At 39.8% G+C, this 288358-nt stretch overlaps 5 protein-coding genes and 1 pseudogene across 19 annotated transcripts; 1 reads left to right on the top strand and 5 right to left on the bottom strand.

Annotated features, from left to right (window-relative positions):
- Nucleotides 1–93968: 93968 nt before the first annotated feature.
- Nucleotides 93969–119071, bottom strand: F11 (coagulation factor XI). 9 transcript variants are annotated; one of them, XM_044387625.3, is made up of 16 exons: nt 113114–119071; nt 112267–112322; nt 110156–110318; nt 108543–108649; nt 107636–107795; nt 106298–106407; nt 105453–105612; nt 103212–103321; nt 102947–103109; nt 102751–102857; nt 100846–100905; nt 99337–99505; nt 98021–98196; nt 97336–97431; nt 96475–96614; nt 93969–96029 (listed from the first exon to the last, which is right to left on the bottom strand). In XM_044387625.3, the coding sequence occupies exons 1-16, from the start codon at nt 113149–113151 to the stop codon at nt 95868–95870; spliced, it is 1977 nt and encodes a 658-aa protein (XP_044243560.1). In that variant the 5' UTR covers nt 113152–119071; the 3' UTR covers nt 93969–95867. The 9 variants fall into 9 exon arrangements, with proteins under 9 accessions (XP_044243560.1, XP_044243563.1, XP_044243561.1 ...); XM_044387628.3 differs by having other exon boundaries at nt 98021–98191; nt 99452–99505; XM_044387626.3 differs by lacking the exon at nt 100846–100905.
- A 94-nt stretch (nt 119072–119165) lies between these two features.
- Nucleotides 119166–142664, bottom strand: KLKB1 (kallikrein B1). Its single transcript, XM_026508644.4, has 15 exons — nt 141728–142664; nt 141083–141141; nt 136326–136488; nt 134889–134995; nt 132418–132577; nt 131885–131994; nt 128069–128228; nt 127220–127326; nt 126902–127064; nt 126690–126802; nt 126357–126525; nt 123062–123240; nt 121994–122089; nt 120163–120302; nt 119166–119646 (listed from the first exon to the last, which is right to left on the bottom strand). The coding sequence occupies exons 2-15, from the start codon at nt 141138–141140 to the stop codon at nt 119467–119469; spliced, it is 1905 nt and encodes a 634-aa protein (XP_026364429.2). The 5' UTR covers nt 141141; nt 141728–142664; the 3' UTR covers nt 119166–119466.
- Nucleotides 142665–144851: 2187 nt separating this feature from the next.
- On the bottom strand, nt 144852–168486 carry LOC113262286 (cytochrome P450 4V2). Of its 3 annotated transcripts, none has more exons than XM_057303570.1 (14): nt 168438–168486; nt 167986–168065; nt 167525–167601; nt 166973–167081; nt 162380–162492; nt 160655–160740; nt 159672–159862; nt 159197–159266; nt 157326–157452; nt 155435–155620; nt 152606–152708; nt 148412–148546; nt 148140–148319; nt 144852–146956 (listed from the first exon to the last, which is right to left on the bottom strand). In XM_057303570.1, exons 4-14 carry the CDS (start codon nt 167079–167081, stop codon nt 146784–146786), a joined length of 1473 nt encoding a protein of 490 aa, XP_057159553.1. In that variant the 5' UTR covers nt 167525–167601; nt 167986–168065; nt 168438–168486; the 3' UTR covers nt 144852–146783. The 3 variants fall into 3 exon arrangements, with proteins under 3 accessions (XP_057159553.1, XP_057159552.1, XP_026364432.1); XM_057303569.1 differs by having other exon boundaries at nt 168336–168447; XM_026508647.4 differs by lacking the exons at nt 167986–168065; nt 168438–168486 and having other exon boundaries at nt 166973–167601.
- LOC113262288 (protein SET-like) lies at nt 148798–149748 on the top strand (annotated as a pseudogene).
- Nucleotides 168487–173902: 5416 nt separating the features above from the next.
- FAM149A (family with sequence similarity 149 member A) lies at nt 173903–219448 on the bottom strand. Of its 3 annotated transcripts, XM_048226380.2 has the most exons (15): nt 218619–219448; nt 218424–218573; nt 192517–192627; nt 192124–192262; nt 190142–190284; nt 188291–188416; nt 187469–187639; nt 186683–186873; nt 185314–185468; nt 181827–181936; nt 180890–181099; nt 177452–177572; nt 176469–176597; nt 176304–176382; nt 173903–174115 (listed from the first exon to the last, which is right to left on the bottom strand). In XM_048226380.2, the coding sequence occupies exons 1-15, from the start codon at nt 219149–219151 to the stop codon at nt 174042–174044; spliced, it is 2442 nt and encodes an 813-aa protein (XP_048082337.1). In that variant the 5' UTR covers nt 219152–219448; the 3' UTR covers nt 173903–174041. The 3 variants fall into 3 exon arrangements, with proteins under 3 accessions (XP_048082337.1, XP_044243559.1, XP_026364426.1); XM_044387624.3 differs by lacking the exons at nt 218424–218573; nt 218619–219448 and adding an exon at nt 196727–196809; XM_026508641.4 differs by lacking the exons at nt 218424–218573; nt 218619–219448 and adding an exon at nt 196391–196514.
- Nucleotides 219449–231791: 12343 nt separating this feature from the next.
- Nucleotides 231792–257397, bottom strand: TLR3 (toll like receptor 3). 3 transcript variants are annotated; one of them, XM_057303566.1, is made up of 10 exons: nt 257300–257397; nt 256491–256582; nt 253840–253977; nt 248725–248949; nt 247254–247438; nt 245474–245571; nt 239644–240308; nt 237869–238060; nt 233786–235638; nt 231792–233558 (listed from the first exon to the last, which is right to left on the bottom strand). In XM_057303566.1, the coding sequence occupies exons 7-10, from the start codon at nt 240085–240087 to the stop codon at nt 233330–233332; spliced, it is 2718 nt and encodes a 905-aa protein (XP_057159549.1). In that variant the 5' UTR covers nt 240088–240308; nt 245474–245571; nt 247254–247438; nt 248725–248949; nt 253840–253977; nt 256491–256582; nt 257300–257397; the 3' UTR covers nt 231792–233329. The 3 variants fall into 3 exon arrangements, with proteins under 3 accessions (XP_057159549.1, XP_026364421.1, XP_057159550.1); XM_026508636.4 differs by lacking the exons at nt 253840–253977; nt 256491–256582; nt 257300–257397 and adding an exon at nt 251941–252139 and having other exon boundaries at nt 247254–247359; XM_057303567.1 differs by lacking the exons at nt 245474–245571; nt 253840–253977; nt 256491–256582; nt 257300–257397 and adding an exon at nt 251941–252139 and having other exon boundaries at nt 247254–247359.
- Nucleotides 257398–288358: the final 30961 nt, after the last annotated feature.

Below are 288358 nucleotides of genomic sequence, written 5' to 3'. Positions count from 1 at the left end.
AACAAACTCATGGTTATCAGAGGGGAGGTGGGTGGGGGGATGGGTTAAATAGGTGATGGGAGTTAAGGACTGTACTTCTTGTGATGAAGTACATACCAGGTGCTGTATGGAAGTGTTGAATCACTACACTGTACACCTGAATAGTTACACTGTACGTTAAATAGAATTTAAATAACTTTTTAAAAAGGATGAGATTGTGCCATTTAAGATAATGTGGATAAACCCAGAGGGTATAATGCAAAGTGAATCAAATCAGACTGAGAAAGACAAATACCATGATTTCACTCAAATGTGAAATCTAAAAAACAGAATAAGTGAATAAACAAAAAGCAGGACGAGATGAGTAAATAAGATAACAAATTGATGTTTGCTTGAGGGGAAGAGGTGGAAAGAACGGGCAAATGGTTGAAGATATATTCATTCCAGTTATGGAATGAATAAGTCACAGGAATAAAAGGCACAGCATAGGAAATATAGTCAATGGAATTGTAACAGTGTTGTACAATGACAGGTGGTAGCTACTTGCTTATAGTGAGTGGAGCATAATATATATAGAGGTTGAACCACTAAGTTTTACAACTGAAACTAATGTAACATTGTGTGTCAACTACACTCAAAAAATTAAAAATAAATAAATGTAAATAGACTACATGCTCCAATCAAAAGTCATAGGTTAACTGATTTGAGAAAAAAATAAGACCCATCTATATGCTGACTATAAGAGACTCAGTTCAGACCAAAAGATACAGACTAAAGCAAAGGGATAGAAAAGACAGTCCATGGAAGTGGAAGTGAATCAAGTAGCAATACTTAGACAAAAGGGACTTTTTTTTTTTTAGATTTTTATTTATTTATTTGACAGAGACAGCCAGCGAGAGGGAACACAAGCAGGGGGAGTGGAAGAGGAAGAAGCAGGCTCCTAGCCGAGGAGCCTGATGTGGGACTCGATCCCAGAACACTGGGATCACGCCCTGAGCTGAAGGCAGACGCTTAACGACTGCGCCACCCAGGCGCCCCATGACAAAAGGGACTTTTGAACAAAGACTGTACCAATAGGCAAAGAAAGAAGCTACATAATGATTAAAGGGATCAATTCATCAAGAAGATATGACAATTGTACATATCTATGCATCCAATATAGTAGCACAAAATAAATAAAGCAAATATTCACATTTAAGAATTTGACAGTAATACAATGACAGTAGGGGACTTTAACATCCCATTTACATCAATGGATAGATATGACAGAAAAATCAGTAACAGCAACTTTTAGTGACACACTTGATCAAATAACAAATATATGGACATAACAAATATATACGGAACATTCCATCCCAAAACAGTGGAATACACATTCTTTTCAAGTGCAAATGGAACATTTTCCAGAATAGATCACATATTAGATCACAAAACAAGTCTCAATAAATTTAAGATGACTGAAATAATATTAAGCATCTTTCCAACCCCAAGTATGAAACAAGAAATCAATTACAAGAAAAAAATCTGGAACGAACAAAAATATGTGGAGGCTAAATAGCGTGCTAGTAAACAAACAATGGGTAAACCAAGAAATCAAAGAAGAAATTAAAAAGTGCATGGAGACCTATGAAAATGAAAACATAATGGTCCAAAACCTTTGGAATGCAGCAAAAGCAGTTCTAAAAGGGAAATTTATAGTAATAAAGGCCTACCACAAGAAGAAAAATCTCAAAAAACCTAACCTAGAAAAAGAGCAAACATAATCCACAACTGGTGGAAGGAAATAATAAAGATTAGGGCACAAATAAGTGAAATCAAGACAAAAAAGGCAATAGTAACGATCAATGAAACTAGGAGCTCATTCTTTCAAAAGATAAAACTCTAGGCCTACTGAGAAAACTTTTTATGAACATGGAAAGTCTTCCATTTATTTGTGTCGTTTTCCATTTGTTTCATCAGTGTTTTATAGTTTTCAAAATACAGGTCTTCCATCTCCTTGGTTAAGTTTATTCCTAGGTATTTTATTATTTTTGGTACAATTGTAAATGAGACTCCTTTCTTAATTTCTCTTTTTGCTATTTCATTATTAGTGTATAGAAATGCAAAGGATTTCTGCACACTGATTTTGCATCCTGTAACTCTCCTGAATTTATTTATGAGTTTCAGTAGTCTTCTGCTGTAATCTTTATGGTGTTTTATCTACATGGCATCACTTCGTCTACAAATACTAGCAGTTTTGCATCTTCCTTGCCAATTTGGCTACATTTTTTTTTCTTATCTGATTGAGATGGTTGTGACTTCCAGTACCATGTTCAATAAAAATGGTGAGAGTGAACATACCCTTGCCTTGTTCCTGACTGTTCCTGATTTGGGTTAAAGCTGTCAGTTTTTCACAACTGAGTATGATGTTAGCTGTGGGTTTTCATACATGATCTTTGTTATGTTGAGGTATGTTCTCTCCAGACCTAGTTTGTTGAGAGTTTTTATCATGAATGGACACTGTACTTTGTCAGATGCTTTTACTGCATCTGTTGAGATATGTTTTTATTTTTTTAAGATTTTATTTATTTGAGATAGAGTGCATTAAGCAGGGAGGGGAAGGGCAGAGGGAGAAGCAGACTCCCCACTGAGCAGGGAGCCCTACACAGGCTCAGTCCCAGGACCCCGAGATCGTGACCTGAGCCGAAGGTAGCTGCTTAACCAACTGAGTGACCCAGGCGCTCCAATTCTTTTTCTTGTTAATGTGATGTATTACCTTGATTGATTTATAAATACTGGACCGCCCTTGCATCCCTGGAATCCCTTCTATTTGATCATGAATTTTTCAACAAATTATTAGACTCAGTTTGCTAATATTTTATTGAGGATCTTTGCATCTAGGTTTATCGAAGATATTGGCCTGTACTTCTTTTTATAGTGTCCTTATCTGGTTTTGGTATCAAGGTAGTACTGGCCTTGAAGAATGCATTTAAAAGCTTTCCTTCCTCTTCTATTTTTGGAATAGTTTGAGAAGAACAGGCATTAAATCTTTAAATGTTTGGTAGATTTCACCTGTGAAGCCATCTAGTCCCGGATCTTGGTTTTTTGGGAGGTTTTTATTATTATTACTGATTTCATTAACAGTAAATTTTATGTTCAAATTTTCTATTTCTTCCTGATTTTGGAAGATGGTATGATTCTAGGAATTTATCCTGTTTCTTCCATGTTTTTCAATTTGTTGCCATATAATTTTTCACAATATTCTCTGATAATTTGTATTTCTCTGGTCAGTTATTTCTCCTCCTTTTCTGATTTTATTCAAGTCCTCTTTTTTCTTGATGAGTCTGGCTAAAGGTTTGTCGGTTTTGCTTATCATTTCAAGGAACCAGCTCTTGGTTCCACTGATCTATCTTTTGGGTTTTTTGTTTGTTTTGCTTTTTACTATTTATTTCTGCTCTAATATTTATTATTTCCTTCCTTCTACCAGCTTTGGGCTTTGTTTGATCTTCTTTCCACAGCTCCTTTTGGTGTTAGGTTAAGTTGTTTTAGATTTTTCTTATTTCTTGAAGTAGGCTTCTATTGCCATAAACTTCCCTCTTAGAATAGCTTTTGTTGGACTGTAAAGATTTTGGACTATTGTGTTTTCATTTTCATTTCTATTTGTTTTTTAAATTTGTTCTTTGACTTCTTGGTTTGCTCACTGGTTTACTAGCATGCTATTTAGCCTCCATATATTTGTGTTCCTTCCAGATTTTCTGTTGTGACTGATTTCTAGTTTCATATCATTGTTAAAAATAAAAAAAAAAAGATGTATGACATGATTTCAATCTCTCTTAATTAACTGAGTCTTGTTCTGTGACCAAACGTGATCTATTCTGGAGAATGTTCCATGTGCACTTGAATGTGTAATCTGCAATTTTTGGATGGAATGTTCAGAATATATCTGTTATGTTTATCTGGACCATGGTGTCATTCAAAGCTGATGTTTCCTTCCTTCTGTCTGGATGATCTATCCATTGATATAAATGGGGTGTTCAAGTCCCCTACTCTTATTGTATTACTGTTAATTTCTCCCTTTATGTCTGTTAACACTTGCTCTGTATATTTAGACGCTCCCATGTTGGATGCATAAATATTCACAATTGTTACATGTTCTTGCTGGATTGTTCCCTTTATCATTATATTGTGTCCTATTCTGGCTTTTGTTACATACAGTCTTTGTTTTAAAGTCCATTTTGTCAGATATAAGTATTGCTACCCCACCTTTCTGCTTCCATTTGCATGGCTAAAATTTTTCCCATCTCTTTACTTTCAATCTGCATGTGTCTTTAGGTCCAAAATGAATCTCTTGTAGGCAGCATATGGATGCTTCTTGCTTTTTTATCCATTCAGTCACCCCATGTCTTTTGATTGGAGCATTCAGTCCACTTACATTCAAAGTAATTATTGGTGAGAATTTTGGCGTCCATATTCATCAGGGATATCAGTCTGTAATTCTCCTTTTTGATGGGGTCTTTGCCTGGTTTGGGGATCAAGGTAATACTGGCCTCATAGAATGAGTTTGGTAGTTTTCCTTCAGTTTCTATTTTTTGAAACAGCTTTAGGAGAATAGGTATTATTTCTTCTTTGAATGTTTGGTAGAATTCCCCGGGGAATCCGTCAGGCCCTGGACTCTTGCTTTTGGGGAGGCTTTTGATCACTGCTTCAATCTCTTCATAATTAATCAGTCTGTTTAAAAAATCAATTTCTTCCTGTTTCAGTCTTGGTAGTTTATAGGTTTCCAGGAAGGCATCCATTTCTTCCAGGTTGTTTAATTTATTGGCATAAAGCTGTTTATAAGTTTCTAATGATCTTTCCTATTTCATTGGTGTTGGTTATGACCTCTCCCCTTTCATTCATAATTTTATTAATTTGGGTCCTTTCTCTATTCTTTTGAATAAGTCTTGCCAACATTCTCAACAAGATCTTAGCTAATAGGATCCAACAGTACATTAAAAGGATTATCCATCATGACCAAGTGGGATTAATCCCTCTGATGCAAGGGTGGTTCAACATTCGCGAATCGATCAGTGTGACAGATCATATCAACAAGAAATGAGTCAAGAACCATATGATCCTCTCAATTGATGCAGAAAAAGCATTTGACAAAATACAGCATCCTTTCCTGATTAAAACCCTTCAGAGTGTAGGGATAGAGGGTACAGTCCTCAATTTCATAAAAACCATCTATGAAAAGCCTACAGCAAATATTATTCTCAATGGGGAAAGCTGAAAGCCTTTCCCTTAAGATCAGGAACACGACAAGGATGCCCACTCTCGCCATTATTATTCAACATAGTACTAGAAGTCCTTGCAACAGCAATCAGACAACAAAAAGGGATAAAAGGTATTCAAATCAGCAAAGAAGTCAAACTCTCTTCACAGATGACATGATACTCTATATGGAAAACCCAAAAGACTCAACCCCCAAACTACTAGAAGTTATAGAGCAATTCAGTAATGTGTCAGGATACAAAATCAATGCTCAGAAATCAGTTGCATTTCTATACACGAACAATGAGACTGAAGAAAGAGAAATTAGGGAATCACTTCCATTTACAATACCACCAAAAATCATATGTTATCTTGGAATTAACTTAACCAGAGATGTAAAGTATCTATATTCTAGAAACTACAAATCACTCTTGAAAGACGTTGAAGAAGACACAAAAAGATGGAAAAATATTCTATGCTCATGGATCGGAAGAATTAACATAGTTAAAACGTCTATGCTACCCAGAGCAATCTACACTTTCAATGCTATCCCGATCAAAATACCAATAACATTTTTCAAAGAACTGGAACAAACAGCCCCTAAATTTGTGTGGAACCAGAAAAGACCCCGAATCACCAAGGAATTGTTGAAAAGGAAAAACAAAGCTGGGGGCATCACGTTGCTGGATTTCAAGCTATACTACAAAGCTGTGATCACAAAGACAGCATGGTATTGGCACAAAAACAGACACATAGACCAATGGAACAGAAGAGAGAACCCAGACATGGACCCTCGGCTCTTTGGGCAACCAATCTCTGACAAAGCAGGAAAAAACATCCGGTGGAAAAAAGACAGTCTCTTCAATAAATGGTGCTGGGAAAATTGGACAGCTACGTGCAAAAGAATGAAACTTAACCACTCTCTCACACCATACACAAAGATAAAGTCCAAATGGATGAATGACCTCAATCTGAGACAGGAATCCATCAAACTCCTAGAGGAGAACATAGGCTGCAACCTCTTTGACATTGGCCACATCAACTTTTTTCATGACACATCTCCAAAGGCAAGAGAAACAAAAGGAAAAAATGCACTTGTGGGACTTCATCAAGGTAAAAAGCTTTTTTTTTTTTTTTAAGATTTTATTTATTTATTTGACAGAGATAGAGACAGCCAGAGAGAGAGGGAACACAAGCAGGGGGAGTGGGAGAGGAAGAAGCAGGCTCATAGCGGAGGAGCCTGATGTGGGGCTCGATCCCACAACTCCGGGATCACGCCCTGAGCCGAAGGCAGACGCTTAACCGCTGTGCCACCCATGCGCCCCAAGGTAAAAAGCTTTTGCACAGCCAAGGAAACAGTCAAAAAAACTAAGAGGCAGCCCACGGAATGGGAGAATATATTTGCAAATGACACTACAGATAAAAGATTAGTATCCAAGATCTACAAAGAACTTCTCAAACTCAATACACGGGGAACAAATAATCAAATTTAAAAAATGGGCAGAAGATATGAACAGACACTTTTGCAATGAAGACATACAAATGGCTAACAGACACAAAAAAAATTTTCAAAATCATTAGCCATCAGGGAAATTCAAATCAAAACCACATTGAGATACCGCCTTATGCCAGTTAGAATGGCAAAAATTGACAAGGCAGGAAACAACAAATGTTGGAGAGGATGTGGAGAAAGGGGATCCCTCTTACACTGTTGGTGGGAATGCAAGTTGGTACAGCCACTCTGGAAAACAGTGTGGAGGTCCCTTAAAAAGTTAAAAATTGAGCTACCCTATGACCCAGCAATTGGGTATTTACCCCAAAGATACAGACGTAGTGAAGAGAAGGGGCATATGCACCCCAATGTTCATAGCAGCATTGTCCACAATAGCCAAATTGTGGAAGGAGTCAAGATGCCCTTCAACAGATGACTGGATTAAGAAGATGTGGTCCATATATACGATGGAATATTACTCAGCCATCAAAATGAACGATTTCTCAACATTTGCAGCAACATGGACAGGACTGGAGAAGATAATGCTAAGCGAAGTAAGTCAAGCAGAGAAAGACAATTATATGGTTTCACTCATTTATGGAACATAAGAAGTAGGAAGATTGGTAGGAGAAGGAAGGGAAGAATGAAGGGGGGGTAAACAGAAGGGGGAATGAGCCATGAGAGACTATGGACTCTGGGAAACAAATTGAGGGCTTCAGAGGGGAGGGGTGGGGGAATGGGATAGGCTGGTGATGGGTATTAAGGAGGGCACGTATTGCATGGTACACTGGGTGTTATATGCAATTAATGAATCATGGAACTTTACATCAAAAACTAGGAATGTACTGTATGGTGACTAACATAATAAGAAATTATTACAAAAAAAGTAATTATTGGTGATATATACTCATTACCATTTTGTTACTTGTATTATGATTGTTTTTGTAGCTCTTCTCTGTTCCTTTCTTATCTTGCTCCCTTCCTTTATGGTTTGATGGCACTCCTTAGTGATATGGTTGGTTTTATTACTCTCTATTTTTTGTGTATTTTCTATAGTTTATTGATTTGTGGTTACCATTAGGTTCACGTATAACATCATATATATAAGAACTTCTGTTTTTGCTCTAGTTTTTTTTAAATTACTATAGCCAACCACATAATTTGGGGTCATAAAACATGTACTCTTTTTGAAGTGATGAAGAATCACATAATATAAAAATGTCATAACTAGAAACATATTAGACACTGATCTGTTTCTTTAGACTGAAGTCATATTTTAATGGATCTATACTTTGTTAAAGACCAAATAACCTTTAGTCAAATACTTTGTTTTTAAATAATGAAGACAACAGCATGAAAATACACCATATTCATCCTCTATTACATTGTATTCTCTTATTTTCTGACATAATAGAAAATAAGTTATATGTATTTTCCTGCGCTTAAGATAAAATATTAAATTCCTTAGTGTAGGTTATAAGAATCTGGCCCCAGCTTATCCCTCAAGCGTAATTTTCCTCCTTTCTCCTTGCTTTATGTATGAAAGCCATACTGAACTGCTTTCAGTTCCTTCAGCATGCCAAGGATACTCCCAAACTTTGCCTACCTTCTTTCCTCTGCCAAGAATGCTCTTATCCATCCCCATCTTCACCTGGAAAAGTGTTGCCCCTTCAAAACTTAACTTAAATGTTACACTACGAAAGGCCTCCAACACCCCACTACCCACTTAGCCTCTGCAACCAGATTAAGAGCCCCTTTACACACTCCTCAGACCAACATCTAGCTTGATCACTGCCATGTACCCAGTATTTCACATGGTCTCTGGCATACAGTAGGTGCTCAATAAGTTAACTATTCATAATAAACATTTCTGTAGCATAATATCAATATGATTCCTTTGGCTAAAAATGAAAAACATATTTATTACCCAATTTCAGTTTTATAACACAAGTAATCTTTAATCCCAAATGTCTCCTTCAATCAATAACCTGATGATTTAGGCGGAGTTAAGATGGCGGAGGAGTAGGAGACACCGTTTTCAGCCAGTCCTCCGAGTCGAGCTGGATAGGTACCAGACCAGCCTAAACAACCACGGAACCAGCCTGAGACGCAGGAAGACGCATCTGGATCTCTACAAATGAACATCTCCAGCGCTGAGTATTGAGGTACGAAGCGGGGAGCCATGAAACTGTGCACAGATATCGGAAGATAAACGGAAGGGGGAGGGAGCCGCCGCGTTTGGGCGCCGGGAAGCGGTAGCCACTTGCACGGGAGAGCGGGCGGGGCTCGCGGACGGCACCCGCAAAACAGCAGACTGAGACCGTGAGCCGCGTGCGCGAGCCACCAGGCATCTCGCGGAACACCGGAATCCCGGTGCGCTCACTGGATCCAGACTGAGACCGGGAGATCCGGGAGTGCGCGCGGGGCGGCTGGCGGCATTAGAAACACAAAGGACAGAGATGCGCCGGCCCTGGAAGTGAGGGCTGGGACGCCGGGTGTGGGGCGCACATCCCGGGACGCTGCAGGGTTGAGCAGCACCAACAGAAACAGAGTTAAAGTGGCCAGAACATTAGTAGAGAATGGGCCGCAATCCTTCTGTTCCGTGACAGAGGCTGAAATTTGGCCGCTGCTGCTCTGACTCTCAGAAGAGGCACAGCAAACCGCCAGGGAAAGCCGCCAGAGAACAAAAGCCTGGAAATACCGGCTCAGGGAGTGCCCATCCCCATCCCCCCTCGCAGGGGACGCCGAGACTCTACCCAAACAGGGCTGCCTGAGTATCGGCGCGGCAGGCCCCTCCCCCAGAAGGCAGGCTGAAAAATCAAGAAGCCCACAACCCGGGCGCCTGGGTGGCGCAGTCATTGAGCGCCTGCCTTCGGCTTAGGGCGTGATCCCGGCGTTCCGGAAAGGAGTCCCTCATCGGGCTTCTCCGCTGGGAGCCTGCTTCTTCCTCTCCCACTCCCCTGCTTCTGTTCCCTCTCTCGCTGGTTGGCTGCCACATAAATAAATAAATAAAATCTTTAAAGAAGAAGCCCACATCCCTAAGATCCCTATAAAACAAGGGGCACGGCCTGGGACCCAGTCAATAATTTGGGCTCTAGAAACCCCGCAACCTCTCTTCATCAGAATGACAAGAAGGAGAAGCCCCCCCCAGCAAAGAAAAGACAGTGAGTCTGTGGCCTCTGCCACAGAAATAATGGATATGGATGTAACCAAATTATCAGAAATGGAATTCAGAGTAACGATGGTCAAAATGATGAGTAGAATTGAAAAAACTATTAACGAAAAGGTTACTGAGAATATAGAATCCCTAAGGACAGAAATGAGAGCGAATCTGACAGAAATTAAAAATTCTATGAGCCAAATGCAGGCAAAACTAGAGGCTCTGACGGCCAGGGTCGCAGAAGCGGAGGAAAGGGTTAGTGAATTGGAGGATGGGTTAATAGAGGAAAAAATGAAAATAGAAGATGGTCTTAAAAAAATCCACGCCCACGAATGTAGGTTACGGGAGATTACTGACTCCATGAAACGATCCAATGTTAGAATCATCGGCATCCCCGAGGGGGTGGAGAAAAACAGAGGTCTAGAAGAGATATTTGAACAAATTGTAGCTGAAAACTTCCCTAATCTAGCAAGGGAAACAAACATTCGTGTCCAAGAGGCAGAGAGGACCCCTCCCAAGCTCAACCACGACAAACCTACGCCACGTCACGTCATAGTGCATTTCGCAAATATTAGATGCAAGGATACAGTATTGAAAGCGGCCAGGGCAAAGAAATTTCTCACGTACCAAGGCAAAGGCATCAGATTTACGTCAGACCTGTCTACACAGACCTGGAATGAGAGAAAGTGTTGGGGGAGCATTTTTAAAGCTCTTTCAGAGAAAAACATGCAGCCAAGGATCCTTTATCCAGCAAGGCTGTCATTCAGAATTGATGGAGAAATAAAGACATTTCAGAATCGCCAGTCACTAACCAATTTTGTAACCACGAAACCAGCCCTACAGGAGATATTACAGGGGGTTCTATAAAAGTAAAAAGGCCCTAAGAGTGATACAGAACAGAAAGTCACAGCCAATACAAACAAAGACTTTACTGGCAACATGGCAACATTAAAATCATATCTCTCAGTAATCAGTCTTAATGTAAATGGTTTGAACCATCCCATAATACGCCACAGGGTTGCAGATTGGATAAAAAGACATGACCCATCCATTTGCTGTCTACAAGAGACTCATTTCAAACCCAAAGATGCATTCAGACTGAGAGTAAGGGGATGGAGTACCATCTTTCACGCAAATGGACCTCAAAAGAAAGCTGGGGTAGCAATTCTCATATCAGATAAATTGGATTTTAAACTACAGACTATAGTTAGAGACGCAGAAGGGCACTATATTATTCTTAAGGGAAGTATTCAACAAGTGGATATGACAATTATAAATATATATGCCCCCAACAGGGGAGCAGCAAGATACACAAGCCAACTCTTAACCAAAATAAAGAGACATATAAATAAAAATACATTAATAGTAGGGGACCTCAACACTCCACTATCAGAAATAGACAGAACACCCTGGCAAAAACTAAGCAAAGAATCAAAGGCTTTGAATGCCATACTCGACGAGTTGGACCTCATAGATATATATAGAACACTACACCCCAGAACCAAAGAATACTCATTCTATTCTAATGCCCATGGAACATTCTCAAGAATAGACCATGTTCTGGGACACAAAACAGGTCTCAACTGATACCAAAAGATTGAAATTATCCCCTGCATATTCTCAGACCACAATGCTCTGAAATTGGAACTCAACCACAAGGAAAAATTTGGAAGAAACTCAAACACTTGGAGACTAAGAACCATCCTGCTCAGGAATGACTCGATAAACCAGGAAATCAAAAATCAAATTAAACAATTTATGGAGACCAATGAGAATGAAAATACAACAGTCCAAAACCTATGGGATACTGCAAAGGCAGTCCTAAGGGGGAAATACATAGCCATCCAAGCCTCACTCAAAAGAATAGAAAAATCTAAAATGCAGTTTTTATATTCTCACCGCAAGAAGCTGGAACAGCAACAGAGGGACAGGCCTAATCCACACACGAGGAAGCAGTTGACCAAACTTAGAGCTGAAATCAATCAAGCAGAAACCAGAAGTACAGTAGAGCAGATCAACAGGACTAGAAGCTGGTTCTTGGAGAGAATCAATAAAATTGACAGATCACTGGCAAGACTTATCCAAAAGAAAAGAGAAAGGACCCAGATTATTAAAATTATGAATGAAAAAGGAGAGGTCATGACGAACACCATTGAAATTGGAAGGATTATTAGAAATTTTTATCAACAGCTATATGCCAATAAACTAAGCAATCTGGAAGAGATGGAATCCTTCCTGGAAACCTATAAACTACCAAGATTGAAACCGGAAGAAATTGATTCCTTAAACAGGCCAATTAATTATGAAGAAATTGAGTCACTGATAAACAACCTTCCAAATAACAAAACTCCAGGCCCGGACGGTTTTCCTGGGGAATTCTACCAAACATTCAAAGAAGAAATAATACCTATTCTCCTAAAGCTATTTCAAAAAATAGAAACAGAAGGAAAGCTACCAAACTCATTCTATGAGGCCAATATTACCTTGATCCCCAAACCAGGCAAAGACCCCCTCAAAAAGGAGAATTACAGACCGATTTCCCTAATGAATATGGACGCCAAAATCCTCAACAAGATACTTGCTAATAGAATCCAACAGTACATTAAAAGGATTATCCACCACGATCAAGTGGGATTCATACCTGGGATGCAAGCGTGGTTCAATATTCACAAATCAATCAGCGTGATACATCATATCAACAAGAAAAGACTCAGGAACCATATGATCCTCTCAATCGATGCCGAAAAAGCATTTGACAAAATACAGCATCCTTTCCTGATTAAAACCCTTCAGAGTGTAGGAATAGAAGGTACATTTCTCAATCTCATAAAAGCCATCTATGAAAAGCCTACTGCAAATATTATTCTCAATGGGGAAAAGCTGGAAGCCTTTCCCTTAAGATCAGGAACTCGACAAGGATGCCCACTCTCGCCACTATTATTCAACATAGTACTAGAAGTCCTTGCAACAGCAATCAGACGACAAAAAGGGATCAAAGGTATTCAAATTGGCAAAGAAGAAGTCAAAATGTCTCTCTTTGCAGATGACATGATACTCTATATGGAAAACCCAAAAGAAGCCACTCCCAAACTATTAGAAGTTATAGAGCAATTCAGTAACGTGGCAGGATACAAAATCAATGCTCAGAAATCAGTTGCATTTCTATACACGAATAACGAGACCGAAGAAAGAGAAATTAGGGAATCCATCCCATTTACAATAGCACCAAAAACCATACGTTACCTTGGAATTAACTTAACCAGAGACGTAAAGGACCTATATTCTAGAAACTATAAATCACTCTTGAAAGACATTGAGGAAGACATAAAAAGATGGAAAGATATTCCATGCTCATGGATCGGAAGAATTAACATAGTTAAAATGTCCATGCTACCCAGAGCAATCTACACTTTCAATGCTATCCCGATCAAAATACCAAGGACATTTTTCAAAGAACTGGAACAAACAGTCCTTAAATTTGTATGGAAACAGAAAAGGCCCCGAATCTCCAAGGAACTGTTGAAAAGGAAAAACAAAGCTGGGGGCATCACAATGCCGGATTTTGAGCTGTACTACAAAGCTGTGATCACAAAGACAGCATGGTACTGGCACAAAAACAGACACATAGACCAATGGAACAGAATAGAGAACCCAGAAATGGATCCTCAGCTCTTTGGGCAACTAATATTTGATAAAGCAGGAAAAAACATCCGGTGGGAAAAAGACAGTCTCTTCAATAAATGGTGCTGGGAAAATTGGACAGCTACATGCAAGAGAATGAAACTTGACCACTATCTCACACCATACACAAAAATAAACTCCAAATGGATGAAAGACCTCGATGTGAGATAGGAATCCGTCAAAATTCTAGAGGACAACATAGGCAGCAACCTCTATGACATCGGCCAAAGCAACCTTTTTCATGACACATCCCCAAAGGCAAGAGAAACAAAAGATAAAATGAATTTATGGGACTTCATCAAGATTAAAAGTTTCTGCACATCCAAGGAAACAGTCAGAAAAACTAAGAGGCAGCTCACGGAATGGGAGAAGATATTTGCAAATGACACTACAGATAAAGGACTGGTATCCAAGATCTACAAAGAACTTCTCAAACTCAATACACGAGAAACAAATAAACAAATCAAAAAATGGGCAGAAGATATGAACAGACACTTTTCCAATGAAGACATACAAATGGCTAACAGACACATGAAAAAATGTTCAAAATCATTAGCCATCAAGGAAATTCAAATCAAAACCACACTGAGATACCACCTTACGCCAGTTAGAATGGCAAAAATAGACAAGGCAAGAAACAACAATTGTTGGAGAGGATGTGGAGAAAGGGGATCCCTCCTACATTGTTGGTGGGAATGCAAGTTGGTACAGCCACTCTGGAAAACAGTGTGGAGGTCCCTTAAAAAGTTAAAAATTGAGCTACCCTATGATCCAGCCATTGCACTACTGGGTATTTACCCCAAAGATACAGACGTAGTGAAGAGAAGGGCCATATGCACCCCAATGTTCATAGCAGCAATGTCCACAATAGCTAAATCGTGGAAGGAGCCGAGATGCCCTTCAACAGATGACTGGATTAAGAAGTTGTGGTCCATATATACAATGGAATATTACTCAGCTATCAGAAAGAACGAGTTCTCAACATTTGCTACAACATGGACAGCACTGGAGGAGATTATGCTAAGTGAAATAAGTCAAGCAGAGAAAGACAACTATCATATGATTTCTCTCATCTATGGAACATAAGAACTAGGATGATGGGTAGGGGAAGAAAGGGATAAAGAAAGGGGGGGGTAATCAGAAGGGGGAATGAAACATTAGAGAGACTATGGACTATGAGAAACAAACTGAGGACTTCAGAGGGGAGGGGGGTGGGGGAATGGGATAGACCGGTGATGGGTAGTAAGGAGGGCACGTATTGCATGGTGCACTGGGTGTTATACACAACTAATGAATCATCGAGCCTTACATCGGAAACTGGGGATGTACTGTATGGTGACTAACATAATATAATAAAAAATCATTAAAAAAAATAAATAAATAAATAAATAAAAACATAATAAAGAAAAAAAAATAACCTGATGATTTAGAAAATATGCCTGTGATGGTTCATTTTATGTGTCAACTTAGCTAGGCTGTGGTGCTCAGTTATTTGGTCAAACAACTGTCTAAATGTTGCTGTAATGGTATTTTGTAAATGCGATGAACATTTACAATCATTTGGCTTTAAGTAAAAGAAATTATCCTCAATAATATGGGTGGCTCTCTTTCAACAAGTTGAAATCTGAGTAAAAACTGAGGCTGTGGAGAAGGAATTTGCAAAACTCACACAGAAAACCTGCCTGAGTTTACAGGCTACCAGCCTGTCTTACAGATTTCAGACTCAAGACTAACATCAACAATTACAGAAGTTTCCAGTCCTCCAGCCTGCTGAAATACATAAATAACTACATGCCAAACCCAAGTGAAAATTCATTCGTAATTCTTTTTATATAACATTAGCTTGATCATATATCAATATCAATGTTATAAATTTCCTTAAAATATCATAGGCAATAAAATAAATATTTTCTTTTTCATCTATCTATATATCTCCTTTCTTTGATTTTGTAGGGTAACATATAACATTGGCTAAAGTGTAATATATTAGTTAACTCAGTGTGGCTCCCAAATCTGGAAATATACTTTGAATTTTAACTCTTTGTACCTAATTATATAATTTTAAAGCTATTCTGCATTGTTTTAATATCATTTTATTGCTGCCTTTTTCCTTAATATGTAAGATATTTGTGCATACCTGGAAAAATTATAGTCTTCATTCACATTAATAAATTTTGACTGACTCATCACCCTAGAAAACTCATAAAAACAACTTCATTAGCATATGGTATACAGAATTTAACACTATTAATATTTCCTTTGAAGCTTTTAAAATTCAGTGGTTCTAAGTGTAACACCACTGTATTTCAATCTTATTATCCAGTTTTTTGAGGTTATGCAAAGGATCTGACAACCACAAAATGAAATCTGCTTTGTTCATGTACAGTACAGCCTCAGTGGGGGTGTCCTGCCTTGAATCAAGTATTCTCTGAGAAGTAGAGCTTAGGAATTTCCAAATCGCTGCTACTGTTGTAGACTTTTAAACTTTTTATTATGAAAAACAGTATTTTTTTCTTTTTCTTTTTTTTAAAGAATTTATTTGAGAGAAAGAGAACATGTGTGTGTACAAGCTGGGGGTGGGGAGGGGCAGAGAGAGAAGCAGACTGCTCAGGAGGAAGACCTATGAGGGGCTTTATCTGAGGACCCTGAGATCATGACCCGAGCCAAAGGCAGATGCTTAACCAACTAAGCCACCCAGGGGCCTCTTTCTTCCTCTCCCTTCCCTTAGTTCCTTCCTTTCTTTTTTAGAGGGGGAGAGAAATGGGTGCCAGTGAGGGCTGGGGGCGGGGGGTGCCGAGGAGAAAAGGGAGGAAAAGAACCTTAAGCAGGCTCCATGCCAAGTGTGGAGCCTGATGCAGGGCTCGACCTCACGACCCTGAGATCATGACCTGAGCCAAAATCAAGAGTCGGATGCTTAACCAACTGAGCCACCTAGGTGCCCCCAAAAGCAGTATTTTCACTATCTAATATTGAAACAGCCATTTTAAACACATACAAAATTTGACATAATGGTATATGATCCTCAACCAGCTTCCAAAATTAACAGTTCAGAGACAATCTTGTGTCATCTACTCCCCTCACAAATTCCTTGCACTCATACTATTTTGAAGCAGTTCTGGACATTATAAGGTTTTATTCTGAAATGTTTTAGTATATATCTCTAAAAGATAGGGACCCTGGAAATAACACCAAATGGGTCATCTCTTATAAAAATTTAATAATTCCTTATTTCATAAAACTAATATTAAACATCAATATTAAGATTTCTAATATGTCTCATAAATGTTATAGAAAATAAGCTATTTGTTACAATGGGAATCTAGATGAGGTCTCCTGTGATTCACTGAGACAGCTCTTAAATTTATTTTAATCTGTAAGTTTTTCTCCATCTCTTTTTTTCCCTTGCAATTTATTTCTTGAAGAAAGTGGATTATCTTACCTGTAGAACTCCCAACAGTCTGAATTTGGCAGATTACAACCCATTCTCTTTAATGCTTTCCTTTATCATCAGTGCTTCTGATAAATTGGTAGTTGAACATAAGGCTGAATGTGATTTGCTTATTTAATTTATTCATTTCCTTCAAAAGTTGGGCTATATTCGTCATCAGAAATCATATATTTCTTTTTGTATTTAAATTTTAGTTAACATACATTGCAGTATTGGTTTCTGGAGCAGATGTCAGTGATTCATCACTTACATACAACACCTCTGTTCATCACAAGTGCCCTCTTTAATGCCCATCACCCATCCAGCCCATCCCCCACCCACCTCCTTCCATCAACCCTCACTTTGTTCTCCATATGACTGGGATCACGTGGTATTTGTCTTTCTCTACTGACTTATTTCACTTTGCATAATACTCTCTAGCTCCACCCACATCATCGCAAAAGGCAAAATTTCATTCTTTTTGATGGCTGAATAAAATTCCATTATATATACACATACATACACACACACACACACACACACACCCCACATATGCTTTATCCATTCATCAATTGATGGACATTTGGGCTCTCTCCATAGTTTGGCTATTGTTGATAATGCTGCTATAAACATCAGGGTGCATGTACCCCTTCAAATCTGTGTTTTTCCTTTGGGTAAATACCTAGTAGTGCAATTGCTAGATCATAGGGTAGTTCTATTTTTAACTTTTTGAGGAGCCTCCATACTGTTCTCCAGAGTGACTGCACCAGTTTGCATAGAAATTGCATATTTCTGATTGTCTCTTTTCTTAATATTAACAGTCATTTTAAGTATCAGTGATGTTCATTAATTCATGAGGAACAAATGCTGACCATATGAGCCCTAACTCTGAAGTTCAGCATGGGGCACACTTTAGGTATGGGTGGAGGGCCAAATCATCAAGGACCACCAGGGATGTGGAGATGTGTCTCTCTGACCATATGGTGTTGCTCTTAAGCAATTAATACCAAAGCCAGTGTGCAATCAGACAAAACAGGTTTCTTTCTTTTTGCCTTTCTGTGGCATTAGAACTCATAAGTGATCCCTTACCTCTAACAAACCCCGAAAGGTTTTGAGTAATTTGTGGGGTTAGGAGTAAGGCCTCAGAGAGAAAGAGAGTCTACTTATTTTATCTAAGACATCTGTGAACTGAAGTTGAATAAGTTGAATAAGAATAAAATAAGAATAAGAAGTTGAATAATAAAAATTCTTATTTTTTCTGCTTATTTTTTCTGCATTTGGACCATAAACTAGTGATCTGGGTTGCACTAGTTATAATCACCATCACCATCAACCTCACCAACAACCATCATTTGAGACTCTCTATGTACGTGGTACTATGTTGAGTGCTAGCTCACAGAAACTTAGAAGGCATGTCCTGTGGTCTTCTAAGAGATACTGATATCCTTGGGAAGGAGGGAGAACTTGAATAAAATACAAGAAATAGTAAAATGAATCATTAGAAAATAGCAAACAAAAGAGTAAACAGGAATCACAAATACATATTTTCAAGTGAAGACTGGAAAAAAAAGTTACTCAAAGTTGAGGAGGCCAGGAAAGTCTATGGAACCATGCCCACTATGAAGGAACACTATGAACTGGTGATTTGCAAATAAGGAGACAAAAATCTTCCTTTGAATGGAAGCTTTTTAGAAAAACAGGCAGTTTCCATTCCCATCAATGGCAGACAATGTCCCCCAGGTGGCATCATAGGTAAATTTTTATCAAACATTTAAGGAAAAAATAACTTAAGTCCTAAAAAAATATATTTTCAGAATATAGAAGAGGCAGCAATAATTCACAAGTCTTTCTCTGAATCCAGCTTAACCCTAATACAACCATCTAACTTATTTGACAAGAAGAGAAAATACAGACAAATCTCATTATCATAGATGCAAAAATCTGAAACAAAATTTTAACAAATTATATTTAATTTATAAATATTTATAATTATATACATATTACCTTGCTTTACTTTCAAATTCTAAAATAAAATTTTAGGATTATAATTTTTATTTTAGAATTTGAAAGTAAAGCAAGGTAATTTACCACATTAACAAAAGAAGAAAACCAGATAATCCACTGGATACATTCAGAAGAAAACATTTAACAAAATTCAACACTATTTCATGACAAGAAAAAAAAAATTCACAGAAACTATAAATGAAAACTTCCTCAGTCTGATAAAGGGCATTTATGAAAATCCTATAATTAACATTATAATTAATGGTAAAATACAAAACTCCTTCCCTTTAAAATTGAGACCAAAACCAACATATCCACTCTCACCATTTCCACTCAGTATTCACTAAAGGCAAAAAGAAGGCGCCCAGCAGAGCAGGGAGCCCAATGTGGGGCTCGATCCCAGGACCCTGGGATCAGGCCCTAAGCCAAAGGCAGACGTATAACGACTGAGCCACCCAGGCGCCCCTACTGCATTTACTCTAAACTGGATAAGTTGAAGTCAACATGACTTTGGGATATAAGGCATATACAAAAAAATAACTGCATTCCAATATACATATAAAGTTTTAAAGATCAAGACCATTTAAAATTAATACCAAAAGACATAAAACACCTAGGAATCAAGTTTTAAACATATATATTCTGTTAAAAACTACAAAGACATTGAGAGAAATATGAAAGATTTATGTACCTGGGGAGCTATACCATTCTCAAGTTTATAAAGTCATTAATTCTTCCCAGTTGGTCTATTGATTCAATTCAATTACCATTAAAGTTGCAGCAAGGTTGGCTTTTGGGGGCGGTGTATATATTCATAAGTCAATCCTAGAATATATATGCAAATGTAGAGGGCTTCGACTAGCCAAAACAATTTTGAAAAAGAACAAGGGAACCTGGGTGGCTCAGTCAGTTAAGCATCTGCCTTTGGCTCAGGTCATGATCCCAGGGTGCTGGGATCCTGTGCCATATGGGGCTCCCTGCTCTGGGCAGGGGGGGCCTGCTTCTCCCTCTCCCTCTGCCTGCTGCTCTCCCTGCTTGTGTGCACGCTCTGTCAAATAAATAAATAAAATCTTAAAAAAAAAATAACAAAGTTACCTGATTTTAGAACATATTATAGAGCTACAGTAATCAAGAAACGGGATACAGACAATGGTTTGATACAATGATCAACGGAGCAGAATAGAGATTTCAGACACAGATCCACATGTACGGTCAACTGACTTTCAAAAATAACTCAAGAAAGTAAGGAAAAAATTTAAGAGCACTGAGTCAATTAAGTATCTGTATGAAAATAATGGGAATTTGATCCATATATCACACCATATATAGAAATTAACTTAAAATGTATTGCAGGATTAAATTGAAAAGCTGAAACTATAAAGCTTCTAGAAAAAAAAAAAGAGTAACTTTGCAACCTTTAGTTATGCCAAAATTTCCTAAGCAGAACACAGCACAAACCACAGAAGAAAAAATAAGATAGATTTAATAAAATTAAAACTTATCAAAAGACATAATTAATAAAATAAAAAGGCAAGCTATAGGCTAAACATAATTATTCCCTAATAATATTAACAACAACAACAACAAAAAACCGTTGGGAAGGGAGCCACGATGAGATACAATAGGCTAAACCGTCAAGACAAACAGTTAATGTTGAAGAGAATGTGAGTGAATCTACTCTCATTTGCTCTTGGCTGGGGTGTCAGCTGGTATAACCATACTGCAAAACCATGTGGTATTATCTACTAATGCTGAATATAAGCTTTCCCATGAAGCTAGCATTTTCAGTTCTAGCTAAACACTCAACAAAAATGCATAAATACACACACCTATGTGCAATATGTGCAGCAGTATGCATTACTGCCAAAAATGGAAAGAAAATTAAATATCCATCAACAGAACAAATTTTGCATTTGTATAAAATTAAACACCATGCATCTTGAAAATAAAATACCACTGCAACACACAACAGCATAAACTGAAAGGAAAAGAATAAGGAGGTGAGATTGCAAATGTAGTTCATGGTCAAACTTTTCAGGGACTTGGCAGTTACAGTAAGGAAACTGGGTTATTTTTTTTTTAATTTCTTTATTAAATTATGTTAGTCACCATACATTACATCCCTGGTTTCTGATGTAAAGTTTGAAACTGGGGTTTTTGATCCATCTGATGACACAGGCACTGACAGGTTTTACAGAGAGAGTGATCCGACGTGATTTACATCTTTTAAAAAAGGTTGCTCTGGCTGCCCTGTGGGGAAGTGGCTGGGATGCCAATCAGAAAAAAAGCCAAGAGATTCATTAAGATGCTGAAATGGTCCAAACAAGGCATGAGTGCCTTGAACTAGAAAGCAGAAATGTCCTCAAAAATCGCTGAGATGAAGAGCTTCCAGACTGGTGGGCCAGCGCATTTGTATGTGCCACCATGATGAGCCCCAAATTCTGCAAGGACAGAAGCTCCTTTGTTTGAAACCTTACCTTATGCATCACTTCATCTGATTGTTAATTTCTACCTTTTAATATCCTTTGTAATAAATTCATAATCTAGTGAGTAAAAAAAAATGAATAGGAATAAACTATCCCTGTAACCTAAAATAAAGGCCAGCATTTGCTTCTTGATATACTTGAGATTAATTTTTAAAATTATATTAAGAGTTCACCTCATTTCAAAATCATCCAAAAAGCAACTGCCAGGGCATTCTGTATTCTACCCTAATTCTCAAAGGCAATTCTAATAGCTATGGAACTTTCTTCCACATTATTTTTTCCAAATTCATGAATCACTAGACTTTTATCTGTTATCCATCGAAATTCTAAAGACACCACACTTAGTTATAAGGTTACAGAGCCTTTTTATTTTGGTGTTTGCTCTTTAACAGGAACAGTTGTAGTTGGCACCACGCTGTTATGTCTGCTTATCTGAATGGTAATGTAAGTTATTTGCTTATACAGTTTAGTATAAAGCACAGGTCATTTGATTGCTAATGGTAAATGGGAATAGACTTGATAAGAATTATACCTTTCCATTTGCAACACACACATTATCTTTTCTCGGAACTCCCTCCCACTTATCTCTTAATGAAATCTAGCAATGCAGAATGACTGTCCATGGACTCAGAATATAAATGAAAATATTAGGAGAGCACACGGGAACTGAACCTGGCACATTTGTGTAAGTAAAGAATCCTCCATGTGTTGACTGATTGGGGTTGAGGGTAATGCAAATGAATAAGAATACTATGTTATTTGCTCTTTTACCTATGAATCAAAGTGAAACTCCCACACATATCTATAGCACTTTTTTTATAATAATTTTTTATTATGTTATGTTAGTCACCATACAGTACAACCCAAGTTTTTGCTGTAAAGTTCCATGATTCATTACTTGCATATAACACCCAGTGCACCATGCAACACATGCCCTCCTTAATACCCATCACCGGGCTATCCCAGTTCCCCACCCCCTTCCCCTCTGAAGCCCTCAGTTTGTTTCCCAGAGTCCATAGTCTCTCATGGTTCATTCCCCCTTCTGTTTACCCCCCCTCCTTCTTCCCTTTCTTCTCCTACCGATCTTCCTACTTCTTATGTTCCATAAATGAGTGAAACCATATGATAATTGTCTTTCTCTGCTTGACTTATTTCACTTAGCATAATCTCCTCCAGTCCTGTCCATGTTGCTACAAATGTTGTGAAATCGTTCATTCTGATGGCTGAGTAATATTCCATTGTATATATGGACCACATCTTCTTAATCCAGTCATCTGTTGAAGGGCATCTCGGCTCCTTCCACAATTTGGCTATTGTGGACAATGCTGCTGTGATCATTGGGGTGCATATGCCCCTTCTCTTCACTACGTCTGTATCTTTGGGGTAAATACCCAGTACTGCAATGGCTGGGTCATAGGGTAGCTCAATTTTTAACTTTTTAAGGGACCTCCACACTGTTTTCCAAAGTGGCCGTACCAACTTGCATTCCCACCAACAGTGTAAGAGGGATCCCCTTTCTCCACATCCTCTCCAACAACTGTTGTTTCCTGCCTTGTCAATTTTTGCCATTCTAACTGACGTAAGGTGGTATCTCACCATGGTTTTGATTTGAATTTCTCTGATGGCTAATGATTTTGAACATTTTTTCATGTGGCTGTTAGCCATTTGTATGTCTTCATTGGAAAAGTGTCTGTTCATATCTTCTGCCCATTTTTTTATTTGATTGTTTCACCTGTATTGAGTTTGAGAAGTTCTTTGTAGATCTTGGATACTAATCTTTTATCTATAGCACTTTAAAGGAAGTGACAATACATTTATCACCTTTTCAAAGAACTCAGATCAGAAGCCTTCAGAGAGTGACTGACTCATCCATAGTGCTGATCTATGCAATAAACTTGTGTTCTAAACAAAGGGGAACTATTTTGGCCACTGTATATTGCATGTATATTAATTTTAAGTCAAAAAAAAAAAAGTCTTCTGGGTTGTTACTTCAGCCAGTACCACCGCCACCTTGGACTATAAAGTTAGCACAAAGTCACTTCAATTTTAGCTGTATGGTTCAATTTTAGTGTCAATTCCAGAGTGTGGATTAAAGTGATTCCTGGTGCAAGGTGATTCTGCACAAGGAGATTTTTGATAGGAGCCAATGTTCTAGGTTTATGACATATTCTGAATCTGCATGTCCTTCTTGGCTAACATGCTATTTATTGTCTCTTTCCAATGAGAATCGAATCTTCATGAAGACAGATACTTTGTCTACTGTACTTACCCCATATCTTTAGCACCTACAATAGAGTCTGGTGCAAAAGTTCCAGCTCAGTAGATACATGGGGTTATTAGTGCACCAAATATTTCCAGTTCTATCAGGCATATAGAAAGACTACACTCCCATGCCACCACTTGCTTTGAACTGAGGTCTAGTCATAAGATTTGCTTTGCGATAAAAGTGATCTTTGACACTTTATTTACCATGCAATAGATATTAAGAGATTTCTGGGGAAAAGACTTCATAAAACTCAGTCAAGGTGGTTTATGGACTTAAGCATCAAAAACAAAACTTTGAAAGTCTAAGTAGAAAATATAGTTGAGTATCTTCCAGATACTGAGGTAGGGAAAGACATATCAAGACATAGGAAGTATTAATTATAAAAGATGGATGTGACTATATTAAAATTAAAAAACTTGTTACTCTAAAGATACTCCAAAGAAAGGTGAAAATACCAGTTACAAACTGTAAGAAGATACATACAATACACATGGCTGGTAAGTATGAAGACAGCATATAAAAAGTACTCTTAAAATGAGTAAGAACAGACAAACAACTCAACTAAAAAATGGCATGAAAGTCAACAAATGGTGCTGGAACAACTGGACATCCACATGCAAAAAAAATGAATCTAGGCACAAGTCCTACACCCTTCATAAAAATGAACTCAAAGTGATGCACAGACACACACCTATAAAACTCCAAGATAACAGGAGAAAACCTAAATGACTTTGGGTTTGTTGATGGTTTTTTTAGATACATCAGAAACATGATCCATGAAACAAAGAATTAATAAGCTGGATTTCATTGGAATGAAAAGCTTCTCTGTGAAAAACACTGTCAAGAGATTGAAAAGACAAGCCACAGACTGGAAGAAAAGACTTGCAAAAAGACACATCTGATAAAGGACTCTTACCCAAATTATACAGAGAACTCTTAAAAATCAACAATAAGAAAACTGGGACACCCCCCCCCCCGAAAAAAAGGTACAAAGACCGTAGCAGACATCTCATCAAAGAAAATATATGGGTGGTGAGTAAGAATATAAAAGATGCTCTGCAGTATACGTCATTAGGGAAACACATTGAAGCCGAACGCTCTTGAGCACGTTACCTGGCTATTCCATGCATAAGTCTCCTTGCTGCTAACGTGGGCCGAATATGAGTGCTTATTACACAGGGTGTGATTGACTAAATACACTGATCCACGTGAAGTTTTCAGTATAGTGCTTGGCCCACAGCAAGTCCTCAAATAATATTCTCTCAGGTCTTATCAATTACTGTGCTTAGCCTTGTATCTTACAGTCTAGCAGTTCAGTGTTGTTTGAGGTCTCTGTGCTATCCTTGCTTATACTGAAGCTAATCCTCAGGCATGGAATACTTTGAATCTCCAGCATCTAATTCCATATTTAGTGTTGAAAATTAAGTACATATATGAATGAATACATGAATTTAAAAAAAAGAGAGAAAGAAACAGAACCAGCAGGAAATAGAACAGATTCACTTTGAGGAATTAGCTTATATGATTGTAGGAGCTGGCTAGCCAAGTCCAAACTCCCCAAGGCAGGATGTCAGGAAGGCAGGCTGGAACTCTGAGGCACAGGCTGAAGCTGCTGTCTGCAGGGGAATTTATTCTTCACAAAAACCTTAACTCTTAAAACCCTTCAATTGGTTAAGCCAGGCCCACCCAGATTATTTAGGATAATCTCCCTTACTTAAACTCATTGGATTAGTTATGTCAAACACATCCATAAAGCACCTTCACAGCAACACATAAATCAGTGTTTGATTCAATATCTGGGGACTGCAGTTTAACCAAAGTGACATAAACTGGTGACCACCCAAATGATATGTAAAATCTTATGTGATGCACAGTAAGGCAATATATCTTGACAGAATATAGAAGGGATTGCACAGGGCTAATGTTTCTTGGAAATTTCCACACAGACTGCAGACCCAACTCCAAAAAATCTCAATCTTTTGGTGGCTATGTGGACCTCAACGTAGAAATAGTAACTCCTTAAAAGTAGGGGCTATGACACTTACTTCATTTTTTAAAAATTCTCTTTAGGAGTTGTTGGTTTCTTTTTAATGGTTTCTCTGTTCATAAAAGGTACTTAATAAAATTGCATGGGAAGTTGAAGACCCAAAAAGGAATTTATTCATTTGCCATGTCTAATATTATTCATCATTCCAAGTCTGCATAAAACTTAAACATTACAAGACTCTTCTGGGGATTAAATTCTAAAATAAGGCAATGTAGGAAGTATGTGAAAGTAATAAATTTCCAACACAAGATTAAATTATTTGCTTCACCTGGAAGAAATACACTATTTTCCAGTGCAAATGATTACTAATAAATGGAAATGTTTGGTTTCTTCTTGCTCCAATTGACTACAGTGTAATTCACACCAGACAGTCAACAGGCAGACTTTGATTTCATAAAAATGGAATAATTTGGGGAGAATTATGAAGCCAAAGAATGCTAAATGGGAGACATTTTCACTAGCAGGGTTTGAACAAAATATTCAAATGAACAGGTACAGACTCATTGGCTTAGGGGACATACTGCACATTATTATCTATGCCTTAATTATCTTAATTCAAAGCTGAGACAGGGAAGTTGCTCTCTTTATTAATTTTTAAAGAGACTATGGCCCACTGCTTGCCTGATGGCTTAATCTAAAGTTTGAGAACCACTGGTGAAGAAATGCCTTGATTAGCTTTAATCTGAAGAGCAATGTTTTCCAAGCTGTAGTATATGATGATAAGTGGATGGGGAGCATGCAAAATGCAGAACCCCAGGTCAGGTCCATGATTTTGATCCCACAGGGATGGGATGGGAACCAGACCATTTTTGAGATGCTGATTTGAGCCTTCAGGGACAAGCCTAAGAAGAAACTCTGCCTTGTCATTTATGTCTGCAAACTAGATTGACCTAGACTCTCTGCTGAAACACTCTTGGCCACGCCTATAATCCTCTGGGCCATCCTAGGGCTTCTCTTCTTCCTTGAAAGTTATTTTAATCTTTATCAAATTGTGATAAACAAAACAGAACATGTAATTTCAGATTTATCTTATGAAGAGGGAAGCTAATGAGCTTAGAAATTTCTAAGGAGAGCATAAAACCTGGAGGAATGGAAAAAACAAAAACAAAAACAAAACCCAAAATTTACTTTCCTTCTCCCAGGAGGTTAAGAATGGTTAAGAATACCTTTTTATTTAACATTCTACCCAGTCTAACCAAATGCACTCTCCTAAACAAATGCATTAATAAAAGGAGTCAGATATGATGAAAACTTGTTTTCTTTTACAGACTTTTTAAATGTTGCTCAAGAGGATTCAGAAGTTTGTGAATAGAGGACCTTCCCATTTCATAAGGCTATTCTAGGATGGAACAGACAGTGACCTGGGGTTCGTGGACCCTGGGTATGAACCTACCAACCTCAATCTCTACACTCACCTGCAGGCCTGGGGGATGCAGGAGGGAACTGCCTTCTCCAACTCAACTTTGGACTTTAACTTCTAAAGTATATACCATTTACTCACAAATATTATCACTTTGATTTTCGGCTTTTTTATGTCAATGTGTATAAAGCAACAAAAAATACATAAGGTAAGTAACACAATTTCAACACATTTTAAAAACATGTACTTGGTCCAGGCCTTAGTAAAGGAAGTCATCATTTCACAGTGACCTCCAGTTGTTTGTGTTTGTGTTTTTTTTTGTTGGACAAAAAAGTTCACGTTTCTTTCCATCTTGATATCACTACCAGTCCTACTGTGATTCCCTTAGAATGTGGAAGCAACAGCCTTAGGTTGATGGCGAGTCCATGATAGCATAACCCGGAATAGTGCAAAAATTTCTTTATGGGACCTCTTATTGCCAGCTGCCCCTGCAGTACATTTTTTTTTTTTTAAGATTTATTTATCTGAGAGAGAGACAGACACAGAGAGAGAGCACCAGCAGGGGGAGGGGCAGAGGGGAAAAAAAGAGAAACCTTAAGCAGACTCCCCACTGAGCACGGAACCAGACTCAGGGCTCTATCCCAGGACCCTGAGGATCATGATCTGAGCTGAAATCAAAAGTCAGCCACTTAATGACCAAGCCACCCAGGCACCCCCACAGCACTAATTTTTTTAAAAAAAATTCTGTATCATGGTGATTCACATTGATGCATTTCTACGCATACCAATCTATGAATAATTTTGGGGGGTGATTAAAAATGTTTGGAAACTGTCAGAAATTAAGAATACGTTTGTTAGCACATCAATAGACTCATTAAAGTTGTTGGTGAAACATTTTTTAGTAATTTCCTAGAAATTTGATTTCTTTTTCAATACTACTCCTTTCTGCTGATAAAAATATTAGTTTCTTTACTCTTGTAATTATTATGCTAGTAACAGCAACCATCAACACTTAATCATGCCTCACTCCCAGCAAAATCATGACTCAGGCAAAGGTTGTTTGGATCCATTTACCACTCTGTGTTCAGAATTTTATTAATTCATGCACCAAATATTTGTTCTCAGTGTAAGGTTACTGGTGACCTTGAAGAGTATGGTGTTGAAGGAATTTGGAAGTAAAAGCCAGATGGAAAAAGATGGGAGGAGAATGGGAGGAGAAGAATGGTGATAATTTTGAGAAGTTTTGCTACATTGGGTGACAGAGAAAATAGGCTGATCAATGTGGTGGAAGTGGGAACAATAGAAGGCATTTTAAATGAGAGAATTAACAGCATGTTTGTATGCTGACAGAATGAGCCAGGAGATACTGAAGACATGATGGAGGAGAAAGGGGACATCTGCCACTCAACCCTTCAGAAGGAGAATGATGGGACCCTGAACAAGTAGAGGACTTGGCATTATTTATGACCATGAACAGTTCATTTTTAGTAACTCAATTAAAGGCAACTTATTTGGGGATTTGTATAGCCATGTTAAGTTGGAATGGTGAGTGAGTGAGGATGTTGATGTCTGATAGCTGGTCTCATTGAAATAATCAAATGTGAAAATTATGAAGGCTTTCAGGGGATTTGAGGAGAATAAAGGTCTAACAATTATCTAAGGCAGTGAAGGAACAAATGGGCAAAAGTATAGAAATGTTGTCTGGTCCCCAGTGGTCCCCTTGAGGTACATGATGATGAATTTACTGTCTAGGTACTAGGTCACAGAAGGCAGAGATTCAGATTTATCCTTAGATGAGGTTTAGTTAGACGACTGAAGTGAAGGGAAGAAAAGGCAACAGTATTGATAGGGCCTTTACGGAGGTAAGTAAGGTGAAATGAGGTCATGAGAGTAGGGCCCTAATCTGACAGAACTGGCATCCTTATAAGGAGAGGAAGAGATAGTAGAGATCTCAGGGTGCACATACTAAGGAAAGGCTATGGGAGCACACAGCCAGAAGGCAGCCAACAACAAGCCAGGAAGAGAGGTCTCACCAGAAACCAACCCTGATGGCATCTTAATCTTGGATTCTAGCCCCCAGAATTATGAGAAAAAAAATTTCTGTTAAGTTACCCATCACGTTGTTATGGCATTCCCTAGGAAACTAGTGCACTTTCATCACCAACAGCAAAATCTTGAAGAAAAATCAAAAGTAGTTTTGAGAGCTTACTGCACTAACACTGTATCTATACATCTTTACTGATTTTTACTCGACATTTACTCCTAAGTATATTCTCAATGCATATCCTTATTAAATTAAAAAAAAATCAAAATGTATGAAACCATTTGAGAATAATACATGAAAGTATGTAATTATAAATCCAACACCAGTATTTGTGAGCCCTCCTATAAATTTCCTACACAGTTTCTAGATCTACTATTCCTGGGAATAGAGCAAATATAACTGCATTTATTTTCCCCCTCTTCATGTAAATTAGAACAATTTAATAATGGAAAGAAAGTATTTGCCAAAAAATGATGCACAAATGCATATATGACACTTTACTCTTACAGACTGCATATGTTCTCCTTAAGACCCTCAGGTCTTGTTTTCTGTGGGTTTGTTATAAATTCCCTGGAAGTCTTAGACCCAGTAAAATGATTGTGCTTATTTTTTGAGAAAAATAAGGTAAAACTCCCCAAACTGGCCATGCTATTTTGTCATAAACCCAGATCTGCTAGCTTCTTTGCATTCCAGATTTTGCTTGGGAGAAAAAAAAAATGGAGGGGTGTCTGGGTGACTCAGTTGGTTAAGTATCCAACTCTTGATCTCAGCTCGGGTCTTGACCTCAGAGTTGTGAGTTCAAGTCCTACACTGGGCTCCTTGCTGGGTGTAGAGTCTACTTAAAAGAAAAAAAAATGGAGGGTAAGGAAACTCCTGCTGCTCACAGAAGTGCTAGTTCCTGAACTTGACTGGCACTCCCATTAGCGACATAACTAAAGAATCCTATTGCATACTCCTGGGTTATAAGCATGAAACTGAGTAGTTCAAACCATGTCACGGGAAAGGAAGGATGGAAAAGGAAAGTCATGGTAGGTTGGACCAACAGAAGGGGTTTCTGTCTATATCCCTGCCCATCAAATCAGGAACAAATGAATTAGAAGTGACTGAGACTTAAGAATGCCACCTGAGGGGCGCCTGGGTGGCACAGCGGTTAAGCGTCTGCCTTCGGCTCAGGGCGTGATCCCGGCGTTATGGGATCGAGCCCCACATCAGGCTCCTCCGCTATGAGCCTGCTTCTTCCTCTCCCACTCCCCCTGCTCGTGTTCCCTCTCTCGCTGGCTGTCTCTATCTCTGTCGAATAAATAAATAAAATCTTAAAAAAAAAAAAAAAAGAATGCCACCTGAAACTTAGTTTGATATTAAGATTTTAAAATTGAAATGCTCTCCCATCAGTATTTCAGATTAACGTGGGGGAATGACAAAAATTTTAGAAAATGGACCTAGATAAGGAAGAAGAGGATACTTTCAAAAGGAGGAAAGTAGCAGTCAGGCTTCTTTGGGAATTCAAACAATAAAAAAAGCAAATTAATACAAATGATAAATGCTATTTTGAACAAAAATTCAGTTTCCTAAAAATTTTTGTTCACATTGTCTAGCTTATGTGCATTTAACTTTAAAGCACTGACCACGATGCTGTTACCTTATAACAACATTTATGTAAGCTACTTAGGGATATTTACAATCAGAAACATAACACAACAGGGGTGCTTCGGTGGCTCAGTCATTAAGTGTCTGCCTTTGGTTCAGGTTATGATCCCAGCATTCTGGGATCGAGCCCCACATCGGGCTCCCTACTCAGCAGGAAGCCTGCTTCTCCCTCTCCTACTGCTTGTGTTCCCTCTCTCACTGCCTCTCTGTCAAATAAATAAATAAAATCTTAAAAAAAAAAACATAACACAACAAATTTGTAATATTTTTTCTTCCACTTAAGAAAGAATGTTGAGCTATAAATGAGAAAGTACTTTGAATCTGTTCCTATTTACATGTGTTAGTACTTTATTTTTCAAGTAGTCTGCAGCAAACTTCAGGAGAGTTATGACTAAGGTGACCATAATTCAGTTTGCCCAGGGCAGTTGATGTTTTATGCCTCTTGCTCCAGTAAAATTATTAACTGAACCTCTATTCATTCTCAAAAGTATCTTCATTTGCATTAAACTCATTTTGTATTATGACCCACCCACCAGCATTTCAGGACACCAACTTTGACAAACACAGGGTTAAATAATCTACACATTAACAATGGTTACCTTATACTCATCTGAATATAAAAATGATAAAAAGACTTCCAAGGGTTGGAAGATGGTAGCAGAATAGGAGGACCCCAGGCTTATCTCATCCCACAAATACAACTAGGTAAATATCAAATCATCCTACACACCCCAGAAACTGACCTGAAGACTAACAGAACAAAACTCCACAACTAAAGGTGGAGAAAAGGCCACATCAAAGAAGGTACAAAGTGTGGAGATGCAATTTGGGAGAGAAACAGATTGTGGCTGCTGCAGTTGGAGAAGGGTGAGAAATGGACGCTAGCCATGCACAAGGGAGTGCATGGGAAAAAGAAATCCCTGTAGCAACTGGCTTGGAAAGCAAGAGGGGCTGACCAGCAGGGCTTAAAGCCTTGAGTTTTAAAGTCAGTGGGCGTGACTGGGATAGAGCCTGGAGGGCATTGTGCTGCTCTTGGAGAGAAGGCAGGCAAACAAGGAGCAGACACCCAGCATGGAAACAGCGATCGGAAGAGCACCTGGAGATCACAGTAGGGAGGTTATTGGCTCATCCTGAAGTGTATCCTAGAGAGACAGCATTCATGGAGAGACTTCTATGGGAACAAAGGAACTGGCCAGAGCCATCTCCCACCCCTGCACCTCAGCAAAAGCACAGAGCCACCTGCAGGAACCAGTGCAGCCCAAAACTTGCTACTTAATTTGTTTATACCAAGACCACCACCCTCCCACACACACTCCAGTATAACTGCCCCTCCCAGTCATGGTTGCCTCAGTCCCAGCACAGCAGGCCCTCTCCCCCAGAAGACCAGTCCAAACCCCCTACTCATATTGCATCTCCCAACTTGGGAGTTTTGTGGTGCCTCAGTTCCAGAAGCATGGTTGACAGGTCTCATTTCACAAGCAGACCAGAGCACACCTAGTTAAAATACCACATTCAAGCTAGGGACTTTGCAAACAATGACCACAACAGACAAAGAGAACCTCTACAGACAAATGGCCTGAAGGATAAAGCAGCCAGGACAACATAGCAGAGCACATACAGCACACATTGGAGACACTCTCTGAAATGCCAGGCTCTGTGGAACATGGAACACTACACTGGAGGGCACCACAGGAACTCTTCTTCAGAAGGCCATTACCCTCAAGAATAGGAGACATAGCTGACTTTCCTAACACAGACAGGCACTAAGACTGAGATAAAATAAGAAGACAGAAAAATTTACCCCAAATGAAAGAACAGGATAAGGCCATGGCCAGAGATCTAAGCAAAACAGATATGAGTAACGTGTCTGATGGAGAATTTAAAGTAATGATCATAAGGATACTCACTGGACTTGAGAAGAGTTTAAGGCATAAGTGAGACAGAGATAAGGAATACCATAGCAGAGATAAAGGGCTCAATAAGGAAAATGAGAAACACACTTCATGGAATGAACAAGCTGGAAGAAACAGAGGAACAAATTAGAGACTTAGAAGACAGAGTAATGGAAAGTAATCAAGCTGAACAAAAGACAAAAAAAAAAAAAAAAAAGAATTACGCAAAGTAAGAAGAGAGGGAACTCAGTGACCAAACATAGTAACATTTGTATTTTAGGAGTCCCAGAAGAAGAAGAGAAAAGGGGGCAGGGAATTTATTGGGCGAAGTAATAGCTGAAAACTTCCCTCATCTGGGGAAGGAAACAGATCTCCAAATCCAGGAGACACAGAGAACCCCATCAAAATCAACAAAAACAGATCCACCCCAAGATATATTGTAATTAAACTGGCAAAATATAGTGAAAAGAAAAATATCTTAAAAGCAACAAGACAAAAGAAGACAGTAACATACAAGGGAAAACCCATAAGGCTATCAGGAGATTTTTCAGCAGAAACTTTGCAAGTCAGAAGGCAGTGGCACGACACAGTCAAAGTGTTGAATGGGAAAAATCTGCAGCCAAGAATACTCTATCCAGCAAGGCTATCATTCAGAATAGAAGGAGAGATAAAGATTTCCTCAGATGAAAAAAACTAAAGAAGTTTACAACCACTAAACCAACCCTGCAAGAAATAGTAAAGGGGACTCTCTGCGTGCAAAGGTCAGACCCGAAGTGACAATATAAAGGTAGGAAACACAAAAACAGTAAAAGTGAATATTTCCATTAAAAAATCAGTCAAGGAACTCACAAAATAAATGGATATAAAATATGACAACATATACTTAAAACGTGGGGAGGAGGGGAGTAAAGAATGGGTTAGAATTTAAATGACCATCAACTTAATATAGACTGCTACATGCAAAAGAGATTATATACTAACTTAATAGTAACCATGTATCAAAAACCACTAATAAACATGCAAAGAATAAAGAAATCTAAATACATCACTAAAGAAAATCAGCAAATTATGAAAGACAAGAAAAGATCAAGATAATCTACAGAAGCCACAAAACAATAAAATGACAATAAATGCATATTTAGCAACAGTAACTTTGGATGTAAATGGATTAAGTGCTCCAATCAAAAGACACAGGGTGACAGAATGGATTAAAACACAAGACCTATCTATATACTGTCTATAAATGACTCATTTTAGACCTAAAACACCTGAAGATTGAGATTATAGGGCTGGAGTAACACCTGTCATGCAAATGGATATCAAAAGAAAGTTGGAGTAGCAGTACTTACATTGGACAAAATAGACTGTAAAAGAAAGACTGTAAGAAGAGACAAAGAAGGATACTATACAATAATAAAGAGGACGATTCAACAAAATATAACTGAAAATATTTATGCATCCAACACAGGAGCACCCAAACACATAAAACAGTTAATGACAAACATAAATGAACTAATTGGTAATAATACAGTAATCATAGGGGACTCTAATACCCTACTTACTTCGATGGACAGATCTAAACAGAAAATCAACATGGAAACAAAGGCTTTGAATGACACAGCAAACCAGGTCAATTTAACAGGTATATTCAGAACATTCCATCGTAAAACAGCAAAATACCCATTCTTTTCCAGTGCACATGAAACATTCTCCGGAATAGATCACATATTAAGCCTGTAAAACAAGCCTCACCAAATTAAAGGAGACTGAAGTCATACCATGCATCTTTTCTAACCACAATGCTATGAAACTGGAAGTCAAACACAAGAAGAAATCTGGGTAGACCACAAATACATAGAGATTAAATAACATGCTACTTAATGAATGGGACAACCAAGAAACTGAAGAACAAAAAAGTACATGGACACAAATGAAAATGAAAACACAACAGTCCAAAACATCTGGGATACAGCAAAAGCAGTTGTAAAAGGAAAGTTTATGGCAATATAGGCCTATGTGGAGAAGCAAGAAAAATCCTAAACAACCTAACAACCTAACCTTACACCTGCAGGAGCTAAATAAAGAACAGCAAACAAAGCCCATAATAAAGATTACAAAGATTATAGCAGGAATCAATGACATAGAAATGGAAAAAAAAAAAAAAACAGAACAGATACATGAAACCAGGAGCTGGATCTTTGAAAAAAAAATAAATTGATGAATCTCCAGCCAGACTTAAAAAAAAAAAAAAAAAAAAAAAAAGGACTCAAATAAAATCGCAAATGAGGAGAAATAACACCACAGAAATGCAAACAATTATAAGAGAATATTATGAAAAAACCCTATGCAAACAAACTGGACTACCTAGAAGAAATGGATACATTCTGAAGCAAAAGGAAATAGAAAAGTTGAACAGATCAATAACCAGCAAAGAAACTGAATCGGTATCAAAAAACTCCCAATAAACAAAGGCCCAGGACCAGATGGCTTCACGGGTGAATCAACCAAATTTTTTAAGAGGACTTAATACCCGCTCTTCTCAAACTATTACAAAAAGAGAGAAAAGGAAGGAAAACTTCCAAATTTATTCATGAGGCCAGTATTACTCTTATAGTAAAGTCAGATAAAGACACCACTAAAAAAAAAGAACTACAGGCCAATATTCCTGATGAACACAGATGCAAAAAATCTCAACAAATACTAGCAAACCGAATCCGACAATATATTTAAAAAAATCATTCATCGTGATCAAGTGGGATTTATTCCTGGGTTTCAAGGGTGGTTCAATAATCGTAAACCCAACATGATACATCACATCAATAAGAGAAATGATAAAAACCATATGATCATTTCAAAAGATGCAGAAAAAGCATTTGTCAAAGTACAACATCCATTCTTGATTAAAAATGCTCAATAGAACAGACTTAGAAGGAAGACACCTCAACATAATAAAGTCCCATCTATGAAAAACCCACAGCTAACATCATCCTCAATGGGGAAAAACTGAGAGCTTTTCCCCCAAGATCAGGAACAAGATAAGGATGTCTACTCTTATTCAATATAGTACTAGAAGTCCTAGCCCCAGCAATCAGAAAACAAAAAGAAATAAAAGGAATCCAAATTAGTAAGGCAGAAGTAAAACTTTCAACATTTAAAGATGACATGATATTCTACATAGAAAACCCTAAAGACTACACCAAAAACTGCTAGAACTGATTAATACAGTAAAGTCTTAAGATACAAAATCAATATATAGAAACTGGTTGTATTTCTATACACCAATAATGAAGCAGCAGAAGGAGAAATTAAGAAAACAATCTCATTTACAACTGCACTCAAAACAATAAGATACCTAGGAATAAACCTAACCAAAGTGGTGAAAGACCCATACTCTGAAAACTATGTAACACTGATGAAAGACTTTGAAGATGACACAAAGAAATGCAAAGACATTCCATGCTAATGGATTGGAAGAACAAATATTGTTAAAATGTCTATACTACCCAAAGCAATCTACACTTTATTGTAATCCTTGTCAAAATGCTAACAGCATTTTCCTCAGAACTAGAAAAAAAAAAAAAAAACAATTCCAAATTTGTATGGAACACAAAAGACCCCAAATAGCCAAAGCCACCTTGAGAAAGAAAAGGAGAGTTGGAATACCACAATTCCGGACTTCAAGTTATATTACTAATCATAGTTATCAAAACACTATGGTACTGGCAAAAAACCAGACACACAGATAAATAGAACAGAACAGAAAATCCAGAAATACACTCACAACTGTATGGTCAATTAATGTTTGACAAAGCAGGAAAGAAAATCCAATGGGGAAAAAGTCTCTTCAACAAATGGTGTTGGGAAAACTGGAAAGCTACATGCAAAAGAATGAAACTGGACCACTTACACTATACACAAAAATAAATTCAAAATGGATTAAAGACTGAAATGTGAGATCTGAAACTATAAAAATCCTAGAAAAGAATACAGACTGTAACCTCTTTGACATCAGCCATGGCAACATTTTTCTAGATATGTCTCCTAAGGCAAGGGAAACAAAAACAAAAATAAACTGTTGGGACCACATCAAAATAAAAAACTGCTGCACAGCAAAGGAAAAAATCAGCAAAACTAAAAGGCAATCTACAGAATGGCAGAAGATATTTACAAATGACATATCTAATAAAGGTTTAGTATCCAAAATATATGAACCTATAAAATCCAACACCCAAAAACCAAATAATCCAATTAAAAAATGGACAGAAGACATGAACAGACATTTCTCTAAAGAAGACATAAACATGGACATAAACATGTCTTCTCCAAAGAAGACACATGAAGAGATGCTCATCATCACTTATCATCAAGGAAATGCAAATCAAAACTATAATGAGATATCACCTCACACTGTCAGAATGGCTAAATTCAACAACATGGGAAACAACAGACGTTGCAAAAATGGAGGAAAAAACAAACCCTCTTGCACTGTTGGTGGGAATGTAAACTGGTGCAGCCACTGTAGAAAACAGTGTGGAAGTTCCTTAGAATGTTAATAATAGGACTACCCTATGATCCAGCAACTGCACTACTGGGTATTTACTCAAAGAATACAAAAACACTAATTCAAAGGCATACATGCACCCAGTGTTTATAGCAGCATTATTTACCATAGCCAAGATGTGAAGTAGCCCGGGGTGCCTGGGTAACGCAGTCGTTAGGCGTCTGCCTTCGGCTCAGGGCATGATCCCAGCGTTGCGGGATTGAGCCCCACATCAGGCTCCTCCGCTGGGAGCCTGCTTCTTTCCCTCCCACTCCCCCTGCTGTGTTCCCTCTCTCGCTGGCTGTCTCTCTGTCACATAAATAAATAAAACCTTTAAAAAAAAAAAAAGATGTGAAGTAGCCCAAGTGTCCTTGGCTGATGAATGTATAAAGAATGGAATATTATTTAGCCATAAAAAAGAATAAAATCTTGCCATTTGCAATGACATGGATGAATCTAAAGAGTATAATGCTAAGTGAAGTCAGTCAATCAGAAAAAGACAATTACTAATATGACTTAACTCATGTGGAATCTAAGAAACAAAACAAAGGAGCAAGGTGGAAAAAAGAGAGAGAGGCAAACTGAGAAACAGACTTAACTATAGAGAACAAACTGAAGGTTACCAGAGGGGAGGTGGGTGGAGGGATGGGTGAAATAGGTGATGGGGATTAAGAGTACACTTATCACCATGAGCACTGGGTGATGTATGGAATTGTTGAATCTCTATATTATACACCTGGAACTAATATAACACTATATGTTAACTAGAATTAAAATTTATAAATAAAAATACAAAAGTAAAAAAATTTTATATATACTTTCTATATAAATTCCAATATAAATAATAGCTCCCATTTTGTGCTACATAGTCACTAGTCCTTGGTATAAATGAGTTCAACATTAAAGAAATTTTATTGCTGAGGAAGGAACTGAGAGTTACTGTGTATGAATGCAAGATTAGGTGTCAGAGTAGGAACCATACATAACAATAGATTGTAATCAATAGATTAAATATCTCAGGACATGTCTGAACTTGACACTCTGGGGTCGAGGTTCACCCATCACATAACTCAAAGAATGTGTTATAGAATCAAACCAAGAATGCTGGTTGTCAAGAATACTGCCTGAAACAGGTCAGCAATTAAGAGACAAATTAAAGACATGTTATGGATTAAAGTATTAATTAGTATAAAAAAGAAACAACATTTCATAGGAAACTAGGAAATGCTGGACCCATTGGAAGTCACAAAGAAGGAAAGGGTCAAGTAAAACAGAAACAGATAACAGAAGAAGGACTCAGGGTTTGAATCTTGACTGAGATAAATCTCAAACACAGTGAGCTCTTTTCCTAGCTTTCTTCTAAGTAAGTCTGTAATGATGGCAAACTGACTCATCTGTTGACTTGGCTGTGAGTGACTCTAGTGACAAATGAGTGACGTAGGAATGCCCATTCTCCTATCAACAACAAATGGGCTGTTACACAGATGGTGCAGAATTAATTTAGAGTTTAGGTCAAATTCAGAATGTATTTGTATTGTACTTGAAAATAAACCAAGACTAGTAAACCCTGCAAATACATTTCTATAAATAGATCCAGTGTGGGGGCCTCACTTACGGGTCCTGTGGTACCTGCATGGGTAAAAAGGCAGATTTAATATCCTACAATATTTAGTTTGAGATGATAAACTCTTGACTTTACCAAAGATTCTGTCTATATGTAAATACTATCATGATTTTGTCTGTCAGAACTTCGAAGAAGCAATTTAAATCTCTGAGCAATCCAAATCCCTGTGGAGTGTAAAGATTTCTTTTTCTTGACAAACATAAGAGTCCTTTTTCATTAATGCAGCCATGGGAAGAAACAGTGACAGAATAGTTGCTACAGGGGTAATGCCCTGAAAGAGATGAATTTCTGTTTAAGGCAAAAAGTCTGAAAGTATAAAGCTCTCTGTGGTGAGTACAACAGAGATGCGGGAAGCATTTATAGACGACTGACCTTGCCTCACCATCACCTGGATTTGTGAATGGCTTCTTCAGTGCTTCCTGGTAACAATATTGAATATGAAGTGTTCAGCTCAGCACTAACAGAAGGTGACCTGGACTAGATCCAGGCCCCTGGCTGAGTCTGTGATGAGCATCCAGGAACTGGTTCAATGAGAAATCAAGGACTTGCAGGTTATCAGACAGAATAATGAATAGCAGTGGGACAACAGCAAGCAAAATGAGGGTACCAGGAGCATGCAGCCAAAAGTAGGGCAGAGCTGTGGAAGGCTGAACAGGAATTCTATATCCCGACCTGTGAGGCATTGACTGGGAATGACCAGGCTCCCTTCAAAGTAAAGGCAGATTAAATTTCAATGCTTCCTACCTTGAATGAAATGTGTTATTGTGGGCCAGCTATGTACCAGGAACTAGCCTTGCACTGGAAATGCTGTGAGGAGCAAAATCAACAGTCTCTGAGTTCATGAAGCTTGGAGTCTAGGACATGACATAGCTATTAACCATATCATTATACATATATACATAACATATATATGCCTTTTCAATATTGCATTTTTGGAAGGGATTCCAGCTTTTTAATTTTTTCCCCTTTTACTCAAAGCAAAGTAGAAGAAATAATATACGATTAACCCACAAAAGTAGTTAATTGGTACAACACATACACACAAAGAAAAAAATCAAGGTAAGTCGGCAGGCTTATTTGCATATAATATGCAGGAAACATAAATTGAAGTAGTTAGGTTTTCACATGAAACAGTAAAAAAAAAAATTAAATGTGCTACATGGGTGCCACTGTTTGCAGCAATATGGAAGAGAAAACAACCCTTATTCATAGGGACGGAGAGACCACAAAGTCCAGGTTTCACAGCATCAGTGAAGTAAGTTCACAAGACTATACAATAGCTAGTTAAGCTGAGTTTAAGAACTGTTCCCAAATATGTCACATTTTTGGCCCTCAGAAGTTCAATCCTACAGAATTCAACTACTTTAAATTTCTAGCAACTAAGAGGGAAAATGATTCTGAGAAGCCCTCCAAGGAGTTAGAAAGTCTCTGCAGACCAAAGACTAAATATTTGGCTTTCGACACACCTTTTGTGTTCTTCAGAGAAATATCCAGAAAAAAGTCAGATGCCTGAGTTGTCACCACCTCCTATAATATGTATGCTATCTAGCTATCTACATCTGTATGTAACACAGGTACTTATGAAACATGATGTTGTCAAGTGGCACAGAGAAGTGGGACATGCTGCAAGAAGGAAACACTAGGGATTTCCAGCTCATCTGGAAAGTAAGAAAAGGCTCCCAAGAAAGGAACAGTTGAGCTAGAACTAGACATTAGAATGGATACCTGGGAGGAATGGTGATGGCCTGCAGAGCGAGGGAACCCTGGGAACTAAGAGAAAGCTGGGTGTGGACCCGCAGCCAGCAAGGGGGCCGACAGGTGACATGAGAGGAGGCTGCCCAGACAGTGAGAGACCAGAGGACAGCAGCATTCAGAGCCTGTGGGAAGGGTGTGGGTAATTATCCTAAAAGCACTAAGGAGCATTTAGACTGTCTTAAGTAAGGTGATTACATAGTCAATTTTCCTTTGTAAAAAGACCATCTTGGAGTCAAATACATTATCAACCTAAAGGCTTCCCATATACCACTACAGCGTAGAAAAGACGGTAGTTCCAGGAGAATGACGGCCCCTTAGGACTGTGACAGCTTGAGGAGCCATATGTGTTAGCTCTGGCAGTACAGTGAAAACATGAGGAAATGTTTAAGGCCGGAACAGGACTTTTTAATAATGGTTTATTTTCATCCACCCAGTAGGGATTACCACTTGGCAGGCATCCTGCACTAGAGCTAATCCCTCCCTGGTTCTGTTTATTGAGACAGAAGCTGAGTTGAACCCCCAACCGAGTACAAGACTAATTGCCCATATTATATAAAGAAGCTTTTTGTTACAAAAAGCAAAACATGCCAATGATTGATCGAGTATGTGCTCGATGTGCCTACAACTGGGAAGCCATTGCATCTCTTAGAAAAGTGGTTTCGGCTTCTTGGCTGCCTGTGCACAAAGGCTTCTTGCTCAATTCCATGTCAACAACTGCTTCGGGAAGTTCCTTCATTGGGCAGCACACAAAAGTATGCCCACTCAGCAGGGGGGAATTCCATTCTTCGTGGAGGCCTTTCCATGTACTAATGGTTTTACGCAGGACATTTGGGAAGCACAGGAGCCAGACTACATTCTGGTAGGATTTCTACAGTAAGGCATTGCCTAATTCTCTCCTGTGCTGCTTCACTCTGTTCTCCAATTTACGATTAGTAATTTTCAATTAGAAATTGAACCAGTTTGCTCTGTCTTTCCACCCTCCACAATCAACTGTATTTACTGAAATACACCTAAATGCATTTATTGCTTTCATTCTGAACATCAATATGAAGAGTATTCAACTCTCTACCTATGTACTAGGCACTCTACACTGAGAATTACATAGACCTTGGTTCTATTCTTTATCTAAAACAGTTAAAGACATTATCATATAGATACTAAAAACTAAATATGTAGAACTTATTTACTTTATAGATATAATTTAACTGTTAAGGGCATAGCAAGGACAATGCTATGTTTACAAACCCATTTAATTTCCCTCCTGGGGACCCTGAAAGATTACATTTCCTGGTCTTCTTTGCAGTTATGTGGGAGCCATGTACCCAGTTTCTAGTCAGTGCAATGAAGGTAGAAATTATATGAGAATTCCTGACTTTGCCACGAACATCCCTGTGGAAGATTTCATGCTCCTCTTTTCCCTTCACACAGCAAACCTGCAGCCATGCACAGAGAAGGAGGCACACAAAGTGGGGAGGGCCTGCATTCCTGAGTCACTAGTTGGAGGAGAGGCAAGCATGAGGGCTGCTGTCCAGGAACATCCACATTGGACTTCGTACACATGAGAGAGAAATCTTACTTATGCTGAGATTTGGGTGTTGTCACAGAGGACAGCCAATCCTGATATAACATATTGACATTATTAGATTAGATCTCAACCTTATTAAAAGAAAACTGAATTGTTACAGTGTGTGGCAGTGTGGGGGTACTGCTTTGATTACTGAGTATCATTTGTTAAGCACTAAACACCCAGTATAAAAACTCTTGTGCAACCGAGAGGCAAATGGGTAAGTAAACTGTGGAATACTCAGACAATGGAATATTATTCAGCACTGAAAAGAAATAAGCTATGAAGCCATGAAAAGACATGGAGGAAACTAAGTGAAGGAAGCCAATTTGAAAAAAACTAAAGACTGTAGGATTCCAATGATACAATGTTCTGAAAAAGGCAAAACCATGTAATCAGTAAAAAGTTCAGTGGTTGCCAGGAGTTGGAGGTGGTGGGGAGGGATTAACAGGCACAGCACAGAAGATTTTCAGCACAGTGAATATAGTCTGTATGATAGCATAATGATAGGTCCATGTCATTATACATTTGTCCAAACCCATAGAATGTACATCACTGAGAGAGAACTCTAATATAAACTGTGGATGATTCTGATGCATTCGTGTAGGTTTATCAATTGTCACACAGGGACCACTCTGGTGGGGGTGTTGATAATAGGGAAGGTTATTCACATATAAGGGCAAGGAGTATATAGAAAATCTCTGTACCTTCCCTTTTTTGCTGTGAACCTAAAATTGCTCTAAGAATAGTCTTAGTAATAATAAAAACTTTTTGTAAAAAATAGCAAACCAAAAAGATGTTTATATGAGCAATCATGTTTGGCTAGTTTCAATACAATGCTGTCTAAAAGATACTGCCAGCTGTTTATTTGTATCTTCTCCTAAAATAATACATGAATACCTCCGAGTGTGTGAGCTTGCATAACCAGAATCAAATAGAGCCTACTGAGAAGCAGGAAGAATCTGGAGGATGAGCTGGTTGTAGGGAAAGGATTACGATCTCTGCTATATCACACAAACATATCTAGAACTCTTCCTAAAATAATGCTGAATGTTATTGACATTTAATGTTATACTAATACTAAAATATAATTGCTGTACTTTTCTTATAGACTGATAAACTTGGATAAGGATTTTGAGACACACTTCTATTTGCCATTTAATCACACTCCTGGTATCCACACCAGCATGCCATTATAAAGTAAGGTAAAACACAGGTTTCAATTATGAATAGGATTCTACTGATACAGAAATAGGTGGTAAAATTAAAAGTTTTATGTCAGTTGCCTAAGTATTTTAGGAGTAGAAGGTAAGATTATGTTGACAAATAAATTGTATGCTGAAGTTGATGTGAGTTCCTCTTTCACTGTATATCCTAATACATAAAATGTTCACATGTGAGGCATGCCAGCACCTAAGGCAACAGGTAAGTGACAGAAGCTAGGGAAGGAGCCTGAAAAACACAGCCTAATACAATGGCTGCCCCTCGCTATATAGCCAAATGATTCATGGTACAAAAGGTAAGCTTAGCCCTAGCTGAAGCTATTTCTGAGATCTAAGGGTGACCAGCTGTGAAGTGGGTTAGGGATAGAAAATAAAGTTACTGTGTGGGCTCATACTCAAAACAGGTGGGCATCAGCATCATTTTGACTATGGCACAAATACAGCCCATGGACTGGAGTCAGGGAGGACGCAGAAAATAACAGTATTGGTGGGAAGAATATAAAGGAAGCAGGGTCTGAAAAAGGGGTGGGAAGTTTAAGGCAGATTAAACAGATTCACAGCAAGGTTCAAGTCAAGATTGGCCGGAGAAGTACTGAAATCTCAGGCAGTGAAAACTAAGGCATAATATCATGAAGATGAACTGTCCCAAGCAGTACTTCCATTATTAACAATAAACATAAAAATAACACCTGCTACTCTCTATTGGTTAGTGTGTACATTACATTATTACTGGTACATTATCTCTATTTTTAGAGATGAGGAAAGGAACATACTGGAACACTTAATAACTTGGGTAAAGTCATACAGTTAGTACAAGCAGAGTGGAACTTGCATGCAGGCTTTTTGATTCCCCACACCTGTTCTCTTGGGTACAAATACAAGTATGTACCAGATACTACTAGGGGTTCAGTTCTCTGACAAAGTCTGTCCTGCTCAGGATTTGATGAGAAGCTAGGTGTCCTGAATCAACTGCCAAGACCTCAGAGACTAACTTCAAAAGACTCAGGAACATTCTCTCTTACTTCCATACCACCTAAGTACAGTGTCTTACATTCAGCAGGTAAATATTCATTGTTCTTTTGTTTTTTTTACTGCTTTTAAATACAAGTTAGGAAGATTAAAGAGAGAAAATACAACAAAACCTTTTCCTCTACTATGACAGGACATAGATTTATGCTAAGGAGAAAGGAATTTTCTTCTCCACAGTGTCAAGTTGCAAAATACATTTTCTTATAAATCATGAACCTTCGAGATTCACCTGTATTTACCAACTGTGCAATTCTGAACAGCTGACCAATTAGGTCAATTGACCCAACTGAATAAATTTCTACATACCTGGAGTTAGACATCCAGTGGGTGGCCAAATGGGTTCAGTTTGTCTTCTCAGGCGTCCTCTATCCCCATGAGTGTCTGACATATAGTAAGCACTCAATAAAAGCTGGCTGCTCTTATTGTGTTATTACTATGTACAAAGTAATCCATGTCACAGCTGCAAAGGTTTTAGATCGAGAATCCCCTATTAAAATACTTCTGTATTTCTAGTGGCCATTAACCAGGACATCATTAGAGACTTGGGAAAAGATTAGCTAATGAGTGGCTCAATTCATTAATGAGACAACTCAGCTGTGCTTTTTCTTCCCTTAATGGCAGATCTTCTTACTCTCCAAGGCACTATTTAAACTATTAAAATAACTAATGAGATCATTACTGTTGTCTGACAAGTCCCAGAATGAGCAGTTATATTTACTAGTAAATGTAGAGTATTTGTTCCAGTAGAATGTCCTACATGCTTACTAACATCAAAAGGGAATCAAGTAAGAGCAGAGCAGAGAACCAGCTCCCCAACTTCTGAGTCCAAACACCAGAAAGGGTAGAGTAACCGAAATTTTAGTCAGAGGTACAGTTAGAGTCATTCCTTTGTGTGAAGACAATTTAAGGTTGAATTTTTCTATGATTTTTAAAGTGATGAATACAAAGGCCTTAACTGTCAGACTCACACAAAATATTTGTCTTACCTGGAACAGACTGTTATGGATGATAAGTAAATAAAATATATATAAAATCAACAGCATGTGTAACATCGATACCCAGGGATTCCCAAGCCCATCAGATAAAGCTTCTTGAGTCCTGTTTCTTCCAGGATGGGTTTTGATTTCTGCGAGGGAACCATGTGGGGGATAGGTTAGCAAAAAGCTGCCATTGAGTTTAGGGCCCTCTTAGCTTATTTATCTTTCATATCATACAGCTCTTTCTGGTTCCAATGTTCACTTGTCAATGCAGCACCTGCCCACAAAATACAGGTTTATTGACAATAAACAATCTTTTGTAGATGGACCAAGAGTATCTTGCTAAAAGCATTTCTAGATGAGAAATTGGTACACAGCAACCTCTGAGAGACACCAATTTAACAGTTCATGTCTGTAAGGTGTTCTGCTTAGGGCCAAGTTTGCTTCTGGTGTTCACAAGGAGGGAGAAATGGTTTAGAGACCTGCTAGTAACCCTTTCCTTCCTGAAAACAAAGAGAAGTCAGCTAGAATGGGAAATGCATTTGAAATAAGAACAGCCAGCTATTATTTTCAGAAAATCAAGTGCTGTTAAGGGTCGACCATTTAGATTCCAGCCGACTTAGACGCGAATGCAGCTGAGTGAGTATTAGAATCGCCACTGCTCCGCACCACAATCAATCAAAAATAAATTTAAGTCTTCATGATAGTTACTTTAAAAATGTCACATTTTCCAGTGTAATCATCTTTTAATCCAACCTAATCCTCTTAGAGCAAAACAACTGGCACAGAATACAGTCAATTATGAATGTTTTGACATATCTGAATGTGCATCTATAAAAAGCATGCTTCAGAAGCAAATATCAGAAAGGATAGTGTGACTAATCATAGTTCTTTTATAATGAACTCCTTCCATAGTAACTCCCTCTTATTTTACCTATTCATTGATTAAAATGCACTAATATTACTAAATACTGCTGTAATCTTAAAAATGACCTGTAAAAACTGGTCTTAAGATATGAAAATCTCATAACCAAAATAATATTTCATTCTATTGTAATAATACTTAAGTGCTGGAGGTAAGAAGAAATGGATGTGACTTTTCATATTTGTATTCCACTTACTCTTTACTACGTGCTTATGTTCAAGTTATCTTAGAGAAAGGACCAGAATAAATCTTTTAACTTCTCTACTTTTCTTTCCCAAAAAAGGGGGAAAAACTGACAACCAAGCTAGTGCTGGGGGTCTATAACATATTGGAAATATGCAATCATATTTTTACAATGGACACATACTTAAATTGACCATACTCAGTACCTGGTTTTTTTGTTTTGTTTTGGTGAATCAGGAAAATCTGTGTTACCCACTTTGTGCTTTTGAATCTGTTCTTGTAAGGATTCTGGGGAAATATAAAGAATCAACCATATGTTCCATGTTTAGGCATTCGATATTTTCAAAAGCCTATGATATGTTTGTTACTCTATAAAACGAGGATAACCAAAGTCCCTTCTCCATTAGACACCACAGTCTCATGGGGAATTAGATATCTGAAAAGGTAAGTACAAGCCACAGGATAAATCCTACACTATATTATGTGCAAATGCAATAGGAATACAGAGAAGTGAATGCATAATTGTGCCCAAAGGAAATTTTAATTGAAGTGTTGAGATTTGCACTGGTTAGAATTATGGCTGGAGGTTTTCCAAGTGGAAGTGGAAGGGTAGGGAATTGCATTATAGGTGGAAGAAAGAATAAATGCCATGACACATGTGAGAAGTGCCAGGCAGTCTCATTCCCCTGGGCTTTCTCCGGCAAGAACTTTGGGAATTTTCCATCCCATCCAGGTGGCCTGATAGTTTACTTATTTAAAATGTTCTCATGGATCAGGAGGATATGTTGGGGAGGCAATGAAATTTTCATAAGGCAATGGGATGGTGGAAAAAAAGAAAACATCTCTTTCCCAAACTGGGGATATTAAAATCAAGGGGATCTAATGAGGTATTAACACGTGAAGATTAATTTTGAAGGAGGAACTAAATAAAATGGCTAAATACCTACATACAGGAGTCACATAATCATGATTGCTCTTGTGTTTATGATTGCAGCTGTTTCCATTTATACCAGTTATTAGTAGCAAAAATCATAAATAACCTGGTATCAAGGTAGTGACTATAATTGACTGAAAATTGTATTGCGTTTTCTATTGCAATAATGACCCTTCAGATCATCATGACCCATCAACTAGTTCATCCACTAGCCCTGGGTGCCCAGACATGCTTCTATATAGGGCTTAAAATCCTGGGAATTCCTTTGCCTACACCACCCTAGGCTGATCTCTATGGCATAATATCTATGCATTTTAATGTAGTAAAAATGAGCTTTTGACAAACTTTGAAAGCTTATTGTTTCTTAATTCACTAAATTCACACAGAACAGGGTCAAGAGCTTAAATATTACACTGAACTTAAATATGGTGAGCTCACTGTATTCAAACAGATCTCTAAAACTGATCGGTAGTGCAAGGCCAGAAACAAAATGACAGAGACACAAAGTATAAGGGGTTGAGAAACATATGGGAATATGGCCCTGGGTGAATAGCTTGGGCAATGCTGTGGCACTCAACCCGCTTTTCCGTGCTCACTTCACAAGAAGGCTGCCTTCGTCTAAAGGGACAATGACAGATCTGCACTATTTAAATGAACATGAGCAGGTCTGCATATTCATGGGAAAGGATCAAAGACCCCAAATTCTCATTCTAAAAAGTAAGTTCAGACTCCTGGCCATGTTCATGAAACTTTGTACCCTTGGTTTCCCCCGTATAATCTAACATTGCTTAGATTCTCCCTCAATCTCTTTTCTCTCTCTTGAACATTCCCAAAAGTCAAGAGTCAGTCTGCACTGCCTCCTCTTTCAACCTCCCACAGTTCTGTATCTTGTGCTAAATCTAAATGTTTGTCATGAGATGTCATAAAGGATGGCACCTTACCCAAAATCCCCGTTTATGTTAAACAAGATGTTGTCTTCTCCTATTCTTATGGAAGTTTTAATTTCAGTGTATGGTTTACCTGACACATATTTAACAAAGTTTACAAACTTCTATCCTTTTAATGTTAAATCACAGGAAATCATGGTGTTGTGTTCAGTGGCATTGTGGCTTTCACTAAATAACTATTTAAAATACTTTGTATAGTGCCTGTACTTGATATTTTATCAAGTACAGACATTCTCAATTTTAAATCTGTGCCTGTTTCAAGGGAAATTTTGTCCATATGCTCCCAGTTAATTTGCATTTAGCTCATCAAATGTTGACATGAGTAGAATTTTCAGTACAGGTCATTGAAAATTAACTTGCTTTCAAATTCTGTAAATGACAGATTGTTTCAATGATGTATCTTAGTGTAGTGACATATAATGTCAATCTAATCATTTACTGATGCAAAATGTAAGATGAAAGTCAATTTACCTAGTAATAATTTCCTACTCCCAGAAAACCAATGAACCCAAATTCCAAATAATCCAAACTGAGAAAATTGATTATATTTAATTCATTTCAGTAATAAATATGCCTCCTGTTCCATAATGGATTTGAGACAACTTAACAAAGAAAAAAACCAGCAAGCTAAGAAAATGAAGTTAGAAGGAGAAGTTATCTATTGCCTATCTCAAGTAAAGCAAATAGGACGTTTTAAACAGTTTGACTAAAATACTACCCTTCTCCAAACACACACCAGATTCAGAAAGAGAAGAGGAGATTGTTTATCCCTTTGAAAAAAAATATTACCCCAATCAGGAATAAAGGACCGTGGGGCACTTCAATGTCAGGTTAAAACTTGGATTGTTCTGGGGTGCCTGGGTGGCTCAGTCGTGAAGTGTCTCCCTTCAGCTTAGGTCATGATCCCAGGGTCCTGGGATCGAGCCCCACATCGGGCTCCCTGCTCAGTGGGAGGCCTGCTTCTCCCTCTCCCACTCCCCCTGCTGATGTTCCCTCTCTCGCTGTCTCTGTCAAATAAATAAATAAAATCTTTAAACAAACAAAAAAAAACTTGGATTGTTCTGTTTTCTGTTTTGGTTGCTATTCTCATGAGTGTCAGAACATTCCTGGTGATGAGACATGGAGATGGTCTTCTAGGGCACTGTGACACCAAGAACTGAGCCTTAGGTGGGGCAGGTGACTATTACTGGTAGCTCCTCTGTTCCCATCTCAACCCCAAGTAAAAATAATGAGGCAATTTTGGAGGTCATTAAACATGATTTTTAAAAAATACCTGACAAAGCATAAGCTAAGCAGAGGTCATAGAAGTAACCCCCGACTTTCTCCACATATCTTGCCTAGCTCAGCATCTTCCCTCATTCTTTTTTTTTCTTCCCTCTTTCTCTCCCAATTCCCCCTAAACTCAGTGTACATCACCCTTCTTTCTCTCCTGCCACATTTTAGGATCTTTTCTCCATCTCTCAATCCTATGCATCACCAAAGAAAAGCTTTAGAATACAGAATTCCATAGTTATGGAAGACTGAACCTAAGCATCTAATTTTGCTACCCCAGACCACATAAACACTACCAAAATGTCAGTAATTTTTGAGATATAAGGACAGAGCAAGAGAAGAAACAATAACATATTTTGGTAGGTGAGAATCGGACATAGATAAGTGGTAATTACTTAGGAAGCCTAAGAAATTCTAATTCTAAACCAGCAGAAAGCTAAAGCTTAAATTTAATGATTTAAATCACAGAATTTTAAAAATACTAATAAGCCACAGAATTTTTAAGAGACTCAGAAGTAGGTACCTCTGTGGTAGGAGTGAAGAGTAGCAACTGAATATACAGAAATTTCTTAAAGCTTTTTACCTAGAAGCCTAGATCTCTTTTCCTACTTGACACCACTGGATAACTTCCCCTCTTCACTATTGTAAAAGGCAAAATAGTGAGAGTAAAATAGGGAGTCTCTGCCTGGGAATACAGAAGGCACAGTTGAGGCATAAATACTTAATTGAAAACCAAAGGATTAAGTGAGTACATGCACACTGAATGCTAATCCCCTCCATGCTTCTTTCTTCCCTCAGCTTCCACAATTTACCTACAGGTAGAAGATGAGAAGAATCTTCTCTAAGGAAGAGGACTAGCCGAAGAGGAAAATGCCACTCTGATTATTTCCAACACTAGAGTTTCCCAGAAAAATGTTTCCAACCTGGTCACGCTATAGTCTCACTGATAAATTAAGAACCACCAATCGTATGTTTGGTCCTTCACTCATGTATAATCAGACAACTCATGACATCTGAAGAAGGCTGCCAGCAGGAAAGAAAAAGACAAAAACAAAGGAAATAAATAGATAAAAAAGCAACTTAGAGAAAACAGAAATTATGCAGAAAACATAAAATCTAAAAAATTAACTTAGTTATATCTTCAAAATGATAAGGAAAGGTTTACATGCATCAGCTGAGAAGACAATGCAGCAAACAGATGGGAACTTCGTAAGAAAAGAAAAGATCTTAGAACTTAAAAAGGTTTTGGTATAAATGAAAACAATATATATTAAAAGTATAACTGATGAAATGTCACATAAAATATAATAGAAATAATAATAAATGAGAAAAAGAAGGGATATAAAAATTAAAGGATCAGTTCAGGAGCTATATCATCTGAATAATAAGAGTTCTAAAAAGAGAACAAGACATTAAAGGGGAAATCTTGGCGACTTTTTTTTTTTTTTTTTTAATTCCAAAGCACTTCTGGGAAAGTTGGCAGAGTAGGAGGATCACCTAAACTCATTCTGACCCATGGATACACCTGCATAACTCCCAAATCAGTATAAATAACACAGAAAATGACCTGAAGTCTGGCAGAACAGACTCTCCACAGTTACTTGTAGAGAAAAGGCCACATCGAGGAGGGTAGAAAGGGCCCAGATGTGATCAGGAGCCAAATGGACCCATAGGACTGTCACGGGAAGAAGGGACACTGTGGGGAGAGGGGAGAGCAGCAGACCCCACACCAGGCACCCCAGGCACTGAGGACCCATGCTGGGAAGATGAATCCCCATAACATTTGGCTTTGAAAACCAGAGGGTCCTGTCTTCCAAGTTCTTACAATCAGTAGGGCTTAACACCTGGACCTTTAAAAATCAGTGGGCTTGGCTCTGGGAGAGCCTAAAGGGGAAAGGAAACTGAGTCCCTGCCCTTTAAGAGACAGCATAGAAAACAGCCCTCCAGAGACACAGCTTAGAATCAGCTGTTTCAAAAACTTCTGGGGTATACCTGAGGGAGATGTGTTTACTAATCTCGGAGCATGTAATAAAGGTGCATGGATTTTAGGGAGACTTCTCCAGGAACAAAGGAAGTGGCAAGCATCATTTTCCTCCCCTACTCCCAGCCTAGACACAGGGACACCTGTGGGAAACAGCACAGTGTGAACACTAGCTTGCTAATAGGATGCTCCCCCTCTGCACTTTTCTGCAGACCTACCCCCTTCAGCAGGAATTTTCCCAAGGGTCTGCAGGTCTACATCTGCAGCAAACACAGACCTTGCTGTCATCATGCACCTTGCCTCTGTGTTCTCCTATAGAACCCCATCCTCCAACATACCCTTGACAGTTCCACCAAAGCAGCGCCACAAGTATGGCAGTGTGCAAGCAGCCCCAACAGGGGCCATCACCACTCCAAAGTGACTCTTACACTGGTGAGAGAGGAAGATAACCACACACACCAGTCCCACCGGGGCCCCAGCCGTGGGCTGAGGGCAAACATTTAGTCTGACTGCAGGCCTCACCCACCAAAGCCTCTTAGAGCACAACACAGGGAGAGCACCCTGCAGTTTGGTACAACCACAGTTCCAGAAAATGCCTGGTCTGAGTCAACTCAAGCCTAAGGAAGCCCCAGACTGGCCTACTAACAACACAGGGACCAAACCCTGCCCACAACAAAGAGAGTCATTATAGAGGACTGGGCTTAACATAAACTTGGCTCAGCCATAACAGCAAGGCATATGCAACACACATAGGAGACACCTTTAAAGCACCAAATTCTGGTAAACGGGGCACTGCACTGCAGAGCACTACAGAACCTTTTCTTTATAAGGCCACTACTTTCAAGAGCAGGAGATGTAGCTGACTTTACTAACACATAGAAACAGACACAGAAAATCGGTTAAAGTGAGGAGAGGGAAGAATATGCCCCAAATGAAAGAACAGGACAAAATCATAGCAAGACAAGTAAATGAAGAAAAGTAATATGCCTGATGGAGAATTTAAAGTAATGGTCATAAAGATATTCATTGCACTTGAGAAGAGAGTGGAGAATCTCAGTGAGACTCTTCAAGGGATAGAAAACATAAAAAAGAACCAATTAGAGATGAATAACTCAGTAATAACTGAAATTTAAAATACCCTACATGGAATAAATAGACTTGAAGAATGGATGAGTGATCTGGAGGAAACAGTAATGGAAGGATGCTGGAAGGAGAGAGAAAAAAAATAAATAAATAAATGAAAGTACATTCAGGGAACTCAGTGACACCATCAAGGGCAATACAGTCAAATTATAGGGATCCCAGAAGGAGAAGAGGGAAAAAAAAACGGAACTGAAAATTTACTTGAAGAAATAAGAGCTGAAAACTTCCCAAATCTGAGGAAGGAAACAGAAATACAGATCCAGGAGCAATAGAGAGCCCCCAACAAAATCAACCCAAGAAGGACCACACCAAGAAACACAGTAATTAAAATGGTAAAAAATAAAAAAAAATAAAAAATAAATTGTGATAAAGGGAGAATTTTAAATGCATCAAGAGAAAAGAAAACAGTTATATAAAAGAGAGACCTCATAAGACTATCAGCTGATTTTTCAGCAGAAACTTTACAGGCCAAAAGGGAGTGGCATGATATTCAAAATGCTGATGGAAAAAAAATCTGCAACCAAGATTACTCTATCCAGCAAGGCTCTCATTCAGAATAGAGAGATAAAGCATTTCCTAGACAAAAGTTAAAGGAATGCATCACCACTATACCAGCCTTACAAGAAATGTCAAAGGGGACTCTGTGACTTGCTCCTGTGACTTACTCCTACTATAAGCAGGAGTAAGAAAAGCAAGAAGCACAAAAGCAGTAAAGTTAAGTTTATTATAAATACAGAAATCAGTAAAGGGATTCACAAAATAAAGGGACGTAAAGAATGATACCATATACCTAAAATGAGGGCAGAGAGGAAAGGAATTAAAATTTAGGGATTTTACAATGGGTTCAAACTTAATATAGAGCAGTATATGCATAAGACATTACATATAAATCTAATGGTAACCTCAAATCAATCCATCATATTAACGAGAAAGGACATGAACCATGTGATCATTTCAATAGATACAGAAAAAGCATTTCACAAAGTACAATATCCATTCATGATAAAGATCCTCAACCAACTAGGTTCAGAGAACATACCTCAACATAATAAAAGTTACATATGAAAAAACCACAACTAGCATCATACTCAATGGTGGAAACATGAGAGCTTCCCCCCCCCCCAAAGATTAGGAACAAGACAAGCATGCCCACTCTCACCACTTTTATTCAACATTATACTAAAAGTCCTAGCCAAAGAAAGCAAACCAACAAACAAAACAAACAAAAAGGAATAAAAGGCATCTAAACTGGTAAGGACTTTCACTATTTAAAGATGACATGATATTATAGATAGAAAATCCCAAAGACTCCACCAAAAAACTAAAACTGATAAATTAATTCAGTAAAGTCACAGGATACAAAAACAATATACAAAATCCATTGCATTTCTATACCATGAATAATGAAGTAGCAGAAAGAGAAATTAAGCAAACAGTGCCATTTATAATTGTACCAAAAACAAAATACCTAGGAATAAACTTAACCAAAGAATTGAAAGACCTGTACTCTGAAAACACTGTTGAAACAAACGAGATGACACAAACAAATGAAAAAATATTTCATGCTCATGGATTGGGAGAACAAATACTGTTCAAATGTCCATACTACCCAAAACAATATACAAATTAATGCAATCCCTATCAAAATACCAACAGCATCTTTCCCACAACTAGAACAAATATACTAAAATTTGTATGGAACCACAGAAAACTCTGAATAGCCAAAGCAATGTTGAAAAAGAAGAACAAAACTGGAGACATCACAATCCCAGATTTGAAGAAAAACTACAAAGACGTAGTAATCAAAATAGTATGATACTGGCACAAAAATAGACACATAGATCAAGAAAACAGAATGGAAAGCTCAGAAATAAACCCATGATTATATGGCCAATTAATCTTCAACAAAGGAGGCAAGAATATGCCATCAGAAAAAGTCTCTTCCACAAATTGTGTTGGGAAAACTGGAAACTACATGCAAAAGAATGAAACAGAACGACTTTCTTATACACAAAAATAAACTCAAAATGAATTAAACACCTAAATGTGAGACCTGAAGCCAAATAATTCCTGGAAGAGAGCACAGGTAGTAATTTCTCTGACATCAGCTGTAGCAACATTTTTCTAGGTATGTCTCCTGAGGCTAGGGAAACAAAAGCAAAAATAAACTATTGGGACCACATCAAAATAAAAAGCTTATATAGAGCAAGTGAAACAATCAACAAACTAAAAGGAAACCTACTGAGTAAATATTTGCAAATGACATATTCAAAAAAGGTTAGTATTCAAAATATATAAAGAACTTCTACAACTCAACGCCAAAATTCCCAAATAATCCAATTAAAAGACATGAACAGACATTTCTCCAAAGAAGACATCCAGATGGCCAACAGACACATGAAAAGATGCTGAACATCACTAATCATCAGGAAAATACAAATCAAAACCGTAATGAGTTATAACCTCAGATCTGTCAAGAATGGCTAAATTTCAAAAACACAAGAAACAACAGGTGTTGGCAAGGATGTGGGACAAAAAGAACCCTCATGTACTGTTGGTCAGAATGCAAACATATGCAGCCACTGTAGAAAACAGTATGAAGTTTCCTCAAAAAATTAAAAATAGAATTACATATGACCCAGTAATTCCACTCCTGGGTATTTACCCAAATGATATGAAAACACACTAATTCAAAAAGTTATATGCACCACTCTGCTTAATACAACATTATTTACAAAAGCCAAATTATGGAAGCAATCCAAATGTCCATTGATGATAAAGAATATGTGGTTTACATATAGAATGAAATATTACCTGGACGTAAAAAAGAATGAAATCTTGTCATTTGCAAGAACATGGATGTAGATAGATAGCATAATGTTATATGAAATAAGTAAGTTAGAGAAAACAAATACTCTATGATCTCACTCATATGTGGAATTTAAGAAACAAACCAAATGAGCAAAGAGGGGGGAAAAAAGAGACAAACCAAGAAACAGACTCTTAACTACAGAGAACAAACTGATGGTTACCAGAGGGGAGGTGGGTGGGGGATTGGGTGATATAGGTGAAGGGGATTAAGGGTACATTTACCATGATGAGCACTGAGTAATGTATAGAATTGCTGAATCACTATGTAACACACCTGAAACTAACATTGTATGTTAATTATACTGGAATTACAAAAAAAAAAAAAAAATCCAAATCAGAATAACATGAGTTTCCAGATTCAAAGAACCCAATATATGCCCAGGACAAAAAATGAAAAGACTCATACCAAGAACATCTCTAAGAAATTTCTAAATACTAAGGACAATTAGAGGATCTGACAAGCTTAGAGACAGAGAAGTATAGGTCACATCAAGAATCAGAGTGGTTTCTGGTATCTCAATTGCAGCACTACGAGCTAAGATATAAAGAAACAATACCTTGAAAACTCTGGAGGAAAATTAAATTATATATAAAATTTTATATTTAGTCCCTATCAATCAAGTATATACAGAATGAAGGGAGGGAAAAAAAACGCATTTTCAGACATGCAAGATATGACTAAGAGTATTTCAAGGAAACTAAGAATAATGGTGGAGAGTTTGGAAGTAAACTAGGATAAGTACCTAAGCCCCAGAAAAACAAAAAATAAATTATAAGAAAACAGAAAAATGTACAAAAAGGAATGATCATAATTTACTCCATACCTCATTTATAAATACCAGTTACAAAGTTGTAATTAGGTAAACACTGAATATTGATAAATCCAAAATTACAAAGTATTAGCAAGATAAGGGCACGGAAAGTATACAGGTAGGTAGAGGAGGTGAGAAAATACTAAATTCTTCTTCTTTTTTTTAAGATTTATTTATTTATTTGAGAGAGAGAGAGAGAGAGAGAGAGAGCGCACCAGTAAGAGAGGGAACACAAGCAGGGGGAGTGGGAGAGGAAGAAGCAGACTCCCAGTGGAGGAGCCTGATGCAGGGCTCAATCCCAGAATGCCAGGATCACGCCCTGAGCCAAAGGCAGATGCTTAATGACTGAGCCACCCAGGCACCCCAAATTCTTATTTTCTATAACATATTAACTATCTTAACATAATATCTAAAATGGAAAAAATAATTACATTAAATATAAATGGACTAAATCCACCAGTTGAAAGAGATTGGCAGAGTGGACCAAAAAATATGGTCCCACATATGTTTTTTAAAAGAAATTCACTTCAAATATAATGATGTAAACAGGTTTCAGTAAAAGGACAGAGAAAGATATATCTCATGAACACTAGTTAAAGGACAAAAGAACTGGCTAGATTGATATTAAATAAAGTAGACTTCAGAGCAAAGAAATTTACCATACACTGAGAGGGACATTTTATAATGATAAATTATAAATAATATCTTCTAACGAGAAGACACAGCAATACTAAATGTGTACACACCAAACAACAGAGCTGCAAAATATATGATGCAAAACTGATAAAGCTGAATGGAAAAAGGCAGAAACCCATGATTATAGTTGGAGACTTCAACTCACCTCTCAGAAGAATAGAAAAAAAATTAATAGAACTAGACAGAAAAGCAGCAAAAAAATAGAACTCGACAATATCATCAATTAACAGGATCTAATTAATATTTATAGAACACTCCTCTTAACAACAGCAGGATATGCATTCTTTATTTTTTTAAATATTTATTTATTTGAGAGAGAGAGAGGAGAGTCATAGGAACAGAATCCTCAAGCAGACTTTCCGCTGAGCATGGAGCCCAATGGGGTCTCGATCCCAGGACCCTGAGATCATGATCTGAGCCAAAAATCAAGTCGGATGCTTAATGGACTGCACCATCCAGGCACCCCTACACATTCTTTTTAAGTGACCACATAACATTTAACCAAGATAGATGAGATCTTTGGCTGCAAGACAAAATTCAAAACATTTAAAATAATTTAAGTTATATAGAGTGTTTTCTGACCACAATGTAATCAAATAAGAAATCAATAACAGAAAGATAACAGGGGGTAAACTGAGAGACTGTGGACTCTGGGAAACTGAAGGCTTCAGAGGGGAGGGGGGTGGGGGATTGGGATAGGCCGGTGATGTGTATTAAGGAGTGTACATATTGCATGGTGCACTGGGTGTTATATGCAAATAATGAATCATGGAACATTGCATCAAAAACTGGGGATGTACTGTATGGTGACTAATACAACAAAAAAAAAAATTATAAAAATGAATGAATGAATGAATGAATGAAAGACAGACAGATAGATAACAGGAACTCTCCAAACTTTGGAAACTAAACGACACACTTCTAAATAACCCACAACTTAAAAAGAAAGTGTCAAAGAAAATTAAAAAAAAAATTAATGAAACTGAAAATATAACATATCCAAATTTGTGAGACACAGTCAAGTAAGTGCTGAGAAGGAAATTTATAGCATTAGTGCTTACGTTAGTAAAGAGAAAAAGTCTCAAATTAATAACCCAAACTGTGAGAGAGGAATCCAGAAAAAGAGCAAAATAAACCTAAAGCATGCCAAAGAAAGAAAACAAAGAGCAGAAATCATTTAAATTGAAAATAGACAATAGTAGAAAAAAATGAATTAAGAGCTGGTACTTTGAAAAGATCCTTAAACTGAAAAGCCTCTAGCAAGACTGACAAAGATAGAGAAGAAACAAATTACTATCAAGAAAGGAGCATGGAATATTGCTACAGACCCTTTAGATATCAAAAGAATAAGAGACTATTACAAATTGTCCTATACACACAAATTTGACAATGTAGACAAAATGGACCGATTCCTTAAAACACAAACTACCTCAACACTTAATATGACATAATTTAAATACATTATAACTATTAAGGAAATTGAATGTGTAATTTACTCCCCCACCCCCAAAAAACAAATCCTTAGGCCCAGATGTTTTACTGGAGAATTCTATCAAACATCAAAAAAAGAATTTTCACAAATCCTACATAATTTCTTGCATAAAACATAACAACAGGAAATACTACTCAATTGATTTTGTAAAATTAATATTACTCATACCAAAACCAGACCAACAAAAAAAACCCAAACAGATTAATATTCCTCATGAATACAGAACTAAAAATCCTTAACAAAATATTAGCAAATAGAATTAAACAATATATAAAATGAATTATAAACTATGATCAAGGTGGGGGAGGGGGTTATTCCAGGGATACAAGGCTCAATATTCAAAATTTAATCAATATATTTGATTACATTCAATCAATATATCATATTACAAGCTAAAGAAGAAAATCACATTTCAACTAATGCAAAAAAAAGGGATCTGGTAATATTCAACACACATTCATAATAAAAATTCTCAGAAAATAGGAACAGAAGAGAACTTTCTTAACTTGATACACAGCTAACCTTATCTTCAATATGAAAAGAGCACCTGCTTTCCTGGAAGATCAGGAACAAGGTAAGCATGCTTACTCTCACTGTATTCAATATTGTACTAGAAGTTCTAGACAGCACAACAGACAAAAAGAAATAAAAGACATATAAATTGGAAAGGAAGAAACAAACCTGCTCTTATTTGCTCTTTTCTGTATAGAAAATCACAAGCAATCTATAAAAACAAAACTCTCAGAATTAATAGGTGGGCTCAACCAGGTCACAGGATACAAGATAAACTTACAAGAAATCAGTTGCATTTCCATACACTGGCAACAAACATACGGACACCAAAAATTTTAAAATAGACATAGTACCATTCACAATTACTCTAAGATTAAATACTTAGATGTCAATCTGACCAAACAGGTACAAGACTTGTATGCTCAAAGCTACAGAATGCTGACAAAGAGATTGAAAAATATCTAAATTAGTGGAGAAACATTTGTGTTTATGGATTGAAAGATTCAACATCGTCAAGATGTTAATTTTTCCTAGATTTATATACTGGCTTACTGAGATCCCTATCAAAACTGCAGTGTAACTTTTTGTACACACAGGCAAAATTATTCTAAAATTTCTATGGAAAAGCAAAGAGTAAAACAATTTTGAAAAAAAAAAAATAAAGTGGGAGGAATCAATCCACCCAATTTCAAAACTGTAGCTACAGTAATAAAGACTAGGTGCTGTCAGTAAAAAGACAGACACATAAATCAGTCAAATGGAATAACCAACCTAGAAGGAGATCCATAAAAATATGCCCAACTGATTTCTGACAAAGGTGCAAAATAGCCTGGATAAAAGATAGCGTTTTCAGCAAATGATGATGGAGCAATTGGGCATGCATGGGGGGGGGGGCGGGGGGGGAGCCTTAACTTAAGAGGCATTTTATAGAAAACCAACTCAAATGGATCATGCATTTAAATATGAACTGTAAAGCTATAAACTCTTATGAAAAAAGAAACAAAAGAAAATCTTCAGAATTTAGGCCTAAGCAAAGAGTTCTGAGACTTGGTATCAAAACACAGCTCAAAAAAGGAAAAATTGATAAATTACATTATCAAAATTAAATAACTTTGTTTTGCAGAAGACCCTAAGAGGATGAAAAATAAGTTACAGAGTGGGAAAAAAATATTTACAAACTACATATGCAACAAAGGAATGCTGTCTAAAACATATAAAGAACCCTCAAAACTCAGTAAAAAAAAAAAAAAAAACACAACAAAAAAAACACCACAAACCAAAAATCCAATCTGAAAATGAGCAAAAGACACAAGACATTTTACTAAAGAAGATATTCAGAGGACAAACAGGCATATGAAAAGATGCTCAACAAGTTAATGTTTAGGGAAATGCAAATTAAAACCACAATGAGATATCACTATGCATATATTAGAATGGAAGAAAAAAAAATTTTTAAGAACAACTGCTGACAAAAATGTAGAGAATTTGGACAACAAACACAGTGCTAGTAAGAACATAAAATGAGAGTTACTCTAGAAAACAGTTTGGCAATTTCATTTCATACACATACACACACACACACATACACACACACACCCCAAAAATTGCACCCTTGGGTATTTACACCAGAGAAATGAAGACTGAGATCTACACAATAACCTGCACATCAATGTTCACAGAAGTTTTATTCATTTTACCCCAAACTTTAAACAACTCAGATATCCCTCAATAGGTGAATAAATAGTGGTAAATCCACATAATGAATTACTACTGAGCAATAAAAAGGGATGAACTATTGATACATGGAAACAACCTGGATCAATATCTAGAGAATTATAATGAGTAAAAAAAAGTCAACCCCAAAATGTTACATACTGTATGATTCCATTACCAAGACACTGTTGAAATGAGAAATTAATGGAAATGGGGAATAGATAAGTGGTTGTCAGTGGTTCAAAAGCGGAGGGGGCCAGGTGGGCCGTGGGTTGGGCTATAAAGAGCAGCATGAAGGATCACCATGATGGTGGAATGTTCTGTGTTTTAACTGTCTCAATGCCAATATCCCGGCTGTGATATTGTACTATAGTTTTGCAAGATATTACCATTTGAATAAACTGGTTAAAGAGTACATTGATCTCTTTGTATTAGTTTTTAAAGCTGCATGTGAATTTACCATTCTCTTAAAATAAGAAGTTGCATTTAAAAAAAAGAAAAAGTAAGCTTGGGCTGAACATTTTTTCTCTTTACCTTCAAACTCTTCAATTTATTCAAATATCTTTAGAATCCATCAAATAGCAATGGTAAATAAACCATGGGAGATGGATCTCTGAAGATTTTGGATTTTGTTGGAAAATATTAAAAACAATTATTGATCTACTCTTCATTTCTTGATCATGATTTATCATGACTTACTTGCCTTTGCAAGTTAGAGCTACCACTTTTTGATGTATTTTTACGAGCCAATTTGGTTTGCTAAGCAAGCACTTCGTCATTTATTGCAATAAAACCTACAACAGCCCTCTGAGATAGGTAATTATGCCTAATTTTCAAAAAGAAATGATTCAGAACAAAAAGATTGTCAAACAAAACCCAGGAAGTAATGAGCCAGAATGTGAGTTCATGCTTTTTTTTTCCCCCGTATCGTAACACACTGTCTCATAACTACTTTATCATCGTATTCCTACTGCCTGAAATGTTCCTGTTGTGTCCCTCCTGGAAAATTCCTATACATTTTTTCCTTTTGTCATCGGACTCAAATATAATTCTTCTGTTGAGTCGTTCTTGACTGTCAGGCAGAATTCATCACTCTGTTCCTGTCCTGGATATTTTGTATATACCTCTTTCAAAGAACTTTGCACATTCTTAGGACTGTCAGTCTTTTCCTGAAGACTCTGAGATCCTATAGGCAGGTACCTGATCTCTTTCATTTTATTGTATTCCTTATATCCAGAGTAGTGTACACACACAAATCACAATAAATGTTTTTTTACTTGAAAGAATGGTGAAAACTATTTAGCAAATTAGGGTAGAATCCAGATTATATATGCATGAAGTACAAAGTCACAGAGAACACAAGAATGAGTGTTAATCAGGCGTGAAGCAGAGCTCATTCCCTAATGAGTGTGATGAGGAATTTCCAGCTATGTTTCTGGCATTTAGAATGAGATGGAATTAAACATTTGCTGTCTAAGTCTATGTATTCCTGTAGGTGATGCTCCCAAAAATATTTGTTGGACGTTTCAACTTATTTGGTGTATCCCACAAGAGCTTTCTGAGCATAAATACACATGTTTATATATGTAGATACGAACAAACAAAAACCAAATTATAAATTAGTAGGTAGTGTCTTGTCATATCTGTATTTAAACAGAATATATATCCAAGATCATGCAGAAAACGTACAAGTTGTACTCTACCCAACCCTCCCTTTTGATCAGGCTAGGTGGTTGACACAATGGTGAACCAGGCAGTTCTTAATTCAAGTGTGGAGGGTGACAGAAACTCAGGAAAAAAAAATTGGAGAGCAATCTCAAGTGCTCAGGTCCACATAAACAAAGGAAAGCAGACAATCTGGAAAGGCTGGAGCATGATCACAACGAAGTTTCGCTGGTTATTCCAAGGTCATGTCTGTCCCATGCAGACCTCACTGGAATTCGATAATCATTGGCAAGATGTTCTTTTAGCAAAAGTATATCAATAAGAGAAGTTATAAATTATAGGACTTTATTTGGTGCCTACATGTATTAATCATTCCTCCAAACACTGCTGTTTGGATTGAAATACTCTCATTTTGCCACTCTCTGATTGATAGGGGTATAGAAAACCAGAGAAGGCAGCGGCAGTCTCAAAGGATAGCTAATCACTGTCTACCTCAAATAAGCATAGTCTCTAAAAAAAGAACGCTTCTCAGCCACCTTCCATCAGGCTCAACATCCATAAATTACTAATTTTATTTTTGTGGACATGGGAAGCCATGACTGATGCTAATTAGTTTCCTAATAGTCAACCCTGAAACACTGATTTTTGACGGAATGTCAGACTAGATATTCTCAGGGACGTTTTCACTAGAAAACACCTATGTCCTGCATAAAACATCTCTCAGAGTTGTAAGTACTAAGCATTATTCATATAAAAGCAAAATTTCTCAGAGGCCCAGGTGCCAATACAGCAATCTAGGGCCAGCAGAATCTGTGGAAAGATGCGTGGGAGCCCAAGGACTACACTCTCCCCTCAAAGGGCTGAAGTGGTTCTAGGTCAGAGTTGTTCCCTGGCTCCCAGCAGAAGAAAATGTATTTTCTCCCTAGAAGAAAATATTTTTAACCACTCAAGCTCTTCAAATACAGAATTAAAACATTTTTTGCTGTTAAAATCATTGGCTCTATAATTAAAATTCTTTGCATAGAGAAGTCAAGAGGGTCAGATGGTTTTACAAGTAAATCTGTAAAAACAAAATGCTCGGAAATACATCTAGCAAGAGAGGTTTTAAAATAGTATGGAGAAACCTGAAACACAACAAAAATAAAAGAAATGAAGATACTTTATGTTCATGGATAGGAAATCTCAATATCATCAAGTTCCAAGCAGTATACTCAACAGTAGTCCCTCTCCAAGTTAATCTAGATTCAATCCAATTTCAGTCAAAATCCTACAGGTTCCTCTTTTTCCTTTTTGGATAAAGAGGATTCTAAAATTAACATGGAAGAGCAAATACATAAGAAGTAACAACATGCTGATGAAGGAGAATTTGTGAAATCATTCCCTACCAAAGCTGAAGACATACTTTAAAGCAATGGTCAATTAAGATAATGTGGTACAGATACTAAAATTAACAAACTGGTAAGAAGAACTCAATAAAAAGTCAAGAGACACATATATGAAAAACTGAAATAGGGAAGTGGTGGTGGCATTGCAGATACGGAGGAAAGGATCAAGTTTTCAAAAGATAATACTGGGACAACAGGTTATCCTTTGGGGGGCAGGGATTGATCTCTTCCACATACCTTATACCACAATAAATTCCTGATGGATTCAAGACGTACATGTGAAACAAAAAACTTCATTTTTAGAAGAAAAACAGAAAAATTATTTTAGAAACTTTACGGTGTAGAAGGGTTTTTAATATGACCTAAAAGTACTAATAATAAAAGACTGGTAACTTATAATTGGCTTAAATTGTTTACTTGAGTACATCAAAAGACTTTATAAAGAATATGAAAAGATAACCCATAAGCTGGGGGAAGACACATATGATACATGTAATGGACAAAAGATTGGTATTCCAAACTGCTACCTATGAAAAAGAAAGAAAACATGTAGAATGATGGGAAAAAGACATGAAGAGTTACTTCAAAAAGAAAGAAACCAAATTACAAATAAGCATAAAAAAATTTACCCTCATTAGATTTTCAGGAAATACATCTTAAGATTTCAATGAGATACCATTTTATAAGCATTAGCTTGGAAAAGATTAAGACCTAGTCAAAATTTTATAACAAATTATTGTAACAACCTTGGAAACCAATAAGGCAGGATTTAATAAATTTGAATACTTGCCTAGGAGACAGGCATAAAAATATCATAGTATTATTGTTCACAACAGAGTATTATTTTTCATAACAATGACCAGCACCCTGAATGTCCACTGATAGAAAAACAAATAAATGTATTGAGGTATTTTGCGTAGACTTATGATTTGGCAAAAAATGAACTACCTCCTGTTATATGAAACCAAGCAGAAGAATCTTGAAAATACGAGTAAAAAGAGCAATTTTCTGAAGACAGCACACATTCCAGAAAAAAATTTTGTGTTACTTAAGAACAAACAAAACTAAATGTAGCATCAGAGATACCCATGATTTTGTGGCACTTTTTTTAAGTTTTTCAGAGAGGTAATGCTGAAATGAAGAAAACATTTGGGTAAATTGTACTTTACAATAGGTAAAATATAGCTGCCTATGTTTCTCTGTATCAAATGTTAAAATTACAAAGAGTATTAAGATCTTATATGTTCAACTAAGCAAAGATTTTGAATCAAGTGTTTCTATTAAGTATTTACAATCATATGTCACTTTACTTGTGCTTTGCTTTATTGTGCTTCACAGATACCACATTTGTTTTTGTTTTTACAAACTGAAGATTTGTGATAACCCTGCGTCTAGCAAGCCTATCAGCACCATTTCTCCAACAGAATTTGCTCATTTGGGATCTCTGTGTCACATTTTGGTAATTCTCACAATATTTCAAGTTTATCATTATTGTATTTGTTATGGTGATCTATGATCAGTGATCTTTGACATTATTATTGAAACTTAATGGATAAATGTTAGGTGTGTTCTGACTGCTCCACTGATCAGCTGTTCCCCCATCTCTCCCCCTCTCCTTGGGTCTCCATATTCCCTGACACACGATATTTAAATTAGGCTAATTATTAACCTACAATGGCCTCTAAATGTTCAAATGAACAAAAGAGTCATATGTCAAGCACTTTAAAATCAGAAGCTAGAAATGATTCAGCTCAGTGAGGAAGGTATGTCAAAAGCTGAGATAGGCCAAAAAGCTAGGCCTCTTGCACCAAACAGCCAAATTGTGAATGCAGGGGACAGCTTGAAGAAAATTGAAAAAGCTACTCCAGTGAACACACAAATGATAAGAAAGTAATATAGCCTTATTGCTGACATGAAGACAATCTGAGTGGTCTGGATAGAAGATCAAGCCAGCCACAACATCCCCCTTAAGCCAAAGTCTAATCCAGAGCAAGGCCCTAACTCTCTTCACTTCTATGAAGGCTGAGAGAGGGGAGGAAGCTGCAAAAGAAAACTCTGAGGTTTAAGGAAAGAAGCCATCTCTATAACATAAAACTGCAAGGTGAAACAGCAAGTGCTGAAGTAGAAGCTGTAGCAAGTTACCAAGGGATCCAGCGAGGATAACCAATGAAGATGGCTACACTAAACAACAGATTTTTTAAAGTAGAAAAAACAGTCTTTTTATTGGAAGAAAATGCCATCTAGGACTTTCATCACTAGAGGAAAGAAGTCAATGCCTGACTTCAAATCTTCAAAGGTCAGGTGGACTCTTATTAGGGGCTAATGTAGCTGGTGACTTTAAGTTGAAGCCAATATTCAATGACCATTCCAAAAATCCTAGGATCCTTAAGAGTTATACAACATCTATTCTGCCCACGCTCCGTAAATGAAACAGCAAAGCCTGGATGACAGCACATCTATTTATAACATAATTTACTGTATATTTAAGCCAACTGTTGAGACCTATTCAGAAAAAAAGATTCCTTTCAGAGTATTAGTGCTCACTGACAATGCATCTGGTCATCCAAGTGTGTACATCTCTAAATGAGATGTACAATGAGATTCATGTTGTTCTCATGCTTGCTAACACAACATCCCTTCTGCAGCTTATGCATCACAGAGTAATTTTGACTTTCAAGTCTTATTTTTAAAGAAAGACATTTCATAAGGCTATAGCTGCCACAGATAGTGATTCCTCTGATGGATCTGGGCAAAGTCAATTAAAAACCTTCCAGGAAGTATTCACCATTCTAGATGCCACGAACAACTTTCATGACCCATGGCAAGAGGTCAAAATATCAACATTAACATGAGTGTGGAAGAAGTTGGTTCCAACCCTCATATATGACATTGAGAGGTTTAAGACATCAGTGGATCAAGCTGCAGATGTGGAAGAAACAGCAAGAGAATTAGAATCAGAAGTGGAGCCTGAAGATGGGACTAAACTGCTCCAATCTCATGATAAAACTAATGGATAAGGAGTTGCATCTTATGGCTGAGCCAAGAAAGTGGTTTCCTGAGCTGGAATCTACTGATGCTGTGAAGACTGTTGAAATGACCACAAATGATTTAGAATATCCCATAAACTTGGTTGATACTACATAAATTCAATGGCAGGGTTTGAGAGGATTGACTCGAAATTTGAAAGAACTCCTACTATGGGTAAAATGCTATCAACAACATCACAGGCTACAGAGAAATCCTTCATAAAAGGAATCAATCAATGTGACAAACTTCATTATTGTCTTATTTTAAGAAATGGTCATGGCTGCCCTAACCTCCATCAACCACCACCCTGATCACTCAGAAGCCACCAACATCAAGGTAAGAAGCTCTACCAGCAAAAAGATTATGATTTGCTGAAAGCTCAGATGACAGCATTTTTTAGCAATAAAGTATTTTTAAATTAAGTTATATCATTGGTTTTTAGACATAATGCTACTGCATACTTAATAGACCACAATGCAGTGTAAACATGACTTTTATATGCGCTGGGAAACTAAAAATTTTATTTGACTCTCTTTATTGCAATATTTGCTTAATTGTGCTGGTCTGGAACCAAAGTCACAATATCTCTGAGATATGCTGTACCGTAACACTTTGTTTCCAAATATCAGCAGCAGGTAGAAAAACACCAGATTAGGAATCAGGGGACATGTGCCCAAATGCACTTCATCAATGAACTAGCTCTGTGAATTTGGGTGAGTCATGGAATTTCTCTGAGTCCCTGTTTCCTATCTAGAAAATGAAGATTAAAATAAAATCCTATCCTGCCAATTTCACAAATCTATTAAAAGAGGTATTATAATAGTGATTTGAAAATTGTTTAGTGTGAAGGTGCTATTACGAGGTTAGTAAGTAAAGGTCATCGCCCACATGTTGGGGAAAATTTTGATTCGCAGTATTGTGGAAAGAGAAGGAACAGCAAACAGGAGGACAGACCAGCAGCTGTAAATGCTCTCCCGTTAAAAGGTGATGATTATGGGCTTTGAGGAAACATTCCAGAAAGAAAGAAGTTTTCTTTGTTCTAATATAAATGTGGAATGTTTAAAATTTTGAAAATGTTACTGTAACTGGAAAGAATGATGGCAGCATATATTTAAAAACGAGCCCTGAATCAAGGGTTAGACTCATAGTTTAAACTCAGCTTTCTCACCGATCAGAAGTCTTGAGAATCTCTTAAGCCTCGTATTCTCCATTGGTAAAATGTAGTTGAATTTAGAACACTGATGTTTTCTCCAGCTCTATTTCATTGCAAAGTTATGGAGAAATTTCTGTGACAATGAGCTGAAATATGCAGTAAAAACTGGAAAAATTACAAATGCTATCTTGAATGTTTGGCTTTTACAATTTCCCAAGTGGCTTTACATGCATCACCTCCTTTCGTAAGTCCTTAAAATTTCAATATTGAAAGGGATGTTAAATAGCATGCTTATTATCCTTTTTCTGATTTCTTTTCAAAATCAAAACTAAATGTACAATCAGTCTATACTTGAATTCCAGTGGCATGAAACTAGTTCACAAGAAAGCCCAGCCTCATTTTGAGAATTTCTAATTAGTAGAAATTTCCTCAAAAGAATTCTAATAATGATATTAACAACCATCCAGAGGCACTCAGCCAAATGTTCCCTGTAGATTACCTCATGTGATCCTCAAATCAGCCCTATGACCTAGGTATCACTACTGCCATTTTACACACTATACTTGTTCAAACTCACTCTGGCAGTCTGGATCCTGAGCTCAGGCTCTTTTGTAGACATTTTAATTCATGGAAAAACTGAGCAGAAAGTACAAGAGGGTTCCCATATACCTTCCCCCTGTGTCCCCTCCAGTTTCCCCTACTATTAACATCTTGCATTAGTGTAGAACATTTATTATAATTGAGGAACCATATCAATATATTATTATTAAAGTTTGTGATTTACATTAGGGCTCACTCTTGGTGTTGTACATTCTATGGGTTTTGACAAAGATAGGATATGTGCTCCCCATTGTAGCACTGTAGAGAAAAGCTTCATTGCCCTACAAATCTCCTGTGCTCCACTTACTTGTCCCCTCCCTCCCACTCCCTGAACGCTTGGCAATCCCTGATCTTTTTACTGTCTCCATAGTTCTGCCTTTTCCAGAATGTTCTATAGTTAGAAACATATGGTAGCCTTTTCAGATTGGCTTCTTTGACTTAATTATATGCCTTTAAGTTTCCTTCATGTCTTCATGGTTTGACAGCTTGTTTGCTTTTATTGATAAATGATATTCCATTGTCTGGATGTACCAAGTTTGGTTTTTTATCTATTCACCTACACAAAGACAATTTGGTTGTTTGCATGTTTTGGTTATGAATAAAGCTGCCATAAACCTGCACACACAGGTATTGTGTAGACAAAAGGGCATTTTTAGATTTTTTCCAGCTTTATGGGAATACACTTGACATATAACATTGTGTAAGCTGAAGGTGTACAACCCGGTGATTTCATACACATTCACACTGCAAAATGATTACCACAGTAAGAGTAGTTAACACATCCATTACTTCACATAGTTACCCTTTATGGGTCACTGTGGTAGTAACATTTAAGATCTACCATCAGCAACTTTCGATTATACTATACAGCACTGTTAACTATAGTCACCATGCTGTACATTGGGACCCCAGAACTTACTTGTCTTATAACTGGAAGTTTGTATCCTTTGACTAAGTTCTCATCTCGCCCTCTGCTCGGCAAGTACCATTCTACGCAGTTTCTATCAGTTTGGCCCTTTTAGATTCCACATATACGGGAGATTATTCAGCTCTTATTTCTCTGTCTTGATTTATTTCACTTAGCATAACACCTTCAAGGTTCATCCATGTTTTTGTAAATGACAGATTTTCCCTTCTTTTTTATATATACGCAATAGAATATTATTTAGCTGTATTTTTTTCTTTAGCCATTCATCTGTCAATGGACACTTGGGTTGTTTCACATCCTGCTATTATGAATATGCTGCGATAAACATGGGGTGCAGAGAGCTCTTCGAGTGATTCAAGATACAGTGATTGTATCTCCTTCAGCTATACAGCCAGAAGCGGGACTGCTGGATCCTCGAATAATTCTGTTTTTAACTTTTTGAGGAAGCTCCATATGTTTTCCACAGTGTCTGCACCAATTTGCATTCTCCCCAACATGGCATAAGGGTTTCCTTTTTCTCCACATCCTCACCCACACTTGTTACTTCTTGTCTTTTTTTTTTTTTATAATAGCCATTCTGACAGGTGTGAGGGGCTATCTTACTGTGGTTTTGATTTACATTTCCCTGTTAAGTGATGTTGAACAGCTTTTCATGTGTTTGTTGTCATTTGCCTGTCTTCTTCGGAAAAAAGTATTTGTTTGGGTCCTTTGCCCATTGTTAACTAGGATTTTATGGGTTTTTGCTACTGAAAATATACAAGGAAGTCACACAGCTCAATATTAACCCCCTTATCAGATACATATATTTTGAAAAGATTTTCTCTAACCCACAGGTTGCCTTTTCATTTTGTTTATTGTTTCTTTTGCTGTGCAGAAGCTTTTCAATTTGACACAGTCCCATTTGTTTACTTTTGCTTCCTAGCCTATCCAAAAAATCGTTGCCAAACCCAATGTTAAGAAGCCTTTATTCCTATGTGTTCCTCTATGAGTTTTATGGTTTCAAAAGTCTTACATTTAAGTCTTTAATCCATTTCAAGTTAATTTTTGTGAGTGGTGTAAGACAGGGATCCAATTTCACTCTTTTGCACATGAATATCCTGTTTCCCCAACACTTCAAGCTTCTTACATGCTGGATTGGAAACCAGAAGTCCAGTGTACGGTTTTTAAAATACAAGTAGTTTCTCAATGAAATAGGCCTATTTTTAAACAAAACAGAGGTTTCTTTAAAGTATGCTTAGGTAAACTTGACACCTTTCACATTATCTCTTTTCATTTGCCTTCATTGCTATTTTATTTTATTAATGAGGCAACATAGAGTTAACATTTTCTTTGAAGTATTTTTAAAAGAAATTATGTCTATAATTTCACCACTCATCAGAAGTATGTTAGTTTTTTGTTGCATTTTGTTCCAGCATATATTTTTCTCCTTCCTCTTCCCTCCTTCCCTCTCCTTCCTTCCCTGATTCATTTTTCCTTTCCTCCCACCTGTATATTTAAAATGCTCATTGTTTCACATATATATGTGGGGGGGGGTGTTTATATAGGTAAATATAGATATATGTAATTCAATTTTAATCTAAAGCATATAGTTACAAGCAAGTTTAATACGTAATTATATATTATACATATTTGTGTGTCTGTGTGTGTGTATAACACATCATCTAATTCTATCTATATCGCTATCTATAATTTCAATTTAATCCCAGATTGGATGGCATCCACACTTCCCTGGGAGTTTGCTATAAAGTTTCCAACTGTTCAAAGTGTATTCACCTTAACTACCAAAGACCACTCCTCTGAGAGACTCAGACACATAATTAATTTTCTCTGGTGTCTCTCCTCCTAGCTTTCCCTCCCTTCAATTCAGAAAGGGAGAAGGAGAAGATAACGCATTTGTGCAATGGCAACGCTTTCAGACAGTGTGAACCTGTGGCCTGTCCTTTCTCTAGAAAAGTAACTATCCTTTTCAACTTTTCTATTATTGCCTTTATTATTTTGAGATTCTCTTCTTCTCTCTCATGAAAAATGTTTTCCAATAGTCCCCTTTTTGATCAAACATAATTTGCAAATTATTTGTGTAAAAAACAAAATAAGGGTTTTTAACACATATGTAATTGTTAAAAATAAAAGCCAATAAATGTTAAAATCATGAGGTATTTTAGAAAATTCATCAAACCAATTTTATTCTCAGTTAATAATGTTGCTTTCATTGAAAATCAAATCTATAATTTCATTTTCATTAAAATGGCTCTGTGGGGTGCCTGGCTGGCTCAGGAAATAGAATGTGCAACTCCTGATCTCAGAGTTGTAAATTAGAGCCCCATAGTGGGTGTACAGATTGCTCAAAAATAAAATCTCAAAAAAAAATTTAAAATGGCTCTGAGATGTATCTGTATATATGTATCTATTTTACTAGAATATTCTGACTTACTAAAATTTGCCCTTTGTCACTATTACAGTAGTTGTTCAATGATACCCCACCCAAATTCAGCATAAGAATTCAATGAATAGCATTAAGCTTCTGTCTTTACCAATAAACCCCATAATAAGGCATCACTGGTATTATACCTTGAATCCCTCCTGCCTCAAAATGAGGTAAAAAGGAAAGCTAAGTATCACTAATTTTGTTACAGTAGATAAGCTCAAGTAACACTTTCCTCTTTCCCATTTTTGATATTGAAGATAAAGCAAATAAGAATTACTTCAGAAGTGCCCAGAAATACTTGAGCTTCAGTCCAAGTACTCAATAACCAGAGGTGACAGAATCCATTTCCAAACTCTTCACTGCAGTAGACATAGCGTGAAAACCTCACTCTTTGACATTAAATGAAATAAGAAATAAGAACACCTTGAAAAATTATGTCTGGTGCTTTCTTCTACTGAGAATTTTCAACTTCTAGACTGAAAGAAAGAATACCAGCCTTTCCAATGAAATCTGAATCATTCAAAAAATAATAATCTAGGATAAACTGTCAGTATAGGTTTAAAGAGAGTACACACAGTAGTAGTGCGACCTGTCATTGAAACAAGAGGATAGGCAAATGGAGAGTCCATTAGCCAGGCTAGGCTATGCCACATTGACAAGCAACCCCTAAATCTCCATGGCTTAAAACAAAAGAGTTGGTTTCTCATTTCTGCAAAATCCCCTGTGAGTCTGGGCAACACTCCAGCCCACTGGCTCCCATGTAACATCCAGTGTGACTCCTCCATACCAATTCAAGCTTCCACAATTCCACAACAGGAAACAAAAATTCTAGACAGTTTTATACCAACAAGTGAATGCTCCTGTGTATAAGTGATACCCATTATTTTTGGTGCTACCCATTCTTCCCCACAGCAAGAGAGTGGGGGATGGGAGTCACCCGGATGGAGAAGAGGCAGATACAGAACGAACAATGCGTGAGCCCTGACGCAGGCTTCATTTCATGTTCACGCTCCTGATTTTTGCCAAGTCAAACTCCCATTATCGATTCAATCTCTACGTATTTGCAACTCATAGTACCAAACATTATGTGAAAAAATTCTGTTCAGCACACTCTCATACTTGACTCTTCATCTGTAAAATAAAATTAAAATCTGGCAGACTGACTGTAGATTCTTCCAAAGTCAGCAGCAGCAGGCACCATGGCCCCAGCAGTTGAGAACAGGGCTGATGGAATCCCAGCAAGTTGGCTACCCAGCTCTGCTCTTTATTGACTGAGTTCTTGTAAGCAAAATACCTAACCTAAGTGGGGTTTTGGTTTTTGGTTTTTGTTTTTTTCAGTCTGAAGGTTAAAGTTTTACTTTATTTATTCTACTTATAAGGTTAGAAGCATACAAAAGGCAGCCTAGAGAGGTACTGGGCTCTCCAGATATGACCACTTTGGAACATGGGGCCAAGCACAGGACACCTCTGGATCAGATCATGGCACGGGGCGGGAAGGACTGGGTGACAAAAGGGTTGCAGTCAGTGGAAGCTGTAGTTGCCACAGCCCTTTACCTATGTGCTTTCATGCAACAATGTATAATGTACTACTAACAAAAAGGTCAGAATACTCATTTTGGGGTTACGTAAAACTATTATTCTAACCTTTCAATTGTTTATGATTTATATTACTGTAAACAACTCCTTGAGCTTTCACTCCTATAAAACTAGCCTGACACAAACTATTAGCTTTTGTTTCCTTTTCAAATGCACTTTTCAGTGTCCTCTTCCTTCTTTCCAAGGTACCCAAGTCTTCGTGGTGTCCTCTAGTTGTGCAGTACTATACCACCCAAACTTGTCCCAACAGAGAGGGAGCCAGAGGCAACGACTTTGAGGACATTTTAGGAGACATTTCTGGCATCCCTCAAATATGCCCAGGTATATATGGCTAGTCTTGTGCTCCCAGACACACAAAATCTCTTTTTCATCTTCATAGCAATGTTATAGTGGTTAAGCTTCTGTTTCAATCTCTGTATCTGTTGTTTTCTTTTATAAAAGATGAGCGAATTCCAGAGACCTGCTGTACAACATTGTATCTATAGTTAACAATACTGTATTATGTGCTTAAAAATTGCTTGAGAAGTTAGATCTCCTTTTAAGTGTATTTACCATGGAGGGAGAAGAAACTACATAGGAACTTAAACTGAACCCTTTGCTCTAATTGTAAAGGACAACTGCTGTGCTTCAATCATCTATGATCAAGGAAATTAGAGGCTTGAGTTTTTTTTAAATTTTTACTTTCTATTAATATACATGATTCTCAGAATTCTCACTATTTTTCTCCATATCCTTTATGATTTGTTCCCTGGAATTATAAAAATTCATTCTCCAAGCTATTTTATACATATCAACAAATCTTTTGCCTTTTATGGAAAGACGAGACCCCTTAGTACTGCAGCAGGTTCATCACAAGGCCGTAATCACAGCAGACGGTGCAATCCTGCTGAAGACCAGCAAAGCTGGAAGACACATTATCTGATTTCAATAAACGTACACTCATCAAGGCACATGGCATTGGCAACAGAACAGACCCAGAGATCAATGAAACAGAATACAGAACCCAGAAATATATCCATACAAATATAAGCCAACTGATTTTTTTTAAAAGGCACAAAGGCAATTTGCCGGAGAAAGCCGCCTTTTCAACAAATGGCACTAGAACAACTGGACACTCATGTAAAAAAAAAAAAAAAAAATGAACCTAGACATAGACCTTCTATCTTTCACAAAAATTAACTCAAGGTGGGTCATACACCTGATCACAAAATTATAAAACTTCCAGAATAAATTATAAAATATTTACATGACCTTGGATGTGGTGATGAGGTTTTAGATACAACACCAAAAGCACAATCCATGAAACAGAAAATTGGTAAATTGGACTTTATTAAAAGTAAGAATTTCTGTTCTGCAAAATACACTGTTAAAAGAATGAAAAGACAAGCCACAGACAGGGAGAAAATTTTTGCAGCACACATATCTGATAAAAGACTTGAATTTCAAACATACAAGGAACTCTAAAAACTCAACAGTAAGACTAAGAACCTAACTTTTATCAAGAGGAAAGAACTGAACAGACTCCTCATCAGCAAATAAGCATTTGAAAAGATCCTCAACATCCTAAGTTGTGGGGGTGATGTAAATTAAAAAGTAATTAAAAAAGTAATACCACTGTACCTGTTAGAATAGCTAAAAATTTTAAAAACTGATAAGACCAATTGCTGGTAAGAATGTGAAGCAACAAGAACTCACGGTCATTACTGACAAGAAAACAAGTCGTACGGCCTCTTAGGAATACAAGCCGGCAGTTTTTCACAAAGCAGAACATACTATATGATCCAGTTACCTTGCTCCTAGGTATTTACCCAAATGATTTGAAAACAGCCTACAGAAAAACCCGCATGCAGATGTTTACAGCAGCTTAACTCAAAATCACCAGAAAACTGCAAGTAACCAAGATGTCCTTCAATAGATGAATGGATAAACAAACTGACCCATCTATAATGGAATATCCCTTAGTAATCAAAAAGAACAATTAAGCCACATAAAGATATAGATAAATCTTAAATGTTGCTAAGTGAAAGTAGTCCATGAAGGCTACATGATGCATGACTCCAACTATGTGACTTTCTGGAAAAGTCAAAATTCTTGAGACAGTAAACAGATCAGTGGTTGCCAGGGATTCCTGGGAAGATGGGGGAGGGGAGGAGAGGAGGACGGTACTAAATAAGAGAAGCATAGGGATATTTTTGCCACTGAAATTATTCCGTATGATCCTGCAATGGCAAATGCATGACACTAAGTTTGTCAAGTACTACAGAACTTAATATCACAAAGAGTAAACCTTAAACTGTTAGCAGATAAACTGAGGCATGCTAAAATTAATTAGTTTATTTGCACAAACATTAATTCCAATTGCAAGTGCCTAACTGAAAGTGGTTAGGAGAGCTCTACCAACGGAAACTACAGGAAAAGTTTTTACAGAGGAGACATGGAAGCAAAGCAAGGAAATTATTTGATTGGCTATAGCTTAAAGGGAGTTGTTCTTTCCTTCATTATTTTCCTTTTGGTACTTAGCTATATACTCTGCACATATTAGGTATCAAACAGGAGTAAAAATATATTGAAAATGAAAGAACAGGCTAATAAAGTAATTAAAGATTTTTATTTAATTTATTTTTACTTTGGTATTAGACCAATTATTGGGAGCAGCAGGTGTCTGACAACCTACATGGACTCCCAGGCCATCTGGAGAGAGACCTGTGTGATTGCAGCCCCGGCGGGGCCCACTGGCAACGCTGGAGAGGGAAAGGCGCTGCCTTGTACAGCACCGGATAAGGAAGAGCAGGGCAAGCTGAATGGGAGAGACTGGAGAAAACTCCACGCAAGAAAACAAACGGAAAGGTTATCACCCCTGCAAAGAAAGTTCCTCCTCTGCTCCTCTGACCCACCTCACCTGAATTGGACAACCATTTTTTTCAGTAGAAGGGAAAGTGGTTTTATTCCATCACAAGCAGTACTGAGAATGTTCTGCCTTTGATGGGCCAAAAGTGAGGGAGTGGGAAGAGGTTCTTTGCTTTCACAAATTAGCCCCTCTGCTCCAGCAGGTGAGCTCTGGGGGTGTCGGGGGAGGATGTGCAGTTTGGGGCAGTTTTCTTTTTTTTTTTTTTGTAATGATTTTTTATTATACTATGTTAGTCACCATACAGTACATCCCCAGTTTTCGATGTAAGGCTCGATGATTCATTAGTTGTGTATAACACCCAGTGCACCATGCAATACGTGCCCTCCTTACTACCCATCACCGGTCTATCCCATTCCCCCACCCCCCTCCCCTCTGTAGCCCTCAGTTTGTTTCTCATAGTCCATAGAAGAAAGGGATAAAGAAATGGGGGGGTAATCAGAAGGGGGAATGAAACATGAGAGACTATGGGGCAGTTTTCTAGGGCGGCCAGGTGGGAGGCTGGAAGCAAGGCAGCTGAGATCTTATCACCAGGCTCTTGCCAGCAGACAGTGAGTATCCCACACATTCCCTCCAGGTCTGACTAAAAGTTTGAATTATTTAGTTCAATATCATCTTCTACCTTGCAGCAAAATCTAGTTAGAGCTGGTTTTAAATTGAATTTTTTTCTCCTCTGTTGGGACAGGAATTCACAGTGTCATCTCCCCTCATCAGGTCACTGACAATGCAAAAAACCAGAGTCTTGCTCTCTGGAAATCAGCCTTCCCTTTCTTCTCTCTGTGTGTATCATTACATCATCTTTTGCAGGCAAAGGAACACAGCTTCTCTTCCATGATAAACACCTATTGCTTCCATGGACATTCCTTGCATTTTAGAGTAATGGAAGGAGGTGAATAGCGCTTGGTGAAGCCCAAAAGGAGAAAGGAAAGCAGACTAATGGGTGTAACCTGATGTCTAAGATCAAAGTAAATAATTTAGGATACAAATACTGATAGACTGCTAAGAAAAGGAACTTATTTTCAGTTTACAATGTAACTTTGCAAAACAATAATTGTAACCACTTATTGAGTATATGTATGCTGGATACTCTCTAGTGACTTTTACTTATATTACTTATTTCTCATAACCACCACAATGTAGGTATTATTATGATCAGAGTCAGTATAGCATAATGTGGGGATCAGCAAAAGTGTAAGGGGCCAGATACTAAATATTTAAGGTTTTATGGGCTATAGGGTCTCTGTTGCAACTACTCAACTCTGACATTATGTGCAAAAATAGACAATTTATAAATGAATGGTTGTGTGTTCCAATACAACTTTATTTACAGAAACAGGAATGCCTTGTGTAGTAGAGAAAAGCATAGGTTCATGAGCCAGACACTTTGGATTTGATTTTCTAGTCCACTTCTTACTAACTCTTCTGATACTTAATCTCTCTTTGCCTCAGTTTTCTCATTTGCAAAATTAGAACAATAACAGTACTTACCTCTTACAGTAAGTGCCTAGCACACTCTCAGTACCATATAAGTACTTGATATTTGATTTCCAATTAAATTTGATTTTTCTATTTTCAATTAAATTCTACTTTTCTATTAAAAATTGGCATACAGAGATGGGATTGAGATTCAGAGATGTTAATACAAATCTAGTGAAATATCTTTAATATGTTGCTCCAGGATAATTATCACATAGAACAAAATCTCCCCAAAAGATGTTCAAGTACATTGAGAGGAAAAGTAAACGAACCATTTTTAAAACAGTAGATGGTAACGTTTCAGGAGTCCTCCCTCATACGCCATTGGAACTGGTAGTTGGATAGTTGGTAATAGAAAGGTCTATTAAAAGGGAAGCCAAATAAAACATTACTTGTATGCTGACTGCATTTCAGAGAGTAAGCTAAGCAAAAGCAGGAAAGAGGAAGGAAATAATAGAACTAGAGCAGAAATAAATGAAAGAGAAAAACAAAACAGTAATGAAAACATGTTATTTATTTGAAAATATCAATAAAACCAACAAACCATTAGTGAGATTAAAAAAAAGAGAAACTCAAATGACTAAAATCAGGACTGAGAGAGGAAACATCACTACTAATCTTACAGACAAAAAAAAAAAAGATTATAAGGGAATACTATGAACAAGTCTATGCAATTGACAAAGGTGTGGACAAATTCCTAGAAAGATATAAAGTACTGAAACTGACTTAAGAAGAAATGGATAATGTGAATAGATCTATCATAAATCAAGACATTAAATTAGTAATTTTAAAACTTTGACAAAACCCAAAGTAAACTATAGATTCGGCATAATCTCTACCAAAATTCCAATGGCATTTTTCACAGAAATAAAACAATCCTAAAATTTTGTATGGAACCACAGAGCATCCCAAATAGCCAAAGCAATCTTGAGAAAGAACAAAGCTAGACGCATCGTGCTTAATTTCAAACTATATTACAAACCTATAGAAATCAAAACAGTATGGTATTGGCACAAAAACAGACATATAGATGAAGGGAACAGAACAGAAAACCCCAAAATAAACCCACATATATAGTCAATTAATTTATAACAAAGGAGCCAAGAATACACAATAAAGGAAAATAGCCTCTTCAATAAATGGTATTGAGAAAACCAGACAGCCACAGGCAAAAGAATGACACTGGACCCCTATCTTACACCATACACAAAAATCAACTCAAAATAGATTAAAGACTTCAATGCAACACCAGAATCCTTAAAACTCCTAGAAGAAAACATAGGTGGTAAGGTCTTGGTGATGGTTTTGGTGATGATTTTTTGGATTTGACACCAAAAGCAAAGGCAACAAAAGCTCAAATAAGTGGGACTACATCAAACTAAAAAGGTTTTGCACAGCAAAAGAAGTCATCAATAAAATGAAAAGGCAATCTATCCAATGGGAGAAAATATTTGCAAATCACTTATCTAATGAGGGGGTTAATATCCAAAATATATAAAGAAAGCATACAATTCAATAGAAAAAAATTTGATTTTAAAATGGGCAGAGGATCTGAATTGGTACTTTTCTAGAGAGACATACAGATGGCCAACAGGTACATGAAAAGATGCTCAGTATCACTAATCATCAGGGAAATGCAAATCAAAACCATAATGAGATAACACCTCACACCTATTAGAATGGGTATTATCGAAAAGACAAGAGGGGTGCCTGGGTGGCTCAGCTGGTTGAGCATCTGCCTTTGGCTCAGGTCATGATCCTGGGGTCCTGGGATCAAGCCATCATCCGGCTCTCTGCTAAGCAGGGAGTCTGCTTCTCCCTCTCCCCGATTGCCACTCCCCTGGCTTGTGCAAGTGCTTGCTCGCACCCTCCCTCCCTCCCTCTCTTTGGGGGGGGGGGGGGAGACAAGAAATAACAAGTGTTGGTAGAAATACGGAGAAAAGGGTACACTTGTGCACTGTTGGTAGGAATGTAAATGGGTGGAAAACAGTATTGAGGTTTCTAAAGAAAATTAAAAGAATTACCATATGACCCAACAATTCCACTTCTGGATATTCAAAGGAAACAAAGACATTAATTCAAAAAGATATCTGTACTCTCATGTTTATTGCATGTTTATGGCATTATTTATTTACAACGGCCAAGTGTGGAAGCAAGCTAGGTGTCCACTGATAGAGGAATGGGCAAAGAAAATGTGGTGTATATACACAATGGAATATTGCTCAGCCATAAAAAAGAATTCCTGCCAGTTACAACAATATGGGTGGACCTTGAAGTCATTATACTAAATGAAATAAGATAAAGACAAACACTGTATGATCTCACTTCCATATGGAGTCTAAAAAGCCAAGCCCTCAAAACAAAAAAACTAAACTCACAGATTCAGAGAACAGACTGGTGGTTGCCAGAGAACAAACTGGAGTTTAGGGGATGGGAGGTAGGCAAAATGGGTGAAGGGGGTCGAAAGGTACAAACTTCCCACTATAAAATAAATAAGTCATGGGGATATAATGTACAGCATGGTGACTACAGTTAATTAACACCATCGGGGCGCCTGGGTGGCACAGCGGTTAAGCGTCTGCCTTCGGCTCAGGGCGTGATCCCGGCATTCTGGGGTCGAGCCCCACATCGGGCTCCTCCGCTATGAGCCTGCTTCTTCCTCTCCCACTCCCCCTGCTTGTATTCCCTCTCTCGCTGGCTGTCTCTATCTCTGTCGAATAAATAAAATCTTTAAAAAAAAATTAACACCATATTGTTTATTTGTAAGTTGCTGAGAGATCCTAAAAGTTCTTACCACAAGAAAAAAACAATTACAGCTATGTGTGGTGATGGATGTTAACTAGATCTATTATGATCATTTCACAATGTATACACACATCAAATTGTTGCTGTATACCTGAAACTGTTACATATGTCAATTATATTGTAATTTTTAATAGTTTGTGAGTCCTTCAAAATGTTAAACATAGTGTTAATCATATAACCCAGCAATTCTGCTTCTAGGTATATACCCAAGAGAAAGGGAAACGTATGTCAACACAAAATCTTGTACCAGAATATTAAGAACAGCATTATTCACGATAGTTAAAATGTGGAAGCAATCCAAATGTTCATCTACTGATGAGTGGATACAATGGGCTATTTAGCCATAAAAAAGAATGAAGTATTGATACATGCTACAATGTCGATGAACCTTGAAAATGCTGTGGTAAGTGAATGAAGTGAATGAAGCCAGACACACACGTATGATTCCATTTACAGGAAATGTCCAGAATAGGCAAACCTATAGGGACTGAAAGCAAATTAGTGGTTGCTTAGGGCTGGGGTAAACGGGGAGGGAGAGCAGAGATGGGATGGTAAATGGCTGCCAACAGGTGTGAGGTTTCTTTTTGAGAGTGATGAAGATGTTCTGAAATTCGACTGATAGTTGCACTATTCTGTGGATATACTAATCATCACTGAACTGCATACTTCAAATAGGTGTATTTTGGAGTTTGTGAATTATAGGTCAATAAATCTGTTTTTTTAGAAAAGAATACATACTATCACTGATGACTTAACACGATTTATCACTGATGATGTTAAACTCATTCACCTAACTGGTTTCACACTGTAAAACTACCTTTTCATCCCTCTCCATCCTCTACCCATCAGAAGAAATGGGGAGGGAACTGACCCCCATATCTGTGACAGGAGGAATATATCCATAAGTTATTTGAAATTCTTCTATGTAGGAGTTTTATTTCTCTCTTCTCCCTCATTTTTGTATTTATTCAATAATTTTTTTATCAGTCTAAACTCATGAGTATTTATATTTTTTGCTTTGGGATATAATCCAGTACTACATTATTCATTTCATTACTCAAATTGTTACAGCTTTGGTCATGGGAACTCTTTCAGGTTGGGGCTTATGTAATTATAAGTAAATTACTTCTTTACAATAACAAGGAAAAGTGATCTGGATGTGAGAATAAACAGCCAGTTCAGAAGCTGCCATTCAACGGAAGGGAAGCTCACGTGGGCACTACAAAGTAGCCTTTAAGCCAGAAGCACTTCATGGATGGTGGAACCAGCCAGGGTGTTGAGTAGTGGGAAGTGCTGGCAGTGAATCTGAAAGTCATTTAAGAGCTTCAATTCAAATGCTAACTCATAAAACAAAGTCTACCACGCAGAAAAGTATGGATGCCCCCAAATGCAATTGTCCCAATTTTTCCAGAGACATTTTGTTACTACCCAGGCAAAGAATCTTATGCTTTCAAACCACACCTGCTTTCTCCCCCTCTACTTGACAGGAGAGGACTCAAAACTAAAACAATCCAGACAAGCTAATGAGACTTCTGAAATGAATGCAACCTCTTTCTAGAGCTACAGAGATTGTCTTGAGTGATGAGCAGAGCCTGGGCTGCAGAGAAGTTATTGCTCTATTCTGTTTCAAAGCACATTTCAGACCCACTCCAAGCTTTAAACAGCAACTTATTAAAGAATCTGAGTAAATCTCAACATTTGGTTGACCGCTGATAGAGTCCCTTTTAGCGAACAGAAGAATCTATTCAGTTGTTTCTTTGCCATGTTAACAGTAATGCTTTCATTTATGACAGATGTCTGTTCCTGGGGACAGATCTTTCAGGGCAATTATGTTCTGTTAGGGAAAATTACATAGAAACTTGAATTTCCAGTAACAAGCATGGGAAAACAGAAAAGCATTGTGAATTAAAATGTTATGTTGCTCTGGTTTTATTAATGTATGTTTATGGTAAACCCCCAAGAAGCAACTGGCTTTCTGCATATTCATTAACTCATTCATGTATTCACTCAACAAACATATTGAAAATCAACTATATTTTAGAAGTAGAATGTCTAGGATAGAAAACAGAAAAAAAATGTAAGATATTTTATTGTGATAAAATCAAAGTTATTGTGTCAGTGAGGACTCATGTCAGGGTTTAGTTTGTTTGGATGAACAAGACTTCTCACAGATGCGGCATCTGAGCTGAGACTTAAAATAATAAGATCCACTCAAGATCCAACCAGCACATGGTACCTTCCAGACAAGGAGGCCAGTACCTAGGGCCTCAGCAAAGGGCACTGGTGGAGAATGGGGACAAGGATGAGGAGTGATGGGTAAGGAGGTTAGTCAGAGATACAGGAGCCAGACATGTCAGGGATTAGAAGTCTCAGGTAATGAGTCTGAACTAAGTAAAAATCAAAGACCTTAGAAAGATCTGATCTATAAGGCCAATAATCTGTTTTCTATATTGAAAAATTCTGCTTACTTGCAGACAATGAATTTTAAGAAAGCAAAAAGAGATGGTAAGGATACCCATTCAGAGACTCACATTAGATCAGGCAGGAAAGAGGTGGTGGTGGGTGGGCGCTGCCTGGCAGCACAGAAGAGGTACTGAAACTGAAAGCAAAGACCTTGCTGATCAATGAGATGTGTAAAGCAGCTCAGGGCTCCTGATTCCAGGGAATGGACTTGCACCTTGTAAGATTAACAAATTATTCAACCGAGAGTACAGAAAGTATCAGAAGTGGGGTAGCCACACAAACTGTGGGTGAGGTAGGATATCTTAGCCCAGATTTCCTAGCTACCTCAGAGAAATTTACAGCTTTGTATTACTAAGTGTCCACCATATGTTTCTTACTTGAAGGGAAGTAAGAGGCTTTATTTGAAAGAAGTTGGTTTTTATCAGAAGCTGTACATTCATGAATGTAGGAAACAGATCAAAGCCAAATCTGTCTGGGTCAGCATAGTGTTCCCAACTTGGTTGTCCCACAGCCAAACAAAATCAGTTCTGCACTCCCCTGGATGCACTGATAATGCTATTAAGTGAATATGGAACAGAGTGATGGACCACCAACACGGCTGACCTTTCCTCCATCAGTTGACCATAGAACAGTTCAGCCTGGAGGCACCCTCTTCAGGCTTCAGCCTCTTCACCATCTCCCTCTGCTTATTCTGCACACAGTGGAGCCTCACACAATTCTGACAAGATCATTATTCTTAGGACACTTAAGAAAAAATCTGCTAATACAGATGGTATCCTTGAATAGGAGTTAGCATTCAGGGAAGACTTTCAGCTGCAACGGAAATGTGCCCCCATAAAGGAAACATTTTTTAATGTATGCATTTGTACTTTTAATGGTCTTCTACAATAAAGCAATCATCTGCACCTACCAGGAGGTTCTTAAAGCCATGGGCATTAATTTCCTATTGCTGCTCTGACAAATTACCACAAACTCAGGCAGCTTAAAACAACACAAATTTATCATATAACAATTCTGGAGGTCAGAAGTCTCAATGCAGTCTCACTGGACTAAAGTTAAGATGTTCGCAGGGCTGCAATGTTTCTGGAGGTTCTGAGGGGAATATCCCTTTCCTTGCCCTTTCCAGCTTCTAGAAAGGCCTGCATTCCTTGGCTGGTGGCCCTTCTTTGCATCTCACCAACCTCTTGCTTCCATGGTCACATCTGTTACTGGCTCTGGTCCTCCTGTCCCCTTCTCATAAGGACCCAGTGATTATATTGGGCCCGCTGGAATAATACAGGATAACCTCCCCCATCACAAGATACTTCATTACCTCAGCAATGTCTCCTTTGCAATGTAAGTTAACAGAAGTCATGGATTCTGAGGATTAGGACATAGACGTGTGGGAAGGGGGAACATTACCCAGCCTACCGTACCCTCTGTAGTCAAATTTCACATCCTGGTCTCTGCAACATACCAGAACACCAAGAGGGCGGGAGAATACAACTGGAAATTCCCGACTTTAACTTCTCAGTGGAAGTAAAAATAAGTAAACAAATTTTAAAAGATGACATCAAATTACTAAAATCTCATTCAGGGCATCAACTTAGTTTTGTCAGCCTTGAGTGCCATAAAATTTAGCATGGTCTTTTGCTTTTTAGAAGTCTTTGTGGGCCAGTAGGACTTTAAAACTCAGGGGGAAAAAATGAAAGACTGTAACACAGCGGAGAGTGATTATCTCTGATGCCATAATAAACAGAGCACCAGATATGAACACCAATGAAAAATAAACAACTAACTGTTTGATGGCATGATGTTTTGGTCTCACTGAGGATGCACTGGTGCTAAAAATGAAATTCATAATAAACAAGGTTCTTCCTATATTTAAATTATCTCCAGATTAATTCAGGAGTCCCTTTAGGGCAGTTGAGTTGCTTTTCATTCTGCAAATACATCACAGCTGGAGAATTAAGAGCATGAGAAGAAGGGGGTTTAAAAAAAACTCACTGGAAATAGAACAAAAACTCTATTATGTTGCCCATATGGTAGTTTATTTTTAAAATACTTCCATATCCATTGGTTCTTTTGTTCAGTTATTCATACAAAAATATTTGAGCCTTTCCCCTACGTATGCCAGGTGTGTGTTGTTGAGGATCTGATAAGCCATGACACGAGTTTGCCCTTTGCTGTGTTTGACGGGGAGCTCCTGGTCTTCTGAGCAAAACAGTAGCATGATTAGATGTAGGTTTTTATGGGGTCACTTTGACTCCTGGATTGAAACTGGATAAAGGGAAGGAAAGATTGGACGGAGGAGACTAGTGTAAACAGTGTGGTGTATGTGTGTGACAGTAACAGGAGTGCTTACTTAGCCTCTGATGTACTCTCATCAATAATCAGTAACCCAGACACGGTTACTTAGTATTTCAGAGTATGCTATCAGAATCCACACCAGAGGGGTTTGGCAGTTAGCAAAATTAACAAAGAGATACAATTGTGTTGTCTAGAACGAATGAAGGCTAGTTGGAAACGTCTGCACAGGCCCCACAACCTGCCCGAGTGGAGTATGAGAAGCCTGCAAGCCCCACACCTGTGGCTTCAGTCCCCCCCTTCAAGGTCTGGAGCTAGCGCCCCACTGATTCTCGGTTTGTCTGCTGAACCCCGCCTCAAGGTTGACTGGTCCTTCTACCAGAATTTTGTGTCCCCCTCGAAGTAAACCTGGAGATACCTCAAAACTACAAAGATAGGTTGTATAACTTTTTGTACATGCTTGCTAATAAATATTTGTATGTTTGGTAGAATTTGGTCCAAGACTTGCTTTCGCTGTTACATATCGTCCTACAGGCAGTTAGCGGGGGAAGGGAGTGTAAGGCAGCCAACCTTCCTCTAGCCAATGAGCAGCTATTCACCAAAAGAACCTGACATTTTTGGAGAGGTCAAATCAGTTTGGATCCATTCACATCTAATAAAATGATCTATCTCTTTATTTTAATGCAAACCTGGATTCCACGTGCTTGTGCTTCATTTTGGATGTTTCTATCTACATTCAAATACAACACTGCTCTGAAGTTTCCCTTTCAAGCTATCTTTATTAGGTTCTAGAAATAAAAAAATGACTGGAAAGAATTCAGAGTAGGAGCAGCGCATTGGGGTTATGGGTGATTTTTATTCATATCTCTGTACTGTGATGTATTTTACAAATTTCAAGAAATAGATTTTATATTTATAGTTCTAAAATACCATTAAAAATTCTTAAACACTTGAAAGAGCATTAAATCATTATTTTTGGTATTTTGAAAGTGAACTTAGGCCAAAAGTTTCCATTAGTTAAGAAAACAAAGCTTTTCAGGTAATATTTAACACAATATTTAACAAATTTTATGATTTTATGCAACTTTTTTAGATGTACTACACAAAAAACCTTTGAAGAATTATATTTAATATTTATGAATTAGTTATATTTCAAATTCACCCAGTTTTTTAGAGAAAAAAATTCAATATATGAAATATGACATTTTCAATAAGTTCTCCTGTTAAAACATTTAACATTTCTCATTTATATAATTACCAGCTGTGTTTTAGAAGTTTCTTCCCTCTTACCCTCCATAATAAAATATAACAGTTGCAGGTCTCAAAATCAATTTTATAGATTATTCTTGGATGAAGTGGGTAGTGGATGAGGCAGTTAATTTTGTCAGTTTTTCTCAGGGAGTTTTGAATATTTTGGTATTTGCATCTTTGGATCCTCTGCTCTGTAGCAATCATTATTTAAGTTTCAAAAGAAACCTTTAAAGTGAAATTCATTCCACAGTAATACTTTTGTGTAGAAGTATGCTCTGTATTCTAATAGAGACTACGCTCTCTTCTTTAGGTAAACAACTTAATGAGTTAAATTTGAATAAAGTATGACTTCTAAGGCTTCATTTTCCCTCCAAATTATGTGGTGCTCAAATAAATATGTGCCCATTAGGCACCTCTTACCAGAGGCACATCACCTGAACTCACTTTCTGAAGGGAGCTTTTAAGAAAAAAAAAAAAACAAAAACTTTCCACAGGTGATTTCAACTTAATGGTGTAATGGCTGAGCTGGGGCGGCATTTCAAGGGTATTCCTGCAATGCCCAGGCATGGCAGAGTTCTCCAACCAGACTTCATGGGAACCAGATAAAAATGGACAGTATGCAAATTTCCAGCGGCTCTGCACCCTGACCTCCCAGAATATCTGAGTAGCTCTGGTCGGTAGCGCTGAGTGATAAGTGTGTTCTAGGCTGCTCAAGCGGAGCGCTTCTGCAAAGAGAGCTATCTTTATAGCTGTCTTTACAGGTTAAGGTGGGATAGAGGGCGAATGCCATTTTAAGGCTGCAAGCAATTTCTCAACTTCTCTGAACTCTGTTGCCTGGCGTTGGTACGAAGTTCTTTGGATAACCGCACCCTCTGGGGGGCGCCTTCGGAAGCTATGACGATTTCACACGGAGCCCGTTCAAGACTGCATCCTTAATCCTTCTTCCCCACACTCTTTGCACCATTTTTTTTTCTTTCTTTCTTTTTTACAAGCTTCTAAGCCAGCTAGCCAACGTACTGCAAGCACACGGTCCACAAGTCAGGGAAGGTCCATATGCCAGGCCTCTGCTCTGCTCACGTCAAGTGGACAAACCAAGTACAGATGACCGTTCTGGCCCTAAGAGGCTTTCTAGGGCCCAGAGTAGCGCCCCCCCCCCCCCATGCCAGGGGTACGTTCCCCGACCTCCCGTGGATGCCTGAAAGCACAGGCAGGCCAAACCCTCTCTACGCCGTTTTTTCCTCCCCAGACACACCTGTGACGATTTATAAACGAGGCACAGTTAAGAGATGAAACGTGATTAATCAGAACAACTGTAACAACATCCCGAGATACAAGCTACGCGACTATGGTCTCGCGCTCTCTAAACATATCACCCCAAGGTACTCACCCTTCTTCTTCCCGTGAGACTGTGAGATGATGAAATGCGGACGGAGGGGAGGAAGTGAGGTAAATACGCGCCGGGGCTTTCTGACGTGGCGTGACGCTGCCGTTGACGTAATGACGCGGAGGCAGAATGAAGAGCCGCTGCTTCCGGACCACGGGTGACTGCAGCCGGGTGACAGGGACTAGCGTAGTCACAGAACAGTGCGAGCGTCTGCCCCACGAAACCTGGTCCTGGCCCTGCGGGCCCTGTGGCTGGCGTCCCTTCAACATGGCCTTGCCACACACAGCCAGCAGGAAACCGCCATGAAGGAGCTCGGCCCGTGGAGCTTTGGAGTGACTGTGTCCGTGTCCACTTCTGAGGGGGGGGGGGGGGGGTAGGTGTGTGTGTGTGTTGGGATGGCATTTTTTTTTTTCCTGTTATCATCAAGCCTCTAGTATTCAAAGACTGTGTTCGTTTTAAATATTGCAACTGATGTTAACGTTCTGAGTAATCAAAGGAGGGCATTCTGTTCCCAGGTTCAGCAGAGCAGGTGTGGGGGAGAGGCAGAGAGTGACCACAGGGTTGGGGGCGGTAGAAAGGTATGGGGAGGGTAACAGTGGCTTAAAGGAATCTGCAAAGACATGGCAAGAAGTAGTCCTGAGCCACATGACTCAGCAACACGGCAAATGACAACAGGGGTGGTTTGGGGGAACACAGAAGAGCTGTCCCATTGCCCTACAGGTGTCTGAGGACCACAGCTGTGCACCTCCAGCCCCTGAGCCCCCCACGGGTCACTAAAGGGAAGCAAAGTCCCCAAAGCTGGGGACTATGGAGCATATTGTTTAAAGGAGAAACTACTATCTAGAGACTATATATTAACAATTATATTTGAAAAGTCAAGCCTATCTGAATTGAAGCAGTTGATTTAATGTTTCCAGATATTGTAGGGACATAGAATTGTTTAGATTCTCTTCTAATTCAGCCCATTCTGTCTGGCTGCTGTGGTTTTAAATGTAACAGAGGTATCAAAGTGCCATCTAGTGGGACAGTGGAGAATTAAGCTGAAAATACGTACCAGCTGATGTTTCTTTTTTTCCCTATAAAAACAATGACATTATGTTGTAATGGATATAACACTACCTTCTCATACATGGTGGCAATAAGGAGTATGAGGTGGTAGGAGGGGTAAAGCACACGGAACAGTGTGCAGCACATAGCAGGCTCTCCGTAAGAGGTAGAGATTGTAATTCCTTATTTGTGTTCTTTCTCTCATTTCTGTTAATCAAAATGATATTATTGTTAACCATATGAATCACCGATTGTTGGGCCTACTGAATCTCAGGTTTAGGATATCCATTTAACAAACTCTTCACTTAACTCTAGAATGTCCATTTTAACTCCTTGGGAATAGAACAAAATGATAATGATGTGATAGCCTTAGGGTCACCCCTTCCCTGGGATGGTTTAAAAAGCTGCTCAAGAAACTCCTAGTTTATTTCCATATACACTGTTCCCCCAACACTGAACTAGAAGCTGCTGGAGTTTGGAGGAAGGAGGGAGGAGAACATACATCTCCTGAAATGCCCTGGGTGTCGATGCCGTGGTGCAGACCAAAGAGCCGCTAAATGTAAGATGCCTGTGGGTAACGTGTAGCGCCTGAGAAACCTGTTTCTTTCTAAGGTGTCCTGCAGGGCAGCAGAGACAACTCTCTTCACATGGGATTCAATACCCTGAATAGCGCAGGGGTGGGGGGGGCTGGAAACATAGATACCAACGTAAAATGCCCAGAATTCGGATAAATTGGAAGGATGAGCATATTGGGCCCCTGAGCCTTAGTGGAGCTGCACACTGTTTATAACCCCCAGCACAGCCATCAATACGCTGCTAAACTCACGTACTGAGGTCAGAATGTAAGCTGCCAGTCATGCTTGAGATTTTTCATTTCGTTTCTCATTTACGAAGTAGAATCTGAATAAAGAAAAATTAACTTTCAAGTCTGAAAAACAGTCCTACCTTGATTGCTGCCACTTAAAGACACATTGAAATATCTATGACGCAGAAATATTTCTCTAAAAGAGCTTTGTTAATCCTTCCCTAAACTAAGTGAAGTAATGACTTGAAAAATATATCCAGATCCACCAAGCCAAATACAAATTAATAGTTTGATTATATAGATATTCCTGAGAAAGGAACTCCTGGTCTTGATTTCTCTTTACTGCTTTACCATTCATATAATGGGGATAATTATTTTAAGTAGTGCCCACAGAGACTTGTCAGAAAACCCCCCTACTTTGCAGTTGATACTGTTTTCCATGTAATGACAAAGGTTTCACATTTTTTATACTTTGTTAAGGTACCTTTCCGACCAAGATCATGACTGTCAGCCTGGCTGTTCTTTTGACAGTATCCGAACACTGATATACCTATAAATCCTCGCAAAATTTAGAAATTCCTGCCCATGCACAGCACAGTGTCCTTTGAAAGTTTCTTGTGGTTACAAAGTGTGCACACATTCACTGGGGGTATTGGGTGAAGTGGGAAAGCTGCCTCAGTAGATAAAAGTTGACATCTTTTTAGGTAAAACAAACACATACATGCATAATTATAATCTCCATCGGAAATCCCCCCATATATTATTACATTTGTCACAAAATTACCTGATACCCCAAGGGCAAAAGGGAGGGAAGTCATTCATTGAATGTGTTTTGTGCCAGTTACTATACGAGTCATTTGAATATAGTCTCTGAGACTATTAATGGTTAAATGGATAATGACAGTAAATGATATACTATCTGCAGTATATACTTTACACAGGAGGTTGGGGCTCTTGATCCAAGATGACTGGCGTCCTTAGAAGAAGAAGGGACGACACACAGGGGAGGAGGCCATGTGGGGACAGAGGCAGAGATCAGAGGGAAGCATCCGGAAGCCGGAGAACAGCTGGGGCCACTAGCAGCTGCAAGAGGCCAGGAAGGACCCTCCCCTGGTGGCCTCAGAGGGAGGGAGACCCTGCTGACGTCTAGTCTTCAGAACTGTGAAAGAGTAAATTTCTGTTGTTTTCAAACACTCAATTTGTGGTAATTTGTTACAGAAGCCCTAAAACAAAAACCACATGTGAAGATGAGGAAGCATCGAGACCCAGGGAGGGGGTGAAGCTGAGGTGAGTGTGAAGTATTCATTCCATTCTCTCTCTCTCTCTCTCTCTCTCTCACACACACACACACACACACACACACACCCTATGGGACGGCCTTGGAAATGGCAAAAATGTTCTCCCAAGAAGGAAGAGAAGCTCGCACTGCTCTGGTTAATGGACACTGCGTGCACACACGAGTCGGAGTTGGCTAGAGCCCACAGACCACCGCTGGGAGGCAGGCCGTGTGGCCGCCACCTCTTCCTGACATGGAGAGAAGCCCTCTCAAGGGGAACAAGCTCACCCATAGACGTTGTGCAGAAAGGCACACTGACAGAGAAACCTAGAGTGACAACACACAACCACCAGTACTGCTGCTGGAACATCAGTGTGGGTGGTGAATTCTCTGAAGGTGACCTTCAAGTCACTGTCAACCAGAATGTGGAAAATCCTCCCACGCAAGGAAATGGAAAGGCCCATTCTAACCCAGACTGGTGTAGGGTGTGGGAAAGCACACAACGAAAGAATGTTAGCACAGTGTAGAGCCCAGAGGATGAAGAGAGAAGAGGGACTGAACAGGACCAGAGGGAAAGATGCCTCTTCATCAAAATGGACCAGGTACCCTGATTCTTTAATGAGGTTGGGCAACAGGTAGGGCCGTAAGTGTAACATATATAATACAAAAGGTGTTGTTTACAAAGTCTTTCTTAAATAAATACCTGAATATTGTATATGATTCTCATTCCAAAGTTCGGGTTCACTTCTCAGAGTCTGTGATAATGGCAACCTATGGGTGCCCAGGGTGCCAGCCTTTGAAAACCACATTCAGTGTGGCCACATGTGGCCTTATTACTCACTGCCCAGGAGCACCACTCATCTCAGAGAGAGAGAGAGAGAGAGAGATGGCTCTATAGAGTCCCAACTAACCTTTCTTTGAATTCTTAGAATTAAAATTATTCAAGAAAACAGGACTTTTAAAATTAGAAGAAAAACTATGTCCCATCAAATAGTACAGTTATAAGTGCCAAATATATGTAGGTTAAATTTAATTGAATCAGGGTAATAATAATACTTTAGGACACTAAGTCCCAGTGCATCTCAATGTTTCCATTGCAAGTAATAGAAAACCCAATTTGAACTGCCTTAAACACGAAAGGGGATTTCTTTCTATGGAACAAGGGAGCCCAGAGTTCGTTCAGGCTTCGGGCATTCTATCTCCATGTCTTGGTGAGCCCTGGGCTGGCTTCTCAAAGTTGCTGCCACCACAACCAAGATCAGTGCTTCCTCGTTCACGTAGAGGAGGAGGAGAAAGCCATTCCCTTGGCAATCAAAGTCTTAAATGTTGCTCACACTGACCTCTCTAAGCCAGTCACAGTAGCTGGGGGAGGCCATGTGCCAGCTGCCTAGACCTGATTGGCCACAGACTCATTCCCAGGGCAAGGAAGATAGGATCCATCCCTGGAACCAGAGATGGCATTACTTCCACCCCAAATTTGTCTGGAACATGCAAGGAGAAGGATAGCCAACCGATTTTTTCACAATACTGAGCTACTGTCCAGTTTGAACAAGATAAGTTCTGGAGGTTTGTTGTTGTTGTTGTTGTTGTTTTTCTTGCAAGAATTCTTAGCACATTTATAAGGCTGCAACAATCATACACTTATTTTCGTCTACATGGTAACTGAATTAATATTTAAATAAAAATTAAGCTGTTAATAAGTTGGTAACCTTATACATGTGATGTTTAATGTCATTTATATTAATAAAATTGCAGGGTCACCTGAGTGGCTCAGTCAGTTAAGCATCTGCCTTCAGCTCAGGTCATTATCTCAGGGTCCTGGGATCAAGCCCCGCATCGGGCTCCCTGCTCAACGGGGAGCCTGCTTCTTCCTCTCCCTCTGCTGCTCCCCCTGCCTGTGTGCTCTCACTCTCTCTCTGTCAAATAAATATATGGAAAAAAAGAAAATTGAAAAAACAAAACTACATCGAGTCTCACCTTTTCCCAGCTATCAGGCTGTCAAGAATTTCCAAGTTTGATGTCATGAAGTTAGCCAAAGTGTGACCCTCTGTTATACTACTGGTAATGGGACAGAAAACTGTCACAGGTTTTTGAAGAGAAATTGGATAATATTTACCAAAATTACAAATGCATTTGCTCTTTTTGTTTTGTTTTGTTCTCAGCAATTCTACTGGATATATGCTACAAGTTTACCACAAATGAATGAGTGAAAAAAATTGAAAACCACTTAAGTGTCCATCAGTAGGCGGCTGGTGTTTGGAATCCCCACGCTGGAATACCATACTTGTGTAAACAACAGACTGAGGAAGCCCATTGTGCACCAACCAGAAATATCTCCAAGGCAGAGCCTGAAGAAGAGAACAGTGCCGAACGGTGTTAGGGTGTGCAATCTTCTGGTGTGGAGCAGGGAACCTTCTCACTATAGGTATAAGATATATTTTATACCTTCTTCCAGTTCACTCATTTCTGAATCATGGACATATACCTACCGTTCAAAAATTGAGATAGCATACAGTGTTAAGTATAACAACTAACGTGTGTTTTTCTCAAATATTTGTCAGGAAAGACTTTCCAGAAAGATCTTTCTCTCTGTCCCTCTTTTAAAGAACAGACGTTTATTCAGAAATGGATTAGTAACACATGGTCTCCTCCACCTTTCATGCCTCTTCCTCTCCCAAACGACAAAAAAGACACAAATAGGGAATGGAGAGGAAAGATCTATGAAGAATTATAACCTAACATGTTTTTAATGTGAAGGGTTACATCAAGACGACTAAGGTAATAAGCAGGTAATAAAATAATTACTGCTGTTTTGGTCATTTTAATGGAGCTCAAGTCTCAGTCTCAGCCTTGTTTGACTCTCTAAGCGTTTTGGATCTGGCCGCTTTAGACCATCCCAGTCTTTTTGATTTGGGGTTCTGCTTGCTTTTATTTTTCGTTTGTCTTCCTCAGCACAAAACTCATTTTAATCCCAATCTTTGAACCTGCCCCAAATGCTCTTCTTCCTCTCCGTGGTGGTCGAGCCCTGTGCATCCCTCTCACTGAAGTTTTAAACTTGTGTAATTGTTTTACTTGTGTTGTTCACGCTAACGAGACTGGGGCTCCATGAAGGTAGGGACATCGCCACTTGCTTACCAGTGTCCTCACAGTTCAGTGTGCTCACTAAGTACTTTTCATACTGCATGTGATGTAAAGTCGTCGACACAGGTTAGAAACTGCAGTGGAGACGGTGCACATTCCAGTGATTACACCACATCAGAAACAATACCCAGGCAAATACACTAAAGGGGAAACCCCAACACTTAGCGTACAGGGAGCTCTTCTGAAGATAATGAAGACTCTACGACAGCCATCCACTTGTTCCCAAATTGTGTTTTCCCTGTAGTCTGGATGTACTCTGTATTGATTTCTGTCCAATCCCTTTATCACCGTGAATGTGGATTTGTAAACTCACACTCAGTGGCAGCTTGTCTTTGGAAGGCTCTAGCTTGCTCCCCTCACCTCGATCGGCTTCCCTTACCCAGAACCACTGAATAAATATACAATCTACACACAAATAGTTTTCTAGGCAAGTACAACTTTTAAGATTTTTCCCCTAAGATACCACTTCCAGGGGAATTACAGCCTTCAATCCTTTCCCAGATAGAAATTCTAGAGTCCACATTCACATGCACTCATGGCTTATGTCTACCCAAACTAATTTTAAAACATATTAAAAATTGAAATGACAGGAGCGTCTAGATGGCTTGGTTGAGCGGCCAACTCTTGATTTCAGCTCAGGTCATAATCTCAGGTTCGTGGGATCAAACCCTGAGTCAGACTCTATGTGGAGGATGGAGCCTGCTTATGATTCTCTCTCTCTCCCTCCCCCTCCCCCCCATTTCTCTCTCACTGTCCCTCTTAAAAAAGATTGAAATGACAAAGATTCTTGATTATTCTGAAAACTGGCCATTGAATCAAATTCTTCTTTCACAAAAGAAAGATGTTCTTGTAGGCAGAGTACAGATTCTTGCAAATTGAGGGTGACTGTCCTTGTTCCCATTTTCTCCAGCTGCCATTTCTCGCTTCACAGATCTGCTTATGGTGGTTGCTTTTGGCAGTTCTCCCAGAGCCTCTCGTGCCACAACCTGATTCTTGAATCTTAAAAAATATCTCCCACTCCCCCTGCTTGTGTTACCTCTCTCGCTGGCTGTCTCTATCTCTGTCAAATAAATAAATAAAATCTTTAAAAAAAAAAAAAAAGCAAGAGACTGGATGCTGAAAACAAACTGATTATCATAGAATGGAAATTTTGAAAATGACCATTTGTTTCTTTTGGCACATTCTCACAAATACCGACCCCTTTCAATGCGTTACTGTCTCAGTGGTATAACCTGTGGAGGAAAATGGCGGCCCAGCGTCTTCAGTGAAATCAAAACCCTCCTCCCAGAAATAACCTGGTTTTCCTTTCACAGTGTCAAGGGGCATCTGGGAACTCTTTCACACTGCTTGAGTTTTCTCCAAAATCCAGTCCACATACTTAACCACGTTGGTGTAAACCCCTGGCCGTTCCCTTTGACCGCAGCCTTCTCCCCAGCTGGTGATGCCCACCAAATGCCAGACCTCGTTGTGTTTACAGGACAGGGGGCCCCCTGAGTCTCCCTGTGATGGGGGGAAAAAAGAAAAGGTGCATAGATGAGTTCAGATGCTTCTCATCTTAAATACATGTTCTTCAGAGTGATTTTGCCTAAAATTCTGCTCTTGCCTCTTTAAAAAACTTCAACATAAGTAAAACAAATACACCATGGTTCTCAGAAGACTGCTTTTTAAATGCATTAAACTTTCTGGGGTGCCTGGGTGGCTCAGTCAGTTAAGTGTCCAACTCTTGATTTTGGTTCAGGTCATGATCTTAGGGTCATGAGACCAAGCCCCACATCAGGTTCCATGTGTGGAGCCTGCTTGGGATTCTCTCCTCCTCCTGTTGCCCCTCCCCTTACTTGTGCACCCTCTCTCTCATTCTCTCTCTCTAAAAAAAAATAATAATAATAAAATAAATGCATTAAACATTCTAACGTGAATATATTCAACTGGTTGAAAACACTCTTACCTTACAAGCATCCTTCCCTCCTTCTTTATAACCTGCACAGATCATCTTATTGGTTATTTTATGCCTTCTGTATCTTATCTGGCATTCTTCATTTGTCACCAAAGGTATATTAGCTTTCTGGAGAGTATTCTGTATTTTGCCTGAAAAAAATTTTTGGCTTGTTAACAGAATAATCATATATATATATATAATAAAGATATGTATTTAAAATCAAAACCATACCTATATAAAAATCTAGAAAAAATATCAAGTTTACCTCATAGACCTTTTATAATTACAAAGTATAGAGAAAAGATTATTTACTAACATGAAGTTCAAAACTAAGTATGTCTCTAACTGGAATTACTGCCCAGAGAAAATAACTGGGTAACAGGCCAGGACATTTCATGAAAAGTGCTAGGTTTCACATTAAACTTCATTAAAAATAATTAGTCTTTAAAGACATTGTCATATTTAAAATTTCCAATCAAACAAATGTAGGATCCTCCTCACTTGGGTAATTTTCCCTTTTCATTTTTTTTAAAGATTTTATTTATTTGAGAGAAAGAGAGAGAAAGTGAGCAAGAGCATGAGCAGGGGGAGGGGCAGAGGAGAAACAGACTCTCCACTGAGCAGGGAGCCTAATGTGGGGCTCGCTCCCAGGACCCTGAGATCATGACCTGAGCCGAAGGCAGACACGTAACCGACTGAGCCACCCAGGTGCCCCGCCTTTTCATTTTTATTAACATGTTTTCTGTAGTTGAAGGATGTGGTTATTTTACTCACATTGTAGCTGTATGCCTTGATACACAAGAAAAGGGTAAAACTGAGCTGTGTTGTTTACCTTTAGGATGGAGCACACTGAGAAACATCATTTCTTACCTCTTAACTTTCTGTACCCCCATCCAGTCACCCAGCAATCAGTATATATTACATTTCTATCTCCTTTGGAAGGTAGACATATGGGTCTCTGAGCATCTAAATTTTAAAAATCATAGTTTAGTCACCAGAATCAAAATATATCTTCTCTCCCCCAAGAGACTCTCTTCTTTCGCTTTATATTATGTAGTGTGTTCTCTATTTATTATATTTGGGTTTTGCCTCATTGCTATTCATTTTCATTCCTCATGGTCAGCATTATCCATCACGTACTGGGTTGGTGAGGGAGTAAGGGGGAGGCAAGGCACAGCCCTCCCCATGAGTTCCATCTCTCTAACTAGGTCTGTGACCCTGTAGAAATTGCTCACTTGTTCAGACCTGAAATTCTTTTGTCCTTAAAAGATATAAATCATCTTTAATATTCCAATATATTATAGAGTTATGTCATTTGGTGCATCTGAGAAGACCTGCAGAAAACTTAGCTCTTCACCCACATCCCACAGTAAGATTTAATAATCAGGAAAGAGTTGCCAGTCTTAACAGACTAAAAGACTAGCTTTGTGGATCCTCTCTCTCTCATGATCACACCACCTTGAGGTTGCTGGGTTCAGGCCATGAAACTGCGGGTGTTAAACATTACATCTAGGTAATCATTATTGATAACTTCCCATTTAAAATTGCAACATACCTGTGTAATTTATTGCAGTTTCCAGTTTTAACAAGGCAATATCATACCCGCTTTCTGCCACTTCATATTGGTCATGGATTATTATTTCTTGAACCCCAAAAAAAGATGTGTCCTTTTTAATTTCTGATTGGTTTAAAATGCCACTATAGACACGCAAGATTTTAGGTGACTCTACCCTAAGGAATAAACAATAAGAAGAAAAGAAATTCCCATTACCAAATAATTCCCAAACATTTGAGCTATATTGCTAAGTACCTACTTATTACTAATCTTTTCTACAGGTGATGGGCTTTTTGATGGAAAGGAGTGATTTCATGCTAGGATTTTTCCACTCACATATTCCTCCTGTAGAAAGCTCTGGGTTAGTATATACTATATTAAACACATAAAAATGAAGGAAGGCTCTTTTCACCCAACACACACACACACACTCTCTCTCTCTCTCTCTCTCATTCTCTTTCTTTCTCTCGATCTCCCTCTCATGAAGAGTTCCAGTTCTAGTCTCAGCCCTAGCATCATTAGCTGTGATCCTGAGAAATTCACTCAGATTTTCTAGCACTCCATTTTCCCATATGGAAAAGGTTAAAAAAAAGGGGGGGGGGTAAAGGAGACTATGGACTTCAAACATATCTGTGAGTTATAATGTGAGTATGCTACATACTGATGAAAAACAAAAACAAACACACAATACCATGTCTGGAAACAGAATACTGAAGTGCAAAGGGCGAGTCTGGCCAACTAAAATTCCCTGGGATACATATACTCTCCTGACGGAGCTTTTAGGTTTGGAAAATATTGAAATTGACCTAAGTAGGGAATCCAATTTGAGGATTCATAATGAACTCTTCCTTCTGTATTAGGAAACACAGGGACAGAGAAAGAGAGAGGGAGGAAGGGGGAGAGGGAAGTGGAGGGAGACGGAGGAGGGGGGAGAGAGAAGAGAGACAGGGAAGAAGTGAGGGAGAGAGAGAATGACAGATTTAGAGAAGGGGAAATTATCTTTGTGTTTAGTTCTGGACCCGAGGCCCAAGACGATGCACAGAAGATACGTCCTGATGGGAAACAGCAAGAACACTGCTGGGCATGTGTACACATTTAAACGGGGAAGTGAAATAATATGCCATCATGTTCCTGTACCTAATCTAAGGTTGGTAGACCATAAGTGGTTCTTCCCTTTTGCCTTTTTTTTTTCATTTTATAAATTTAATTTAGCAAATAGGATAATTTACATTTTTAAAGTATTTACTAAAATGCTAATGATAGATTTAATATATGTGTGAGCCTGGGGAACTAATAAAAACAGGAATGGTACTGACTCGTCGAAACAGTGAGCAGCTGTTAGTATCCACTGGTTTCCAATGATGGAGCCTCCACATAGGTGTCTCTGGGTGGGTGATGTGGTATGCAAAGTTATCTGCCACGGCCACTCACCATGAACAGATGCCGTTCCTCCAACAATTCTGGGCTTGATTTTGGTTGTACACTCTGCAACAGAAGAGTCGCAATGAGTAGCTTCCTAAATCTTCCTTTTCCATCAGTAGTTATGTTCCTTCAGGCACAAAGAGGAGAAAACCTTCCCTCGATTCAATATTTTATTATGACCCTGACTTGAAGAAATTTTATAATCAAGCTGGCAAGCGAAGCATGCACAGGAAAACGGAATGACTCAGGCACCTTGTAATTACGTGCCCCCAGAGAAAGTCTCATCTGGCATTGAGTGCGGTCTTATCCTTCCTCATATGATAACCCTTTCAAAGCAGCTAACCAGTGCGGCCCTTGGACCTAATCACATCACCTGGGAATTTGTTAGAAATGTAATGTCTTGAGCTCCCCTCAGACCTAACAGATGAGGAACTTGGACAGCGGAGCCTAGTAATCTGAATTTCAATCGGCTCTGCTGAAGTTTGAGAATATTGTTACAAAGAAAAGTGAGCACCTTCCACCCAGTTTACAGCATCTGTCCGGTTCCCCCCATCTTCTTCCCCTCAGGCTGGCTTTTGGTCCCCATCTCTCCTGCTCCAGCTGGGTTCCATCCAAACCTGGGCTGCTCTTCTGTTTGTGAACTGCTTCTGCCTTTTGGTCTTGTTGACAGTTTGAGGTTCTCCAGGTTCAACCCATGATATCTTCCAAGGACTTTGATTCCGATTTACCCCTCTGTCTCTTCCTATCTTAGCTGCCCTGGGCAGGATAGTCCATTCTGCTTCTACTTCCTGGGATGCCAAAATGAGCATCCACCCTCCTGATGGGAGCCTTGGCCAAATCTGGCCCAATAACTTAGGTAGAGTGGCAATGAGGCACTCATAGACAACAGTTTTCTAGAGCGATTCTTCTCATATTTTAATGTGCATATGGATCACCGGGTTATCTTTTATTTTATTTTTACTTTATTTTTTTCACCTGGTTATGTTTTAAAATGCTGATTCTATTCAGTCTGGGGCGAGATCTGAAACTCCTTCTAGCAAGCTCACCGGTGACGTCAACATGCTACACCCAGACCACACTCAGAATAACAAGGACCAGAGGATCAAGGAGGCTTGGTAGCCTTAGCTGAAGGAGGAGTGTGAAATTAGCAAGAGTCACTACTCAAAAGCCAAGTCCTAGATGGTCTATTGCCTGGTTTCGTGGGTATAAAACAATCTCTCTAGGCCTTACTTTCCTCAACAGGGAAATGGATGTATAATCCTGAGGCAGACTTCAAACAGAAAGAGAGGTCAGGAAAAGGAGTCTTAGAGAAAACACCAGCTGGTAGAACATGGAGACAGGAACAAGCTTGACGTGCTTGTGAAAGCTTAAACAGGCTGCGATACTGAGAGAAGAGTTCTCACCTGAGAGTAGATGGAGTGAGATTAGCTTCAGAGAAACATTTTGAAGATTTTGACTAGATTCTGGAATTACAGGGAAGCCGTTATAATTCACAAGAAAGGAAAGGCAAAGTTTAGGAAAATTAATAGGTAAACAGTAACTAAAATGTTACAAACAAAAAAGACTTTCTTAGGGATAAATAATATGTCTTGTTCATTCTCTTTTGTCTCTCAGTTTAAACAAAATGCTGAAAATTCGTGTTTCGCGATAGATTTTATGTCAGGATTAGATTTTGATGGCAATTGCTCTGTATCTTCAAAAAGTTATGAAGAACAATGGCAGTTTAAGACATGATAAATATCTCAGGTAGATATCCCCTCCCATTCGGGTATTATTTCATCTAGTCTAATGCAGGAAAATCTAATTATCTAGTTTCAGAAGGTGCCCTAAAAAGTCGTTAGATTTTATTTCCCTTTATCTTTTATTTTCTGCTTCAGCTATCAATTTCTACCTGATATATTCTGTAGGCTTCACAGACCAGAATCCATACATTTATTAGAGAAGAAGATAATGAAAGGAGGAAGGTGGGGAATGGATTCCGCAATTTAAGGTATAAGGGCTGATTCCCATTTTAGAAACTATCAACATCTCTAACAACAAAATCTGCCAAGTGCCAGGTGTCCCTTCTAGTGCTTAGCAAAACTAAGACAAAAGCATTATCATAAATGCTCCTTCTGTCTCAAGTGAATGTATTGTGAGGAAAACAGAGGCTATTTGAGATACAACCTCATTGGCTGACTTTTTAAAGGAGCTTGGGCCATCCAAAGATTCCCATCAGATTCCTCTACACTCCAGAAAGGCATGGTTTCCTAGTTAGGATGTTAGCATTGGACACAATACTGTATATGCTATGAAATAAGTTCTCAGAAGTTAAGGATTTACTCACCTTCTCAGCAGAGAAATAATTCTGACACAAAAGATTTTTATACCCTGGAAACTATTACAAAGTAAAATCATCACTTCTTTTTATTCACTAAATCTCAGTTGAATCTTAAATTCGTAGTGCTTTATAATATTGGACATTAAGCAATACAAGTCTAAAATGCAGTTTCATGTAACTCAGTAAGTACTGAAGTCATAATGGGTATATTCTTTCCTGTTGGGGGTTCTGTCCCTTAGATCATTCTGTTTGCCTACAAACCAGCCCTTGCGACTATGCTCAGAAATTAGCCACTGGAATTGGCCACGGCTGATGTGATTTTTCATTATAATTTTTATGGTATTATAGGTATTTTTTAATCTAGACAATGTTTTTATGTCCTTTCTACCCTACCACACTCATTGTTATAAATAAACAAGGTTTTACTATAAATGTTTTGCCAATATTCATAGATATGCAGAACAGTTGGAGACAATGTAAAAGAATGAAGGCTCTCAGAAAGAAGCTACGATATTTCTTGAATAAATACATAATCTTTCAAACATATGATAATTATTTATGTTTCAATTAAAGGTCAAGTAATGGCCAATGGACAGAAAATGAATGATCTGACTAACCAAAATGCTGGTTGATACTCAATTTTAAAGAATAATACGAAAGATCATTGGCCTTCACAACAAGAATCAAACATCAAAGTGTTGGCGAAACCTGAGCCTCACCATGAAATACCAGCTGTACAAATGCGTCAAGTTAAAACACATACTCACGTAATACTAGGCGATGCAGAGTTTAGGTAAGGCCCAATACTTACCTCTAAAGCAGGGTCAGCCTGCGTGACGGGAGCAAAAAATAACAGAAAACTGCCTCTAAGTTCGTTATTGTACTAATTCTCTCCCCTTCGTGGCTACCAGTGACTCTCTCAGTCATGATATATTTAGTACAGTATAACCTCTCCCATAGTATGTTTTTCAGGTGACGTTAAACTCACCATTATCCATTTTACATAACCTTAATGTATATCCGGAGATGCCTCCTCTCCCATGAAGTATTTTAGTTGGAGATCCATTTGAAGAAAGTTTTAAGTAACATTTACCCCTGCAGGTTGGAAACAAAATAGTATAAACATAATGCCCCGCTCTAAAAGATCGGACAAGCGTGTCTGTGTGACTCGACGTAGGTCTTACTTCCCTCCGTTGCAAGACTCTGGAGATGGGGAATAGGTAAAAAATTGGCAGCGGATGGTGTCGGTACACATTTTCTGGCAGTCTTCGTGCCCTTTCGCATCAACAATGTCCAATTCTTCTCCCAAGAAATCAGTGTTGTGGTAAAATGAGGAGTGACAGAACACTAGGCAGCAAACCACAGATCAGATATGAGACACAAAACCTCAGTGCCCATCAACCTCGGGTGTGCTGAGCTCCATCGGGAGAAAGTGCTTTCGCTGTTTACCTGGGACGCTGTGCCTGCAGTTTTGCAGACTGAAACCAGAAAGAGCTTTGTTCTTTTTAATGCGTGTACTTGGTAATCCACTTTCAGATGTTTTCAGGAGACAAAGATTTCTAACCGTAAAAAAAATAAAAGGGAAATGTAAATATATTGTGTAAGACATGTAGAAGAAAAGAACCATTTTTTATAGCACACACAAAAGGCAATTCATGTGGGTACTGAACAGTGAAATATTTCTCATTTTGCAAGTACTCATCATAAATCAGTGAGTCAGACCCCAGGATCCATAGGTGGTAGACAAATTTTCCAAAACAAAACCACTTGCCTCCATAAAAATTTTCTGAGCTGGTTCTATTGTCAGTGTTCCTAACATTTTCCTTCTTTGCCTCCTTTCTTTCAACACTCCTAGCCCATCTCAAAGATTCCATCATTTTCATGCTACGGATAGAGTTGCTGGCTGACTCTGGATGGCAGATTTATTCCTGGCTTAGTGATATCCAACACAGGCTCCACACAAGCAGCATCTTCCTGGAAAGATGGAACTTTTCCTAATTAGCCCCAAGTCACAGTCTAGAGCAGTGCCGTCCAACAGAATTTTCTGCAGTGATAGAAATAGTCCATGTCTGTACCATCCGAGTCAATGGCCACTAGCCACATGTGGCTAGTGAGCACGTGGAATGTGGCTAATACAACTGTGGAAATGCATATATACTTCTATTTAATTTTAATTAATTTAAATTTAAAAAGCCAAGCTTGGCTTGTAGCATTCATCTCCCTCTCTCACCCTGTATCGAAGATCCATGTGTTACTCCTCTTACAAGTATTGATTGGGAGTTTCATAAAAGGAATAAAAAGAAAAAGAGCAGTGATTAACCCAACAGTACAAAGCCATCTTTCTAATTTGTGACATTTATAATGTCCCAAGGCTCAATCTCTGAATCTCCTTTCTTCTCTGACTGCACTCGGTCCTTTGATGGTCTCACCCAGTTTCAGTCACTTTAATTACCATGTATGCTGGTGACACCTGAACACAGATCTACAACATAAACCTGTCTTCTTAGTTCCAGATTTCTCTTTCCAATTGCCAGTTCAACACTTCTCTCTGGCTGTCTACTAGGCATCACTTCCCTCTTGAAATCTGCTCCTCATGAAATCTGCAGCTCTGTCATGGGCTTTTTCATCCCTTCAGTTCCCTGGGCCAAAAGTCTTAGAGCAATCACAGACTCTTTCTCTCCTCCAGAGCCAACATCAAATTCATCAGCAAATCTTTTTGGCTCTACATGGACGACATATACCAAACTGATGACTTCTGTATCACTTCCACTCTGGTCCAAGTAGGGCAGGGTTTTTATCTGTTTAGCTCATCAATGTATCCCTGGTGTTTAGAACAATGCCTGGTATACAGTAGGCACCGAATAAATTATATTATGTTGTTGAGTAAATAAAAGCAACAGATATATTTTCATGTGACAGACTTAGTACTTCTGAAAGTTGCTCAATGGAAAACCAGGCTTGTTTGATGGACAAGGAACTTGAGGGCTTACCCTGGCTGGATTGCTCTTGGAGACACACTCCCCGCGTGGGCAGCCAAATCAAGCAAATACTGAGGATTCTGAGAATTCTGATTCAGATAATATAGAGAATCTGATTTTGAAGCAGACTTAATCTTAAGTTGTTTTTTTTTTTTTAGTGAGTCTTATTGAGGAACAGCAATCCCAACAGATATCCCTTTAATGATCAAAGAAATTTCTCATGCTTTATCATGGTTTCCTGTATTAATACCCATCGGTACGGGAAACAACATCTCAATTCTCAAACCTCCCGACCAAATTGCCCCCAGTTCCATTAACGTAGGCCTTTACTTCCCTTCTCTTCACTTTGGATTTGACATTTCGCTGATATTCCCAGCTCTTCCTGCTCCGGGTTCAATGATCTCACACTGGGAACTGAACTAAGCTGCCTCTTAATGGTCATCCATATTTTCTTCATTCCGTTCAGAACTACTCTCCCTTTGCTGAGGCAGGGACCTCCCTCAGCTAAAGAAAACAAGAGTCCTTGCGAACATGGGATGTGTGGCCATTGGGTGCGGAATGGAAAGAGAGGAGCTAAGAATCCTTCTCTGCAACTTTGACCTACCCTACGCAGACATTTAGACCAAATGTGTAGTAGCTCAGAATTGTTAACGATGGGTTTTGAGCACTTGTTTTAAAAGATAACACATTAATCTTAATCTTAACTCCTTACCTTTCAGATTCCTTTGGCCATTCTTGAGAAAAGAAGGTAAAAAACAAACAACTGGGATGGTGAGTACAAATGCGGCGACAGGCAAAGACATCCGGAGCCACGACACTGTCAATGTTACTGTCTGCGAACACTGTACTATGGAAAATGTCCCTAATACAAGCTGCACAACAGAAGAAACCCTGCTTAAGAAATCAGTTCACCAATATAATCAGTAAAATCCCAGTCATCGCATTTGTAAATGCCGTATGCAAAGTTGGGTGGGGGTGAGGGCGGGACAAAGAGGCTGAGCACAGAGGAATTAGAGGGCAGTGGAAATGCTCTGCACGATACTGTAATGACATTGCACAAACCCACCGAACACACAACACCAAGAGTGAATGCGAATGTGAGCTGTGGACTGGAGGGAATTATGACGTGTCCATGTACATTAATCAACTGTAACAAGTGTGCCACTCTGGAGGGGGTGTTGATAATGAAGGAACCTGTGCGTGTGTTGGGGCAGGGGGTGTACGGGACAGCTGTACTTTCCCCTCAATTTTGCAGCAAACCTAAAATCGCTCTAAAGAGATAAAGTCTCAATAACAATGTTGTAAAAAGTTACTTTTTTTATCTCAGGATCTTCAATTTTTCTTTTAAATTAGGAAACGTGAAGTGATTATTTTAAATTCAAACATAGCTCTAATTATATAGGACATAATGAATTCTTTCACACGAAGAAGGGAAAAGATCATTTGGTCCACTGCATCAGGGAGCACATATTGGGATCCTAAGTTAGGCCCGTCACACGTTCCATCGGTACCTACTATTTAACGGCTGAACCACCTCGCTAAGTAAAGAATAGTTACCCAGATTAGAAAGCGCGCAGGATTTCAGTGAAAATCCAGACACCACTGAACTGAGTTTCGTTATTCTGGTTGGTGTCCCCATTTGGGTGTACTTCAACAGACAAACGTTACTGCATAAAAACAAAAACGGAAAAATGTTTTACTCTTCTAAATACAAGTAGGAAAAAAAAATAAGGTGGTAAGAAATTCCAATTTAGACACTGCCTGGACATTCCAGCTACGGGACTGCTCTGAAAAGCGTGGATCTGAGAGCTGGACAGTTGGACTTGTGTCGTTGCTCTGCCCAGACCTGGTCAGCCTGTGAATTCTGTCAACTTTATTTTTCATCACAAAAATGCCAGCTTTGGAAGGATGGCGGTCTGGAGAGTAGCAGGTAGGAAGCAATGAATTCTCAAGCCCTTCTCAATTTTAGCAGTTTAACTTTTTTTATAATACCCAGCAACTCCCAAGTTCCTTGCTTGCTGTCCATGTTGTGTTAAGTCTTAAATGTATAAAAAATGTAAAAAGATGTTGTATGAACTAAGCTAAACACAAACCCTGAAAACTTGCTTATTAATTTGAGGGTTTTATCATTGTTTTTGAAACAAATCTCTGATGCTTTGTTTGCTTTGCACTCACGTCCTTGTTGTAAATGTGCAGAGTAGAATGTTAAAACCCAAAGGTAAATCCAAATACTAGTCATTTGAACGTATTTCTCTCTCTCTCTCTGTCTCTCTCTCTCTCGGATTCTAGATAAGTATAATTTACTATACAACTCTAAAACATTGCAAATATTTCTAAATATAAAAGTCAGTGACATTTTCCCCTAAACTTCTTTTAAAAGAGAACACAGATTCATCATTAGAGATCAGGTCGTTTTTATATCCTACCCATTTATCTCTGGAATATTTCAAAACCCGATGTGGGGCAGATTTTAAAACACTTCACATGGGCTTCAGTTATTTTGTCTTAGATAAGGAACTTTTATTTACGGAGGTCTGAGTAGTTTTTTCCTTTTGATTCTATAATCCTTTAGGCCAGGAAGGGCACAGGCAGACCAACCGTAACTGTCTCAAAACTGCCAGTTAAGAAATGTATCACTTTTTAAATTAGCTGAGAGAGGAGTTTTTATGTAACAATGTCAGTAAAAGACAGACTCCTTACCATAAAGGAAATGCATCCAAATTGGGCTTTAAATGCACTTTCCATGAAGAAAACTATCAGCACTGTATTTGTTATAGAAATGTCGTTTAGGGGCTAAAAATAAATTTTGGCATCCAGCTGAAGAGAACTTTTGTTTTCCATCAGAGAATGTAATGATCCATTTACTGTCCTTGGGCTCAGCCTTGGCTCACTCACCGATGCTCTGCGCTTGGAAACTGGCTTGTTGCGTATGTGAAAAAGTGACAGTGGACATCATTTGTGCATCTCTCTTGGCATTCCTGAACATTCCTGGTGATCGAGCCATTATAGTTCATGCCCTTCATGTCCAGGCCCACGTACACATTTTTGTTGCAAGCTGGAAACAAAAGCAGAAAACATGGCGACCTTCCAGACTCAGGGACAACTGGAAAAACGCGCTACCTCGGCAACTGTCCCTCCTGACTTATCTTTCCACACCTAGAGCCACTGTTCCTCAGAAGTCCTTTGTTTTCATCTTAATCCGCTTAATTTCTACTCTCAGGTGGAAGCAGCAAAAGAATGCCAACGTCCTTCTTCTGTTGCAACAGCACGGACTTGTAAATTCCTGTTTTCAGTTTTCTGCTCTGGCCTCCCTGGTCTCCTTAACCCCTTGACGGATTTACTAACCTATTCAAGAATCTTTTCACCATTAAGACAAGTGTCATCTCAACCTTTACAGTTGGTCTTTTGATTTGAAGTAATATGTTTAATAAGGACTTTTATATAAAACTTTAAGCTGGGAAAGAGAAATACAATAAATGAATGATGAGGACTATGTAGTAAGACATGTCCTTCTATTGTGTAAATTTTAATGAATGGGGCGGGAGGGGCGGGGCTGCATCCTTAGTGTTTACTCTACACTGAAGGAACTTCGTTAGGAGACTCTATGACCATACAGCAGGGTTTTGTTTTATAGTTGTTGTTTTTGGTTTTTGGTGTTTTTTTTTGAGCAGTGGTTGCTGTAGCATGTAATTTCTCTTTTTTTTTATTATGATATGTTTTATAGTTTTAAAACCATATGTGGTGTAACTATATGTACATATCACAGTAACTAGTATTTATGAATTCTAATAAGACATCCTACCACTTATTTGGTGTGAGCATTGCTTGAAAGAATATCCAGAAATGGCTCCTGTCATATTCACCCTTGGCAGTGTTTCTGTTACACTGTCTTTCAGGATACAAGTAAACCTGTTTAAAAAATAATAATAACATTACTGCAATGAGAACTTCTGTTTTAAAATAATGGATCTTAAAAGCCAGCACACAGAAAATCAAAGAGAAAGGAACAAACTGCTCTATCTCCTGCCAAAACAAATATTTTCTTAGCGAAACTGCGCGTTTGTTTCTCATTCCAACATCCCTACACTTCAAAGATCACGTATGGTATTCCCTACTACCTGGAAACGGGAGCGGGTGAACTATGGCCTGTTGGTCAAACAACTGTCTGCCTGTTTGTATTGCCCATGAGCTAAGAATGGTTTCTATACTTTTAAATGGTTACATTTTAAATGGTTATATAAGTACTTAAATAATATCCTTGATTTTGCTTCTGGACCTGTAATGCCTAAACTATTTATTCCTGCCTTGTCAAGAAAAAGTTTGCCAAGCCCTGCTGTAGATTCTAGAATTGTAATTTCATAAGTTCTGGGTACTATGTAAATATCTATGAATGCAGCAATAATGCAGAAAGATGTTGATAACTGAATTCTGTAGTAAAGCTTTGTTACTGAATTTTCAAGTTTGACGTGGAAACAAAAGGGATGGATGGAATGCCCTAAAATTTTAAAAACATAAGGAGGGGGAAATAGAGGGGGAGATGAACCATAAGAGACTATGGACTCCGGGAAACAAACTGTGGGTTTTAGAGGGGAAGGAGGGTGGGGGATAGGGTAACCGGGTGATGGGTATTAAGGAGGGCACGTATTGCATGGAGCACTGGGTGTTATACACAAACAATGAATCATGGAACTTCACATCGGAAACTAATGGTGTACTGTATGGTGACTAACATAATTTTAAAAAATAAAATAAAAATATAACTATAGACACAAAACCACTAACGTCAATTTGTGAATCTGGAGAAGATTCTGGTTAATAGCTATAAATTATATTTGGGGGACAATTTTAAGGGATTCTTGTTAAAACTGTATGCTTTTTGTGTAGGAAAATGTATGTTGAAATATTTAGGGGTGAAGTGTTACAATGTCTTCAAATTAATTCAAAGGGTTAAACAGATAGATAGATAGACAGACAGACAGGGAAGAAATGGAAAAAGTCTTGGTGGTGTCGGGATCACTGTACTATGCTTTGAAACTACCTTTATAAATATTTATTTCCTAATAAAATAATTGAGGGAAAAGCACCAGTTTAAATAATATCCAATATCAATCATTATTAAAAAGCAAAGAACAAAATGATTAAGAGGCATAAAAGTGGAGAGAAATAAGAGAGAAAGTGTACCATTAAAATCGAGACCACAGAGAAGTTGGGAAGTCCACACTGAGGGGCAGGTCTGCTGCTCCCTGACCTCCCTAAATACATCTTTCTTGTTCTGTACTATTTCATATTTCGATTGAAGGACAATATGTTTTCCAACTGTTGACCTTACATTTTACAAAATGGTAGATGAATATTCCCTGGTAAGTAATCCTCACGTAAACACTCTTTCCTCTACGTAGAAATGCAAACATTTACCATTTGGTAGGATCTTGAGATGAAGACTCAGCCGTGAAGGTGAAGAGCAAGCAGCGCGGGTGGTGGGTGCACACGAGCTGGCAGTGCCTGGCACTCGGCGTGAAAACGGTAGTGATGTCACCTCCTTGGAAGCACGTATCTGTCAGCAGCTCCGTCACGCAGTCTGTGATGGAATACACGGCACGCCTTATTTGGGATTCTCAGTGCACGTATCTAAGTAGATAATAATCTCACAAAGGCAAGCAGAGGAGGTCTACTTAACAGAAATATGCCTGAACTTGGAAATCAGAGCAAGCAACACTTTCACGTTAGTTTACTGGATGAGAAGCCTCAGACAGAAAAGGAAATCACAAAATGGCACATTTGCCGCAATGGAATTGTGCTGACGGGGGCTGTCTTGGAACCGTGGTGATTCGTGGGAAACTGAGCAATTGCACAGAGCTTTACCGGCAAAAGATGTTCTCTAGGGTCGCATCCAAGTCTGGAATGGGCCACCTGCTTTTTCCTTTCCCTACTGCTTGCTTGTTGAAACTCCATGTTTATACGAAACAAAGGATCCAGAGTGATCATTTTTCAGTAGTGTTCAAAGGCCCTGGACGTGAGATACTGTATCACAACACTATTTTAAATGGGCCAGTTTAGTAACAGCAACTTTAGACTCTCAGAAAAAGAACCGAATCCCATTCTAACTGAAACCATGCACAGGTCTGTAGGTTTTTTTCTTTTAAAGCTAAATTGCATAAGATTAATTTTTTTTTCTGTTTCTAGGAAGAGATACCTAATATTGCAGATTATGGCTCTTTGGGTCATTATTACTTAGTCACTGAATAAAAGGGTATAGTTTTTAATCTTGGTATATTGCTATTTAGAAGTATTACTACATAGCCCATGGTCTTAATATCTTTCATATATATTTAACATATGCATACTATATATGTAAATGTATACATACAGATATAGTAAAAATAAAATACTTTGGGAAGGATAAAATATAACTCAAATACTTACTGTAGTAACAAAAAATATACCAAATATAAGGAAAAGTATGTAGGTACAGAGCAGTGAAAACTATTACTAGAGGCTTATAGGATTTAGGTAGCCCGTGGCCTTGGATGGGGAAAATTCCAACTTTATTTTCACTAACCTCTAATGGAAATGTGGCATAGCCTTCTATTGTTAATGTAAGTAACAAACCACATAGTGTTCATAGTATCTGCAACTTTGTCATAATTCAATTACAGATTTAAAAAGAAAATACTACCTGCAGATATCATCAAATATCATCATCACTGATCACTAGTCTGGTGGTAATTATTACTCTGCAGTTTTAGACCCACCACTAAATCTTGTTACATCATGTGTTAATAAGAAGCACATCTGTTTTTATATCAGAGTTGGGGGTTTTTTACACTTTAACTAATTATTATACTGCAATATACTTGCCTTTCTTGGTAATCCTGTGTATTTTTATTTTATGCCTTTAAAGGCATTATTCTGAGAATACAGTCTAAATGGATCTACGGAGAAAAAGGAGTCAAGGATCCCTGCCACAGACTCTGCTCAAAACCCATCACATATTCCTTCTAAATCACCCAACTACAACCTCTGCAGATAGCATAATTTTCTCCAAAATTGGCAGCTACCCTAGAATGACCTGGGGGTTAACAAAAACCTGCCCTGCCCTCCCTTCCCCAAGCTCTGTGTTGCTTCCAATGGAGCTGTAGGACACCACCCCCCCGCCCCCCAGGTAATGAATTCTATTTACACCTCGAAATACTCCCACTATCCACAAATCCCACCTCTTGGGGCAAAGCAAGTACTAATTACCACCAAACTAGTAATGAGTGATGTAGGTACAGATGTGGATATGGACATACATACAGACATAGACTACCACTATTACGAACAATTCCTGCACCTCAATTGCCTTCCCTGTTTTGAAACCCCAGGGTCTTAAGTGAAAAATAAAATGATTATGTCCTTCCGTGGAGTAGATGGCATGGGACCTTGGTGTGATTTCCATCTCTGGGCTTAAGCCCCTTTGTTTTCTAGTCTTCAAATCAGGGAACCAAGCTATTTCCAATTCATACCTAAGATTAAGCTCTACTTACCACCAGAAACTGAGGCAAATAAAATGAAATGTACCACTTGATATAATAAAATCATCCTACAAAGAGAAAAATGTGCACATAAAATGTGAATTTATAATTAGTTCACTGCCATCAGAGTTTACAATAAGGACACAGGGGAGTGGTTAATTCCGTGTTCACAGGGTTCTTATCATAATGCTGAATTTTACCTTCCCCACATCCCAGGACATTCTTCAGCATGGTTTTGCGTGGTGTTAACACTTTCCTAGTTCTGAAGAACCCAGAACTGATGGGAGATTACACCCGCCAGCTCAGCTTCCCCAAGCCTGCAGCTTCACCATTAACCAGAGATTTCTCATTGCCATCGTCTGACCCCTCCCCCACACCAATTTGTACACTTTTGTTTTCTCTTCCAAATTGTTTTCCTTTCCATCTCTGAAGTCTCGCGATAGCTATCGAAGAGCTCTAAATGACTTTCTACTTATGAAGTTTCCCATTTTAAAAATTCTGCTGCAAATATATTCATAGACCGTCTTGGTCACCCATCAATGTACTAATCACTGAACTAACTGTTCTATAAAAAACCCACCATCAGTGAGAAACATCAAGACTTATTTTTTAATATTGATGTTGAACATCTTTTTAATTTGTAAAACACTTGTCACTGATGACAAATTACTAGCCTTCATTCTGCATCTTCTATCCCATGGGTTATAGATCAAAGCTTCCACACTGGCAAGTCAGACAAATTTTAAAAGATCAATCATTCTCCACTGTAAAACTTTTTAAAAGCCCCCACGGTAGGAAAAGGTACTTCGAGGAATAATTGCTTGACAGAAATCGTAAATAAGAATTCTGGAACTCGTACCTGAACACATGGTGCTCGCGTGTTGGGCGCATTCTCATCAGAGCGCTCCCCGGCTTCCCCTGCAGTCTGCATCCCGCTCTCGGGGGCCTGCGCAGGTGCCGCTCGCGTCGGTGTTTACTTGTCCCCGCTCCAGTGTTGTGCAACCGTGTCCCTCCAAGTCTCGGCGCGTCGAAAACGTACGTGGTCGAGTTGCTTGCCCTCTCACTGCATGAAGCTCCTTTGGTCTTACTGTACCGTGTGTTGCAAACACGCCAGCAGAGACACTGCGAGAGGACCGGGGTTTGCCCGGGGGCCTGAGCCGGGGCGAGCTCCCACCACGGCGTCCCACGCGTTCCAGCACCAGCCGGTAATCATTAAGCCCCGCTGACCCCGAGCCCGGGTCGGCCAGCAGAGCAAGGACGGTCGGCCGGGCTGGCGGATGCTCAGTACGGCGGGGGACCGACCCTCCCCTGGAGGCGGGCAGGCGTCCTCCGAGGCCTCTGCTGACACGGTCAGTTGTAAGAGGCCCAGCTCTGTTTGATGCCACTCACAAACACGGCAAGTCTAACTTAATGTTTTTGCTTTGTTTTATTTTGTTTTTGAAAACCGGGAAATATGGGGCTTTCGTATCTTTCCTTAGATGTTGGCGCCTCGAAACGAAAGGAGAGCTAGGAAGTCACGTGTCTAGCTTTTGCAGGAAAGGCAATAGAAAAACAACAGGTCTACTCTCTTTGTCTTGGAGGGCGCCCCCTAGCGATGGGGCCTGGTGCAGTTCACAAAGAGGAAAGCTTGTGAAAGGTTTTTGGGGGTTTCACCTGGTTGTACTTGTTAAGCGCCTTCCCATTGACCCTGAAAGAAGGACTAAAAGCTCTATAGAAGCCGTGGCTGAGGCATGTCCTCTGTTACTGTTCATTAGTTTACTACTCATGGAACTTGAGCAGAAATCGTCTTCTTTCTCTGTAAACCTGTGGGTCCTTGGCCAGGTTGCTTTATCTCGCTGAGCTTCACAATAACGAGCCCTAAGGTTGTCTATGTGATCTCCTGGAAGCCTAAAGATTTTTTTTTTAATTAAAAACCCTTTTTAGGGGCGCCCAGGTGGCTCAATCAGTTAATTGTCTGCCTTTGGCTCAGGTCATGGTCTCTGACTCCTATTTTGAGCCCCTTGCTGGCCTCCCTGAACAGTGAGGAGTTTGCTTCTCCTTCTCCCTCTGCTTGCCACTCCTTCTGCTTGTGCTCTCTCTGTGTCAAATAAATAAGTAAAATCTTTTTTTAAAATCCTTTTTAATATGTCTGATTTACATAAATTTTAGTTCCTTCACAAAAATAAGAAATTTAAGAGAAAGAAAATTTTATGGTTCGGAGAAGACTTCTGTTTCCATAGAGAAGCAAAATAAGATTTTACATTTATAAATGGAGTCACAATTTAAAAAATTCTGAAGATGAAAGAAGAAATAAAATTACAGGTTTGCCCCCATTTGAGACCTTGCTGAAGTTATTGGTATCAGAGGAAATACTGTACTTTGTTCAGGGACACTGTGCAGATGGGAGTGTGATCTTCCGAGAAAATGCCACCAGTTACTTTGAGCCTCTCAATATTTGGCGATAGAGACTATTTCATTTTATGTCCATTATAACAAGGTTGACATTATCTGAACAGTTTCTGAAAGTGTGTTGCAGTGCCTGGGTGGCTCAGCCGGTTAGGCGACGGACTCATTTTTTTTTTTTTAAGATTTTTTTTTTTTTTTTTTTTTTTTTGACAGAGAGAGACAGGCTGTGAGAGAGGGAACACAAGCAGGGGGAGTGGGAGAGGAAGAAGCAGGCTCCCAGCGGAGGAGCCCGATGTGGGACTCAATCCCGGAACGCCGGGATCATGCCCTGAGCCGAAGGCAGACGCCTAACGACTGCGCTACCCAGGCGCCCATTTTTTTTTTAAACTTTATTTAAATTCAAGTAGCCAACATATGGTACATCATTAGTTTCAGATGTAGTTTTCACTAATGTATCAAGTTTATCACTGAAGGAGGCGGTGAGAGTATAGTGAAGTAAGGCAGATTGAAGCTTAGCCCCATATAACTTCATTGAAGGCTTTTTGAAAAGAAGAGAGAAGCCAGTTAGAATGGCAAAAATCAACAAGGCAGGAAACAGCAATTGCTGGAGAGGATGTGGAGAAAGGGGATCCCTCCTACATTGTTGGTGGGAATGCAGGTTGGTGCAGCCACTCTGGAAAACAGCGTGGAGGTCCCTTAAAAAGTTAAAAATTGAGCTACCCTATGACCCAGCCATTGCAATACTGGGTATTTACCCCAAAGATACAGACGTAGTGAAGAGAAGGGCCATATGCACCCCAATGTTCAAAGCAGCATTATCCACAATAGCTAAATCATGGAAGGAACCGAGATGCCCTTCAACAGATGACTGGATTAAGAAGTTGTGGTCCATATATACAATGGAATATTACTCAGCTATCAGAAAGAACGATTTCTCAACATTTGCTGCAACATGGATGGGACTGGAGGAGATAATGCTAAGTGAAATAAGTCAAGCAGAGAAAGACAATTATCATATGATTTCTCTCATCTATGGAACATAAGAACTAGGAAGATCGGTAGGGGAAGAAAGGGATAAAGAAAGGGGGGTAATCAGAAGGGGGAGTGAAGCATGGGAGACTATGGACTCTGAGAAACAAACTGAGGGCTTCAGAGGGGAGGGGGTGGGGGAATGGGATAGACTGGTGATGGGTATTAAGGAGGGCACATATTGCATGGTGCACTGGGTGTTATACGCAACTAATGAATCATCGAACCTTGCATCAGAAACCAGGGATGTACTGTATGGTGACTAACATAATGTAATAAAAAAACATTAAAAAAAAAAAAAAAAGAAGAGAGAAGCCAGCATTGTGTCACAGAGGGCAGAACATTGTAAGGGGGATTTGGACTCAGAAGAGGGCTTTATGCAAAATGCTGAGGACTGTGTGACATTCTACCTGGAAGGCGGTTCTTCAGACAGTTTTAATTCATCTATTGCCAAGATCGTGTGACCAGTCTTGACATAAGGAATCCTTAGTGGCCCAGTCCTTAGTTTCCCACTGAAAATCAAGTACATTCCAGCTAAACAAAGAGCACATATTTATGATGTACTCCTTTTTATGAAGCTTAAATGCAGACTGGCAAATTTATGCCAAGACAGGTTTTCATGGAAAACCAATACATGAAATTATATAAGGTCCTTACATCCCTGTATTGTTTACTCCATGAAACCCCATCTCTATCCTAAAGCTCCAGTCAAAGACTATAATGATAACCTTCCAACCCTACTCAGAGAAACAGAAAGACTCTAATGACAGCGATACTCCATTGGGAAACCAGATAATATCTTTCCAAGTTTGGTTTAGGTAGTTAGCAAAACCTCTAAAGCCTTTGAAGTAATATAAAAATTCCAAGATATTTTTTTCCATTTAAATAAAAGCAGAATAGGCATCTTACTTGTATAGAAACTCTTTGAGATTAAATAGACCTTCTTTCAAACTGAGACTAAGTATTCTAAAGATGTTTTTTCAATTAATGCCACTGCAGTTTAGAATTCCAACGTCAACTACATTTACCTTCAATGTAAAGGTTTCCCCTACCCAGTGAAATAAAATGCTTTTGAAGGCTAATGGAAATAGGGAATTACTAGACAAAATCTTAGGAAGAATCTAGAAGTTAGTTTACAGAGACCAAAGTGCAAGTCAGAACTTAGAAGCATTGGTGACCTAAAATCCCCCGTCTGGGACAAAGGAAACCACACAGGCACACTGCAGGTAGAGACCCCCTTCTCCGTCACAGCCACAGTCAACTTGCTCTTGGAGCTCCTCTCTCTCATCAAGAGTTGCTTTGAAAAGGGGCACTGCCTCCCATGCTCTACAATCCCATTCTTGTTGTTCCTGAAATATCCCCTTTTCATTAGAAGGTTTTAATGTTGACCTTCAATCGGGGTTTCTCAACACTGCCATTATTGATATTTGGACCAGATCATTCTTTGCGGTGAGGGACTGTCCTGTGCCCTGTAGGATGGTTAGCGATATCTCTGGCTTCTACCCACCAGATGTACCCCCTTGCCCAGGTGTGACAACCAAAAAGGTCTCCAGACTTTGCCAAATGTCCCCTGAGTGGGGATTGTCTGTCCCCAGTTGAGAGCTGCTGTTTTAGATGATAATGAAAATAACAAATGATGGTTTTAAATGCCCCTGTCACCTTTTATCCTTCCCATAGAATGAGACAACACGACTGGGGCTAGAGACACCATCTGGGATATACAAATACAAATGCCATGCTCAGTCTGGCTCTGTCCTTGCCAGTGACCTTGAGCTAATCTTTGTACCTCTTCAAGCCTCCACTGCTTCATCTTTAGAATAAAGATGCATTCATTCATTAGACATTCACTGAATGCCCATTTATATGCAATATGAATGAAAGAGAGCCTCCTTCAAAGTTGCTCACAATTTAGTGAGGAGATAGAGGTAAACAATAATTAAAAGTTTTAAATTTAAATTAGAGGTCTCACACACCTTGGTGAGGAACGAGACGGATATCGGAGCCCTGGGCTAACCTTGGCTTAGATGTGCACCTGTGCTGTATGTCCCCCGTGCACATGCGCTGTTGTCCCCGGCAAGAACAGCGCCGGCTTCCAGCCCCGACGCTGCTACCACCCTCTCCTGGATGGCACTGCCGGTGACCCACGCCTCCTCCTCGCTCTTCCTCGTGAGGGTGAAGTCATCCCAACCCCTTGCTTTCTTGGCCTCTCGCACATTTCTCAGTCCCACGAGGCTCTTCCTATGTGAAGGGCTCCTCTGTTCGCCCCTGTACATGAAAACATGGTGAGTAATAGAGACCATGCCAGGGCCGCGGGCCCTGGTCGGCAACTTTAAAATAATCGTTCATACCCCAGGGGAAGTCCACATTTCAAAACTCTCCTCCCGGTTTTGCCCAAACAAGGTCATTCCCTGACCAGTGCTTGCCCAGCAAGCATTCCAAAGTCCTGGTCAAACACCCATTCGAATTAATAGAAAAAGCTGGAGATAAAAGATTCTCAGAGCAAACCACTTTTTTTTTCCTTTTAAAGATAAAATGACACCCCCACAGAACAAGGACCGCTGTCTTTATTGCATACCAAAGTACAAGTTGAAGTGGTATTTATTTTTAATTATTTCATGAAACCCAGCCAGGTTTTATAAAATCTAGAGCATTTCTGGAGGAAACTCTCGGACCTTCAGTTTCCTACTGTGTGGGGTGTGAATAACCCAGACCTCATGTTTTTCCTTCAGCCCCCCATCTTTAGCCCGTTCTACCACTTACCGTGTCTTTGAGTGTGGAAGGAAAAAAATATAATTTAGAAACTTCACTTTTCTATTTTTTCTACATATTTTGCACAATATTTTGTCAACGGTCAACTCTGTAAATGTGAAGTCAGTTTAAGTGAACTGAGTCCAACAGGCTGTTGTCAGTTGCGGTAATCACTGACAAGTTTGGAATTTGTGTTCTATGCAGATTTACATCCATTTTTCCCCAGGGCTACTCCCTACTCATAAATTTACAAGACTGAATTTGTGAAATACTTTATACCCAATGCTTCTTGAACTCCTACTGCAGAACCCAATATCCGCTCACTCCCCCACCACTACCCCCCGGAGCAGATTCCTTGCCGTCCATGAAGGCTGTGCGAAGCCCCGCAGTCCCCTCCTGCACACCCAGCCCGGGGCCTTGTGCCAACGCCAGGTAACAAGGTAGGAGGCCCAAATGGAATGGTACAGTAATTCTTCCAGGTTCAGAAAACCCATCTCTTTCTTGGAAAAGTGAATCTTCTACACTTGGAAGAAAAAAACCCAGGCCTACTGGCCCTTCACCCCAAGTGAGGTTGGCAGTAGTGTTCTCATGACCATGCAGGTGAGGAGAGGAGAAATTACTAGCTCTACGATGGACTGAGTCCCAGGGCCGGCAATCAAGTAAGACGGATCCCAGCACAGGCCCTGTGCTAGCATGTGGAGTTGCTTACCTGGCATTCTGTCTCACAATCAGAAGAAAACACTTGTAAATCACATTTTTTGCCATTTTATTTCACAACAATTAATCACGGAAATGTCCAGTTGCTATCTCCCATTATCAGCGTTATTACTGATGCTGAAAGCTCGCCTCCACGTGACATTTCCCTCAGCACCTTTGCGTGTATTGTCTCTTTTTGCCCTTATGACAAGGACACGAAGTAGATACCACTCCACGTTTTTGCAGACGAGGACCCCAAGGCCCAGTGTTTGAATTGGACCCAGGTTGTAAAACTTAAGCTACAAACTGGGCTCTTTCCCACCTCTATAACTCTTCTTCGTGCTGGTGTCTTCATCAAAGACCGGTGTGCCCATCACCGAACTGTGTTTTCTCTAAAATCCAGTCCACATACTCAGCAACTTTGGTGTAGACACCTGGATATTCTCTGCGGGCACAGCCTTCACCCCAACTGGTGATGCCCACCAAATGCCAGATTCCGTTGTGTTTACAAACTAAGGGACCGCCCGAATCTCCCTGCGTCACAGTGGGTGGAAAAATAAAATAATAGGAAAAATGACAGATTTGCCTTTAAAATTCTGTAGTCACACTGTGCACAGCACACACATACAGTTCCCTATAGTTCTTCAGGTGTCTTACGTTCCTCACTAGCTACATGATGAAAATAATGTAATTCAATAATGCATGGCTGCATTTTCTGTTTAGTGCAACAAGGAAATGTTGACATCATAATCTCAATGCCAAATAAATCTAATGCTCTAACATTTTAGTACAATTATTATATGTATAATGATGCTCCCTTAAATATAGTATGCTTCTGCACAGATTGTAGTATATATAAATATAATAAAATTATATATATATATATATATATATATATATATATATTCAAAGGTTACTTAAGAAATTGTCGGATTATTTGGTTCTGAATTTTTAAAGAAAAATATAATGAAATATACTATGGAGAATATGTTTTGCGGTTGATTTTCTCAAGCAGACCACTGTGTGTTTTTTCATAGTTGAACGTATTACCTTACAGGCATCTTTCCCTCCTTCTTTATAGCCAGCACAGATCATCTGTTTGGTTACTTCATAATCTCTATATGCTTTCTGGCATTCTTCATTGGGTACCAAAGGAATATTTGCCTTTTGCAGGGTATTTTGGATTTCCCCTACGAGGTAACCAATATGAAACTTCAGAAGGAGGAAATACAATGAGTCTGAAAATACTGAAGTCTTAAAGCAAATCAGAATAATGACCTTTTCATTAAGGACATTTCTTTAGGTAAAAATAGGGTGAAAAAGTAGAGTTAATCACACCAACAGAGAGAGAGAGTAAAAGAGAAAGAAATTGAGAAACAGAGAGCACGCTCCCTGTACTGGTCTCTGCTGTGCGATGTTAGGACAACCCCAGCACCTCAGGCCAACCAAGACTTTGCTTCCAGACTCTCTGTCATCCTCTCATCTCAAAAGAAATTTCTCAGAAATTCCATCTTATCACCTCCAACCCCAAAGCTGAAAGTCCTTGCTGTTCTTATTTTATATATTCAACATGATCGTTTTAAAATATATGATTTTGGGGGAAAAAACCACCAAATCTCTGGCAACAGAGGAGTATTTTGTTCTTCGAGTAAATGCATGTATTTCCCATGGAGAACAATTTATTTACAAATGATTAAATCTCCACCAGTGTCCAGGTTCCCCTTGAGCATACGCTGGGACCTCTCCTTGTTTAGTCGAGGTTACTCTTAAAATTTCTTCCTGTTTTAAGATATTAGTCAAAAACTTGAAAAATTTGAATTCATTGAATAAAGGACTACATCAGGAAAGAAGGAAAGAGCTTGACAAGTTTAAATATGTAAAGAATAATGCAAATATTATTCCTTATAGCGTCTATCAGGAACAAAATTTTGGAAAGGGAGAATATTCTCTTTCCTGGGAAATTCAAAGGCAATTGAGATGCACCAACTACCCACGAGCAGGGTTCTTAAACTGGGGTCCTCGGAAAGAATGCACTTGCTCTATAAACTTAGATAGGAAAATACATCCTTATTTTAACCAATCTCCAACGGAAGTCTAACACTACCTTCAGTTATAAATGCAGGCAATAAAAATGGGAGCATTAGCAGTGTTGATGACTTTGCCATCAGTAGAGAGCACAGATATTTTTGCCTCACAGTCGTGATATTTTCACATGACAGTTGTGCCAATAACTGAAAATATCAGCTGTGCTCACCACAATTTCAAAATTATGGTAGTTACTTGAAAAACTTGCTATTTAACATATTAATAAACTCATCTGTTACCATATCACATCTTTTAAAAGTATTTTGATAACTCTAATATAATTTTTTTATATGTGTTTTCCTTAAGTGCTTAAAAGAACCATTACAGAAGTGGCTCACCAGCTTCATTACCTTGCGGAAGGATGCATGTAACAACAACAACAACAACGAAAAGATTTAGAGCCTTCCAGAAAGAGAGATGGTGTGCCCGCCCATACTCCTGGCCCTTAGTATCAGGGCAGAACAATAGCATTGAGAGATGGGAACATTATTAATAGTGAGGACAGGATAGGCTTGAGTGGTCTAGTTAGCACTATATGGGACCAGTCCTTTATATGAAGTCAAACAAGTGATCTTTATTATTAAGTATGATGCTTAAAAGTTTACCTTATAAATTTTTCCAGACCCAAGCAAAAATACATCTCAAGAATCACTGAGTAAATATTTGAGAACGGATAGTTTGGAAAGGTCATGAATTTGGAGAAAATTTCAGACAGAGGCCAGTTAAACTGATTCACTCCATATACTTTAACATAAAAGACTTGTTTTAAGAACAACATTTAAAATGTCGGCTGTACCTTTTTCTTTTGTGAAGCCCCATCCAGTTACCCAGCAGTTTGTATAAATTGTATTTGTATCAGCTTTGGAAGGTAGGCATATTGGTTTTTGGAATTCTGAAAGGTAATTTTGAGATTAGAGTTTGGTTATATAAACTTATGGATATCGACCAAAAATACACTTTCCTTTTCCCATATTCTCTTTCTGTAGAGTAGCACCAAGAAGAATGACCCTTTTGCTTTCTGCTCAGTTGTGAAGGTCAATGATTCAAGAAAATTTCTCATCAGACTCATTTTCACATGACATTTTTGGTGTCAAATTTTCTGGATTAAATCTTAAAACTCAGAATATAAATTTCTGTCAAAAGCATTTAGAAGTTCATGTGTTTCGCCATGTGTGTGATACTTTTAATAGTAATAACAGAGTGTTTCCGCTGTTACAGGCACTATTTTAAGTGCTGTTTAAGTGCTTTAACTTTTTAACTGGCAATTTTTATAACAAACCAACAGGTGACTGTCATGCTCATTTTACAGATGAGGAAATTCAAGGTGCAAAAAGGTAAAAGCAACTTGCTGAGGTCATGGAATCGTTACTGGACACAGTGGGCATTCACCAACTGTGGCACATTGTACCACAGAGGCCACATCTCCCACCACCACACTACCGGCTTCCCAGAGTTCCTGCTGCATCCGTGTCTCCACTCAAGTTAGACCTGGGAATTAGTATCTGGCCCTACTTGCCTCTTCATATATTCCTAATACGCCCAAAGCAATAGTCACCCTGCTATTCTTGTCAAAAGGAGCCGTGCTTCCCAAACGGCCCAGACGTTCACCATGTGTATTATTTCAATCATGTATATGCAGTTCTATTCCTACCTGAAGAAACCACTTACTATTTCTTACCCCTTAAGTAGAAGAGATTTCTCCAAGTCACAGGTGTTGTCTCCCTTGGCAATTCCTCACCTTGCCCCCAACCCTACCGAGCAGAAAAGGACAGTCTCTCCGTATTCTGCCCTCTCGTTCAAATTGATGTGAAAATTTAAACCGCTGAACTCAGCCGTATAGCTTCTCCTTGAATAGGCTACGTACCTGTATAATTCAAAGGAGTCTTCAGTTTTATTAAAGCAATATCATGACCACTGCTATCTAAGATTTTGTAATTTTGGTGAATAATAAGCTCTTTTATTTGTGAGAAAGGTGTTTCTTTTGTTATCTCTTGCAGATTTAAAATGCCACTATAAATGCGCCAAACATTCGACAAGGGAAGCCTAGAAGGGAAAAATAAAGACCTATTTGAAACCGGAAAGACCAGCCTTTCATATTGGCCCATTTTCCTTTCTACTTTACTTTTTGAAAATAGTACTTTTCTGGGAAGAAAACACTACATACGGTGTATTTTCACTCACCTCATTTCTCTTGCTCACAATTTGTTATCACCACTAGCAGCAGTACTGAATCTCTGAAGGTTTAGTTAAAAGCACTGAAAATGTACATTTATGTAGTTATTTTATGTTACTGTAAGGAAAAATAAAAGAATGTTGCTGTCCCAAGTCAGAGAGAAACCAGTTGGGAGAGACTCACAATTTATTATGGGAACATCCTGCCCAGTTCAGCAAACCTGAAAACAATTGTTTCCATGAAATCCAGAATTGTCAAGAGGTCAGACTGATCTTACACAAGCCCCCCTCATTGGGCAAATTAGGGGCGCTTCAGTGTTATTTAGAAGTTCTCTATCTAGGGCACCTGGGTGGCTCCATCGATGAAGCGTCTGCCTGAGGCTCAGGTCATGATCCCCGGGTGCTGGGATCGAGTCTTATGTGGGGCTCCCAGCTTGGCGGGGAGTCTGCTTCCCCTCTGACCCTGCCCCCTCTTGTGTTCTCTGTCTCAAATAAATAAATTCAATCTTTAAAAAAGAATAAAAATTAATAAAAGTTCTCTGTCTAGGCCAAAAAATAAAACCAGAATATAATAAAATATAAAAATACATATAAAAATCAAATAATAAAATATCTATATCTTGAGAAGTATGAAAATTTAATTTTTTAAAGATTTTATTTATTTATTTATTTGGGAGAGGGAGAGAGTACTAATGGGTGGAGGAGCAGAGGGACGAGCTGACTCCCCGCTGAGTGCAGAGCCAGATGCCTAACTCAATCCCGGGACCCTGAGATCATGACCTGAGCCAAAGTCAGATGCTTAGCCATTGAGCCACCCAGGTACCCCTAAATTAATTTTTTAAAATATGAATACATACAAAGTAAATCTAAAATTATGTCTATAGCAAAATCTTGTGGTAAAGATTTGGACATTTTTATCATCATTGAGAAGTGCAAGATAGAGTTTCATAAAACTCTAGAGAAAATCATGCAGATAGGGGCAAAGTGGTTTTCTTTCAAATCAGTGTTTCCATGTATATTATCTCTTACAACTCAACAACACTGAGCCTTCAAGAATGAAAATTCTTAATATAAATTGGTGCAGCTGCTGTGGAAAACAATATGGAGGTTCCTCAAAAATTTAAAAATAGAACTACCTAAGATCCAGCAATTCCATTTCTGGGTACATAGTCGAAGAAAATGAAAATACGTCCTTGAGAGATATCTGCACCCCCCTGCTCACAGCAGCATTATGTATAATAGGCAGGACATAGAAACAACCTAAGTGCTCCTCAATGGATGACTGGATAAAGAAAATGTGGTATAATATATAGTGTCTATGTATATACACACACATAATATATACATACATATACATGTACTATATAATGCATATATGTATATAAGCATGTGTGTGATGGAATATTATTCAGCCATAAAAAGAAGGAAATCCTGCAATTTGCAACAACATGGCTGAGACTTGAAGGTATTATGCTAAATGAAATAATCAGACAGAGAAAGACAAATGCTGTATGTTTTCACTGTATGTGGAACCTAAAAAACTGAACTCGTAGACACAGAGAACAGACTGGTGGTGGCCAGGGGAGCGTCGCGGCAGGAGAGAGTGAAGGGTACAAACTTCCAGTTGTAACATGAATTAGTTCTGGGACCTAATGTGCAGCAGGGCGACTACACTTAACAATATCTGAAATATTTGAAAGTTGCTAAGAGTGTGAATCTTGCAAGTTCTCACCACATACACAAAAAAGTAATTCTGTGTGGTGATGGACCTATGGATGTCTTAACTAACCTTATTATGGTAATCATTTTGCAATGCATGTACATGTGAAATCATTACATTATACACCGTAAATGTATGCAATGTTATATATCAGTTATACCTCAATAAAGCTGGCAAAAAAGATGAAAATTCTTGGTCCCAAATTGGGGTGCATTTATAAAAAGGGGACCCACTATTCCCTTTCCCCGGGTCTTTCCTTCCCGGTCAATAGCTGTCCTCTTAGCGATGCCATGTGTAGCGAGCCACTAACTGGAGATCCCAGGCAGGGATGCGGCAACCAGGAAGGAGCCTTGTCTGCCCAGCCGTGCCCCCGACTCTGGTGTATTTCAGCCAGATGCTCAACCCTGACCCATGGCACCCAGAGCCCTACCCTTTTATCTAGTCAGGGCAAAAGGGAGAATTTTATGAAAACAAAAAACTTTCTGAGAGAGACCAAGTATCTTCTATTTCAGGGCTATTAGTATTTCTTGGTATTCCTATGCTTTGTCTGTTTCTACGTTTCTTATGTAATCAGAGCTTACTTTTTTGTAATTTTTATGCTCCAGGTATAGTGCTAAGGACTTCAAGTGTGTCACTTAACCTTTTAATAACCTCATGAATTAGATATCATTATTATTCATATTTCACAGCTAGGAAAATAAAGCTAAGAGAGATGGACAAATCACCCAAGGTTGCTCATACCTCTAGTAAGTGACAGAGCTGTGACTCAAGCCCTGTTCTAACTACAAAGTCTAAGTGTTTTAGAAATATTGTATCAGATTTTATTCACTAAAGTATATAGGGTAATAAATTCACATTTTTGCTTTCACTATTAGTATTATTTAGTACATTTGTGACTTGAAGAGCTGAAAGTAAAATCTCTATGGGCCTGGAAATTAAGTCTTCGAAGAGTACATTTGGGGAGTGGCGGACGGGGATGGCGGCAGGTGGGGCATTTTTCCTTATTCTTTAAAGCAGGAGCGACATCCCCTGGGAGTGTCCATGCTGCGAACAGGCCACACTGTGTTCTGCTGGGTCAGATCATTCAGTGCTCAGACAGGCCCTATGAGGTGTTCAACATTTTGAATACCAGCCCCGCTCTAAAATGTCTTTTTTCAAAAAATAAACTTTGATTAATACACTGACACAATGATCGAGACATTGATCATAGATTCTTCAAAACAAAAAGGCAAGTTAAGACCCTGGAGAAGACGCATCCAGAACTTACCCATCAAAGCAATGGGCGGCAGTTAGGACCCACTGGTGTCCGATGATTGACCCTCCGCACAGGTGGCTCTGATCTTTGAGCTTCACCTGCAGGCTGACTTGCCAGGGCCACTCTCCCCAAGAAGAGTTGGTTCCGCCAACAATGCGTGTGTTTATTTTTGTTGTGCAGACTGAAAAGAAAGTCTTGACATTAACGGCTGGGATTCGAGGTGAGTCAGAGTTCACCTCAGCCAAGGAAAGCAAAATACGTAATTCCATTGTCCAAGACTAAGCAAGCTATCAAGACGACACAGACGTCCCTTTACAGTTCCATGAAGAAGTGAGGCTTACTCACCAGAACCGTCCCCACTTCTACACAACCTCAAAGAATAACCAGAGCTCGCGTGCGTCCCATACGTAATCCTAGTTGGGGAACCGTCCGAAGATAATCGTAAGGAACACTTGCACCTAGACAAAATGATCGGTATGAAGATTAACCCTTCACAGAGGGAGATAATTCATGAAATCATCTTGCTGAGCAGCTTTGAAAAATAAATTTTCACTAACTTCTCTCCTCTACAGTCTTCTGGGCGTAAAGAATAAGTAAAAAACTGACAGCGAATCATCTTTGTACAAGTCTCTTGGCAAACATTCACTCCTTCAACAAAGGTCACGTTCAGTTCTTCCCCTTCAAAATCAACTTCTGAGTAAATTTTGGAATGACAGGGCTCTGTGAATTAGAGACATGAAAAGACAGAAAATGAAAAGAGCAATAAAGCACACTTACCCAAGTTTTTGGTACTGAGGACTGTTTCGTTGCTCTTACTTGTGAGAAGATCATAAGTGCATCAGACTGTATGTACTATTATTATTGAGCCACATTACCAGGCAAGGCTTTGCAGGTTAAAAGGCTATATCCAGATACGGCGTTTTCCTGAGGAGTAGGGGAACTTGGTGTCCCGCTTTTGGAAGTCTTAAGAAAGCAAACATTTCTATTAAAAAAAAAAAAAAAGCAAAAGAGAGAGAAACACAACTGCATTAAAGGCAAACATAAAAGCACTTCGTATTTTGAAAATCACCTCTGCAAATTTTATTCCTCTGAGAAACTCTTTCAAACTAAAGCAGACCACAGGACTCTAATAAATCACAGAGATTAAATGTAAACCAAGCCACATCTCCCTCTGAAGAAAACTGATAGGCACAGATAACCTGGAAAGAGGAGAATGGCAAAGTTCCACTTTTTCACTGAGAAGAAAAAGAAAAAGAAAAAAAAGAGCCACGACCAAATTCGGGGGGTTTCTGCTGCTATGCTATTGAGTAACTATGCACCCTTCTCTTAGCTCCACCTTTGCACAGAAGGAAAAGGGCAGGTTATCAGAGGGTAAAGAGGTCAATCAGGATAAACAGCGCTCTAGTTTCTAAAACACAGGACTTAGAGACAACATTAATGGACATGCTGCCAGTGAGGGGTTACTTTAAGTTAATAAGACAAAACACTAAGATCAGTAGGAAAGGTATCTGATCCTTTTCTTCCATGGATCCAGTGCTATGTTTCAGGAAGAGAAGGTAGGTGGAAAAGTTGGCTAAGCTCTTAACTAATCTACACCTGGCAGGAAAGCACCTACTTAACCTGTGGCTTTAAGTGCTCTGAGGGGAATGAACAAAAGTTTTCAAAAACTCAAACCATAAAATTACAGTGACGACAGGACAGCAGCAAATGTTACCCGGTCTTACCTCTGTGGTTGTAGATGCCACGCCTTTGTGTAGAACGTAAAGAAGAGGCAGTTGGGATGGTAGGTGCAAATGGTTTGACATACAAAAGCATCTGGGGTGACAGCTCTGGCGACGTCCACATCTGAAAATGCGAGGTGCTGGAAAATGTCCATGCGGCAACCTGTGAACTCACAGATGACACTCGAGTGACTGGTCCTTTGTCATCGTAACTAAGGAGAGCATGGCTGTTATTGATAGCACCAGTCATGCTATGTGAGAAAAAGTGTGTGTTAAAATACCCTCAGACTTGTTGTTTGCCATTTGGAAGAAGGAAAAATTGGTCTAAATCTGATAAGAGATAGGTTCCTACGTCAGAGAAATGAAATACCTCAATCTATGCTCTCAGCTCCAACCCGACCCATGCAAAATGTTTAGGTTACTTAGCATATGCTCAGATTTTCTTTCTATTACCTGACCCTGAATTCCAGATTTAGGAGATAAGGTTTTGTGTTACTTTTTCCTGGATATTATGAAAAAGATTTTAATAAAAGCAGATTAACAAAAATATCAGGTAACTAACAAAAATGCCATGTGCCCGTTGAAATTAGAACAGGAGAAAGCCCACTTTCATTATCTGTATATAATCTTATTTTTTAAAAGATTTTATTTATTTCTGAAAGAAAGAGAGAGGGGAGGGACAAGCAGACTCCATGCTGAGTGCCAAGCCTGACATGGGGCTTGATCTCAGGACCCTGAGATCATGACCTGAGCCGAAACCAAGAGTTGAATGCTTAACCAACTGAGCCACCCACGCCCCTAATCTTATGTCTTAATTACACTTTCATTTGTGTTCATATTATTTACTCAGTTTAATCAATTTGATGACATAAATTTTATTAAAAATATGGAATGATAGCAATTATAGGAAGGACAAAAAGAGTCCAAATTTAAATGAACATAGTTGCTTCAAGATAAAGTTCCTCCCGTGACATAATATCTACATAGGGGCAGTCTAGGAAATTAGGCCTCGACTATTTAAATCTTTCTAAAACAAAACAAAACAAAACCCCAAAATACACACAGACTCTGGAAGCTGGAAGAGAATTTATGGGTCACCATATCCCCTGAAGGATGTCCCTCACAAGTTGTTTACCTTTTACTAAGATGTTTATAGTGATGAGGAGCTCCCTACATCATGACAAGGCACCAATTCTTTTCTGGACCATTCTAGGTGTGAGGAATGTTTGCCCTATTTTCTTCATGGTAGCATTTACCTTGACCTGCCTAATGGAACGACACAGATTAATCCCTTCTCCTAGGACAGGCTTCTATAAAAAATAAATAAAATAAAATAAAATAAAATAAAATAAAATAAAATAAAATAAAATTAAATTAAATTAAATTAAATTAAAACAGTCATCCTGATATTCTCTGGTTAAATGCCTGTCCCTCTAGCCACTTTGTGTTTTCCATGACTTGTAGCTATCTTACTCTCCTGGTTACCCCCTTTCAACATGCTCGGGGTTGACCATTGCTACATACAAAATACACAGCACAGAGCTGTATACAATGTTTCGGTCACTACCTGACCCACCCAGATGACAAAAACACAGGAGCTATCTTGTTAAGAAGACTTTTTTTTTTAAAGCAAGTTTTTTGGTTTCATTTGTTTTGTTTTGTTTTATCAAAAGTACTACAGGATGTGCGTGGGAACAGCAGAGGAAGGACCTCTGAAAACCCTCTCCTCCAAAGAAGTAATGGGAGAATGGGCAAAATTGTCAAAATCAATGTTTCCAGGACTCTAGAAATTAATCAAAATTAATCAAATTACAACAGCCCGGAGAGTACTTATTCAAGAAAAACAGCTGAATCTCTGTAAGGACAGTGAGTTTTGTGGGGTTTTAACTTGCCCTTTTCCTGTTCTCCTCTCCCCAGCTCCACGGAAGCCTTGAAAACAGCCCCACAATCATGCTGGAAACCAGCAAATAGTCTAGCAGCCCGAGAGGGGGGAGAGTGGGTTTGGGGCTACTCCAACGTTCCATCCCCAGCCCCAGTTAAACACCATTATTTGACCTGTCCGGAAATTCTCAGGAAAATTTCACTCACAAGAATTGAGTTTATTTGACATGACTCAGAGTTTTCTTCAGTATTAACCGCTTTTTCCGGGCAAATGTTTGTCAAGAATAAAGAAACAAACAAACAAAAAGTGCCAATTATGTAACATTGCAGCTTCCTAGGCCAACAGTAATAGCAGGAGCAAACAACAAGCTGACAAAATTCTTAAAAGGAAAACGAAGGGAAAGAGGGGGGTGGTGAGAATCTTTGACATATGCCTGGGAATCTAGAAGGCCATATGCAAGGACAGGGCTCGATGCATCACCAGGGCCGTGCACGTGTCCGTGAAAGATCTGAGAAAGTCCGAAGCTCTCAGGCTGGCTGATGTCGTGCCCTGGGTCGGCAGAAAGCAAAGCGAAGGCCAAAGCAAAGTTGCGAAATGCCCGTCCGCACATTGACAGCGTGCCCAACACTCCCAAAAAGCCCCTCGGCAAAGGCTGGCAAACATACTAGTTCCAGGCATGTCAGGAATCTCTGCGTAATCATTAGCTAACTACTAAGGAAAGCAAGTGGAGACAGCTGCGGCCACACACTACAAACAATACGTCCAGAAACAGTTCGGGAAGTCACCCAACAAATGGCAACAAGAAAAGGCAGACTCTGGGGAAGGAGGGATCTGGTTTCCAGGGCTACCATATGCCATTATTTAAAAGGTCTAAATTTTTACAAAAAATTACAGGCCGTGCAAAGAAACAAGTGTGGCCCCTACACAGACAAAAAAAAAAAAAAAAAAAAAAAAAAAAAAAAGGCAGTCAGTACAAATCTTTGCTGAGAAAGTACCAACATCCTCGTTTACTATACAGAGACTTTAAGTTGGCTCTTTTAAATATGTTCAAAGAACTAAAGGAAACCACATCTAAAAAACTAAAGAAAAATGTGAAAACATTGTCTTGACACATAAAATATATCAGTAAGAGATAGAAATTATACTTTTAAAAAAGAACGGAGTACGAATGTTAAAAATTAATTAATCAGTAAATTAGAACCAGAAATCTGGCACCCACCACGCAGGGGGTGAGCGGGAGCAGAAAGGAAACAAACGGGAAAAGAGAAGCCCTGTTGCCCGCTTCCCAGTCTCCCCCAGGGGCCCCTCGCCCAGCAACTATGTAGTAACATCTTATCACTAACACTAATTAAGTAAGGTGGAAGGTCATGATGATTTTCTGGGTAATTGCATTGAAATTACTTAAATGTCTGAAACTACAGCACTTTACTGATTCGTTGTGGTTGAGTCATTTCAAGAAATGACCGTGCGGTTTTCTCTGCAGTGTCGCTGCGCTCTTTCCTAGTGCTGTTGTAACAAAGTATCACAGCCCAGTGTCTGCAAATAACACAAATTCAGTATCTCACAGTTCTGAAGATCAGAAGTCTGAAATGGGTCTCACCGGGCTACAATCAGGATGCCGGCAGGACTTTGTTCCTTCGAGAAGCTCTGTAGGAGGACCCGTTTCCTTTCTCCATCTTGAAAGCCAGCAGCGTAACATCTTCAAAACTCTCTCTCACTATGACCTTTCTATCTTCCTCTTCCTCTTATAAGGACTCTTGTGATGATAACAGGCCCACTCAAAAATCTGGAATCCTTACCTTGACCCCCGTCTACAAAGCCCCATTTGCCATGTAATGTAACATATTCACATGCTCCAGGAATCAGAACGTGGATGGTTGGGGAGCTCTAATTCTTCCTGCTACAATCACATAGGGAAATAGTAGCCATATAATTACCAATGTCTGAGAGTGCACAGGGCTTCAGTGAGAATCCAGATGCCACATTAGTCAGCACCTTTATCCTGGTGGGCGTTCCTCCTGGACTGTGCTTTAAAAGGCAGCTGTTTCTAAATGTGAAGAAAAGAGGTTACTTCTCTTCCTAAACTGCGAGATGCATGTAGCCATCCATTTTGCACTGAAATGATCCTGGGTCAGTGGGAAACAAAGCAATCAGAACAATGACTTTGATACTGAGTGGGTCCGGGGTTTGTATTTTTAATCAAAGAGACATTTTTCTGCTCTGCACAGGGAAGGTTAGGGTGAGAATGGGATGGGAGACATTTTTCTACCAAACCCTCACTCCCCAACCAATAGAAATGACTCTCCTTAGCAAAATGACACCAAAACCAAGTAAATAAATAAGTAGAGTGGTTAGGTCTAAAAACTCTATTCAGTCTTCCGGGGCGGGGGGGGAGGGCGGGAGTTACAAAGAGTACAATTAAATCTTAACAGTACCATCAGAAAAAACAAACACTGTGAATGTTACTCACCGGTACTCTGCACTGTAAAATCGTTCAGTGGCGTACGTGAAAAATTGACAGCGAATGTCATTGGTGCACTTTTTTTGGCATTCTTCAACACTTTTTACCTTAGAGGCATTAAAATTAACTCCTCTCATATCAATTCCTTTATGAATGTCTCGGTAACAAGCTGTACAAATAAAATGCACAGAGAGAATTCAGTCAGTTTCCTTCCAGAAGTTTATCATCAATTAGGCAGGGTAGTTTTGAAGGATTCTATCCTGTTTTTCACAACTGCCCTTTTAATTAGGGGATTTGGTATTTTTGTTACATCACTACATTATCAAACTCGCTTGAAATAAACACATTCCAATATGCTTTATAGCACTAGCAGAGAGAGGGGTTACTTTGTTTCCAAAACTGTAAGGTATGTGTAACTATATAGGTAATATTTCACCCTGAAATTATCAATGAGCAATGGAAGACAGACAAGGCTACAATCGTGAGGGCCCTGATGATTATATTAAGGATCTGCATTATTAAACAACCTGATGTGCCCTTAACTTCTTGCATTGAGTGAAGGAGCTTCTCTATCTCTTATTTCTCAGGTTTCAACTACTCCTGTCTGATTGTGAATTTCATCTGTAAGCCCTGTCATTGCCATCTATGCGTCAAATCCTTACAAAAGGTGAAGAGTTTTGTATATTCATGATGAAACCATTTTAATTCTTGCTTTAAAATTTTGTTAGATTCCACTGAAGCATCCTTCCAGTTGAAATGTACCTTATACACAAAACAATATAGATAATTCTTTGGACAGTGAACCAAATTTATGATGTAGGCTTTTTTTAAAAAAGCACTCGGATTTGTTAGTTAGACCCTTGGATAAAAAATCCAGCAGTATAAACCATAATCTGCTGTACGTAATGTTCTACTCCTAAGAGCTTGAAAAAGCCATAAAACTAGATTTAATGGTGGGAATGACAGAAAATGTACAAACGAGTAGGAAAACAAGACATTGCGGTGGGCAGGGCCGTGGATAATTCACAGTGATTGATGTGCATAGGAATTTGTAGGTTCTAGAAGGGAAGTCTCTTTCCAATTCTGCTGTACATGAGAAAAGAAACCAGCTGAGTTGGGATGAGATACTTAACAAACTAAAAACTTTTCTTTATGATTAGTGGAAAGCTCTAAACCTACCTATAAATGTTTTAAACCAAAATTGGTCCTGAATTTAGGGACTTTATGTCCTTGGGAGCAATTATTACTTTTAATCTGAGATACTCAGGGAGAGTTAGGAGGGAACATTAAATAAGTTCTGTAAGACTAAGTTTGAGGGGAAAAAAATAACAATAACGAAGAGTACTGAGAAAAGCAAAATACTGTTCTTTAAATTTTACTAGGATAGCATATTTAAAAATAATGCTTAATTGAATGATTTACACTAAGTTGTATTAAGATATACATTTGATCTTATAACATAGGACATGTATTGGTCCTCAGGTAAACTGCATATCGGCTAAGTCAGATCCCTGTGCTCCTAACTAAGGGCTGGTTCCTGTATAAACTGCTGGTACAAAGCACGCATGTGTGTTGAGGGAGTGGTGTTAATGGGGGGAGGGAGGATAGAATACTTTAAAACATCTGAAACCCGAAACTACAAAATTAACTGTAAATAGTAAAGGTAAAATAGCAATGATGGACAGTCCCAACGTGGTTATTTCAAGTTTCTGCCAGCCCATCAGTTGAGAATCTTTTCAGCACTTCTTGTTTCAGATCAGTTATGTCAGAGAAACGGTTCACTGCCATAAGTTAGGACAGGATTAGAAATTGTTTCCCAAGACATTAGTAGCAGTAAGGGTCAGAATTTAAATTTCCTGGCCTCTTAGTCCTCACATTTTTTTCCTAAGAAGTATGATTCTCATTAGCAAGATTTACAGAGCCCAGACCTTCAATTTGGGGGCTTAATGGGGTTTCTTACCCTCTGCATTATTGACGTTTGGGACCAGAAAATCTTTGTCGGGGGCTTCCCTGTGCCTTGTGGAATGGTTAGCAACATCTCTGACCTCTATCTACCAGATGCTGGTAGCATCCCCCCAAGTGGTGACAACTAAAAATGTCTCTTGGATGAAGGACAAAATCACCCCTGGTTGAGCAGTGCGCAAATTATCTCAAGTAAAACAGGGATCTCCATGCCTTCTGTGTTCTCTTTAAGATTCTTACCTGCAATCGGGTTGGGGAAAGGGGGCAGCTATCATTTGAATGTGTATTCACTTTCTGCAAGTCTTACACTGTAGTGCTAACTCATAAGTAATAGAGGCTCCTTGAGCACAGAACTGATAAAGACGAGAGGGAGGATACATCCAATTAATAGCGCCCCCTCTCTGTTATGTCTCTGAGTGCTCCCTGCAAAAGTCCAAGGCAGTACAGAGCTTGAGCAGAAGCCATTGTAAGGTAAACCCATTATTCACTCAGATTTAGCTCAGAAATCGACAGCTTACCACTTATTTGATGACCACATTGCTTTAAGGAATGTCCAGAAATTGCACTCGTCCGTGACACTGTGGGCAGGGTTCCTGTAGCACTGTCTTTCAAGAAGCAACCAAATCTGTTTCAAAAGTACTTTCAGTTAGAAAGTAGAATAATAAACACATTGAGGAGATGTCTAACTTTTTTATACACTAATAAGTATGTCCAGGAATAAGGAAAATAATAGAGCTTCCCCGACACTTGCTGGAAAGAACACTCTTAGAGGAAATTCCATAAAATCTAACAGTCTTTGTAATATCTAACTTCAGCATTCTCTTTCTTTTTTAAAAAACACTTTTAAGTATAGAAAGTGCATCATATTAAAGAGGTAATGATTTTTCCCGTTCCTACAGTTTGGGGAATCATGTTCTCACCTGGTGATTGTTTTTACTTAAATCGGTCATGAGCGTTGGATCAGTCTATGGGGTTCAGCTCGCTTATTAACTCCTTCTAGTTCCCACTAATGGTAGACTTCGTTCTTTCATGTCAATCCTAACGGTAACCTTTCACAAGGATTCTAGAACCTAACTCAACTTCAGGTTGATGCCTCTCACACACAGTCTGGGTTTTCTGTACAAGTTTAACACATAGAATCAGGGGTGATGATCTAATTCCTAGTTTTTAAATTCAAACAGAGCTAAGGTAAAAGAAAAGACGTATGGATATGGAAATGAGAACAATAAAGACATGCTTATTCTGGATATTGATCAAAATGAAAGAAAACTATGATGAAACCATGGCTGCACTCGGTCAACTTTATGACCTAATAATATTTTTAATGACTATTTTTCTAGGGCTCTTACTTTTCCAAAATGCCAGTTAATAATATATATTTGCATATGTGTGCGTACACACACACACACTACATATACCACAGGTGCCTAACCTGATTTACTACAGGTCCATTCAGAACAGACCTTTCCCAAGATCTGGATCTTACTGAATTAATATTCTCAAAAAAATATTTGCCTTCTGCTATATTTTCTTCGGATGTGCTATCCACAAATATAATCCTGACTCAGGTTATGTTTCCTTGCTCAGGTGAAATATTCACCTGTTTTTAGACCCTTTCTTGAGACAACCAGTTAACCCAATGATTTTCAAGCATTCTCCTTGAGGCCTTGGATAGACACTGCCTCGTTTCTATGACTTTAAGTGAACGCAGCAACTGTCTGACATGCATACTGCCAGGCCCAAGACACTTTGGTTCAGTGGGCTCAACTGTTTGGATCTGAGGCTGTGGCCTAAGAATCTGCTAATATTAGACCCACTCCAGCTGATTCCAGTGAAGCTGGCCCTTGGACCCCATTTGAAAAACATAACCCTACAATATTTACACCTTGTTGCACACAACTGGTTCTATTTTGAAAAATGATTGGCTTCTCCAATAATGACATGTCAGCTTTTACCTTTTGTCTGTGTCATTAGTGGAACTTTCAGGAAGGAAACTGAAGAGCAAACACCTAGGATGGAAGGTACACATCATCTGACAGTGTTGGGCATTCGGGGTGTACATGGCGGTTAGGTCCCCTCCTCTGAAGAAGGTATTTTTGTATAGTTGAGTCAGACATCCTGTGATACGATCATTGAAAAAAAATACATTAATTTGCAATGAATGCAAATAATTATTTTGATAGAAATGTCTCTGTGTTCTGAACCTTTGTACTTTCTCTGCTAAATACCCAAAGAGCTTTACAACAGGACTTTCATGATAGAAGTAGGATAAATCCTATTAAGGTGACTGTTTGAACAAGGTATAATGCTATTTAAAGTCATTCTATGGGTACTTCTACATAAAAAACTTGGTTGATTTTTACAAAATCATAGGATAATTTGCACATAAATTATCCGCAAGAAAATACAATTCTAGCTTGGTTTCTCCCTGTGGTCTAACATGCTATGAAAATACCATGACTTAAAAATAACAGGGAGGGAGGTGCCTGGATGGCTCAGTCAGTTGGGTGTCTGCCTTCAGCTCAGGTCATGATCTCAGGGTCCTTGGATGGAGCCCCGTGTCCAGCTCCCTGCTCAGTGGGGAGTCTGCTTCTCCCTCTCCCTCTGACCCTCCCGCCTGTCTGTCCTCTGTCTCTCTCTGTCAAATAAATAAAATCTTTAAAACAAAAAATAACAGGCAGAGCGCCTGGGTGGCTTAGTTGGTTAAGCATCCAACTCTTGATCCCAGCTCAGGGCTTGATCTCAGGGTCGTGAGTTCAAGTCCTGCACTGGGCTCCACGCTGGATGTGGAGCCTACTTTAAAATAATGAATAGAATAGAATAGAATAGAATAGAATAGAATAGAATAGAATAACAGGCTTCTAGTTAAGGAATAAATAATTCATGGGAATAAAAGGCACAGCATAGGGAATATAGTCAATGATACTGTTACAGCATTGTATGGTGACGGATGATAGTTACACGTCATGAGAATAGCATAACGTATAGAGAGGTTGAATCACTATGTTGTACACCTAGAACTATTGTAACATTATGTGTCAACTATAGTAAAAAAAAAACAAAGTAAGTAGGATCTCTTTCTCAAAATCCTTTCATAACAAATAGCTGTGTAAGGGGAGCTAGAGACAGACTTTATTCTATGCCTTTAACTTTTTGTTTTTCTTTTTTTACAGAAAGAAGTTAAGTAACTGAGACTCAGGGCAGTACAGACTTGCGCAAGACCCACGTGGCTAATGAAGGTCCTAGAAGAGAAACCTACCTCTTTTCGCTCCCAATCTTGTTCCCTTTTCTAGTGTGCAATCTTAAAGGTTGCTCCTCACTTCAGTTTAATTTAAATAACCCAAGAGTTATTGGGTACTTACTAGGATCAGCACATTATTTGCTCGGTCTCTACAGGCGAATGCGAACGCGTGCGTATGCTAAATTGAAAATCCATTCTGAACGCTTTGCTGTTTGGGAATCGTTCACAGTTCTAAAGTACCGTGCATCCCACGTATTATTAGAATATTAAGTGCTACCTTTACTGTTCCATATATTAAAAGTAAACTTTAATACACGTATTTGAGTTTACCTTGAAAGAGCCGCTTTAAAGTCAGCTTCGTGAGCTTTTCCAACCCAAGCAGCACATGTGTCTGTCAGCTGTTAACCACAGGATATTCCAATGACAACTTTGTCCATCCCCTAGGACATCTATTTTTGTTTTGCCCTTCAGGGAATGGGCAACTTAGACACATATGTTTCGATAAGCACAGAAGATTAAAATTTCCTCTGCACTCTCCTCCCCTCTGGGGATTCCAGCCCTGAGCTCTGTTAGGATGACCTAACCCAGCATGGTCGCTTTTCTTCCTCTCGGAGGTGTGGCTAAGATGACGAACCCTTGGATAAGTTTCATATTTAGAAAAAGCAGAGATCTCTTCAGGGGGAAGCTTATGGGAATACAAGTTGCCAGGCGTATAGACCTAGATTTCATATACACACAAAACACTGAGTAGCTGGTCCAATGACAACGCTGGCTGCAAAGTGACCTGTGTTTTAAGTAATTGGTATATTCGGCCGATTCGTAGTTACAGAGCAGCCAGCCCCCCCCCCCCCCGTCCCAGGGCACAAACATGAGTGCAAACAATACCCTGCCTAAGCCTTTGCGAACTGCCAGGTGACTTGGCTGATGGAAAGGGGCAACTAGAAACACGCCAACTTTGGAGCAGGCTGGGAAGAAAGTCCTAATAGACATTCTTGCTCATCCTCATAAGTTGGTAATGATGATGATGGTGGTGATGGCAATAACGATGATAGACTTGTTCATATTGTATTTTAGAGTGCTTTAAAGCACTGTTACATAAGTTATCCCATAACATAAAATAATGTCACACTGCTACTGTGTCCATGGACTTGGGGCAGGTTATTTGGTCTTGTTAAAAAAAAAAAAATTACATAATCAATAAGGAGGAAAAAACCACTACATTTTTTTTAAAAATTGGATAAGGGATATGAAAAGGTAATTTATACAAGAAACACAAGCAAATAGTAAGTATACAAAAAATGGTAAGAATCGTAAATACAGGCAAGTTACAATAGCTGATGCAATTTTACTCACCAGATTAGCAAAAATTTTTAATTTTCTAAGTTACCAGTGTTGATGTACTGATTTTGGCTGCAAATGATCAAAAACCTAGTTCAAAGTGACTTTATTATAAATGGAATGTATTGGTTCAGAAGCCAGAGTACACGGCAGATTTGGCTTCAGGAATCACTGGACAGGGAACTGGGCTGATCCCATCAAGATTCAATTTGTCTTCATCCATTTGCTCTGTCCCACAGTGTTGCTGTTGCTCTCAAATTCCACACAGTGGCAAGGTGCCAGAAGCTCAGGGCTTTGTATTCTTCAACAGTTCAAGTCAATTGGAAATAATAATAAGAGCCTTATTTGTAGAAGTGTAAGCAAAGGTCTTGTTGCAGACCTTTCGCTCGGATCAGGTCACAGCGGCCAGCAGGATGTGTGCCCCTATTTACTAGTTCAGGTCTGCTTGGTCACAGCCACATAGACCCAAACCTGGAGGCAGCAGTTTCCCAAAAACAAATCAGGATATAGTTTCCAGAAAGGTGAATATATGTCAAGCCTTATAGACGACTACTGGACTTGGCCTAAGCGGGATGAATGATCACTCTTACCTGCTGGTGGAGAGGGCTAGCTGGAGAACCACCTTCTGAAAGACAACTTCATGACGTACACCACAAAACTTCCAAAATATTCACACCTTTCTATATAACATTTTTATTTTCAAAATCTTATTCTACAGAAATAAATAACTGAATGTGTGTATAAGAATGTGCACACAAAAACACTGTGACTAGGGAAGATTACTAAGCTCCAAAAATATGATATATACAAAAAGATATCCATAAATGGGAAACATAAGTTATAAAAAAGTATCTATAATTAATAACATCTTTGTTAAATGTGTAAATATACATGTATAGAAAAATATCTGAAAGACTAAAAAAAAATTTAACAGTGGCCATTTCTGTATTATAGGATTTCAGACAATAAGCAATTTCTCATTTTCTGCTTACGTGCACTAATTTTCCTAGAATGATAATTTTTTTTTTTTTTTTTTGCCAAAAAGATAAAACTGAAATGGCCATGGTCCGTACATCTCTGGCTTCCACTCCTCAGCATTCCATGGATGTAATGATCATGGCTCAAAAAGCAATCAGGCAGGGGCGTCTGGGTAGCGCAGTCATTAGGCGGCTGCCTTTGGCTCAGGGCGTGATCCTGGCATTCCAGGATCCAGTCCCACATCGGGCTCCTCTGCTGGGAGCCTGCTTTTTCCTCTCCCACTCCCCCTGCTGTGTTCCCTCTTTCACTGGCTGTCTCTGTGTCACATAAATAAATAAAATCTTTAAAAAGAAAAAAAAGCAATCAGACAAGGGGTGGGGTGGTTTAGGAGGGGAAAAACAGCCTCTTCCTGAAGAAATTATATCTCTTTACAAATGTCACCCTTACCCAAGAGGTGTTTATCTTAGCCATACATCTGAGAGGCAGGTAAATAATCATTGCGGTGTGGTCCTCTTACGGCAACACTGAATCAACCCATAACGGTGGCACAGAGAAAACTCCACTATTAATGAAAAACAGTGTCCAGAATCATCTTCATTCCCTGAAAACTTAATGGAATGGCTAGAGAGAGCAATACGTTCAAAACCTGGTGTTGAAACCAGAGCTATTCAAATGGACGATTTACTAATTTAAATTTAAACCAAATACTTTCATTTCCGAAGCAGTTCCTTAGTGGCCTAAAAGAGTAAAAATACACACCCGGTACCTATTACAACACTTGGGTTGGATCCAGACACTATAAAATCCTACACACTGAATATTCAGATGAAGTTGATGTTTAAAATGTATTGATAATAAAAATAGAAGGCTGAGTGTTTAAGATCTGCTTTGTAGAGAGTCTGCGCCAACAGCACTTTCTGCTACACACAGCCCAAAGACACTCTCACTCCCGGCCTCCCTCACCCTTGTGTGTCTAGGGCGATTCATCTGAGAAGTGGCAGTTGCCCCTGGATAGTAAAAGAATTTGTGTCCTGACTTTTGGGCCTGCCTCCTTCCCAAAGCTGTCTGTTCAATCATTTTCTCCAGGGCTGGCTTGTCTTGTTAACCACTCCTCTCCCACACCCAACTTTAGATCTTAGAAAAAAATCCACTCACCACAGGAAACCGTAGCAAAAAAGCAGGTGAGATAAGCTGCTTGCCTGAATGAAATCATCCTAAAAGAGAAAGCAACACATGCATGACCCTGCTGGTGACAGATCATATTTACCATGAACCTTCATTTAAGGTGATAGAGACCTTCTCGTAAACGTCTGCATTGCAAATCTAAGCACACAATTACCGGTACAGGGAACGAGAGATTTCTTATATTCTATGCCAGGGACTTGGCACGAGATACAAACTGAGATCTCTAGACTACTGTTGTGTTCATCACTCACTTGCAGCCGATGTTGTTGATAATTATGGGACAGGGATTGGTAAAGGGGGATTAAACAGTTGTGAAACCTTTTGATTTGCGCAAAAAGGATTGTAAGTAACAGCAATAATATTGGTCCAGAATTCCTAAGAAAAGCTCTCAAAATACCAAAGCCCATTGAAAAATTTTAAAGCAGTTGATATTCTCTTTGACTTTAAAATATCTTACGGTAAAAGATTTCATATGTAAGAATATCAATTTCTCCTACACTCTCCAAATACACCAGAAATTAGAATATATACTGATAGCTGCTCCTCAAAGTAGAATTAGGCTTAATTTAAAAAAAAAATGATTTGGAAGCAATCAGAATAATAGAAATTGTCTACCTGAGAGCACGATTGCTTCTGTGGCTCTGGAGGTGACGGTGTCTCTCGCCACTTAAAAATGGACGGTCCTCAAGCTTTCCTAACGGGTCGCTGCAGGCAGTATTTACTTGGCTCCGATATTGACTTTGGTTTTCTGCCAACAGTTTTAACTGTTTGCCCTGTCAACATATTCTATGAACATCCCACTCCCGTGTTCAGCTATTTAATATATTAACTATTTCGTGTTAGGGCCCCAAAATGCATGCCCAGATTTCCATTTTTAAAAACGTTCAAAACATTTCCCTTATTTGGAGTCATGCTGCTTAAATTCTCATTTAACTAAACTTTTCCCATTGCAAGTACCTGGATGACAATGGAGTAAGGGATGGGTGTGGGTCGCTCCTTCTGGAAGGATCTTTTGACTACCGACATCTATGGTTTTCCACATCTTCTTCAAAGAAGCATGTAACACTGAAGTGTTGAGTATGGAAGGGAATTGGAGAATGATTGGGTCCTTCTCCCATCCAATTCACAAAATGGTATATGGCAGGAGTTGACAAACCACAGTTCACAGACCAAACCTGGCCCAGTGCCTGTTTTTGTAAATAAAGTTTAATTGGAACACAGCCACGCCCATTCATGCATGTAATTGTCTATACTTGCATTCATTCTACAACTACAGAGTTAAGTAGCTGTGACAGAGAGTATGGCCTACAAAGAGGAAAAGGTTTACTATCTGGACCCTTTCAGATTAAGTCAGCCGAAACCTGCTATCTGGCACTCCTAGCAGAGTTTAGACTTCCCTGTCAGGATGCCTCATCTGGAAAAAAATATACTGGTTTTCCCAGAAATCTGTTCCTGCTCAGGGAGTTCTATTTTATTTTTATTTTTAATAAAAATCTCCTTATATACTGAAATATACCTTCTTGTGACTACTTCAATATTTTAAAATTTATTTATTTATTTATTTAGAGAGCTTGTATGTGGTGCGTGGGGCGGGGGGAGGGGAGCAGAGGAAGAAGGACAGAGAGAATCTTTAAGCAGGCTCCACGCTCAGCACAGAGCCCAATGTGGGGCTCGATCTCACCACCCTGAGATCATGACCTGAGCCAAAATCAGAGTCAGATCCTTCATTGCTTAATCGACTGAGCCACCCTGGTGCCCCCCTTCTAGCAACTTCTATCCTTCAGTCCTTGATTTATTTACTAGATCTATACAAAAGAATTTATTCTCTTTTTTGGCGTACTTTTTAAATATTTAAAGATCATAATCCCTTGCCTAGTAAATCTCCTTTGTTTTCTGACCCTCAAAATTATAGTACATCATTCTGACTAGTAAATTAGATTTTTAGGGAGTTGATTCTTATATAAATATTTTATGCATACTACTGCAATGCGGAGCAGTGTTTATTAAAAATGTAGCATAATGTTGCCACTAAATTGTTTTCTGACTGTAAAGAAGTAGCATATTTCAAATATGCCTGCTGTGCCACCTTATAGATTCAGGGTATCAGCTAGTACCCCAGCAATCGACAAAAAGAATCCTCTGCCTTGTGCAATGTAAAAGAATTTAAGTTGGGGATCTCATCTGTTACCAGCCTCCACAGAAAAAGACAATGAGTGGAACGAAGCTACCTTGCCTCCAAAGCACAGCAGAAACCGTCGACGTTGTTTCCCTAAAAGGTGAGATTACAGATTTTAACCTTTTTAAATACTTCTGTGTTCCATTTGAACTTCTCTGACAGCAAAACATAAGTTCTGTTCCAGTAATACAATAAAACTAAAAATTTCTTTTTAGAAAAATCAAGTCAGAAATAAGTTGAAAAGAGGCAGTGGTAGGCAGAATTGTAAAACGTTCCCCAAGATTTCCCAGTCTAATCCCAGGGACTGAATGCAGGCTGAGATGCCCTGTCAGTCCGTGATCATGCCGTGTTACATGACAGACATTCTGCACGTGCCATTAGGATTGCTCAAGAGTTGACTGAGAGCCAATCAAAATGGAGGTGATGTGGGGGCCTAATCCCATCACAGGGGCTCTTTAAAAGCACCGTTTTCTTCTGCCATTAGCCTAAGGAGAAGGCAGAACCCGGGTGTGAGAGGGGAGCACTTGGCTTTGACAGGGGTGGGGCCTGCAGCAAAGCCCCCCCAGTGGCCTCTAATGCTTCCAACAAATGGAATGAGCTTGGACAAGGATTCTTCCTACAAGACCCACACCCTGATTTTGGGCTTGTGAGATATCACAAGGGGAACCCAGCTAAACCCACCTACCGACCCACAGAACTCGGAAGGGTACATCAGGGTTGTTTTAAACGCTCACAGCTTGAAACCTCCACCAATCCCCAAGGGGACAACTCTGAGTGGACCCCGCTTGGGTCAATCAACTTAAGTCAAGAGAACAACACGGCCTAAGAACACGGCATCGTCAGCTAGAACTGCATATTGACCGTACATGTGTTGGGGAAGCAAAAAGGTGAGAAACGGAAGATAAAGGGGGGAGGTATTTATCATGGGATAGTTCCAAAGATAAAGAGGGTGCTGTTCCTTTAAAAAAAATGGTTGGAAGGAGGTTTCCAGAGACACTAAAAAATTTGTCATGTGCCTTCCAACATCTCATTAGATGCTGGAAAGAAAAACAGTTTGGTCATCCAGATACATTCTAGGTTAAAAATTGATTTTTTTTTTTTTTTTTTTTTTTTGGTGCACGGCATCTCTTTCATTGTGAGATGGGTCACTTGGTTCAGAAACCGACACTCCTGAGTTGTCTGTGACAATGAGTAGAGCATGATTCGGTTCACTAGCCCATCACCTGGGAAGGTTTCTAGACTAAAATGCCTGAGATCCAGTGATGCTGAGGGTTTTGCTGATTCCCAGGCCTCTATGGGAGATTTCACTTTCTGCTCTCAGCTGAGCAAAATGTGCTGGTATTTCCACTTCTCCTCTGGTTAATTCTTCAGAGTCAGGAAAACTCAAAATCAGTCTATGACAAGGGCACAAGGAACATCTTGTTAGAAAATCTGAGCAGCACTGTTGACCTCAACTCAAACATACTATTTCTTTTATTAGTCATTATGAATCAGTCACCCAGTAATTTAAACCTACTTATATTTCAAACTGACATCAATTCTTAGAATAAAATGTAGCACCCATGATTAAAAAGGAATTTATTTTTCTTGAGATATCTCTTTTGAGCAGTAGTAAGACAGGTAATAGGGTCACAGATACTTGATCATTCTCTTATTAAAAAAAGACAAAACACAAACAACCCCACCAGGATCTGCATTTCGATGTCACAGACCATAACATAATCTCTCAATTCCACCTCTAACATGGCTAAGAGAATTTCCAATTAAAACACGATTAACAAAGTATTCCAGGGCCACATGAAAATCTTAGGACAAAAGGTAACATTAAATAATGTTTTACTTTAAATTTAATTTCACATCCAATGTAGGGTCACTGAAAAAAGAAAAAAAGGGGAAAAAAAGGAAAGGAAGGAAAAAAAAAAGAAAAAGCAAGTTTTAGATCTAAATGCATAAAATTGAGAAATACTACTAATTTCCAGGAATAAGACTTTGATTATCTATAGTCATCTGGGAATAAGATTTTCTGTCTATACCCACTTTCTGGATAACAAAGTTAAGCATATAGTGGGGATCTTTTTCAACTATATCATATACTTCCTTGACTTTTTCTCATAAATTTAGTAGCTGGGTTGTCTGCACCAGGGTTTCTTGAGACAGTAATGTGGGTAGAGCTGCTGACCCTGCCCTAAATGACAGCCTGAAGTGCTTGCAAATGACTTTTTTTGTCATCTCCTCCTCTGATAGCCATTGAAGAGCAGAAATTCCATTCTCTTTATCTGTTGCTTCTATCTGCTATCGCCTTGGGAAAATTGAAGAAACAATCTTACTAAGTTTATTAAAAGTTGTTTTTTAAAGTCACTGAATGAGGGAGCAGAGATACTGCCTATGGGATTAAAATTCAGAGAATGTGTGTCAGTTATAAGCTTGACAGGTATGTTCTGGAGGATTGAATTTAACCAAAGTCTAACCCTAAACTACGTGAGGTATTATTGGTTATTAAATATAGATGAATGACTTCTCTTTTCCCTTAATGATGGAAGAATTCTAGAAGAAATATCCAAAATCAGATGCAGAAAATCTGTGTTCTAATGACACATCTAGTTACAGACCTGAGTTCCATAAAGTAAAAGCAGACATAGTGAAGGCTATCACATTGGGAGACGAGAGATACAGAGTACAGACCTCTATTTCCAGCCCTATCGCCCACTAGTGGCATGACTCTGGGCAGAAACTTACTTTCTCGTTGATCTCATTCCCTTCTTCTAATAAAAGGGAGTACAATTAGATAAGCAATAAGGACCTTCCAGCTCCTCATTATCCTGAGGCAATGTGGGGGATTGGACATCACCAAGAGGAATCTTTCCCAACCACATATGATATATAAGGGTAGCTGTGATACTATGACTAATGAAGTCATGGCTGTAAGCACCTAGTCAAAAGGGAAATAGGAACAGAACCTATGAGTCAACTATGAATTATCTACTCTAGGTGATAAAATCCAAAAAATGCTATAATAATAATTCTTCTCATAATTGATGCCACTCATATAATTTAAAAACTTAAGCTTCTTACGTCTAAGTACTTAATTACTCACCCTTTTTGAATTAAATGCATACGTATACACACATATATATGTTCCCCAGTCAATAAGAATACCTTAAAAAATTATGGAACTTTAATTAAATTATATCCTTTGGATCTGCCAACTGAAATTGCGTTGGTCTGTGGATCCCTCTGTTGAGAAACTTGTCCTATGTTTATTTACGTGGTGCCATCATCGGTTAACTCTACTTTGGGGATCAAGACCAAGCGTTAAGATCTATGGTAATGATGAAAATATCAAACTCTTTGGTGGACTTGACCTCAAGGTAAGTGGGGACAAGAAAGAAATAGGACTAGGGACTAAGAGTATTGAACTCTGATCAAGAAATTATAAACCCAGCTTCCTTCAAGAAAAGACTTTTTGCATGACAAAGGCACAGTCCGATTATATGGTTAGGGTTCGTCTGCATTCCTCCTCTTCAACTTGATCCAGATGCCGTTAGTTGGGCGAAGAATCAACTCTCCTGCTAGACCAAGTTCTTCTCTTTTCTGGTTGGATTCTACCCAAAAACGCCTCAGGATGCAGGAAAGAATGGTCTTTTCTTCCATTATGGCAAACCTTTGACCTTCAAATTAATGTAAATAGCATTACTTTAATTATACAAATATCCCAAATCTGAGAAATCACAGGTCCTACTAGAGGAAGCAAGCAATTGTATACTTTCACAGTGGGGACAATCAGAATCACTTGGGATGTTAGTTAAAAATGAAGACTCTTCAGTTCCCTTCTCTACTCCTACCCAGTACATCCGAATAGCTGGGTGGGGTAGGTATCTGTATTTGAGCAATAACCCAGATGAATTCTGGTCATTGAAGTATGAGAATCATTACTTTCGATGGCTTTCTTATTGGGCCTTTAATTTACTATATAGTAAATATGATTCCGATTCATCCATTTAAATCTGACCTGATTTTACTAACACCTGCCTTTATATGGATGATAAAATGCTGGAGATCCTAAAACCGAAGTGTTTATAATGCATGGTGATGTGCATTCATTCTGTTTATGTAATTCAGCTGGCCATATGGTAAACATTCTTCATTCGCCTCTTGCAAGGTGCAATCTTAGCAACAAACATAGATATATTAGATGAAATACAGCTAATCACTACAAATAAGTTTTCTACCATAGAAAATATATTCTCCTTTGATCCAAAACTGACATTTTAAAACTCTACCATGTAACTGATTGTGCTTTATGTTATGGGCTGAACTGTGTCCCCCCAAATTCATATGTTGAAGCCTTAATCCCTGTACTCGGAATGTGACAGTTTTTGGAGATAGGGTTTTTACAGAGATTAATTAACTTAAAATGAGGTCATATGGATGGACCCTAATCCAAGCTGACTGGTGTTTTTATAAAAAGAAGAAATCAGGACATGACACCCAGGAAAGATCCTGTGGAGATACAAGGAGAAGATGACCATCTACTGCTGAGCTTTAGAAAGACCTCAGAAGAAAGCAACCCTGCTGACACCTTGGTTTCAGACTTCCAGCTTCCAGAATATGAGAAAATGATTATCTGTTGTTTAAGCCACTTGGTAGTATTTTGTAATGGCAGCCCTGGCAAATTAATCTACTTTATGACAGTCTTTTTTGGAACAATAATGTATAGTGAAGGGGAGGAGAAAGGAAAGCAGTTTTTTAAAAGACTGTTGCCTATGAGACACTACATCTCAAAGAAATTATTGTGAGAAACCCACTACCATGTGGGCTGGAAAGGTGAAACCAATTCTGATGGATACAAACCTATACAGTTTCTGGGTCCAGCAGAGAAGGGCACATATGCGTATGGGTGGCGTCCTTGCAAATTCTCAGGAAAGAACCGCTCTGGCTGGAACTCCTCAGGGTCTGGGAAGTATCGTGGATCTCTATGCAGCGCATAGGGAACGATGATGGCTTGAGAGCCTTTTACAATTTTGTAACCCCCTGTCAAGAGGCAGGTAATATGCCATAAGAATGGAATAAGATGGACATTAAAAAATCCATTCTCCCTACTCTCCTGATTACAGAGTTCTTACCAACTTCACAATCTTCATTAAGATTACGGGCAAATAAAGGAACAGAAGGGAAAATGCGAAGGCTCTCCTTAATGACACATTCCAGGTATTTGAGTTTCTTCAGGTCTTCTAAGGTAGCAGCACGATCAGACTTCCCTGGTTAAAGGAAATACATGAGATGACAGTGAAAGAACTCTGGGCTTGGGGAATGGGACATCAAAGAGGAATTAATCAAAGCACCAAATGTTAAATATCAACAGCCAAAGTAGGATTTCTAATATTACACATAATCAAAAAAAATGAGACATGTTAAGTGAAAGAAATCAGACACAAAAGGTCATGTATCGTATGATTCCATTCACAGGAAGTGCTCAGTACAGGTAAATCCATAGAGACAGAGAGTAAATTAGTGGTTGCCAGGGGCTGGAGGAAGAGGGAATGGGGTGTGGCTGATTAACCGGACAGGGTTTCCTTTCAGAATGCTGAAAATGTCTTGTAATTAGAGTAATGGTTGTGCAACACTGTGAATGTACTAAATCACACACTTTAAAATGGCTAATTTTGAGTTCTCAGAGCTTCCAGATGTGCACCTTCCCTTGGGTCAGATTCTTGGACTCTCCCCCCAACATGGCCCCTGAACGCCTTTCGTTCCTGTGTCAAAAAAAGACATGGAGATTGCCTCCTGCCTCCAGGCCAGAGGCGACATCAACCTCTCTGGACTCGCCACAGGAAGAAAAAGAATAGCAAGGAGCAACTGAACGTATTGATGACGTACAAAATGAAACAGACGGACTTAAGGAAAAAGCCAGTGAAGAATTTTGAAGGGATAACAGAAATATAACAAACACCCTGACCGTGTCTTCAAAGGAAGTTGGAATTGATCACCCAAATCCCAAATTCTGGGTAACAGCATCTGTCAACCACCCACAAATCTGCCATTACTTGGACAGGAAGACGAAGAGGCACTGCATTATCTGACCTGAGTCAAAGTGACCGAATTTGAAGATATTCAATCAGGTTATAGAATAGATGTTCATTTTGATAATAACCCTCCTTCAAAAATAAAGTTCTCTCCAAAGAATTTCATCTGGATGACAGTGTGATCCACCTTCAAAGCCTACTGAAGTCAAACGGAAATTGGAAAGGATTGGATGAGATGCTTAAGTCACACGCAAAATAAAGCCAGCAGGAAGAGGGAGCATGAGGAACCAGAGAGCTTCTTTCTCTGGTTTACTGACCATTCTGATGCAGGTACAGATGAGCTCGGAGAGGACATCTGAGATGGTATATGGTCAAATCCAGGACGGTACTACTTAGTTCCTGACATGGATGATGAAGAAGAGGATGCAGGAGGATGAGAAAATACTAATGAAGAGCGGAATGAGAAAGAAGGAGAAGATGAGGAAGTGGGGGAGGGAGGAAAAGAGGGTGGAGGAGATGACAAATGGAAGACTGATGGATTCCAATCTTCTTGTTTTAATTTTCTCCAGTTCCGTTGTGCTCAGTCATGCTGTTCTTGAAATCTCTCTTCTCTCCTTTACACCACGGTTCTCAACTTATTTGGGGGAGGGTAATACCTTGAGCACAATACACCGGGAAGAGAAACTCTACTTTGTTCTATGCCAAATTCATTCTTATCCCTTTCCATCTCGACCAAAACTTCATAGAAACAACACTACTGTGCTCTGTGGGGGACCAAAACCAAAACCAAACCAAACCAAAAAAACCCTTCTTCTCCCTTAGTTCTGCTGGAAGCTGGAGAGTGCTTGGTCACCATGTGGTGGTACATAGAATTCTAGCTTTTCTCCTTTTCCTCAACACTGAGCTCAGAGATTGCACTGTGTCTTTATGTGACATGTCACCATTTACCAACATGTATCTGTCTACTTTCTCGTGTTTTATTTATTTATTTTTTAAATGGGCTTCTAGAAGATCAGGGAAGGGTGGGTTAGAGATGCTTGGGTAGGTGAAGAGGGCATCTTGACAACATGGTTTCTCCTTCGGCATGTTTAACTGTGACGTTGAACAAGTATCCTTGCAGTTTAAGATGACACTTTAGAAATAAAATTCTCTTCTCATCACTTGAGCCCTACCACTGGGTAGGAGACTCAGCAAGCGTATAAGACCTTATTTGGAATTGACATTCTCTATTGTAATTTTGTTCCTGTTTATTTTTAAATTTTCTTTTTGTTTCACTGGAGGGAAAAAGATGATCAGTTTTAAACATTAACAGTGTACAAGTTGCTTTGTTACAACACAACTAAACATACACAAATAAATGGTTAATTTTATGTGTAACGAGAGGAATTAATACTTGCAACTCAATGCCCATAGATTAGTTGCTCATGAAATTTTAGAGCTAATACTGGGGATGGAAGAAAAAGTGAGGCACCATCATAGAACAGATGAGAAGCAGCAGAATAAATCATTTAGAATAATGGCGTTTTAATTATGTGAGATCAAAAAGTATTTGTGAGACTAGAGCTAGGTATTATAGAGGATACAAAATGTGAACATACCCCAAAATAATGTGTGAGTTTTTTGAAGACCAAGTTAACTCACTGTAGGCAATATGAGAGAACTTAAAATCAATACAGAAAAAAAAAACTGACTACAGAAACAGAGACAAGAAGTTTAGATTGTCTCCATTCCACAAAGTCTTCCCTGTTGATATGAAACTCCAGTCCGTATGCAATCCCATACACCGTCCGAACACAAAACCGCCCGTCCAACCTCATCTCTCAGTACGTTCTACTACATGCTCTGAAGTCTAGCTGCCCGTCACTATTCACTACTGTCCTCCACACGTTTCCACTTCTGCGCCATTGTCCATCTGTTCTCCTCATTCTAGAACGCCTGCCCTCTCCTCCTTTTCCCTTCATTTTCCCTTCCTCCTTCTTTTCTCTATGCAACTGCATCAGATACCACTTTGTTGGCTGGCTGGCCCAGACTTTCATTTTCTCCTCCCAGCTTTGGGAGCCATGTGATGTGTGATTAAACAAAGGACAGAACTGATGGCACAATGCATGGCCCCTTTGTGGTCGGCCAGCAATGGTCCCTATACCTGTCATGTACTAATCCCTGGGACCTGTAAATGTTCCCTTATTTGGGAAAAAGGTATCTTTGCAGATTTGATTCAGTTATTGATCTAAAAATGGGGAGATTATCCTGGATTACACAGGTGGGCTCTGAATGCCATCACAAATGTCTTTATAAGAAAGAGGAAGAGATCTCTCTCTCTCTCTCTCTCACACACACACACACAGCAGAGAAGGTGCTGTGAATAGAGGCAGAAATTTGAGTGATGGACCATAGACCAAGGAATGCTGGCAGGCACCAGAAGTGAGAAGGAACAGATTTCCCCCCAGGCTTCCAGAAGGAGAACAGCCTGCCAGCACATTGACTTAGGTTCAGCAATACTGATTTTAGATTTCTGGTGTTCAGAACTGTGAAAGAGCACATTTCTGTTGTTTTAAGCCACCCAGCTTAGAGAATTTGTTATAGCAGCCGCAGGAAACTAATACATACTTCACTCCCCCTTCCCCTTTCCTCCTGTCTTGAAGACAAACATGGGACCTAGAACAACAATCAAGAAGACAAAAGCCACAATGGTGAAGAACAGAGAGAAAAAAGAGCAAGACCGGGCCTCTGACAACATCCCTATTGGCTTCAGCCTAGAATTCCTTACCTATACTCCTATACCTTATACAGCTAGCTATACGAGAAGATTACTCGTTGTATGATAGAAATTTATGTCCACCAGCTTAACCCACCTTTCCTCTCATTTGTGGCCAGAGGCAATCCAATATGGAACAGCTTTCCTGGACGCCCTCTAACTAACATCACCTGTTCCTTGCTGCTCCCAAAGTGCACCTTCTTCACATCACTCAAGTGCACAGCCAGGACCCCATGCTTTATGCACAATGGCTGGTTCATCTACTAAGCAGTGAGGTCCTTGGAGACAATAGCATTTATCTGTGCATGCCCAGCATCTAGCCCGATGCAGTCACATGCCAGGCAGTTAGCAAATGCCTGTAGGTGAGCAGAAGACGCCTTGCAAAGCAGACAGTACTGGAAGGGATCCCACCTGGAGCTTTCCTGCTTATTACAGAGTCTTTACAACAGGTCCTACAGCACATACTCGATGAGCATGGATGGCATTTGTTTCAGTGCGCTTGGGACCCATGGAGCCGCTAATGATGGGGCCGAACTTACCAAACACTTCCTCCAGTTCACTGTGCACTTGCTTCTGGACTTCTGGGTAAGAACCCAATAGATATAAGGACCAGTTTACTGCCGCTGCTGTCGTATCATGGCCCTACAAATGTGAGAAGAAACATGGCTTAAAAGCAGAGTTGTATCAAGAAGACCAGAAATGACGACTCTGTTTTGAATTGTCTCTGGATGTGACAGCTGCAGTATGACTCCAGAACATGACAAGTTACTTCATACAGCATCTCACGTCGGTGAGAAGCAAACATACAGAATAATCCCGTCACAGTGGAGGTTCGTGCTGAGAGTCATCTCACCGCTACGTGGAGCGGTCTACTTGGCGAGAAGCGGCTCAGCTGGGCCAGTAAGGGCGCATTCCAAGGAACGGGCCGCACAAGGCAGTTTTAAAGGGGGAAGAGTCCGGGGGCGCCTGGGTGGCCCAGCCAGTTAAGCATCTCCCTTCGGCTCAAGTCATGATCCTAGGGTCCTGGGATCGGGCCCCCCATCAGGCTCCCTGCTCAGCAGGGGAGTCTGTTTCTCCCTCTGTCCCTCCCCCCTGCTCATGCTCGCTCTCTCTCTCAAATACATGAATAAAAAATAAAAGGGGAAAAGTCTGATTTTTGTGAGCCAGCTTGCCAGATCTGCCCCTCTCGACTTTCCCGCATTTGCAAGGTAGGCTGTCCCTGTCGATGCCGGACAGCAGGGGGTACACATGCGGGTCTGAGCATTCGCCGCAGCAAGGAGTTGATAAACCGCTTCATTTACTACGTGCTGAGTTCGAGGCAAAACACGAAGTACTTTGCAGAAACTAACACAATTGTTCTTCACAAAGACTTCACGGAACACTTGATACTGTTATTCATATTTTCGAGATCAAATACCGAGGCTGACCGTCCTGTTTCACTTTGTCTGCTCCCCGGAGAAAGCAGGATGAAGCAGAACAAAGCACAGAATTTACAGGAGCTCACCGCAGGGCTAGGGCAGGGGCAGAAACCTTCCTATCTAGCGGCTGGCAGCCAGGCCATGGAAGGCAGGGCACCAATCCTGCGTCCACCTTAGGGGGGCGGTCACACGATCATGGTCTGGGGCTATTCGATGCAAAGAAAGAAAAAACTTAAGATATCAAAGAATGTTAAAACTGGAAGAGAGATCATTCACTGGTCTGGTTGTTTTCGTGAGTGTGAGAGGTCGTTGGTGGGAGATGGAAGTGTGTGCGCCATAGACGTGTGTGTAGGTATCGGTGCGTGGATGACAGTGCATGTGTCCGTGTGTGCACACGTATGTATATGTGTGTGCATATGCACGTGTGTGTGCATACAGGGTGGAGATGCAAGAAGGTCTCTCCCCTTCAACACCAAATAACAGCCAATATCTGCTACATACGTCCTACGTGCCAGGCACAATTCTTGGGAACCTGGAAGCATCACTAATCTAATCTGTGAGGCCCGCTATGACCATGGGCAGCTGAAGGCCAGAAAGGCTGGGTGAGGTGCCCGAGGTCACACCTCTAGGACAGGTTACGGCTGGGACTTGGCCCCGGAGCCCACAGGCGGAACCCTTTTCTGCATAACATTTCTTTTCAATAAAGTGCTCTGCTTAAAGAGGAAGTCTGAAATCACTGCTCTAGCCCATCTCTCTGTTTTACACTGGAAAGCTGTGACAGAGATCAGGGACGACTGAAACCGTCTCACACGGCCAGTAGGAACCAGAAGGAGAACCCAAGTCGGCAGACGTGCGACACCGCCTGCTTCGGGCTCCAGCACGCAGAGGGACAGACGGCCGAGCCCTAGCATTGCATCCAGACGGCTGTGGGCAGAGCAGCTAACCCAACACCGAGCACATGCCGAGCCATCGAAACTACTGATGCCTTTTGCTTTCCCCCACTTCCAAAATATTACCTGCGGTGCTTCAAAAACCAACATGTCTTTATTTGGCAATCCACACGTTGAGAGACTCCCTCCTTGTAATATTTAATACAGTTAGTTAGAATTATCTCTGTAAAAACTGAACCTTTTATTATTACTATTATTTGAAGACCAGAAATCTTTCTAGAATCACTTCACAATTGTGAAGACCACAATCTTTCATACACATGTGTGTGTATGTCTGCACAACTGGTTAACTGCCCCGTGGGAGGGCCCTTCGGTTAGGGCAGCTCAGAGCAGTAGCTAAGTACTCACTGGTAGAGGCAGGAAGAAAACAGACTTCTTAAAAGAAGCTAGTGAAGAAACAGCCTCCTGGGTTTTAGAGATTAAAAGGAAGCATGAAGCGATAGAACTGACAGTAATTTCTGGCTGCTCTTCTGCTTGGAAAAGTCTGACAGACCTTAGGTTTTCTTGAGGGGAAAAAAATGTGTCTATTCTGTAACCACCATGAATCAAAGATTTTCTGAATAAGGAAGCTGATCTGATATTTAATTAGGTCCTTAAATTTTATAATGTTTAATGCTAATCTAATGACTCTTTAGTTACATTAAGCTACTTTAAAATTTCATTAGGGGCGTCTGGGTGGCTCAGTCAGTGAAGCATCTGACTCTTGGTTTGGGCTCAGGTCATGATCTCAGGGTCATGATCTCAGGGTCGTGGGATCGAGCCCTACATGGGGCTCCCTGCTCAGGGTGGAGTCTACTCGGGATTCTCTCTCTCCCTCTGTGCCTCTCCCACCTCTAAAATAAATAAATCTTTAAAAAAATGAGAAAATAAAAAAAACAAAAAAATAAATCTTTAAAATAAATAAAATTTCATTACGCTTTTAAAAATAACGTTAAAGACTCTAAAACATAATTGAAGTTTATTTAATGATACCTGAAAATAACATGATGATATACAATACCTCAAACATGAAGGTGTCGACTTCTTCTCGAATATCTTCATGACTTAGCTTGTTCCCTTCCTCATCGGTCACATTTAAAAGCAAGTCAAGGAAAGCCCTGCGCTTATTTTCGGAGGGGGAAGAGTCCTTGTCAGCACTTCCGCGTTCTTCGTCTTTCTTCATTTCACTGGCCCGTTCAGCGATAACCTATGATTTAAAAAATCATGTGCTTTTGTTTGGAATTTATTATAACCTAACAATACACTTTCCTATGAAAATACACTAGCTTCCTTAACTTATTTTTTCTAACCCTTTCCTGTCCTTGCTACCTCAACAATAACTTAGGCTCTTGTAAAAATATAGTCAAGCTTCCTGTTCAATTTTAGGGCATTATTTGATAAGACTTCTAAAAATGAATTTAATGTCAGGCAACTTCAGAATTTTCAAGTGCTATTTTTACAGTCTTTCCAAAAGGATGTAACGTAATCATCTCTAGAGATCTGAACGAACCAACAAGATAAAAGTACAGGTGCTGGAGAGAATGCAATCCTTGTATAGTAGACTAATTACGCATCGCTCTAATTACTAATGTTGTACTGGAAAAAAGAAATTGCAAGTTGACGGTCAGTTCACCTGTTTGCTCGCTGTTTCTTCTGGCGAGACTGCTCCTTCCTCCGCATGGCTGGCGCCCTCCTTTCAAGTCTCTGCTCATTGTCACACTATCAGAACGACCTTCTCTGAGCCCTGCGACGCTAGTCCCTAGTACTATCTTCCCAAGCCTGCTTTATTTTTTCCCATTTCTCTTGCCATCTGGCATGATGTTAGTGTCTTTCTTGTCTAATTCAAATGTACGACCCACATGGTAGCAAATTTGTCTTTGTTCATTGACATATTTCCAACCTCTAGAACACTGTCTGGCATTTTGAAAACGCTCATTATTTGCCGAACGAATAAAAGCATTAAAGCCCATTAACTCAACTTTTTTTCCCCTATCAGGCAATTGACCAAACCCACTACTAAGTGGTTTGAATGAACAGACCCTAAGTTCTTGAGGGCAAGATCCCCTGGTGCCTCGTATTCAGTATGCAATTTTCAATATTTATTAAATGAATAATACTGTTCATCTGGTTTGGAATTAATTATTTATTGATATTGATATTCATGCATGAAATTTGAGGAAAAACTCAATTATCCCCATAAAATACAAACTGTTGGCATTCTCCTAAGCCAGGTGATTGCTCTAGATTCATCTTTAACACAGACTGACATCCTATGTCCAAAACAACATCACCCTCTCTTCGTTATCTTTAAATTGGAAATAAAATAACAACATCCAGTTAATTTTAATCTTTTGCAAGTTGAACTACTACTCTAAAGGCCCATTGCCTTTGCAAACTACTGTCTAATCCAAACATTTTCCAGAAGACCCTTATAATCCTTGTCTCTTTATTCTCTTAACATAGCACCTGGTTTTTTAATAAATATTCACAGTTCATATTGCATTTTGTCATTTTTTAATAGATAACCTCCCTTACTAAATGAACCTCTTTTAGGGTAGGGAACATATACGTCCTATTCATTACTATATTTCTAACACTAGGTAAAATGTTTGGCACTCAACAAGTGCTTAATTAACATTTACTAAATACATAATTGAAATGTAATCATGTTGCCTACTTTTTTCCATTATTCAGTTCAAATTTTATGAGGCACAGGCTCCATGGTCCTACACTGGTTATATTCACAAAACATAAAAATCATGCATTTAAAAAGTTCTGGAAATGGACGGTAGTGATGGTTGCATAGCATTGTGAACATATTTAATGCCACCAAATTGGACATTTAAAATGGTTATAATGGCAAATTTTTATATAATGTATATTTTACAATAAAAAATAAATTGAGGTCTTACATTATTGGTAAAATTATGGAGGATCTCTAGGCTCTTTTTGTGTTCCCGTCCTTCTTTAAACATGAGAAACAAAAAGTCAAGCCAGAGCCAGGGCATCTTCATTCTTCGGTGTATCATATCACTCATTCTATAAATAGGATAAAAATACATTAGCTGGTACATGGGAAAATGTGTATTTCTTTCACACCTATTTGGTGACCGCTCTCAACAAGGGTAATATATGGAACTGAGGGTGATTTGTCTTAGAGGCTACTAAGAGCTCCATGCTTTATGCTCAACAATGAATGCATGGGCTTTTACAGAGCCAATGAAGCTCAAAATTTTAGTGGTTTCATTAGTGGAAGGAAGAATTCACTAGAGAACATCCTTACTGGATGGCCATCTGATGTCTGCTGCTATTTCTGCAGAAAGAGTTCTTGATCCCCTAAGGCTGCTGCGGCTCTTGGATCACACGTTGGGATGAAATCTGCCTCTTTCCAAGAGCCACTCATTAGCTTTATCACTCTGGAGTGACAGAATGCAAGCGGTTGCCCCCTGCCAGACAGAAGTGCTCACCAAGTACCCATCGGTCACACAGCTGTCCTGAGTGCCTCCCTTGTCATATCCAGTGATAAAGACGCAAGACCTCAACAGGCTCCCCTCCTTTGAGACTGGCTTAGACACCAGTTCTTCAAAGAGATGTTTCCTGACCACTCATCCATTTCCTTTTTTCTTTTCTTCCCTTTCCTTTTCTTTTTTCTCTTCTCTTCTTTCTTTCGAGAGAGGAGAGAGAGCTTGAGCAGAGGGAGAGAGAGAATCCCAAGCAGGCTGCACACTCAGTGTGGAGCCCCACAGGGGCTTGATCCCACAACCCTGAGATCATGACCTGAGCCAAAATCAAGAGTTGGATGCTTAATGGACTGAGCTATCTAGGTGTCCCCCGTTGTCCCTTCTAATGTCAACTTTTTTCTTTCTAAGCAATTATTCGAATTTATGTTTGCATTCATTTGTTTCCCTGTGTGTCTCCCTATTCTGCCTGTTCATGTGCTGCTACAAAGCTAGTCAGCACCCGGGGCCGTGAATGGCAGAGGACATGCTCAGTAAATATTTATGAAAATAAAGTGAAACGGGCAGTGAATTTAAAGATAGGAAACATCAAATCAAATCCTGGCCCTGAATCTTATAATTGAATAATTGCAAGCCATTTTTAAAGTAAAATTGATTATTTCAATTAAAAAATAATACACACTTGGAGCAGAAAATATGGGAAAGGAGAATGAACAATAAAAAAAAACACTATAAGAAAGAGAAGCACACACACACAACAATAATAACCACAGCTAATATTTTGGTATAGTATCTTTTGGTTTTTTTCTTTCTATATATAATTTTTATGCCTAGTGGTAATCATACTAAAAAAATTGTTTTTATCACTTAGTATCAAAATGTCATCCCTCAATATATTATAAAATAATCATTTTAAATTATGGCATAATGTGGGTGTGTCATGATTTACAAAACCATTCCTCTATTGGCCCAATGCATGCTTAAATGACTAGGTCAGTTTTAGTATAAAGTTCCATTCTGAAGCATTGAAAAAGATACTAACAAATTATTAGCAATAATTTCTAAGCCCTAATCAATAACCATTTTATTTTATTTTTAAAAATTTTATTTATTTATTTGACAGAGAGACAGCCAGCGAGAGAGGGAACACAAGCAGGGGGAGTGGGAGAGGAAGAAGCAGGTTCCCAGGGGAGGAGCCCAGTGCAGGGCTCGATCCCACAACACAGGGATCACGCCCTGAGCCAAAGGCAGACGCTTAACGACTGCACTACCCAGGCGCCCTAATCAGTAACCATTTTAAAGATAATTAAAAGGATTTCATTTACCTATAAACTGCACGGACATACTCAGAATCATCATTACTTTGAGCACCAATATTCTTCCCCATAGCTGTTTCTGCAAAACAGGGGCAAGAAGCAACCATTCAATTTGAGCACATATCCTCTGTTTATTTTCCAGTGGCAAACACTTAAAAAAAAAAAAAAAAAAAAGACATAAGTCCTGTTCTGTTCTCATAGATTTTAAAATTATTCTCTACCCTGTTGCTTCTTCTCTTGTATCTTCTCCTACTCCTGTTCCTGCTCCTTCTTCCCTCTGTCCTTCCGGGCATGTTGGCTCTGTGACTATTCTGCTCAAAGCCCTCACAGTGGCTCCTGCGTCTCAGGGGGCTGAGCAATAGGACCACACTGAAAAATCCAATTTCCTTTCCGATCCCCTCATTCACCTTCCCACTGCAATATTTTCTGCTTGGGCCATTCTATCTTTACACCATAACTTTAGAAACAAATCAATGAGACTTACCACAAATTATATCTAGGGCACAAAGAGTGATGTAAAAAAAGCAGTTAAATGCTTCTTGGTTAACATGTTTTTCAAGCTTATTAACCAATATATTTGCGTGTTCATTCATGACATCTAAGAAATCTTCCAGAATTGTAAAATGGAAAGTGGGTGTTAACATTTTTCTCCTAGATCGCCATTTGTTTCCAGTACTAGAAACACAATACAAGGTTACAAACAAGAGAAGCGACATTGGAAACAAGTAAAGTATAAATTTAGCTAAGTCAACAAAACTCTCCTGAAAGAGCTTAATTTACAGATTCTCAAATGCTTTGGTCAGAATGACAAAGATTCATAGATAGCTATAGAATGTGGATAGTTTAGATATTATTCTAAATTACTAATATTTAAAGGGGCACTCATAAAAATTGAAAAATTTAAGAATTTTTCTAAATTTCAAAGTTCCGAGTTTCTAGAGTATTTTTCCCCCTCTGTTAGTACCTCAGTCCTCAGGTGATCCTCATGGTCTGTGATTCTACTTTGATCTCTCCTATTTTCAGATTCTCCACAGACCCCACAAGGGTCCTGCCTTTCTTTTGGCAGGCCCTCTCTCAGAGGATGGAGTCCTATTTCTGGATGCCAGCTCCAGGACTGAGATTTTATGCTCCATATTCTTCTCTGGGGCTGACTGACTTTTTCACTGGATTTTCCATATCTGCCTGCGCCAAACTCTCCTTTGCTTTACTCCATTCATACACGAGGAATTGACTCTTCTTGAAACACTGGTCATCATTATTATTGAGTCCTGTACCATACACCCTGGACTCCTATCTGTCAGAGCCCATTGTTCTCCAGAACTTTCCTTCCAGCTTCTCCCCTACTTCCTGGTAGCACTCCCCTCCTTCTTGCAGACAGAACTACTTTGTGGCAATTCCTGACATAAAAAATTATCTATTGGAGTAACTGTTTCTATGAGACAGCTTTACAAATCTACACTGACATACCTTGTAAGAAGTCCTAAGCCAAGCCATGGTTCCAGGAACTTGTACATATAGGATTTGTCAATTTGCCTTGAACTAGTTAAAATGACCTTGGAAAAAGAAAAAAAAAATTGAGAGATATGTTGACATCAAAACAATTTCAACTATAAGTTGACTTCTACCCGGCTGGAACACTACTTTTTAAAGTAGCATCTTGTAACTATTATTTCTCTGTGATTCATTTTTATTCTTGTGCCTTAAGGAAAGTCAAGTAGAGTTTTGAACATACAACTGTCATTCAGTCTTGAGACTAAGTGGAGTTAAGAAAAAGGAAAATGTCCAAGATGATGCCGTGGTTCCTATCATGAACTAGGAACCAAGTGGAGTCATTTATTGAGGGTGGGAGGATCGGGGAGAGGAGACAGGTGAATCCAAGGATGACCAGGCCTGGGGAGATGAAAATCACAAGCTCATTTTTGGGCATGTTGACTTGGAGATGTTCAAGTTGCTATGGTCTGGAATAGGAATGATGCTCAGGATAGACTTAAACTAGAAGTGCACAGCTGAGTACCTCCAGCATGGGAGTAACACTGAAAGCCATGAATGTGATCAGATCACCTAGACTCCAAGTGAAGTAGAAGGGAGGAGCATTTAGGTCTGAGCATAAAATGCTCCCCAGGCTCCTAACTGCAGTCCTGCAGGCTGGGGACAGATCTCTCATACCCTGTACACCAGACCTGCTCACACCAAGTCGGCAGTGGCTGAAATCCTACACCTGTCTCCTCACTACCTATTCTGAGCCGGGCTGCTGCGGTGTGGTACAAGAGAAATCCAACATTCTACTGCAATAGCTAAGAAAGACAGAGCCGAGGGGCGCCTGGGTGGCACAGCGGTTAAGCGTCTGCCTTCGGCTCAGGGCGTGATCCCGGCCTTATGGGATCAAGCCCCACATCAGGCTCCTCCTCTGTAAGCCTGCTTCTTCCTCTTCCACTCCCCCTGCTTGTGTTCCCTCTCTCGCTGGCTGTCTCTGTCTCTGTCGAATAAATAAATAAAATCTTTAAAAAAAAAAAAAAAAGAGCCGAGCATTACTGCCTAGGAAATTATGTTTAATTTTGTTCCAAGAAGTCCTGTTTATCCCATTCTTACTTCCTGACCCAAATCCTTTTCTCACGAAACCACAAGATAATCTCCCTGGTGTCATAATGGTAAGTAAAAGGTATACAATCTTTTTGAGCAGTTATTTCAACAGCATGGATTAATGATATCTGCCCCGTCAATATCAGAGGAACATTATTTTTAAGAAAATGAACTTGGCATAATAACTTTGTAATGGATATGAGACTCTGATCACCTTGAAAAAAACACTCATACTTTATTAGTCTTACATTTCTGGACTCTTGAAACAGTGCCTGGAAGATAACATGTGCGCTCACCTTACAGAGTAATCTATTTATGGTTTTATAAAACTATATTCTTCTGCAGACTTTCCAAAGAAAAGGAGAACAAATATCTTGGACCTGATAACATGTGTATGGAGGCTGCTTCGTCCAGAGGCTGCTACCCTCTCCAGGATTTATACAGTATCTGGAAAGCATTAAATGGCACCTACATAGCCGAAAATATGTAATGAAATGCTCAATATACTGAATTCAATTAAATACAAGAACACTGTTTCTATATTTATTCTGAGGAGACTCACACACCATCAGACCTGCAGGGGAACAGTGGTCATACTGGCCGCACACTCACCTCCACGTTTTCTGCATTATAAATGGCTACTATTGGTATGGGCCCAAGCCAGAGTTTCAGTAGTGGTTGGTGTCGGTTTTCTTCGCTGTGAAAAATGAGCTGCTGAAAAAATTCTGGGAGAAAATATTTAATTTTCAGTGAGTTTCTTATTGTGTCTTTTGGGTTCAGTTTTGGTTTGTTTTTTTTATTTATTTACTTTAGGCAAGTCACTTAATATTTCCCACGTCTCTCACATCACAGGTAAACCATACAGCCCCTATTAAATGATATAATGATTGAATGGCAAAGGTAATTTAATTACAAGTAAGATAACGTCCAAGAAACGTGCACCTCCAAAGAAGGCAATCCCTACTCTCAAGGAGCTTCTAACCATGGGAGATGGTGACTTTTTTAACACCAGAAAAAATGAGATGGTTGCTAGAAGAGAATTTTAAGTCTGATGAGTTATTGATTCTCATTGAGAGGACTGAAAAAAATTCATGAAGGAGGTGGCATTTGAGCATTAAAAATGGAGTTGTATTTTTATAGGCAGAAAAGGGGAAGTAGGGTGGAGACAGAATGTAAGCCAAGCAGCAGAAACAGCAGAGCAGAAGCACAGAGGTCTGGAAAATCCCTGAAGGTGCAGCCAAAGCATAAGATGGGGTGATACCATTGGAAGAGGAGATTGGAGCGCTGGACGGTTTGATTTTCTTTTATATGCTGTAAGGAGTAATTGGAAGTTTCTGATGAGGACTAGCATGACTGGAGTCATATTTTAGGACAATAACACTAAGGTGGTAAGATCTGTGAATCACCTGGGTATGCTGGGGCCCCTGGAAGCCTCTGGGGGTGGGGAAAAGGCTGGGATTCAATGTTGCCAGGGTTAAGGGCCTTGGCTGTGCAATATGGCGGGCCCTCGCATTAGGTGTGGGGAAATGATGACCAACAATCCCAACCGCAGCATCAAAGTAGTGTGGAAAACTCGGGAGTCAACACTTTCCATGTCGCAGTCCATGAGGACCCCCTCTGGGGAATGCAGTGTGGCATTACAGGAGATTAAGCCATGACGAAACTCTCCATGAGGAAATGCCATACTGATGAGTGTCATCTAGGTAGAAACAAACGACAGTAGCCAGTGACTAAAGAATTAAGGTACAGGGTCCAGACCTCAGAGAAAAGACATGGCAAAGGTCAGACATGCTTTCAGAACATGAGTCAAACAAGATGAAATTAAGGGAGGATTTCGAGTCTTAGCTGGGGAATTGATTACATGTCAGGAAATGGGGCAGAAACCTCTTCACACTGCGGGGAAAATCTAGGAGGGGTGGGGAGGGGCAGGCTAGCTGATAGGCACATGGGGATTCAGGGCTTCTTCTGGGCAAAGGGAATGCCTGACTGACAACAGCAAGGCCAATTCCAACCCCACTGTGAGGCTACTAATACAGTTCTTAAGATTTTGACAGAGCTATTTTGACATGAGAATCTGGGCCCCAAGGACCAACGGACGTGGCATAAAAAACAAACCATTCAACTTTCCAGCTCTGTTTCAATGCCCATCTCTGCTCCTCACCCATCTGTAAGCTTCACCCACCCCAGGCTCCAGGTCAAGCTGCACAAAATGCAGTGGGAGAGGAACTAAGGCTGACGGATGTCCGTCACGCATGATGCCAAACAAACACTAATGCTTTTTTTAAAAGAATTTGCAGATTTCAGCACATCAAAACCTAGTCATAATTATCCTAAAATAGCTACTACCCATTATGTCATGTTCATTTACTGCAGCAAGTCATTACACATCAGACCTAGCATTAGGGTTTTTGATGCATTGTCTTTTATGCCTCACCATAGTTAGAGGAAAGGCGCTATTATTACTGTCACAATTGGGGAAACTTTGCACTGCTGAGTAACTTGCCCAATACCACAGAGGTAGTAAATGATAGAATCTGGCTTTGTACTTAAAGCAGTAAGACCCTACAACCTGCCGTCTTAACCATTACACCATATTGCTTCAAAATGTCTCCTGGTCCAAACAGTTGTCAAAATTTCTGTGAAAAGAGCTGGGTCAAATCAACAGTGTCAAAATACCATGCTTTGTGATAATAACCACCTGCCTTGGTCTGATCTGACAGAGAAGAGAGGAAAGTGTGAACCTGTGGTTTGAAGGTATCAGGTCCAATATCAGAAAACAGTTGGAAAAGATAGGTGTTGACATAATGGACTAAAAAGCAAGAGATTGGTTTGAAAGGCCAATGAAAAGTCAACTGCAGAACTCCCGGTGAGATTATTGAGGCCAGAATTTGGACAGTGGCCATAAATCAAAAGCACAGCCTCCTGCCCAAGAGACAAGGTCACGGAGAACAGGAAATGTATCTTAGAATAATCTGACATCAACCACTTTGTTTAGCTCAATGTTGGGCACAAGGCGAGTCTCCATGTTTGACTGACAATTAAGGAACTTACTCAAGTTCTAGACAGTGATCTAGAAACAGCATGCATTAAATTTACTCCTTAAAATAACTCTGTCATACAGTTACTTTTACAAGTAAAGGGTAAAGAAAACCTCTAACTTAGCTTTAATATTTGCTTTATATATTTTGGTGCTCATCTGTTAGGTGTATATATACTTACAAATGCTATATCTTCTTGTTGGATTGACCCCTTTGTCATTATGGAGCTTTCTTTTGGTCTTTTATTACAGTCTTTGTTTTAAAGTCTATTTTGTCTGGTATAAGCATAGCTTCCCAGCTCTCTTGGTTTCCATTTGCATGAAACATCTTTTTCTATCCCTTCATGTTCAGTCTGTGTGTGTCCTTATATCTAAAGTGAACTCTTATATGTAGCATATAGATGGGTCTTATTTTTCTATCCAATCAGCCAAACCGTGTCTTTTGATCAGAGAATTCAGTCCATTTAAAGTAATTATTGATATTGCCATTTTGTTCAATGTTTTCTGGCTGTTGTAGTTCTTCTCTGTTCCTTTTTTCTTCTCTTGCTCTCTTCCTTTTAGAGAGTTTGAAACAACTTCTCAAATTTAAACAACTTGGTTGCAAAGCTGGAAATTAAGCAGAGCTTTGCCTGATGCCAGAATCCAGTACTTGCTAGATTGAAAAGTCCCTTTGTAAAAGCCAGTATGTTGTCATTCTCTTCACTCAGAAGGTAACTCCAGGGAGAGTTCCCTTAAATATTCCAATCAACTCACTGTGTATTTTGAAACAGGTCTCATTCACTGGAGACTTCAATTCTTAGAAAAATTTCCCAAAAGAATGTAATGAGATTTTTTTAAGCATGTTATTTCTTGTTGGGGGTGGGAGATTAATATTTCTACACAATTATTTTTCAATGCTATAAAGCCTCAGGGTAGGAGAGGTTATCTCTGCTTTTAACCAAGATAATTTTTACAAACATGGTTTTCATACATCTAAATGCATTATTTGATCACTTGTAACATTAGTTGCATTGATGTTTAGGTAGTGAAAAGTTAACTTGGATTTCTTCTGTCAGAAAACATTTTCAATATTTCGATAAACACTCCCTCATGAGACTTTATCTATTTCTGTGAAGTTGAAAGGACAGCAATTTTGGGGTGGGGGGGGACAGAGCTGGAAAAGAATCCCTCTTGCTTTGGAGTTAATGTTCAACTCTAAAACTGTTACTTACGATTAATCTGACGTGAAACTGGGTTGCGGTCCTAGACGTATTTTACAATACTTCATTTTGGGCAAATTTTTTCAGCTCCGGGTATCCCAACTTATACACCCATTAAAATGAAGTGCTAAGATCTAATTCCCTGTCCCCTATGGGAAACTGTAAATACCAGGTACTTTTGAGAGCTTTCTAACTTAAAGTGTTGTGCTTTTTTTTTTTCTTCTCATCAACAAAGCACAAATCAATCTGTTCAAAAAGATACCGGTAGAAAACAATCCACTGTTTTAATAACTAAGGCCTTTAAAACATGCTGTGTTTGCCAGAAGGCCCTGCCCTCACAGTTTACGGTTATTATGTAACCTTAAAAGAACTAAAATAAGAAGATCAAGAAGGAAAGAAAGTTGTGCTCCAGTCTCGTGATGTGGGGAGGGACGGAAGTCTCCAATCAGTGTCTAGTGCCTGGTTTTCCAGAGGGCGGTGGGTGGGTGGAGGATGATGGTACTGTTTAAAGGTACTAGCCCAGCTCCAGGGAAGTTTCTGCCCGTAACTACGGCTCTAACAGCCAAGGGACAAGACAGGCCGTGTTTTGGGATAGGAGTAGCTACAAGTGGGAAAGAAGAGACCAAGCGGAAAGACAGGACTTCACAAACACTGCGTTCTAGTCTATACATAAAGAAAAAGCTCACGTTTAACGGGGAGCCCTAACAATTTTATCAGGTGTCCCCGGGCAAACTGGATAGAACTGGAAACCCAGTCTCCAGCGGGTGACAGACTCTCGTTGCTGGAAGCAAGCCAGCACCGCATGTCGAGGCGGTCTAGGCTGCCGAGAAGGCGGGCGCAGGGACGAGGTGCTGGCAGGCGGGCTGGGGCCCCAGGAGCTCCGGCACTCCGGGGCTTGCTGCTAGGCGGGGCCCCGCGGGCAGGGGCGCCCCGGGTGCGGGCGCGGCCGGCCGGGGCGCGGTCCCTTACCTCTCCCGTCGGGCTTCATCACCAGCGAGTGTCCCACCAGCGGGAAGGCGCCGGGTAACGTGGGGAGGGCCCTCATCTGCTGCCATTTGCGCGCGTAGCTCGCTAGCATCTGCAGCAGGTTCAGGATTAGGGTGGCGCCCGCCACCGAGACGGCGCTCAGCGTGCCCCACACCAGCAGCTTCTGCCCCAAGTGCCCCAGCCACAGCGCCAGCATCGCGCCTGCGGTCCGCTCCGCTCCGCACCGAGACTGCCGGAGGGCAGGGGCCGGGGGCCGGTCCCGCCGCTGGAGTGCAAGCGCGCTGGTGCTGGGAGGAGCTCCGGGACGCCGCAGGGATGCCAGCGCGCCCCAAAGGGGAAGAGGTGGCGCCCGGCCCGCTCACTTCTTCCTCCTCCCCCACCGGGCACAAGCCCAACCTGGCCTCCCTGAAACCGGGACCCCGAGACCGGGCCTTCCCGCTGCAGGGGCCACCCTGGGCGTCGGGACTAGGCGGGAGCCACCCAGGCTGCAACAAAAGCACCGCGGGGTTGTTACTGAGCTCGGCAAAAACCTACGTAATGCACACGGGCCCTTTATATGGTCAAGCAGAAACCGAAAGACCCGGAAAACAGCTGCAGGGTTCCGCTGAGTGCTGCTGAAAGTAAATAAAGGAGGTTAAGTGAAGGGGGAGGAGAAAGGGGTGAAATTGAAGGCAGCTGCGTGTGGCCAGGGTGGGCTGAGCTTTGGGATTTAGGTCCCTGCTGCTGGTCACAGAACTCCAGCTAAAGGCAAATATGATTAAAAATGGAAATAAAGAGGCACCTGGTTTGAAATTCAGCCTTTGGAGCCCCCCCCCCCCAGGGGTCTCTAAGCTCTTGCTTCCTTGCGCAACTCAGCAGTTTGCACTGCTGGCTGCCTGCCCCCAGGGTTGCACCCCGAATACGCATCTTCCAGAGCACGGTCAGCTCTGATCTAGGGGAGTTGTAGGGGCAACAAACAACCTTAGCAGCACCGGTTTTCAGTTTGCATCACGTGCCTGATTGAGACAAGGAAAAGCTGGGTTGCTGTGATCCGAATACTTTCCAAAATGTCCTTGGGACCGTGAAAAGCCAGCACCTAGAAGAACAAGTCAGGGGAAAGGTCAAGGCCTTTGAAGGAAGTGTAAGAGAAGCTGGGAAAGGAGGGTTTGGTAAGGAGACAGTAGTTACGGGGTACCCTCAAAGGGGAACAAGACCAATCACTGAGCCTGCAGAAGGAAAAGGACAGTGACAAAGATGCTGGAATTCTGCCCAAGGGCTGTGTTCCCTACCAATTTCCCTCTACCCCTCAGACTGGGATACCTCAATCCTGCTTTAACCTTATAAATAAAACTGTCAGTTATTTTACCAGCAAAATGGGAAGTATATTTGGGAGTGGCAGAGAATTGGAATTCGAGGCATACGAAAGACAGCAAAACCACAGCCAAACCCAGAAAAACAAGAGAAAAACCTCTGCTTTGTGGAGGAAAGAAAGAATTGCCAACGCCTTAGAAACAAAAAGTCCATTGGCTAATGTGGGAGTTCCAAGTGTAGTGGCTTCTCATTGGCTGAACTGTGACAGTCTCTCATTGGCTGAACTGTGACAGCCTCTCATTGGCTGTGCTGTTGCCAGGGGAGGAGAAAAACTTCTCCCTCCCTCCTGGGATAGTAAAGCAGTATCACTTGCAAGTACTTCTCTGCGTATTGGGTCTGCAACTGAGGAAGGGGGTAGGGTGTGAGAGCTCCCCCTGCTGGCCTCCCACTGCATCTCAGATGACGTTTCCCTTTATTAGCTTACAAAGGCCTGGGCTGGAAGTGCCCCTCTCCTGGCAGCGACACCTAACTACAGCAAAAGTGTCAAGGAAGATGATAAGTGAGGCATGCTCTGGATTCCTACTTTGCTTAGTTAGATTAGTTTTATCTGCAGCTAGTGTATAGTTTTCACACAGGCATTTACAGGGCCTCTTGGAAGGAGGGAGAAACTGCCTTGGGGCTTTTCTCCACCTGGCTTCTTTTTTTTTTTTTTCCTTTTCAAGATTTTATTTATTTATTTGACAGAGATAGAGACAGCCAGCGAGAGAGGGAACACAAGCAGGGGGAGTGGGAGAGGAAGAAGCAGGCTCCCAGCGGAGGAGCCTGACGTGGGGCCTGATGTGGGGCTCGATCCCATAACGCCGGGATCACGCCCTGAGCCGCAGGCAGACGCTTAACCGCTGTGCCACCCAGGCGCCCCTGACTTCTTTTTTTTTTTTAAGTCATCTGTAAGTACCAACGTGGAAAGAGGCTCATGAAACACTAAGTAGAAAACTAATAATGAAACAAGTTGCAGAACTGAATATATAATGTCATGTCATCTTTGGGAGAAAAAGTTCCTTTCTCTGCAGCTAGACTCATGTCTGGAAAGAAGAAGAGTGATCAATTCTGTGGAGTAGAAATGGAGAAGAACTTACACTGTGAGTTGTCTTTTATCTTTTTGTCTTTCACTCACTTCTTTATTGTTTAATCACGTTACGACCTTAAGAAAATGTATTTTTTAAATCTCTTCAAGTGTATCTCATGGTTTTTATTTTCTTTCTCTTCTGAAGGATTGAGTCCGCATCTCCCTTTAGATCCATTCCTCTGCTCCCCTTGACAGAAAAATCCCTCAAAAGACTGGCCATGCCTGTTGGCTTCAATTCCTCTCGTCATATTCTCTCCTGAACCCTCTGCAATCAGGCCTTGTCCATTCCACTAACACAGACCTTGTCAACATCACCAGGATCTTCCCTGTGGCTAAATCTTTAAGTCATTTCTCGGCCCTTGTCAACAGCATTCAATGTATTTGAGTCCTTGTCACCTCCTCGGAAAGCTTTCCCCCCCAGTTGACTTTGAGCATTCCACGTTCTTTACTGTTTGTTCTCCCTCACCAGTCATTCCTTCTCAGTCAGCTTTTCTAGTTTCTCTTCACATCCCGTTCCTCTAGATGTTAGGAGGCCTAGGGCCCAGAACTCTTGTTTTCCCTGCATGTCTACACTAAGTGTCTTGGTTATCCCACCCATTTCAGCACTGAAATACCATCCAGATGTTGACAGTTGTCAACTGTATCCCTCCAGTCTGTACTTCTTCTCTAAGCCCCAGGTGCAGTTAACCAAATGTCTCAACATCCCTATTTAGGCATCTAATAGGCATCTTTCTTGCTCTGTTTTGTTTTGTTTTTTTTTAAAGATTTTATTTAGTCATTTGAGAAAGAGAGCATGAGCCGGGAGTGAGGGGGTAGAGGGAGAGGGAGAAGCAGACTCCCCACGGAGGAGGGAGCCCGATGCGGGACTTGCTTCCAGGACCCCGAGATCATGACCTGAGCTGAAGGCAGACGCTTAACGGACTGAGCCACCCAGGCGCCCCTCTAATAGGCATCTCAAATGTGACATGCCTGTCCCAGCATGCTCCCTAATGTTAAGCCAAAGCCTAGGAGTCAATCTTAATTCCTTTTCATCGCACTCCCCATCCAATGCAACAGCAAATCATATTGGCTCAAATTTCAAAACATGTCCGAAATCCCTTGACTGCTCACCAGCTGTACCACTATCACCTGATCCTGAACATCCTCTGGGGTCAGATTACATCACTCCTCCTGAAAATTCTCCGGGGGCTTCCTATTCAGATAATTCACCATTTCTAAGGTCGAAAAGGATCTTAACCCTTCGCCTCCAATTACATCACTGGTCTCATCTCCTATTATATACCCCCTTGTTAATTCCATGCCATGTCCCACACCTGTTCCTCAAATCTCCAGGAATGCCCCTGTTTCAGATCTGTGTGTTTTTTCCTCTGTCTAGAATGTTTTTTCATATATACGTGCTTCTTTTCCCCATCTTTGAGCCTTTGCTCAAATATTACCTCTGCAATAAAGCCTTTCCTGACCATTTTATCTAAAGTTGCAGCTCTTTCCACTGTTACCTCACCCCTTTGTATGTTTCTTCACAGCACTATTGCTACTTGACCTTGCATTATGTTTGTATCGATTTGTCTATAATCGTTCTCCTCTGCTAGAATCTAAGTTCTATTAGAGCAAAGACTTTGGACTCTGTCTTGTTCAGTCCAGTGATTAGAACAGAATCTTACACAAAGAAGGTGCTTTATGACTATTTGATGAAATAATAAATCCATGATTATCACACAGGAATGTCATTGCCTGGGGGAAAAAAGCTTAAATTGGGGTATTCATAAATGAGAACATGTATGGTTATGTATTTTTAATTCACTGGGAAAAGTCTGCTATGCAGTTAGAAATAAATGAGTGAATAACCCATGTATTAGAAACTGGAGAGGTACACCAATTATATAAAAATTGGGATTGGAAAGAAGTTTTATGAGTGTAATGAAGTCTTGAAAATTCTTTCAATACTTTTATTAAAAATTAAAGAGCTAAAATTCCTGAATAATGATCTGTGGTCATAATGAGGCAGGGACAATAAAAATATAATGCCCACATGTTTTATGACATTATAAAAATATACCTCTTACCCAGCATAGAAATTCCATTCTAGTTCAGAATAACATCAGTATGGATACTTCTGTTGCTATTAAATTTATAAAATTTAGCAGTTTTCTATGGTATTTTACATGTTTTTATATTATTTTATTTTATTTTTTAAAAAAGATTTTATTTATTTACTTGTGGGGGGGGGCACAAGCAAGGGGAGTGGCAAGCAGAGGGAGAAGCAGACTCCCCACTGAGCAAGGAGCCCGCGGAACTCCATCGCAGGACCCTGGGATCATGACCTGAGCTGAAGGCAGATGCTTAACTGACTGAGCCACCCAGGTGCCTCTGTTTTTACATTATTTTAAAATTATTTTAAAATTCATTCCTTCCTTGGTTTTGGATGAATTAACAGACATTTCAGTAAACGTAATCATTAGTCTTCATTTAAAAAGTGATCTCAGGAGTTATTCAATTTGTCTTTTTCAATTTTTTACAGAGAAATTCTAAAACTCATTTATCAAGGTAGATTATGAAAACACTGCCCCAGTTTTTCCCTAATCAGTTGAAAAAGCACCATCCTTGACATAAGCATTATTTACTAACCTCTAAATTTCACTTAACCTATAAATAAAATGTTATCTTTAATACAGGTGTAAAAATACATGCTATAAGCAAGTCTTTTTAAAGTCAGTGGCAGAGCCAAGTCTCTGTTATTTCCAAAATTGTACTTTATCCTCCTATTGAAAATGTTCAGAAGGTGTGAATCAGGATGGCTTCACTGGGTTCTATTATTGAAAGAATTTTTATCTATATATAAAAATAATAGATTCTCATTTACAAAACTCAGAAGCCACATAAAGTTAAGCTACCGTGAAATATATTCAGTGGTTCTGCATGAGAAACTAATTTATCTCGGATACTCTACCTTAATGGTAGTTTAGAATGCATACCAGTCATTTTCCTTCTAAGAAGTCTGCGCTGATTAGGGAAGGGGATGCATGGCTCCTGGAAACTGATAGAAATTAGCCTGAGCGGTTCTGTAAGAGCAAGGTGGATAGAAAGGGTACAGTTAGCCGTAATTAGGGACCAGACAAACCAAACTAGAGGCCCTTAGAAACTGGGACTCCAGACTACTCCCATGTGGAGTAATTCCTCATATTTGGGGGCTGCTAAATTAAGACCGATATTTTCTCTTGAAAGTGTCTATAGCTTATGTTGAGGGAGAGTTTAGAAAATTCTCGAAATTCTCCAGTTTGTGTGGGTAACTAAGCATTAAAAATGTTACCTAGAGTTACAGAGCTGTGGACACCCATCCACTCCCTAAGATGCTCTGTTACTCTAAGAAATGAGTCAGGAATGTAAGGAAGAAAGGATCAGTCAGGGGCAAGGAGACTCTAGCACCATATTTGTTCTGTCTCTGCGTGATCAAGGACAACACTAATTCCAGTCCCAATGTACTTTTTAATTTCAGACATCTATAAATAGGCCAAGATCTTCTTTTCTTACAACCAGAAATGCGTCTGAAAATAATTTACTATACATTTATATGATGATAGATGATAGATAAAGTTTCACTTTGGATTAATACAAAATAGATTGATAAAATAGAAGTATGTGATAGAAAAAAATAAATTATGGTGATTTGAGACCTGAGAATCTGAAAGCGAGCCTAAGGATACAAGTCACTATAAAGGAAAACCATGGGGAGGGGGAGCAAAAGAAAATGGCCCCAGAGCCTGGTCTCCAACTGATCACCTCTCCTTGGCAAGCGGAAGGAGAGGAGAGACCCACTGCTTAAGACAGAGGGATCGGAAGTGCTTTCTGGCAAAGGTGACATCTGAGCAAAGGTCACACTGTGATCAAACAAGGAAGAGGCTGCTGAAGCCTTCCCTCCAGTGGTGAACACCTTCACCTGTGGACAACAAAGAGGAAACCATGCGCAATATATTTTAATTATGTTTATATTCAGCTTTAAAAATCACTACGTTTGGGCTACTTTTGAATAAACTGAGTTTGAGCATGAAAACTAGTAAAACAAAACTGGCTCAGGAGAGAACCCCTGACATTCCTCAAAGAGGCTCATGACTAAAGCACTTTTTTAAAAAAGGTATAAGAACGTCCGCACAACGGCTAGGATCATCTTACTGTACCAAAGATGGCTTTGCTGCTTGCTAGAGAAGGGAGTGGTATCTACTAGCGACCAGGGTTTTGATGGATCAGACAAAATGAGACACAAAACACATGTCAAGACACACGTTACAAAACGGCATAGTCCTAGATAATAACCTCTCACGTTGTTAAGTAGTGTGCGAATACATACACTAATTATGTGTGTGTCTGTGTATAATTGATAAAATGATGGGTGATAAACACAAATCAGATTCTTCTGAGCAAAGCCTAAAGAACCGTTATTGGAATGCTTCCAGTAAAGAACGTTGGTGAATTTGACTTGTATTCTCTTTGCAATGCAAATGTTCAAAATTAAGTTGTTTATTTGTTTGCATTTCTCTCAGACAGGCTCACATTTCACTGTCAGACATACATAGTATAATACTTGTTCTTCCATTTTTCAAGTGGTAAATGGTATGCTGAGGCTTTGAAGTTCAAGGTCCATCAAGATGCCACTTGGAATCTCCTTCTTGTAGTCAGAGTTGTCCTTTGAAAAGATTTAGGCGGATATTGTGAACCTGAAACACCAATCAAAAAGTAACTCTCATTAAAATATTAATATTTCCAGCTCACAAAAGGATTCCATGCAGATGGTATTTTTAAAAAAGAAAAAATACATTTTCATGTCACTTTTACATAAACCAGGAAATATGCAAAAACTACCATTTGGGGTCCTGAGGGGGAGGAGGGGGGCTCCCCCTCCACTAAGCCTGGATGCTGGCCCTTGTCCTCCCAGAGCTGGTGGGTGTGCTAGAACTTTCTACCCAGAGGTGGATCCCTAAGGTCCAGGAAGTTGAGTGGTTAGCTCTGGCGGCCCTACTACTTCATGGGGGCAGAAACAATGTCAGCTGCCTGAAGAGATCCTTCCCACAGCTTCTTTTTTCTTTTTTTTCTTCCACAGAACAAACATCGATAAGTTAATAGCTGCTGCTTTCTGACCTGGAAGCAAAGGTTAAGAACGAGATTACACGCCTGCTTGTCAGAGGGAAAGAAAATAAATGCTTAGAAATAGAGGAATATCTCTGTCATGTACCCTCAGTTACTCCTATAGAAATGAAAAAGGCTTCTGACCATCTATAACGATAGTCACAAAATTATTGGTAAGAGAATATACTGACAGTAATGGGGGAAATTAAGTGTGCAGATTTAAAACAAATTCAGAGCCCAGTTCCCTCTCCGGACCTCTAACCCTGCGTGCCCAACAAACCAGTAGCTCCATCTAGCACGCTGCGGTCAACATCGCCAGAACGGAATCATCAGAATTCCGCGAGCTCTCTCTTCCAGCACCGCGGTCTCCTGGCCATCCATGGAATCTCTCTCTCTCCCTCCCTCTCTCTCTCGTGCCACGGGACGCTCACCCCGCGTGGCATGGCGCATGGCTCCTGTGGGAAGCCTCTCTGTCCGTTTACCCATCTGCATATCCAGCTGGTGGTCCTGCTCACACCTCTCTCGTGGTCCCTTCCATCTTCCCCGCTACACTGAGTGCTCCTTGAGGCACAGACCAAAGCGTCCTTGGTGTTTGAATGCTGGGCTCCGCACGGAACCTGGCCCAGAGCGAGCACTTGGCACGCTGTTATTTATTAATAAACACACTTTGATGCTTACTTTCCTCCCACCATCTACAGGTCAGAGCAATAACTTGATAACAGGGCGTGGCTGCCTTTCAGAGAAAGCACTACGGTCACTGACAGTGAGAGCGAGGCTGCCAGGGAATATACGGAGAAGCAACAGGAAGGCGAGCAGCTCAGGGCTATTTGCACAGGAGAAAAATTGTAAAGGGCTTAAGAATCTTGGACAGCCCTACACTACAGAACCACGGAAGGGCTGGTGTAAACAGTGATAAAATTGCGATGTTGTCCCAATGCTTCCATTTTTCGAGATTTATTTTTAAATTATAGCATTTGCCTTAGAACAGCAAATTATCTTTTATGTTTCAGATTATCTATAATACAAATTATTCATAATTTTTGAACAAACAATAGATGCCTGGAATCTAGCTAGGTCCTTTGCATACGTTTTCTCAATGATGGTTTTATCCACCCAGCCTATAATTAAAGAGAAAACTGAGGCCCAGAGGGGTTGAGGCTCTGCTAAGAGAGCTCGGTGAGCAGGATGGAAAGCAGGCATTTCATTCCAGGGGGGCACAAACCATGACCACACTATGTTGCCTCCTTAAACAAAAATGCTGGCAACAGTTTTGAAAACTAAAACATCATTGGCCTAAATTCAGACTAGAAACTTTACCCTCCAAATAGCTACTGGGGTAAAAATAAGTATTTATCTGTAAAACCCTCCATTATAAAAAATAATTAGAATATTTGTATTAATTTTATGAAGTATTTTTTAAATTAGATATTCACAGAGCTAAGAGTAGGGTTTCGTGGAAAATATGAAAACTGTTCTGCAGAGAGAGACACTGATTTCTCGTAAGACTCATGAGACAGAATGTTCCTTTTCCTGAGAGTGAGGCCCCAATTTAATGAAGATCGTTTGGGCATTTCCCCCCTTTACACCGAACAGCAGGTAAATGCTTATCTTTGCAGTTTTGCTCTTTGTAGAGACTGTGACTGGCCAGAGGACAAACACTTGGTATTTCCTCCTATGGGGTCAAAATAGTCCTGTTAAGGCAGATAATCCTTAATTCTCTTTCCAGAACTTGAAACCTCACATATTACATCATTTTATTTATTTGTGGGGAAAACTGACCTGTGAAGAAACTCTGACCTGTCCAAGTGTGGCCAGCAAATTCCATCAGTGTCAATGAACCTTTTCGAGGAGTATCTAACTGTTGGAAGAAAAATAAAACGAGGGATGAGTTTTATTGCTTCAGACACTTTTAAATATCACGTTTATGGTTAACAGGCAACCTACGCGAAATGCATGGGTGGTGCTGGGTCTTGAAAAGTGTTCTATCGTCAGAGATCTTTCTCGAAGAGGCGATCGCTCTAAACTGTCAGGAATCGCGCTTAGCACGCGGTTTTGTGGATGCTTCCCTCTGTACTGGATGGAAGATAATATGTTCTGGTTTAAGGTAAATGCAATTCTTTAAAAAGGTAAAAGAAGATCTCTATGTGCTCAATCATTCACTCGCTAATTTGAAACTTTTATTTAGATGCTGCAAGGTATAAGGTCCATCGAACATAAATACCAATATATATTTTAATCACGTAATTTTATTATATAACCTGATAAAATGGTAGTGTCCCCATAGATAAACATGGATTCAAAACCTTAACCACCTAAAATTCTTACTATTAAATTATAATAGCCATGTAATTTTGCATTTGTGAAGCATCAGACTTTTTTTTTTAATGCGATGTTTGCCTCCTTTTATGACTTGACTAAGCCACAACATGCTAACTGTGCAACTCATCACCACTCTGCAACCCCTGTCTCTCGAGAAACGGTTCTAGCTTTATGCAGGCATCCGTGACCATCTTTACATTCATTTCACCCTTACAACAATTCTTTGAGGACGGAATCACTCTGGCCCTGTACGAGTGCGAAAATGAAGGCGCAAGGAGAGTAACGTCTGCCCAGTCAGAGTTTGCGTGGTGGGTTTCAAACACAGATCTCCCCGTCTCCTGACCTGACCTCCATGCCCTTCCTCCCCTCTGTCATCCTGACTATCACATGTTCCGTGACACCTGGACTTGCTGACTGAGTTCAGACCATGTTTGTAGTTCACGAAACGGTGCATTAACTCTCCCACCTCCTGTCCCGTGTTGCTGGCCAGTTCCTTTCAGGAAGCAGCTATGGAGACATCTGATGTCCCTGAGCTCGTTGGGAAGGGCCAAAATTATATTCTGCTTATTTGTCTGTTTTCCAGTAGACAGTGTACATGGTGCACTTACAGAAACAGGTCGAGATGCAGGAACTGCTGTATTCTGCTCACCCAGCTCTGAGCCTATGGGGGGTAACCTGCTCCGGGAGGCCGGAACCGGTGGGGAGGACACACGGTCCACGCCAGTTTGCCTGTGAACACAGCAACGTGGACTGAGCTGCCAGTGCAGACAGAGGGGGCCGGACCTCACCCCGAAGCTGCCCCTCTGCTCGGCTGCCCAGCGCCTCGCAGGACACGCACGGAGCAAGAGCTAGTTCCTCCCCTTAATGTGCTTACAGGTTCCTGAACACACGATGAAAAGCCACGGAGGAATTAGACAACAATGCAATCAGTTTAGGTAACAAAAGGCCACAGTGAAAGATTCTAAAGAGAAGTAGAAATTCAGGGACTGGAGTGATCAATGAAGTATAAAATTAATTACAAAGGTGCAGAGCCTCGATGAGGAAAACTATAAAACTTTATGTAAGGTCATTAAAAGGAGGGGCAAAATATGTCCTTTTTAAAAAATGTTATTCACTTATTTGAGAGAGAGAGAAAGAGAGAGGGAGCATGAGCTGGGGGAGGGGCAGAGGGAGAAGCAGGCTCCCCACTGAGCAGGGAGCCTGATGCGGGGCTCGATCCCAGGACCCCAGATCATGACCTGAGCCAAAGGCAGACGCTTGACTGAGCCACCCAGGTGCCCTAAAATATGTCCTTTGATGGGAAAACTAACTACTGTGACAATGTCAGTTAGTTATCCCTACATTTTTAATAGATTTAAGGCTATGAGGTTCAATGTACTTTTCGTTTTTGAATTTGACAATCAGATCATAAAGTTTGTCAGGAAAGGGGAGGAAATGTCAATAAAAGAAGAATAATGACAACAGACATTCCCTACCAGATGCCGACATTGAAACATTGTCTGGTTCATGTACAAGAATAAAGATGGATATTCTAGAATAAGATTCTAATTCATTTATTCATGAATGATAAACTTATGAAAATTAAAATATGACCTTTTGACCTATGATGTTTTAAAATACATATACTACCCATAGTTTAGACACTGTAAGGAAGGAGTCTTGTGTCCTGCCAGTGGGATTATAAATTGTTAGAACCATTCTGGGAACAACTTTGGAAAAATATTTCGAGAGTCTTAAAAATATCCATAACCTTTGATCTAGTAGCTTTACTTCTAGGACTGTACTACCAGGACACAATTTAAAGTCTTCCTTACTAAGATTTATATAAAATGATATTGTACACCCAAAACTAATACTACACTGTAGGTTAACTAGCTGGAATTTAATAAAACTTTAAAAAAGATTTATATAAAATGATATTCACTGTACATTATAAGAGTGAAAATACAGAAGGAATGAAAAGTTTCCATGATGGGAAATACTAGATTATCACATACCCATTTGTTATTTTCTAGTCATTAAAGTCACGCTTTCAGAAATGTTTAACAACATGGAAAATATGAATAACATCAAGTGAAAAAATCATATGAAAAAGTGCTACAATAGTAGAATAATATAGTATTCGAGAAAAGATGCAGGAAAGAAGAGAAAAGAAGAAACATAACCACAGACAAAATTGGTGGTAAACTTACCAAGTTATCATTTTTATATTTCTATGTGTTGGGCATACAGAGGGTCTTTGATACCTACTCATATTTTTGGTATTGTTCTAATATTCCACAGAGAACTTGTCGTACTTTGATAGTTAAAAAAAATGTTATTTTAATAAAAGTGAAAGAGCATGAACAAAATCATGGAAGTCAGACCACGCACAGCTGGTCTGTTTGTGGGTCAGAGAAATGATAAGGCTGCCCCTGGTCAAGGTGGGTGAGGAGAAGTAACGGGAAGATACAGGTATGCAGAATCCAAGATGGCGACATTGACCCCAAGGGGCAAACATTAGTTGTTGTTGGGACCGAAAAAGAACCCCCCCCCAAAAACCCCTTGTTCTTTTTATGCATAAAACACAGATATAAAGAACAGTACCTAGACTGTGCAGTATATTTGTGGCATTAAAATTCCACGGGTGGGGGAGGAATTAGGAAAACTAGTCTAAAAGGGCTCCTTAGTATGGCAGTTACAACAAAAAAGTTGAAAAACACAGGTCTACAGACAGGGAGGGGCCAGAACATGAAGGGAATGGACCGTTGGAGGCATCTGACTTATTTCAATAGAAAATAGAAAAGGTTTGGGACGAAAGCCTGACGGTGGAGCCCAGGTGGGCTGGGAGGAGGAGGAGGAGAGGGCCAGTGAGTTGCTAGCCACACTGGCAGGGGCTGAGGGGTCCCAGGCGGCCACAGTGAGAACGGAGGAGGGGGAAGCTCTTGGAAGAACGGCCAGAGCAGACTGCTCCGATAACCCGAGTACCCCAAATAACACTGGGAATATCAGTTCCAGACTGTGAAAGAAACAGTGACCCATCAAAAAACCAAATGTGGCCTGGCACTGTGGAATGCATCCCGAAATATCCAGTTCCTTGTTAAGCCCTGGTGGCTGCTCGTGCCTCCCACCCCTGCAAGGGGGAGCCTAGGGCAGCCCCTTAAACAGGGGCTCCCTCACCCCAGGAGGCGGGTGGCCCCAGGGCTCCGGGAGGTGGTCCCCAAAGCTGACAGCACTGTGGGGAGTCCCAGCTCTGCCTCTCCCTCCTGGGATCATCTTTGGCAGGTGGTGCTACTTCTCTCAGCCTCTGTCTCCTCACCCTGGGTCTGGGATACTACGAGGACCAACTCAAAAGATTTGTGGCGGGGAATAAATAAGATAATAAATGTGACTCCTTTAGCTGGTGCTGGTAACAGAATGCACCCAATAAACCCCGGCCCTTATTAGTGAGAAAGCTGGATTGCTCCTTCGTAGTTCTGCAGCAAAGGAGGGGACAAAGTCCCTTCTAGCAAGGCAATGATCTGAAGTTGACCCTAAGGTCAAAAGCTTTTCTGAAACTCTGCACGTGGAGCAAAACACAGCCTTAGAGGTAAATAAAAACTAACAGTTATACTACTTCTGAAACCAATATCACACTACGTGTTAACTAACTAGAATTTAAATATTTGAAACAAACAAAAAACTAATAGTTATATATGTCCCTTTTATCGGTATAGTATTTTATGCACATTAATATTTTTGAACCCCATAATGAGAAAGAATTAATTACGTAATTTGAAAGCATTAGCTAACTATTAGCTTTACAGATGAGGCCACTGAATACCCAGCCAAGAGCACCTCCCCATCGCAGCTGCGTTTTGCTGCACGGCTATGGGTACCCTGCCTGACTTTACACGCCAGCACGCAGCCAGCTCGACTACTGGAACCCAACTCGTGTGCGATATTCAAACTCATGAACTACTTGGGAAGTGGCCACATAAAGTCTGACAGAGGATGCTTCCTGCACATGAATCCATAAGCCCTAACCGGCAAGCGTCTCCGTCCTCTGTGAGAGAGACAGGACTTACAGTTTTGTTCCCCTAAGAACTTCATCGCTGTACACATTGGGGGTTTTCATCCTCTGTGAGTCTGAAGTCAGGGAAGGCAGCCTCGTGTACGCAGGTGTTCTCCTCTCACAAGTGTGCAGTATGCGGGCATCGGACGTTCGTGCGAGGCGGTGCCGTGCCAGAGAAAGGGTGCCAGGCCCTGCCCCCAACGATCTGTCCTCTTGCTCATTCCTGGGGGTGGAAGTCAAGCTGATTACTCAGATGTAAGTGTCAGAGAACAGGGCGCAGACACATGTGTCCATTACTGGGCATCGCCTAGAACAGTGTCTGCTCAGGAAGATAATCCTAAGTATCAGCTGAATGAATAGAGAGGCTATCATTTCCAATTCGATTTCTGTTTCTTTCTTTTTTTTTTTTTAAGATTTTTTATTTATTTATTTGACAGAGATAGAGACAGCCAGTGAGAGAGGGAACACAAGCAGGGGGAGTGGGAGAGGAAGAAGCAGGCTCATAGAGGAGGAGCCTGACGTGGGGCTCGAACCCGGAACGCCGGGATCACGCCCTGAGCCGAAGGCAGACGCTTTAACCGCTGTGCCACCCAGGCGCCCCCGATTTCTGTTTCAACCAAGAATCTTCCACGGCGGGGCGGGGCGGGGCGGTTCGGGAATCTAAAGTTGTCACTGATTGTAATCCTACAGTTTAGCTCACAAGTTTGAGAATTCACAGCTCTCTTCCCCTTATCTATCTGCCCTAACCGAACGGTGATCATCTCGTGGTTGATATTAGGACAGTGTGTTTTTATTCTCACGCGTGGCTGTCTCCTTCCTGGAACGGGTTCAGGTGCACCTAGCATGTATGGGGTTAACCAGGATGCTCGTTACCCCACATCCTTGCAGTCTTCATTGTGCAAGTGTGTCCAGCATACAGAAGAGGCGGGGTCATTATTTCCTATACGTACTGTGTTTGCGTTCTATCTGCAAAATAGGTGGGTCTCTGCTGCAGTGGCTTTGCTTGAATTGTCATCACACCACTCAAATCATTATAAAAATTGTTGGAGAAGCGATGAATCTGAGAAAGGTAAAAACAATACAAATTAAAAAGCAACCAGTGCTATTATGATTACTGGTGCCTGTCAGGAGTCAGTGGGAAACAAATGGCTCACTCCAACTGGCTAATTTGAGGGAAAAATGTAACACGAATGATATTTTGTAAAGATGTGGGAAGAGAAATTAACAAGGACTGGCTTAATTCCCCCCAGGCAATATAACAACGTAACAGTAGGGACACATTACCACAGGCAGGCCTGGAGCAGCAGGAAGTGGAGGAAAAGTTTCTGGGCTGTGGACAGGGTAGCTGCTTGGGGAAATGCCACCAATCACTGAGATGGCTGAGAGCCCAGGAGTAAACAAAGTCCTGCCATACTCTTCCCCTGCTCTGAGCTCTGAGAGCTGCAGGGCAAGGGAGCCCACCGTACAGCCAGCGTGCACCAGCCTCCAGGCACGCCAGGGGGAGGGAGGTAGAGACAGAATCCGGAGAAGCAAAGAAAGGGTACCCCAACTCCTAATTGTGCTGTTGCTTCGGGTCCCTTCTTCTACCCTGTTCTTTGCAAGCTGGCCCCATCAGCTGCCCTGGGAGCCACACAATAGCCTGGGAAGAAACCCGAACCCCAGATCTTGAAGGCTTACATTTGAATCCCCGTTCTAACCGCTTCCTGGTAGATGGTCTTGGAAAGATTACTTTGTTCTTGGAGTCTTAATTTCCTAATCTTTAAATTGAGGATAATGATACATACTTTGTATGAGAATTAAATTAGATAACACTGGTGGAAGCATGAAGTGAGGGTAAATAATCATGAATTCCCTATCTGGTCCCATGATACCACCAACTAGGACGGAAAACAACATTTAGATTCAGGGAAACAGGACTTCTGAAACTAGAATTGTATTCTAGTTTGAGAATAGATGTAGCAACTACAATCACATTTTCCCGATGTTGAATATTTAAAAAGAAGTTAGAGGAATAAATTAAGACCTGTTGTAATTACCGTTAGGATGCTCTGACTATTTCAAAACAGGCTCTAATAATATTTCATTTTTACTTTCAACTTTGTTGTCCATTCATTTTCCTTTAACATTGATCCAAGTGAAAACAACAAATTAGCTGTAAAAAACATTTTCAAAACCCATTAAAAGTTATAAAAAGAAAATATTTGTAGAAAACCCTTTAGACTTAAAAATTTCCATATTTCTCAAATTTACTTATATTGCCTAATGCTTAAGGATTCTTTTCCATGTTGTCACCAGGTGCCCATTTTTATGTGATTCGTGCTGCATATTGAATATGCAAAGTGGGAAACACTATTGAACCTGCCTGAGCAGTTTCAAAAGACCAAAAAATACAATAAATGGTAGCAGTTCTGAAAGTTTGTTTTGAACAGCAAAAGCAAAGAAGGCTTACTGTAAAGCCCTTACGCTACAGAGTACAACAATCCTATGAGACATTCCTATTTTAAACTTCTGCCTCCTAGGACCTCACACACTCTTCTGTGTTCTCCCAATCTTGCGAAGATCACCCATTTATGTGCTTCTAGCTCGGTGCGTGCTCCTGCCTCTGCCTTGAAGATCTTCCCGTTTCCTTTCAGCCTTACTAAATCTTACCTACCATTTAGGATTCAGTTCACGGATCACTCTACCTTATGGAGGGATGCTACTTTTCCTCTGAATCCCATGGCATTTATGAGCTAAAGAACATCAAATTTCGACATAGGCTGGGCTGGGCTATGGTGGGATATAACATACGATTCGCATCTGGCTGTGACGCAAGCTAGTGTCTACTGACTGCCTTCTCTACACTACATGTTGCACTACATGCCTTATTTCCTTTACTTCTCACGGCTTCCTGACTCACAGACCCCATAGATAATGAGACGAAGGCTTTGAGGGACTGGTGCACGATCACAGAGCTAATAGATTGTGACGCGGGACCCTATACTGGTAGAGTCCTACAGCTCAAACTCTCATCCACTCTACCATCTGCTGACTGCCTCATGTTGCGTGCGGGGACCTAGAGTTTGGCGTGGCTTGTCTCCCTCCAGCTAAACTGCATGTACATCAAGACCAGGAATCCTGTCCTATCTTTTTTCTCTGTTCCCCCCACAAGAGGAGCTGTGCAAAACATAAAGTCTAAGCTCCTTAGCACTACTGAAGGTCTCCCATGAAGGAGCTCGGCTTTCAGCCTCACCCGCCACCAGATCTTTGACTAAGGAAGCAATTTGAGAAAAATGTATTGAGTGCTTAGCATGAACCAGGTTCTGTGTTCGGAGCTCTCACCTATTTACATGATTCTGTCCTCACAACACTACCTTGGACATCATTCTCTAGATAAAGGAAACTCAACATTAGAAAAGTTGAACAACATGTCCCACATAATCCCCCCCCTCGGTTCCTGACTCTCATTGCCCTCATCTTGGTACAATGTCCCTGCTGGTCCCAGCATCCTCGCCTCTAACCCCACTCTGCCCAATCCTAGTTCTCCAAATACACCGCTCTTCATTCCTCCATGCCTCTGCTTGGCTTGAAATGACCCACACAGACTTCCTACCCATGCAAGTCCTACTCATTTCTTCATGTTTCTGCTCAATTTTCACCTCCAGCCTAAAAGATCAAGACTCAAGCCCTAGTCAAGATGAATCGTTCTCTCCTTTATTCTCCTGAGGCCTCGTCTGGCACATGGCTCACACAGTGCATCGTATGTGATTTGTGTTATGCTTTTCCTTTTACAGATCGGGGACCATGCTTTGTTCATCTATGTATCTCCTCAAAACACCTAACACAGTGGGGCGCCTGGGTGGCACAGCGGTTAAGCGCCTGCCTTCGGCTCAGGGCGTGATCCCGGCGTTATGGGATCAAGCCCCACATCAGGCTCCTCCACTATGAGCCTGCTTCTTCCTCTCCCACTCCCCCTGCTTGTGTTCCCTCTCTCGCTGGCTATCTCTGTTAAATAAATAAATAAAATCTTTAAAAAAAAAACCAAAAAACAAAACAAAACAAAAAACACATAACACAGTGCACTTAATGCAAACTCAATAAATGTTGAATGAACCCAACATACTCTCATTGACTTATTATTTTTTTATCATTTTGGTAGGAAGACAGGAACACATCTGTAACCTTCTAACTGGCTAGAAATGTGCGGGAAACGCATTTTTTTCTCTTTAAAAATATGGAAACGGCTCTACAGCTCCAAGCAGGTGGAAAGTCTCAGATCTGAGTGTCCCTACTCTATTGCAGAATACGGTGATGCTACTACTCCATGAAGAGGTTATTTTTAAATTTTCGTCTAATTGACAAACAGAATCAAATACTCAATAATAGAATATATGTTGACAAACAGGCCAGAGATAAAAATACTGAAAGAAAGAGAGACACTAGCAGAAAAGCACCTGCCTGTGGTGGATTAAGATGAGGAGCCAGGGACACGCTTCGGGCCTCAGAGCCTCTGGACGGGGGAACGCTTGGTGCATCAGCGTTAATACGGGAAATGAGTATCAGTGCAGGTTTATTCTCAGCTGCTTTCAATTTTTCTTTCTGTTTCTTTCCTTCTGTGTCAACCAAAAAAAAAAATCAATATTATTAGGAAACATGTTATCGAATATATATACTTAAAATTCACTGTTCTGGGACACCTGGGTGGCTCAGCTGGTTAAGCAGCTGCCTTCGGCTCGGGTCACGACCCCAGAGTCCTGGGAATGAGTCCTGCATCGGGCTCCTTGTCCAGTGGGGAGTCTGCTTCTCCCTCTGCCTGCTGCTCCCCCTGCTTGTGCTCTCTCTCTCTCAAGTAAATAAATAAAATCTTTAAAAAAAAAAATTCACTGTTCAATGGGAATCTCTGTTTTTGAGATACCGTCATTCTGCTATGGCCACTGAACCCCGCACAGAGCAGAGACCCCACAGAGCCATTTGCTGACGTGACGCTTTCCATACACACATGCTTATCATTCCAGTGGTAGGTAGAAAACTAGGGATTATACACTGGGGCAAGAAAAATTCTTGGTATTTTACAATATCCCAACTAATCCCTTTGGTTGGAAAAAATATATATTTAAATTAACATGAGCAGAGGCGCCTGGGTGGCAGAGCGGTTAAGCGTCTGCCTTCGGCTCAGGGCGTGATCCCGGCGATATGGGATCGAGCCCCACATCAGGCTCTTCTGCTATGAGCCTGCTTCTTCCTCTCCCACTCCCCCTGCTTGTATTCTCTCTCTCTGGCTGTCTCTATCTCTGTCGAATAAATAAATAAAATCTTAAAAAAAAAAAAATTAACATGAGCAGTACCCTATTGTACAAATTGATTCCATAATATTAGCCATTAAGGTCTACCACGGACATTTCTAAGATTTGTTTCTTCTCAATTTCAAGTAGTTAAGAGAACATTTTATAAGGTTAAATGAAGTGATTATTAAATTATCTGTTTCTGTTTTGCTTTACAAATAACGTCATAAACAATTAAAAAACCAATCTCCCATTATTAGAGAAGTTAACCTATTATTAGAGATTTTTTTAAAGTGACTTTAAGCTTCTTTCTTGTGTATTTTTATGTCATTGTTCCAAAGTACATATATACTATTTTTATGACTCAAAAAATAATAATGTCCTTTCTGAAGGGATTGAAGATCACTCGTGAATAAGGGGAGAAAACCTGCTTCCCTTCTCACTCGACCACATCCTAGGTTGTGGCCAAGCTGGCTGGAGACACAAAACTGAGTAACAGGGGTCTTTTTTTCTTTCCATTAGGACCAAATGCTACAAATAAGTACCTGTGAGTGTAACTTCCCAATTTTTTCTAATCAGCTCTTCCAATGTCTCTACCACACTTGTCCAGACGTGATCAAACACTTCTGCGGCCACCGCGTCTTTGATACAGTCATGAGGAGAAACGGGAGGAAGTCCGTGTTTCCGCCACATCCTATGGCGGTGAGCTGATTTTTGTTCAAGACACCCATCATCACTAAGAACAGAACCCACTGTAATTACTAAAAGTATCAATGGTTAAAGTTAAAATACTGCTATCGTCTATTTACCTGGCTCTCTCTCTAATATGCACACACATGTACATTATGCATGTATAAACATAACATTCTTTTTAAAAAAGCACATTGTTACTTTTTGATGTACCCATTTTCAATCACAGGCAACTTTTTATTATTCAATATTTGTAGCTTTTATCGAAGAACCAATTCAAGTCTGTATTTAGTGCAGAGACTGGGCCTTCCCTTTGCCCTCCAGAAGGGCAGCCTGGAGTCCTCAGGGAATGAAGGCCACTAGGAGCCTTGTCCACTTTCACCAGCATGCTGAACACGATTCTTGTTTTCTAGCTGTGCCATGTTGCCAAAAAACAAAGCAGGGGCTGGGAAGCACTGATCTAGCACAGACATATGCTGCTAGGGATTTAAAGCTTTAGGGAGTATATTATTCTCAAAAGAATGGAAAATCTTTTGGGCAAGTGAAAAATATAGAAAACACTAAATGAGCATATAACCAAAATAAATGCCAAGTAAATTAATATTATTACACTAAGTCAATGTCAAATAAATCCTACTTACTCTTCTTTTCTGTCAAAAGCAAAATATTCTTCAATCTTTCCATCCACGTCATATACCTCTTCTTCCTGGGGTGAGCCTGCCGTTAGGCCAGCAACCCCTGGGCCTCCGGGGCCTGGCAGGGCAGGGGGTGAGCACACCTCGGGGAGTATTTGAGAGCCAGAGACGCACAACCTATGGGGAGAAGCAGATCCTCCGTGAGAGTTTGTAGAATGTCAAGAATATAATGCTTGCAAGATTTTGGCGAGTCTTTAAATTATCCATCAAGTATAGAATCCCAGACAAAAAAAAAATTGCCTATTACATTTGATAAAATCATATCCTTAAAAGCAACATTTTAACACAAGCATCACTAAAAATTTTAACGGCCTCTTAAATGCTAAAATTACTCTATGAGTTTGCATCCCCTTTGCTGATATAAAATAATGTCATGGCACAGTCCCAAATACGCGTGACTGGCATAGAGGGACTTATCAGGAGAAAATGGCACAGAACTTTATTTCTTCTGCTATTGAGTTGGAGCTTAGGATCCATCACATGGGTCAGTTTTTGATTTTGCATGTAGCCCAGCCTTTCAGAGTCTTTGAAACAAAAGTTCAAGAGTTAACTTCCTTGTTATCTGTATTATACACACTCTCCATCACCATCATCATCATCAATCTAGAATCAGAAACATCTTGGGAGAAAAAACGCTCTCTACCTGCCCTTCACTGAAGTCTAAGTTTCCAATCAGTGGAGCCGAGGCTCATGGCTAAGACAGACCTGAAAAAAGTATAACTAAAATGAAATTAAAAATACTTTCAAAAGCAACTTATAGGAACCTACTGTCTGCTGTTGTGGTTGTGTCCACAGGCATCTGAGAAGGGTTTGTGGACCACGGAACGAGGCTCGCTGCCCTGGAAATGTTGGAACCCTTCATCAGTTGGCACGATGAGCTGTCTTCCTAATACTCTGCAAGGTAGAACAAGGGAAAAAAGGAACTTACTAAGAATTCTTTATTGGAAAAAGGAAAAATGCTTTGCAATGTTGAAAGTCAGATGACACAGTATTTTGAAGGCATGTGTATGAAGTGATAAAGGAAATACTGGTACGTGAGAAGCACAATGGTGTCGAAGAGAAAGCACGGGCTTTGAGGGAGCGGGACACACTGTTCTTGCTACTGACGAAGAGATCTGAGGCAAAGTTCTCAGGCCCTCTAAGCCACTGATTTCATCTGTTTGCTGTTTGTACTCGAGACACAACAATAGTTACCTGGAGGACTGGTGAGTGGTTTAGAGATAACGTGTATTAGGTTCAGACAGGTAGAGTAATGCTGGGCACACAGGAGCTCTCTGAAACTGTGAACTAATATCTACATAATGACTAAAAGTCTACAAATATATATGCCTGGCTTACGTTCCTTGCAGTCTTTTCTTTTCCCACCCTCCCCTCCTTCATTTTTATCTTAACTACATAAGACAAGAGGGCCAGGAGCAGGTGTGAGCTCCTGGCTTTTCGGTAAGTGCCCCATGCCTAGAAAAGTGAGCATCCACAATTCATAGCGGTTGGACGTATTAAACTCTTCAAGACAGAGGGCTTACGAAGGGCTGAATAGAAAGATTTAAAGTCTACTTAGTTGAGGTTTTTTTTTTAAGTTACCTAGTGGAGGTAACCAGAAAATCCATCTACATTTGCATGAGTGCTCTAATCTATTCTCCCCAGATGTAATACAGAGAGAATTCTGATAACAGAGATGGATTTTTCTCCTAAGTGGGTTTGGTTGAATCACTGAAAGAAGAAAAGCTTTCCTTCAGACCCAATCTATATTCTCCAACTTTGATATTAAAAAACAAACGATCCTGGGGAGCGCCTGGATCAGTTAAGCATCCGACTCTTGATTTCAGCTCAGGTCTTGATCTCAGAGTCCTGAGTTCAAGACCCACTTTGGGCTCTGCACTGGGCATAGAGTCTACTGAAAAAGGATAAATTTAAAAATAATGATAATTAGGGGCGCCTGGGTGGTTCAGTCGTTAAGCTTCTGCCTTTGGCTCAGGGCGTGGGATCGAGGCCTGGGATCAAGACCCGCATTAGGCTCCCTGCTCTGCTGGGAGCCTGCTTCTTCCTCTCCCACTCCCCATGCCTGTGTTCCCTCTCTCGCTGGCTGTCTCTCTGTCAAATAAATAAATAAAATCTTTAAAAAAAAATTTAAAAAAATAATAATTAATTAAATTAAAATTTCAGGGAGATTTTAAAAAAATTAGTGATCCTTCCTACTTAAGGAATCTTGGTTAGTTAGGAAGATTTATCTATCCAATCATTCGGCAAATAATTACTCTGTTTCTGTTCCTCCCCCACCCCAACCCCGAGTACTGTCCTCAGCTCTGACGACGGACCTGTTGCTCACATTCAGCTAAAGGATCACTCCTACCACTCCAGAGTGTGTTACGTATGTAATGCCTTCCTGAACGTGAGCTAGTTTGCTTCTCACAAGGCAAGACGCACTTGAGTATCTGGAATGTCCCAATATTTCCTCAGGCACCATTTCGAAGGCTGTGCTTTCTTAGTAAAGACGTGTTCTGGATACATTTTTTGACAGGACAATCGCTTTCAGTCAAAATATAGTAACTGTATTAAACAGGCCAGGAGTGGGTGGTTCCAGAATCCATTTCGGAGAGTTACTACGAACAACTTCCCTACCTCAGATGGAGGGATCTTCTTGCCCACTCACTGCATTCGGCCACTAGATTCTGAGTCTGAGGGCTTACTTTCCCTTCAAATAACATTTCCTCCACCTCCCAGAACAGCTGCTGGACTTTCTGTGCGTTGGCTTTGTCAAACTCCTAAAATGGAAATGCACATTTAGTTACAAGACGACAAGCTGTACAAACACAGCCTTCCTAGTCATTAACACGTACAAATTTAAAGTGCCTGTTATATAGGAAAAACTACGGCATGATAACAAGAATGTGGACTTTGCACTCAGACATACCAGTGACCCTCGCTGTTAAATAGCGATCATTTCTACCACATGCGTTATGAGACTTATTTGGAATTTTACACAGGTATATATGCATATTGACGGACATTGATACACTCACATGTACACACACCTACGTATCTGTATGTATATACGCACATATATGTACACGGACACAAGTCCCTCAGATGGCTGAGCGTGACACAGCCAAGCACAGCTGCCACATACCGGCTAGATTTTCTTCTGATGCTATGACTGAAAAGGAAAATGACCTTTATGCGAAGGGCCATTTGCCTTCTTTTAATGAAGAGCCCTGGCTATCTTTCTTTTTTTTTTTTTTCCCTTCACTTTTATTTGTTAAATTTGAGGGAACACAAGCAGGGGCAGGGAGAGGAAGAAGCAGGCTCATAGCAGAGGAGCTTGATGTGGCGCTCGATCCCATAACGCTGGGATCACGCCCTGAGCCGAAGGCAGACGCTTAACGACTGCGCCACCCAGGCGCCCCCTGGCTATCTTTCTTTTAGGGCTGTGTGAACCTAAAATCTCACCCACCGCTCAGAGCAACAAGGTGCACATTCAGGTTGCTCGACCTGATTGAGATGGTCAAACTGCACTGATTTGCGTAGAACGAGACTCAATATTTGTTTTGCATCTTCCCTTGAACTGATACTAAACCAGATTCCCAGACAGTAGGGGAGCTGAATGATCTCTTTTGTGATGCAAATTGGGTAAAAACTAATAATAAACTAATATTATTTGCCTCTGGGGAGGGGACCAGGTGGTTGAGGTGAGTAAAAGGGCTTGCTTTCGATGTTCTCTCTTTTGGCTTTTGTTGCTTTTTGCAAATATTACCTATCAAAAAAGTTAAGGTTTTTAAATGAAAAGCAATTGTAGGGCCTGAAGTCATCTCAGTTCTATAAATGGAAGCACAAGAATCTCCCTGGAGAATTACATAAAAACGTGTACTGGAGGAATCGCAGAATTGAGACCATACAAAGCAAGGGTCCTCCTCCTTCTTCCCACCTGCAGACGCAGGGGAGGGAGGGTGGGGGCTGCTTATCACAGGTGAGCCCGGCCCATCTTGCTGGGAAAGGCCTGAGTGGTTTGGAGCGGACTCCTTCCAGTGCCCCTCCCGCTGCTGTGAGGAGCCCAGCTATTACACTGCTGGCCCCACCCAAGGAAGTGGACCCACGTGTGCCTTCCAAGGGGCGAGCTGCTTTCAAGACAGCAAAGAAACCAGAACACACAACAAAAAAGAGCAAGAGTCAGAGGTGACGGAGGTCCTTATGCAGCCACAAGGGCTTCACAAAAGGCTGGGTCCTTATTCTCAGGGGCACTTGAGAGGATAAAGAGGCAGGAGACAGCAGCTGGCAGTATGTCCTCCAAAAACCTGAGCTGGAGACTCAGGTCCACACAGCGAAGAATTCCACTCCCACAGAGAACAGAAAAAGGGTTGAAGTTAGCAGCTTCTGCTAGGGTGAGAGGTGAAAGTAAGAGATCTGATTTAGAATATCGGGGGGAAATTTCCTATATTTTTAAGTTTTTCCATGGTGTGACACATAAACACGTTCATAGGGTTGTATGTGTATGTGTGTAATAGGTAATGCTTTCATAATTGGTAAAAGGATTATTGCAAAGTAAGAAAACAATACTTCATTATAAATTGTAATCACGGAATTATACAAAAGAGGCTGAGACATACGTCATCTCTCCAAGAGTAAATGGAGCTCCTCTCAGTTGATAAGCCAGTGGTAGAACTCTGTGTCCCAGACCCAGACCAAGAGTTGCGGGCGCCGGCCGGCGTGGGGCTGCCACTTGACCGAAATGACGACCCAGAATCACTGCAGAGACAAACATAAGCCACATAAAGACCATTTCCTGGGAAGAGATTAAACTAGAAGTGGTTTTGCTTCTCTGAGCTGATTTTAAAACTGACTTTAAAACATTTATGCAATGTAACATTTCATTAGACTAAAAATGAAATTTTTTTTTTAACTCTTAGAAATGCATGGCCAATCACTGATTTCGCTTCCTATATTCATTATGGGCATGTTTTGATTCTGCAATCAGAAGCATGCACCACGTTCATTCTTACCAGGTGTATTTATCAATGGCTTTCTGCACATTGCTTGTAAAATGTGTAGGTAAAGGATCTTTGCTTTTCACAGCCAAACTTCGCTTTCCAGATCCTTCCAACAGTCCTCTCCTGAAAAATAAAATAAAATATGAAAAGTATCTCTAATGTCATAGTTTTATTCATGAAAACTTTTAAAACGTCCTTCTGCATAAAGTTGCTCCTCTCCTCTTACCATGCTCCCCCTAAACACACACACACAATATATACCCTCAGGAAACTGAGGCCTGGGACCTTACCATTCTTATTTTTCTTAGAACAAGGTTGCCATGAACCTACATGCCCCTTTAGTTAAACAAAACAAAACAAAACACCAAAAAAACAACTTTTTGTGACTTTAGCCAGACTCGTAAAAGTTGCCCAAAACTCTGGGCAGACACAGAGTCACTCTGAGGCAAATGCAACATGAGCTGGATTTCAGGTCCCACTTGTCCTTTAACCAGTGACCAGTGCCCTTGTGATTACAAAAGCAACCAGCCTTCCTGGAAAAAAAATCGATAATTCTGTAGTAATTCTGAAATATATTAAATATTAAATGCTCTTTAATCACTAAACACATGAAGAATTGAAATAATGACTGATGTACATAAACAATAATTCATTTTAATTTGGCGCCGTTGTTTGGTTTGTAGCCTGATGTCTAGAGAGTTTTAAAATATTAAAATTAATGGAAAACTAACGCAGAAGAAATCTCTAAACTTTAAATAAGTTACTGAGCCTGACTGGTGTAGGAAAGTTAGTGTTAATCATTAAAATGCCCTTTCAATGAACCTCTTAAAACATTTCCTTCCCTCTTTGTCAAAGTAGCTTCCTAATGTTTAACAGTAAACATCTTGTAATTTTTTGTGGAAATAATATTTTCCCATATAAATTACACATATTTTATATTAACTGAAGATATGGTCGTGATTTGGGGAAAAAAATGTCAACTTTCAATATTTCTAACAGGGATACCACAGGAACATTTGTTTAAAAAAGTTTGCTATGTCATCAATTAAAATGGTGCCTAATTTACAGCATCTGTATTTTTTTTTTAAAGATTTTATTTATTTATTCGACAGAGATAGACACAGCCAGCGAGAGAGGGAACACAGCAGGGGGAGTGGGAGAGGAAGAAGCAGGCTCATAGTGGAAGAGCCCGATGTGGGGCTCGATCCCATAACGCCGGGATCACGCCCTGACCGGAAGGCAGACGCTTAACCGCTGTGCCACCCAGGCACCCCCAGCATCTGTATTTCTGAACATAAGTGGAGTTTTAAAAAATATTAATACAGGGAATAAATTCTGCCCTTAGTTATGTCCCTATAGTACTCCACAACAAATGGAATTTGAAAACCAAGTTCATTACTACAGAGGTTAGGAAGAGCCTCTGCCTTCCATACATATGTCTTGTATGAGAAAAGAACAGAATTGCATATTTTTCCCTCCTTATTGCTCACATGTCTTAAGTACAATCGAGCAGTTCTGAGGATAAAGGTGCTAAGAGAAAAGAATACAGGACAAGCTTTTATGCTAATAAATGGCTTTACCTTGGCCTTGTTCACTTGCTGCAAAACCACCAATTACTTATCATTTCCATGCGACTCAATAGCTCTTTAAATAAACAAAAATACTTATGATAAAAAAGGGACATTCAACTAAAAATTACATCAAAAAGAGTTGCTTTGAGCATTAAGAAATATATGCTAGCATATGAGTTAACCTGCTTCTTACTGGGAGATAATTTGGAACCTCAGGGTGGTGAATTAAAATAAAATATGTTCCTTCGCAGTAATCTGTATAAGAGGGGCGCCTGGGGGGCTCAGTCGCTTAAGCACCGGCCTTCAACTCAGGTCATGATCTCGGGGTCCTGGGATCAAGTCCTGCATCTGGCTCCCTGCTCAGCAGGGGTCTGCTTCTCCCTCTCCCTCTGTCTGCCGCTCTGCCTACTTGTGCTCCCTCTCTCTCTGGCAAATAAATAAATAAAATCTTAAGGCAATAATCTGCATGAGAATAACAAAGGTTGGTTAGAATCCTGCTCTGCCCCTGACAGGCTATGCACTCCAAGTTGCTTCTCCTCTCCTGGACCCCATACACGCACCTGTAACACAGAGACAATACCGTCAACGTTTTCCTACAGTTGTGAGACCTGACTTAAAAGAATGCCTGTCACACAGAGATGCTCAATGTTCGCTGGAAGAATCAATAGGTAAAGATTAAATTAGTGAGCCAAACAAAGAACATGTTTTTTCTCCATAAACTCATGCTTACTGCAGAAGAGTGCATTGTGACCAGACCCAAACATACTCTCCCAGCTCAAGACATTTCTGGAGATTTGTTTATCCTGTATAAAGACAGAAAATTCACAGCTCTTGGAGTAACTGCTTCTCCCAAAGCGACTTTTACAACTAAAGGGCCAGATGAAATGGTTTCTTGCTTTCAGCTCCTCCTCTCCTTTTGTGCGACTGGAAAACAAAATTCACTAAGCAGACCCATGGCTGCTTGTTTTGTTTCCAATGAACAATAATCTCTTCCTCCAGGAAATTCACCTTTTTTGGGGGGAGGGGGCGGGAGAGGAGGCAGGCTTTCCAACCTGAGAAAATGATTGACAAAATGAAAGAACTACTTCCTCTCTTCATATAACACCGTATCTCCTTCTAAAGTCTATTTCTGTGGAACTTTTTGAACTTGAGAGGTCGTTTGACCACAGGGTTCAGAAAAATTCTAAAGAGGAACTTGAGCCTGTTGATGCAATGACTACCAAAGGTCACCAAGAAGATAGGGATAGAGCTGCTCCCTGGACCCAGGCCAATGGCATGTCTTTCCAGGGACCCCAAATTACTGACATTGTTAACTAAAAACAGAATCTATACAATTTGCCTTTGGGTTTTCCTTTTATGATCTGCTTTGAATATTGCATTTCTCTCCCCTAACCAATCATTGTACTGTTATTTCATGAATGACATTGAGCATTTTTAATTCCCTGTGAACTATCAATTCCTACATAAACGATACCATCTAAAAAAGTATACAGGATTTTTAGGATGTGTCCAATAAATACCTTAAAACTTGAAAGCGGTGGAATGTCTATTAAGCTTTTATTACGTTATACATAGACATATAAATTTTACACTAGTTCCTGTCTATTCTGCTGAAATTTTAGAGATGTTTAAAAAAAACTGCTAATGGGTACATTTAAGGCTGTTCATTTGGAAACAGGACCTGGGTTTTAGGACAGACTGAAGTGCACCCATTGAACATATCGGCCCTAACTTGTCAGTGCATCAAAGTGAAGCCTGAGTCCCAATCTCCATGAGTCACTCATTTCCAGTGTCAAATGACTCTAGTATCTATTTTTACTTTTTAAAATTTGCCTCTTGATAGCCCACAAACCTCTGCCATTTTGCCTTGTAGACATTCAATATTAAACAGTGATCGAAGCTTCCAAAATTCTGTATTTCTGCTTAAAAGCATTGCTCGAAATGAACACTTGTATTCTGAAAGCGCTGAAATGCACGATGGTTTTCTGGGTGGACTGGCTCTCACGAAGCCCCTCCCCTCTTCCCAAAAAACACCAGCGCCGCCCAGACTTAATACAAGCACATCCTAGAAGCTGCCGGGGCTCTGGGACTGGTGGAGAACCTGTCATCTCAGACGAGACGGATGCCTCTCGGTGCAAGTGAGCAGCTTCGCCTGGGAAAGCCGGATGATGTCAGCGCGAGAGATTTCATGAATGGATGCGGGGACACAGACCCGATGGATTCCAGCTTTGCAGCCAGGAAAAAATTCGCACACATGGCACAAAAACATGACACGACAGAAAGTTCATCGCATCTTCCCGGCCAGAGAGACTTACCCAATCACAATCAGCCCCAGGCCCGGGCTCGCGTCCCTAGGGTCCGGCCCCGAGCCCCGAGGCCTGGGCGCCTCCGGGCGCTGACACCCGGCGCGGGCCCCCTGCAGGCGGCGGGCGGCCGTGCGCCCCCGCGCCCCCGGGGCCTTGGCTCCCCGCCCGCCCAGCCCTGCGCGCCCAGCCCGCTAGCCCTGCACGGGCAGCCGAGTCGCGCCCGGGAAGCTCGAGCCTTGAGCTGCGCGGCCAGGGGCGCTCCGGGCCGGGTCTGCACGGCCCATGGGCGCGGCTGCTCGCCGGGCGCCCCGACTGCCTTCCCCTCCAGGTCCTACGGCCCCGCACCGGTCAGATTCCGGCGCGGCTGGGCGACGCCTCCCGTGTCCTCCGCGCACGCCCTTCCCGCCTCCACCTCGGCCGCAGCGCCCTCCGCGGAGGTCGGCCTGGGCCAGGCGGCGGATCTCCAGCGCTCCCCGCCCCGCCCGCCGCCTCCCTGCCCTGCGTCCGCCCCCGCGTTCCCAGGAACCTAACCTTGGAAAAGTCCTGCTGCCAGAGGCCCGATTTCAAAATCCAGTGACCTGAGCTTTGGCCGCAGGCCACTGGTCCTCTTGGCACCCGCCCTCCCTCCCTCCCTAAGCCTCCAGTGCGCACCGTCTGGCCTTCTCACCCTTCCCCGAGGCCTGTCTGGGCGGGAGGGTCTGTCCCGACAGGTGTTTGCCATCCTTAATTCTTTTAACTGGAGAAAGACCGAGAACTACAGAAAGATTTCACCTATCCCCCTCCTCCCATCAAAGGATTCCTAGTTGGGCAGCGTTGCGGTGGGGAGGGTAGGCAGAAGGGAAGTTAAAAAAAAAAAAAAATTGAAGTCTCAGACCTGGTAAATGCAAGATGCTAACCTGATTAACAGAATCTCTAGGTCTAATTAAGCGCCAAAGATCTGTCTCCCTTCATGTTCCCTCTCTCCATCTTCAAATAGATGCTTTATCTCATCCAAGCCAATAACTTTTCAACAAAGCAGCGAGCGTACCTGTGTTTATGTTTATGGATACGTGCTTGTCTTAATCTTGGAGTCGAACAACTAATTATGCCAGGACCAAAGTCACTGGACCCCATGTCGTGAGACAGCAAAACGACCAAGCCACCGTATTCATAAACTGAAAGAAGTAGGAATGATTTGGTTGAAGGTACATAAGCAGGTGTCCAAGTGTGGGCCCTCCATAGGCACGCCTTTCCCACCAAGCGGTTTCTAGTAACTGCAGTGAATGCGATGGAGGCCGGGACTCCGCAGCCGCGCTGCAGCCACGCTCGCCGTTGATCTGAGGCCTTTCAGTCTGAACAGGTCCAGAGAAGCCCGCCGACTCCTCCTGCTGAGCGTCCTGCGTGCACAGAGCTACACCACGCCTCTCCCACTTATTAGGGGAAAATCTGGCTTGTTTATTTTTAATCTTTTAAGGAACAACCCGAAGAGGAAGGTAACAAACCACTACCAACAACGAAACCATCCATTTCTGGAAATACTGGAATCCTCACCACATTTACCACCACTAATAATCAGTTTTGAAGTGATATTTAAATCCGAAAATTAATAAGATTTTAAATCCTGATCCACACATATGTGTATATACGTGGGGAGCGAGTGTGCAGGTGTGTGTCCGTCAGGAAAACGGATGGTGTCTGAAGTAACCTCATACCCACTAATACTATTGGTATGTGAAGGGAGACTTGACAGAAACAAAAGGAAGAAGGTTATGATCCCAATACATGCTGCTTTATATGTATGTTGTTTTGTTTAATTTTTTAACACCCATGCTAGGTAAATACTGTCATCCAATTTTACTGATGAAAACACTGAAGGCAGGGACCCTGGGGGCTCAGTCGGCTAAGCGTCTGCCTTCAGCTCAGGTCATGAGCTCAGGTCATGAGCTCAGGGTCCTGGGATCGAGTCCTGGGTCGGGCTCCCTGCTCAGTGGGGATCCTGCTTCTCCCTCTGCCTGCTGCTCTCCTGCTTGTGCCCTCTCTCTCTGTCTCTCTCTCTGACAAAAAAGTAAATAAAATCTTTAAAAAAAATGCTGAAGGCAGAGACCTTAAGTAAAATGTTCCAGGTCACTCAACTAGGATGTGGCATGTGTGGGTGTCTGTGTGTCTGTGTGTCCCAGGTATCTATTCCTGCACAACAAACCACCCCGAATTTAGTGCATTAAAACAAGTCATTTTGTTATGCTCACAAACCACAGAAGTCAGGAATTCTGTCAAGACTTGGCTGGTGAATTGTCTGCTCCGCTGCTCCACAGCGGCATTGTGGCTCCGTGGCATGGTGGTTCCGAGGCATTCAACTGGCCTCTGGGCTGGGCTGGAGATTTCAAAGATGTGACCCACATCATATCTAGCTAGCACTTTAGGGCGGAGGGATGGCTGGAAGGCTGGGCACAGATGGGCCCTCCTCTCATGTAGTCTCGGGACCTCCCTGGGTAATCTCTCCAGCAGGGCAGTCAGAATTCCCACATGGCAACTCAGGCTCTAAGAAACCAAGGCAGGAGCTGTCAGCTCTGTTAAAGGCTGGCTCTGAACGGGCACAGAGCCACTGACATTGTCCTCCATTATCAAAGCGTTCACAGATTCAAAGCGTTGGAAAATAGAACCCATCTCTCAATGGGAAGCGTGCCAAAGCACATTCTCGCTCTCCCATGTCCACTTTCTGTCCAGACATTATTTACATTCCTCCCCCACATGCACAATATACTCAGGCTGCTCAGAATTCCCTAGAATGTGATCATTTCAATCATGTCCAAGTGAGGATGAGTTGGCTCCTCCTTGGGGGCATTTCCTCTGGATCTGAAGACCTTGTGAACTAAAGAGATAAGCCAGTGGCCTCCTGCATGCACAACGCATAGTGGAGGGACAGAGACTGAAGAATCACAGCTAGCACTGGGGTCCCAAAGAATGGGCAATGGGGACACAGTGGTCACCGGTCCACGGCTATTTGAATCCAAGCAGGCTCCTGTTTCCGATTTCTTCATTAGGACCCACTTCTGCTCCCTGGCTTCCTCCCAGCTCTTCACTCTGCCTTCTGGGCTCTTGCTTCCACCCTCTGAGTTCTCCTCATGAGGAAGACACGGCCCAGGTTTGCAACAAGTAAGCCCTCAGCCTGCTTCCTTCCAGAGTCGCTTCTAGTCCGAGCTGGTCGCACTTCTACCCCTCCTCTAATGCAATCCCCTCACATAACCTATGTGCTTTTCTTTGGATTTCTTCAGGGTTCACTCCATCAGCTGTAAGCCACTCTGACTTTTCTTTCTGGGACAGGTCACTGGGGCACCTTGGAGGCTGCCATGGGACAAGGCTCTTAAGCCCCTAAGTCTTCCTGAGGCTTTTAGTTAGCCAAACCTTTGGTTTCACCTTTACCGCTGCCCCAGATCTGATCTGTGCCTGGAGGTCGTTTCTTAATTTTGTTCTGAGAAATTGTGAGGTTGAAACAGCTTACTTTCCAAACCCAACAAGTCCTGGCTCTTATATTTCCTGTGAATTCTGCTCCCAAACTGGACAGTTCCTTCTTTAGTGCCTAGCTCTCTTCTCTCAAATTTCAAAACCCAAAGCAACATTGATTGAGAGCCAAAAGTCCTACGATCTTCCCGCTGGATTGGTCTGGAGCAGTGTGCTCTGGGAGAAATAGAACAGAATTTTAAATTTTCTAGTATCTAGTACCCACATTCATAAAGTTAAAATAAACAATTGAAATTAATGTTAATAATATATTTCATTTAATCCAATATATCTAAAATATTATCATTTCAACATGGAATCAATTTAAAAATTATTGGGATATTTTAAATACTTTTTTTAATGGGGGGATACTATCTTTGAAATCCAGCATGTATCTATACTTATAGCACGTCTCAGTTAGGACTAGCCACATTTCAAGTGCTCATTCACTGCATGTAGCTAGTGGTGTCGGTATTGCACACGAGCTCTAGAGTATAAAATCCCTTGACTTTTATTTTTAATATGGCTTAAACATTTTAAGACTCCATCTTTCCTAGGCAAGCTTGAAATTGTGTGAGAGAGAGAGATATATATATGTATATATATATATATATTCTCTTCTAAATACACATATATTCCATGTAGTTGTCATAAACATCATCAAAACACAGTTAGAGGCTTAACTGCATATCAGAACTGAAAGCTACTGATCCTGTGAGTTCATCCTTAAAGACACATTGAAATTTATATAGGCAGACAAAAATTCGTTAAAAAAAAAGAATTAAAACTGTTCTACATTTGAATATGATTTATAAAAGAAAAACATTTTTCTCAATGTGATTTGTACTTGTTGCTTATAATTTTTCATCCTTTATTGATTACTTAAACCATAATTGAGAACTGAAAGTAAAAAGCTATTTCCACGTTCTTGTCTGAGTGTCTTACATTCTAATGGGGGCAGGGGGCTTGGGATCAATAATCACAGTAATTAAATAGGAGACCTCAATTCCTAAAATAAGGATATCAGGACCTGCCTTAGCCTGTTTTGGAGAGTTCACTAGGATGAAATGAAATTGTGCATGTGATCACTCTCTGAAAATCTATTGGTAATTTAATAACACATCAATAGTTACGAGCAACATTTACATTGCCTAAAAATTGACCTGATTTCAAATTCTGTCTTTTCTTTGCCCTTGCCAGGCAATCCTGAGCGTGTACCAATTCTCTGAGCATAAGCTGTCGAAAGCAAGTCTAGTATTATTCTCTTCCTTGTAGAGTTGTATGAGTTAGAGGTGATTTTTGGAAAGTGCATGTAGATGTCTAACATATTGTGACTTAAATTATTCTCCCTTTCAGCTCTGGAAACATTGAGTTACTTCCAGTGACAGTTTAAAAACAAAACGGAGTGGAGAGTACGCTTTTGTTCGTTTTACTCTTATGCAGTTGCAATATACAAATGTTGCATAGAGCCTTTTATATTAATGCAGTACAGGCAGCCTTGCCCTCGCACGGTATCACGTAAACTGAAACTGTGCGTATCAAAACTTGCTTTGCAAATAGATTCACATAGACACACATGTATTTTCTCTGTCCGCCACCATGCTGTCCCCAGTAGCAATGAGCACACCCAGCACCCAGATCTTGGAGTCTAGTACCATTCTCCAACAGGAGGAGCCAGGGTTCCTTGGAGAAAGATGATTCGAGGGCTGGGGCAGGGAAAATATAAGAATGTACCTGGAGCATTCATAGTGTCAGAAAATAAGGAAGTACTCAGAAACCTACAAAAGAGTGGGGGCATGTCAGAGGGACTTGGGAGCCAACCTGAAGGAACCCTGAATGGCTAAAACTGAAACAATTTGAGTAACAAAATAAATAATGTGGTATTCAGTTACAATCCAAAGAACAAAATAAATACCTACAAGTACATACTGATATAAAAAATGAATGAACAAATAAATAAATGGGGGGAAAGGTGAATCTCCTACAGAAGAATTATAAATGAATTATGTAATTGCTCCTTCTTTCAGGAGATGGAGTGTAACACCTCCTACCCTCAACCTTGAGTGTGGGCTTGATTCCAAAGAGTAGAGTACAAAAAGGGGGCAAGACAACTTTATAGGGGAAAAACCTGACAAGCACTCCCTCAGCCAGGTGATCAAGGTCAGCATCATTAGTGATGAGTCATGATGATAGCACGTCCTTAAGAAGATATGAAGATGATGTCACTTCATCTCTGTGGTCTTCCTCCCAGAAACCCATAATTGCAGCCTAATCATGATAAAAATGTAAGACAAATTCTAATCAAGAAACATTTTATAAAATACTGTGCTCTTCAAATTTTCAAGGTCATCGAAACAAGGAAAGTCTGAGAGATTGTCTCAAACCAGCGAATACTAAGGAGACATGATGATTAAATGTAATATGGTATCCTGGATAGGATCTTGGAACAGAAGGAGGACATTGGGGGAAAACTGGTTGTAATGGCTAACTCCAAATCAGTGGACTTTGAACAAAGCAGATTATCCTCCATAATGTGGGTGGGCCTCATCCAACCAGTTAAAGCCCTTAATAGAACAAAGACTGACTTTCCTTAAGCAAGATGGAATTCTGCGAACAGACTGCCTTTGGACTCAGACTGTCACTCTTCCCCAGGTCTCCAGCCTGCCAACCTACCCTGCAGCTTGTAGACTTATCAAACCTCCACCATCATGTCACTCTTCCCCAGGTCTCCAGCCTGCCAACCTACCCTGCAGCTTGTAGACTTATCAAACCTCCACCATCATGTCACTCTTCCCCAGGTCTCCAGCCTGCCAACCTACCCTGCAGCTTGTAGACTTATCAAACCTCCACCATCATGTGAGCCAATTCCTTAAATTAATCTCTCTCTCTCTCTCTCTCAAAATACATCTTTTTATATAAATCTATAAATATAGATGCAGATGTAGACATAAAAACGCATCCTATTAGTTCTGTTTCTCTGAAGAATCCTGGCGGAATGCACCAGCGAAATTGGAATGAACTGTGAATTTGAGTTAATAATAATACATCAATGTTGGTTCATTATTTGTGACAAATGTACCATTATAGTGTAAGATAATAATAGGGAGCAACTTTTCCGCACATTTAAAACTGTTCTAAAATAAAGTCTATTTTAAAAATGCTCGCAATAAATTCTTCTACACCTTTAAATATATTTTACAAGTTAGTGACCACTTTCCAAGAAGACCAATAAAACCACTGTATATTTTATTATTTTAATATGAAGAGTATAATAATCTTATAATGTCTTACATAAACTGTGAAGTCCGTAGCTTACAGAAAATTATAGAAAAATGTTGAATTTATATATGTGTGTGAGTATATATATATATATATATATATATATATATATGAGAGAATCTTAGGCAGACTCCACGCTGGGCTCCATGCTGGGCGATGTGGAGCTCATTCTCACAACCCTGAGATCATGACCTGAGCTGAAATCAAGAGTTGGACACTTAATGAACTGAGCCACCCAGGAGCCCCTAGAATTAAAATATTATTTAACATAAAAATGAAAAAAATTTACCTAGGTAGTAAAATTTATAAGGACATTATTTTTAAAGAATTATAATAAACTACAATAAGTTATATCTGATATTAAATAACAACAGAAATTTGTTTTATATAAACTTTTTCTAAGAACAGCCTGTGTGAAGCAAAATATAACATTATTTGACTCCTTGGGGACTGAAATGTTTGCGTGCCACCCTTCTAGAGAGCCACTAGATGTCCATCTTTCCCATCTGTTAACACTGAAGAACATGGATTTTAATACCATGTATGTTTTTTCCCCAGATTTAGGATGTAGTGAGTTTTCTCTCCAGTGCAGATATGGAATCCTGTTTGGATCAAAACTCACTATGGCAGTGAACACTATCTAGTATGACAGCTGACAGAAAGTATCAAGATACTAACATTGTCTGTGGATGGAGTGCTGGCACTTTGGTGGCAAATAGGCTCGGGGACCTACACACCTACTTCTAATCCTAACAACACCCTGATGGGTGGCTACTTTTAAGCACAGGAAAGAAAACTGTTTCACAATTAATTCTTTGAAGCGGGGATACTTTTAGTACCATTCTGCAGACTGGTAAACTGAGGCACAAGGAAGTCAAAGACATGACAGAGCCAACATTCTGACTTCAGCTATTGAAGATAAAGCTTATTCAACGCCACACTTCAGTCTTTTACACAGGGCATACACCTCACAAGCGCTCTACCAAAGATCTGGAGAAGCTCAAGCATACTCGCTATATTTAACAAAGCATATAGAAAAGTTTTTAAATTTCGAGGAATGTTGTATCTGAAAAGAGTAACAGAAGGAAAAATTATTAGACTTTAATACGAAGGCTAATAAAAAACTTAGAAAGTCCTATGTAATCTATGAGGTTAACAGCTTACACATAAATATAGAAAGATACAGAATTTGTATTTTATTCAAAACAAAACACCAAAATTGGTCATTTAGAAATCCAATGATTTCTAAATTAGTGCTGCAATCTATTAAGGACAATAATTTTTAGGTAAGATCATATGAAATGGCCAATCATATACTGTTTGAACCAGAAAATCAGAAATTTTATGTGTCAACCTAATACATTGGATAAATGGATTCAATAACTTTCTGTAATCAATATTTTTTCTTACTTTTAAGCATTAACTTTACCATAGTATTATAGTAGAAAGTGATAGAGGAAACAATCTGAAAAATGTTTTATAAGTATTTTTATAAAAAATTCATCAAGCTTTCAAAGCAAAAACACCTAGGTATATTCTATAAAGAATTTAATTTCCTCCACTACAGCACCAATATAGTCAAATTTTTCAAAAAAGTGTGTTTTAGTGTTTAATTTCACTCGTTCTTTTAATTAGTAGAGCAGAAAATGAAGACTTGGTAATAATTCCTAGATCACTATTATAGGTTTCAGTTTATTTGATGTCATTAACATATTAAAATACAGTTGATCCTCATTATTCATGGATTTCTTATTTGTGAATTCACCTTCTTACTAAAATTTATTTGCAATTCCAAAATTAATACTCAGGGTGCTTTCATGCTTATTCACAGACATGCATAGAGCAGCAAAAAACCTGAGTTGCCTGGATTGGATGTTTTCAATTTATGTAAAACAGGGCAGCACTTTACCTTCTTATTTTTGGTTCTAATACTATCAAGTATTATTTTCGTAGTCTGTTTAATGCCATGTGATTGGGGTTTTTTTTGCATTTTTGTATTTTTATTTAGTGATTTTGCTGTCAAAATTTGTGGGATACAGCAAAAATAGTGCTTAAAGGGAGATTATAGCATTTAATGCATATATTAGAAAAGATTTAAAATCAATCTTCTAAGCTCCCACCTTAGGAAACTAGAAAAGAAAGAGTAAATGGAATCTAAAGTAAGCAGAAGAAAAGAGATAATAAAAATTAGAGCAGAAATAAAAAAAAATTGAAAACAGGAAATTTAATGGAGAAAATCAATGAAACCAAAAGATGGTTCATTGAAAAGTTTAATAAGAATCAATAAGCCTCTAGCTAGAAAAAGAGAGAGAGAGAGGACACAAATTACTGAAGTCAGAAATGAACCAGGGAATATCACGACAAATACCATGGACAGTCAAAGTTTAATACAGGAATATTCAGTGCTCAAGATAACCAAGATGGAACAGACCAATTCCTTGAAAGACACAATCTGCCAAAAGTCACACTGGTAGGGAAAACTTAGCTCCAGGTCTGTCAAAAATAGACACATCTTTATATGTTTTTGAAATTACGTTATTAGTGCCTCTAAATTTAGAATTTTCATATCTTCTAATAAAGTGGCCCTTTTATATTTATAAAATGGCCCTTGTTACCTCCACTAATGCTTCTTGTTTTAAAAATTTACTTGGTCTGATATTATAAAAGCTACACCAGCTTTCTTTTCATTAGAATTTACATGTACAAACATGCCATCCATACATTTATATTCAGTATTTCTGTATTCTTATATGTGAATTCTTTCTTTGGGAAACAATATAGAGTTGTTGCTTATAGCTAAATTCAGTGGGTTAAATTTGATTCTTATGGCAGACTGGGCTGGGTGGCTCAGGCAATCCCAAGACATGCTAATCCAATCAGTAATTAAGAAGATTTAAAACTGGGTTTCAGTCTCTTCGGTGCTGGTCTCTTTCCAGTTTACCCTACCTCCTGAGTGGTTTTCTTTGTTTATTGTCCAGCCTTCCTGGTTGCACTCAGGTGGTTGGTCTGACACAGTCTAGTCTGCTATTGCTGAAAGCAGAACTAAGGCAATTTTCGTAGCAAAATATTGTCCAATGTGTGATATAAATCACCATTCATCTCCCAGAAGAGTATTCAGCAAAATATACATTTTCCCCTAATGCTTTAAATGAGGAAGAATTCATGAATGTTTTATGGTAAAAACAAGGTTGCATCCTGCCTCATGGTCAGCTTGAGGCAAAAACAGAGGTTTCCAACAGGGCAAGTATATGGATTAAAAGTGTATTTGGAGTACACACACACACACACACACACACACACACACACACGATACTAAACTTACAATGTCAGTATTAAAAAATTGAGCAGCTGAAGTGCGTTAAATAATAAAAATAAACATTCTAATCCTAAGCTGAATTTAATATTGACCTTGAATTCACAAAAATCATGAGGTCTGAAACATAACAGACATATTTCCAGTAAGCACAGCTCAACCCTTAGCTATAATAAACTCAAAAACACATTTTCCTCATTATGAGCAGGAAAATGTATTGTGTACTAAGGAGTTTCAAGAAGAGTTCTTTTGTTTGTTTGTTTGTTCTTTTTGTTTTGTTTTGCTTTCAATAACATTTAGCTAAGTCACTCTTTAAGACAGAAAACTATTCTGAGTCCTCCTGCAGGGCACAATTTCTTCTTATCCATGTATCATCTAAAATCATGGTCCTTAACTTCAATCTTCATTTTGAGCCATGAACCACAAATTTGAGACTAATTTTATCAACGATGTGCATTACAAAATAGAGTGCTTTCAAGACTATCATTTTCATATTCTTGTTTATGTGGAGAGTAGGGGATTACAAGAACAACTGTGCATGAAAACGTGTCGTGCATGTAAAAATGGCATTCTCTAATGTGGTGGAAACCAAGGTTGAGAGTCCCTCCTTGACAGGGACCCCCCATCTGCTGCCCAGTTCTGTGATTTCTGAAGGGCAGAGCTCCCAACATCTTGTTTAAGTGTTCGTATGAGAGCACCATTTTCAGCAATTTCATAAGCTGTTGCTAAAAACATCTTTTTGTTCCAATCTACCTGTCATATCAGGAGGGCTTTGGAAGGAAACATACTTCTACTTCTTAGCAGTGGTGTGCTGGTAAACCAGCTCTCTGAAAAAACAGAAGTCCTGATGTAAGGCGTTTGCACACTTGCAGCGTGTGACTAGTCCCTCCTTGGCCAGCTTCCTGCCACCATGGCCATGCCACTCAGTGTGGAACATGAAAGAGATGCGCATAATTGGCTCCTGCCGGCCATTTCAATCAACTCCAGCTCAATACTGCTTCATGGGGAGGGAGGGATTCTCAGAGAATCACACAAACTGCTACTTTTGCCTCTGAAACAACTGCCATCACCACAATATTTGTAACTGACTCACAAGACAGCTTTATTGCTGCAGAAGTCCAATCTACTCTTCAGCCGGCCTCCTCGGTGGTTCCGAAGTGGAAAATCAGCTCAAAATCACCACAGAATTGCGACCCATTGCTTCTTTGTAAAGAGCAAGCGTAAGTCGGGTTTCCGGGAGTTTGGAGGGCTCAAGTAAGAGCCAAATTTTCTCCTCAAGTCCAAAGTAAAACTCTACCACCAAGTTAAGACAAAGGAAGAGAAGCAGAACTGCAGTGGAGTCAGAAGGGAGAACAAGGATGGTGGGTGACTGCCACAAAATTCCGTTTTTTAGCCTCAAACTAGGCGGTGTATATGTGTGGGGCAGGTGTTAGGATAGGATGTCTGCATACACTGGAATTCAGCGATTGTCATTCATATTTCTTTTACATCTGAAATAGGGTTAAACAGTTTTCTTCAATGTAATTTCCATGTGCTCCGTTAAAAGAAATTTCATTGTAAGTTAACTGAAGTTAATTGAAGTTAATTAATTTAAAAATTGTCACTTTAATGCACCTTTAAAAGAAATACCTCATTATTTGATTTTCTAGATACTTAAAATTATATCATTATGTTAGAAATCAACAAGCAAGATCTAAAACGTTAAATGTTATGTGAAAGAAAAAAAATTCATTAGATAAACATGAATATAAGTGCCTGGCAAGGATTACAGTGGTCAATATTTAATTATAAGGCTTCTTCTAAACCCTTAGGTGAAACGTCTAATTAAGAAAATGCTAATGTGAAGGTATACCCTTTCCCCTAGCAAGGGCCATATCTAATTGCTGCTTCTCCATTTTTACTAGTAAGACAATGCTTGCTAATTATCTGCCTTACTAGTATGAATAAAATATTTGATTTGCTATTAAATATATATGAAATAATTTATAAGAATAATATATATAATAAGAGAAGAGAGTTGATAAAACTAATGTTTTATTTTAAAGAAGTCATGGCTTTGGAATAAAAGTCATTTTTTAATCTGCACTTGAAAATGGACAAAACTAAGCCTTAAATTTGGTCCTCTCATCAGTATTACTAGAAGTATTATTCTGAGAAAGATACTTTTAGATTACTTATTAATATAATTTTTATTTTTCAGATTTATTTTTGGAAAGGGTAAACTTTCTTAGAGTCAGTTTGTTCCAGAGAAAATATTACCAATTACCATAGAAATAAGTTTTTATCTTCCTTACCATCTTCAACAATTCATTAAAAAAACACTTGGTTATACATATCTGTGCATGATACAGATTGCCTGCCTGGATTTCAATGTTACATTTTCCACCCATTAGCCATGTGCAAGTAAATAATTTCTGTTTTCCTTTCTGAGCCTCAATTTCTTCATTTGTAAAATGGAAATAAAATTCCTACCTTGTATGTTGGTTTCGTGGGTTAATGATAACGTCTATAAAACATGCCTGCAGCATTTGGTACCTAGTAGCCATGGAAATACCAGCTGTTGTTTCCAGTGCTAAGAATCTTGGCTTTGCAGAATAATACACATGCGAAGAATGCTCACATCAGTCAACATGCTTATAAAAATGTTAAAACGAGTGAGTAAAACATAAGTCTGACTGAGGTAGACTTCTTCTTGAGAATGTATCACCTGCTTCTTTAAAATACATTTTATATATAAAATCAAATTTCCCTAGGATTTATCTTTATGCATTAATTTAGCAATGAAATTACTGGATTTTAAGGGGGAGGGGCTCACTTTCTTCCACGGAGACACTTAATGCAACTAGATTATAAAGAATCTTGGATATACATGAATGGCTTCTAAGACTTCACAGATGAATGGTAGAAATTTGAATTAAATGTTTCATTTGAAAAGAAGTCCCCATTTTAACCTTCTAGGCATCTAGTCACACTCTCTGAGATTTAATTATTAGCATTAAAAACCTAATGTAACCTGTGAGCTTCCAAGTTGGGGTTTGTCTTCATCTTTATTACTGGCATTACAATAAATTTAAGAGGACAGTGATCCTAAGAAAAATATACATGTATATGACATTTTATTTAGTTCTTTATTTTACTTAGTTTATTTAGCCTTAATAATTTGTTTATTAAACAAAAGTAGGGAAAGGCTTGGCTTGACTGTTTTTCTTGTCATTGACAAAGACCGTTCAACTTCTTTTCCAAATTCGCAACTGGATATTTACTCATTTCAAAACTTTATTTAATTTTTATGCTTTATGAAACATGGTGTCTTCATTAACTATTTCTATCTCTCAAAAATAAAACATTAAAAAAATTTTTTTCAATACATATTTAATGAATAGTAATTATTCATTTATTTAGTAAATAGCACAAAGTATTTTATGAATCACGCCCTATTTAATATGTATATGTAAGATACCTAGTATTCCTAGGACCAAAGAATATTCAGATAGTTTTTCGTAATAAAGCAAAATGTTTGCCTACAGATTGTAAAATTATATCCAAGAACTGTGTGGTTTGGTTGTTGTTGAATTAAATACATATCCGCACTGCTCTGGTGAGGTGAAAAGTGTTCCCGTGTGAAGCATTTTTTTTTTTTAAAGATTTTATTTATTTATTCGACAGAGATAGAGACAGCCAGCGAGAGAGGGAACACAAGCAGGGGGAGTGGGAGAGGAAGAAGCAGGCTCCCAGCAGAGCAGGAGCCTGATGCGGGGCTTGATCCCAGGATCCTGGGATCACGCCCTGAGTGGAAGGCAGATGCTTAACCGCTGTGCCACCCAGGCGTCCCTCGTGTGAAGTATTTTTAAATGTATTTCAACTGATATTTTTTCCCCTAATGTTTTCATGTTCCTTTGTCCCCTTCCACACTGTATCATCCAAAGCTTTTTTTGCTTATTGCTTCAGAAAACAGAATGCAGCAGGGTCCCCCCACCCCTTGGGGTGTGTGTGTGTGTGTGTGTGTGTGTGTGTGTGTGTGTGTGTTTATTAAAGCCTGAACTTACAAGATTGGTATGGACTTTTAGCCTCGTAAAAGATTTAGGGAAAAACACATACATCAGGGAGGTTCTTCCCAACCCTCCGAAGAGAAACAGATTTCTGAGAATGGGAAGATTCTGTGGGTCAGATCTTCTGTCTCTGAGAAGGGAATCTTAGGGAGATTAGGAAATGAGGAAGTGGACTTGGGTGGCCACTACGATGCGTAATAGTCCGTTAGGGACACTGTACCCCAGAGAATGCACAAAGCCAGGAGGTAGACTGAATCTAGACAGTCCTCTGCTTGATTTGCACCATGGTGTAGTAATGGGCCTAGTGGAGGAAGGAATGTCTTTTCTCATTCCCATGAACTGGTGGGTCCCTGAATCAGGCATTCAGCACGAGGGAGTTCCTAGAGGTTTTCTCAAGGATCTTGGGTGAGGGATCAGAGGGCACCTGTGCCCTGATCGATCCTTCAGGAGAGCTCAGGTAAGGATCCCGGAGAAAAGAAAGGGGACGTGGTGGGGATTGGCATCTCCTGGAAGTCCTATAATGGAGAACACTGGTATGAGAGGAACAGGCTGACCCCAGGGGCTCTCATGAGCACCACAGAAATAAGGGAGAGTGCCCTGACTTGAAGAGACTTGGTGGCTACATGACCGAGACCTGGGTTATAAAGAAGGATAAGATGAGATTATGGACATTTGAGTGGATTCAGCAAGGACAGAGGTTATCAACAGACAAGTGGGCTCCTTCTCTGCCACTGAATATCCTGGTCCCATGTAAGCACAACCCCACCCCACCCCCAAGAAAGCAGCTCAAGCCTAAGATAAAGATGGGAGAAATACCAGACAACTGAGTTTTAGTTTCTACCATTTTGGTAGAATGTGAGCCTCAAATGGAAATTAAATTTAAAATATGGGAAAATAGCCTCAGGACATAAGATCAGTGCCCTCACTGTGACATGCTTCATTTCTATGGGATTCGGAAGAGATTAAGACATTATGACTATCTCTTAATCACAAACAAAGGACTGTTCCCAAAGAGGATAGATGGGCAACAAGAGAAGAAAACATATCATGTTTGCAAATCTCCTGTCAAAAGTTCCTTTTGTCTGGAAAGTATGTACGTTTGCAAGTTATTCTTTATGAGACAAATTGCCATCAAGGGTTGTGAATGAATTATGAGAGTCATGATGGGCATAGCCTTTGGCTTACGACTTCAAAAAACAAAAAAAGTAATAGTATGAGAAACCCCCTTGTATTGCGCAGCGGTCTCTTGGCTACAGGTTGTATTCCCAGGGCCCCAGCTCCCAAAGGTATTGTGAATAGAGTATATTTGCAAGTCTAGATCATTTGAGCAACTGAAAGAATCTCATCTTTAACCAGGAGATACTCTGAATGTTGCTTAGCCCGGTATTTTAGGGAGAGTAAAAAGATAGTATAATCATTTGGCTGGTTTTTTCTCTCTTGGTGTCCTGAAATATTTTGCCCCTTGTGGTCTAACAGTATCTGAGTCAAGTCTGCCTCAGTGCTTCTTAAACTATTGTGTAGTGTGAGACCATTTAAAAAAACTTTCCAATTCATTGTGGATAAATAATTGTCAAAGTATAATAAAAATAAATAAGCTAGAAAATGAAATGGAAACACAGATGCACAAAATACAAACACAAATGTTTTGTTATCAGCCGATAGGCATAAAGTTACTCTGTTAATTACTATAGAAGTTTCTAAATGCTTACTCCCACTTTTTGTACTCATCATGGACTAGGAATAGGTAACTGGTGGGACACATGTTGAGAAATGCTAGTCTAGCACAGTGAAGAACACCTCTAATTTTAGAAGATCTTAAAAACCCAGCAACAACAAAAACAGATTACTATATCTTGCGGAGGATGTAACGCGCTGTTGTAGAATTCGTAATTGCTGTACATAGTCACCACCAACTGCATAAGTAAAGCTGCCATACTTGTATTTCCAGTCCTTAATCTTTCTCCCAAGTTCCACTAACAAACATCCAGCTCTCTGCCTGACACCGTCTTCGGTTGTTTTCCTAAGATTTCAACTCAATATGCGTCCTAAAGTGAATTCCTCATCTACCCAACAAACCCTCTTCTGTGGTCCTGCTTTATTAACGGCATTCTCCTCGCAGCCATGTGAAAGATCTTCATCTCTCCTTCTTGCTTCCTTCAGCTGTACCCAGGCATTGCCATTCTTGTGATATTTATCATCCCAGTATCTTTATTTTTATCATCTGCGTCCCAGGCCCTCGTACCTCTCAAGGGGTTTATTGCCAGAGCGATCTACTATTTCTGGGTTTATACTCTCCTGTGCATCAGCTTACTCCTTCTGAAGCTCAGTCCTATTCACGCCACTTCTCTGTCTAAAAACGTTCAGTGGCCTCTCCAGTGTTTACTAAACAGAGTTTGGTATTCAAGCCTCTCCCTGGTTTTCTCCTGACGCCTTCTCACCAACACTGCGCTCCTAACAAACTGAACTCCTTGCGTGACATACAGTTTGTGCCTCCATGATTTGCTCACAGTTAGTCTCCTGAAATGTCCTTCCAAATCCAAAGTCTCCATGTGCCCCAATTTGGCACATTCTCTAGGACTCAGATTCCTGAGCCCCTCCCTTCCTCTTATCTGTGGACACTTTCCCCTAACCATGTGCTCATGGCAATTTGTCTAAAACCTCTCCTGAATCATTCATCTTATTTTTCTTATTCTTTGATGATAAGATTCATTTCCAGTTGCTGTTCTGATTACTCAGAAGGTCTAGCTCTATGGGTCTATGGGTCTTAAAAGGAACAGATCTAGGCTAAGTGAAATAAGTCAAGCAGAGAAAGACAATTATCACAGGGTTTCACTCATTTATGGAACATAAGAAGTAGGAAGATCGGTAGGAGAAGAAAGGGAAGAAGGAAGGGGGGGTAAACAGAAGGGGGAATGAACCATGAGAGACTATGGACTCTGGGAAACAAACTGAGGGCTTCAGAGGGGAAGGGGGTGGGGGACTGGGATAGGCTGGTGATGGGTATTAAGAAGGGCACGTATTGCATGGTGCATTGGGTGTTATACGCAAGTAATGAATCATGGAACTTTACATCAAAAACCAGGGATGTACTGTACGGTGACTAACATAATAAAAAATATTATTATAAAAAAAATAAAAAATAAATAAAAGGAACAGATCTTTTATAAATACACGTTGACAACTAAGTTTTGGAAATCATATATTAATCTTTACTGGAAATAACAGCAATAAACTATACTTTATACAAAGAATGCTGATGGTGGGTGATAAAGAAAAAGATATTGAAAAGGATAATTATGAGCCAATAGTAATAGCTACTTATTGAGTGCTTATGTCGCAGCCACCAATGGGAGATGTTTGCATATATTATCACTTTTAATGCTTACAATATCTCTTTGACTTGGTATTATTATTAACACCTATTTTAGGGATGAAAAGATAAATAAGGTGAATACTTAACTACTATTCTGTTCTTAATAGCCTCAGAAAAATTATGAAGTCTGATTTGAATTGAAGTCAATCTGACTTCCAATCTATGCTCTAAAAACTATCCTAATTTGAATTAACTAGTACAATTCCAGAACTATCAAGATTTTATATCCCACATTATAGGATTGTAGTTATGGACCTAACACGTATCAAGTGCTATACATATTAGCTATTACATTAGAAAAAAAATGTTAAAAGGTGTTCTTTAAATACATAGCAGAACATATAATTATTAGCTCAAATATAATTTTTGAGATTTTGAAATATAACAAAGTAAAGAAGATGATTTAAAGCATAAAAAACGATTGCATAAGACAGTAAAAATGAAATTGTTTTCTTCAGTTAAAGCAAATGCTAGACAATTAAGTAAATATGTGGACAACCAACTCAAGTTATTAGTATTTTTAATAAAGGTAATGGTCATAAGACTGTAATAGAAAGTAATAGTCATATGACAATTGTCTACTGAGCTCACTATTCATCCCTGAGGAAATGCAAAGTCCCAGCAGAAAACAATGCTAACTTTGGGGAAACTCTAAGACAACGAAACAGAAAGAACCAAGACAGCAATTATTCTTAAGGAAGGACATTTAAATTGCCTCTAGATTTTTATGAGATTACTCACGAAAGTTAATAAAATCGCTTTTTATTTTATATTTATTGCTATATTTTTCATTTTATATGTATGGCTTTATTTATTGCATGTGTCGTCTTCAGTGGCACAGGACAAAGAGCTTATAGTCCAAATAGGACGTAATGTGTGAACTGAATCACAAGGCTAGTGGGTAGGAATGGCCAAGAGCTGTACAAAGGGGGGGCCAGGAACAACATGTGATGTTACTGATTATTCTGAGGTGGTCGTAAAAATTAAAAATTAAAAGTCTGATCCCAGGGTAGCAAATACATTTCTTCTAGGTATTATACCACAACCAGCGGTTGTACCAATGAAGGTAACCTTTATCTTCTGTCCGTTGTGATGACAGATTAGAGTACTCTAATTTGTTCTCCCAAATAATGGAACTAAGAGATGCCAGGTATTGCAGTCAGATGATAACTGCAAATGAATTCTTTTTTTCTGCCACTCTTTCCTTCACCTGGAATGTATCCTTTCAGGAAACATGCTCTCAAATTTCATTTCTGTGCCAAGAAGCAGATGGTAATCATGGCTAACATTTTTAAAGCTTTTCTCCATGTGCTAGGCACTTGAGATGTTATTGCAATTAATTTTTGGAACATCCCTATGAGGCAAGTATTATTCTCAGCTGCATTTTATCAAGGAGGAAAACCTAGGGTTTGGAACACTGAATAACCTGCCCAGAATTACACAGCTAGCAGATGGTCTGAGATTAGAATTCCGCTCTCTGATTCCTGGTTGCACGGGCATCGCTCCAACCCTGGGCTGCTTCGGAAACGGATGAACTGCGAGATAAGCCCCTGCATTCGTGTTATTGCCAGCCTAGTGAACAAGCCCTGCAGGCAGTTACTGCCATAATGTCCACACTAACATGACTCCGACGATGGAACTCAATCACTCAAAAACAAAAACAAAACAAACAATAATTATATGCCAGCAGCTATAACTTACAGAAGATAGAAATCCTTTCTGACCATATGAAGTTCACAATCTACCAACATTCACATACAGCTATTGTCCATCTATCTAGCTACCTCCCTTTCCTACTGTTAGCATTTCTCGTATTTCCAGAACAGACAGAATAAGACCTTTCCCAAGGTGGTAACTGTGTAGTTCAGAAGTGCAAAAAGGCAGTGCGGGGTGTGGGCGAGACTGAAAAACAGTGTGAATGAGTTCTGGTTCAGATGTGGCAGCCAATGCCTTTGGTGGAATGCAAAGGGCAAGGCCTCCTTCTGTGGGCCATTCATTTATTGAATCCGTGGTTCAGAGATCAAAATTCGTGCTGCTATACAGCACTGTAGTAAAAAAAAAAAAAAAAAAAAAAAAAAAGACCCACAATTGAAAGAAAGTTTGCATACTTCCCTACTCCAATAAATTTCACTATCTCTAATTTGAATAGAACAGTCCAGAAACAGAATGTAAAATGCATGGGTTTTCTTCAAAGAAATATAAACTGTGGATGAGGATTTTCCTTTGTAACTGAGTGTAATGGTCTTACCATTAGATCCGTGTTTCTCAGGGTTTGTTTCCAGTTGTTTCCATGTCTCCACACTCTCTCTACTTACTGCTTTTTTCTTCCCGCTCCTGCACTAACCACCTCCACCTCCTCAGTCCCCAGGCGTTACACGATCAAATACTCGATTTTAATATTAATCAAACAGGCTCTAATCCATAGCACTCTCGGCAAACTGGCAGGTGAGGTCGTAGTTATATAATGTAAATCCATCATTGAATGATGCTTGTTTATTCAATATTATAAATAGCTAACCCAGAAATCCGGGAGGGAAAAAACATACTCCAAGGCACAAAAGGTCTGTAGTATTGAAGGAAAAATCACCTTAATGCTTTTTTCCTTTCTCCTTGTCCCTTTGTAAACTTTATAAATGAAAAAGGACTGAGGCATGAAAGGAAGGGAATATGAGGATTTGTGTATCTACAAGAGAAAAATGGTGCACTCAGAGGGCTGTCTGATGTCCTAGGAAAGTATGAACACACATAATCAGAGAGATTCTTGAATGCACATATCTGTGCATATTATTTCTCATAGCAATTATCTCAAATTCAATGCCTATATTTTCAGTAAAATTGGATACATTTACTAATGCATAAGAGTCACTTTTGTATATAATGCCAAATACGGTGTCATTCAACAAGTGCTTCTTAAAAATTTTTGGACAATAGAAACATGGACTAAGATACTTGAGGATTGAAACCAGCACCAGTTCTTTCCCTGGCCACCCTGAATGTCTGGGTGCCTGTATAAAGCTCTAAGCCTAGAGTTTAAAGTCAGTGTATAGAACTGTTTGCTCATAAAACATTAACTGCGTAAGTGTTAAGGACCAGTAGCCAATAACAGAGGCCTAATTCCACAGGATAGGTATTCTAGCCACTTATCCAAATGCAATTGATTTTCCTTTGGGAAAAATCAATTGATTAATACATTTCCTACTAAATAAAAAGAAAACCTAATGTTATTTAACTGTTTATTTTTGCACTGAGATGAATGTCCCACAGCATTGTGAAAATGCAGCTATGTAAATTGTAATAGGGTTGGAATCGGTTTTAATGCAAAAGTTCTCCAGTCCATTGGAGGGCAGGGCAGAGGAAGAGGTGGGGAAGTGTTTCTGTGCCAGCAGGCCTGACTATTCTTCCTTCACTAGATTATAATGTAGACATTTCCATCTGTGAATGGGCCCCTCTGGTCTGCTTTTGACCATTTCACTCTTCTTTTATTGGATTCAGAAGGCTGAACATTTTTGTATCCACTTAAGAATAGCCATATGTGGGGCTCCTGGGTAGCGCAGTCGTTAAGCGGCTGCCTTCGGCTCAGGGCGTGATCCTGGCGTTGCCGGATCGAGTCCCACATCGGGCTCCTTCGCTGGGAGCCTGCTTCTTCCTCTCCCACTCCCCTGCTTGTGTTCCCTCTCTCGCTGGCTGTCTCTCTGTCACATAAATAAAAAAATTAAAAAAAAAAAAGAATAGCCGTATGTTCTGCTCATTAAAAAATAAAATTCACTTTAATTCTAAACTGCACATTTTTAGAGGAATGTTTTCATCACTGTACTTGATGGTGGAAGGATAGTGTGTGTGTGTGTGCGTGTTGAGGACGGTGTTCCCCAATCCCCAGCGAAATATTCCATGAGGTCAGGCAGCGTCTCTGCAGAACCTCAGCGCACTGCGGCAGTAACTCAGAAGCTCTAGGGTATGTGATCACAAGTGTCCTGAGCATTACAAATCCCATTTCTGTCAGATGATGTTGTACATATGTAAATTACTTACATGTCACACAAAGAAAACCCCTCCCATTTGGGATAAGAGTTGTGGCTGATCTTTGAAAAGTAGGGAAGCACCTGTCTCACCATTTCTTATAATCATAGCCGCCAACGTGCGCACTCGGCTGGGCTGCACATTTGCCTGTCATATTCTGCACGAGAGAAAGGGACTGGAGGCCTTTCAAAGTCCCTAAGGAAGCCAGGGAATCAAACGATCTAAATGAACGCTTCGCCTAGAAGAGAAACAGCATTCTGCCCTTTCCTTCAAGCTGCTTGGTCTCCCCTCCCACCCCTGCTGTGAACAGCAGAGGATCGTCTGACAAAGTGAGCAAAAGCACGTCACAGCGCGTGTTTGAACAGAACAGTTAGCCAAGCAGGCAGGACTCAGGCAGAGTGCAAGGGGCGGCCCAGGGGAGTTAGTGGGAATTACTGCAAACAGTGCAGTCCTCGAACCCGCGCCCGGAAAGTGAGTGTGGCAGGAGGAGGGAGACATCCTACCCAAGACAGACGGGACCCCGCGGCTACTCACGCTTCCCCGCCGTCCTCCGAGTCGCTGTCCGAGGCGCACTCCTCGCCGATGTCCGGCAGGGCCAAGAACAGAGTCTTGGGGCCAGGCCCCGCGGGTATCCAAGCGCCGGGCTCTCGCTCTCCGGGCCCAGACTGGCGGGTGCTCCGTGGGCTCGCGGCTAGACTGCTGCTGCCCGCCGCGCCCCCGCCCGACCGCAGCGCCGCGCACACCCCGCCCCCGCCCGCACACTGCCGCGCCGAGGTCACCAGGGGGGCGGGGGAGCCTGCGGCGCTGCGGCCGCCGCCGGCGGGGGCCAGGGGCAGGGGCTGAACTCCGGCGGCTCTCGGGCTACTGGGCAGCGAGAGGGGGGTCCCTACTGCTTCCACCGCGCGGCTCGCCCCCGAGACCCCGGGGTAAGAGGCGGCGAGCGCAGGATGGAGCGAGGCGGGCGGTCCCCTCGAGGCGGAGGGGGAGTCGGGCGCGCGCGCGGGGGAAGGGGCCGGGGTCGGGGCCGCGCTCAGCGAGGCGCCCGCGCTGGAGCCCGCCCGCCGTCCGGTGGCAGCGCCTCCCGAGCGGCTGGAGGCGGCGGCCGGCGACGGGACGGCCGGGGGCGCCGTCGAGGTCTTGAAGATTTTGGCGAAGAGAGACCCCAGGTCCAACACAGCGACCTTCATGTCCCAGTCTCGGAGATGCTGCCCCGCTGCTGCCTGAACCTCCAGCGCACGGGAAGCCGGGCTGCGGGGCTCCATGCACCGCCGCCCCCTGGGATCCGGCCCGGGCTGCCCCGGGGTCTGTCCTGGGGTCCCCGCCCGCCGCGGAGGCTGGGGGGCCTCCGGCGCTCTCTCGCAGCCGAGGACCCTCTCCCCGCTCTCAGCCCCGCGCAGCTTTACACTGACCTCCCCGACAGCCTGGTCGGCTGCAGAGCGCTGAGACTGCCGGCGGCGGCCGCCCTCTGTGGGGAGCAGCCCCCTCTGCGCCTAGTGCTTCCAGACGCCCGAGGGCCAAAGGTCTGGGAGCCCACGGGGGCGACGTGCCGCAGCCGCCCAGCGCCAGCGCGGGCTGGAGCGTGATCTGGGCCTCCGCCCGCGGAGATACCCCGGCGGGCCCCCGGGGACGGCGCAGGCCGTTGCTAAGCTAAACAAAAACCCTGCTTAGCTCATCGCTAATTGGGCCCCAGACTGCAGCTTGGGGCTGTGTCCACAACGCAGACACGGGCTCCCCTCCTTGAGTCGTGCCTTAAAGAAAAACTGCAATTCCTCCACCACCTTGAGAAGGGTAACCCTGGCTCCAAAAGGTCTTGTCAAAGGATTTGGCAAGACCAGATGTGCCAGGGTCAGGAAGGTGGCCGGCCCTCGGATAGGAGGGAAGGTTAGTACAAACATGTATTCAGGCGAATGGACTTGAAACAGCAGTGCCCGCTCCTGCCACCTTAGGGCCATGTTCAACGTGTGTCACTAAAGCTGACATAGGGGGATAACAGCAAGGTGCCTCACCCAAGAACTTGGAAAGAAGACTGGACTCTGATAGTAAAATCCATATACAATGCATGTGTTCAAAACACCTATTGGAGTGAACCGACAGATTTTATAATAAAAATGTTTGAGAACTCAAACTATAATCAGACTGGTAGGATACAAACTCAAAGGCAGATATGAAAGGTAAGTGGAATAAATTGCATTTTGCTAAATCTGAAGAAATATGTGTGAAAGATAAACTTATGAGTGTGACTATATCTGCAGGAGTGTGGGGTCAATTCTGAGAAAGATTTAAAAATAAGATAGTGACAGGGTTTAAAAATTCATATTTAGTAGAGGGTTTCTGTTTTCATCTCAGGAGGTTTGTTTTCTGATTTGAGATGGGGAAAGGAGATGAATAAGGCTGGTAGTGAATAAATTAACTGATATTCACGACCATATACTTGAGTCTTTCGCAAGTTATAGAACCGTATTCTGAGCCATGGGACATTTCTATAGTAAAGCCAAGCTTTTCATCGGCTTGAAGACAGTCAACCAGTCTTCCACTTATGATAGTCATGTCCTGTCATGAGCCCTTTTCTGCGTCCAACTACCATGATCAAACAGACCCTGGGCACTTTTCTACTTCAAGATTGTGTTAAGCATGAAGATGTAAAAAAGGAGAAGTTCTCTTCCCACAATATGGAATAATCAGCTTAATATCACAAGCTAAGTGTCAGGTGAGTGTCCCAGAAAACAAGGCAGGCACTGCAGTCAGCATTCACTTGAGGAAAGAAGAGCACATGTGCTTAAGAGAAGTAAGAGACAAGGCAGAGAAGGGTCAGATTATAAAAGGCCTTGGATGTTGGGAAAGGGAAGAGCATGCAGTTTCAGAATATAAAGCACCAGCACACAGTGAAGAATCAAAATGAGGGAAAGAGGAGAAAAGTAGCAGACGCATCTAGAAACTACAGGCCGGGGTCACAGAGTCAAATCGAGCAAGCAGCACCAACTCTGTCATCATGCAAGGACACCGGAAGCAGCAAGGTTTTGGACCATCGACATTTCTCCTATTCTCATTGTTTCTCTTTTGTAGCAATTCATCAGGTGGCCTCAGAAGTGTGTGAGGTACATCAGAACATTGAACTGTTTCTCTTTTCATATAGCACTCATTCAAGATTGTTAATCTGTTTCCTAAAGTTTTTGTTTGTTTATTTCATAAGGATCTTGATTCTGGTTCATAGAACAATTAAATCCTCAAGGCAAGTAGAGACCCTTTCTAGAGTGTGAACTTTCAGTGTTTCAGCTGCTAATCATCTGATTGAGTCTGAACACACGTACTATAACTTGAAGGGACAGGCAGCAAAGGAGAACCACTGCGGAATGAAGCCTGGCTCAAGTCACCCAGTTCCTGGGGAGTAGCACTTGTTTGCTGCTGCATCTCACAGTTCCTGATTTTTCAGACTCCAAAATCTGATCAGTCCAAGACCTTCAGAGCCGACCAGCCTCTTAGGTCAGAGCTCCACTAACCTGACCCAAAATACACTGGTGTATAAGTCCGAATTCAAATATGTTAACTAATAATCACACAACTGCAAAGCTGTCCTCTGCTCTTTTCCTATGAGAGGAATTCCTGTTAACACCAAATTAAGTTGGAAGGTTGTTAGGTGAGCAGAGAATCAAATCAAGGGGAGTAAGTCATATGTGTGTGTATATATGACAGTAACCATAGAGCCAACACCCTCCTCCCTCTTAGAAAAGCAACCTTATTTTAGATGTTTCCATGCTTTCATTACTAACCACTTCCTTTCTACACACATGCTTTTCCTTAAGTATATAGGTACTGTTAATAAGACTAGAGAAAAGCTCATATTCTTCCAGAACATGGCTTGAAAGTATTCTACCTCTAAAATGTATTCTATCTGTCTTGGTTGAATCATGTCCACCAAAAAGATGTGCTGAAGTCCTAACCCTCAGTTTGTGTGAAAGTGGCTTTATTTGGAAATGGGGTCTTAACAGATGTAGTCAAATTAAGACAGGATCATTAGGATGGGTCCTAATTCAATATGGCTGCCATATGCTTAAGAAGAGAAAAATCTGAAGACAAACACAGAGGGAGAACATCAGGTTTTTTGTTAGTTTGTTTGTTTGTTTGTTTTTTCTTTATAGAACATAAAATTCCTTTATTATTGTGCCTAGCTTATTTTTTAAAAATTTTCTATTATGTTATGTTAGTCACCATACAGTACATCCTTAGTTTTTGGTGTAGTGTTCCATGATTCATTGTTTGTGTATAACACCCAGTGCTCCATGGAATATGTGCCCTCAGAGGGAGCACATCAGGTTTTTTTTTTTTTTTTTTTAAAGATTTTATTTATTTATTTGACAGAGACAGCCAGCGAGAGAGGGAACACAGCAGGGGGAGTGGGAGAGGAAGAAGCAGGCTCACAACGGAGGAGCCTGATGTGGGACTCGATCCCGGTACGCCGGGATCACGCCCTGAGCCGAAGGCAGACACTTTAACGACTGCGCTACCCAGGCGCCCCAGCACATCAGGTTTTGACAGAGTCAGAGATTGGAGCGATGCATCTGCAAGCCAAGGAATGTCAAGGACTGACAGCCATCACCAGAAGCTAGAAAGAGGCAAGGAAGATTCTTCCCTATAGGTCACAGAGAGCATGGCCCTACCAGCACCTAATACCGACTTGTAGTTTCCGGAACAATGACAGAATAAATTTCTGTTGTTTCAAGCCACCCAGTTTGTGGCACTTTGCTATGGCAGCCCTAGGAAACTAATACACTATTTGGCTATCAATTAATTACTGGGGTACTTCATGATCATAGTATCTGACCGGTATGTTTATAAACATCTTCAGTGGTGTATTTGCTCTATAAAGCTAGTTACAAATTAAAATCATTATTGTCTCAAACCTACAAGGAGAATGGCAGGTGTCATAAAAAGAATGGGGGAAGAAGTATCATTGTCAATTAAAGCAGTGGATAAAACATTCCGGCCACCCAGCCTCATGAGGAAGGCACGATGAAAGATTGATCCTTTTGTTTGAATGTCCTTTCAAAATGGCCTATAATTGCAAACATGGTAAACAATTCTTAGCAAGATGCTAGGTCTTTTACACCCATTGTTCATCCATCAACAGTCTTTCAGACAGATGTTAGATGCTACCAGGCTTCTCTGTTAACTACCATTCTCATAACATGAGCCCCAGGTGACAGACCACAAAGATCTAGCTCGGGTGTAGTCATGAAAGTGAACGCAGTAAACCATTGCTCCTAACTGAGACAAAAGACTTTATGTCAAAGCAGTGTTTTATGTGATAAAACTTCTGATTATATTGGTTAATTAATAATTAGATGCATTGGTTTTCCGATGTGTATAATGATGCTTGGCGGCATCACTGAAAAAATATTAGGAATTTATGACCATGTTGCTATGAAGAAATGTTATGTTTTGGAAACCGGAAAGTTAAATAACCTGAGTAATTAATCTGTTTAAGAATTTAAACTGCCTTACTTAGCATGACACCAAGGCCAGAACCTGCAAGGAAAAAGACTATCAGATTTGGTTATAAAAAAATGTAAAGCTTCTTGGAACGCCTGGGTGGGTCAGTCGGTTGAGCTTCGGAGCTCTTGGTGCTGGCTCAAGTTGATCTCAGGGTGGTGAGATCGAGCCCCTCCCCACTCAGGCTCCATGCACTCAGTGGAGAGTGCTTCTCTCCCTCTCCCTCTGCCCCTCCCTTCTCTCTCAAATGAATAAATAATCTTTAAAAAACTTAAAGCTCCTTAATAGTAAAAGACGTTTGTTGATTCAACAAATATTTACAAACAACCACAATAGAGACACTACAGTATGCTAGACTCTGGAGTGAGACTCCCTGGGTTCGTATTCTCTCTGCCACCGATCAACACCCAAGCCTCTTACTGTCCTTAAGTTTCCTCAACTATAATCCAGGGATGAAAATAGATCCTACCTGAAATAATGGTACTTTCCGAGAGATCAAAGTCTCAAAAGCCTCAGGAAAATTGTCTTCGTATTTGATTTAGGGTTCTGGATCCTACCAAAGGAAAAATATTAAAGAACAACTTTAAACTGATCAAAAAGCAGCTCTAGATGGCAGAGATTATGAATAGACCGAGACTAAATCTACTGGGAGAGATATAGCAGAGAGAGCAGAGAGCAGGCTGACGAGGCTTCTAAGGCTCTTTCAGCTGCACATAAGAGAAAACCTTCATCAGCCATGGCTCAAGCACTTGCAGAGCAAGAAGCCCACATAAACTGGTTCCGAGAACGGTGCCCTAAATTGCCAACATCATCAGAGATGCCAGATCTTTTCTTTATCTTTTTTGTTCACACACTGGCAGGGTATTATGGGCTGTTTCCTTGTGATCCCAAGATGGTGCCCTCAGCACCGTCTTTCCCTCAAATAACTACATTCAAGGCAAAAAGAAGGTACAGCTCACTCTTTCATTCTCCCTCACATTAAGGAAAAAAATACTTTCCAGAAGCTTCTCAAGCTGGCCCACTGAGTCTCATTGGCTAGAACTAGATTAAAAGTCCATCACTCAACTAATCATCAGCAAAGGGGAAATAAGGGTTATCCTGCTTTATAATCATAGCACATCCCGTAGTACTCAATAAGGGATCGAAGCCAAAAGGGGTCACTGGAGCCTCTGACCTGTAGCTGGTCTGTCAGAAGCCCTGGGGATACCCTGTACTTGTGACTGGTGTCTGAAGTAGAGGGGCGAGGAAAACAGTCTTGCAGGACTGAGCCCTAAAACTATGGGATCTGACCCTATCTCCCAGGAGACAGTGTCAGAACTGAGTTAAATTGTAGGACACCCAGCTGGTGTTGGAGAATTGCTTGGTAGTGCAGGGACACCACCACCACCACACATCCAAATTTGTTCTAGAAACTTTGGGGGATTAATTTTCAAAAAACATACGGAACTCCTGTAACGCAATAGCAAAACAAAGAAACAAACAAACAACTCCCCCCACGCCCACACAAAAAAACCTAATAACTTGATTTAAAAATGGGCTAAAGAGAAAAAATGGGCTAAGAACTTGAATATATATATATATATATATATATATATATATCTGCCAAGTACATGTGAGTTATTTCACTCAGCCACATCTTAGAGAGATAGGGGTTCCCTTGTGTTTCAGTGGTGTTTGATAGCATCCACAAGTGTAATTTTCCCCAAGTACAGCCAAGGCAAGAAGTGATACCTGGGCTTGGAAATAAACTTTTGCCCCACGAAGGCCCAATGACCCTTTCCCCTACCTTTCTGCCTAGAAGGATGCATTGTGGTGTTAGAAGTTCAAGAGGAATACTGCCCGAGCCGCTCAGCCACTCTGCAGTATGGTCCTGCAAGGATCAATCGAGAGTACAATAAGGTTTTCCTCAGAGGGTTTTTAAAATTAATATGACTTGTGTTTTTCTCCTAAGCATGCCTCCACACCGGGTATAGGAGAACAGAGAAACAAAGAATAACAAAAGCAGATAATAAAAGAAACAAGAGAAATAGAAGGAAGATGGAGGACATACTATGTAACTGGTGAATCTGTCCTTCAAGTCTGAGGTGGGCCCAAGGGCTCCCTTTGGAATTTGTTCAAAGGCATGATGTTCAAAACATACTGTGCCAAAATTAACAGAAACTCCAGCTTCCCACCCCAGACCATCCCTTTAGTACCTCCTCCCCCTTAACAGACTGCGCTTGGGTTCAGAAATCACCAGGTGTTTCCTAATGAGCATAGGGGTGTGGGAGGAGGGCAGTTCTACCTGCTCCACTCTCTTCTGGGCTAGGTTTGGTTTTGGGAGCACACACACTCCAAGGCCAGAAAATGCCAGATGAGCCACCAGAGAGCAGTTACATCAGAAGCTGCAGAATCAGTAAGCGGCCGAGCTGGGAAGTTGGAACTGTTCTCAGGGAAGTCTAGAGGGACCCTCTGTTTCTTACCACTGCTTAGGTAACAGGGTTTCTCTGAGGAAGGACGATCTCACTTGACCCAGTGTTTATCCCAGTCAAGACTGCTTTATACCAAAACAACCTGAGCAGAACAGCTGTACAAATCCCCTTGCACTGAAAGGTTATATTCAGTAAACAAGTAGAGCAGAGCAAACGCTGTGACCAAGAGCCCCCTCCAAAGTCACGTGGCTGACACCCAGCCCTTCTAGCCGGGATTTGCAGATTCTTCCACCAGCAACAGTGGGTCTTAGGTCACATCCTCTGTAGAGTCTTTGCAGGTGCTCACACGGTTTAAAAGATTGAGCTCTTCCCTTCCAAGCGTGCTTGGCACAGGATAAAAGCCAACTCGCTCATCCCAAGGAGGAGGTGTGTTTAGGACGGCTGTTAAGTTTCAAGGTCAGGTCAGGTTAGGACAAGGGTTAGATCTCCTTATCAGAGAAGCCGATGCCTGACCTAACCCTTGAAATGCATGCGTTTGCCAAGAAAAGGATGTCGGACCTCCATGAAAGCAGAACTACATTTCCATACTGATGGAAACGTGGAAGAGCCAGGCATGTGGGCGAAACCACAAGCAATTCTGGGTGGCTCGAGTTCAGGGTGTATTCATTCACTTAGTTCTTTAATCATTCGATCCACAAATATTTTGTGACTATTTACTATATGTTGGAAGTGAACCAAGATAAGAAAGAACAACGTCACACACACAACACACACACAAAACTTCGAATGTGAACTAAGGTTTTCAGTGGGGACTGGAGCTCCCACTGGAGCTTCAGTGGGGACTTGGACCACTGCTAACAGAGTACCAGCATATTCTTGGAATAGTTACTGCAGAGCTGGAGGAGGTTAGAGGAAATTCTGGAGCATCCCAATTCCCCGATTCTCTATTGTTTATGGTCTCCTCCAGAAACATAATAAAATTTCTGGATGGTAAACATATATTTTCGTAAAATTGAATGTGTCTGTTTCCTTTCTATGTCCACTGCTACAAACTTTAGTCTAACATTTACGGTTAGACTTGCAAAAGCGTGTTATGCAGAACATGCAGTCAGCCGGATGTTAACAAGTCAAATGATAAGAAGGGCTCTTGATCAAATTGGCTTAGGGAAGGCCTCAATCATAGAAAGTTAAATACCTATCTTTAAAGCAGGCCGTCTTAGTTTTGTAATACGCTGATGATCACTGTGTATTTCTGAAAGGAGGACATAGCATATAGAGCTTCCCACATTTACTTGGCAGGGGCCCTTTTATGGGATGTTATCTTGGCGGTCTGTGAAGAACACCAATCAGTACCTTAGATGTATACAGCAAGAGTGGAGACAAGTTTGAAAGACTGGGTGGAGACAGGGTGATGGAAAGCTTTGAATCATTTTATTAGATGCCAGGCTGTCACCGAAGATGTGCTGGGAGTGGCTGACCACAGCCGTGCCTCGCCTGTGAGTTGGGCTCCAAGGGAAGATTCGGCATTTCTGAAGATATGACAAAAGCATCCCATGAAAGAAAGAGCCAGCCACCCAGCATTATGCTGCCAAGGTCCAGAGGCCAGATCATACCCATACCAGTCAAATGTAGCCATCTCTGTCCTTGACGTCCCTTCATTGTTCTGCGTTCTGAACTGCCGAGATTCTAGAGGTGCCTACCTAGTCGGTGGGAGAGCAAGTGGAACGAGGAGAGAGACAAAAAGCCAACAACATCGCCCCCTTCAGTGGGGTCTTCCAGCAGATGGAAGCAGACCCCAGCTGGGGAAGTAGAGAAGCCTAACTGGGCAGGAGTTTGTACGACTACCGGGCCAGAGGGTTTGTGACGATGAGGCTGGACAACACTCTGTACTATCTAAGAGTGTCTGAAAAGCTCTACGACAAGACTGAGGTTTCATCCAAATGGCAGAATTTTCTGAAAAAGAGCTTTGAGAGGAAGAAAGAATAACACACTTCCCTGTTTGTACCTCGCCAAGTCCAGCGTGTGCACTAGGCCAGCTCTGCAGGTCTCAAACGGTGGACAGGAACTGCTGGGCCTGTCCAGCTCCCCTCTTTGGGAAATAGCATTCTCTCTCCATGGTTCTGGTGGGTGCTGCCAACCACAGGACCCCACTGCCATGGCCACAGCATGGACATACACCCCAAACTGGGCCAATCAGAGGACTTTCTTGAGGTTTTAGAATTGGGATTGTGGATGTGAACTGGGAGCCTAAGAGATCCTGGGCACCCCCCGCACCCCCCGCCCCCCGGCAGTACAAACCGAGGACACTAACTAATGTAGACAGAGCAGTAAGGATGAGGTGTGGTGGTGTTTGAGCCCCTGGTTCTAGTTCTCCTTGACAGCTAGTTATATCCCTGCCGTTGTCCTGTTTTGGTTATAGACCACAAACTTTCTCTCCTTTTGCCTAAACAACGTTGAGTTTCTGGCATTTGCAACCAAGTCTCGCTAAGATGAAACGATATCTCTTCAAGGCGCCAAAAAGCTACCTTTGCTGCAAGCTGCTGAGAAGAACAAAGAGCAGCCCCTGACATCCAGAAGCCAGCCTGGCACTCACAGCTGGGCCATGTTGTCCTCTTACTGGACAGAAACATCCTCACAGAGTATCAACCTCAAACCAGGCGATGCTGACACTATAAAATGAGACAAAGCATGACCACTTCCTGATTTTGCATAAGCACAGACAAAAACAAAGTCCCTGTGCCACCCTCAAAATACCAGAAACACTCCTTTCTTGGCTAAGTGGCTGCTCCTTCTTTACCAATGACAACTTTATCCTGGTTCTAGTCTCTTCTCTCTATGGACAAGTTTTATCGAGATAACCAATCACACAATTTCCCCCTTTCTAACAGCATGAAATCTAGAAGGAAACTCTGCTTGTATGCCCTCCCCCAAACCACCCAAGGAAAACCCAAACCTTTCAAGCACCTTCTCACTGAGGACCCCCTAGATCTCCATGCTGTGTATCCTTCTTTATGTCAGTGAGTAATAAACCCAAACTTGTTCTTTGACTGGAAGACCCCGACACTGTTAAAGCATCCTTGATTTTTTTTTTTTTTTTAATGTTGGCTTCCTATGAAGCTGTTTGTCTTCCAGAATGTCTGGAAGAGACTTTATTTCTTAGAAAATAGAATGGTTGGAAGCTTGCAGACGTGCTTAAAGAAACCAACTGAGCTCTACCTATTTTAATTCTTAAATATCTTGGAAGGTGTAGTGGTTGTGGTGGTGAAGCGCTGAGATCTCGCCTTCGGGACTCAGGCACCCTCCTCCAGCTGCCCAGTGTTCACTCCTTGTGCTTCCCAACTGAGCTCCTCCTTTGGAATTGCTTTTGGGCAAAGCTTTTTGCTCAAGGGCACGCTTCTTCCCTGGGCCTGCCTACATCCGATATTGATTGGCTGAGATGAGGGCAGAGTTGTCCAGCCCCCTTTTTGGCGTGAAACCTGGAAGGCCATTCCCTGTGGGGTCTGCTAGGGCCACTGCTGCCATGTGCAATTGCATCGCAGATCATCATTCTCCCTCTTCCCAATCCAGTTGATCTCACTCCCTCATAAATCAGAGCACACCCCCAAACCTGCTGCAGGTACCTCTCCATCCCGGGGTCTATTTCCTGGGGAGCTGAGTTAGGATATAAGGGAACTAAGAATTCAAAACTGGCTATCCAGCAATTTTCACAGAGAACCAGAAAAGTTCCATCATTGAAAAGTCCCATGACTCCTGCCCAAGGTATACAGATGGCTTGCTAAGCAGGGGGTGGGGGGGCCAGTCACATGACAGAACCAGTTTCTCCCCTGCACAGGAAGATGGAGCGAGGCTAAGGAGTTGCAAGAGTTAAAAATGAGCAATATATCACCTAGTATAATTAGCAACTAATGACCAATTGATTGGCCCCTTTCTTTTGTTTGTTTCTTTAATACAGATTTACATGTTTATAGGAAACAATAAGTGGTTTAAGTCTCCTTCTATGATGTGGGGGTACGCCTGGCTGTTTATATTGTCAAGTTAGAAGTTACATCCTCTATTCAACTAGTCGTCACATAAATCTAAGTCGCAGATCACAGGAAGGAATTTATTATAATTTCTGGTTTTTCCAATTGAAACACATACAGTTACGATTTCAAAACACCTGACTCCTTAAATCTACATTCCTCTGCCACGCTCTCTGAAACATGGTTCCACCCTTGGCAGCATCCCTGTGACCATTTAAAACCAAGTTTATGCCTCCCTCCCTTCCATCTTATTGTTTATTCTGCCACCTGCCTCCTCACTCAACAAAATCCTACTCACCTTTGAAAGGTCTGATCCTGGACCATGCAGCCTTTTGTTCAGGTCCATCTTTGATAGTCCCTTCCTACCCTAACTCTTCTTGCCCTATTTTCTACAACTTAGCTCATATCCTATTGTGCCCCCTCGTGCTTAGCACAGGGCGAGGCACATGTAGCTGTTCCATGAATACTATTTTTCCAACAGCTTTATTAATAGATAATTCATATACCATAAAATTCACCTGTTTTAAAAATATAATTCAATTGATGAGGAAACAGAAGGCCAGCTGAGGACAAAGCAGAAACTGACACCCCCCCCCCCCCACCATGGGATGTAGGTGACATTCCTCAGGCTCTCCTGGCTGCCCTAAAGGACAAAGAAATAGTTAACCTACAGAGACCACAATCCCTCAGTTTACAAATGTCTTAGCAGTTTACAAGAACAAAGCATTTCTACCAATAACCTAGCGTCCAGAAGGGAATGTAGATACAATTAAATGTCCTTATAATCTGCAGCCTCCAGGAAGTTCCCAACCATCTTAATGTTAACGCCTTGCTAGAGGGAACAACAACCTTAACTTGACAATAGCAAGGCTTCCGGTATCCTGCGAATCTTCTTTAACATATGAAAGTATTTTCTCAACCTTCCTTTTTCCTTACCTCCCCCAACCCCATAGTATATAATCAGCCACCCCTCACAACCCCGGTGCAGCAGCTCTTTCTGCCCACAGGTCCTGTCCCTGTGCTTTAATAAACCACCAATTTTGCACCAAAGATGCCTCAAGAATTCTTTCTTGGTCGTTGGCTCCGGACTCCACCCTACTGAACCTCACCTGTATCCCACAACCTCATCACAATGATTCTTAGTAAAAACTTACAGAGTTGGGCAATCATTACCACATTCCAATTTTAGAATATTTTCATCATCCCAAAATCTCTTGCACCGCTTACAGTTACTCCCCATTCCCACCCCTAGCTCCAGACAACCACTAGTCCGCTCTCCGCCTCTACAGACGGCAAGAAGTAATCTTTCTCTTCGTAGGGAGCACTGTTACATTTGCCAACGGCCACCATCACCTACTACTGAGTTCCCTTTATAAATAACCTAAGGTAGACGTTTGAATAATTAGACATTGTTAAATAAATGTCATTGAAAACCCCCCTCCTCACTAATAACTTGATAGCATTTATTTCTTATAACAATCAAAAAGGTGTCATTTTTAGGTAAAATCTAAATTCCTAGGTTGATTTTAAACTCAATGTTGATTCAGCTGGAATTTGTTTCAAAAGTGAAAAACAGGAAGAAGAAGATGGAGTAAACAGATAACATGATGGCACCTTGAGAGCATTCAAACAAGTCACTTTACTCTTGGAAATTAAATAGGTCAGACAAACATCCTTTTCTGCACTTCCCTTGTTTTGAACCCCAGGGATGAGGACTCCTGAGAACAATTATAAAGGACAGCTTGCAGAAGTTCAGGATGTTTCTTCCTGTGTAGGTCAGACACAAGTCAAGCCTTATACCTTTTATTAGCTTAACTTACATTCAGTTAATGGGTTATCTCCTGTGCATCTTCTCATCTATTCAGCAACTTCAAAAAATTACCTTTGAACTCAATTTAAATTGTGGCCATTTGATCAACTATCTTTTAAGCAAATAAATAAGAGAATGAAAGCCTTTTCACAAACTGATGGAACATTAATTCATAATAAAAATTCACTTGGAAATATTTTAATGAAATTGAGACCATTGATACATAGATAACACATAAAGCACATCAAGAAAAATCGTAATTGTGAATTTTAATTTGGCATCATAAACGTTTAATTTAATTAAATTTATTTATTTATAGTTTATGATTCTAAAATAAAATAAAATTATTTCACAGGCAGAAACATATTTTAACAAAAAGAGCTATAAAACAAGTGTCTCGTGTGCAAGGGTGATGTCTAAAGGGAACGTGAAAGAGTCCTCCACACATTCACATTGTTGAGAGACTACAGACTCTTTCGGAACCAGCAATACAGCGGATACTACTTTCAGGATTCAGTGAGCTTCGCCCTGAGAATACTGAACTATTTAAAGTTCCAAAATGCAACACCTCAAATGCTCCCTAAATTTAGCAAACAGGTGCATCTAATATGGAAATTAACTCAGCTTATCATTTCAACCCTCTCTTATATTTGAATACCAGAACTATAAAGGTTTTAAAAAGCTGTTCTTGTCTATTTCCAATAATTCCTTTCAGTGTAAGACAAAAATAAAATTTAAATTAATAGTCTTTCTAGAGAAGGACTAACATGTACATAGCATATTATCTTATGACATGATAATCTATTTCATGTGAATGCATTATACCATAGTCATCATTAATTATATGGGATTATTTAAGATTTTGTTTATGACCATAATTTTCAAGATCAGGAGTCAAAGAATCCCAGTGGGACCAAATGATTTGACCAGAGCCATCGCCTGAGTCTGTGACCAAGAGAAAAGAATATTTTATTTCCACAAAACCGATCTACTAATTAACCTTCAGGAAGCAAGCGTTTCTGTAATCTTTTTTTTTTTTTTTTTTTTGGTGATACTTTTAAGTGAGAGAATTGTTTCTTCTAACACCTATAGCAGAAACCCAAATATCGGGAAAGTATTTATTAAAGTATGTATTTTACTAAGTAATCACAATGAACCACAAGTGTTTTCTGACCGTGAATCTGTACATTAAGGTGGGATTAACACTTCACAAAATCAACAGTGACACAGGCACCACTAAATTGAAAGCTTTCCAACTGAAAAAGTACTATACCTAAGCTTTTAAAAACTGGGGTATGTATTTTACTCTTTTACAGCTGAAATGGCATTGTATCTACTAAAACAATTATCTCTTATTCTACTCTGAGTGCATCCAAAAAAAACCCAAATATAATTATCAGAAATCTTCCCATAATTCTAACCTTTCTTTAAATGAGGAATATTTTAAAACTTTCTTAAGTTGTCATAGACCTCAGTAACCAACTGTATATTCATTTGTAGAAGATATTCTTATATGTTTGTTTTGGGTCCAATTAACTCAGCTGGTAATAAAAGGTCTGCGATAGAGAGATAAAAGAGACAGAATTGTGGGACAATACTCTCTAAATATGAATAAAGAAATTTACATTATTTTCAAATAAAGCCTAAATTGACTACAAAACTTTTAAGTTGCGAATGTTACTCCTCTGTTACCTTAGTCTTGAAATAAATTTAATGTATTGAATTTCTGGACCCAAGCGCTACCTGCAATTTATGATGAAAGGCGTTTACCCGTTCTTTCTGAACTGGCCAGTTCAAGATGCAGTGAGATTTAAACATCCCTCTTCGCAAACAGAGTGCATGGTTCAGTTTATAATCTGGGATCTCCTCAAGAAAGATCAATATAATCGAATCCAGATTTTGTTCAATAGCTTGTTGAACTGCTTGGTGCACCTTGAATCTAGGGGGAAAAATTATTGAAATACTTTATTTATTAGTATATAGTTTTTAACAGCCAAAAGCTCTCACATCCTCCTTAAATTTGTTTTTATCTGTCCCTGATAATCAGGTTACTTTTTAAGAAACTTATTTGTAAAATTCTTTGAGTTGTGAGTCATAATGTAAGTAACATTTAAAAGCTCAATCAAAAAATAAGTACACACATAAAATTTCACAATGTTCACTTACCTTTTGCATAATGGATCTTTTAATAGATTCTGTGTTATAACAAAAATAGTTTTTCTGCTCCTCTTGATGCTATTAACAATTGATTCAAGTTCAAGGACACCTGCCTCAAAGTCCCTCTCTTCAAGACAAAACTTGAGAGTTTGATCTTTTTCCTCCATTGGAAAGAAGTGTTCCCAGACCCAATCCCTATCTTTATAGGCATGAATTATATAAGCTGCATATTCAAACTGCTCTGGCTGTCTGTCTATTTCTTTGAAACCAAGAATTCGATGCACTAAAACATTCCAATAAAAAGATATCCTCCAGCCTTCAAAATGGATGAGCAGTACGATAAAGATAAAAATCAACGAGACACTGGTATTTATTATGAAAAAGAGTTCAAAGGGAGCACTGTCTTTGCAGGGTGATACATCAAAAAGCATCACGGGGAAGCCATGATACTGAGGTGGAGTATTGCAGAGGTAATGGCTTGATAGTTCAGAGATGTTGGTATGGGTCCTGTTAATCCAATTAACAAACCAGGCAATACTTTCACAGGTACAATCAAACGGATTAAAGCTCATATCTAAATTACTCAGGTTCCTGAAGGCTGGCCCAAAAACATTCTTCTGAACCGATGTTATGAGATTCTTCTGAAGGTTCAATGACTTTAGAGATGTCTGATCATCAAAGACAGATGGTGGAAATATGTTTAAATTATTCAATCCTAGATCAATGCTCTTTAATTCAAATAAGTCCTTGAATACCTCTGCTGGGATCTCATCAAAGCCATTAGACTCTAAGTTAAGAATGTGGAGGTGAGAAAGACCCTTTAGAAAATGAACAGGACCGCCGGGGTTTGCATGTTTCCATAGCCTTGCTAAGTTGTTATGCTGCAAATCGAGAATTTCTAGCTTCTCAAGACCCTCCAACAGTTCAGCATTTATGTTGGCTATGTTGTTGTTGCTTAGATCCAGAAGAGTCAAGTTCCGAAGAGGATGAAAAGGTGAAGGGGAGCTGTCCACATTTCGAAGGGCCACTCTTCGGAGCATCAGTCGTCGGAGGCTAGGAACCAATGCAAAAGAGCTGCTGGTCAGTTGTAGGCATTTGTTGTAGGAAAGGTAGATTTCAACAATATTTTCTAGACCTCTCCATTCTTGGCCCGTGAGTTCTTGCCCGATTTCATTAAGGCCAAGGTCGAGTACCTGTAGGTGGCCCAACCAAAAAAAGGCACTGCTCTCTATTTTTGAGATTTTGTTTTTGGTTAGATTGAGTGTGACTAAAGGAGACTGAGCAAGGGACAAAAAGGTTTCATTGGTTAAAGTCCGCAAACTTGCGAAGGAGTTGGAAAGACTTAAGTGTTTCAGCTTTATCAGTCCCGTGAACATATTGCTGTTTATGCCTGGAAAGTTGTTGTCTTCCATGTTAAGATACTCCAGACATTTTAGCCACTGAAAGGAAAAATCATCAATCTTGGGATGCGAAGCAAGGGAAATGCTTTGTTTAGCAAAAGAGTGTCGCAGATCCAGGTATCTCACATTGAGAAGCCCATAAAAGGAGTGAGAAAACAAATGCTCTATATTATTATACTCCAGGAAGAAATATTCTAGATGTGGAAGCCAAGCAAGGGACTCATTCTCAATCACATTTAAGTTATTGTGGGAAAGATCGAGCACGGTGAGATTTGTGTGCTTTAGGCCAACGAAAGTCATACTGCTTGTTCTGTACAGCTGGGTGTTGCTCAGGGACAGATTCTGAATGCTTGTGTTTGACAGTTCCAAGCAAAGCTTCTCTGTGAGGCTGGGGGTCAGTTGAGCGTTGTTCAGAGAGAGGCCAAATAATTTTCCGATTGCACGAAAACATCCTGGAGAGAACTAAAGGTAGAGGGGAAAGGAGGTTAATAACCAAAACACAGTGGCATCTGCATTACTCTTGAAAAGCGTAAACCATTCTTTACTCAGTCCCTTTCCCCTCACCATCTTCTCCACACGTCCTCCCCACCCCTCCACTGCACAGCTCCTCACTCTGTGCCTGCGACGCCCACCTCCCGTTCCAGCCCCTTCCCTTTCCTGGCCACTGCTTATCTTCCACCCAGCCTTTAAGTGCCTCCTCTTCAGGGGGGTCTTCCCTGACCTCCAAGTCTAGGCTAGGCCCCTGGTGCCTTTACTTGATCAGATTGAGTGTAATTGTAATTAATAAGCTATTTGTAAAGTCACCACTGGGGCGGATCCTGTTTCTGTCTTGATGACCACTGCTCTCAATGAACACATGAAATGAATGGGTGGATTGTCTTACGAAACAGTGACTCACGCTTGCCCTTTGTGACTCTGAGTCCAGCCTTGCTCTTTGTCTTTCCGTATGGTTTTCTCCTGACTTTACTTCATGATAGTGCCTCCAGCTCCCTTCTGCTCTGCCCCCACTCCCTCACCAGAAGCCTTGGCTGCTGTGGGATTCAGCACCAGAACGAGAGAACAGAAGGCAGGAGAGAAGGTATCCAGAGAGGGGAGCAGCCAGTCCTGGGCGGTGGTTCAACACCAGGAGAGCAAAGAGGCTCCGACTCCTACCATGTGTCATTTGTGAGATGTTAGGGCTAATGGAAGAAAAGGCAAAAATGGGGAAGAAAGTATACTTTACCCTAAGTAAAGCGAATTGGACTACGAAGCAGGAAATTGTTTAATTAGGATGAACTTACATGATAGCACTATTTTACAGTAATCCAAATTGAGTTTTTTAATAATTCCTCATGATATGGAGAATGTTCATGATATGATATTACTTTTAAGTGGCAGGATACACTGTCGCCTCAGGGAGGCAATACGGAACAGCTGTCAAGAGCATGGGCTCTACCACTGCCAGAAACCCAGTTCCGTCACCAGATAATCACTTGTGAGACCTTGGGCACGTTCCTCAACCCTTCCTCATCTCAACTTACCCTTGTGTAAAATGATAAGAATAAGTTAGTTACAGGATTATGTAAAAAAAAAAATAGATAGATAGATAGATAGATAGATAGATAGATAGATGAATATAGAACTTCTCACGGTGCCTGACACACAGTGTATTTTGAATTTTAGTCTGAATTTCGCCTGCTGTTGTTTTTTTCTTATTATCACTTGGAGAAAAGTTGGTGATAAAAATACCCAAATGCTAACATTGGCTGTCTCTGGACTATGGGCTTTGGATGAGTTTTATCTTCCCCACCCTCGTCACTTACATATTTTATAAAACTTCTACAATAAATGTTCTAAATAAAAAATGTTATTCAAAACTTAGCATGAATATTGCATAAAATGTTCATTTGTTGTTTGTTTGTATTATATTATCTCAGGACCAAGACACAGTCTATTTTTATTCTGAAAATTAACACAGCTTTTAAAAATCTGACTTAGCTTCTAATTTCCAATATTCTTATTCTCAGCCTGTAAAGGAATAAAATACGGACATACCTGCATATGAAAGTAGTTAATGAATGGAATATCATGGATCCAAAGAGAAGGTAGGTAGGTATATTCCATTATAAGAGGATTTTTATAATATAATGCTAGTTGTCATTTATGCAGCACTTACATGCCAGACACTGAATTCTTTACCTTATAGCCTATGACGTAGTGTTATTATCATGCCAATTTTACAGCTGGGGAACTGAAGCATAAAGAACCTGAATAATATGCCTGATTACACAATTACTAGGAGAGAAAGCCCAGCTTCGGAGTAGCTAACCCAATCTAAAGCCCGTGCTCCTAACTCTCATGCTATTTTAATTCTTTCAGAGATTTTGTGGGATAAATAGTATTGTTTCAACTTTACAAGTGAGGAAACTAAGACCCAGAGAGCTTAAGTAGGTTCCCCAAGGTCCAAATACTGGCTTGTAATCGGAACAGGGATTTTAACCCACTTCTGTACACAGCAGAGCCCCAGCTCCTAATTGCTACCAGACTCTCCCTTTTGTGGGGATGATATCAATGGCCCCAAGCAGGAAGTATGAAGGATTTCTGGAAGACATGGCTACAATTATCACCCCTTTCTCTAGGGAAACTTTAGACACAGTTAGGGACTGCCCACACTGAAAGGTAGAACACAAAATTATTTTACCTTACTTCTTACCTCTTTAATTGGATTTGATGACAACTCTAATTTTTTTAAAGAAGAATTACCAAGGAAATCAAGTTCTTCAGGTCTCAGTACATTAATTTTATTATTTGATAACAGAAGCTCTTGGAGATTTTCCAGTTGGAGCTGACTTCCTAATTTAGTAGATGATAAACCATTATGAGATAGGTCTAATTTTATTAAATTCTGAGAAAGAAAAAAGATGTATGGAAGTTAGTCTTGCCTCCAAAAATAGTTCCTTTAAATGTACCTGAATCTTAGAAATAACTTAGAAATAACAGCAAAAATGTCACCTCTCTATTATTCTATAGAAAACTGACAGGAGTAATGAAAAATCTTTGTTGTGATTGAAAATACCATTGTTCAAAGGGTTTTGTTTCTTACTTCAAGAATCACTTAAAAAAAGAATCATTTTATTTCTCTTACCAAAATAAAAGGACTTAAGCTTATTTATTCATGGTATAAGGAGTATTCACAATAAGCATTTATTTATAATAAGCGTTTCTTTATGTTGTAAGGAATATTTGTGTGGCTTAACCAATAGAGTGTCTTGCATCAGCCTTGAAACTAAACAACAGAAAAAAGGAGAAAAAACTATCTTCTTAAAGAAGTATGAGCAGAACTTTGCTGTCCATGAAATCCTAAAAAGATTTCTTATTGAGAAAGATTGGTAGTTATGTAAATTTTGCATCATGGCTAGTACAGAATATTCATTTTTTGTTTGTTTTGTCAGTTCTATGGAACATTTTACCACCCAAGTGCTACTTTTTAACACATAAACTTCCACTCGAGTTAAAGGTAATGAAAAGCTGATATGTATTAGGGCAGAATTTTATGTAATGCATATTAAAGAGAGTAAGACTTTTATTTATGTTTTAAAAATAAAACAACATTTTGCCAAGGATTACTCTAACCAGAATTTAAGGTCTTTGTGTCCAAAGATACTTCATCAAGTTCAGAATCTAAGGAAGCACAAGAAAGAATTTTCAAATCACTAGCAAGCAAATCATTTTATAAATGTTTCTAAGCATATTTAAGTTTGTACACTCCTCTTGACATATGAGGTCAAAGAATGCCAGATTTTCTAGGTCCGTAAAATGAAGAAAACAAAGAGTTTTAAAAATGGCTTTGGTGTAAGAAAAGTACTTTATAATTGTCGCAGATTGAGAGACAATAACATACATTTTCAAAGATGCAAAATTCAAGCAAAGTACTGAAAAAAAAGATGGTGGCCATTGGTAAAGCAATATTGTGAGAAGATTTCCTAAATCAAGAGTATGTAATTTTTAACTGAACAATTTGCTTTAGCATCCATCAATTTGTTAACTTCATTTAAGTCAGAATTTGGATATGCCATTTTTGTATTACTCCAGTTACTAAATCAGCAGCATTGAGAGTTTTATTTGCTGTGTTCCTCATGGTATATTCTGGTTCTTTTCTGGTTATGACAGATCATATTCTTCTTTGATCTCTACCTCTTGTATCGAAGTCGAATTTTTAATGGGAGGGAACAAGAGAGGCAAAGTTCCTTAAAACTAAGACTGAAATTGATTTAAGATGTTATTTTCCCTCTTGAAAACATTTTCAAACATAAATGGCCATACTTGTATGTGGGGGTCCCCCTCTTCCCACTTCGGTAAGATTGATTTTCTTATTCTTCCCCCTTGATATTTAGACACAAAATCTAAAGATTCATAAGTGACTTGAAAACTTGACGTGAGATAACATATTTTTAATTTCTTATATGGAGATGAAACTTGTGATCTTACCTTCAGGTTTTGAAAGGGATTATTTTGAATATTCTTGATTGAATTGGACATTAGATGGAGCTCAGTCAAATTCGTACAGAAGACAAAAGTTTGATCTGAAAGATGAGAGAGCTCATTGTGCTGGAGGTTCAACATTTCCAACAGGGGGAGTTTTTGGCACAATTCTGGTTCCAGTTTTGAGATGGTGTTAAATCCTCCATCCAAGATAGTAAGTTGGCTATATCTTGTAAAATTGGCAGGTGGCAATCTTCTGAGCTGATTATGGGTGAGATTCAACACTGTTATGTTTGCTGGGAGGTCATCAGGCACTTGAGTCAACTTCAGATGACTGCAGTCAGCTACTTCGTGCTTAACGACACATTTATTGGTAGAGGCTGTACACAGCATCCAAAAGGGCAACAGTCCCCAAAAGAAGTGGATATGAAAAGGTAAACTCTGGTTCATGATTCTCCCCTCTAAAAGAAACGTAAAGAAGTAAGAGACAGGGACGCCTGGGTGGTTCAGTCGTTAAGCGTCTGCCTTTGGCTCAGGGCGTGATCCTGGCGTTCTGGGATCCAGCCCCACATCGGGCTCCTCTGCTGGGAGCCTGCTTCTTCCTCTCCCACTCCCCCTGCTGGTGTTCCCTCTCTCGCTGGCTCTCTCTCTGTCAAATAAATAAATAAAATCTTAAAAAAAAAAAAAAAAAAGAAGAGACAATATTAGTAACATAGACTTTCATAGGCATTGGTATATTCCTTGTAAAAAAGACAACCAAATGCGACTATGTATGATCTCTTTACTCACAACTTCTATGCTATACAAGCATGTAGTATACAAGCAATACATCAAATGGAAATAATTCAAATAGCACAGAAAAGTAAAAAAATGGAGCATACAAACTCCCTCTTCACTCTTCACCTCCACCCCAGTTTCAATGCAATGTCTTGTTGAAAGAAGCCCAGTATGTGATTTTGTTTCTATAACACCAAGATCAATTACCTTCTTAATCATACTCTTGGGTAAATGGCTAGTTTGGAGGGATATGTCTGACACCTGCTATTTGGTTATCATCTTGGAATCCATTCCACCATATTCCTGGGTTAATGCCACTATCATGGATTTCAGTACCTTCTTTCTTGAAATATTTTTGACTAAAGTATCTCCTTGAGTACCTCTTCCCCCACTTTCCCCAAAATATTTATAGGAGGTTTTATCTTCCAAGTTCTTGAATATCTGTTTTTGTTCTTTTGTTATATGATTTTGACATGTAGGGTATTTGAGGTTCAAAATACTTTTTATGCAAAATCATGAAGGCATTATTCCATTGTCTTCTAATATCCATTGCTGCTAAAAAGAAATCATGCCCACCTGGTTTTCTTTCCTTTATATAAAGGATACCTTTATTTTATTCTGTTTTTTCTTTGGAAGTATCTTTTCTTTATTCTTGGTAATGTAAAATTTCCGAAGGATATTTCATGCTAAATCTTTCCTCTAAAACGTAGCTATAAACTCTCAGCCATTTTCAATCTGAAGACTCATGTCTTCCTTCAATTTTTAGATTTCTTTTTCTATTATTATTTGGATTATTTCCACTCTTTCTTTTCCTGTGTTCTCTCCTTTGGAGCCACTTTTAGGTAAACGCTGGCCCTTCTGTGTGATCTCATTTAAAGTTCCCTTTCAGAGGCACCTGGGTGGCTAGTTGGTTAAGCATCCAACTCTTGGTTTTTTTAAGCATCCAACATGGCTCAGGTCATGATCTCAGGGTTCTGGGATCCAGCCTTGTGTCGGGCTCTGTGCTCAGCGGGGAGTCTGTTTAAGGATTCTCTCCCTCTTCTCCTCTCCACCACTTTCATTCTTGCTCTCTATCTCTCTCTAAAATAAATAAATCTTAAAAAAAAAATAAAGTTTCCTTTTACAGTCTACCTTTTTATCTTTTTATTCTGTATTTCTAGATATAAGCTAAGCTTTTTGTATCAGGATTTGTATTATACATACTTTTTAAATTTTAGTAATTATATTTTAAATACATACAGAACAGTATACAAATCATGAATGTACAGGTTGTTGAATTTTCATCAAGAGCATGTCAGTGCATTTACCACTCACAGGAGGAAATAGAGCATGATGAGCCCCCAGAAACGTACCTCACGCTCCTGCCCAGCCACCGCCTCCTCCTTCCCTAGACAAGCGCTTCATTATGTCATACACAAAAAGACTAAGTTACTTGCTTTTGTATTACATGTTAATGGAGTTCTGCATATGTAACACTGTATGCCTTCTTTTTTGACTCCATATTAGGTTTGTGGGCTTGATCCACATCTTGTCCTATAGCAGCATTTGCTCATTTCCATTCATACAGAATATGGCTCTACCACAGTTGTTTTTTACTAGCATTTTTTTTTTATTATATTATGTTAGTCACCATACAGTACATTCCTGGTTTTTGATGTAAAGTTCGAGGATTCATCAGTTGTGTATAACACCCAGTGCACCATGCAATACGTGCCCTCCTCACTACCCATAACCAGTCTAGCCCATCCCCCATCCCCCTCCCCTCTGTAGTCCTCAGTTTGTTTCTCAGAGTCCATAGTCTCTCATGCTTCATTCCCCCTTCTGATTACCCCCCCCTTCTTTATCCCTTTCTTCCCCTACCGATCTTCCTAGTTCTTATGTTCCATAGATGAGAGAAACCATATGATAATTGTCTTTCTCTGCTTGACTTATTTCACTTAGCATTATCTCCTCCAGTCCCGTCCATGTTGCAGCAAATGTTGAGAAATCGTTTACTAGCATTTTTAATGAAAAGTCCTAAACAACAGCACAATTCACAGAATTTTACAGTGAACACTCTTCTGTTATCATATATCTACTCATCTATCCATCCTCTATCCACCAGTTCCCCGAAGTATACTGCAACATCAGTACCTTTACCACTAAAAGATTGTACATTGCTACTTTCAGTTCAATATTTGTGAAGTTTTTTCTTTTGATATAAAAGTTGCATACAATGAAATGCAAAAATCTTTAGGGTATATTCTCTGATTTTGACACCTGTATGCACCTGTGTAACCCAAACCCTAAAGAGTTCCCCCATCCCCTTCCAGTTCATTCTAATCCCTGTCTCCCATAGACCATCATAGCTCTGACTTTTTTCTACTATAGTGTTGTGTGATTTATAACTTCCTATCAATGGGATCATAGTCACTCTCTTAAATAAGGCTTCTTTTGCTCAAATGATATTTTTGAAGTTCCTCCCTGTTGCATGTTTGGGGAGGTTTTTTTTTTTTTTAACTAAATAGTATTTTTTAAACTAAATGGTATTCCATTGTATAAATATATCATATTTTATCCATGCTGATATTTTAGACACATAGATTGTGTGAAGTTTTTCACTATTATGAATTAAGTTACTATGAACATATTTGTACATGTTTTTATGGACATATATACTTGATTTCTTTGGGGGCAATTTTTATTTTATTTTATTTTTAAGTTATTTATTTATTTATTTATTTATTTGACAGAGAGAGAGATAGAGACAGCCAGAGAGAGAGGGAACACAAGCAGGGGGAGTGGGAGAGGAAGAAGCAGGCTCCCAGTGAAGAAGCCCGATATGGGGCTCAATCCCAGGACTCTGGGATCACGCCCTGAGCTGAAGGCATAGACGCTTAACGACTGAGCCACCCAGGCGCCCCTCTTTGGGGTAATTACTCATGACTGGAATTGTTGGGCATTTGGTAAGGTAGAGTATAGTTACTTTTATAAGAAACTGCCAGATCTTTTAGAAAAGTTTGTACCATTTTACACTCCCACCAACATCTTTACCAACATTTGGTACTATTATTTTTCAGTCATTCTGGTGAGTGTGTAGCAATACCTCATTATGGTTTTAATTTTCATTTCCTTGATGACTAATGACATTTAAAATTTTTTTATGTGCTTATTATCCATTTATATATCTTCACTTGTATATTTGAATATTCCACTCATTTTTTAAATTAGGTTATTTCTTATTTCTTATTGAATTCTTATTTATTATTGAGTTCTTTTTTTTATGTACATATGTATCAGTCCATTGTCAGATTTATACTTGCGAGTATTTTCTCCCATCTTGTGGGTTACCTATTCATTTTCCTTTTTTTTTTTTTTAAAGATTTTATTTATTTATTTGACAGAGAGAGAGACAGCCAGCGAGAGAGGGAACACAAGCAGGGGGAGTGGGAGAGGAAGAAGCAGGCACCTAGCAGAGGAGCCTGATGTGGGACTGGATCCCAGAATGCCAGGATCACGCCCTGAGCCGAAGACAGACGCTTAATGACTGAGCCACCCAGGCGCCCCTACCTATTCATTTTCCTAATGAATGATAATATCTTCATAAGTATGATCAAGTCTAATTTATTACTGCTTTCTGTGTCCTGCCTAAGAAACTTTGCCTACTCCCAAAGTATTCTTTTTTAAAAAAAGATGTGTGGTTTTAGGTGTTAGGTTAAGGCCTCTGATCTCTCGTTAATAAAACATTGTGTGCGATGTGAGGGGAGGAGTCAAGGTTCATTTTTTCAGTTGCACACCCAGTTTGTCAGACTTTTTTTTCCCTTCCCCCACTGGATTGCTTCAGTATCCTTCTTAAAAACGCAGTAAGTGTGGCTGGATTTAAGTGTGGGTCTATATCTGGGCTCATCACTCTCTTACACGGAAATATTTGTCAGTTCTTACACCAACACCACATTGTTTTGGTTACTGTGGCCTTAGAGTAAACCTTGAATTCAGAAGTGTAAATCCTTCTCTTTGTTATTCTTTTCCTAGATTGCTTTTTCCATGCCATGATTGATGGGAATTATCTGAAATAATTTTACTTATTATTTAATTAATTTTTCCACCTGACTAGAGTGTAAAGCTATAATAGTAGAGGACATGGTTCTCTTTACTCTGTACTGCTTTACCTGTGTCTAGAAAAATGACTAGAACACACAGAATATTGAATAAATACATGTTGAATGAATAGCTTTCCATGGGCAGTTAATCAGCTCAAGAAAACCTCTCTTACCTCCATAAATGGTCACAACTTTATTTTGGTGGAATATGTACCTAATGCAATAGTCTCTGGTATGATCATTTACCTAGTTTCACTTTCAGATATTTTAAAAAATCAAATACATCTTCAATGTATGGAGATGGATCAATAAAAATGATATTTAAATAAGTTAGGTTTTCCATAAGATCTAAAAGTCATGTTATAAGAGGAGTTCCAGATAAGTTTTAAAGAATAAAATCATTTTAGAGGATTAATTGTAGGAAAATAGAACTAGTGTGAGTATTCATAATTGTTCTAATCGGCTTTTAAAATATAGTGGTTTTACTTTTATTCTAATCTAGTTCTCAGAAACAGAAGAAAAGTTAGTTTCTATTAATTATTTTATGGCCTTTATAATACTGGCACAAAGTATTGTTAAAGCCATACACAAGTTTTATAACTACAGGCTATGACAAAGATCACAGCCCGGGCCAGCTAGGATACCCCTCACCAAATTGCTCAGGTACATGAAAAACTTGGAGCTGGATACGATAGATTCTGGAAATCAGGGACTAACTCCCCAAACTTCACCTCTCTGAGATTCTCCCAAACCTCTCTTCCCTGTACCATAAGTGCTTCTACTTCTATTTATCAACTCATACATACAGTCCCTGCAATATATTTCCTTTCTTGTCTGGGTGACATTTATCTCTTCTGGAAGGGCTGTAGATAGAGATCAGAATTACTGAAAAGCACTAATCTATTTACAAAGAATATCCCTGAAGGACTGAAAGACATTCCCAGATCTGAAAATACATTCATCACATGGAAAAGACTCACCAAATGGTAGGCAGGAGGAGTGAAAAAGGAAAATCCACAGAAAGAATCTTATGAAACTTCAGAATGGTGGCTATTCACGAGAAAAAAAATCCTAAAACCTTCAAAGGAGAACATATGATCAATTACTTCCAAAAGAAAAAGGTCCTGAATGATGGAAAACTTTTCATTAGCAACAGCAGCCACTAGAAAACAATAGTGATGAGCTTTCAAAATGATCAGGGGAGGGGCCCCTGTGTGGCTCAGTCGTTAAGTGTGTGATTCCAGCGTTCTGGGATGGAGCCCCACATCAGGCTCCTCCACTAGGAGCCTGCTTCTTCCTCCCCCACTCCCCCCGCTTGTGTTCCCTCTCTTGCTGGCTCTCTCTCTGTCAAATAAATAAATAAAATCTTTAAAATAAAAAAAAAATGATCAGGGGAAACAATTTTGAACCTAAAATTTCATTTCCGGCTGAACAACTCAAGATAAGGAGGAAAGCATTTTGAAATATGCAAAGATTCAGTAAGTTTGTAAGTATGCAAACTATGAAAAAGTTATTCAGGAATTTGCTTCAGTGAAACAAATGAAAATACAGTTAGAGGATGAACAGAAGGGAAAAAATTGCTATTGTGTGAAACAGAATAGAAAGCTAACAGGATGGAAAATAGGACTCAGTGGGCCTTGCGATTTTAGAAAGGCCTTCCAGGGTGCATAGAATTACATGTGTCTGTCCAAGTGAGAGAGAATGTTGCACCATGCGGAAGACATGGAGTCTAGAACCAGGCTACTCAGAGCTAACCACTATTTAGTTTGGCTTCTCCGGTTGGGTTTGTACGCCTCACAGTATCCCCCCCCCCCCAATGAATGTACACTGATAACACCCAACTGCAGACACACACCAACACACAATCCTATTGTGAAATTGGGAGGAAACTTCCTGAGCTACTACGGCCCAAGGCTGACTGGGATTTCATCTGACTCGCCTACATTTGCCAGGGCTGCTTTCTGATCTTCCTATTGCACCTAAGCGCCTTTCTACTTGTCACCTTCCTCCACTTTCCTTTATGAGGTCAAAGAAAGCCACCTTTGTAGTCCCAGCAACACCTGAAGTGTTTTCTCCTTTTCAAGTGCATTATCATAAAGTGCCAGCTCCTGTCTCCTCTCCAGCCAACAAAACTGGGAGAAGGAGAGAAACTCTTTCAAGCTCACAGGGCTCTGTAACTTTAAGACAAAAACAGGATTTTATTTATTTATTTATTTATTTATTTATTTATTTATTTATTTAATGATTTGATAAGAAAGCACACAAGAGCAGGGGGATGGGGAGGGGAGGGGAGGCAGAGGGGCAGAGGGAAAAGCAGACTCCCCACTAAGCAAGGAGCCCCAACTGGGGCTTGATTCCAGAACCCTGGGATCATGACGTGAGCCGAAGGCAGACACTTAACCAATTGAGCCACCCAGGCGCCCCAAAGATAAGATTTTTTTAAAAGGCAATTGCAAAATGATATCCATAAATTTCCTAATGTGCTTTTCCAGGTCCAGAAATCCACAGAGGAACAAAATTTAATTACTGTATAAAGTATTTTATTGTGTTAATTATAAATTCTTGCTATTACATATACTGAGTTCTGATACGCTTCTCCCCACACTTTATCACTTCTCTTTCCTTCCATTCTCCTTGTTGATTCTGACTAGATTTCAAGCACCAGATCAAAGAAAGACCAAAGAATGCTAAAACCAACGTGCCGTCCCAGCTCTAGCCAACATGAGAGATCCTAACCCAGTAATAACGTTAAATATATACCTTCACTTGCTCTGATCACAGCTGACCATTCCTTTTTTCATTAGTCCAAATCCAGTTGTTTTCACCAGGGAGGCATGGCAGATTTGCTGCAATCTTGAAAGTGAAACTAAAGAAGAAAAGGAAAAAAAAAAAAAAAAAAAAAAAAAAAAAAAAAAGCAAAGCAAGCTTCTTATAGTTCTTGGATTCTAAGAAGGGAAAAGGGAAAAAAGCACAATATCAGCAAGAGAATATTAAATTGCTTCTTAAAAATGTCTTGCATTTCTGCTTCGGTTACAGTCCCTTGGGTTTCATTAAAAGGGTCACAGATTTAGCAACTGAGAAGTTGAAAAAGTGGGACCTCCCTTGGCCTGGGCAGGGCTAATACTCTAGAGGTTAGCAGATACCTGAGAGCGAATTCCTCTATTTTTTTTCCCAAAGACTGACGCAAAACTGTCAGAACCTAGTAGAGTGTGGTCAGAGTGAGAAAAAACCTCAATCCCTAATCAAAGCTAAATACTTTCACTTCCCTTATCTTCTCAGCAACGCAGAAAGATAAGTAATGCAAGTTAACCTTTTGATCCAGGAAGACACCTAGTTCACAACAGAGAAACTGCCGGCTTCTGCAAAGCCAAAGCCAGTCCTCACTGCTCCAGTTTCCACAGTGAGAGTCTGTTAGGGAGCAAACAGATGTGCCCAGAGAAGTCCAGATTCACCGGTTAGTTCTCAATAAACTTTACTGACTAGTTAAAGGAATGTGCTCTTCAGGAAAAGAACACATTTCTCATTATTGATATAAGAGAATATAATGTTACTAACTATATTATTATACAGTAAAATATAATACTTAGAAGGAACAGTAGAGATCACCTAATTCAACTCCCTTGTTTGAGAAATGAGGAAACAGCATGGTGAGGGATTTGCCTAAGGATTACCATAATGCTTTGTTATTCAGACAAGTATAGTAATAAAACAGCTTGGAGCAGTTAAAGCATGTCCCTAGCTTGACTCGATTGCAGAACTGAAGGCAAGAAAATAGGTCTGTATCATGATGCAAAATGTCTTCCGTTGGGCCTCAGCCTTAGTTGGACCACCTTGTGGTCACTGGGCTCATGGTCATGCTTTTCTGATTTTTCATTTGTCCCATCTATAATACAATACCATAAGCAAACAGCTGTCCTGCGCAAACGATCGTCCCTTACATCTACCCACTGTGATATGCAGTCAAACATTAATAGTATTCAAAGGTTTCTTCTCTGTGAGTTCCTTGAAGCAAAACAGGGTATGTTTGCATTTTAACTCCCCAGCCGCTCTTCCATGGCAGGCTGGTACTTTGGCCTCCAATGAACCAGGCTCCTCTTCAGTATTCAGACTTTTGCATTACTTTTTCTCACATCGACGCTGGGCTTGGCCATGTGACTAGAGTTGGCCAATTGGATATTATTAAGCATGAAGTGAGCCAAGACTTGATAAGCTTTTGCACATTGGCACTTACCCTCTTCCTTTCAGAGTGTGGTTTCTGTGTGGTGAGAAGCCCAACCTAGCCTTCTGCACATAGAGAAGTGAGAGTCTGGCCAACAACTCTACTGAGCACCTGGGAGACAACCAGCCTCAACTTGCGGTCCATGTAAGAAAGCCATATTGGGAGTGGATCTTCCAATCCCAGTTGAGTCACATGGAGAAGATGCCACACGGAGCAGAGACGAGTTGTCCCCAGGTCCTGCCAAAATTATGGAAGAGTAAACATATAAATGACTGTTATTGTTTTAACCCACCCCCAAAATTTTGATATGTTATGTATCATTAGATAAATAAAACGCATTCCCTCTACAATCCGACACACCCATTTCTTATGCTTTAGGACTCCTTCTGCATATTAGGTTTTCCATAATGTTGATTGAACTAATGAATGGCTTTTTCAAAATACTTTTTATTGATCATCTCATAATGCAACAGTTTACATCCAGATATTAATAGCCCTCAATTCTTCCTAGTTTCTGAATACATCACAGGTCAGTTTCTCTCCACTGTACATTCCTTAATTATGCATTAACTTATTTAGCTATTAGGTGGTAGGTGCTACAGTGACAAAGCTCGTTTTTCCCTTTTTAAGAGAATTAAATCAAAGTTGTGATATATGTCCATAAATGTAAAATAACAAGTCCAGTATTTATTGGTATTTTGTAGTATGAGAGATCAGCCAATATCAGAATAAAAATGAAGCTGCATTATTCTGAAGGGAGCCAAGATCTATAGAATTCTGGAAGCCGAAGTCCCTTAAGTTTACTAAATTTTTACTGACTTTACTAAAATTTATGTATTTTATAGTTTCCTCCTTCAACTTGAGTGAGTACTTAAGAGTCTGAAAGAGTCTGAAAGAATGGTTTGAAAAAACAGCAAATTTCAGACTCTGGCAGTTATAAGCTGAACGTAATTAGTAATTGACTATTCACAAATTTATGGAACTAAAGACCCTCTGTCTTTCTCTGCCTGTTCCTAATAATAATTCTTAATAATTAGACATTGTTTTTAAAGGACAATTATAACCTTTTTAATGCTAGGCAAAGAAATTTTTGATGATTGAAGACAATGTATAATCACTAGGAAGTCTATTCACTTCTTCATAAGATTTGTAAAGGAAAGCTTAATTATGGTTTTCATCATCATCAACATCTATAAAACTAGACTACTGAAGGCTATATGAGACACTGTTTGCAATTTTCCATATAAATTAATTTAGATGTGAAGACCGCATCATTGTAATTTTTGACAACATATATATAGAGTTGAAATTGTGGGGAAAACAGGCTATGTGAAAAGGCAGGTTAATATAAGACAAAATAATTATACTATTGCCAGAATCTAGGAGGTCCAAATAGAGAACTAATTATTGAGGAATATTTAAACTTGGGTCAGCACTGAATATTCAGTTGCCAGGGAGTTGTTGGGTATTTAAGAGTCAATATCATGCACAGGTTTAATTTAGCATGGTTCCTAAGAATTTCTGCAATAATTTGGACTAAATCAGTCTTTCCTGTGTTAACAGGAAGCCAAAGTAAGGCTATACCTTTTCATCATTAAAACTTCTCATGGGTTTGTAATGTGATTGCTGTACTATGGACCTAGATAAAGAGTTAAGTTTGCCTCAGAGTGGGCATTTTAAATTGTACTCACTGGTCTCCCTTCATAGCCGCCTTTTGGAAAGGACATGATCCTACTCTGTACCATCTGAAATTCTAGCAGGCATTTCTTTCTCTTTTTTTGGTTTCTGAACTCTTTCTCTAATATAAAGGCACAGTTCCTCTTACCAGTGTCATTTCCATGTCTGCTCATTGACTTCAGCTATTTTAAATGAAGCTCATCCAGACAACAAATTCAGCAAGAACTCTAACAGGAGCGGAAATAACACTGTGTCTTTCTCACTACTTTAACATGTACTGAGCAAAATTATACTTGAACTTCCCTTCTGAGAAAGGAAATCAACATCTGACACACCGAACTTCTGGTTTAACCTAAACTTAATTATTTAGTAATTTTTCAAGGTAGTTGAAAAGTGGTGCTATCTTTCAGTCTCTTATAAATCTGTGAAATCTGCGTTAGTAGGAATGGGGTCTCACTCTCCTTTATCGACAGTCCCATGATATGGCTAAGGGCTCTTCAAACCCTGTGCCTTGAACTTAACATTCATGTATTAAGATAAAAAATAAAATTCTAGACCCAACTTCATTTTCATTCTACACTTTAAACATCTTAATTAAATTTGATAACCTGTTGTCCCCTGGGCATCCAAAGAATGAAGTCATAAATGGTAGACAAAACCAATCACACTTAACACAAGGAAGTTCAAAGTATCAAAAGCAACTAATAACCTACCATAATCATACTGAACTGGTCATTGGTGAAAACTAATGCTCATATAATTGATCTCCATTTTATGATGCAAAATTTAAATCAACAGGGAAAATTAAAAAGAAAGCCCAGAGTTGAAAAGGCTGGGCAATTGTTTTTGACCACACTTCTTGATTTCCACCTAAGAGGAAGTTTAATCTGTTTCATGAGATGGTTTATAATAAGAATATGGGAACTGGTCCTTAAAAAATAAGAAGTAAAAGTGGAAGAAAGGTGGGGCAAGGAAAAGTTTCCTATGATGAAGTTATGGAGCTAAAATACATAAACCTAACAAAGTTTAGAAAGCTCCAATACAGAGTTTACAACTTATATAAAATACTAGTCTTATTCTCTACTTTATCTAGAAATAAGCCAATATAAGAGTTGAATATACACTTTAACATCATCAAAAGAAATGGTAACATTTCTTTTTCTTTAAATTACCTGTATGTGTTGTTTGTTCAAATTGCTACTTAGTTTTCATATTTTTATAATTGATTTACTGTAAGAGCTTTTTGGGATATTACAGAAATTAGCTTTCATCTAACCAAATTGCAATTTTTTTGCCTGATATACTGTTTAACTTTTCAAAGTGATTGCTTTAACTACACAAAAGTTCCTCAAGGGTGTGACATCAGCAAAATGCCAAACTAGAAAGTTTCAATCCCTTACTCCATGAAAATATCAAAAAACAAGAAAGTGGCTGAATTAACCTTACAGTAGCTGTGAAAAACAGCCAAAGATCTACAGTAACCAAGTGAATTCCCAGTCAAGAAAAATTTACCTTAAAATTGATAGGAAATTTCATGGAAATTTTACTCACCATTTCCCTACTCCCTCCTGGCTCAGCAGTCTTCATCTAGAAGATATAGCAGCCAAATTCCCAGTTGCAGATTAAACTTACTGGCAATGTTCTACCCTTTTCTGGGGGCTTCATAAAGGACTAGTTGTCTCATCTAACTTGAATCTCAGACTAGGGGGAAAGCAGCAGTCACTGTTTGTGAAAGCTTCAGGAAGATTACATATACAGAGGCCCTTGGGGCAAAAGATGATAGGTGGGGACATACAATAGACCATCTAGGTCCCTGGGGAGAAGCTGGAATGAGACTCTTTGGGATATTAAGACATTCAAAAATAACCATGTATATGGAGGAATTGAGAGAGCCACACACAAGCCCAGGCAAGAGGTATTCTCAGAAAAGACCTGAGTGGACCTTAAGCTTTCATCTCAGGCTTATTCTTAAGCTCAGAACACACCCAATTGGTGAAGCAATGCACCGGTACAGGGCTGGTTTGCAAGGACTGGGAGAGGTTGCTATTTTTTTCAAATGCCCAATTTTCAAATAAAAATAATAAGGCATACAAAGAAACAAGAAAACATGGTCCATTCAAAGGAACAGTATAAATCTCCAGACATTCTCCTTGAGAAAGCACAGACATTGGATTTACTAGACAAAGACTTTAAACCAGTTTTTTAAAATATGTTCAAAGAGCTAAAGGAAGGGGAGGAGAGGAAGATGATGGCACAGTAGGAGGACTCTAGGCTCATCTCATCCCACAAACACAACTAGATAACAATCACATCATCCTAAATACACCAGAAATCGACCTGAAGACTGACAGAACAAACTCCACAACTAAAGGGAGAGAAGAGCCACACTGAAGAAGTTAGGAAGTGCAGGGATGTGGTTTAGGGGAGAAATGGATTGGGGTGCTGCAGAGGGGAGGGAACCATGGTCACAGAGAAGAGGGAGAGAGAGACAGAGAGACAGAGAGAGAGAGAGGAACACACAGGAGAATGCATAAGGAGAACATTTTCCTAAAGCTATTATCTTAGAAAATGAGAGAGGCTGAATTTCATGAGTTCTTGCTGGGATGGAGCTGTGATACCACTGCACTCCTCCTGGAGAGAAGGCAAGCAAACAACCCAGGGGCATATGGCTTGGGAACAGTGAACTGTGAAACACCTAAGGCACACAGCAGAGAGATTATTCACTATCCTAGGAGCGCTTCCCTGAGAGACAGCATTCACATAGACTCCTCCCCAGGAACAAAGGCTGGCTGGTGCCAATTCCCTTTCCTACCCCTCAGCATAAACACAGAACCACATGACAGAAGCAGCTCGGTGCAAGTCCTAACTTGGTTACACCAAGCCCCAAACCCTGTGCTCTGGTGGAACTGCCCTTCTCAGTCAAGCTTTTCTCATTCTCAGAGTGGCAGTCCCCGCCTCCAGAAGGCTAGCACAAACCCTTACCCTCTCCCAACCAGAGAGTTCTGCAGGGCTTCGGTTCTGGTGGAGTTAGTGTCAGGTCTCTTTTCACAAGCAGACCAGAGTACACCTAGTTAAAACTTGCCACATTTAGGCCAAGGAGCAAACACTGCCCACTGTGGGCAAAGAGAGCCTCTGCAGACAATTGCTCTGAAGGATAGAACAGACAGAACAAAAGAGCTGAGTTCACATACACACTGGAGACACTCCCTGAAGTGCCAGGCCCTAGGAATTACATGACTTCTTCATAAGGCCATCACTTTCAGGAGTAGGAGACATAACTAGCTTTTCTAACACAGAGAATAAGACAGAGACTTAGACAAAATGCCAAAATGGAGAAATTTATCCCAAATGAAGGAACAAAATAAGGCTATACAGCCAAAGATCTAAGCAAGACAGACAGAAGTAACATGCGTGATGGAGAATTTAAAGCAACAATCGTGGGCAACTCACGGCTCAGTTGGTTAAGTGTCTGCCTTCAGCTCAGGTCATGATCCCTGGGTCCTGGGGATAGAGTCCAGCATCAGGCTCCCTGCTCAGTGGGGAGTCTGTTTCTCCCTCTCCCTCTGCTGCTGCTCTCTCTGTCTCTCTCTGTTAAATAAATAAATAAATAAAATCTTTAAAAAAATAAAGCAACTATTGGAAGATTACATGCTGGGCTTGAGAAAAGAATAGAAGACATCTTTTACCACAGAGATGAAAGAGTTAAAAAAGAATCAATCATAAATGAAGAATGCAGTAGATTAGATTGGAAACAGGTTAATACAATGAACAGCAGCCTGGGAGAAACAGAGGAATGAATTAGTGATATAGAGGACAAAATAATGGAAAATAATGGTGAAAAAGAAAAAAAATATTAAAAGTGGTGACACAAAAGAAAACAGTAACATACAAGGGGAAAAACCATAAGGCTAGCAGAACATTTCCTAACAGAAACATGGCAAGGCAGAAGGGAGTGGCATGATATATTCAAAGTGCTGACTGGGAAAAACCTGCAGCCAAGAACAGTCTATCCAGCAAGGATCTCATTCTGAATAGAAGGAGAGGTAAATAGTTTCCCAGAGAAACAAAAACTAAAGGAGTTCATGACCACTAAACCAGCTCTGCAAGAAATATTAAATATTAAAGGGAACTCATTGAGTGCTAAGGAGAGATTAAAAGTGACAAAGACAAAGAATCAGAGAAAAGCTCCAGAAACAACTACAAAACAAGTAATGCAATGGCAATAAATAATCTATCAATAGTTACTTTGAATGTAAATGGACCAAATGCTCCAATCAAAAGACATAGCGTGTCAGAATAGATAAAAATGCAAAACCTATCTATATGCTGCCTATAGGAGACTCATTTTAGACCTAAAGGCACCTGCAGATGGAAAGTGAGGGGGCAGAGAAATATTTATGATACAAATGGATGCCCAGAGAAAGCTGGAATAGCACTATTTCTATCAGACAAACTAGACTTTAAAACAAGGATTATAAAAGGAGGCAAAGAAGGACATTATATAATCATAAAGAGGCCATCCAATAAGAATATACAACAATTGTAAATATTTATGCACCCAAATTGGGAGAACCTAAGTATATAAAACAATTAATAACAAACAAAAAGGAACTAATTGATAATGATAGAATAATAGTAGGTGACTTCTACACCCTACCTACATCAATGGGCAGATCATCCAAACAGGAAATCAACAAGGAAACAATGGCTTTGAACAACACACTGGACTAGATGGACTTAACAGATATATTCAGAACATTCCATCCTAAAACAGCAGAATACACATTCTTTTCAAGTACACATGGAACATTCTCCAGAATAGATCACATATGAGGTTACAAAACAGGCCTCAACTATTACAAAAAGACTGAAGTCATACCATGCACCTTTTCTGACCACAACACTATGAAATTAGAAGTCAGCAGCAAGAAAAATATTGGAAAGAGCACAAATACATGGAGACGAAACAACATGCTACTAAACAATGAATGGGTCAGCCAGGAAATCAAAGAAAAAATTTAAAAATACATGGAAAAAAATGAAAATGAAAACAGAACAGACCAAAACCTTTGGGATGAAACAAAAGTGGTCCTAAGAGGGGAGTATATAGCAATGCAGGCCTACCTCAAAAGCAAGGAAAATCTCAAATAAACAATCTAACCATACACCTAAAGGAGCTAGAAAAAGAGCAACAAATGAAGCCCGAAGCCAGCAGAAGGAATGGAATAATAAAGAAGAGAGCAGAAATCAATGACATAAAGGTAAAAACAAACAAACAAATAATAGATCAGATCAATGAAACCAGGAGCTGCTTCTTTGGAAAAAACAAACCAAAACTTAAGAAAATGATAAACCTCTAGCCAGACTTATCAAAAAGAAAAAAGAAATGACCCAAATAAATAAAATCACAAATGAGAGAGGAGAAGCAACAACCAACACCACAGAAATGCAAACATTTATAAGAGATTATGAAAAACTATATAACAAATTGGACAACCTGGAAGAAATGGACTAATTCCTAGACACATATAAACCACCAAAACTGAACCACGAAGAAATAGAAAGCTTGAATAGATCAATAACCAGCAAAGAAATTGAATAAGTAATCAAAAAACTCCCCAAAAACTAAAGTCCAGAAACTGATGTCTTCACAGATGAATTCTACCAAACATTTAAAGAGATTAAATTAAAGAGTTAGTATTTATTCTTTTCAAACTGTTCCAAAAATAGAAAAGGAAGGAAAACTTCCAAATTCATTCTATGAGGCCAGCATTACTCTGATTTCGAAACCAGATAAAGCCTCCACTAAAAAAGAGAACTACAGGCCAATATCCCTGATGAACATGAATGCAAAAGTTCTCAATAAAATACTAGCAAACAAAATATAACAATATATTAAAAAATCATTCACCACAATCAAGTGGAATTTCTTTCTGGGTTGCAGGGGTGGCTCAATATTTGCAAATCAATGTGATATACCATATTAATAAAAGGATAAGAACTATATGATAATTTCAATAAATGCAGAAAAAGCATTTGAGAAAGTACAACAGCCATTCATGATAAAAACCCTCAACAAAGTAGATTTAGAGGGAACATACCTCAACATTATGAAGTCCATTATGAAAATCCCACAGTTAAAATCATCCTCAATGGGGAAAAACTGAGAGCATTTCTTCTATGGTCCTTGTACCTACAAGATTAGGATGTCCGCTTTCACCACTTTTATTCAACATAGTACTGGAAGTCCTAGCCACAGCAATTAGACAATGAAAAAGAAATAAAATGCATCCAGATGGGCAAAGAAGAAATGAAACTTTCACTATTTGCAGATGACATTATACTCTATGTAGAAAACCCAAACAAATCCACCAAAAAATTGCTAAAACTGATAAACCAATTCAGTAAAGTTGCAGGATACAAAATCAATGCACAGAAATCTGTTGCATTTCTATACATCAATAACGAGGCAGCAGAAAGAGAAATTCAGGATTCAATGCCATTTACAATTGTACCCCAAACAATGAAATACCTAGGAATAAACTGAACCAAAGTGGTGAAAGAGAGAGAGAGAGGGAGAGAGAGCTAATGGAAAAGACAAAGAAATAAGAGAAATGAGGGAAATAAAAAAAATAAACAAAATGAGATTATCAACAGAGAGAAATTATAAAAAGGAACTAAACAGAAATTCTAAAACTGAAAAATTTAACTTCATGGAAACATTCACTAGCAGGATTCAACAGCAGATTTAAGGAGCCAGAAGAATGAATCGTTTTTTTTTTAATAAGACAATTGAAATTATTAAGTCTAAAAACAAAAAAGAGAAAAGATGGCGGAGGAGTAGGGGACCTTTTTACAGCTGGTTCCCTGAGTCGACCTGGATATCTACCAGATCACCCTGAACACCCACGAAATCAGCCTGAGATGCAGGAAGATGCATCTGGATCTCTACAAACGAACATCTCCAGCGCTGAGTACTGAGGTAGGAAGCAAGGAGCCATGAATCCGTGCACAGATATCGGGAAGATAAACAGAAGGGGGGAGGGAGCCGCCCGGCTCGGGCGCCGGGAAGCGGTAGCCACCTGCACTGGGGAGCGGGCTGGACTCACGGACCAGTAGCCGCAGGGGAAACCAGACTGAAAACCAGGGCTCTGGACTGCTCACTGGAACCAGACTGAAAACCGGCGCTCCGGAGCGTGCGCAAACCACGCTGCAACAGGGAGCTCGGGAGCGCGCAGGGGAACCATGGGCGGCTAGAGGGGTTAGAAGCGCAAAGGACAGAGACGTGTAGGCCCTGGAAGCGAGGGCTGGGAGAGCGGCTGTGGGGTGCACAACACAGGATGCTGTGGGGTTTTTAGCAGCACAGACGGAAACAGAGTTAAAGAGGCCAGAAGAGCTCAGCGGAGAGCAGACTGCGATCTCTCTGTTCTGAGACAGAGGCTAGGATACAGTCACTGCTGCTCTGACCCTCTGAAGTCACAGAAAGCTGCCAGGGAAAGCCTCCAGAGAACAAAAGCCCGGAAAAACCGGTTTGCACTGTGCCCATCTCCCCGCACCCCCCCCCCCCCCAACACACACACAGGAGACAGGGAAATTCTGCCCAAACAGGGTTGCCTGAGTATCACCGCAGCAGGCCCCTCACCCCAGAAGGCAGGCTGAAAAATCAAGAAGCCCACATCGCTAAGGTCCCTGTAAAACAAGTGCACATTGCCTGGGTCCTGGTCAATAATTTGGGCTCTGCGCATCCCCGCAACCACACCTCATCAGAATGACAAGGAGAAGGAACCCCCAACAAAGGAAAGAAACAGTGACTGTGGCCTCTGCCACAGAACTGATGGATATGGATATAACCAAATTGTCAGAAATGGAGTTCAGAGTAACAATGGTCAAGATGATGTGTAGGCTTGAAAAAAATTTTAATGAGAATATAGAATTTCTAAGGGCAGAAATGAGAGTGAATCTGGCAGAAATTAAGAATGCTATGAATCAAATGCAGTCTAAACTGGATGCTCTGACAGCCAGGGTAAACGAGACAGAAGAAGGAATTAGTGAATTGAGGATGAGATGATAGAAAAGAAGTAAAGAGAAGAAACATGGCTTAAAAAACTCCACTTTCAGGAAAAAAGACTACAGGAGATTACTGACTCAATGAAATGTTCCAATGTCAAAATCATTGGCATCCCCGAGGGGGTGGAGAAAGAGAGAGGTCAAGAAGAGATATTTGAACAAATTGTAGCTGAGAACTTCCCTAATCTGGCAAAGGAAACAAGCATTCGTGTCTAAGAGACAGAGAGGACCCCTTCCAAGATCAATGAGAACAGACTGACACCATGACACATGATAGTACAATTCTCAAATCTTAGATGCAAGGAAATAATCTTGAAAGCGGCAAGGGGGAAGAAATTCCTCACGTACAGAGGGAGGAACATCAGAATAACGTCAGACCTGTCTACAGAGACCTGGCAGGCCAGGAAAGGTTGGCAATGTATTTTCAGAGCTCTAACTGAGAAGAACATGCAGCCAAGGATCCTTTATCCAGCAAGGCTGTCATTCAGAATGGATGGAGAGAAAAGGAGCTTCCAAGACTGGCAGAAACTGAAAGAATATGTGACTACCAAGCCAGCCCTACACAAAATATTAAGGGCGGTTCTATAAAAGTAAAAAGACCCCAAAAGTGACATAGAACAGAAATTTACGATCTATAGAAAGAAGGACTTCACAGGCAACATGACATCATTAAAATCGTCTCTCTCAATAATCACTCTCAATGTGAATGACCTAAATGCTCCCATAAAATGCCCCAGGGTTGCAGATTGGATAAAAAGACATGACCCGTCCATTTGCTGTCTACAAAAGACTAATTTTCAGCCTAAAGATACATCCAGACTGAAAGTGAAGGGATGGAAAACCATTTTTCACGCCAACGGACCTCAAGAGAAAGCTGGGGTAGCAATTCTCATATCAGACAGATTAGATTTTAAGCTAATGACTGTAGTTAGATATAAGAAGGACACTATATTCTTCTTAAAGGGTATATCCAACAAGAGAATCTAATAATTATAAATATCTATGCCCCCAACAGGGGAGCACTCAGCTACACAAGCCAACTCTTAATCAGAATAAAGAGACATATAAATAATAATACATTAATAGTAGTGGAACCTCAACACTCAACTCTCAGCAATAGACAGATCATCTAAGCAGAAAATCAACAAAGAAACGCGAACTTTGAATGACATACTGGGCCAGATGGACCTCATAGATATATATAGAACACTACACCCTAGAACAACAGAATACTCATTCTTTTCGAATGCACATGGAACTTTCTCTAGAATAGACCACATACTGGGTCACAAAACAGGTCTCAACCGATACCAAAAGACTGAGATTATTCCCTGCATATTCTCAGACCACATGCTTTGAAACTGGAACTCAATCACAGGGAAAAATTTGGAAGAAACTCTAACACTTGGAAACTAAGAACCATCCTGCTTAAGAATGATTGGGTAAACCAGGAAATTAAAGAAGAACTTAAGCAATTTATGGCAACCAATGATTATGAAAACACATCAGTCCAAAACCTATGGGACACTGCAAAGGCAGTCCTAAGGGGAAAATACATAGGCATCCAAGCCTCACTCAAAAGAATAGAAAAATCTAAAATGCAGTCCTTATATTCTCATCTTAAGAAGCTGGAGATGGAACAGAAGAACAGGCCTAACCTATGCATGAAAAGACAAGTGATTAAGATTAGAGCATAGATCAATGAATTAGAAACCAGGAGCACAGTAGAGCAGATTAACAAAACTAGAAGCTGGTTCTTTGAAAGAATTAATAAGATTGATAAGCCACTGGCCAGACTTATTCAAAAGAATAGAGAAAGGACCCAAATTAATAAAATTATGAATGAAAGGGGAGAGCTCATGACCAACACCAAGGAAATAGAAAGAATCATTAGAAACTATTATCAACAACTATATGCCAATAAATTAAACAACCTGGAAGAAATGGATGCCTTCCTGGAAACCTATAAACTTCCAAGACTGAAACAGGAAGAAACTGATTATCTAAACAGACTGATTAATAGTGAAGAGATTGAGGAAGTGATCAAAAACCTCCCAAAAAACAAGAGTCCAGGGCCTGATGGATTCCCTGGGGAATTCTACCAAACATTCAAAAAAGAAATACTACCTATTCTGAAGCTGTTTCAAAAAATAGAAACAGAAGGCAAACGCCAAACTCATTCTATGAGGCTAGTATTACCTTGATTCTAAAACCAGGCAAAGACCCCATCAAAAAGGAGAATTACAGACCGATATCCCTGATGAATATGGATGCCAAAATTCTCAACAAGATCCTAGCTAATAGGATCCAACAGTACATTAAAAGGATTATCCATCACGACCAAGTGGGATTCGTCCCTGGGATGCAAGGGTGGTTCAACATTCACAAATCGATCAGTGTGATAGATCACATTAATAAGAGAAGAGACAAGAACCATATGATCCTCTCAATTGATACAGAAAAAGCATTTGACAAAATACAGCATCGCTTCTTGATTAAAACCCTTCAGAGTGTAGGGATAGAGGGTACAGTCCTCAATTTCATAAAAACCATCTACGAAAAGCCTACGGTGAATATCATTCTCAATGGGGAAAAGCTGAGAGCCTTTCCCTTAAGATCAGGAACACGACAAGGATGCCCAGTCTTGCCACTATTATTCAACATAGTACTAGAAGTCCTTGCAACAGCAATCAGACAACAAAAAGGGATCAAAGGTATTCAAATTGGCAAAGAAGAAGTCAAAATCTCTCATCACAGATGACATGATACTCTATAGGGAAAACCCAAAAGAATTCACTCCCAAACTATTAGACGTTATAGAGCAATTCAGTAATGTGGCAGGATACAAAATCAATGCTCAGAAATCAGTTGCATTTCTATACACGAACAATGAGACTGAAGAAAGAAAAATTAGGGAATTCCATTTACAATAGCTCCAAAGACCATAAGATATCTCGGAATAAACTTAACTAGAGACGTAAAGGATCTATACTTTAGAAACTACAGAACACTAATGAAAGAAATTGAAGAAGACACAAAGAGATGGAAAAACATTCCATGTTCATGAGTCAGAAGAATAAACAGTTAAAATGTCTATGCTACCCAGAGCAATCTACACTGTTTTCCAAAGTGGCTGTGCCAACTTGCATTCCCACCAACAGTGTAAGAGGGATCCCCTTTCTCCACATCCTCTCCAACATCTGTTGTTTCCTGCCTTTTCCATTTTGAGGAGGCAGCACTTCTAACTCATTTACTGAGGCCAGCATTACTCTGATACCAAAGCCAGACAAAGACACTGTAAGAAAAGAAAACTACAGGCCAATATCCCTCATGAATATCGATGCAAAAATCTTCAATAAAATACTAGCAAACTGAAGTCAACAGTATATGAAAAGGATTATACACCATGACCCTAGTAGGTTTTAATCTTGGAATTCGAGAATGTCTCAACATACAAAAATTAAACAACGTAATATACCACATTAACAGATTAAAGGAGAAAACCATAGGACCTGCATTTCGATTGATGTAGAAAAAAGCATTTAACAAAACTAAAGACATTTTCATGATAAAACACTCAACTGTTTTATAAGATTTAAGAATTCTTTTGAGGGTGCCTGGGGGCACAGTTAAGCGTCCAGCTCTTGGTTTCTGCTCAGGTCATGATCTCAGGGCTATAAGACCAAGCCCCACATTGGGCTCTGCGCTCAAGAACAGAGTCTGATTGTCACTCTCTCCCTCTCCTGCTGCCCCTCTCCCTCCCTTTCTTTCTCTGTAAAACAAATAATTAAAGCTTAAAAAAAATTCTTTTGATGACAGGAGACAACACAATGACACTCAGATGAAAGCTGAACTCTGTTACTTACAGCTCTAAATGAGAGAAGGCTTCCAGACCTTGCCACACAAAGGATTACCTCAACAGAGCACACTGGATCTGTAGCTGGCAGCTTATGTATGGCAAGCCGAGTGTGGTTAGCTAGGTTCTGCAGGCTCGCAATGGACTGGCCAATTTGAGTAATTTCAGTGGGATTTAGGGTATAGGGGCTTTCTCTACTGGTCTAAAACCTGACCCCAGGGCATTTAGTATAGGTGTATAGTGGCCTAGGGTGTGAGAACCTGATAAGGGAAGTGAGTTGTAATTAGCTCTTCAAGAAGGAGAGCTGACCAACCCCCAGCCAGGACCTCAGAACTGGGTCAAGACAGTATTTCTTAAAAACTATGTTGCAATTGACCCCTTGATGTCTTGACATCAGTTTTGCACTATTTGGGGGGGGGGGTGGAAGGTATCTGAGTGTCCTAAATAACAAAGGAGACTTCCAGAGATAGAGCATAGTTGCCCTAACCAGCATGGAAAATAATTTATCATAAGAGCAGAAGAGAAAAAAAAGAGAAGTATGAGTCTTTGTAGGCCCTCCCATAACCAAGTTCCTCATTTATGTGGTATTAACCAGATCTGAAGTTGCTGGGGCTTCTAACAATATTTTGGCAGAGCTGTAAAGTGTGTTAAAAGCATGAAATATATTTTTTTATGACAATAGTATCTTGGCGTATTTCTTGGGTCAAGCTGGCATGTCTAGCAGTTATGTTGTTGGAAGATATAAATTAACTGTTTAGCAAGGTATATGTATGTAACGGTTAATAGTATTTGTTTATAACCGGTGAGAAGGGGTGGTGGTGGGGGACATGGTCAGAGTACACAGTGGGAGATTGTGATGGAAAACTGTAGTAGGGGAGTAAGAGAAGACACTGGAAAGTGGGAGGTTTTCTCCAGGGGGTTGAGGGCTGGAATAATAATTGTCATTACTTTTTAGAATGGCACAGATAGCTGCAACCTGTCTACAATTTCCCTTCAGGCATGGGAGTGTAGGGGTTTTGGCCAAGAGCAAGGTATATACTAGAATCATGGACTAAGCAGACAGTGAGCTCAGGAAGTATAGTACAATCTCTAATATCAAAGAAAGAAAAGCAATAAATGTCCCATGTCCAGTTCCTCTGTGCCTTAGGAGAGGCAGCCTGTGGGCATTACTGGGGCAGTGGTCTGAGAGTCAGGGATGAAGTTATCTCTGATGAAAAGAACAATGTCATCTTTAGCAGCAAGTCCTGGGCCAGGGTGATGTTGTCTGTGATGTGGGACTGGGATATCTATTCTTCCCAAGGGATATCCAAGGGTTGATGTGGGTCATGTTTTTGTGGCCATATGGACCAAATTGTAAGGCTTAGCCCTTGCAGAAGTTGAAGGCAATGTGGGGCCTGGGAGCTTGTAAATACCTTTTAAGTCAAGGGGCTTTCTGGGTGCACAGCTAGCAAAAGTGATGCCAGCATCCATGATAGTGTTATAATTGGACCAAAGCTCTGGAACACGACTAGCACAACTAATGGTCTACTTAAGGGTGGTGAGACCTAAGCTTTTGCCCAGATGGATGATGAGAGGAGTTTTATAGCAAATAGGATTTAAATCCTATGGTCTGATTTGAGTGCGTGTGGTTAATAGGGTGACGGATTATTAGTCATCTGAAGTGTCTGTGGCTGAGATTGAAACCAGCATTAGTCTGTTAGCAGGTCCACTAATGATGATAGGTCCTTTGGCTCAGTTGTCAGTTCAGTTGGTTATGGGCAATCAATAAAGTCTTTGATCTGCAGGGATTGCATTAGCCAAACTGGATGGTATGTGGACATCAGCATTTGCCATGTGTGGTTGAAATAATGGCTTCCTTGGAGAGTTTCAGCCTCCAAATCACAAATTAATGAAAACTCCATGACCAATGGTAATAAGACTAATAGTCAATTGAATGGCTGTTGTTGCCTGAAGCTGATTTTCTCCTGGCATGCATTATCACCAAGGAGGAGTTATCTAGTTTTATCACTATGGGATATGATGTTGATTCTATTATTATCTGTGAATGTGATTTTTATTTACTAATTGGAACTATTGATTTCACTTCTTGGTAGTCCACATTATTCTGGAAATGGACTTGGAAAACTAATTTTAATTTTTTGGAGAGGATCAGAGAGAGAGAGACAGATTAATGATCTACCCCTTATTGCCTGAATGTAGGAAAAGAATTCAGGTGGTGGAAGTTTAGGCTCAAATGGGCCCCATATCACAGACACAGGTATCTGGCCCAGGGAACAATCTGGTCTAATGAATCCCAGAAGAATATTTACCATTGATTTTGCCCCAGCCTGTATAGGATGGGAAGGATAGAAAATGGATAAAGATAGGAGAGACACTATTAAAGGGCCTCATATATAAGTCTTTGTAGGCATGGAGGAGAGACACCTTCCCCTTAACATTAAAGGGGGATGGGAAAGATTATTAAAGTTGGTATGAAGTGTGAGTAAACCAAGGGGCCTCAAATTAAGTCAGATTAAGACCTGGGGAAGTTATAGATCCATTTAATGGTTCATTCATCATTTTGTAACTGAAATAGGAGTTCTCTGAAGAGCGCATTAGGCTTCTCAATTAATCCTATTGCCAGGAGGCTAAAAGTTCTGTTAAATGCCTCCTATAGGAACCTAGCACTGTTTATTTTCAGAAGTGAAATGTGTGTCTTGGTCAATATCAGTAATGTCTGGAATACCAAAGGGGATAAGAAGTGTCCTGGTAAAGCTTGGTATTGTGACCTTTGCATATGTAAAGACATGCATAACTTTGATTTATATTTTGGGTATTTTGGAGGCAAGAGATTTCAAGAATTCTTTACCCTGAAAGGCATAATGGTCCAAAGGCAACGGTCCAAGAGTTTGTAAAAACACGAAGATGGAGCCATTTGCTGACTAGAGTCTCCAGTGCTAAGATGACTGCTTGAAGTTTAGCCAGTTGTGCTGACAGTTGGACTCCATCCTTTACCAGGAACATCCTACTTAAGAGATGGAATATAGCAACATTCCACTGAGCTCCATCACATATGGTGTGGCAATACCATCTGTACAGTCTAATCTAAAGAGGCTCCCCAAATAGCCAAGGAGTCTGCGGGAAGGGTGACCTGCTCCAGACCATGGCATCTGGCAAGGAGCTAAGGACAAGGGAGGCCACCCCCTTCTGCAGGCAGCATATGTCAGAGGGCCCAGGTATTAACTGGAGGTCCATGGAGTCCCATTTTGCCATGCTGATTTGTAAGTGCCAAAGACTTAATTTAATTTTAATTTATTGCTCATTGTGCAGAGTGCTTATGTCCACAATGGAATCTTACCCTGCTTAAATTTAAGCAGGATCCCCAGGATGTGGTCAATAATTATAACTTGAGCCTCAATATTGATTAAGTCAGCGAAGTTTTGTGAACTGGTGTACTTTAGCAAATGTTTATGTTGTCTTAGAACCTATGTTGAAGAAGGACAACAAGACTCTCAGCACCCTTTTACCTTTTTGTTATATACATTTTTAAAGTAAATTTTGGATTTTCAATTGGGTCAAATTATGGACCTTTGTTTTAATTTAAATATATACGCTTAGATAATATATAAAAATATATAATTTTTAAACTTCTTTCCCCTGCATTCCTATATTCTTATTAATGGGGGAGGGGAAGTGGGGGGTGCTTCTGTCTGCCTAAAGCCCTGGTGTTTATTTTCTGTCTCGGATAAAAGATTGGGAGATCTTCTAAATGGTTACAGGAAAAGTGGGGGAAGGGCCTGTGGCATACCTCAAAGGCAGCTGTCTCTCCTTCCCAGGCTTCCCAGTCTACCGCCCAGGCACTAGGTTTGTACATAGAGAGCTACGGCAGCCTGACCTTGGGCAGGGCAGTTAGCCCCATTGACCCGAGTATCAGTCCTTTGGCCTGTTGATACTGGCAGCACTTGCTGAAGCCCAAGCACCCTGGCCCTGGGTTCTGTATTATTTAAACAATTGGTTAACTCAGGTAGGTGTTGTGGACAGGCTGCAGGGATGAGATATTGGGATATTGGTGCTATTGTCCCAGAGGCCCCCTTTGGATTAAACACTGGGCTTCCGATCTCTGAGGATGCAAGTCATGATACCCCTGAGAGTCTGGGGAGCATAGTGTTCACTGGCAAGAGCTGCAAGGGAGATGGGTTCACACCTTCACCTGAGCGACACTGACATAAAGACCAGGGCACCAACACTCACAGGAAATACAGGGACAAACCAGGGTTTGCCCTGAATAATAATAAACAAACACCAATGCCAAAAAAGTGGTGAGTCCCTGGAAGAGATCTCTGCCCAAACACACCAGAGCACCTGACTCTGGGAAGTGTAGTTGTAGTGGATTATCACTCCTATTGCCCTAAGGTGGGTTCCCACCCGGGCTAATACTCGGCACCCCAGTTTAGCTGATTGGCACTCTTTTTTTTTTTTAATATTACCACACTAAGGAAAATTGGTAAGGAGAGCTACAGCAATCCCTGGCTGATACAGCAGCAAGTATCGAGCCTAAATCTCAACAGGTAGCAATTTTGTCCTGAGCTGCTCTCACAGTCATTTGGAACCAACTAGTAAGACAAGAGCAGTCCCTTCACAAAACTACTCTGGAATCAGCAATCATGGTCATACCATCCTGTGCAGAGCACCAATTATTTCATAAGATTTAAAGATTCTCTCTCTCTCTCTCTCTCTTTTTTTTTTAGAGAAAGAAAGCTCAAGTGGGGCGGGGGAGAGGGAGAGAGAACGAATCTTAAGCAGGCTCCATGCCCAGCCCAGAGCCTGATGTGGGGCTTGATCTCACAACCCTGAAATCATGACCTGAGCCGAAATCAAGAGTCAGACACTTAGCCACTTAACCAACCGAGCCACCCATGCACCCCTAAAGATCCTTTTGATCATAGGATAGAACACAGTGATACTCAGACGGATGAAAGGCAGCTCCCAATAAGAGAAGGCTTCCAGGCTGAACCACACAGGGGGTTGCAACAGGGAGCAGGGTAACAGCAAGCCGGGCTACAGGGGGCAGTATATGTATGGCAAGCTGGATGGAGTTAGCCAGTTTTGGGGGGCTCCCTGTGGATTGGCTAATTTAAATAATTTCAGAGGGCTCTGGGGCATAGGGACTCTCCCTAGCGGTCTGGTACCTGGCCCTGGGCCAATGAGGCAGATGTATAGTGGCCTAAAATGTGAGAGTCTAATAATGGAAGTGTCTGGGATCGTGCTAATAATCAGCTGCTCAAGAAGAGGAACTGACCAGCCTCTGGCTAGGTCCTCAAAACTGGGTCAAGATAATATTAAAATAAACATCACTATATTAACAAACTGGGAATAGAGAAAACTTTCTCAACATCATAAGAGCTATTATGAAAACCCCACAGCTAATATCATACTCAACGGTGAAAGACTGAAAGCTTTTACTTTAAGATCAGGAACAAGACAAGAATGCCCACTTTTACCACTTCTATGTAACTTAGTATTAGAAGTTCTAGCCAGGACAACTAGGAAAGAAAAATAAACAAAAGGTAATCAAATAGGGATGGAAGAAATGAAATAATCTCTGCTCACATATCCCAAAGATCCCAACACACATTAAAAACACAGCCTGTTGGAACTAACAAACTAATTCAGCCAAGTTGCAGGATATGAAGCCCACACACAAAAACCAGTTGTGTTCCCATACACTAAGAATGAACAATCTGAAAAGAAATTAAGAAAATAATTGTATTTATAATACCACACCAAATAATCTACAGATCCAATGTATCCCTGCCAAAATCTCAACTGCCTCCTTTGTGGGAATAGAAAAATGCATCCTAAAATTCATATGGAATCTCAAGAGAGCCAAATAGCCAAATTAATCTTGAAAAAGAACAAAATTGGAGGATTCACACTTCCAGATTTAAAAACTTATTACAAAATAATCAAAACCGTGTGTTGCTGGCAAAAAGACAGACATATAGATCAAAGAAATAGAATAGCTCAGAACTAAACCCATATATAAACCCACATATATGTTCAACTGGTTTTTGACAAGGGTGCCAAGATCATGAAATGGAGAAAGAACAGTTTTCTGACCAACAGTGCTTGGAAAGCTGGATATCCACAAGCAAAAGAATAAAGTTGGACTCTTTTCTTACACCATATCCAAAAATTAACTCAAAATGGATCAAAGACCTAAATGTAATAGCTAAACTGTAAAACTCTGAGAAGAAAATACAAAGGATAATATTCATGACATTGGATTTGGCAGTGTTTCTTGCATATGACACCAAAAACAAAGGCAACCGAAAGGAAAATAAATAAATTGGAAGTATTCAAAATTAAAACTTTTGTGTATCACCGAAAATATCAAGAGAGTAAAAAGGTAACCCACAGAACGGGAGAAAATATTCAAAAATATTTAATAAGGGATTGATATCCAGAATATATAAAGAACTACAATTTAACCACAAGAATAAAAAAACAATTAAGAAATAGACAAAGAACTTGAATAGATATTTTTCTAAAAAGATATATAAATGTCCAATAAGCACAAGAAAAGATACTCAACATCATTATTAGCAAAATGAAAATCAAATTCACAATATGATACCACTTCACACACATTAGGGTGACTATTATAAAAAAATTATATGAAAAAACAGGAACTAATAAGTGTTAGTGAGGATATGCAGATATTGAAATCCTTATGCATATCTGATGAGAAGGTTAAATGGTACAATTGCTCTGGAAAAAAATATGGTGGTTTCTCAAAAAAATTAAACATGGAAATGTCATGTGATCTAGCAATTCCACTTCTAGGTATATGCCCCCAAAAATGTAAAGCAGGGACTTGAACAAATACTTGTCTACCCATATTAATGGCAGCATTCTTGATGATAGCCAAAAAATGGAAACAACTCATGTGTCCATTGACAGAAGAATAAATAAACAAAATGGGATATATACATACAATGGAATATTATTAAGCCTTAAAAGGAAATTCTGACACATTGTACAACATGGATGAACCTTGAAACCATTATGCTCAGTGAAATAAGCCAGACCCAAAAGGACAAATATTGTATGAGTCCACTTATTCACTAGGATAGTCAAAGCCATAGAGACAGAAAGTAGAAGAGTGGTTACTAAGGGCCTGAGAAGAGGGGCAAAGGGGGAGTTAATTGGCAGAGTTTCAGTTTGAGATGATAAAACAGTGGTGATGGTTGAACAAAAATTTGAATGTAATTAATGCTACTTATGTATTTAAAAATGGTTAAAAAAGTAAATTTTATGATATATATATACTCACCACAATTTTTTAAAGTAAGAATAAACATCAAATAATGGTGCTTCATTCTGAGAATGATAACCATACAGTACTGATCATAACAGAATTGAGGCCACGGTATCAAGTGTTTTAAGGTATAGTCCCAAACATCCTTGTTATTTACATGAACTTGGAAGTTCATTAGCTCAATCTGGAATTCACTTTGTAGAATATCATGTTTAGCTTTCTTCAATAATATTTATTGCATGAATAAATTTGCAATTTCCTAATGGTAAAGCAGATTATCTTTCTGTTCTAAAACACCTTTGAGTTCTAAGATACGATTCTGAACTACTGAGAAAGACAGATGCACTATTAGAAATTGTGTGAACTTTGGAGCTAAGCAAACTTAATTCAAATCATGACTCAGCCACTTACTAGCTGTTTGACCTTTGGTAAATTAATCTCTCTGACTGTGAATTTCCTCCTCTGTCAATTGGAGACAATGTATCCAATTTGCAGAATTGCTGTGAGGATTAGGGATGATTCAGTGTTTAGGACATAGCATGTACTTAATAAATTATCGCTATTGCTTTTCCTCTTAAGATAAATCAAGAAATTCTTATAAGAAAACCAGATAGGTGGTACCTCTGAGTTTTGAACGCCCAAAACAAATTAATTGTATACAACAGCTTGTTAGCATGTAAGAAGAATTGCATCAGATTAACAATGTAGTTTTACTCAAGGAGTAACCATAGATACAGTCTAAGAAAATAGTACCTGACTTTATCTGTGAAATCACCATCTGGTGGCACTCAGATACTGTTACAGCCTGGTGTCCATACGTCCCGGGACGCACTGCCAGCACATCAAAAGGGAAGATTGGTTAAAGAGAGATCATCCATAAAGACTTTCTATGAAGATATGAGACTTAAAAGTGTATGCTTTAAAAATATGGCTATATTTTTAAACTGTGATTGCTTGTTCAGTCTTTTTCCAAAATTTTATGCGAGTTACCAAACTACATTCCCACCAAATAGTTTTTGAGAGGATACTTAAACTTTGACAATTTGATTAATGGTAAACAGTATCCTTCTGTTTGATGGTATATTTTAAATGTTGAATGAAGATGAGATTTTTTTTTCATATTATTTTGGTTCATCTGTATTTCTTTTTTACTGAAGTGCCTGAATATGTCATTTTCCAGCTCCTCTGATTTTATATTTTTTCTTATTACTTGTAAGAAGGTTTTGAATATTAAGAAAATTAAACTTTCATCATATAAACTGCCATTTCTGCCTGGTTTGTTATGTGTCCTTTCATTTTTTTTTTTTGAGTGTTCTTTTTAACTATGAAAAAGTTTAATATAATCACATTTTACCCATCTGTTCATAATGCCTGAATTTTGTTTCTAGTTTAGAAAGTCCTTCCCAACCTACACCCTTTAATTTAGTAAATCCATTTCAGGGCATTTGTCTCCTAAATATACTCTCCAAATTGAACTGAAAATTATGTTCAAAAACTTTTACTGCATCAGTAGGGGATTAGTCAATAACATATGCTAATTCAATAAACAGAAAGTGTGTAGAGTAGTTTAAAAATGAGTATATATATATATATATATATATATATATATATATATATATATCTTTCCAAAATTATTGGAAAGATTCGGAATTTAGAATTTTGGAAAGATTTTCAAGTTATATTGTTAAATGATAAATTGTTATATGCTATAACCGAGTTACAAGACAAAATACAGTATGACCCTATTTGTGAAAAAGAAAAAAAAAAGTCCTAAACCTAAATCATATTATTTTATATTCTTAAAAATGGTCTAAAAAGTTACATAAAAATGTGTGAACAGTGGTTACTTCCAAAACATTGGGTTGGAAAATTCCAGGTATGTGTGGGAAGGAGGATTTAATTTTCATAGTTAACTCTTCTATGTTGTTTGAATTTGTATCTTGCCCATGTGTTGTTTTTATAATAAAGAATGAATGAATATTAGAGAAAATTAGAGAATAAAGAATGAATATTAAGATATATACACTTTAAAGATATGACAGTAGCAGCAGATAGTCTCTGAATCTTCCTGAATCATCACATTAAAAGCAGACCAACTAGACTTAAAAACCAAAATCCACGGACCACATCAAAAATCAAACAAGTTGGCAAAGTATTCTCAAGAACTTCAAAATATCAGAGTGTGGATAAGCTGTCACCAGCCAGAAGACCAGCATCATCTCAGCATCAGTGTATGAGAAATTAGACAGCATCTGACAAACCTAAGTACAAGAGAACACCAAAACAGCTAACAGGTATTCAATGAAAGGCATGGTGGGTGAATATGAGACCAGCATATAAAACAGCAGAAGGGGCACCTGAGTGGATCAGTCAGTTAAGCATCAGACTCTTGATTTTGGCTCAGGTCGTGATCTCAGGGTCGTGAGATTGAGCCCCATGTCGGGTTCCACACTCAGCCTGGAGTCTGCTTATCCCTCTCCCTTTGCTCTTCCCTCCTCCACCACTCCCCGTCTCTCTCTCTCAAATAAGTAAATAAATAAAATCTGAAAAAAAAAAAAAAAAAAACCCAAACTGCAGAAGACTCTGGTCAAGCCAATAGTTGGTGAGTAGAAGAGGTCAGCCACAAGGTCTGAAGAGGCTGAGAAATTTTATGACTAAGAACTCTCAAAGCTGACCAGCCAGGGCTCAAGTCCAGAACAGGTCCTCACACTGAGATGAAATTCCTAGAAGTGGAACCAAAATAGAGAAGAGGAAAGGAGAAGGTCAAGATAAAAGTGAAAAAGGAGAGCAGACACAAGAAGCATCAAAAAACAAAGCCATGAGGTTTTCGAATCCTACCTGAAAACAACAGAAGATAAAGCTCTGTGAGTTTAGAAAGACTTTCCAGAAAAATGCTTCCTTGCAAAAAAGTTTGGGAAAATTAATTTCATTTAAAACTGAGCAACAAACAAACAAACAAACAAAAACCCCCCAAAAAAACAAAACAGATAAAATCCTATCCAAAGTTGTTCTAAGAAAAAAATTTTAAGGAAAGAACAACATTTCTAGAGACAATGAGAACATGACAGGAAAGCATGCCCATAAGGAAAATCAAAATTGCAAACTAAGACTCTAGGAAAATAATAAGATGTGACAGAACAACTAACCGGAAGTAGAAAAACTTAGAAGTAAAATCACAGAGCCCAGGAAAGAATTAGAGTGGAAAGAAAAAAGCCCTTCAGAAATGAAGTCTAAACTTGAAGGAACAAAAGAGCAAGTAAAGATGATGGAGAGTGTCTTAAGAGAAGTAGAAGGTAAAAGGAGAAAACTTTTCAAAAAATTAAAGATATGAGGAAAGAAACCAAAAAAGATTCAAGAGAAAACAACAGTTGTTCAAGACGGAAACCAGTTATCAGCATTTGAATAAGCAGAACTCCTGAATAAGAAAACTAACACAAGTCCTCAAGCCTTTCAAGAAAGATATTTCTGAAAGACAAAAAACATAATTCGAAACCATGTAATAAAAGCCCCCTGCACCTGGGAAGACTGACACAGAGGAATGAAAACCAAATCTTGTTCTAGAAAAATTAGTGGAATTTAAAGACGAAAGTCTTTTTCACCTAGGCAAAAAGCACAGATGACTTACAAGAGAAAGACAGATCACTATCCGACTTTTAACAGCAAAGTTTTATGCTGAAGAAAACAGAGTGACATCTTTAATATATTCAAGGAAAAAAATGTGAGCCAAAGCTTTTTTACCCATGAAAACTGTCAAATATAAAAGACATTAGCTATTATTAGCATGCCAAAGCTTTGAGAATATTGTTCACATGAAACCCTTCCTAAAGAATCTATCAGCGAATGAACTTCAGAAAATCCGTATGACTAGAAATAATCATTGACATAGAGGCGAGTGGGGTCTATTAAATATACAGTTGCTGCAGAAATAACACTAACAAAATTAGAAGAATACAGTTTGCAATGTTCTAACAATGGAGATACAGTATAGTTAATTTTTAAAATGAGATAACAGAAATAAATTTTCTATTAAAATTTCTGTTTCCTGAAATAATAATCACAATGGTAGTATTAATATTACTATTTTGAAACTGTCTAGTGTATATAATAGGGATGAAGCATACAAGTAATTATTGAATATTTCAATATGGCATCTTAAAAACTGATATCCTCTTATAGAAGAAAGAAGACAGAGATGTAATATGGAAGAGTTAAATAAAAATAGGTAGCTCTGAACTTGGATTGGGAATATTAGTATAAAATCTGTCTAGTGATGGTTGATATACTATTTCCCACAAAAACAACAGTACAAGAATAACCCTGGGACATCTCATCATTCCTTACAGCAAGGAAGCTGTCAAAGATACTGGATCATGACATTTATATGGAAATCCTTTTCTCTCATCATATTTCAGCAAACTACTTTATTTAGCGAAATGTAGATTAATGAATGAATTCCGGAAAAGTACATCGATTTCCAATAAGTATAAAAAAGCAATTATTTGATATGCATATGCTCACCCATACTTTCTGTGTCTCCAGATCTCACGACTCTTTCCCTCAACCAGTTCAGAATATTCGGCAGTTTTAGAGTTGAAATGGCTTCTTTTCCCCAAATTTTTAATTCTCTTTCAAGATATGGACAGGTTCTCTTGGGACTTCATGCAGTACAGGCAAATAACATTCTAAAGTGAAGGTTGTGATGGATTCCCAATAGCCCTATTAGAAAGCTCTAGATTTATATTACTAGTTATGAGCCAGAATTGTTTATTCCACTGTATTTTTTAATGCAACCACGGCTTTCAGCATAATTGAATTGGAAATCTACATTTGGAGCCTCAAATGGCTAATTTATAACTTAACTTTTAGAATATAATGCGCACAAAAGTTGGCCAAGTCCCAGTTTGGGGACACTGATTGCTGTTCCATGTTCTGGTCCCAGAGAGATACCTGGAATAATTCACAGGTGACAAGTAAGCACTAATGATAAGCATGAGCTCTTTCCAAAATGAAATTTTCAGGTAGACAAAATAAGTGTAATTATTATGTGTATGTGTATTTTACTCTATTGCTTAAAGCTTCCTCAGGAACAGTAAATAACTATTTCAGACCACAGCTTGTCATGGTCTGCCTGTGAAACAAGTTAACAGGAAAAAAGCCTGGGGAGAGGACAGAGCAGGTAGGTAAGGCCTTCCTGCTATCTCATTCCTACCTCCACCTCCAACCCCCTGCATCTAGCTTCCCTAGAATCTGTAGGATTACAGTCAGGAATGACAACTTCTAAGATAGGAATTGTCAGCCCCATCTTTTGGTTACAAAACTTGAATATTTTTGCATTGGTCATGTGTATCACCACTTCCATATTTCTAAGCATGCACACATAGCTGTTCCCACCACTGTTACCTCTGTTTTTATGGGAAACCTCAGGTCAGTATAACATACAGAAGATAAATGGTACATTGTCCTTCTTTATTTCTATGAAACAGGATCTAAGAGGGACAGGACAACAGGAAGGGGGCTGTCCTGAGCCTCTGTCTCCCAAACAGTGGAGTTTTCAATGCTTTCCCTGTTTTTGCACATCTGGTCACCAAATGTAAAAGTTGTAAGGTCATGTCAACCTCTAAAATTACAGGTGGTAGGCACCCATATACATATATACCCACCCATATGTTCATACTCAGAATAATGTCTATACCGTATAGAATGTTGGTTAATTCCTATCAATAATTATTGAATTCCAATCATATCATCCTCTCTATCTCTGGGAACTAAAATCTTGTTGTGGAAGACAGAAGATACAGATATACTAGGGAAGAGTTAAGTAAAACGATGCAGTCCTAAATTTGGATTGGGAATATTGGTATGAATTCTGTACGCACACGTACGCTTACATGCACACATCTGCCTCACATATGGCAAGTGCTATCATAGATCTGTGTGCTTATGTTTTAAAGAAAGGTTTACAGTCGAAACCCTGAAAAAAATTAACTCCTCAGAATAAATTTAATAATCAACCTCATAATTCTCTTTAAAAAATTCTCCTCTCTTTTACCTTTGAGTTTAGTCCTTCAGATGCTATTAGTGACAGTCTAAACTACATATCCAATTACAAACAAATCAACTTTCCTTCAAAATGTTCATTGAGATTCTCTATATTGACCATTTTCCAGCATTACAAACACACAGAAAAGTTGAAAAAATTGTACATTTAACGGTCGTCTACCCACCACTTAGCTTCTATAATTACCACAATTCTCCATCTAGCCATCCCTCTAATAATCCATCTTATTTTTTGATGCATTTCAAAGGAAGTTTTGAACATCAGCACACTTCACCCCTAAATTCTTCAAAAGACATATCATTAACTAGAGTTTAATATTTGTTTACAAATTTTTTAGATGTTTGCATATAATGAAATGCACAGATCTTATGTATATCACTCCATCAATATGAATAAATGCAAATCCCTTCAAGATACAGAACATTATTGGGGTGCCTGGGTAGCACAGTCAGTTAAGTGTCCGACTCTTGATTTTGGCTCAGGTCATGATTTCAGGGTCTTGAGGTGGAGCCCCGAACTGGGCTCCGTGCTCAGGCGGAATCTGCTTAAGACTCTCTCTCCTTCTCCCTCTCCCTCTGCACCTCCCCACCCCCCCATGCTCTCTCTCTCTCTAAAAATAAATAAATAAATCTTTAAAACAAAGATATAGAACATTATTATTTTAATCCCAGAAAGTTCTCTCTTGCTTAATTCCAGTTGATCTCTGCCCTACACCCCTGTCCTAGAAGCAACTATTGTTCTGTTTCTAAAATTTTAAATAGGTAGACTCATGTGTTATGTGGTTTCTTTCACTTAACATAATGTTTTTAAGATTCATTCATGTTACTGCGTGTGTCAGTGGTTTGGTGGTTTTTTTTTATTATTATTGAATGATATTCCTTTGTATGAATTCTGTTGTCTATCCATTCCTCTTTCTTCTTTCTAGGTTTTGTCTATTATGAATTCTTGGGTAAGGTCTAAAAATTCTTGAGTAAGTCATTTTGTGACTTAGGTTTTCATTTTTCTTAAGTAAATACCTAGGCTTGAAATTGTTGGTAGGTAGATGTTTAATTTTATAAGGAAATGCCAGGCCTTTTGCTAAAGCAGTCTTATGATTTTACATTCCCACCAAAATGCATGAGTTCCAATTGCTCTATATCTTTGCCCGTACTTATTTGGCTGGTCTTTATCATTTTAGCTGCTCTGATCAGTTGTGCGGTGGTATCTCATTAAGGCTTTCATTTGCATTTCCCTGATAACTACTGTTGTTGAGTACTTTTCCACACGACCATACGTATGTCTTTTTTTGTGAGATGTCTGTTAAAATACTTTCTTCCTTTTAACGATTAGGTTACTTCTCTTTTCTCTGCAGCGGGTTTATGTGGTGTTCACAGCTGATCTTCCCATACCTCTTGAACCAGCACTCTACTTGAAGAGAGACTCCTTTGCCCTGGCCTCTTGCCCAGACATCCTGTGGAGGTCCTTCAAGAAGGCACCTTCTGGACTTCAGTTGACCCAGTGTTAGCCTCATGCTACATCATTGGGCCAATAAGAATCTTCCTGGAAAGGGGGCCATATTCTCTATCTCTTGTTGCACTTTTGACTTTTGAAAGTACAAATTTATATCAGGCCAGATCCCCAAAATTCTCCCTCATATAAATTTTGTAGTATTAAAGAAATACACCTTTGTTTCATGCTGACTTCAATTTACCAATGACAACATGTTTGAAGTATGAGAAAAATCAACTACAAAGTCTGAGAAGGGATAGGTAATAACTTTCACATTTCCCCACATGATCGTTTTACTACCAAGCTTAACCACTTTTAGAAATAAAACATACTTTAGTCCTAAGTCAGACTATTCTAGGATGCTTTGGAGACCAAAAAAATTCTACCTTGGCCCAACATTCCTTCATGTCCATTCATAAAGAAAGTGTTTCTTTTTTGTTCCAAAATTTATAGAGATTGATGACCCAGAGCATTATGGGATGGTTTGGTGCTTGTATAGAACAGAATTCTCAGCAGGAACATAATTAACCAACTTTAGGGACCTTTAAAGAGTGTTATGGAAAAAACCACACGCAACTGGAGAGAACAATTTCCCCCAGTTTTGGTTTATGTTTTGGAAAGCTCTTGACATGGCCTAGCAGGAGGCACAAAACCCTTAGGAATTGGTTTATTTGCTGAGCCAGGAGAGGGCTTGACAATTCTCCCTTTTGTTGAGGCTGCAAATCTGCTGTTGCTTCATTAAGTCATCAAGGCAAGGTTTCTGCAGAAAAGACTGTCATTTGCACAGTACTTGCTTCTCACAAGATCAGTGTGTTGATAATGTTAGGTCTTGTTACTGTGAGCCGATCAGATGGAGATATCTGCACCTTGGCATTCAGAAATGCCATAGGAACTTAAAATTCCCTTCCTTTGCCTCCTAATTTGGGCAAATTCCAAGTTTCAAATGATCATTTCATCCATGCTGCACATTTCGCAACAGCAAGTGGTTATTTCTGGGTATAGTTCCAAACTATTCTAATGAAAATGACAGGAAACAGATTAGGGGTCACAAACAAAGAGAGAATTCAGCTTTCAGATTGATGGCTGTTCATGAACTTAAAGCATTTCTGACAGGAAGAGGCAACATGGCACAGCAGGGAAAAGCAGGGCTTGTCATCAGAAAGGCTGAGCTTCAAATCATTGTTCTGCCCCTTACTGACTATATGTGACCTTGAATGACCTCAATTTCCACACTGGAATAACAGACATAGGGATACCTACCTTAGAGGACTATCGCAAGGATTAAATGAAAACAGGCCCACATCTGGCATATAGTTAATAATTAATGGTTATTACTGTTATTAGTATTTTTCAGCAATCATTTAACTTTACTGTTTAATGCATTTTCTTAATATGCTTATTACAATCATATAGCCTTCTGACAGTGTATTTTACTTTTGGGATGCATTTATTTTCACCAGATATGGTTATATAGGTATGATAAGCTCTATCTCCTTCCTCCTTCCCTCCCTCCCTCTCTCCCTCCCTCCCTTTCTTCCTTTTAGAATTATACATAAACTTCTATAGTCTCTGATGTAATTGTCAAAAGAGCTGATGTTAAAGTTAACCCATAGGGGCTATATTCTTGGCAATATTTATTCTCTTTGTATTGGGAGCTAGAGTTGTGTCCTGAATTTGAACTTCCAAATAAGTCAGTGTTTGGGTCATAATTATTGCCTCGCCTTGGATCTAGGGATTTCCTTGGAGACCTTTGAGAAAATTCATTTGGTGCCAGAAATGCATAATCTTTGCCTTGCGCCACTTTGCAGGGTTATGCAACAGAAGAGGCTCTTCTTAGCTTGTCCTTCATTACATTTCCTTTTATGTAACACTGCAGTTCCCCTAGGTCGTTGAGATGTGTCAAGGAGCATGTCATTTCAAGACACGACACTAGATGGAGCAAAAAGATAAATTTTTGTTCATTTACATCCTGAAATTCTAAATTCCAGTAAAATAAAATTTCGTTTTAAAACTCGGTGACTAAATAGGCTACTCAGAGATTAATTAGACACTTGAGTTTGCTTTTTGTTCCTCCCTTTCCTGTTCTTTGTCTTCTCTGTTCCCTTGTTGGGATGTGCAGCATGACTCAAGAATTGGGTTCCCTTGCAGTGGCAGAAAAGGGCAGGGGTTCCCGCTGGTTATCTAGGTGTAGGTAAAAGATGCATGGGCCCAATTTTCCTGTCTTTGCAAACACAGGGGAATGGCATCTGTGTTTGTGTTACATCCACTGTTGTGCTGCATATCTGTTAGACTCTGGAAGGCTGGTATGTCAGGCTCAAGGCCAACCTCTGTCCTTAAAGTCCTTCTCCATCCTCTCAGCTGGTCAAGCTCAACAGTGTGCCTGCCTGTATGTGTAATATCTGAGGCTCCCAGCCATCATTTCCCAGCCTTCCCTGTAACATCTCTCCCTTTTCTACAACTTCATCTCTCTTCTCTACATCCCTGCCAAGAAGACCAAATTTCATCAGTTCCCCACTGTGTGCAATAAACCAGTTTAATCAGGTTATACTACAGCCACTTTTCCAACGTAAAGAGTTTATAATGCTTGACCAAGACCAGTTTATTCCTTCCTTCTTCCTCCCTTCTGTTGCCTGTATTTCATCTCTTGCACAACCTTCCACAAAGTTTATTCTAAATAAGCACTTGTTCAGTCAATGAGTGAAGTGATAAGTGAATGAATGACTAGCTCCCTTCACCTCATCCATGTATCTCCAGCACTTCCTTTCCTACTCTCTTCCCCACATCACCCCCTCCATCCCATTCTATTCACCAGTCCTTATCATTCAATTGTTCTTTGTTGGTAATTGGATTTAGAGCCCTTGTTGAATTCCTCCCTTTTAAAGATAATTCATTCATTGTAGTTTTTCCTGTTGCTTTCCAATTGCTTCTCTAGGGTGTCATTTTCATTGCTAGTGTTCGTGTTTTATTTCCTACCTTTATTCTGGCTTACATGCGTTAGATTTCTGCTCACTAAAATAGATGAGATGTTTATTGAGATGGTAGATTTGGATTCACCTCAGCTTGCAAATGAAATTTGAATTATAGATTACAAAATTAAAACTGAATTGGTTACATGAATAGCTGGAGAGTATCAGGTAAACATAAAGAAAATTAGTGCTCATTCTTTCGAGGGTAGTCAAAAGTCTTAGATGCAAATAAAAATACAGACTTGAGAATGTTGGTCATCTCCACTTAGGCAATTCCCAGTCTTGACCAACGGATAACTGATTTCCTGTAATGCAGAGAACACATTTATCTACCTATTTTCCATTATTTACATTAATGTCAGGAGCGAAGTTTCTCCCAGCACATGCCAGGCCATTAAAACAGCCACTGAATATGTACCAAAGCATATTTACTCTTTATATTTGCAATGAAGAATGACAGATCTAGATGGGTAAGTGTATATTTAAGAATTATTTATCAAAAAATTTATATATATATATATATATAAATAGTTTTTTATCACTGTAAAGTATTTCATAACAATTAAATTTTAATTGTCTTAACATATGTAGGGGTTCAGAACGAATTGCCCCAAAATGTGCTACTTTGGCCTGTGGATTATTTTGAACTAAAAACAATCAAGGGTCAAAGACTCAAGAACAAATGCTGACCTTCCCCCTAACTACCTAAAAGCATTTAGGTACAGAACCTGCTTCAGGAAAGGAGCTATCGTCATAGATAACTACAGTATAGTATGAACTAGGTGTGGTAGACAGAGAAGAACCTAGCAAAGTCTGTTACAATTTCTCTCTACATGCTATTGTTTCTGTATGGGCAGGAAATATTTGGTTACTAAACATTTACTCTTTTTCATCTTCTTATGAACTCTGTTCCTCCTTTTTGAAGTCCCAGACTCCCACCCTCTTCTCCTTAGTTCAGGATGACATATATACCCCATTTTGCCTGACTGTCTTTAGAATCTCTCATGTTTCTATGAATTTTCCTTATGTGTGTAATTAAATTTGATTTTCTCCTGTTAATCGCCTTCATGTCAATTTAATTCTTATACCAGCCAGAAGAACCTTAAAGGGTATAGATAAATTTTTCCTCCCCAATGCACAAGTGGGTAGATTCTTAGGTGTTAATTAGTAAAAATAGCTAGAAATATTTTCTTTCAAAGTTATCCTCATAAATCTTTAAAAGTATTTCCCTATCTCTGGGGGTGGGGAGTGAAAGGGGAAATGTACCACAATGTTAGAGCAAGGGGACTCCAGAATTATCTATACACTGTAATAACTCTTGTATGTATATAACAATCTTTATGTATATAGATACTGTTATAATTAATAAAATTAAATTTGTTTAAAAGGAATGACAGGTTTTTGGTTTCTTTGTTTGCTTGCTATTTGCTTGTTCAAGTAGAGACAATTTCACTGGCTTTCTTCACCAAGTATTTATGTTCTTTAGAGAACACTAGAAACTTTGCTTTGGGTAGTTACTTGGTTTCCCTCAGAGTACGTTAATTACCTTTTTGAATTTCCCATTCTTGTTTTCTTGAGTATCTTCTAGTCTTTGTAGTAGCCTGTAAGTCACAGCAAAGAAGTCAATTATGAATTGATTGCCGATTCTTCTATTGGTTAATATAAGACTGGGGGTTCTGAAGTTGACCAGCTGCTCTTCTAAAGCAAAGTCATGTTAGATTATGGCTGAAAATGACTCAGGATGCTGAACTGACCTGGGCTTGATTGGAGTTCAGACCCATAAAAAGCTCTGCCTCTTCATGGGGGATTATGGGTTAGGGAGAAATTGATGCACCCGATATCTTTTTTTTTTTTTTTTTAAGTCGACTGCCTCAGTGCCTTGTAGCAATAGACTGAAGAAAGAACTTTGTCTTCAATATGACTTCAGGCGTCATTTCTTTCTTTCTTTCTTTTTTTTTTTTCCAAAGGTCCCCTTTTGTCTCCCCAAAATAGATATGCAGTCACTGGCTAACTTTAACTATGTGACTGGGCAGCAAAATTATTCATATAGCATTCAGATATGTTAAGAAAATATAGTTTCTCTATCTCTTGAGCTGATCATCTCTCACTCTTGAGCATCAACCTGCTGGGATTGATGCTGGGAAAGGATGTAAGTCAAGATTAAGTTCAACCTGTTTATTAATTTAAAATCCCCCTCTTCAGTAGATGCTAAGTTTCCCAGATTTCCTATCTCTCCTTCCCACCCTCTCCCAACACAAAGGGAACAGACACAGCCCTTTGCTCCCCTCCCTCAAAACTCCTCACGTCCATCACATCCTCTACTCTGGGTCAGGATGGACCTCAGGTCCTTGTCCCCCTGGGTGCAAGGTGACTTCCCCACCACTATAACCAACACTGTGATCTCACACATCCAAGCTGGTTTTCTATATGCTTAAGAGATAAAGAAATTCTCTCTCTCCCTCTCCTGCCTCTCCCTCTCTATCACTCACTCTTGTGTGTTTTCTCTTTCTCTTCTCTCCAAAGTCTGGCCTTTGGTCTTATGGTCTTGCTGCTGACAGCAACAAAAATCACATTTGATTATTAAAGCATTATAGCTCCAATATGAACCCATGTTTCCCTTGAAACCCTTTGTTTCAATGTCTGAGGTGTCCAGACAGTAAGATTTACCAGAAATGGATATATCTGAAAGGAAATATGTCAGAAAATACATTTCAAAAGACACTGTGCTCATATGTGCTCAAATGAATGTCATCATATTTCATATGGGGAAAGAAATCATGTATGGGTTGTGAATTCGGCCAGATTATACAGCTTCAGGAGGGGAGGTCATAAGGAAGAATCCCCTTTGAAAAAAGAAAACTAATGCAGAAAGCTGACGTCGCCAGGAAGTTTAGAACATTTTTATTAATTTCCTGCAATTTTTTTTTTTTTTGCTAGTTCATTGCTGATTTGCCTTTGAAATGTGGAAGTCTGACAAATTAATCTCTTGAAAGGAGAATGTCTCCTTGCCAAGTGCAGGCTTCTCCAGAGCATTCCTGTTCTCCCTGGGTAGCCAGATGAGAGCAAACAGGCCTCCTCTTTATTCTCCAATAGCAGTGCTAGGTGGCCTGGACCCGGCCCCTGGCCTCATTATTTTGGGGTGGGGCTGGAAGGGCCCCGTGAGTGTGACGGAACTTCATTTCAATCCCTTCCTAGTAAAAGAGGAGGCAAAAGGGGGGTTCCTGAACTAAGCCCTGGGTGATACCAAAAGAACTAGGAAGTTGAATGCACAGAGCACCAAATTCCTCTCATACTAAAACCAAGAAAAATGTCCCGGCTCTCTGAAATCCGCATACCTTCCCTTCTTGTTAATCTCCCTTTCTGGCTATTATTCAATAACTGAATCCTTTCTCAGGCTTTTAGCCAGCTTTCAGCTTGTAGAAAGAGGATGAAAAAAGGGCACCCTAAGACCTTGGGTCTCTTTTCTTCCTCTTCTGTTGCCAGTGAATCGATTTGAAAAGCGAGCTGGCGTGGGTTCCAGGAATTTGTGTAAATGCCTAATGGAGAGACACTGCACAGTTGCCGCGGGCCGTTCCGGCATTTCCAAACATGGTTCTAGCTGATGGCCTGCACTCTCAGGGGAGGGACCTGCCCGTGACACATGTTTTCCTATCTGCAGACAGGCTTGTAGCATTTCACTATTTCCTTCCTATTTCTTGGGTGGTGGGGATGGGAGGTTGGGGAGGACATACATTTTAACAGCTCCATAATCAAAACTGCTGCATTTAAAGCAAGGAAAGAAAAGCACACGTGATCCCAATCTCCTTACTGCACTTTCTTCCTAGGGATGGCAGAAAGTTGAGTGTAAAAGTTGTGTCTGTAAGTATGTTTCCACGCAAAGGGCAATCGTTTCTGTTTTTGTCTTTTATTCAATTCTCAAAGGGCCTGCTGATTTATTCGACAATATTCACTGAGTGTCAGGTGTCTGCTAGGCCTTGTAATGTATAGTAAGGATATAGCAAAGAACAAGGTGGATAGGATCCCCGCATGAATGGACCTTAGAAATGAAAGGGGTGGAAGGAGACACGAAACAAATAAAAGTAAACAAACAGCCATGTGTGTTTGGTTTTGCTCTCAATGCTCTGGCACAGTCTGAAGGAAATAACCAGGGTGATGTAATGGTAGCTAGGGGGTGGCAGGTGCAGTAGACATTTGATTGGCTTTTCCAACTCTTCCATCCCACGTAAGGATCCCTTCCTGAGCCTCAGCTAAGATGCCTGCTTAAACTGCAGAAGCAGAAAAGCCAAAAATTTGTTTTTCATTAAACGGACACTTCCAAGACTCCCTTGTCTGAGGGTCTGACTGCGGCCCAGTGTGAGGCAGATGAAGGAGACGAGCAGCACCGGGCAGTGGGCACGTGTGGGAAGCTGCGTTTGGGGGCTTGTCAGCTGGGAGAAGCATCGGAGTCACCCAGTGCTCAGCCCGACGCTCTTGGCCTGATCTGCAGAGGTGCCGGAGCTGAGAGGCAGGTGGCGGCAGCAAGATTTCCGCAGACGCACATCTGTGGCGAATCGGGTCTCCCAGCTGCTGCTCCCGACTGCAAAGCTTCCAGGAGCCCCGGGCAGGACAGTTGCCCACCCCTTCCTCTGTGGTAACAGTCCTTCGTTTGTATCCAGGGCAGGACCCTCAGGTGCAGACCTGGGCATTTTCCAGCCTCTCCACCAAGGGCGACAGGTCTGCTTCTCCTCCTCCCTTGGCAACGGAGCGCCTTTGTCAGGGACTGTTCCCTGCTCTGCTGCGAATCTTCCTCACATGCACGCAGTGGGCATCTGGGGGAAAGGCGGTGAGTGACTGCACCATCTCCTCGTGTCTGAGCCTCCCAGGGTTCCAAGTGATCTCACCTCCCTGCCCTCCACCTTGAAGAATTCATTCACATTTTGGCTGTTTTCTGCCACCCTGCCTTTATGGTGGCTCTGCCGTCCTCCGGTGCATTGCCCAAGGTGAAACAGCCTGTGTCACCCATTTCCCCTCCACAGACTTGCTGCTCTTCAGAACGGAGTTTACCTCGTTGCTTGACAGCCTAGGCTCTCTGACGTGCTCAAGAAAAGTTATAAATTTGTAGATCATCCAGCTTTCTTTCATTGTTAAAGTGGGAGTGACATCTTCTTGAAGCTATCTATGTCTTAAGCAGACGCAGAATTCTCTTTCTGATAAGAGATCCCACATTGGGGGGCTCTGGAGTTTGGGTCTTTCCCTGGCAAGTGATCGAAGCATGCATGATGCTAAAAGCTTCAGATGTGAAACATTTGCTAATTCACTGGGTATTTATCAAGTGTCTAGTATTTGCTCATCACTAATAAAGAGCTGAGGATACAAAACAATGAGACAAAGTCTCTGTCCTACAGTTGCTCACAATCCAGAGAGAGTGAGTGCATGCAAACAAATGTTATAAAGTGGGGTGATGAATGCCCTAACAGGAGTGGAACAAAACACTGTCAGAATAAATAAGACACAAGGCACTGAAGAGGTATAATTGAGTCATTTTTGGAATTTTCAGTAAGAGTTTTCCGGACAGAAAGGTGAGCAGACATCCACAGAAGATGATTCCTTCAATCCCTCATTCACTGATAAGAACTTCATTTCCTGGGGGCGCCTGGGTGGCTCAGTTGGTTAAGCATCCAACTCTTAATCTCAGCTCAGGTCATGATCTCAGGGTCGTGAGATCAAGCCCCACATTGGGCTCCGTGCTCAGCTCAGAGTCTGTTTGAGATTCTCTCTCTTTCCCTCTGCCCCTGTCCCTCCTCACATGCACACTCGCTCACTCTCTCTCTCTGTCTCTCAAATAAAATAAGTAAATAAAACCTTAAAAAAAAAAAAAAAAAGAACTCCATTTCCTGGCAATGTTAGCTGGGATCAGAATTCTCTTCTTGAGGTCTAACTGGTCAACCCACTCTCACCCATGGTCAGCTCTGTGCCTGTGTCCTCCAGGTGAACTCAGCATTTCTGCAAGGTCAGAAGTTTCCAGGTCAACCGGGCTAATAACAGAAACTCTACTAGGTTGTATTTGACGAAAACCAGTATTTTCTTCTAAAAAAAAAACACACAGAAATTTGATACCAATATCTAATATACTATTTTTCACACTGGCCCTCTTTATATTTTTATTAATCTCTGGATTTGTTGTACCCTGAGCAGGTAGACGTCGGGCCATCAGTGTATTTGGACCATTAGGAGCAGACATCAGTCAGCATTGTTCTAAAGGAAAAGTGAGGCCATACACTTGCCAAAGCTCCCCTGGTTGGGGCCTTTCACCCAGCCAGGATGGCACAAAATGACAGCACCAACATAGGAATAGTGGAGCCAGGGGCCCACAGGAGCCTGGGGTGTAGGCCAATATTTAGTACTTGATACAAAAGCTGAGTCGGTGGCAGGCTGGGTTTAGATAGAGTATTAGCAGGGCAAAGGATGTCAGCTCCCAGGCATGTGAGTGCAGTGACGAGTCTGTGGACAAATGCAAGATCAGAAGACGGCAACGGAGACAAAACAGGATCAGGAAGCAGGACAGGAAGCTAGATTGCTCATCTGATGTCATGAGGCCGCTAAGCAGGTAGGCAAGAGTCTACCTGGATGCCTTTGGACTCAGCCCTGTTGTTCAGTCTTCACTGGCATTTGAATATCATTTTCTGAAAGACACACACAGTATACACCCCAAAACACGCAGGCCATAACTTCAAAAGTAGGACGATATGGAGCAAGAAAAGTATAGGCAACGTGCAGGTGAGTCTGTGTGCTCGTGATGCTATAGGATTTTCTTCAAAATATTAAACTTGACAGCAATATACTAAAGGTAACTTGAAATAAATTTAAAAAGTTATATAAAAGGCAGAAATTATCATCCTAAGAAATAGAGAAGAATATTTCAGTGGCTGCACTGTCGAAGAGAGAGAATATCAGACTACAGAAGAGGACAAAAATTTGATGTTGCAGAAAATGCCAGAGTTTGGCACTGCATATGCTGGCACATCAATGTCCTTATTTCTTGGTATTTCAGGCAGAGCTGGTGGCTGAGCCCTGCACTGGAAAATTAATTCCACAGTGCAGATTAAACAGCTAGTCCATTCTTGGTTGTCTCAGCATCCCTTTGACTGCTTTTGTTGTTATTCTGAACTTTCAAAGTCTGAAGTTAAAATAGTTGTCAACATTTGCCAGCCATGATCTTAGATATCCCAAGGGTCATTACAAGAGAACCAGAAAAAAATTATTCTAACTCATTGTTTCCCTTCTTGGAACGGTGCCTTCACATTCCACCTCCCCAGAAGAGTATATGAGAATGTTTCCTCTAGTTTGGTTTCTGAGTCTCGGATTTCACGGAGAATTTTTTTCTGACTTAGAATTACTCTCTCCACTGTCCATTTCCCTCCAGAGCGAACACATGCATGCTTATAATAATGGCTGTGCGAGGGCACTAGACTGTGTGGGTGCTCTGAGAGTGTGACTTAAAGAAATCCTTAAAGAATATCCCTGTGGGTAAATCATAAAAGGATAGGGACATATATCTTCCAAAGTTTAAAGTCACAAATAAAGCATTTTCTTCATGGTGAGACCTTCATCAGTGGGGCTAGAAGAGAGCTGACTGCACAGAGTATAATTAGTTTTCTATTACTTGTATATATATTTTTATTTATATTGGTATATATAAATTTATATACATAAATAATGATATGTAAGATATTATTATTATGTTGTATTTCTAGGTGAAAATCCTGAAACACCAAATTGAATTAAGGAAGCATTTTATTTTATTTCTTTTAAGTAACCTCCACACCCAGTGTGGAGCATAAGGTGGGACTTGAACTCACCACTCTGAGATCAGGACCTGAGCTGATATCAAGAATCGAATGCTTAACTAACTGAACCACCCAGGCACCCCAAGGAAGAGTTTTAAGTGATAACAGACGAACATGTATTTTCCTCAATAATAACATTTGTTCAGAGCTTTCTACTTCTAAACTGTTTTCATATACTGTATATAAACCTATGAGGTGGACAAGGAGACATTATTTCCGCATTTAAGTGATGAAAAACTAGATACATATTTAATGGAGATAGAAACATCTTGAATTTGCCATTAGAGAAGCTGAATTATGAATAGAATGGATACATGACTCACTGCCCCGAAGGCTGGATCAGACCATGCAGCCATCATTACCCAGACAAGTCAGACAAAGCCAGGATTATTTAGGCTTGGATTTTAT

This window comes from Ursus arctos, unplaced genomic scaffold (assembly GCF_023065955.2).
Source record: "Ursus arctos isolate Adak ecotype North America unplaced genomic scaffold, UrsArc2.0 scaffold_27, whole genome shotgun sequence".
In the NCBI taxonomy this organism is placed as follows: domain Eukaryota; kingdom Metazoa; phylum Chordata; class Mammalia; order Carnivora; family Ursidae; genus Ursus; species Ursus arctos.
This window is presented reverse-complemented; position numbering and strand designations above follow the sequence as displayed.

Excerpts from the sequence above, each read along its gene's own strand:
- FAM149A (XM_048226380.2), bottom strand. The coding sequence starts at position 219,151 with ATGGAGCCCCGCAGCCCGGCTTCCCGTGCGCTGGAGGTTCAGGCAGCA. Across the intron at positions 181,100-181,826 it reads GCAGATAGAACGCAAACACA|GAATGAGCAAGAGGACAGAT; the intron begins GTACGTATAGGA and ends TTCCACCCCCAG. Across the intron at positions 177,573-180,889 it reads GTTCTTAGGGGAACAAAACT|GCAAACTGGCGTGGACCGTG; the intron begins GTAAGTCCTGTC and ends CTGTGTTCACAG.
- KLKB1 (XM_026508644.4), bottom strand. The coding sequence starts at position 141,140 with ATGATTTCATTCAGGCAAGCAGCTTATCTCACCTGCTTTTTTGCTACG. Across the intron at positions 132,578-134,888 it reads ATGTGGTCATCAAATAAGTG|CTTGTTACCGAGACATTCAT; the intron begins GTAAGCTGTCGA and ends TTATTTGTACAG. Across the intron at positions 127,065-127,219 it reads AACCTGCAAAGCCTTGCCTG|AGCCCTGTCATTCCAAAATT; the intron begins GTAATGTGGCTC and ends TCTAATTCACAG.
- LOC113262286 (XM_026508647.4), bottom strand. The coding sequence starts at position 167,186 with ATGCTGGCGCTGTGGCTGGGGCACTTGGGGCAGAAGCTGCTGGTGTGG. Across the intron at positions 159,267-159,671 it reads TGCCCTAGATATAATTTGTG|AAACAGCTATGGGGAAGAAT; the intron begins GTAAGTCTCATT and ends CCTGTTTTGCAG. Across the intron at positions 146,957-148,139 it reads TGGACCCAGAAACTGTATAG|GTCAAAGGTTTGCCATAATG; the intron begins GTTTGTATCCAT and ends ATTAATTTGAAG.
- F11 (XM_044387625.3), bottom strand. The coding sequence starts at position 113,151 with ATGAGAATGCGCCCAACACGCGAGCACCATGTGTTCAG. Across the intron at positions 100,906-102,750 it reads GTTATGTAAAATGGATAATG|AATCTAGTCAAAATCTTCAA; the intron begins GTGAGTTTAACG and ends CTGTAATTCCAG. Across the intron at positions 96,030-96,474 it reads GAGGGAAGGATGCTTGTAAG|GGAGACTCAGGGGGCCCCCT; the intron begins GTAAGAGTGTTT and ends CCCCCATCACAG.
- TLR3 (XM_057303566.1), bottom strand. The coding sequence starts at position 240,087 with ATGAACCAGAGTTTACCTTTTCATATCCACTTCTTTTGGGGACTGTTG. Across the intron at positions 238,061-239,643 it reads ATCCCTTTCAAAACCTGAAG|AATTTAATAAAATTAGACCT; the intron begins GTAAGATCACAA and ends TTTCTTTCTCAG. Across the intron at positions 233,559-233,785 it reads AAAGATCCATTATGCAAAAG|ATTCAAGGTGCACCAAGCAG; the intron begins GTAAGTGAACAT and ends TTTTCCCCCTAG.